At 35.2% G+C, this 277,886-nt stretch overlaps 3 protein-coding genes and 1 long non-coding RNA gene across 7 annotated transcripts in view; 2 read left to right on the top strand and 2 right to left on the bottom strand.

Moving 5' to 3' along the window:
* Positions 1 to 93,126: 93,126 nt before the first annotated feature.
* On the bottom strand, positions 93,127 to 119,556 carry LOC125659598 (uncharacterized). The gene is made up of 13 exons (XM_048891327.2): positions 119,416 to 119,556; positions 114,124 to 114,151; positions 113,811 to 113,938; positions 106,397 to 106,456; positions 106,219 to 106,269; positions 105,935 to 106,065; positions 105,544 to 105,644; positions 105,352 to 105,431; positions 101,071 to 101,130; positions 98,382 to 98,460; positions 98,196 to 98,275; positions 97,899 to 97,982; positions 93,127 to 96,619 (listed from the first exon to the last, which is right to left on the bottom strand). Exons 1-13 carry the CDS (start codon positions 119,428 to 119,430, stop codon positions 96,395 to 96,397), a joined length of 1,122 nt encoding a protein of 373 aa, XP_048747284.2. The 5' UTR covers positions 119,431 to 119,556; the 3' UTR covers positions 93,127 to 96,394.
* A 211-nt stretch (positions 119,557 to 119,767) lies between these two features.
* Positions 119,768 to 201,746, bottom strand: LOC125676739 (uncharacterized). Its single transcript, XM_056159008.1, has 19 exons — positions 201,721 to 201,746; positions 198,648 to 198,742; positions 192,614 to 192,709; positions 192,306 to 192,503; positions 192,150 to 192,179; positions 183,495 to 183,659; positions 183,145 to 183,204; positions 181,245 to 181,430; positions 179,795 to 179,860; positions 179,417 to 179,626; positions 178,398 to 178,466; positions 177,003 to 177,179; positions 176,790 to 176,811; positions 176,561 to 176,682; positions 122,008 to 122,061; positions 120,654 to 120,827; positions 120,315 to 120,377; positions 119,944 to 120,081; positions 119,768 to 119,818 (listed from the first exon to the last, which is right to left on the bottom strand). The coding sequence occupies exons 2-19, from the start codon at positions 198,723 to 198,725 to the stop codon at positions 119,768 to 119,770; spliced, it is 1,959 nt and encodes a 652-aa protein (XP_056014983.1). The 5' UTR covers positions 198,726 to 198,742; positions 201,721 to 201,746.
* Positions 201,747 to 201,836: 90 nt separating this feature from the next.
* On the top strand, positions 201,837 to 209,641 carry LOC125675490 (ranBP-type and C3HC4-type zinc finger-containing protein 1-like). Its single transcript, XM_048913214.2, has 3 exons — positions 201,837 to 202,003; positions 207,946 to 208,204; positions 209,002 to 209,641. The coding sequence occupies exons 1-3, from the start codon at positions 201,956 to 201,958 to the stop codon at positions 209,625 to 209,627; spliced, it is 933 nt and encodes a 310-aa protein (XP_048769171.2). The 5' UTR covers positions 201,837 to 201,955; the 3' UTR covers positions 209,628 to 209,641.
* Positions 209,642 to 271,269: 61,628 nt separating this feature from the next.
* Positions 271,270 to 277,886, top strand: part of LOC125677473 (uncharacterized) — a 14,694-nt gene continuing 8,077 nt past the window's right edge. For 2 of the 4 annotated variants that reach the window (XR_008801707.1, XR_007371152.2), the window contains exon 1: positions 273,851 to 274,131. This is a non-coding gene — a long non-coding RNA (uncharacterized LOC125677473). Of the gene's footprint in view, positions 271,518 to 271,638; positions 271,716 to 273,850; positions 274,132 to 277,886 lie in introns of those variants that run through there. The other 2 variants (XR_008801708.1, XR_007371153.2) reach the window with 2 other exon arrangements.

Below are 277,886 nucleotides of genomic sequence, written 5' to 3'. Positions count from 1 at the left end.
GTCCTATCTAACCTCCCTCGGTCTTCAGGCTGATGCCTAGAAAAAAGATTATCATAATTGATATTTGCACCGTTAGGTCTATATTATACCATTGAGTAATTAGATTGCGTCATACAATGTGAATTTTAAAACTGTGTCTCAACACATATTCAGTTAAAATTTAAATACTGATGTTTCAAAATTATAAATTGCAATGAGATGACATGTATATATGTTTTCATAAACTGCCATAGACTTATCATATCTGTTTTATTTACAAAATGTGGGTCAAGAGAAGGGCATACGTGTAGTATACATATCTTACTTATACATACAATGCATACATTTGCCTATGAGAGGGCATATGCAGACTTGTGATTAATTTACATTATTTAAAAAGGTTTTGCCAACCTACATGTTTGTGTGAAACACAAAACTTCAGGTTTGATATATTTCTTAGGCCACTGAAATTTCAAAGTAATAATATATGTATACTATAGTCTAGGAAATTATAATTCAACACATGCCCCCCCCCCCTTCCACTTTTTATCCGGTTCCCTCATACCCCTAGATAGTAGGTCTATACAGATATTTGTTTTTCATTATTTTTATACATGTAGTTCAAGGTATGTTATTTTCGTAACAGTTATTTTCATAACGATATTATTATTTTCTTAATAAAAGAGTTGTGAGAGCCCATGTTTTACAAATGTGGTATACATTTACATGACATCCGTTCGTTTACAATCACTGGCACAGGTGGGAGTTATATTTTATGCACATATGGAATACATATATACATAAAAAATAATACATCTACTGTATGTCGTGTGTTTAAACTTACAGATGTTATTATAAATCGCGTTGTGAAATAGCAGAGGAAATGTGAGTTGAACTTTTGAATACAAATTTATGGCATTTTTTTCACTCACCAAACGAAACTATGATTTCGTTGTCCAACTTGAATGCATCCACCAACTTCCTCTTCTTGCAAGAAACTTTGTTAGGTCCCTCAATGACTGTATAAACAGTATTTAATCTCTCAGCATGCAGCACTCGGACATTACGATGCATCAATCAACAACTTTGTTTACGTAGCGCATCTATGTACATGGATTGGTGGTTGGTTTAACATTTCGATTAGCAAAAAGTTTCACACAGATGAAACATTTGATCTACCATTATTACAGACATTGACGTAGACTTATGTGGTATGTGCATATTTTCTGTAGGCGAGTCAGTCACAGCAACAAAACACTTTCGGAACCCCTTTTTGTTTTTCGACTATTCTATGACGGAGTAAGGAATTCCGGAAAATGAATTCACGTGAAAATACACAATTTTTACTGATCACGTGGTTGCTATCCGTCGCTACCTTAAACTCAAATAACACAGAGTTATTGAACACTTTGTTGTTACCATGGTAACAAGGACAAAGTCCTTGAAAAAAAGTCAAATATACCTTTTTAAAGTCCAAAATAAATACAATTAAGGTAAGAAGATGCATATTGTTTTAGTTTAAAATGAAAAAGGTTTATATAAAATTTTGTTGAAGTAAGAAATTTAAATATCTCAGCAAAAATGGTTTCCATGGCAACCAACATAACTTGCATTGTATACAGTCAAAAATTCAATAAAACAATATATTTATGAGCTAACTTTTTTTCAGAAACGCAACACAATCAGACAAGGTCCTTCATATAGAAAGAAATAACAAATGTTAGATTTTTATTCAAAAAAAAAATAAAATCAGTTAAACAAATTTTACATTTTCGAAAATCTATCTAATTACTAGGATAATGATCTAATTTAGGTCAAGAACATTTGCCTTCTGGGTGCATCAATTACTTTCTAAGGACATGCTAAATTCTATTGAAACTTGTAAATGACCTTGTCCTACAATCTCAAGGTCACATATATTAACCAATGACCTTCATTTTTAATCAGTTGACCTAAACTGCATTTAGATTCAACTTAAACATGTATATATCTTATCTACTAACCAACCTGTGTATTTTTATTTATTTTTTTGAAAAATCACATATTGCTGTGGTTTACATATATATTATATATATATATATATATATATATATATATATATATATATATATATATATAGAGAGAGAGAGAGAGAGAGAGAGAGAGAGAGATTAATTAAGTTTGTTTCATGGATGCTTGCAGTGCATTACTATCAATTATAACTTCCATATGATCAGGAAGATAAATTGAATAGAGCTCTATATGCAAAGTTGATATAGAATAAAGAAATATCAGGAAATAGATATAAATCTCAGAAAAGGTAAATGAATCACAAGATTATATTTTCAAAACTTTACAAATTTATTTTTCAAACTCATAGACATGAGTTTGAAAATAATAAACACAATGCTACTTTATGAATAATACTCTTAAAAAGTATTAACTATGGGAAAATGTACATAGCGAGGTCGTATAACATAATTAAAATCGCCAGGTTCGTTAAGTTTACTATGGGGGTGGGGGTGGTCTGACATTTGATACATACATGTAAGATGTTGGAATAAGTAGGCCTCAAGTATTTCTATATCGAAATCTCTATGAAGTGTATTGTTTTATTACATTTAAAATATGGATGTGGTCTAAAATATATGAATTACAGAATTTGTAATTGGAAAACGTGTGTGCTATACTCATGGCCAAATAATGGTATAGGAATGGGGTATTTGTTGGAGGATCTATCAACAAAATACCCCCTTCCCCTTCTCATCAGAACAACAATCCACATCGTTACCTATCCAATATTTTGAAATACGAATTGCATTAAAATAGAAATTACATTGACCATTTGATAGACGATAAATTATTTCAGTGAGAATGAAATACTTTGAATACACAAAACGTGCGTCACAATGCATGTTGAGTATGACGCAATATGAGGTGAAAGTGTGACGTCAGCATTGATACTGATTAAATGTAGAAAATGATTCAAATATTTCTGTTAGGCGGATCTTTGTTTTTTAAAGAGAAACAAGTGTTCTACAATAGATATGCTTCGAATCTTATTTACCGGTGTTTACTATTAATTTACTGTCTGTCATTGAGACAGTTTGTATGAATTTGGAATGATTACATGAATTCTAACTTCACTATTAACTAACATATAAAGTTTAATTTACAGAAAAATAGGCAAATCTCTACATCACCTTTCAAATTTCCTGTTAAATGAATTTCTAATGACCATCCAGATTTTTTTATGATGTCTGCTAAGTGATATTCATTCATTTCTTCCTTTAATTCTAGAGAGTTCGCATCAAGGGGGATAATAAGTGTGTAAAATAGTAGGCACTAGTGTAGAGTTTTGAGGGGTTTACAAAAAAAGGGTAAATTGTTTAACTGTTTTTATTTACTATATTGGTAGTATAAATAGCTGTCTTAAAAATGGCATGTAGAATTAATGTCAGCCCCGCTGCGTTTCAGAGAAAATGGTGTCTGAAGAGAAGTAATAAATGCTCTTTTTTACCTTAATTTATGACTTATTTTTAAGTATAAGCAAGAAAATACACATTTTTTTATTCACAAGTACAATAATCTAAGTGCTTTCTTGAATTTCCATTCACTGTACATTGTTGGGAAATTGTTTTATTAGAAATATTTGTGAACAGATTAAAAACTCAACATCTGATGATTTAACTGTAGGTACGGTCCGTTGTCATAGAAACACGATGCATGGTTCCAGTAATTTTCACTTTTTTAACAATTATTATCACCATACACAAAAGTGTGAGAGTTTCGTTCAGATTTGTGATTTTTGCACTTTCTACTTTTTTAAAGACAATTCTCAATGATTACTGACAGTTTCTCTTAGATATTATATCATAAAACAATGTCTGGTCATTTGTACATTCATTTTCCATTCCCAATTATTGCGAAAACGATGGAAATGAATGTCTCTGTCTCATTTGATAATTGTCACTCGTGCGAAGACGTCACTAGTTTTAAGTGAAGTAACACATATTTTGACTTATCCATGACACTCCTAGGTGGTAATATTGTGGGTTATCTATCGTGCCAAATATATCTGTTAGACAGGATCTCCATTGTTAAGGTCATACCCGTGATTCTCACCGTGATTCAAGCCGGGCGCTTGTCGAAGGAATTGTCACCACCTTTATCAAACGTTTGATGTGGCGCAAAGATGGAATCCGGAACTCATGGTTGCGAATTGAACTGTATAATCATCAAGTTTCCACTACCGGTCTGAGGAAAGCTGAACTGCATGGGATGTGGTTTAGAAATATAGAAAATCACAAAAACAACGTTTGAATGTATATGATATAATTCCATTTTTGTTATCAAATGATAATATGGAAGTGACAAATGTTTACAGTTACAAATAATTTATGCTACATGCAATCGATTATGCATACGTTTGTTATACATGGAGGATATTCAACTGCAGCAAGCAGATTACGAATGATATTGCTGATAGCATGGTCATGGGGTATTTAACCAGTATGATAAGTGACATATGCACGAAGGTGATATTCATATTATTTTGTGACCTTGAAATCGCCTCTAATCTGAATGATTTATGCGTTTGAAACTTTCCTTATGTATACAAATCTCATTCTACATCTAAACAGTGACAAAGCTCAGGTGCATCTGTTATAAAAGCAATATGCAATTTTCTGAAATATATTCTGGATATATTTATGCCTTTGAAAAGTGCAAGAAACAATTCATGTCTTGTATATTAATGCTATGATAAATACAGAGGGGTTAAACCCGTTTTGGGTCCAAACGATGTGATATCATAAATACAGAAAGGGGTCTAACTCTGACACAGATAAAAAACTAACCACTTCAAATGCCTAAAAATTCTTAAACTAGGTACGCTCTGCGTAATTTGTCGGTTTACTTGCATAGCTTCATGTTTTAACTACTTGCATACCAAATTTCAAGCCACAGATATATATTTGCGGAAATTCCGTTTGTTGATTATGCCCCGTAAATCAGTCTGAAGATCTGTTTACATCATTTTGTTGCGACCTTTTATCTATATTAGTATCTCCAACAAATGAAGATGTTGTCCCGAGAAATTGACAATTTCCATTATTTGTTGTAATACTTTATAAAATTTCTCTATTGACCTATTCGGTATAGGCCCGGAACTTTTGAGTCGTTGTTTTCAGTGCAAGGTGAAGATAACGAACAGTGACCAATCTCAAAACTCCCATAAGAGTATAACAGGTCTGGTTGTTTGTATATTGTTTAACGTTCCGTTCGATTTTTTTCACTCATATGGAGACGTCCTCATTGCGTGTGAAGGGCTGCAAAATTTAGGTCTATGCTCCGCGCTTATGGCCTGTGAACTTCAAGATATTTTTATCGTGCTACATTAGACTTAACACAGGGGCCCCAGTTTATACTGATGACCAATTCTAACCCGCATCCTCACCGATTTATTTAAAGTGAAATTTGAAGATAACTGTTCGTTATCTTCACCTTGCATAACGAACAGTGGTCAATTTCATAACTCCTATAAGCAATACAAAATAGAGAGTTGGGCAAACACGGACCCATAGACACACCAGAGGTGGAATCAGGTGCCTAAGCGGAGTGAGCATCCCCTGTCGACCGGTCATATCCACCGTGAGCCCTATATCCCGATCAGGTAAACGGAGTTATCCGTAGTCAAGATCAGTGTGCCAAGAACGGCCCAACAATCTGTATAAAACACGTCATACAGCATTTGACGCAATGATAGGTTGTATTCACGAACTAGATCGTTATAACGATAATAGAATTTACGAAATGCTGACTTCAATCGAGACTGTTGAAAAATCTGTGTCATCAACTTGTTTGTCAGTAGCTTGCCTCGATTTAAAATCTAACTATACGCAGAACAAGTTTTTGCGTATCGAATCAATTGAGAGATATAAACACCATATGCAGGTAATAATGGTATATTGCTACATAAATATTGAAAGTTGACGATGGAGAAGCTGAAATCATACCGTTTGTTATACAGTTGAGTTGGCCGTTTGCCGTTAATTTCTACTTTCAATAAAATATAGCAACATGAATCACAAGTAGACGACTCTGTGGTGTCTTTTATTTCGAATTCACAGGATATATCGAATCGACATATGAATGAAAGTTATTATTGCTGATAGACAAACCGTCGTCGATATATCTAAATGTCGAATTGAAGGACAGAGCGAGATTTTTTTTTCTCACGTAAAAATATTTGTTTTCTCACAAAGAAGTTTTAGAATAAACTCTGCTTCATATGAATACAGAAACAGGTCATCTAACAAAGGAACACAATTCGTGCCCATGGGTATTCTGACAGACTGTTGAAAGACCTGTTCACCAAAGACCACGAAGATACTTTCTATGATGAACTCTAGGATATTTTTTATTTCAACGTCAGAGTACTTGTGCGTGAAATCAGAGTGGTGTTTAACAAAGTAATTTTTTGGATGACTGATCACTAGATATGAATATTTCCGTTTTTCATTTTTGTTGAAGGAACAACTGTCTATGATGTCAAAAAGTCTAGTTGTCACAATTTGTGATAATGGCATGGAAATAATCCCGCGCTGCAAACCGTTCTTTGAAGAAAGATCAAGAGTATGTGCAAATAAGTTTATTATCGTGCTCACTAATATAGCAAGTAACATCACTCATACACACGCATGCACACAACAACACTCATACACACAAAAACAAAACAAAAATATAACAAAACAAAAAATATGAATTTACAGATGATTACACGTGTACCCGACTAAAGCTAAATGTTAAGTTATGTTGCCTTATGTAAGTAAACCAACAGACTTGTCTCTTGAATTCGAAATATGTTACACAGGATGGCGAAACAAAATACGTTGACTAAAGAGTTACCACACTTTACACAACAGTCGTTGGCTGTCTTCAGACACGTGGTGACACTTTGTCCATCACTCGCTCAACGTTTCTGTAGCCGTGAACGTATTTCCTGTTTTTGTATAGGTCGTTCTCCAACGCTGTTCATCAAATATCTTAGAACGCCATGATATACATGTTGCGAGCACCTGCTCGAGCCATAAAATAACACACACAGCTGGTCACCTATAATAACATAGTAACAGTCGGGGTTTTTACATATACATTATATACTGAAAACTTGCATCTATCTGGTATATTATGTAATACAAATAAACTGGTTACATAAATTTAAATAGAGTAACAAAATTTCCTAACGTAAACAAAAATAAACAGTTCACACTCACCGCTGTCGAAATGCTCAAAATTGTGTTCTCATTTTCCACACAGGAACATCATTCGAACACCCGTACTAAATGTACATACAATGCAGGCCCAATAAACCACACAGGTAAAACTCTCGACCACACAGGTCTATCATTTTCACACATTGGGCGGACAAACTTCCCACTTCCACGGCCTGGTCAGAACTAACACGTAAGCATTTACAAACCGCCGTGACCAGCTACCTGTAACGATTATATGGTGAGAACAAACTATGGAATGCCATAACAAGCATAATAAAACAAACTCAAATTGTGACACTAGTCTTTATTTTGTCGTGAGAAAATTTGGGTCTATCATCGACGTTGATGAGCTTTGAGCTGGAAGGGTTCTTTATCGTGTCACACCTCTTATGACACGTGGCCTCGGTTTTTGCGGTCTCATTCAAAGGGCTGCCCCAGTTATTCGCCTCTTATACATAGGGTATAATGAATACAATCTTTTAAACAATTTGACGGTGAAAAGGTTTTTATTTTCTATAGATAACCAATTAGTAATATTAGACGTGTTGTGAAGATCAAAAACTCCTATGTTGATATTTTCTCTATCATATGTCTGTAAACAATGGTTTCCTTAATATTCACAATTTTTCACTCATATGGAGACGTCACCAATATCAATGAAGGGCTTCAAATTTAGGCCTATGCTAGGCGTTTATGGCCTTTTAGCAGTGAGGGCTCTTTAGAGTGCCACACCTACTGTGACACGAGACATCCAATTTTAAGGTCATCTCCGAGGACCCGTGACATTCACACCTGATGCTGAGCGTTTGGCGCTGGAACTGGCGTTACCTGTTTTAACGACTTACATGTAGGTTTGTATGGGCCGGGATTAGAAACCCGACCCTCCGCATGCGGGGTGAACGCTCTACCATTAGACCACCATTTATTTACGCTAATAGTTATTATGATCAGTTATATGTATCTTTGTATACTGTTTATTGGAAATGTGTGATTTTCTTATGTTGACAGATACTTCTGCTTCATACTTAGATATTTTATTGAAAGTAGACACTAACGGCAAACTGACAACTCAATTGTATGACAAACGGGATGATTTCAGCTTTTCCATCGTCAACTTCCCATAGTTATGTAGGAATATTCCATTATCTCCTGCATATTGTGTTTAAGTCTCTCAACTGATTCGATACGCAAGAGCTTGTTCTGCGCATAGTCAGTTTCTGAATAGAGGAAAGGTACTGACAAACAAGTTAATGGTACATGGGTTTCAACAGTCTCGATTGAAGTCAGCATTTCGTAAATTCTATGGTTCTTATAACGATATAGATCGTCAATACAACCTATCATTGGGTCAAATTTTGTGTGACATGTTTCATACCGATTGCTAGGTCATTCTTGGCACACTGATTTTGACTACGGATAAGTCCGTTTACCTGATCAGGATATAGGGCTCAGGACGGATGTGACCGGTCGACAGGGGATGCTCACTCCTCCTAGGCACCTGATCCCACCCCCGGTGTGTCCAGTTGTCCGTGTTAGCCGAACTATTTATTTTGTATTACTTATAGGAGTTATGAGATTGATCACTGTTCGTTATCTTCAGCTTTCATACTCTTGTTTATGTATGTTTGACAGCTTTAAGAAGGTGGTTTAATGTACGTTTGCATTGCTTATGGATTGAAGTTACTATATTTTGTTGAAATCAATACATTTCTTCTACTTTGAATTTAACAATGATAAGTTGCATGAGAATGGTCCTACTTTACATGGTATCTCCTATGCTTGTTAATATTTGAAAATTCCAAATAACTATAAAATCAAATTTATTCCCAATTTGACATAGTAATCAGTAGAGAAATTCAAGATTAAACAGAGAGAAAAAATCCCGAAAATAACGCCTCAGAGCAGTGGGTTTTTTTTTTCATTCGATCGGATTTGATAGTCCAAATTGTGACATCACAACGCACAAACAGCTTTAACGTCATGTCTACTGCGAGACGTAACATAGTTTAGTTGTCTATAATGTCAATTTCTAGTAAAGCGACGGCTGCCGTAGGGTCGGAAAGTCTCGGTTACTTTTACTTTCAATTTACTACTTCCGGGCAGCAGTTGAAGCTTGCAGCTTTGTTTTTCTTCGGTTATGGTCAGATGGCAGGGTTGGAATCAATATACAACCTGTATAGATTCCTTACTGATGCAAAGGGAGGAAATATTTGATTTATAGATGCAGGTAAACAAATCATAATGCTTACAATTTAAGTCGAATTGCCGATTGAGAACGAAGAAACAGTGAGCTCTACCCACGAGCAGATGATGGCATGCTTTACTAAATATTTCCGTACAGTAGTCAGGTAATTTAGCAGAAGGGTTTAGTTTTCCATGAGTTAGAAATAACAATACATTACTTAATTATGTAGTATGTTACTTTTGATAAAGGAGATAACCTGAAGGTGGGGTCGGGATTAAACACTTATCTGAGTGAATGGTATACATGTATGTATTTGAGCCATGATTTGTTAATCTCCGTGATTAATAGTTGATCATTTACACTAGTATTTACACATTTTATGGGATTCTGACAACTAGAAAAAAGAAGAAGAAGAAAAGGCCACACATTCGCAAGGCAATACGTTTATCATTTTTATGCTTTAAGGATATTGCTTATCTTTTTGTGAATCTCACAGAAAATGTTGCCGATTTGGAATAAAAAAGACAAAGATCGGTAAAGAGTATTGGGATCACTGAAAAAAACCATGATTTTACAACATTTAAAAATAAGCAATATAATAAAATACCTAGACAAGGTTTTTGATAGACATGTACTTCGTTTCTGAATATGACATATTTTTGAAACCATGTGTTTGTACGACACTGCATGCCTCTGGTGGCAACAAAACATAATACCATTCACTCATGCACCCACATCTCAAATTGATTTCATTTAGATTGTGGTTTTTGAAAATGAAAATTTTGAAAGATGTTTATCCACTGTGATATTTACGTTTATTTATTTTAGTCCCCTAAAAGAGATGTGTGTGTATGTAAAACCATCTAAAGTGCACCGCAAAAGAGGACGACACCCCCTCTTGTCCTGCCACATCTCTTTTAGGAAACTAGAATAAATTGCATTTCCTAACCTTCCTTTGTCAATTTTCTTGATCCACCCCTGGAATACTTTTAATGATAGTAATTTGATGTCTATGCAATTTACAGATGCTATTACATGTATATACATCATTTCCTTCAGAGGTATTCAATTTTTTAAAGACTGTTACAGTACCCACAACGTTATTCTTGACATGATAACGTTTTTGACATGTGTCCAGGAGTCCGTGTTTGCCCAACTATCTATTTTGTATTGCTTATAGAAGTTATGAGATTGATCACTGTTTGTTATCTTCACCTTGCATGATAAACGATAGAACACGACACACGCACGATAGGATTGTTAGAATGAAACAATGAACCAATGTTCGTTTTGCGTCAAAAGAAAAAAATCTGAAATTTTTGATTTCTTTGATCACTTCCGGTGAGGTCCGGAAGTGACGGCTGACGGAGTTAACCATATTCGACAAACTTACTTGTCATGATCTATCATTCCTCAAAGTTTGGTGCCTTAATCTTTAACTGTTTATGAGATCTCCCGCGGACAAGATCTCTTTAAAAAAAAACACCGGAAATAGGACATATCTTACGAACGCAAATGAATTTTCAAAAAATGAATAAAAAAGTTTTGGGGTATTTTTATTCTCTATCATCCCTGAAAATTTCGAGAAAATCCATCCGGCCATATCTGAGAAATCGTGCCGACAAAAAAGGGGGGTAATAATAAAAATAATCATGTTTGAGACTACTTCCGTTTTTTTCGGCCGGCACTTCCGATTAACACAGTTTGCATGAACATGACCTACCTAACATTGATATTGGTCGAAATATCTCTAGAAATAAAAAAAAAACTTGAAAAATTCAATTTTTACATTACTTCCTGCCGCGACCGGAAGTGACAATGACGTACGATTTTCACATGATGCAAATGAGCTGAGGAGTGACTATTAGTCCTAAAAGTTTTAGACTTCACTTTCTTACTGTTGCTGACCAATTTCGTAAACAAAATCTCATTTTGAGGACAGGAAATCGCGCGACCGGAAGTAGATTTTACAAAGATATTTGACATTACTCTAGAAATTGTCAGTGTCAGTAACATATTTAAAAATTATTTCAAATACTTCATTCAAAAGCGAGATTTATGGGAAATAAAAACGTCCAATTTATTTCGATTTTCTTTTATAGCCGGAAGTTGGCGTTTTTTTTCCTGTGGGACTCATATATTTCGAAACTGCAAAAGAGATGCAATAATGTGATGCAAGTTTTTGTATAAAAAAGAAAAGTTGAAATTTTCAATTTGTTTGATCACTTCCAGTGACAACAGGAAGTGACGACAGACGTGCTTGACCCAAACTGGCTCGCCTACTCCTTCAGGTCTATCACTCCTATATGTTTGGTATCTTAATCTTTTACCGTTTCTGAGATCTCGCGCGGACAAAATAGTTTTTGAAAAAACGGATATCGGACACATCTGACGAACGGAAGTGAATTTAGAAAAAATGAAAAAAAAAGTCTGGAGGTATTGTTATTCTCTATCATCCCTGAAAATTTCAAGAAAATCCATCCAGCCATCTCTGAAAAATCGTCAGTGAAAAAAGAAAAAAGAATAATAACTAGAAACTCATTACTAGTAATGAGTAGGTCTTCCGTTATACTACTTCCTGTCGAGATTGGAAGTTCAAAAGCCATTCAGTACAATCGAATGTTCATTTTCTTCACACATTGTCCGTTGATATTAAGGCCATCAGTGTTGGAAATAAACTGCAGTTCAGATTGCTTTAGTCAAATTCGGTTCCAGTTTTGTGAAATGCATTGGAACATAATTGGACATAATTAATGACTGAAAAGAAAATATCCAGCCATCTCTGAGAAATCGTGTCGACAAAAAAAAAAGAAAAAAAAAAAAAAAGAGGAAACTCTATTTAAAAAGTGAAAAGTCTTATTTTTTAAATTACTTTCCTGTTGTCTTTATTCACTTCCGGTCATGACCGGAAGAGCTCCAATCGAATAAATATTTCATTCTACACCTTAATAATTCTCAACTAATCATACTTTCAACTTTCGTCAAAAATACCCATGTTTTAGACAACTTCAGATTTTCGGTCGGCACTTCCGGTGGACATATTTTACATGAACAGCCCCAATATCTGTCAAAAAAAAAAAAAAAAAAAAAACTTCAAAAAATTATATTTTTTATATCGCTTTCTGTCACGACCGGAAGTGACGGCTACGTACGATTCTCACATGATGCAAACACACTGATGACTGACTATCAGTCTTCAAAACTTGAGGCTTCAGTCGTTCACATTTGCAGAGTATCAGCTTGAACAAATTCTTATTTTGAAGACTGCAAATCTCGCGATCGGAAGCAGATTTCACCAAAATATTTTACGTTACTCTAGACATTTGCAATGTCAATAACATACAAGAAAATCATTTGTAATACTCCATATACAAGGAGATTTAAGGCAAAGTCAAAAACTAAATTTTTCCAGTTCTTCTCTTAAAACCGGAAGTTGTCGTTTTTGATTCCGGTAGGATCAACATATTTCAAAAGAACAAGAAGGAAACAATAAACTAATGTTCGTTCTGCGTCAAAAGAATTTTTTTTTCGATTTCTTTGATCACTTCCGGTGAGGTCCGGAAGTGACGGCTGACGATGTTACCATATTCAACAAACCTACTTGTAATGATCTATCATTCCTGAAAGTTTGGTGCCTTAATCTTTAACCGTTTCCGAGATTTTCCGCGGACAAGATCTCTTCTAAAAAAAAACGAAAATTGTACATATCTGACGACCGGAAGTGAATATTCAAAAAATGAAAAAAAAATGTCTGGGGGTATTTTTATTCTCTATCATCCCTGACAATTTCAAGAAAATCCATCCAGCCATCTCTGAGAAATCGTCAGTGAAAAAAAAAGAATAATAACTAGTGATCCTAATTGTTCGCGAACAATTAGAGGGTTTTCCACCTTCTAGCGGTTTTTCAGTAGTGTTCAAATGCTAAGAGCACCCCCCCTACCCCCACCCCACCTCCCACAAAAAATACCATGAATAAAAAAAAAATTCATTTGGCTAGTAAAGAAATTCAAATTTGCCGCCTAAATTTGAGTGTTGAAGTGTGTTTAATGATTGGTTTCGCATTAAGTACCCGTCAAATTTTGGTGGAAAAGGGTGTGTGTGTGTTGGATAGCCAGCACATATGCACATATCAGGTAAAAGTGTAATAGGACTTGTGCAGGTGTTTGGGGTGACTTTAGACCTGTTAGATAGGATATTTGGAGGTGACAAGAAACCGGATGTCACATTTTCAGAGATTGCTCATGCATGCTGGGAGTCTTAGCTTCATGTCGATGTTGAGAAAATGGTAGGAGTCTGTGCACTGGATTTTACTGTGTGTGTTGTGGATTGTGGAATTTAATAAATGCTCATCCTATGTGTTCTAATTCACGGAGACAATGTCTTTCAGTCTTTTCACCCAAGGAGGCATGCATATACGGATTTAGGCTTTGACAACAAACAACCAAAATGGCGGCCGGTGAATTAGAAAGTGTCTGAGTGTAGGATCTGAACGGAGAATATGAGTACTGCATCCCATCTGATCCTGCAGGTAAGTGTTTATTTGTTTACAATGACAGTCGGGATGGAATGTCAATGAGTTCAACTGTCGAGTAAAGTTGCATCATCATTATCATATAAAAAACAACAACAACTGATTCTTAGTCTTTTTTGTTGTTGATGCACTGGCAGACATTGATATCTTCTTTCCTTAAATGGAAATGCAATTCATGTTTCATTTACAAGAAAGTTAAGAAATGGAAGAAATTTCTGTAGGTCAGATGTGTAGGTGTAGATCAGATTAGCTAGAATCCTGTTGTTGGGCATGAGACCGGTCAAAATAGTGTATATAAACAGCTGATCACAGACAGATAACTTGAAGGGTGAGGTATTTCTTCCTTGGTGACGACAGGCGTGATGAGTGGGTTTGCCTTACTCGTGGAGACTCGCCCCTCGATGAATGACCTTGACCTTTGACCTTTGACCCACTTTCAAGGTCAAACCTAAAAAACCATTGGAGAGAAAGTGTGACCTTGACCTTTGACCTTGACCTCATTTTGAAGGTCAGATAGGTCACTGGGCTTCGTTTAAGTGGTCCCGCGTCCCTATCTACATCCGTGAAGAAATTGTGGGCTCGAATGACAACTTCGGAGACTTCCGGGGGCGAGAACCGTGCTTCAGGGTTCTCGGTTTCCCTCGGTCAACTTCTCTCTGTGAGAGTGTTTTATGGTGAAATCGGCGGCGAAGGTCTCGCCTCTCCACGCCTTGCAGTCTAGCAGGAGTAGCGATAGCGGGGTTTTCGACCTTAAGTCGTCGACATTCGCAGAGCGGTCAAAGTTCAGAGTTGTAATTCGTGATTCCGAGACCAGTTCAGAATTCCATGCTGACTATGTGATATTTCGATGCTATCTGAAGCGTGAAAGAGCGTATAAAAAGTGTCATTTTCTGGTCATTCTGGATGACCTTGACATTGACCTACTTTTTCAAGGTCAAGGTCACCCAACCCGTCCCAGTGGGTTCCGTCTCTCTACGACGAATAGTTTAGGAGTCGTCAATTTCTGACGTAGAAATCGTAAAACACGAGGGGTAATAACTTCCTTAAAGGGTCTTCAAATCAGTTTGTTTAATGCCCATATGAATTCCAGTAAGTCACCTCTATGTTTTAGAAAAGGTTTTATGCTCCTATCTCTTACGATTGAAGAAGAGTAGAGATAACGAAGGATTTTGCGTGAAGTCCAATAGATCCGTCAAAGCTCAAAGGTCAGTTACGCAGGGTCACATGTGATCATGTTTCGAGATGTTGAATAGGATGGGTTATAAAACTTTTCGATAAGTCGAAAAACGTCAAATTACTTTTTGGCGGAAAGAAATGAAGGAAGAAAATAATAATAACCAGAACAATATCAATAGGACTTTCCACAGGAAGATGGAAAGCCCTTATAATGATAATAATAATAATAATAATAATAATAACTAGATGCGATCTCGTTGCGAGCAACGAGTGGGTCTTCCGTCCAATTTTAGATGTCATGAAATAAGAATTTGACTGAGATTTTCATTCATAAATAATGATACAAATATATTATCAAGACGTACAATTTAGCTTCGGTAATGTTTTACAAATATTGATCATTTAAGTGTTATAAATTAAAGACTCTCTGCCCCTCTCGGCCACTAATTAAAGGGTCAGCCTTTTTTTCGACAAAAAAGTTAATAATGTTATTTACTGAGATACAAATTCGAGACTGATCAGGCGTGTCATGTCGCCCGGAGGCCTATTTTTTTTTTATATCATTCTAGATATATCTCGCAAAACTGAACAAATTTTGTTCTACATGTCCTATTAAAATTTTCTTGAGAATAAAGTTATTGATTGCGACATTTATCAGACTGTTAAGGCGAGTCATAAGGCCCGTGAACCTTTTTCTTGATATCGTTTGAAAAATCTTCCAAAACTGAACAACTTTTGTTCTACATGTCTTATCAAAAGTTTTTCGAGAAAAAAGTTATTGATTGTGACACTAGTCAAACTATTCAGGCGAGCCATGGGGCCCGTTCGCCTTTTTCATGATGTTGTTTGAAACATCTTGCAAAACTGAACAACTTTTGCTCTAGATGTCTCATTAAACGTTTCTTGACTAAAATGTTATAGATTGCAACAATAACCCAACTGTTCAGGTGAGCCATGAGACCCACAGGCCTTATTTTTAACATCGTTAGTTAACGCTTGCGAATCTGAACAACTTTTGTTCTACATGTCTTATTAAAAGTTTCTCAAGAAAAAAGTTATTAATGTTATTAACTGTGATACAAATTCGACTGTTCAGGCGAGCCATGACGCCCGTAGGCCTATTTTTTGATATCATTAGATATATCTTGCAAAACTGAACAACTTTTATACCACGTGTTTTATCAAAGTTTGGTGAGGAAAAAGTTAATCATTGTAACAGAAATTCAATTGTTCAGGCGAGCCATGAGGCCCATTGTCGCATTTCTTGATGCGGCACGAAAGATCTCAATAAACTGTACAACTTTTGTTAAATATGTCTGAACAAAATATTTACGAGTATAAAGTTATGCGACATTTATCACTGTTAAGGCGAGTCATAAGGCCCGTGGGCCTTTTTCTTGATATCGTTTGAAAGATCTTGCAAAACTGAACAACTTTCGTTCTACATGTCTTATCAAAAGATTCTCGAGAAAAAAGTTAGTAATTGTGACACTGATGAAACTATTCAGGCGAGCAATGAGATGTCTTATTAAAAGTTTCTTGACAAAAATGTTATAGATTGCAACAATAATCCAACTGTTCAGGTGAGCCATGAGACCCGCAGGCCTATTTCTTAACATCGTTAGTTAACGCTTGCGAAACTGAACAACTTTTGTTCTACATGTCTTGTCAAAAGTTTCTCGAGAAAAAAGTTATCAATGTTATTAATTGCGATACAAATTCGACTGTTCAGGCAAGCCATGACGCCCGTTCGCCTTTTTCATGATATTGTTCGAAAGATTTTGCAAAACTGAACAAATTTTATTCTACATGTCTTACCAAAAGTTTCGTGAGAAAAAAGATAATCATTGTAACAGAAATTCAATGGTTCAGGCGAGCCATGAGGCCCATGGGCCTATTTCTTGATATGACACGAAAGATCTCAATAAACTGTACAACTTTTGTTATATATATCTAAACAAAATATTTACGAGTAAAAAGTTATGTTTTAAAACGTGAAAAAAAATTGGACACTTTTTAAAACTCCATTTTCGACCCCTACCGAGCTTCCATACTAGGCACTTCCGGAAATTTTGAAAACCTAGGTGCACAACTACAACATGTCGTCTAACATCACTGAAAATTTCAGCACTCTAGCTTTTATCGTTTTTGAGTTTTTGTCTGGACAAAATGGTCATCTGAAAATCGATAAAAGGGGGATAACTTCCAACCGGAAGTGATTTTTCAAAAATTGAAACGACGGTACAAACTTCAAATGGCAACGCATCAATCCTGAAAATTTGAAGCAAATCGATCCAGCCATTTCCGAGAAATCTTCTGCAGAAAAATCGGTAAGGAGAAAAAAAAATAATAATAATAACTAGACACTCATTACTAGTAATGAGTAGGTCTTCCGTTAGGCCACTTCCGGTAAAGAGCTTTCTATTCCTACGAAAACCATTTAAATATATCCGAAAATGTGCCTTAACAATGAATGAGAAATGTATTATCGAATTTTTTACTCCTTTCTCGTAACTTCCGGTGACGACCGGAAGTACTATTCAGATGCTTTTTCCTATAAATGACAGCGACTCTTTACTGTCTATATTCCCTGAACATTTCACGTCTCTATCTGAAGGAGTTCTCAAAAAAAAAGAAGTAAACCTAAGAAAGAAAACGTAGTAGGTTACTACCGACCGGAAGTCAATTTTGAAAATCAAAATTATCAAAACTTTGGAAGTTTATACTTTTATTAAGACATGTGAAAATCATATGAAAGACTTCAAATATATGCGAGATTTATAGAGACAAAGAGACGAAAATTAAAAAGGTATTTTATCAAGAAACCGGAAGTAGTCGTTTTGACTACCGACAGAGTCAATATTCTTTTGACACTTTGAAAGAGACTTAATAAACTAGTATAGGTTTCAATTTAAAGGAAAAAGTTTGAAATTTGCGATTCTTTTCATCACTTCCGGTGACGACAGGAAGTGACGGTCGACATGTTCAACCCACTACTGCACGCCTACAAACGGAGATTGATCATCCCTGAATGTTTGATGAACCTATATTTTACTTTTTCCAAGAAAAATGCTGGACAAAATTCCTTTTGAGAAACAGAAAATCGGCCCTATTTTCCGACCGGAAGTGAATTTTGTAAAAACAAAAAAAAATTATAGCAAGGTCATCTCATAAGACATTATACCTGAAAATTTCAGCCATCTCTGAGAAATCACTCGAAGAAATCGGTAAATCGACAATTATTCAAATACTTCCGGTATAGACCGGAAGTGACGGACAAAAAAAATTGAATGTATGTGTACAATGGACTAATATAAGTTCATCAACTCTACAAGTTTCAAGCGTCTATCTATATTCATTATTGAGAAACTGAAAAAACAAGATTTGAATATGTCCACCCTATATCTCACGACCGGAAGTGAATTTTTTCAAAAATATTTAAATTTACTCTAGACATTTATAGTGTCTATAACATATGTAAAATTCAAATCATTAACTTGTTTTATGACCGAGATTTATGGCACTGAAAAATGAGAGAATGAATAGTCTTTCTTTGATATAACCGGAAGTTGGAGTTTCAACTTCCGGTGGGGTCAACATTTTTTTGAGAATTAGAACCAGACCTAGTAAACCGATATAGGTTTCAGTTTGAAAGAAAAAAGTTTGAAATATATGATTCATTTAATCACTTCCGGTGACAACTGGAAGTGACGGCCGACATTCTTAACCCTCTACTACACGCCTACAAAGTAAGATCTATTAACTCTGAAAATTTGGTGAATCTATCTTTTACCGTTTCTGAGAAAAACGCTGGACAAGAAAAACAGCTAATAAGCCGTATTTGCCGACCGGAAGTAAATTTTACAAAAATATTTGACGTTACTCTAGACATTTATAGTGACTATTATATATTTAAAACTCAAGTCATTAACTAGTTTCACGACCGAGATTTATGGCACTGAAAAATGAGAGAATGAATAGGCTTTCTTTGATAAAACCGGAAGTTGAAGATTCAACTTCTGGTGGGGTCAACATTTTTTGAGAATTAGAACGAGATATAGTAAACCGAAATAGGTTTCAATTTTGAAGAAAAAAGTTTGAAATTCATGTTTCCTTTAATCACTTCCGGTGACGACCGGAAGTGACGGCGACAAAAAATATTACGTGCATGCACCATAAAGAATATAGATCTATCATCCCTGAAAGTTTCATTCGATTATCTTTAGTGGTTTTCAAGTTTACCCCCGGACAAAGTTTCTTTCAAAAACCGGAAAATCGGACGTATCTGACGAACGGAAGTGAATTTTGAAAAAATGAAAAAAATGCCTCGAGGTACCATCGTTCCCTATAACTTGTGAAAGTTTCAGGAAAATCCATCCAACGGTCTCGGAGACAAAAGGGAAAAAATAATAATAATAATAACTAGACACGATCTCGTTGCGAGCAACGAGTAGGTCTTCCGTCCGATTTGTTGATGGACTCGGAGTTAAAAAAAAAAAAAAAAAAGACAAATGAGTCCCAATTTAGTTTCCGACTTTAAGACACTTTAGATATAATCAATTTTTCATATCATAAGCTTCTGAAGCAAAGTTGCGATGAAATTCGTTTGAAATTCGACTCTCCAGGCGAGCCATAAGGCCCGCGGGCCTATTTCTTGATATTATGTGTTAGCCCTCTATAGACTCAACAACTTTAGTTCTATATGTCTTTACAAAATATTTACCTGTAAAAAGTTATTGAGATCGACCGATATCGAAAAAAAATCGACTCTACAGGCGAGCCATTAGGACCATAGGCCTATTTCTTGATTTCAATCGATAGATCTCGATAAACTGAACAACTTTTGTTCAATATGTCCTTACAAAATATTTACCAGTTACAAGTTTTTGAAATCGACTGATATCGACAAAAATCGACTCTACAGGCGAGCCATGAGGCCCACAGACCCATTTTTTGATATTGATCGATAGGTTATGACACATTGAACAACTTTTGTTCAATAATGCTTTTCAAAAAATATGTCGTTTTAAAGATATGAGGCGTCAAATATTTACGATTTTGGCCCTTAAAATCTCTAATTACGTAACATATGACCTACTTTTTGATTGGATAAGATCAAGCTCGTTGAGATGAACATTTCCGCTTCTACAACTTATTATAAAATATTAATAGTTTCTGAGATATTCTCAAAAACATTTGGACCCTTCTGAACCCCTAATTTAAAGGGTCAGCCCCTTTTGCTTGATATCGTAAGAAAGGTCATGACATTTCAAACATTTTTTGTTCAACAAGTATTTAGAAATTCTTTACCGTTCTCGAGTTATTTCTAGAAGTAATTTTTAGGGGCCAAACTGTAGCTCCCTAACGGGGCCATATAGGGTAAAAACGAAATATGCATATTGTTCAGATCATCATTCTGAACAACTTTTGTTCTTTATTGCTTTTCAAAATATTTGTCGTTTTCGAGATACAAGGGGTAAAAAATTTATGGTTTTGGCCCTTAAAATCCCTTATTACGTAACATATGGCCTAAATTTTTATATGAATAGATTTGGATTGTTGAGATGAACATTTTTTGTTCTTTGACTTATACCAAAATATTAACGATTTTTGAGATATTTGATCTAGACTTTGAGCCCTTCTAGATCCCTAATTTAAGGGGCTAGCCCCTAAATCTTGATATTTTCGAAAAGATCTCGTAAATGTGCACAACTTTTGTTCTACATGTCTTAACAAAATATTTGCAAGAAAAAAGATATTGGAGATCAAAGGTCAAAAATCGCCGAAATCGGCGAAAAATTTTGGCATCCATTTTTTCAGGTCCAGGCAAGCTTTTAGGCAAATCACCTCCGGTAAAATCGAATCCCCCACAAATCTTCTAAAATGTTTACTCTATCTTGTGTAGAAATTTCAAGACTCTAGCTTCAAAACTAACGGAGGAGATGTGTGGACAACAAGGCCCTTCAAAAAGTCACTAAAAGAGAGATAACTCCTGACCGGAAGTGACGTCAAGCACGAAATTTTGCAAGCAAAGTGTCATTACCAACAGACATCTTTCCTGAAAATTTCGTGAAAATCGATCGAGAAATGGCTGAGAAAAACGCGTGTACTACCAAGGAAAATAATAATAATAATAATGAAGAAGGAGAACGCGAACAATAATAGTAAGGTCTTCTGCAGGAGACGGAAGACCTTAATAATGAAGAAGAAGAACGCGAACAATAATAGTAAGGTCTTCCACAGGAGACGGAAGACCTTAACTAGAAACTCATTACTAGTAATGAGTAGGTCTTCCGTTAGATCACTTCCGGTAAAGAGCTTTCTGTTCCTACGAAAGTCATTTAAATATATAAGAAAATGTGCCTTAACAATGAATGAGAAATGTATTATCGAAGTTTTTACTCATTTCTCGTAACTTCCGGTGATGACCGGAAGTACTTTTATGATGCATTTTCCTATAAATGACAGCGACTTTTTACTGTCTATATTCCCTGAAAATTTCACATCTCTATCTGAAAGAGTTCTCAACAAAAAGAAGTAGACTAAAGAAAGAAAAAGTAGTAGGTTACTACCGACCGGAAGTCAATTTTGAAAAACAAAATGATCCAAACTCTAGAAGTTGATACTTTTATTATGACATGTGAAAATCATTTGAAAGACTTCAAATATAAGCGAGCTTTATGGTGACAAAGAGATGAAAAGTAAAAATGTATTTTATCAAGAAACCGGAAGTAGTTGTTTTGACTACCAACGGAGTCAATATTCTTTTGACACTTTCAAAGAGACTTATTAAACTAGTATAGGTTTCAATTTACAAGAAAAAATTTGAAATTTGCGATTCTTTCAATCACTTCCGGTGACGACAGGAAGTGACGGTCGACATGTTCAACCCTCTACTGCACGACTGCAAACGGAGATTTATAATTCCTGAATAATTTATGAACCTATATTTTACCTTTTCCAAGAAAAATGCTGGACAAAATTCCTTTTGAGAAACAGAAAATCGCCCATATTTTCCGACCGGAAGTGAATTTTGTAAAAACAAAAATAGTTATAGGAAGGTCCTTTCATAAAACATTATTCCTGAAAATTTCAAGAAAATCTATCCACCATCTCTGAGAAATCACTGGAAGAAATAGGAAAATCGACATTTTTCAAATACTTCCGGTATAGACCGGAAGTGACGGAGGAAAACATTGAATGTATGTGTACAATGGACTAATGTTAGTTGATCAATTCTACAAGTTTCAAGCGTCTATCTATATTCATTATTGAGAAACTGAAAAAAACAAGGCTTGAATATGTCCACCCCATATCTCACGACCGAAAGTGAATTTTACAAAAATATTTAAATTTACACTAGACATTTATAATGTCTATAACATATGTAAAATTCAAATCATTAACTTGTTTTATGACTGAGATTTATGGTACTGAAAAATGAGAGAATGAATAGTTTTTCTTTCATATAACCGGAAGTTGGAAATTCAACTTCCGGTGGGGTCAATAGTTTTTGAGAATTAGAACGAGACCTAATAAACCGATATAGGTTTCAATTTGAAAGAAAAAAGTTTGAAATTTATGATTTATTAATCACTTCCGGTGACGATCGGAAGTGACGGTCGACATTCTTACCCCCCTACTGCACCCCTACAAAGTGAGATCTATTAACTCTGAAATTTTGGTGACTCTATCTTTTTCCGTTTCTGAGAAAAACGATTGACAACGAAAACAGCTCATAAGCCGTATTTGCCGACCGGAAGTGAATTTTACAAAAATATTTGACGTTACTCTAGACATTTATAGTGACTATAATATATGTAAAACTCAACTCATTAACTAGTTTCATGACCGAGATTTATGGCACTGAAAAATGAGAGAATGAGTGGGCTTTCTTTCATATAACCGGAAGTTGAAGATTCTACTTCCGGTGGGGTCAACATTTTTTGAGAATTAGAACGAGATATAATAAACCAAAGTAGGTTTCAATTTCAAAGAAAAAAAGTTTGAAATTGATGATTTATTTAATCACTTCCGGTGACGACCGGAAGTGACGGCGACAAAAAATAATACGTGCATGCACCATAGAGAAAATAGATCTATCATCCCTGAAAGTTTCATTCGATTATCTTAAGTGGTTTTCAAGTTTACCCCCGGACAAACTTTCTTTCAAAAACCGGAAAATCGGACGTATCTGACGAACGGAAGTGAATTTTGAAAAAATGAAAAAAATGCCTAGAGGTACCATCGTTGTCTATAACCTGTGAAAGTTTCAGGAAAATCCATCCAGCGGTCTCGGAGACGAAAGGGAAAAATAATAATAATAATAATAATAATAAACAGTAGAATCACTAGAAGGTCTTCCGTTGGAAACGGAAGACCTTAATAATAATAATAATAATAAACAGTAGAATCACTAGAAGGTCTTCCGTTGGAAACCGAAGACCTTAATAAACAGTAGAATCACTAGAAGGTCTTCCGTTGGAAAACGGAAGACCTTAATAATAATAATAATAATAACTAGATTCGATCTCGTTGCGAGCAACGAGTGGGTCTTCCGTCCAAATTTAAATGTGATTAGATAAGAATTTTACTGACATTTTCGTTCATAAATAATGATACAAATATTTTGTCTAGACGTACAATTTAGCCTATTTTTTGATATCATTCTAGATATATCTCGCAAAACTGAACAAATTTTGTTCTACATGTCCTGTGGAAATTTTCTTAAGAAAAAAGTTATTGATTGCGACACTAATCAAACTCTTCAGGCGAGCCATGAGGCCCGTTCACCTTTTTCATGATGTTGTTTGAAACATCTTGCAAAACTGAACAACTTTTGCTCTAGATGTCTCATTAAAAGTTTCTTGACTAAAATGTTATAGATTACAACAATAACCCAACTGTTCAGGTGAGCCATGAGACCCGCAGGCCTAATTCTTAACATCGTTAGTTAACGCTTGCGAATCTGAACAACTTTTGTTCTACATGTCTTATCAAAAGTTTCTCGAGAAAAAAGTTATCAATGTTATTAATTGTGATACAAATTCGACTGTTCAGGCGAGCCATGACGCCCGCAGGCCTATTTTTTGATATCATTAGATAGATCTTGCAAAACTGAACAACTTTTATTCTACATGTTTTATCAAAGTTTGGTGAGGAAAAAGTTAATCATTGTAACAGAAATTCAATGGTTCAGGCGAGCCATGAGGCCTATGGGCCCATTTCTTGATATGATACGAAAGATATCAATAAACTGTACAACTTTTGTTATGTATGTCTAAGCAAAATATTTACGAGTAAAAAGTTATGATTTAAAACGTGGAGAAAAATGAGACACTTTTTAAAACTCCATTTTCGACCCCTACCGAGCTTCCATACTAGGCACTTCCGGAAATTTTGAAAACCCAGGTGCACAACTACAACATGTCGTCTAACATCACTGAAAATTTCAGCACTCTAGCTTTTATCGTTTTTGAGTTTTTGTCTGGACAAAATGGTCATCTGAAAATCGATAAAAGGGAGATAACTTCCAACCAGAAGTGATTTTTCGACAATTGAAACGGCGGTACAAACTTCAAATGGCAACGCATCAATCCTGAAAATTTGAAGCAAATTGATCCAGCCATCTCCGAGAAATCTTCTGCACAAAAATCGGTAAGGAGAAAAAAAAAGAATAATAACTAGATTCGATCTCGTTGCGAGCAACGAGTGGGTCTTCCGTCCAAATTTAGATGTGATTAGATAAGAATTTGACTGACATTTTCGTTCATAAATAATGATACAAATATATTGTCTAGACGTACAATTTAGCTTTGGTAATGTTTTACAAATATTGATCATTTAAATGTTATGAATTAAAGACTCTCTCTACCTCTCGGCAACTAATTAAAGGGGTCAGCTTTTTTTCGAGAAAAAAGTTAATAATGTTATTTACTGCGATACAGATTCGACTGATCAGGCGAGTCATGCCGCCCGGAGGCCTATTTTTTATATCATTCTAGATATATCTCGCAAAACTGAACAAATTTTGTTCTACATGTCCTATGGAAATTTTCTTAAGAAAAAAGTTATTGATAGCGACATTTATCAGACTGTTAAGGCGAGTCATAAGGCCCGTGGGCCTTTTTCTTGATATCGTTTAAAAGATCTTGCAAACCTGAACAACTTTTGGTCTACATGTTTTATCAAAAGTTTCTCCAGAAAAAAGCTATTGATTGTGACACTAATCAAACTCTTCAGGCGAGCCATGAGGCCCGTTCACCTTTTTCATGATGTTGTTTGAAACATCTTGCAAAACTGAACAACTTTTGCTCTAGATGTCTTATCAAAAGTTTCTTGACTAAAATGTTATAGATTACAACAATAACCCAACTGTTCAGGTGAGCCATGAGACCCGCAGGCCTTATTCTTAACATCATTAGTAACACTTGCGAATCTGAACAACTTTTGTTCTACATGTCTTATCAAAAGTTTCTCGAGAAAAAAGTTATTAATGTTATTAATTGTGATACAAATTCGACTGTTCAGGCGAGCCATGACGCCCGCAGGCCTATTTTTTGATATCATTGGATAGATCTTGCAAAACTGAACAACTTTTATTCTACATGTCTTATCAAAAGTTTCGTGAGGAAAAAGTTAATCATTGTAACAGAAATCCAATGGTTCAGGCGAGCCATGAGGCCCATAGGCCCATTTCTTGATACGGCACGAAAGATCTCAATAAACTGTACAACTTTTGTTATATATGTCTAAAAAAAATATTTACGAGTATAACGTTATGCGACATTTATCACTGTTAAGGCGAGTCATAAGGCCCGTGGGCCTTTTTCTTGATATCGTTTGAAAGATCTTGCAAAACTGAACAACTTTTGTTCTACATGTCTTATCAAAAGATTCTCGCGAAAAAAGTTAGTAATTGTGACACTGATCAAACTGTTCAGGCGAGCCATGAGGCCCGTTGGCCTTTTTCATGATGTTGTTCGAAAGATCTTGCAAAACTGAACAACTTTTGTTCAAGATGTCTTATTAAAAGTTTCTTGACAAAAATGTTATAGATTGCAACAATAACCCAACTGTACAGGTGAGCCATGAGACCTGCAGGCCTATTTATTAACATCGTTAGTTAACCCTTGCGAAACTGAACAACTTTTGTTCTACATGTCTTGTCAAAAGTTTCTCGAGAAAAAAGTTATTAATGTTATTAATTGTGATACAAATTCGACTGTTCAGGCGAGCCATGACGCCCGGAGGCCTATTTTTTGACATCATTAGATAGATCTTGGAAAACTGAACAACTTTTATTCTCTATGTTTTATCAAAAGTTTCGTGAGAAAAAAGTTAATCATTGTAACAGAAATTCAATGGTTCAGGCGAGCCATGAGGCCCATGGGCCCATTTCTTGATATGAAACGAAAGATTTCAATAAACTGTACAACTTTTGTTATATATATCTAAACAAAATATTTACGAGTAAAAAGTTATGATTTAAAACGTGGAAAAAAATTGGACACTTTTTAAAACTCCATTTTCGACCCCTACCGAGCTTCCATACTAGGCACTTCCGGAAATTTTGAAAACCCAGGTGCACAACTACAACATGTCGTCTAACATCACTGAAAATTTCAGCACTCTAGCTTTTATCGTTTTTGTCTGGACAAAATGGTCATCTGAAAATCGAAGTGATTTTTCAAAAATTGAAACGGCGGTACAAACTTCAAATGGCAACGCATCAATCCTGAAATGTGATGAGATAAGAATTTGACTGAGATTTTCGTTCATAAATAATGATACAAATATATTGTCTAAACGTAGAATTTAGCTTCAGTAATGTTTTACAAATATTAATCATTTAAGTGTTATAAATTAAAGACTCTCTGCCCCTCTCGGGCACTAATTAGAGAGGTCAGCCTTTTTTCGAGAAAAAAGTTAATAATGTTATTTACTGCGATACAAATTCGACTGATCAGGCAAGTCATGTTGCCCGGAGGCCTACATTTGATATCATTCTAGATATAGCTAGCAAAACTGAACAAATTTGATTCTACATGTCTTATCAAAATTTTCTTGAGAAAAAAGTTATTGATTGCGACATTTATCAGACTGTTAAGGCGATTCATAAGGCCCATGGGCCTTTTTCTTGATATCGTTTGAAAGATCTTGCTAAAATGAACAACTTTTGTTCTAGATGTCTTATTAAAAGTTTCTTGACAAAAATGTTATAGATTGCAACAATAACCTAACTGTTCAGGTGAGCCATGAGACCCGCAGGCCTATTTCTTAACATCTTTAGTTAACGCTTGTGAAAGTTAAAACTTTCGTTCTACATGTATTGTCAACAGTTTCTCGGGAAAAAAGTTATTAATGTTATTAATTGGGATACAAATTCGATTGTTCAGGCGAGCCATGACGCCCGGAGGCCTATTTTTTGATATCATTAGATAGATCTTACAAAACTGAACATCTTTTATTCTACATTTTTTTCATCAAAAGTTTCGTGAGAAAAATGTTAATCATTGTAACAGAAATTCAATGGTTTAGGCGAGCCATGAGGTCATGGGCCCATTTCTTGATATGACACGAAAGATCTCAATAAACTGTACAATTTTTGTTATATATGTCTAAACAAAATATTTACCAGTACAAAGTTCTGATTTAAAATGATGAAAAAAATTGGACACTTTTTTAAACTCCATTTTCGACCCCTACCGAGCTTCCATACTAGGCACTTCCGGAAATTTTGAAAACGCATGTGCACAACTACAACATGTCATCTAACATCACTGAAACATTCAGCACTCTAGTTTATGTTGTTTTTGAGTTTTCGTCCAGACAAAATGGTCATCTGAAAATCGATAAAAGGCTGATAACTTTACCTAGATCTGAACAACTTTTGTTCTACATGTCTTATCAAAAGTTTTGCGAGAAAAAAGTTATTGATTGTGACACTAATCAAACTGTTCAGGCAAGCCATGAGGCCCGTTCGCCTTTTTCATGATGTTGTTTGAAACATCTTGCAAAACTGAACAACTTCTGTTCTAGATGTCTTATTAAAAGTTTCTTGACCAAAATGTTATAGATTGCAACAATAACCAACTGTTCAGGTGAGACATGAGACCTGCAGGCCTATTTCTTAACATCGTTAGTTAACGCTTGCGAAACTGAACAACTTTTGTTCTACATGTCTTATCAAAAGTTTCTTGACAAAAAAGTAATTGATTGTGACAATAATCAAACTCTTCAGGCGAGCCATGAGGCCCGTTCGCCTTTTACTTGATGTTGTTTGAAAGATCTTGCAAAACTGAACAACTTTTGTTCTAGATGTCTTATTAAAAGTTTCTCGAAAAAAACGTAATTGATTGTGACAATAATCAAACTCTCCAGGCGAGCCATGAGGCCCGTTCACCTTTTTCGTGATGTTGTTCGAAAGATCTTGCAGAACTGAACAACTTTTGTTCTAGATGTCTTATTAAAAGTTTCTTGACAAAAATGTTATAGATTTCAACAATAACCCAACTGTTTAGGTTAGCCATGAGACCTGCAGGCCTATTTTTTAATATCGATAGTTAACACTTGCTAAACTGAACAACTTTTGTTCTAAATGTCTTGTCAAAAGTTTCTCGAGAAAAAAGTTATTAATGTTATTAATTGTGATATAAATTCGACTATTCAGGTGAGCCATGACGCCCGGAGGCCTATTTTTGATATCATTAGATAGACCTTGCAAAACTAAACAACTTTTATTCTACATGTCTTATCAAAAGTTGCGTGAGAAAAAAGTTAATCATTGTAACAGAAATTCAATGGTTCAGGCGAGCCATGGGGCCCGTGTGCCCATTTCTTGATATGGCACGAAAGATCTCAATAAACTGTACAACTTTTGTTATATATGTCTAAACAAAATATTTAGGAGTAAAAAGTTATGATTTAAAACGTGGAAAAAAATTGGGCACTTTTATAAACTCCATTTTCGACCCCTACCGAGGTTCCATACTAGGCACTTCCGGAAATTTTGAAAACCCAGGTGCACAACTACAACATGTCGTCTAACATCACTGAAAATATCAGCACTCTAGCTTATGTCGTTTTTGAGTTTTTGTCTGGACAAAATGGTCATCTGAAAATCGATATAAGGGGAAAAAATTCCAACCGGAAGTGATTTTTCAAAAATTGAAACGGCAGTACAAACTTCAAATGGCAACGCATCAACCCTAAAAATTTGAAGTAAAATCGATCCAGCCATCTCCGAGAAATCTTCTGCACAAAATCGGTAAGGAGAAAAAAAAAGAATAATAATAAGAAGAAAAGTGAAAAATCAACAATAGAATAATAGAAGGGTCTTCCGCTGAAGACGGAAGACCCTAATAACGAGCTATAACTGTGTTGGGATGCCAACACAAATGTTTCCGAACTCCTTCCCATGTCAGAAATGGTTCTTGATGCCAGATATGCACTCAGGATCCTCAAAGAACTCTAGAAACTAAATTTGGTTGAAATCCGACGGACTTGATTATTGACGGCCATTTTCTTCAATGGCGGCCATTTTGAAAAATTTGAAAAATGATTGGAAGGAAATACTGATGCTAGAAATGAATTGTGGACCCTCCATTTACCGAAGAACCCAAATGTTGTAGAGATTTTAACACTTTCAAATATTTCGGTATATGGCGGCCATTTTGAAAATGGCGGCTGAAAATTTTTTTTTGATGGTGGAAATGGACTTGGGGTCACTAAATTACCCTAGAAATAGAATTTGGTTGAAATCCGACATACTCGAGTTTTTGACGTTTTTTGGCGGCGAATTTGAAACGGCGGCCATTTTGAAAATTCCGAAAGTTGATTGCACCCCTCCTAACGACCCTTTATCAGCTCACAAAGTTTGAAGTGGATCAGTCGAAACATGTTCATAAAATCGGTCGGACAAATTTCTCACTAAAGAAGAGGAAAAATAAGATGAAAAGAATCACGAGCTATAACTGTGTTGGGATGCCAACACAAATGTCTCAAAACACCTCCCCATGTCAGAAATGCTTTTTGATGCCAGATATGCACTCAGGATTCTCAAAAAACCCTAAAAACTGAATTTGGTTGAAATCCGACGGACTTGAAATTTGGCCGCCATTTTCTTCAATGGTGGCCATTTTGAAAAATTTGAAAAAATTGATTGGAAGGAAATACTGATGCTAGAAATGAATTGTGCACCCTCCATTTACCCCAGAACCCAAATATTGTAGAGATTTTAACACTGTGAAATATTTTGGTATATGGCGGCCATTTTGAAAATGGCGGCTCAAAAAAAAAATTGATGGTGGAAATGGACTCGGGGTAACCATATTACCCTAGAAATCGAATTTGGTTGAAATCTGAGAACCTTGAGTTTTTGACGTTTTTTGGTCGCCATCTTGAATCGGTGGCCATTTTGAAAATTTGAAAAGTTGAATGCACCCCTCCTAGAGACCCCCTATCAGCTCACAAAGTTTGAAGTGGATCTGTCGAAGCACTTTCACAAAATCGGTCGGACAAATTTCTAACTAAAGAAGAGGGAAAATAAGAAAAGAATAAGAATAATGAGTTATAACTGTGTTGGGATGCCAACACAAATGTCTCCGAACACCTCCCCATGTCAGAAATGGTTTTTGATGCCAGATATGCACTAGAAGCTAAGTTTGGTTGAAATCCGACGGATTTGATTTTTGGCCGCCATTTTCTTCAATGGCTGCCATTTTGAAACATTTGAAAATAGATTGGAAGGAAATACTGATGCTAGAAATGAACTGTGGATCCTGCAATTACCCCAGAAATCAAATGTTGTAGAGATTTTAACATTTTCAAATATTTCGTATATGGCGGCCATTTTGAAAATGGCGGCTCAAAATTTTTTTTTTTATGGTGGGAATGAACTCGGGGTCACCAAATTACCCTAGAAATAAAATTTGGTTGAAATCCGACAACCTAGAGTTTTTGACGTTTTTGGCCGCCATTTTGAAACGGCGGCCATTTTGAAATTTTAGAAAGTTGATTGCACCCCTCCTCATGACCCCCTATCAGCTCACAAAGTTTGAAGTGGATCTGTTGAAACACTTTCATAAAATCGAGCGAACAAATTTCTCACTAAAGAAGAGGAATAAAAAGAAGAAGAAGAAGAAGAAGAAGAAAATAAGAATAATAAGAAACGGAGCAAAAACAATATGTCTTAGACACTTTGTGTTCCGAGACATAATAAGAATAATAAGAAATGGAGCAAAAACAATATGTCTCCGACACTTTGTGTTCGGAGACATAATAAGAATAATAAGAAACGGAGCAAAAACAATATGTCTCCGACTCTTTGTGTTCAGAGACATAATAATAAGAACGAGCTATAACTGTGTTGGGATGCCAACACAAATGTCTCAAAACACCTCCCCATGTCAGAAATGCTTTTTGATGCCAGATATGCACTCAGGATTCTCAAAAAACCCTAAAAACTGAATTTGGTTGAAATCCGACGGACTTGATTTTTGGCCGCCATTTTCTTCAATGGCGGCCATTTTGAAACATTTGAAAATTGATTGGAAGGAAATACTGATGCTGGAAATGAATTGTGGACCCTCCATTTACCCCAGAACCCAAATATTGTAGAGATTTCAACACTTTGATATATTTCGGTATATGGCGGCCATTTTGAAAATGGCGGCTCAAAAAAATATTTTGATGGTGGAAATGGACTTGGGGTCACTAAATTACCCTAGAAATAGAATTTGGTTGAAATCCGACAACTTGAGTTTTTGACGTTTTTTGGCCGCCATCTTGAAACGGCGGCCATTTTGAAAATTTGAAAAGTTGAATGCACCCCTCCTAGTGACCCCCTATCAGTTCACAAAGTTTGAAGTGGATCTGTCGAAGCACTTTCACAAAATCGGTCGGACAAATTTCTCACTAAAGAAGAGGAATAATAAGAATAAGAAGAAAATAACTAGATGCGATCTCGTTGCGAGCAACGAATGGGTCTTCCGTCCAATTTTAGATGTGATGAGATAAGAATTTGACTGAGATTTTCGTTCATAAATAATGATACAAATATATTGTCTAAACGTACAATTTAGCTTCAGTAATGTTTTATCAATATTAATCATTTAAGTGTTATAAATTAAAGACTCTCTGCCCCTCTCGGCCACTAATTAAAGAGGTCAGCCTTTTTTCGAGAAAAAAGTTAATAATGTTATTTACTGCGATACAAATTCGACTGATCAGGCGAGTCATGTCGCGCGGACGCCTATTTTATATATATATATATATATATATATATATATATATATATATATATATATATATATATATATATATATATATATATAATTCTAGATATATCTCGCAAAACTGAACAAATTTTGCTCTACATGTCCTATCAAAATTTTCTTGAGAAAAAAGTTATTGATTGCAACATTTATCAGATTGTTAAGGCGAGTCATAAGGCCCGTGGGCCTTTTTCTTGATGTCTCATTAAAAGTTTCTTGACTAAAATGTTATAGATTGCAACAATAACCCAACTGTTCAGGTGAGCCATGAGACCAGCAGGCCTATTTCTTAACATCGTTAGTTAACGCTTGCGAAACTGAATAACTTTTGTTCTACATGTCTTATCAAAAGTTTGTCGAGAAAAAAGTTATTAATGTTATTAATTGTGATACAAATTCCACTGTTCAGGCGAGCCATGATGCACGGAGACCTTTTTTATATCATTAGATAGAACTTGCAAAACTGAACAACTTTTATTCTACATGTTTTATCAAAGTTTCATGAGGAAAAAGTTAATCATTGTAACAGAAATCCAATGGTTCAGGCGACCATTCGCCCATTTCTGGATACGGCATAAAAGACCTCAATAAACTGTACAACTTTTGTTATATATGTCTAAACAAAATATTTACCAGTATAAAGTTATACGACATTTATCAGACTGTTAAGGCGAGTCATAAGGCCCGTGGGCCTTTTTCTTGATGTTGTTGGAAAGATCTTGCAAAACTGAACAACTTTTGTTCTACATGTCTTATCAAAAGATTCTCGAGAAAAAAGTTAGTAATTGTGACACTAACAAACTGTTCAGGCGAGCCATGAGGTCCGTTGGCCTTTTTCATGATGTTGTTGGAAAGATCTTGCAAAACTGAACAACTTTTGTTCTAGATGTCTTATTAAAAGTTTCTTGACAAAAATGTTATAGATTGCAACAATAACCCAACAGTTCAGGTGAGTCATGAGACCCGCAGGCCTATTTCTTAACATCGTTAGTTAACGCTTGCGAAACTGAACAACTTTTGTTCTACATGTCTTATCAAAAGTTTCTCCAGAAAAAGTTATTGATTGTGACACTAATCAAACTCTTCAGGCGAGCTATGAGGCCCGCTGGCCTTTTTCATAATGTTGTTCGAAAGGTCTTGCAAATCTGAACAACTTTTGTTCTAAATGTCTTATTAAAAGTTTCTTGACAAAAATATTATGGATTGCAACAATAACCCAACTGTTCAGGTGAGCCATGAGACCTGCAGGCCTATTTCTTAACATCGTTAGTTAACGCTTGCGAAAATGAACAACTTTTGTTCTACATGTCTTGTCAAAAGTTTCTCGAGGAAAAAGTTATTAATGTAATTAATTGCGATACAAATTCGACTGTTCAGGCGAGCCATGACGCCCGGAGGCCTATTTTTAGATATCATTAGATAGAACTTGCAAAACTGAACAACTTTTATTCTACATGTCTTATCAAAAGTTGCGTGAGAAAAAAGTTAATCATTGTAACAGAAATTCAATGGTTCAGGCGAGCCATGAGGCCCATGGGCCCATTTCTTGATATGGCACGAAAGATTTCAATAAACTGTACAAGTTTTGTTATATATGTCTAAACAAAATATTTACGAATAAAAAGTTATGATTCAAAACGTGGAAAAAAATTGGACACTTTTTAAAACTCCATTTTCAACCCCTACCGAGCTTCCATACTAGGCACTTCCGGAAATTTTGAAAACCCAGGTGCACAACTACAACATGTCGTCTAACATCACTGAAAATTTCAGCACTTTAGCTTTTATCGTTTTTGAGTTTTTGTCTGGACAAAATGGTCATCTGAAAATCGATAAAAGGGGAATAACTTCCAACCGGAAGTGATTTTTCAAAAATTGAAACGGCGGTACAAACTTCAAATGGCAACGCATCAATCCTGAAAATTTGAAGCAAATCGATCCAGCCATCTCCGAGAAATCTTCTGCACAAAAATCGGTAAGGAGAAAAAAAAAAGAATAATAATAATAATAAGAAGAAGAAAAGTGAAAAATCAACAATAGAATAATAGAAGGGTCTTCCGCTGAAGACGGAAGACCCTAATAACGAGCTATAACTGTGTTGGGATACCAACACAAATGTCTCCGAACACCTCCCCATGTCAGAAATGCTTTTTGATGCCAGATGTGCACTCAGGATCCTCAAAAAAACCCTAGAAACTAAGTTTGGTTGAAATCCGACGGACTTGATTTTTGGACGCCATTTTCTTCAATGGCAGCCATTTTGAAACATTTGAAAATTGATTGGAAGGAAATACTGATGCTAGAAATGAACTGTGGACCCTCCATTTACCCCAGAACCCAAATATTGTAGAGATTTTAACACTTTGAAATATTTCGGTATATGGCGGCCATTTTGAAAATGGTGGCTCAAAAAACAATTTTTGATGGTAGAAATGGACTCGGGGTGACCATATTACCCTAGAAAACGAATTTGGTTGAAATCCGACAACCTTGAGTTTTTGACGTTTTTTGGCCGCCATCTTGAAACGGCGGCCATTTTGAAAATTTGAAAATTTGAATGCACCCCTCCTAGTGACCCCCTATCAGCACACAGAGTTTGAAGTGGATCTGTCGAACCACTTTCATACAATCGAGCGGACAAATTTCTCGGAAAGAAGAGGAATAATAATAATAAGAAGAAAATAAGAATAATAAGAAACGGAGCAAAAACAATATGTCTCCGACACTTTGTGTTCGGAGACATAATAAGAAACGGAGCAAAAACAATATGTCTCCGACACTTTGTGTTCGGAGACATAATAATAATAAGAAGAAGAAACGGAGCAAAAACAATGTCTCCGACACTTTGTGCTTGGAGACATAATAATAATAATAAGAACTAGAAACTCATTACTAGTTTGTTCACTTCCGGTAAAGAGGTTTCTGATCCTACAAAAACCATTCAAATATATCAGAGAATATACTTTAACAATAAATGAGAAGTGTATTATCGAATTTTTTACTCATTTCTTGTAACTTCCGGTGACGACCGGAAGTACTATTCAGATGTGTTTTCTTATGAATGACAGTGACTCTATGCTGTCTATATTCTCTGAAAATTTCACGTCTCTATCCGAAGAGTTCTTAACAAAAAGAAGTAAACTAAAGAAAGAAAAAGTAGTAGGTAACTACCGACCGGAAGTCAATTTTGAAAAACGAAATTGTCAAAACTCTAGAAGTTGATACTATTCTTAAGACATGTGAAAATCATATGAAAGACTTCAAATATAAGCAAGATTTGTGGGAACAAAGAGACAAAAAGTAAAAAAGGATTTTATCAAGAAACCGGAAGTAATCGTTTTGACTACCGACGGGGTCAATATTCTTTTGACATTTTGAAAGAGACTTAATAAAGTAGTATAAGTTTCAATTTAAAAGAAAAAGTTTGAAATTTACGATTATTTCCATCACTACCGGTGACGACAGGAAGTGACGGTCGACATGTTCAACACCCTATTGCATGCTTACAAACAGAGATTGATCATCCCTGAATATTTGATGAACCTATCTTTTACCCTTTCCAAGAAAAATGCTGGACAAAATCTCGTTTGAGAAACAGAAAATCGGCCATATTTTCCGACTGGAAGTGAATTTTGGAAAAACAAAAATAACCACAGGAATGTCATTTCATCAGACATTATTCCTGAAAATTTCAAGAAAATCTATCCAGCCATCTCTGAGAAATCACTCGAAGAAATCGGAAAATCGTAATTTTTTTCAAATACTTCCGGTATAGAGCGGAAGTGACGGACGAAAAAATTGAAAGTATGTGTACAATGGCCTAATGCTAGTTGATCAACCCTACAAGTTTCAAGCGTCTATATATTTTGGTTATTGAGAAACTGAAAAAGCAAAGTTTGAATTTGTCCACCCCCTATCTCACGACAGGAAGTGAATTTTCGAAAAAATTTTGAGGTTACTCCAGACATTTATATTGTCTACAATATATGTTAAATACAAGTCAAACACTTGTTTTGTAAACGAGATTTAAGGCATTGAAAAAGGAGAATTTGAAATGTTTTTCCGTAATTACCGGAAGTCGACGTTTCCACTTCCGATGGGGTCAACGGTTTTCAATACTCCAAAAGATACCTGATAAAGTGGTTTAGGTTTCGATTCAACAACTACAACTTTAATTTTTCGATTCTTCTTATCACTTCCGGTGACGACCGGAAGTGACGGCCGACATTTTCAACCCCCAACTGCACGCCTACAAAGTGAGATCTATCAACTCTGAAAATTTGGTGACTCTATCTTTTACCGTTTCTGAGAAAAACGATGGACAAAATCTGTTCTAAAAAAACGGAAATTGGACATATCTAGCGACCGGAAGTGAATTTTGAAAAAATGAAAAACGCCTGGGGGTATTTTCATTCTCTATCATCCCTGGAAATTTAAAAAAAATCCATCCAGCCATCTCTGAGAAATCGTGCCGACAAAAAAAGGGGGAAAAAAAAAAATAATAACGAGCTGTAACTGTATTGGGATGCCAACACAAATGTCTCCGAACACCTCCCCACGCCAGAAATGGTTTTTGATGCCAGAAATGGACTCAGAATCCTCCATCAAACCTAGAGAGTAAATTAGGTTCAAATTCGACGGACTGGAATTTTCGCCGCCATTTTCTTCAATGGCAGCCATTTTGAAACATTTGAAAATTGATTGGAAGGAAATACTGATGCTAGAAATGAACTGTTGACGCTCAATTGACCCCAGAACCCTAATGTTGTAGAGATTGTAACACTTTTAAAAATTTCGGTATATGGCGGCCATTTTGAAAATGGCGGCTCAAAAAAAATTTGATGGTGGAAATGGACTCGGGGTCACAATACTACTCTAGAAATAAAATTTGGTTGAAATCCGACAATTTTGAGTTTTTGACTTTTTTGGCCGCCACCTTGAAACGGCGGCCATTTTGAAAATTTGAAAAGTTGATTGCACCCTCCTCATGACCCCCTATCAGTTCACAAAGTTTGAAGTGGATCTGTCGAAGCACTTTCATACAATCGAGCGGACAAATTTCTCAGGAAAGAAGAGGAATAAGAAGAAGAAGAAAATAAGAATAATAAGAAACGGAGCAAAAACAATATGTCTCCGACACTTTGTGTTCGGAGACATAATAAGAATAATAAGAAATGGAGCAAAAACAATATGTCTCCGACACTTTGTGTTCGGAGACATAATAAGAATAATAAGAAACGGAGCAAAAACAATATGTCTCTGACTCTTTGTGTTCGGAGACATAATAGTAAGAACGAGCTATAACTGTGTTGGGATGCCAACACAAATGTCTCAAAACACCTCCCCATGTCAGAAATGCTTTTTGATGCCAGATATGCACTCAGGATTCTCAAAAAACCCTAAAAACTGAATTTGGTTGAAATCCGACGGACTTGATTTTTGGCCGCCATTTTCTTCAATGGCGGCCATTTTGAAACATTTGAAAATTGATTGGAAGGAAATACTGATGCTGGAAATGAATTGTGGACCCTCCATTTACCCCAGAACCCAAATATTGTAGAGATTTCAACACTTTGATATATTTTGGTATATGGCGGCCATTTTGAAAATGGCGGCTCAAAAAAATATTTTGATGGTGGAAATGGACTTGGGGTCACTAAATTACCCTAGAAATAGAATTTGGTTGAAATCCGACAACCTTGAGTTTTTGACGTTTTTTGGCCGCCATCTTGAAACGGCGGCCATTTTGAAAATTTGAAAAGTTGAATGCACCCCTCCTAGTGACCCCCTATCAGCTCACAAAGTTTGAAGTGGATCTGTCGAAGCACTTTCACAAAATCGGTCGGACAAATTTCTCACTAAAGAAGAGGAATAATAAGAATAAGAAGAAAATAATAACGAGCTATAACTGTGTTGGGATGCCAACACAAATGTCTCCGAACACCTCCCCATGTCAGAAATGCTTTTTGATGCCAGATGTGCACTCAGGATCCTCAAAAAAACCCCTAGAAACTAAGTTTGGTTGAAATCCGACGGATTTGATTTTTGGACGCCATTTTCTTCAATGGCAGCCATTTTGAAACATTTGAAAATTGATTGGAAGGAAATACTGATGCTAGAAATGAACTGTGGACCCTCCAATTACCCCAGAAACCAAATGTTGTAGAGATTTTAACATATTCAAATATTTTGGTATATGGCGGCCATTTTTAAAATGGCGGCTCAAAATTTTTTTTAAGGGTGAGAATGAACTCGGGGTCACCAAATTACCCTAGAAATAAAATTTGGTTGAAATCCGACAACCTTGAGTTTTTGACGTTTTTGGCCGCCATTTTGAAACGGCGGCCATTTTGAAAATTCCGAAAGTTGATTGCACCCCTCCTCATGACCCCCTATCAGCTCACAAAGTTTGAAGTGGATTTGTCGAAACACTTTCATAAAATCGAGCGGACAAATTTCTCAGGAAAGAAGAGGAATAAAAAGAAGAAGAAGAAGAAGAAGAAGAAAATAAGAATAACGAGCTATAACTGTGTTGGAATGCCAACACAAATGTCTCCGAACACCTCCCCATGTCAGAAATGCTTTTTGATGTCAGATATGGACTCAGGATTCTCAATAAACCCTAAAAACTGAATTTGTTGAAATCCGACGGACTTGATTTTTGGCCGCCATTTTCTTCAATGGCAGCCATTTTGAAACATTTTAAAAATTGATTGGAAGGAAATACTGATGCTAGGAATGAATTGTGGACCCTCCATTTACCCCAGAACCCAAATATTGTAGAGATTTTAACACTTTGAAATATTTCGGTATATGGCGGCCATTTTGAAAATGGCGGCTCAAAAAACAATTTTTGATGGTAGAAATGGACTCGGGGTGACCATATTACCCTAGAAAACGAATTTGGTTGAAATCCGACAACCTTGAGTTTTTGACGTTTTTTGGCCGCCATCTTGAAACGGCGGCCTTTTTGAAAATTTGAAAAGTTGAATGCACCCCTCCTAGTGACCCCCTATCAGCACACAGAGTTTGAAGTGGATCTGTCGAACCACTTTCATACAATCGAGCGGACAAATTTCTCGGAAAGAAGAGGAATAATAATAATAAGAAGAAGAAAATAAGAATAATAAGAAACGGAGCAAAAACAATATGTCTCCGACACTTTGTGTTCGGAGACATAATAAGAAACGGAGCAAAAACAATATGTCTCCGACACTTTGTGTTCGGAGACATAATAATAATAATAATAAGAAGAAGAAACGGAGCAAAAACAATGTCTCCGACACTTTGTGCTTGGAGACATAATAATAATAATAAGAACTAGAAACTCATTACTAGTTTGTTCACTTCCGGTAAAGAGGTTTCTGATCCTACGAAAACCATTCAAATATATCAGAGAATATACTTTAACAATAAATGAGAAGTGTATTATCGAATTTTTTACTCATTTCTTGTAACTTCCGGTGACGACCGGAAGTACTATTCAGATGTGTTTTCTTATGAATGGCAGTGACTCTATACTGTCTATATTCTCTGAAAATTTCACGTCTCTATCCGAAGAGTTCTTAACAAAAAGAAGTAGACTAAAGAAAGAAAAAGTAGTAGGTAACTACCGACCGGAAGTCAATTTTGAAAAACGAAATTGTCAAAACTCTAGAAGTTGATACTATTCTTAAGACATGTGAAAATCATATGAAAGACTTCAAATGTAAGCAAGATTTGTGGGAACAAAGAGACAAAAAGTAAAAAAGGATTTTATCAAGAAACCGGAAGTAATCGTTTTGACTACCGACGGGGTCAATATTCTTTTGACATTTTGAAAGAGACTTAATAAAGTAGTATAAGTTTCAATTTAAAAGAAAAAGTTTGAAATTTACGATTATTTCCATCACTACCGGTGACGACAGGAAGTGACGGTCGACATGCTCAACACCCTATTGCATGCTTACAAACAGAGATTGATCATCCCTGAATATTTGATGAACCTATCTTTTATCCTTTCCAAGAAAAATGCTGGACAAAATCTCGTTTGAGAAACAGAAAATCGGCCATATTTTCCGACTGGAAGTGAATTTTGGAAAAACAAAAATAACCACAGGAATGTCATTTCATCAGACATTATTCCTGAAAATTTCAAGAAAATCTATCCAGCCATCTCTGAGAAATCACTCGAAGAAATCGGAAAATCGTAATTTTTTTCAAATACTTCCGGTATAGAGCGGAAGTGACGGACGAAAAAATTGAAAGTATGTGTACAATGGCCTAATGCTAGTTGATCAACCCTACAAGTTTCAAGCGTCTATATATTTTGGTTATTGAGAAACTGAAAAAGCAAAGTTTGAATTTGTCCACCCCCTATCTCACGACAGGAAGTGAATTTTCGAAAAAATTTTGACGTTACTCCAGACATTTATATTGTCTACAATATATGTTAAATACAAGTCAAACACTTGTTTTGTAAACGAGATTTAAAGCTGACATGAATTAATAAATATAGTATAATTCTATATGTCCGCCATATTTCTCTGCTAATCCGCCATATTAGTTGGAATTTCTATTGTTATATGTATCGGGGTTCGCATGGTATATAAGGGGACGAGCTTTGCTACGCTTCACTTCACATCAGTGTCTTCGATTCACCTGTGCGGGTAGCTTCGACAAGTAACACGTACATCTCCGATACTAATTTATAGGACATCAAGAAGAAATGAAATCACGTTTTGGAACACCACGCAGTGCTCAAAATTATAATAAACATATCGTACAGTAGTAAATCGTTCTAAATATATATATTTGGATAATTATATATAGAATGCCTTTTCTTTACGTGAACGTGCGTACATTTGCAGTAAATATGTCAAAACTATACAAAAATGCGGAGAAATATTTCATCTTTTATCTATTGATGAAATGGAATAAGCAAAGAGTATACAATCTATACCATTCACAATTACTTCAATTAAAAGGCAAAGACATAAATACTACTGTACTTATAAAAATGGCATGTATGCTCGCCATGAAAACGCATCGAATGCGGACGACTATTTACCTGGGCCTACTCGTAATATCTGTAAAGGACCACAGATGTACGTGTACACTTGTCGAAAATACTCTAAGTAGTAGTAAAACTCCCTTTATTTGCATGATCCATGAAACAAAACGATAAACTCCATTTGCATTCCAACAGTAAACAACATTGTCCATTGTACAGACTGCGACACACTTAGCCCGTGCCGATCAGTAATCTTCAATCAGGGGAAGTATCAGAGTATAATATTTACCCTGTATTGTACATGAATCCTTATACCATATGATTTACTGGTCAGAGTATTGCAGATTTATAAATCAGGAAATCATTTAGGTACATTTTGCATATACAACACTGTACGAGTGTATGGGATATGAGAGAGAGAGAGAGAGGGGGGGGGTAACGAGAGAGAGGGGTAACGAGAGAGAGAGAGGTAACGAGAGAGAGAGGTAACGAGAGAGAGAGAGAGAGAGAGAGAGAGAGAGAGAGAGAGAGAGAGAGAGAGAGAGAGAGAGAGAGGTAACGAGAGAGAGAGAGGTAACGTGAGAGAGAGAGGTAACGAGAGAGAGAGAGAGAGAGAGAGAGAGAGAGGGGTAACGAGAGAGAGAGAGAGAGGTAACGAGAGAGATAACGACAAGAGAGAGAAAGAGAGAACCGATGATCTTGTAATAATCATGCTCTTATTAAGACAAATGATATCGTTAATTCAATAAAAAGAGAACAGTACTAGTAACTCAATATTGCTCTCATTAATTGATAATACAGATTTATTTGATTCATTTAAAGCACGCATTAATTAAAAATTAAACATATTTTTAAATAATGTTATTTTCAATTACTTCATTTTATGCTAATTTGGCGCTCAATAGATCTTATATATCTATGTCATTTTGCGTTCTTACATTCTGCGTCGAACTCGACGCAAATTGTACTAATGCAAAATGTAATAATCGAGTTTATCATATTATGCGTCGTTATCAATCATCAAGGGGAGAGGACAAGAGTGTCTGTCACCCACCTTTAATAACAATATCCATTTTTTGTTAGTTTGTAATGTAAATAAAAGATACATTGAGTGACAACCCCTCCCCCACTTACCCCAGCTTGAAAGTTCTGATATAATAGTAGAAGACACACACCACCACCAATTAAGAAAATGAAGATATGAGGCACTCATAGTATAGGACTCTAACCACCCCATCCGACCCCCAACGATTGAATAAAATGAAGTGTAGGGGGAAATTATTGGGGTAGTCAAAGTAAAAGACTCTTTAACCCTTCACCCTACATTAGGACTTTAAACATCGGACAAAACATCTTGGTTTGTTTGGGTGTTTTGTTTTATTTTATTGCTGTTTTCGTTCATCTTTTTTAATTATTATTTTGAATGGCAAGAAATTTTGAAGAATCCAATTTTCCATTTTTTCCCCTGTTGTACCCCCCCCCCCCCCCATGAAAAATGACGATACATGTCTGGTTATTACATGTACATTTTGTTTTGCAACACATGCATGTATACTAATTGTATGGTGCATGTAGAATTGCACCCTTTACCAAGTTTTCCTTCATTTACACAGTGTAAGGAATGGTAAACCAAAATCACAAAACAAAATGCATAAAGACCAAGATATTTTCAAGCGTAGGAACTTCATTCATGAATACATAAATACATGAATACATAAATACGTGTTTGCCCAACTATCTATTTTGTATTGCTTGTAGGAGTTATGAGATTGATTACTGTTCGTTATCTTCACCTTGCATTCAGAAAAATCGCATGCATGCATTGCAGGACTATAGCATTTGTGTGTTTTAACGTTTCTGTAACATGCCATAATGATTACTTTGAGGCTTGAGTGTAATTTATTCATAAATATTTTCATTTCGTAGATCTGGCGCAATGGCCATACCGCTGTACGTAGAAATTTCAAATTCAAATGTATTCGATAAGATTTTAGTATGCATAAATCAGTAAAATTCGTGTTGAGCTTTTATTTGATATGATACAATGTCAATATACTGTAATGCATTAGTAGGATATGCAGAAGGCAAGAGTATAAACATTTTCTTTTTTCGTTATCAGTAGCAATATCTATATGATCACGAAAAAACATGATATAATTTATATCCGGATTCATATACCGATTTAGATATCAATAGAAACAAAGCTGCATAGTTTGGGAGAGGGGTTTCTAATGAGTCTGATGAAATTAAAAGAAGGAACCCTACATTTGCATTCAAACTAGATATACTTCAACATGAATTTATTTCTGCTCTGACTGAAATTCGGGAACGAATCTTGCATACAAAATAATTAATAGGGGAACACATAAATTCGAGCTCCTTTGGAATTTAATGAAATGTAGATATGCACCTTTCTTTCAACACGAATTGATATGTTGTTTCAGGCACGAAAACAGGGGGTTGGGGTGGGCAGGAAGGCTGGTCTGCTTTCCCCACTTTTTTTGACAATTTTCTTTTTTCCCGTTATTCTAACATACAAAGTCAGTATTTTCTACATGCACAGTTCAAACTAATATTTTTTTTTTATTATCTTTAATGAATTCAATTATAGGCATCAACTCCTGTAAGTTTCCAATATATTGTCAATCACAAATTTTTAAATAGCTGGACATTTTTAATGCTTGAAAGCTTACATTTATATAAGTGATCAATTTTCTTTCCTTCTGTGAAATGGTATATTATAAATCGAAGTAGGACGGTCGCTCTCTCTCTCTCTCTCTCTCTCTCTCTCTCTCTCTCTCTCTCTCTCTCTCTCTCTCTCTCTCTCTCTCTCTCTCTCTCTCTCTCTCTCTCAATGAATATGGACACACAGAGACCGTAAATAATTATGTGGTTCCAAAAGAGACAACAAAACTATATTTTCGTTTATAAATTTCCTTTCATATGTGTCTTTGTGTAATGAACTGTTTATTGTGGATTGCAAATGTAATACACGCATTTGCACACAGATGTATATTTTCGATCATTATTCCCTTATTTGTATATCCAAGTTTGTATATGATCATCGAGAAATTTTGAATTGTGCACGCAATATATCCAACCAGATATTAGATTCCCTATTTCTATAAACTGCAAAACCTCGACCAGACAAGCATTCAATACAGGAAAAATTTTCGACTCTGACATCTCCCCTGATTGAGGACACACTGTTTGGCACGGGTGAAGTGTGTCGCAGTCTGTATAATGGAATGAGAACGTGTTGTAAAGTTCTAACGAGATACAAATGGAGTTTATCATTTTGTTTCGTGGATTTATCAGAATAAAGAGAATCTAATATTTTCGGTAAGTGCACATCTCCGATACCTGTTGAATAGACGCCCGTATTTGATACTTTTTTTGGCGATTATACCTTGTGCATTGCATATTATGCATATGGCATGCACCTTTATTTTGCAAGAATTGATATCAATAATATATTTTATGCTCTTTGCCTATTCCATTCTATCAGTATGTAATTGGCAAATGATTTATCCGCATTTATTTTATTAGAAAATGCAAATACTTGCATGCACTTACAAGTATGCAAGAAAAGCTTTTTTTTGTTGTTTTTTTTGGGCATTTTTGTGTAACTTATCTAAACTTCCAGAATGTTGCATTAGTATACAATCAATATTTTGTAATTTTGAGCAAAGCATAATGTTTTAAAATGTTATTTTATTTGTTTCTCATTCCCTATATATTACTATCGGAGATGTGCACTGGTTGAGTCCACCTAGAAAAATCACTCAGGTGTGACAATCACATTTGGGGTATATACGGGTAGAGTAAATTAGGCTACCTGAAAGAAATATGGCGGATAAGATGAGAAAGGTGTACGTATTTATTAATTCATGTCAGCTTTAAGGCATTGAAAAAGGAGAATTTGAAATGTTTTTCCGTAATTACCGGAAGTCGACGTTTCCACTTCCGGTGGGGTCAACGGTTTTCAATACTCCAAAAGATACCTGATAAAGTGGTTTAGGTTTCGATTCAACAACTACAACTTTAATTTTTCGATTCTTCTTATCACTTCCGGTGACGACCGGAAGTGACGGCCGACATTTTCAACCCCCAACTGCACGCCTACAAAGTGAGATCTATCAACTCTGAAAATTTGGTGACTCTATCTTTTACCGTTTCTGAGAAAAACGATGGACAAAATCTGTTCTAAAAAAACGGAAATTGGACATATCTAGCGACCGGAAGTGAATTTTGAAAAAATGAAAAACGCCTGGGGGTATTTTCATTCTCTATCATCCCTGGAAATTTCAAGAAAATCCATCCAGCCATCTCTGATAAATCGTGCCGACAAAAAAAGGGGGGAAAAATAATAACGAGCTATAACTGTATTGGGATGCCAACACAAATGTCTCCGAACACCTCCCCACGCCAGAAATGGTTTTTGATGCCAGAAATGGACTCAGAATCCTCCATCAAACCTAGAGAGTAAATTAGGTTCAAATTCGACGGACTGGAATTTTCGCCGCCATTTTCTTCAATGGCAGCCATTTTGAAACATTTGAAAATTGATTGGAAGGAAATACTGATGCTAGAAATGAACTGTTGACGCTCAATTGACCCCAGAACCCTAATGTTGTAGAGATTGTAACACTTTTAAAAATTTCGGTATATGGCGGCCATTTTGAAAATGGCGGCTCAAAAAAAATTTGATGGTGGAAATGGACTCGGGGTCACAATACTACTCTAGAAATAAAATTTGGTTGAAATCCGACAATTTTGAGTTTTTGACTTTTTTGGCCGCCACCTTGAAACGGCGGCCATTTTGAAAATTTGAAAAGTTGATTGCACCCTCCTCATGACCCCCTATCAGTTCACAAAGTTTGAAGTGGATCTGTCGAAGCACTTTCATACAATCGAGCGGACAAATTTCTCAGGAAAGAAGAGGAATAAGAAGAAGAAGAAAATAAGAATAATAAGAAACGGAGCAAAAACAATATGTCTCCGACACTTTGTGTTCGGAGACATAATAATATACAGTAGAATCACTATAAGGTCTTCCGTCTGGAACGGAAGACCTTAATAACTAGTAATCCTAATTGTTCGAGAACAATTAGAGGTCTTCCCACCTTTTCTGGATTTGTTTCTTGACCTTCAATCTTGATCCATTCTTCAGTAGGTCAAATGAGTCCAAAAAACTTTCAAGTCAATGTAAACTTGGAAAACTTTCAGGGGCCATAACTATTTAAAGGGGTTGGTGAATCTTTTCGCACTGAATAGATTGAAGAGTCTACTAAATCAGTACAAAATATTAATGATTAAGGTTTGGTATCTCCAGGGTTAACGGTTTCGAAGGACTAGTGATAACAAGCTTTATTTGTAAGATGGGCAATGATTTTTAAAAGAGCGCGGCTTAAGGGCCAAGAAAGATGTTTTAATTGGTTTTAAAAGAACATACTAATGATGCAATGAAAAATGATGTATGTTGAAAGACAAAAGGGGTATAAAAAGAGCTAAATTCTCAATATTTGAAGTAACTTTGACCTTTGACCTTTACCTAATATTCAGGATCAAAGGTCAATGATCAAATTGGAGTTGGTCCCATGTTTCTATGATTATCCGTTTAAAAGTTAACGATTAGCGCAAACACATAAAAGGGCAATAACTCATATAAGGGGTCAGCGGATCCTTTCACACTGAATATGTTGAAGTTGTGCTTTGAGAAACCGAAGACATTGGTGAAGGTTTGGTGTCTCTATGGTCTATGGTTTCAAAGGGGTAACGATAACAAGGTTAATACTGTAAAGGGCAATAACTTTTAAAGGAGTCAATTTTAGGGTACAGGAATTAAATCTTTAAAATAGATTTAAAAGGACATACTAAAGATGCAATGATATGTAGTATATGTTGAAAGACAAAAGTGATATAAAAAGAGCTAAATTTCTCATATTTTGAATGACCTTGACCTTTGACCTTGATATAAATTAAAAGGTCAAAGGATGAAGATTCAAATGCAGTTAGTCCCATGTCTCTAGGATAAATGGTTTTAATTTTTTTCAATTATTTGTAAAAATCAAAAACTTTCAGGGGCAATAACTCATAAAAGGGGTCGAAGAATCATTTCGCAATGAATAGATTGAAGAGTCTCCTTGACTAGTCGAAGACATTGGTGAAGGTTTGGTATCTTTACGGTGTACGGTTTCGGAGGAGTAGCGATAACAAGCTTTTATTGCAAAAGGGGCAATAACTCCTTGAGGGGTCAAAGTTCATATACGCAGGGTGAACTGCCGAAATCTTTTAAGGAGTATATTCTTATGGACTATAAATCTTTTCGATAAATCTTGAAACTCAAAATCACGCGGAGGAAAAATAATAATAATAATAACTAGTAATCCTAATTGTTTGCGAACAATTAGAGGTCTTTCCACCTTTTCAGACATTCAAACAATGTCTCTAAATACAAAAAAAATGTGTACTTTATATGCTTTAGATGGTATAAAAATTGCTTATTTTCAAAGTTTCTAGATGACCTTGACCTTGACCTAATTTTCAAGGTCAAAGGTCAGGGATTTCACTTCAGTTGGTCCTGTCTTCCTACAACAAATACTTTAGGAGTTGTAAATTTCTACGCTAAATTAAAAAAATTTAAGGGCATTAATTCCCGTTAGGGATCAACGAATCATCAAAAACAGGAAGTCATCTTTTACAATTGATCAGGCAATAAGTTTAGTCAACATTTCGTGTTCATCCCATTTACGGTTTCCATACTGTAGTGATAACAATGGTTTTTACGCAAGTCGCTGTAAATCGAAGAAAGGTCAAAGTTCAGAGTCGTAATGCAATGCATTGACTTAAGTTGGTTCTTGACTTATTGTGCATATTATACCTAATCTGTACTTTATATGGTTTAGACGGTGTGAAAATTGCTTATTTTCAAAGTTTCTAGATGACCTTGACCTTTGACCTAATTTTCAAGGTCAAAGGTCAGGGATGTCACTTCAGTTGGTCCTGTCTTCTTACGACAAATACTTTAGGAGTTGTAAATTTCTACGCGAAATCGAAAACTTTCAAGAGCATTAATTCCCGTTACGGATCGAGAAACCATCAAAAACGGAAGTCATCTTTTACAATTGGTCAGGCAATAAGTTTAGTGAACATTTCGTGTTCGTACCATTTACGGTTTCCATACCGTAGTGATAACAATGGTTTTTACGCAAGTCGCTGTAAATCGAACAAAGGTCAAAGTTCAGAATGGTAATGATATGCGTTGACTTAAGTTGGTTCTTGACTACTTGTGCATAGTATACCTTATCTGTACTTTATATGCTTTAGACGGTATGAAAATTGCTTATTTTCAAAGTTTCTAGATGACCTTGACCTTTGACCTTGACCTAATTTTCAAGGTCAAAGGTCAGGGATGTCACTTCAGTTGGTCCTGTCTTCCTACGACAAATACTTTAGGAGTTGTAAATTTCTACGCGAAATCGAAAACTTTCAAGGGCATTAATTCCCGTTACGGATCGAGAAACCATCAAAAACAGGAAGTCATCTTTTACAATTGATCAGGCAATAAGTTTAGTGAAGATTTCGTGTTCGTCCCATTTACGCTTTCCATACTGTAGTGATAACAATGGTTTTTACGCAAGTCGCTGTAAATTGAAGAAAGGTCAAAGTTGAGAGTCGTAATGCAATGCGTTGGAAGAAGTTGGTTTGTGACTACTTGTGCATACAACACTTTATCTGTATTTTCTATGCTTTAGACTGTATGAAAAGTGCTTATTTTTAAAGTTTCCAGATGACCTTGATTTTCAAGGTCAAAGGTCAAGTATTCCTTTCCAGTTGGTTCCGTCTTTCTACGACTTATATTTTAGGAGTTTTGAATTTTTCCGTAAAAATCGTAAACTTTCGGGGCCATTAACTCCCTTTAGGGATCACCGAAAACTAAAAAGTAAACACTACAACGCTTCAGCTTGATGGACTAAAGAATTTAGTGAAAGTTTCATGCTCTTATCATTTGCGGTTATCGAGGTGATCCGATAACAAGGGTTTTTTGTGTAAAGTCCCATAAGTTCGTTAGGGGTCAAAGATCAAATACGCAGGGTGAGATCTGAGCATGTTTCGAGATGTCAAATATGATGGTCTACATTGTTTTTCGATAAGTCTTAAAACGTCAAGAGCTTCTCGCGGCGGAAAGAAAAGAAGACAAATAATAATAATAATAATAATAAAAAACAGAACAATAACAAAAGGTCTTTCCACAGAAAGGTGGAAAGACCTAATAACTAGTAATCCTAATTGTTCGCGAACAATTAGAGGTCTTTCCACCTTTTCTGGATTTGTTTCTTGACCTTCAATCTTGATCCATCCTTCAGTAGGTCAAATGAGGCCAAAAAACTTTCAAGTCAATGTAAACTTGGAAAACTTTCAGAGGCCATAACTATTTAAAGGGGTTGGTGAATCTTTTCGCACTGAATAGATTGAAGAGTCTACCAAATCAGTACAAAACATTAATGATTAAGGTTTGGTTTCTCCAGGGTTAACGGTTTCGAAGGACTAGTGATAACAAGCTTTATTTGTAAGATGGGCAATAATTTTCAAAGGAGCCCGGCTTAAGGGCCAAGAAAGATGTTTTAATTGGTTTTAAAAGAACATACTAATGATGCAATGAAAAATGATGTATGTTGAAAGACAAAAGAGATATAAAAAGAGCTAAATTCTCAATATTTGAAGTAACTTTGACCTTTGACCTTTACCTAATATTCAGGGTCAAAGGTCAATGATCACATTGCAGTTGGTCCCATGTTTCTATGATTATCCGTTTAAAAGTTAACGATTAGTACAAACACATAAAAGGGCAATAACTCATATAAGGGGTCAGCGGATCCTTTCACACTGAATATGTTGAAGTTGTGCTTTGAGAAACCGAAGACATTGGTGAAGGTTTGGTGTCTCTATGGTCTATGGTTTCAAAGGGGTAGCGATAACAAGGTTAATAATGTAAGGGGCAATAACTTTTAAAGGGGTCAGTCTTAGGGTACAGGTATCAAATCTTTAAAATGGATTTAAAAGGACATACTGAAGATTCAATTATATGTAGTATATGTTGAAAGACAAAAGAGATCTAAAAAGAGCTGAATTTCTCATATTTTGAATGACCTTGACCTTTGACCATGATATAAATCAAAAGGTCAAAGAATGGAGATTCTAATGCAGTTGGTCCCATGTCTCTAGGTTTTAATTTTTTTTAATTATTTGTAAAAATCAAAAACTTTCAGGGGCAATAACTCATAAAAGGGGTCGAAGAATATTTTCGCAATGAATAAATTGAAGAGTCTCCTTGAATAGTTGAAGACATTGGTGAAGGTTTGGTGTCTCTACGGTCTATGGTTTCAGAGGAGTAGCGATAACAAGGTTAATACTGTAAGGGGCAATAACTTTTAAAGGGGTCAATCTTAGGGTACAGGAATTAAATCTTTAAAATAGATTTAAAACGACATACTAAAGATGCAATGATATGTAGTATATGTTGAAAGACAAAAGAGATGTAAAAAGAGCTAAATTTCTCATATTTTGAATGACCTTGACGTTTGACCTTGACATAAATTAAAAGGTCAAAGGATGAAGATTCTAATGCAGTTGGTCCTATGTCTCTAGGATAAATGGTTTTAATTTTTTTTAATTATTTGTAAAAATTAAAAACTTTCAGGGGCAATAACTCATAAAAGGGGTCGAAGAATATTTTCTCAATGAATAGATTGAAGAGTCTCCTTGAATAGTTGAAGACATTGGTGAAGGTTTCGTGTCTCTACGGTCTATGGTTTCAGAGGAGTAGCGATAACAAGGTTAATACTGAAAAGGGCAATAACTTTTAAAAGGGTCAATCTTAAGGTACAGGAAATAAATCTTTAAAATAGATTTAAAACGACATACTAAAGATGCAATGATATGTAGTATATGTTGAAAGACAAAATATATATAGAAAGAGCTAAATTTCTCATATTTTGAATGACCTTGACCTTTGACCTTGATATAAATCAAAAGGTCAAAGGATGAAGATTCTAATGCAGTTAGTCCCATGTCTCTAGAATAAATGGTTTTAAATTTTTTCAATTATTTGTAAAAATCAAAAACTTTTAGGGGCAATAACTCATAAAAGGGGTCGAAGAATCATTTCGCAATGAATAGATTGAACAATCTCCTTGACTAGTCGAAGACATTGGTGAAGGTTTGGTATCTTTACGATGTACGGTTTCGGAGGAGTAGCGATAACAAGCTTTTATTGCAAAAGGGGCAATAACTCCTTGAGGGGTCAAAGTTCATATACGCAGGGTGAACTGCCAAAATCTTTTAAGGAGTACATTCTTATGGACCATAAATCTTTTCGATAAATCTTGAAACTCAAAATCACGGGGAGGAAAAATAATAATAATAATAATAATAATAATAATAATAAACAGAAGAATATCAATAGGTCTTTCCACAGAAAGATGGAAAGACCTAACTAGTAATCCTAATTGTTCGAGAACAATTAGAGGTCTTTCCACCTTTTCTGGATTTGTTTCTTGACCTTCAATCTTGATCCATTCTTCAGTAGGTCAAATGAAGCCAAAAACTTTCAAGTCAATGTAAACTTGGAAAACTTTCAGGGGCCATAACTATTTAAAGGGGTTGGTGAATCTTTTTGCAGTGAATAGATTGAAGAGTCTACTAAATCAGTACAAAACATTAATGATTAAGGTTTGGTATCTCCAGGATTAACGGTTTCGAAGGACTAGTGATAACAAGCTTTATTTGTAAGATGGGCAATAATTTTTTAAAGGAGCCCGGCTTAAGGGCCAAGAAAGATGTTTTAATTGGTTTTAAAAGAACATACTAATGATGCAATGAAAAATGATGTATGTTGAAAGACAAAAGAGATATAAAAAGAGCTAAATTCTCAATATTTGAAGTAACTTTGACCATTGACCTTTACCTAATATTCAGGGTCAAAGGTCAATGATCACATTGCAGTTGGTCCCATGTTTCTATGATTATCCGTTTAAAAGTTAACGATTAGCACAAACACATAAAAGGGCAATAACTCATATAAGGGGTCAGCGGATCCTTTCACACTGAATATGTTGAAGTTGTGCTTTGAGAAACCGAAGACATTGGTAAAGGTTTGGTGTCTCTATGGTCTATGGTTTCAAAGGGGTAGCGATAACAAGGTTAATAATGTAAGGGGCAATAACTTTTAAAGGGGTCAGTCTTAGGGTACAGGTATCAAATCTTTAAAATGGATTTAAAAGGACATACTAAAGATTCAATTATATGTAGTATATGTTGAAAGACAAAAGAGATCTACAAAGAGCTAAATTTCTCATATTTTGAATGACCTTGACCTTTGACCTTGACATAAATTAAAAGGTCAAAGAATGGAGATTCTAATGCAGTTGGTCCCATGTCTCTAGGATAAATGGTTTTAATTTTTTTTAATTATTTGTAAAAATCAAAAACTTTCAGGGGCAATAACTCATAAAAGGGGTCGAAGAATATTTTCGCAATGAAAAGATTGAAGAGTCTCCTTGAATAGTTGAAGACATTGGTGAAGGTTTGGTGTCTCTACGGTCTATGATTTCAGAGGAGTAGCGATAACAAGGTTAATACTGTAAAGGGCAATAACTTTTAAAGGGGTCAATCTTAGGGTACACGAATTAAATCTTTAAAATAGATTTGAAAGGACATACTAAAGATGCAATGATATGTAGTATATGTTGAAAGACAAAAGAGATATAAAAAGAGCTAAATTTCTCATATTTTGAATGACCTTGACCTTTGACCTTAACATAAATTAAAAGGTCAACGGATGAAGATTCTAATGCAGTTAGTCCCATGTCTCTAGGATAAATGGTTTTAATTTTTTTCAATTATTTGTAAAAATCAAAAACTTTCAGGGGCAATAACTCATAAAAGGGGTCGAAGAATCTTTTTGCAATGAATAGATTGAAGAGTCTCCTTGACTAGTCGAAGAAATTGGTGAAGGTTTGGTATCTTTACGGTGTACGGTTTCGGAGGAGTAGCGATAACAAGGTTAATACTGTAAAGGGCAATAACTTTTAAAGGGGTCAGTCTTAAGGTACAGGAGTTAAATCTTTAAAATAGATTTAAAAGGACATACTAAAGATGCAATGATATGTAGTATATGTTGAAAGACAAAATATATATAAAAAGAGCTAAATTTCTCATATTTTGAATGACCTTGACCTTTGACCTTGATATAAATCAAAAGGTCAAAGGATGAAGATTCTAATACAGTTAGTCCCATGTCTCTAGGATAAATGGTTTTAAAAATTTTCAATTATTTGTAAAAATCAAAAACTTTCAGGGGCAATAACTCATAAAAGGGGTCTAAGAATCATTTCGCATTGAAGAGATTGAAGAGTCTCCTTGACTAGTCGAAGACATTGGTGAAGGTTTGGTATCTTTACGGTGTACGATTTCGGAGGAGTAGCGATAACAAGCTTTTATTGCAAAAGGGGCAATAACTCCTTGAGGGGTCAAAGTTCATATACGCAGAGTGAACTGCCAAAATCTTTTAAGGAGTACATTCTTATGGACTATAAATCTTTTCGATTAATCTTGAAACTCAAAATCACAGGGAGGAATAATAATAATAATAATAATAACTAGTAATCCTAATTGTTCGAGAACAATTAGAGGTCTTTCCACCTTTTCTGGATTTGTTTCTTGACCTTCAATCTTGATCCATTCTTCAGTAGGTCAAATGAGGCCAAAAAACTTTCAAGTCAATGTAAATTTGGAAAACTTTCAGGGGCCGTAACTATTTAAAGGGGTTGGTGAATCTTTTCACACTGAATAGATTGAAGAGTCTACTAATTCAGTACAAAACATTAATGATTAAGGTTTGGTATCTCCAGGGTTAACAGTTTCGAAGGACTAGTGATAACAAGCTTTATTTGTAAGATGGGCAATAATTTTTAAAGGAGCCCGGCTTAAGGGCCAAGAAAGATGTTTTAATTGGTTTTAAAAGAACATACTAATGATGCAATGAAAAATGATGTATGTTGAAAGACAAGAGACATAAAAAGAGCTAAATTCTCAATATTTGAAGTAACTTTGACCTTTACCTAATATTCAGGGTCAAAGGTCAATGATCACATTGCAGTTGGTCCCATGTTTCTATGATTATCCGTTTAAAAGTTAACGATTAGCACAAACACATAAAAGGGCAATAACTCATATAAGGGGTGAGCGGATCCTTTCACACTGAATATGTTGAAGTTGTGCTTTGAGAAACCGAAGACATTGGTAAAGATTTGGTGTCTCTATGGTCTATGGTTTCAAAGGGGTAGCGATAACAAGGTTAATAATGTAAGGGGCAATAACTTTTAAAGGGTTCAGTCTTAGGGTACAGGTATCAAATCTTTAATATGAAGTTAAAAGGACATACTAAAGATTCAATTATATGTAGTATATGTTGAAAGACAAAAGAGATCTACAAAGAGCTAAATTTCTCATATTTTGAATGACCTTGACCTTTGACCTTGACATAAATTAAAAGGTCAAAGAATGAAGATTCTAATGCAGTTAGTCCCATGTCTCTAGGATAAACGGTTTTAATTTTTTTTAATTATTTGTAAAAATCAAACACTTTCAGGGGCAATAACTCATAAAAGGGGTCGAAGAATATTTTCGCAATGAATAGATTGAAGAGTCTCCTTGAATAGTTGAAGACATTGGTGAAGGTTTGGTGTCTCTACGGTCTATGGTTTCAGAGGAGTAGCGATAACAAGGTTAATACTGTAAAGGGCAATAACTTTTAAAGGGGTCAATCTTAGGGTACAGGAATTAAATATTTAAAATAGATTTAAAAGGACATACTAAAGATGCAATGATATGTAGTATATGTTGAAAGACAAAAGAGATATAAAAAGAGCTAAATTTCTCATATTTTGAATGACCTTGACCTTTGACCTTGACATAAATTAAAAGGTCAAAGGATGAAGATTCGAATGCAGTTAGTCCCATGTCTCTAGGATAAATGGTTTTAATTTTTTTCAATTATTTGTAAAAATCAAAAACTTTCAGGGGCAATAACTCATAAAAGGGGTCGAAGAATCTTTTCGCAATGAATAGATTGAAGAGTCTCCTTGACTAGTCGAAGACATTGGTGAAGGTTTGATATCTTTACGGTGTACGGTTTCAGAGGAGTAGCGATAACAAGGTTAATACTGTAAAGGGCAATAACTTTTAAAGGGGTCAGTCTTAAGGTACAGGAATTAAATCTTTAAAATAGATTTAAAAGGACATACTAAAGATGCAATGATATGTAGTATATGTTGAAAGACAAAAGAGATATAAAAAGAGCTAAATTTTTCATATTTTGAATGACCTTGACCTTTGACCTTGATATAAATCAAAAAGTCAAAGGATGAAGATTCTAATACAGTTAGTCCCATGTCTCTAGGATAAATGGTTTTAAAAATTTTCAATTATTTGTAAAAATCAAAAACTTTCAGGGGCAATAACTCATAAAAGGGGTCGAAGAATCATTTCGCAATGAATAGATTGAAGAGTCTCCTTGACTAGTCGAAGACATTGGTGAAGGTTTGGTATCTTTACGGTGTACGATTTCGGAGGAGTAGCGATAACAAGCTTTTATTGCAAAAGGGGCAATAACTCCTTGAGGGGTCAAAGTTCATATACGCAGGGTGAACTGCCAAAATCTTTTAAGGAGTACATTCTTATGGACTATAAATCTTTTCGATAAATCTTGAAACTCAAAATCACGGGGAGGAAAAATAATAATAATAATAATAATAATAAACAGAAGAATATCAATAGGTCTTTCCACAGAAAGGTGGAAAGACCTAACTAGTGATCCTAATTGTTCGCGAACAATTAGAGGGCTTTCCACCTGCAATGATTTAAAAAAAGACATTTAAGAATATTTAAGATGATGTACGAAACTCAAAATGACCAAGAAAATTTAATTAATAATTTTGACGATGACCTTGACCTTTGACCTTAACCTCATTTTGAAGGTCAAAGGTCATCGGTCTTAATGCAAGTGGTCCCATGTCTCTATCTATATTAATATAAAAGTTATAGGCTTAGATAATGATATTGGAGACTTTCAGGGGCAATAACTATGCTTAAGGGTTTTTGTATCCCTTTGATTATTTTTTCTTTGCAAGAGGGTTTTACTGTGAATTCATTAGCGAAGGTTTCGTGTCTCTATGATTTTCCGTTAAGTAGGAGTAGCGATAACAAGGTTTTCGACGCGAGTCTCCGAAATTCACAGAAGGGTCAGAGTTCAAAGTTGTAATGCATACTATCAAAACCAATCAAGAAGTCAATACTTACCCATATAATATTTCAACGCTATCTTAAGCAGGAAAGAGAGTATAAAAAGTGCTATTTTTTCCTCTTTTCTGATGACCTTGACCTTTGACCTTGACCTAATTTTCAAGGTCAAAGGTCACCGATCCTATTCCAGTTGGTCCCATGTCTCTACGACAAACCGTGATTCAAGCTCGACATGTTTTACGAATATATCGCAAAACATAAAGAGGCATTAACTCCCTTTAGGGGACACCGAATCCCTTCTTTTTAAATTCTTCGCTTCTACTTATTACCCTCTATGTTTTAGAAAAGGTTTCATCCTCCTATCATTTACGGTTACAAAGTAGAAGTGCTAACAATGATTTCTGCGAAAGGTCAAATAACTCCGTAAGGGGTCAAAGTTCAATTACGCAGGGTGAACTGTATTCGTTTCTCAAGAAGTACTATATGATGGACTATAAAGTTTTTCGATAAGTCTTAAGACGAAGATTTTTTTTGACGGCAGGAAAATAATAATAATAATAATAATAATAATAAACAGAACAATAGGACTTTCCACTGAAAGGTGGAAAGCCCTAATAATAATAATAAACAGAAGAATATCAATAGGTCTTTCCACAGAAAGGTGGAAAGACCTAATAATAAACAAAAGAATATCAATAGGTCTTTCCACAGAAAGGTGGAAAGACCTAATAAGAGATGGAGCAAAAACAATATGTCTCCGACACTTTGTATTCGGAGACATAATAACTAGACACTCATTACTGGTAATGAGTAGGTTTTCCGTTTTAACACTTCCGGTACATAGCTTTCTGTTCTTACGAGAATCATTCAAATATATCAGAGAATGTGCCTTTTCAAGACATGAGAGGTGTGTTAATGAGGTTTTCACCCATTTCTCATAACTTCCGGTAACGACCGGAAGTAATATTCAGATGTGTTTTCCCATAAATCACAGCGACTCTCTATTGTCTATATTCCCTGAAAGTTTCACGTCTCTATTTGAAAGAAAAAGAAGCAGACTAAAGAAATAAAAAGTAGTGGCTTACTACCGACCGGAAGTGAATTTTGAAAAACAAAATTGTTATAACCCAAGATGTTGATACTGTTCTTAAGATATTTGAAAATCATATCAAACACTTGAAATATAAACGAGATTTATCGGGAACACAAAGACGAAAGGTATCAGAGTGTTTTTTCGAGAAACCGGAAGTAGCCGTTTTGACTGCCGACGGGGTCAACATTCTTTGAATACTTTAAAAGAGACTTAATAAACTAGTGTAGGTTTCAATTCAAAAGAAAAAGTTTGAAATTAGTGATTCTTTCAATCACTTCCGGTTACGACCGGAAGTGACAACGAAAAACAAATTAATGTGCATACACTATACAATCGAGAGATCTATAATATCTAAAAGTTTCATTTATTCCTTTTTAGTCGTTTTTGAGATTACTCCCGGTAAGAGGATTTTTTGAAAAATGGAAATCGGACATATCTTACGAACGGAAGTAGATTTTCTAAAAATGAAAGATCGTGTCTAAGGGTAATACAATTCTCTATCATCTCCACAATTGGCAAGAAAATCCATTTAGACATCTTTCAGAAATCGTGTTGAAAAAAACTTGAATATAGTAAATTGTTCAACCACTTCCTGTTGAAACCGTAAATGACGTACACTCATATACAAAGTATGTTTAAGATGGACTATCGCCAATTTATAACCCCTGTAAGTTTCAAGTGTATATCTATCCTCGTTCCGGAGATATCAGGGAAATAAAGTCTGAATTTGTCCACACCATATCTAACGACCCGAAGTGAATTTTACAAAAATATTGGATGTTACTCTAGACATTTATAGTGTCTATAACATATGTAAAACAAAACTCATTAACTTGTTTCATAACCAAGATTAATGGCACTGAAAAATGAGAGAATGATTGGTCTTTCTTTGATATAACCGGAAGATGGAGATTCAACTTCCGGTGGGGGTCAACATTTTTTGAGAATTAGAACGAGACATAGTAAACCGATATAGGTTTGAATTTGAAAGAAAAAAGTTTGAAATTCATGATTCATTTAATCACTTCCGGTGATGACCGGAAGTGACGGCGACAAAAAATAATGCGTGCATGCACTATAGAAAAAGAGAGCTATCATCCCTGAAAGTTTCATTTGATTATCTTTAGTCGTTTTCAAGTTTACCCCCGGACAAAGTTGCTTTCAAAAACTGGAAAATCAGACGTATCTCATGAACGGAGGTGAATTTTGGAAAAATGAAAAAAATACCTCGAGGTACCATCGTTCTCTATAATCTGTGAAAGTTTCATGAAATTCCATCCAACGGTCTCGGAGACGAAAGGGAAAAAAATAAATAATAATAATAACTAGACACTCATTACTAGTAACGAGTAGGTCTTCCGTTAGACCACTTCCGGTAAAGAGCTTTCTATTCCTACGAAAACCATTTAAATGTGTCAGAAAATGTGCCTTAACAATTAATGAGAAATGTATTATCGAATTTTTTGCTCCTTTCTCGTAACTTCCAGTGACGACCGGAAGTACTATTCAGGTGCGTTTTCTTATAAATGACAGCGACTCTTTACTGTCTATATTCCCTGAAAATTTCACGTCTCTATCTGAAAGAGTTTCAACAAAAAGAAGTAGACTAAAGAAAGAAAAAGTAGTAGGTTACTACCGACCGGAAGTCAATTTTAAAAAACAAAATTATCAAAACTTTAGAAGTTGATACTTTTATTAAGACATGTAAAAATCATATGAAAGACTTCAAATATAAGCGAGATTTATGGGGACAAAGAGATGAAAAGTAAAAAGGTATTTTATCAAGAAACCGGAAGTAGTCGTTTTGACTAACTACAGAGTCAATATCTTTTGACACTTTGAAAAAGAGTTAATAAACTAGTATAGGTTTCAATTTAAAGGAAAAAGTCTGAAATTTGCGATTCTTTCCATCACTTCCGGTGACGACAGGAAGTGACGGTCGACATGTTCAACCCACTACTGCACGCTTAGAAACGGAGATTGATCATCCCTGAATATTTGATGAACCTATATTTTACCTTTTTCAAGAAAAATGCTGGACAAAATTCCTTTTGAGAAACAGAAAATCGGCCATATTTTCCGACCGGAAGTGAATTTTGTAAAAACAAAAATAATTATAGCAAGGTCATTTTCATAAGACATTATTCCTGAAAATTTCAAGAAAATCTATCCAGCCATCTCTGAGAAATCACTCGAAGAAATCGGAAAATCGACATTTTTTCAAATACTTCCGGTATAAAAAAAATTGAATGTATGTGTACAATGGACTAATGTTAGTTAATCAACTCTACAAGTTTCAAGCGTATATCTATATTCATTATTGAGAAACTGAAAAAACAAGGTTTGAACATGTCCACCCCATATCTCACGACAGGAGGTGAATTTTACAAAAATATTTAAATAGACTCTAGACATTTATAGTGTCTATAACATATGTAAAATTCAAATCATTAACTTGTTTTATGACCGAGATTTATGGCACTGAAAAATGAGAGAATGAATAGTCTTTCTTTGATATAACCGAAAGCTGGAGATTCAACTTCCGGTGGGGTCACATTTTTTGAGAATTAGAACGAGACCTAGTAAACCGATATAGGTTTCAATTTGAAAGAAAAAAGTTTGAAATTTACGATTCATATAATCACTTCCGGTGACGACCGGAAGTGACGGCGACAAAAAATATTACGTGCAGGAATCATAGAGAAAATAGATCTATTATCCCTGAAAGTTTCATTCGATTTTCTTTAGTCGTTTTCAAGCTTACCCCCGGACAAAGTTGCTTTCAAAAACCGGAAAATCGAACGAATTTCGCGAACGGAAGTGAATTTCGAAAAAATGAAAAAAATCCCTTGAGGTACCATCGTTCTCTTCAATCTGTGAAAGTTTCAAGGAAATCCATCCAACGGTCTCGGAGACGAAAGGGAAAAAAAAATAACTAGATGCGATCTCGTTGCGAGCAATGAGTGGGTCTTCCGTCCAATTTTAAATGTGATGAGATAAGAATTTGACAGAGATTTTCGTTCATAAATAATGATACAAATATATTGTCTAGACGTACAATTTAGCTTCGGTAATGTTTTACAAATATTGATCATTTAAGTGGTATAAATTAAAGAATCTCTGCCGCTCTCGGCCACTAATTAAAAGGGTCAGCCTTTTTTTTATACAAAAAGTTAATAATGTTATTTACTGCGATACAAATTCGACTGATCAGGCGAGTCATGTCGCCCGGAGTCCCTTTTTTAAATATCATTCTAGATATACCTCGCAAAAACTGAATTTTGTTCTACATGTCCTATTAAAATTTTCTTGAGAAAACATTTATCAGACTGTTAAGGCGAGTCGTAAGGCCCGTGAGCCCTTTTCTAGATATCGTTTGAAAGATCTTGCAAAACTTAACAACGTTTGTTCTACATGTCTTATCAAAAGTTTTTCGAGAAGAAAGTTATTGATTGTGACACTAATCAAACTGTTTAGGCAAGCCATGAGGCCCGTTCGCCTTTCTCATGATGTTGTTCAAAAGATCTTGCAAAACTGAACAACTTCTGTTCTAGATGTCTTATTAAAAGTTTCTTGACAAAAATGTTATAGCTTGCAAAAATAACCCAACTGTTCAGGTGAGCCATGGGACCTGCAGGCCTATTTATTAACATTGTTAGTTAACGCTTGCAAAACTGAACAACATTTGTTCTACATGTCTTATCAAACGTTTCTCGAGAAGAAAGTTATTGATTGTGACACTAATCAAAATGTTCAGGGAAGCCATGAGGCCCGTTCGCCTTTTTCATGATGTTGTTCAAAAGATCTTGCAAAACTGAACAACTTCTGTTCTAGATGTCTTATTAAAAGTTTCTTGACAAAAATGTTATAAATTGCAACAATAACCCAACTGTTCAGGTTAGCCATGAGACCTGCAGGCCTATTTATTAACATCGTTAGTTAACACTTGCGAAACTGAACAACATTTGTTCTACATGTCTTGTCAAAAGTTTCTCGAGAAAAAAGTTATTAATGTTATTAATTGGGACAGAAATTCGACTGTTCAGGCGAGCCATGACGTCCTGAGGCCTAGTTTTTGATATCATTAGATAGATCTTGCAAAACTGAACAACTTTTATTCAACATGTCTTATCAAAAGTTTCGTGAGAAAAAAGTTAATCATTGTAACAGAAATTCAATGGTTCAAGCAAGGCAGGAGGCCTATGGGCCCATTTCTTGATATGACACGAAAGATCTCAATAAACTGTACAACTTTTGTTATATATGTCTAAGCAAAATATTTACGAGTAAAAAGTTCTGATTTAAAACGTGGAAAAAAAATTGGGCACTTTTTTAAACTCCATTTTCGACCCCTACCGAGCTTCCATACCAGGCACTTCCGGAAATTTTGAAAACCCATGTGCACAACTACAATATGTCGTCTAACATCACTGAAAATTTCAGCACTCTAGCTTTCATCGTTTTTGAGATGTTGGCCGGACAAAATGGTCATCTGAAAATCGATAAAAGTGGTATAACTTCCAACTGGAAGTGAATTTTCAAAAATCCAAAAAAAGATATAAACTTCAAATAGCAATGCATCAACCCTAAAAATTTGAAGTAAATCGATCTGAGAAATCCTCTGCACAAAATCGGTAAGGAAAAAAAAAAAAAAGAATAAAAATAATAATAAGAAAAGTGAAAAATCAACAATAGAATAATAGAAAGGTCTTCCGCTGAAGACGGAAGACCCTAACTAGTAGTCCTAATTGTTCGCGAACAATTAGAGGGCTTTCCACCAACAATGATTTAAAAAAAGATATTTAAGAATATTTAAGATGATGTACAAAACTCAAAATCACCAAGAAAATTTAATTAATAATTTTCACGATGACCTTGACCTTTGATCTTGACCTCATTTTGAAGGTCAAAGGTCATCGGTCTTAATGCAAGTGATCCCATGTCTCTATCTATATTAATGTAAAAGCTATAAGCTTAAAAAATGTTAATCAAGACATTCAGGGGCAATAATTTGTTTAGGGGTTTTCGGTTACTTTCGGTTAGCTTATCAATGCTAAAAATACTGTGAAAAACCTTGAAAATGGAAAAAAATAATTTTGATGATGACCTTGACCTTTGACCTTGACCTCATCTTGAAGGTCAATGGTCATCGGTCTTAATGCAAGTGGTCACATGTCTATATCTACATTAATTTAAAAGTTATAGGCTTAGATAATGATATTGGAGACTTTCAGGGGCAATAACTATGCTTAAGAGGCTGTCTACGATAGAACCATGCAAAACCAAAAAATTATTATGGAAGGTGTTGTCAAATTTTCAGACCTTTTTATGATATTTCAAAAGTATTTTACTAGTTACATCATATTTTGTGGCAAAATCAATGAGTACCTCCCGAACTAACACCTAATGGGCCGTTCTATTTTTGTCACAATATACACATCAATTTCATGCAAAAATGGTGTATTTTCAGCTAGTCATTAAAATATCAAAAGCAGAATAATCACATATAATTTCAGTTCCGCATAGTCTATTCGAACGGTATCTTTGAATTGGTGAACACAACTTTAAAATTCATTCTCCAGATTTAAGTCGTATAGTGTTTGAACTAGTAAGTTTATGTAACTTTCAAATTAAATGCTATTTTTAGTGAGTCATAAAACCCCAAGAAACCCTTAGAATAAATAGTTTCCTGGTTTAGAACACAGATTTATGCAGAAATTATCACTACTAAACGGGAATTTGGTTGCAAATAAATAGAAAGTCATTTATTTGGGGTATAAAATTCGGAAATTTTATCAAAAAATTATCTCCCTTTGTGGAACTCTCATGGGAAGAAGGTAGGGAAGAATGATTCATAAGGCAGATGACAACACCATGGAATGGGTGGAAAGTGATGGGAAATAAATTTATAGCCTTGGTGAAAATTACAAGGAAAGAGGGAGTCTATTTACATCAGGGTTGCAAGAAGTATACTTCAGCACACTTGAGATTTTTAAATGTCCATCAGAAATTGTGTGAATTCCAGAATCATTGTTCACTGCACTGCACAGCTGTATGGAGCGCCAAATTAACATAAACTCAAATAATTGAAGATATCTTCAATTATTTGAAGATATCATCAATTCATTTGATGCGCGCAACAATTTAATTAAAGATCTCTTCAAATAATTAATGATATCTTCAATTCTGAATTATTGCGCGCATTAAATGAATTGATGATAGCATTAATTCTTCTGCTGAATTGATGCGCGCTTTAATTGAATTAATGATCTCTTCAAATGAATTAATGATATCAACAATTGAATTGATGCGCGCTACAATTCAAATGAAGAGAGCAATAATTGATATAATGCGCGCATTAAATCAATTGATGACAGCAATAATTGAATTGATGCGCGCATTAATTCATTTGATGAGAGCAATAATGGATTTAATGCGCGCATTAATTCAATTATTGCCCTCTTCAATTGAATTAATGATATCTTTAATTCATTTGAAGAGAGCAATGATTCTTTTAGAGAGAGCAACTAAATAATTAAATATAAATTCAATTCAACATATTCACAATTGAATTAATGATCTCTTTAATTGAATTGTTGCTCTCTTTAAAAGAATTGATGCACGCATTAATTCCTTATACAAAAGCATTGTAAATAATTAAAGATATCTTCAATTGAATTAAAGAGATCATCAAATTATTTATACCGAGCTCTAAATCAATTATTGCGAGCAATATTTCTACCAAATTAATGCTCTCATCAATTGAATTGAAGAGAGAAATATTTGAATTAATGCGCGCACCAAATCTATTATTGCTCTCATTAATTCAATTGATGCTTTCATCAATTGAATTGAAGAGAGCAATAATTGAATTAATGCGCGCATTAAATCAATTATTGCTCTCATTAATTCAATTGATGCGCGCATTAATTCAATTGATGAGAGCAATAATTGATTTAATGCGCGCATTAATTCAATTAAAGAGAGCAATAATTGAATTGATGATATCTTCAAATAATTGAAGATATCTTCAATTATTTGAGTTTATGTTAATTTGGCGCTCCATACAGTTGATGTGCATTAAATATGATCTAGACTTAACAGACATCATCATGCCTATGCCAGTCATGGACATTGACTTTGAATAAAGAACAACATGTTGTCACCCATTACATGATAAATCTAACTCATATGTGAAAGGGGGGGGGGTGACTCCAAAGCCGATATATCTGCCACATTGCTCAAGCTGCCATTGATTCTGGTAAGTTATTTTTTTTTTATCTTCCTGCACTAACAGATATTGAATTATGCATAAATACTCATGGATGAATTTTTTTAAAATTTTACTTCTATTTGAAATTTTCAAGATATCAATTTCCTCAATGCACAATTTTCTAGATTGAAATACTGTTACATCATATTTAGGGAATATAATGAAATTTTGATATATGTGTTTTGTGTTTGCAGACAAGACAATAGATTGAGAAATACAAAAGTTGTGTCCAGATTAAGACAGATGTAAAGAAAGAGTTGAAAGGTATGACGCAAACAAATGTATGAATAAAATCCAATAGGAATATAAGTGACCCCTTCTAGGTTAACAACTAACATATATAAATTGATAGAGTTATGGATGGAAACTGAATTCTGAATTAAGTCAAACAAATAAAGTAGAATTTCAAGTCCAGAATTTTTCTGGAGAATGTAAGAGCAAATTATATTGTAGTTTTTAAACATTTTTTTTGGAACTTTTAAAGAAAATGATAATAGAAATGATTGAAGGGAGGAGGTGTGCATTAATATTAATGTAACTGTAGTTTCACTACTAGCTTGTTTTTTGGTGTTGTTTTTTTTGTTTTTTTGTTGGTTTTTTTTTTTTTTTTTTTTTTATAAACAGAAAATATATTAAGCAGTGCATATTGGAATCAAGATAATTTTAAAAATCAATTTTGGAATGAAATCAAATGACATATATTTATGTATGAGTCTGTGGAGATATTTGTGAGATCTGTGATTAATGAATTGAAAATCAGAAAGAAGTAAGATTTTATTAATGATTCTGTTATTTACAGTGTATCATGTTTATTGCACACTTAAATTAAAATTAACTGTAAACACTCATTACAGGTCATCTAACAGTAGACAGAAAGTGACTTAGAACTAAAGAGTGCTTACATAAACAATAGTGCAAATTTCAGGTTGCTTGAATATAATAAGCGATCTCCCTCCTTATTTTTGAAAAAGTTGAATAGATTTAAAAACTTGGAAGGGCTTGAAAAGAGTACTCTAGTTGAAATATCATTTCCTACTTTCATGCTTAAAAACATAATTTTGGCAATTGCACTGATCCCCCCCCCCTGTATTTATTTTTTTATTTGAAATAAATATGTATGAATTGTCAAAACTAGGGTAATCCCTACCAATTTTGATAGGTATATACATGTATATCAATAATATATAAATGGTACATGTACATGCAAAGAAGTAAAAGTAAAAGAAAAAGAAAATTGTGTTTCCATCCAAAATCTATCATTAAAAAAGTCAATTTAAAAAAATGAAATAAAATACCTAACTACCTACATGTACCTACCCTATTTTTCAAGGGAGTGTAACCAGAACCACACATTATTTTATCTGGCCTCAGCCTGTATGTGCATTTGTGCATTAACAGTTTTTATTACTTTTGGCAATGTGTCTGCAGCTATTGATTTGAAAATTTATACATATATTTATATCAATGGGTTACAGGTCAAGTTACTTTTTTGATAAAGGTTTTGACCTTGTGACCTTAAATTTGGAATTTGACCCAAATTTTAAAACTGGGTGAATGATAGGCTGTCATATTTCATATTAACAATCCTTGTAACAAGACCTTTCTTTTCGTATCAAACTGTTTTACTTTGTTTATTGTTCTTTGTGGCCATTAGTGTTTCACATCTTGTGTTACTTTCAGTTTTTTGCTTCAGGCAAGCCATGTTTAAGCAACTTAACTCCTTGGTTAGACAACCCACCACTTGTTTAGACAACTTGACCCATGAAATATTGTTTTTATGTAAACACTAGAAAAAGAAACATCATCTATAAATCAATTAATTATCAAGTTTTTAATTTTATTAGATCACAAAGAGTATATCAGTGCATACTCATTTGAGATAGAAAATTCTCACAATGAAATGAAAATCTTTATCTCGATCTCCTAAATTCAAATTTAATGATTAAAAGAGGTGCATATGCATATTATTGTGCAATAAAAACAGTGAACAAATTGCAAGGAGGATTTTAATACCAAAGGATGAGCTGCTGAAATTGTAATTTATGGTTAAACGTGGCCATAAAACTTCTAAATATTATAAAAACTTTTCTGGTTATTTAACGTTCAAAACACGTGTGATGCTAATATGTCTGGGTTTTCTATATGACCGAGGGGTGGGGGTGGGGGGGGGTGTCCTGACAAAGAGGCAAACTTATGCAATAATAAGAATTGTTTTGTTATTTTGCAGATGTTTTCTGAAGTGAGACAGCCATACCCCTGCTTTCCAAGGAACCAAAAAAATTACTTTCCTTGTATTGACATGGTGAAAAATGGGGAGGGTCCAGAAAATGACGAAGACCCCCAGAATGTCATCAGTGATATTGTTGCAATTGAATGTAGCCAATTATTATCCAATATAAATTACCTATGACTGAACTCATAAGTGGTTAAGGAAAACTGTTTTAATTTTTATTCTTGCAAAAAAGAATTACAATGATTAAATCTGTATGTTTATAATGAATGTGTCTTTCGTGAATTTTTGGCATTACCTGACTTACAGTGGAATATCACCCCCAACCCCCACCCCCATCCCCATCCTTTATAGCTTTACTTACAATGAAGCTACATATGCAGAGTGAATTTAAAACATGAGAAATATATCATATGTTGTAATTGCCTGCTGAATTTGATAGACAGCAAAAACGCTTTGAATACACAATTCTTGTATATGACTACAATAAATGTACCATTTATTGGTGAAAGGTAATGGTGAACGATTTTTTAAAAATAACCCCTCTCCCTCCAATATTGGGTCAAAGTACAACAAACAATAATTTTTACCCTTCATTAATGCTCATGCATGACATGTGCAATGATAATATTACGTTATCTGAAGATTTTAACTCTACACAATGGACATTATTACCCCAACCCCTTTTTTTCTTGCATAAACACCCCCCCCCCAATATACCACCATATTTCATTTGCAACCAAATTCCCTTTAACATGTATTAGAAATTGATAGGTTCTACACATGTATCAAATATGATGTCTATTGAAGCGTTTCTTGGGCAACTATACCCGTTTCAGTACAAATAGGTGAAATTAAATAAAATTTCAGCATTTCCCTCATTTTAAAACTTTGATATTTTATTGCACTGTGTATTAAATTTTGATTGTTTATGTGTTATTAATTCATATTTGTCTCTGCAATATCATAAAATAGGTATCATTAAATTGCAAAACATGGTTTTACATTAAACCAAAAAGAAGAGTACATTGTCTGATTTTATAAAACAGATCTAAATATAGAAATGGGAAAAGCCAAGTGTCTCTCGTTTCCATGGTTACCGATCAAGTGGAATGAAAATAATTATTTTTACGTTCAAGTTATGTTATCTAAAGCATATATACCAAGTTTCATGAAATTCCGACACATGTCCATCAATATCCATTTGCATGGCTCTATCGTAGACAGCCTCTTAAGGGTTTTCGTATCCCTTTGATTATTTTTTCTTTGCAAGACGGTTTTACTGTGAATTCATTAGCGAAGGTTTCGTGTCTCTATGACTTTCCATTGAGTAGGAGTAGCAATAACAAGGTTTTCGACGCGAGTCTCCGAAATTCACAGGAGGGTCAAAGTTCAAAGTTGAAATGCATACTATCAAAACCAATCAAGAAGTCAATACTTACCCATATAATATTTCAACGTTATCTTAAGCAGGAAAGAGAGTATAAAAAGTGCTATTTTTTCCTCTTTTCTGATGACCTTGACCTTTGTCCTAATTTTCAAGGTCAAAGGTCACCGATTGTATTCCAGTTGGTCCCATGTCTCTACGACAAACCGTTCTCAAACTCGACATGTTTTACGAATAAATCGCAAAACATAAAGAAGCATTAACTCCCTTTAGGGGACACCGAATCCCTTCATTTTAAATCCCTCGCTTTTACTAATTACCCTCTATGTTTTTAGAAAAGGTTTCATCCTGCTATCGTTTACGGTTACAAAGTAGAAGCGCTAACAATGATTTCTGCAAAAGGTCCAATAACTCCGTAAGGGGTCAAAGTTCAATTACGAAGGGTGAACTGTATTCGTTTCTCAAAAAGTACTATATGATGGACTATAAAGTTTTTCAATAAGTCTGAAGACGAAATTTTTTTTTGACGGCAGGAAAATAATAATAACTAGTGATCCTAATTGTTCGTGAACAATTAGAGGGCTTTCCACCTTCTAGCGGTTTTTCAGTAGTGTTCAAATGCTAAATGCACCCCCTACCCCCCACCCACCCCCCTACCCCCAAATGAATAAAAAAATTCATTTGGCTAGAAAAGAAATTCAAATTTGCCGCCTTGAGTGTTGTAGTGTTGCAGATTAAGGCCTTAGTTTCGCACGATAGTACCGGTCAAATATTTGAAAAAAAGGGGTGTGAGTTTTGCATAGCTGGCACATATCAGGTAAAAGTGTAATAGGACTTGTGCAGGTGTTTGGGGGTGACTTTGGACCTGTTAGATAGGATATTTGGAGGTGCAAAGAAACCGGATGTGATATTTTCCTAGATTGTAGTAACTGCTCGTGCATGCTGGGAGTCTACAAGCCTCATGTTGATGTTGTGAAGATGCACTGGATTTTACCGAGTGTGTTGTGGATTGTGGAATTTAATATACAGTTTGTAATTGCTCATCCTATGTGTTCTAATTCACGGAGACAATGTATTTCAGTCTTTTCACCCAAGGAGGCATGCATATACGGATTTAGGCTTTGACAACAAACAACCAAAATGGCGGCCGGTGAATTAGAAAGTGTCTGAGTGTAGGATCTGAACGGAGAATATGAGTACTGAATCCCATCTGATCCTGCAGGTAAGTGTTTATTTGTTTACAATGAACGTCAGGATGGAATGTCAATGAGTTCAACTGTCAAGTAAAGTTACATCATCATTATCAAAAAACAACAACAAAAAAACCTTAGTCTTTATGTTGATGCAGGCAGAGAATTGAATCTGGCCTATGTATTTTCATGAATGTAAATGGAATTCATGTTTGATTTACAAGACAGTCAAGAAATGGAAGAAATTGGTGTAGGTCAGATGTGTAGGTGTAGGTCAGATTAGTTAGAATTCTGTACTTGTTGCATGGCATGAGACCGGTCAAAATAGTGTACATATACACAGCTGATCACAGATAGATCACTTGAAGGGTGGGCGATTTCTTCCGTGGGGGTGACAGGCGTGATGGGTGGGTTTGCCTTATTCGTGGAGACTGGCCCCTGGATGCGTGATCTTGACCTTTGACCTTGACCCACTTTCAAGGTCAAACCTCAAAAACCCATAAGGGAGAAAGTGTGACCTTGACCTTTGACCTTGACCTCATTTTGAAGGTCAGAGAGGTCACGGGGCTTCGTTTAAGTGGTCCCGCGTCCCTATCTACATCCGTGAAGAAGTTGTGGGCTCGAACGACGACGTCGGATACTTTCGGGGGCGAGAACCGTGCTTCGGGGTTCTCGGTTTTCCCTCGGTCAACTTCTCTGTGCTAGAGTGTTTCATCTGGAATTCGTCGGCGAAGGTCTCGCCTCTCCACGACTTGCGGTCTAGTGGGAGTAGCGATAACGGGGTTTTCGACCTTAAGTCGCCGCCATTCGCAGAGTGGTCAAAGTTCAGAGTTGACATTCGTGATGCCGAGACCGGTCCAGTATTCCTTGTTGACCCATGTGATATTTTGATGCTATCTGAAGCGTGAAAGAGCGTATAAAAGTGCCATTTTCTGGCCATTCTGGGTGACCTTCACCTTTGACCTTGACCTACTTTTTCAAGGTCAAGGTCACCCAACCCGTTCCAGTGGGTTCCGTCTCTCTACGACGAAGACTTTAGGAGTCGTCAATTTTTAAGGGACGAATCGTAAAACATGAGGGGGCATTAACTCCCTTTAGGGGGACACCGAATCCCTTCATTTGAAAGTCTTCGCTTCTACTAATTGACCTCTATGCTTCAGCAAAGGTTTCATCCTCTTATCCTTGAGGGTTAAAAAGGAGTAGCGATAACAATGATTTCTGCTAAAAGGTCCAATAACTCTGTAAGGGGTCAAAGTTCCATGACGTAGGGTGAAATGTATTCATTTCTCAAGAAGTGCTATAGAATGGACTCTAAAGTTTTTCGATAAGTCTTCAGACGAAAATTTTTTTTGACGGCAGGAAAATAATAATAATAATAATAACTAGTAATCCTAATTGTTCGCGAACAATTAGAGGTCTTTCCACCTTTTCAGACATTCAAACAATCTCTCTGAATACAAAAAAAAATGTAATTTATATGCTTTAGACGGTATAAAAATTGCTTATTTTCAAAGTTTCTAGATGACCTTGACCTTTGACCTTGTCCTAATTTTCAAGGTCAAAGGTCAGGGATGTCACTTCAGTTGGTCCTGTCTTCCTACAACAAATACTTTAGGAGTTGTAAATTTCTACGCTAAATTTAAATTTTTTAAGGGCATTAATTCCCGTTAGGGATCAACGAATCATCAAAAACAGGAAGTCATCTTTTACAATTGATCAGGCAATAAGTTTAGTGAACATTTCGTGTTCGTCCCATTTACGGTTTCCATACTGTAGTGATAACAATGGTTTTTACGCAAGTCGCTGTAAATCGAAGAAAGGTTAAAGTTCAGAGTCGTAATGCAATGCATTGACTTAAGTTGGTTCTTGACATATTGTGCATATTATACCTAATCTGTAATTTTTATGCTTTAGACGGTGTGAAAATTGCTTATTTTCAAAGTTTCTAGATGACCTTGACCTTTGACCTTGACCTAATTTTCAAGGTCAAAGGTAAGGGATGTCACTTCAGTTGATCCTGTCTTCCTACGACAAATACTTTAGGAGTTGTAAATTTCTACGCGAAATCGAAAACTTTGAAGGGCATTAATTCCCGTTACGGATCGAGAAACCATCAAAAACGGAAGTCATCTTTTACAATTGATCAGGCAATAAATTTAGTGAACATTTCGTGTTCGTACCATTTACGGTTTCCATACTGTAGTGATAACAATGGTTTTTACGCAAGTCGCTGTAAATCGAAGAAAGGTCAAAGTTCAGAATGGTAATGATATGCGTTGACTTAAGTTGGTTCTTGACTACTTGTGCATAGTATACCTTATCTGTACTTTATATGCTTTACACGGTGTGAAAATTGCTTATTTTCAAAGTTTCTAGATGACCTTGACCTTTGACCTTGACCTAACTTTCAAGGTCAGGGATGTCCCTTCAGTTGGTCCTGTCTTCCTACGACAAATACTTTAGGAATTGTAAATTTCTACGCCAAATCGAAAACTTTCAAGGGCATTAATTCCCGTTACGGATCGAGAAACCATCAAAAAACAGGAAGTCATCTTTTACAATTTTGATCAGGCAATAAGTTTAGTGAACATTTCGTGTTCGTACAATTTACGATTTCCATACTGTAGTGATAACAATGGTTTTTACGCAAGTCGCTGTAAATTGAAGAAATGTCAAAGTTCAGAGTCGTAATGCAATGCGTTGGAATAAGTTGGTTTGTGACTACTTGTGCATACAACACTTTATCTGTACTTTCAATGCTTTAGACTGTATGAAAAGAGCTTATTTTTAAAGTTTCCAGATGACCTTGACCTTTGACCTTGACCTGATTTTCAAGGTCAAAGGTCAAGTATTCCATTCCAGTTGTTCCGTCTTTCTACGACTTATATTTTAGGAGTTTTGAATTTTTCCGTAAAATTCGTAAACTTTTAGGGCCATTTACTCCCTTTAGGGATCACCGAAAACTTAAAAGTAAACACTACAACGCTTCAGCTTGATCGACTAAAGAATTTAATGAAAGTTTCATGCTCTTATCATTTACGGTTTTCGAGGTGAACCGATAACAAGGGTTTTTGCGTAAAGTCCCATAAGTTTGTTAAGGGTCAAAGATCAAGTACGCAGGGTGAAATCTAAGCATGCTTTAAGATTTCGAATATGATGGTCTACATTCTTTCTCGATAACTCTTAAGGTGTAGAAAGATATTTTGGCGGAAAGAAAATAATAATAAACAGAACAATATCAAAAGGTCTTTCCACAGAAAGGTGGAAAGACCTAATAATAGAAAACAGAACAATATTAAAAGGTATTTCCACAGAAAGGTGGAAAGACCTAATAATAATAATAAACAGAACAATATCAAAAGGTCTTTCCACAGAAAGGTAGAAAGACCTAATAATGATAATAAAAAACAGAACAATATCAAAAGGTCCTTCCACAGAAAGGTGGAAAGACCTAATAAACAGCACAATAACAATAGGACTTTCCACAAAAAGGTGGAAAGCCCTAATAACTAGTGATCCTAATTGTTCACGAACAATTAGAGGGCTTTCCACCTTCTAGCGGTTTCTCAGTAGTTTTCAGTAGTGTTCAAATGCTAAGGGCCCCCACCACATCCCCTCCCCCCGGGAAAAAAAAATATTTGATTTGGCTAGAAAAGAAATTCAAATTTGCAGCCTAAATTGGAGTGTTGAAGTGTGTTCAATGCTTGGTTTCGCATTAAGTACCCGTCAAGTTTTAGGGAAAGAAGGGGTGTGGGAGTTGTGTAGCCAGCACATATGTACATACCATGTAAAAGTGTAATAGGACTTGTGCAGGTGTTTGGGGTGACTTTAGACCTGTTAGATAGGATATTTGGAGGTGCAAAGAAACCGGATGTGACATTTTCCTAGATTGTAGTAACTGCTGGTGCATGCTGGGAGTCTACAAGCCTCATGTTGATGTTGTGGAGATGCACTGGATTTTACCGTGTGTGTTGTGGATTGTGGAATTTAATATACAGTTTGTAATTGCTCATCCTATGTGTTCTAATTCACGGAGACAATGTCTTTCAGTCACTTCACCCAAGGAGGCATGCATACGGATTTAGGCTGCGTGACAAATTACCCCAAACAAAATGGCGGCCGGGGTTTCAAGGAAAAGTTTCTGAGTGTAGGATCTGAACGGAGAATAGGAATATTGCATCCCATCTGACCCTGCAGGTAAGTGTTTATTTGTTTACGTCAGGATGGAATGTCAATGAGTTCAACTGTCAAGTAAAGTTGCATCATCATTATAAAAAAAACCCTAGTCTTTATGTTGATGCAGGCAGACAATTGAATCTGGCCTATGTCTTTTCATGAATGTAAATGGAATTCATGTTTGATTTACAAGACAGTCAAGAAATGGAAGAAATTGGTGTAGGTCAGATGTGTAGGTGTAGGTCAGATTATCTAGAATCTTGTAATTGTTGCATGGCATGAGACCGGTCAAAATAGTGTATTTAAACAGCTGCTCACACACAGATCACTTGAAGGGTGGGGGATTTCTTCCTTGAGGACGACAGGCGTGATGTATGGGTTTGCCTTACTCGTGGAGACTGGACCCATAAGGGAGAAAGTGTAACCTTGACCTTTGACATTGACCTCATTTTGAAGGTCAGATAGGTCACGGGGTTTCGTTTTAGTGGTCCCGCGTCCCTATCTACATGTATGAAGAAATTGTGGGCTCGAACAACGACGTCGAAGACTTTCGGGGGCGAGAACCGTGCTTCAGCGTTCTCGGTTTCCCTTGGTCAACTTCTCTGTGCGAGAGTGTTTTATCTTGAATTCGTCGGTAAAGGTCTCGCCTCTCCACGACTTGCGGTCTAGCATGAGTAGCGATAACGGGGTTTTCGACCTTCAGTCGCCAACATTCGCAGAGCGGTCAAAGTTCAGAGTTGTAATTCATGATTCCGAGACCAGTTCAGAATTGCATGCTGACACATGTGATATTTCGATGCTATCTGAAGCGGGAAAGAGCGAATAAAAAGTGCCATTTTCTGGCCATTCTGGATGACCTTGACCTTTGACCTTGACCTACTTTTTCAAGGTCAAGGTCACCCAACCCGTTCCAGTGGGTTCCGTATCTCTAAGACGAATACTTTAGGAGTCGTCAATTTGTTGGGTACAAACCGCAAAACATGGGGGGGCATTAACTCCCTTTAGGGGACACCGAATCCCTTCATTTGAAAGTCTTCGCTTCTACTAATTGACCTCTATGCTTCAGCAAAGGTTTCATCCTCTTATCCTTTATGGTTAAAAAGGAGTAGCGATAACAATGATTTCTGCTAAAAAGTCCGAAAACTCTGTAAGAGGTCAAAGTTCCATGATGAAGGGTGAAATATATTTTTTTCTCAAGAAGTGCTATAGGAGGGACTCTAAAGTTTTTCGATAAGTCTTAAGACGAAATTTTTTTTTGACGGCAGGAAAATACTACTACTACTACTACTAATAATAATAATAAACAGAACAATAACAATAGGACTTTCCACAGAAAGATGGAAAGCCCTAATAATAATAATAATAATAATAATAACAATAATGATAATAATAAACATAACAATACCAATAGGACTTTCCATAGAAAGGTGGAAAGCCCTAATGATAATAATAGAGGAAAAGAAACATAAGAATCACTATAAGGTCTTCCGTTGAGACGGAAGACCTTAATAAGAAACGGAGCAAAAACAATATGTTTCCCACACTTTGTGTTCGGAGACATAATAATAATAATAACTAGACACTCATTACTAGCAATGAGTAGGTCTTCCGTTTGAACACTTCCGGTACACAGTTTTCTGTTCTTACGAGAATCATTCAAATATATCAGATAATGTGCCTTTTGAAGACATGAGAGGTGTGTTAATGAAGTTTTCACCCATTTCTCGTAACTTCCGGTGACGGCCGGAAGTAATATTCAGATGTGTTTTCCCATAGACCACAGCGACTCTCTGTTGTCTATATTCCCTGAAAGTTTCACGTCTCTATTTGAAAGAGTTCTCAAGAAAAAGAAGCAGACTAGAGAAAGAAAAAGTAGTGGCTTACTACCGACCGGAAGTGAATTTTGAAAAATAAAATTGTCTTAACTCTAGATATTGATACTCTTCTTAAGATATTTGAAAATGATACCAAACACTTGAAATATAAACGAGATTGATGGGGGGCACAGAGACGAAAGGTATAAGAGTATTTTATCGAGAAACCGGAAGTAGCCGTTTTGACTACTGACGGAGTCAACATTCTTTGAATACTTTGAAGGACTTTATAAACTAGTGTAGGTTTCAATTTAAAAGGAAAAGTTTGAAATTTGTGATTCTTTCAATCACTTCCGGTTACGACCGGAAGTGATAAGGAAAAACAAATCAATGTACATGCACTATACAATCGAGAGATATATAATACCTGAAAGTTTCATTTGTTCATCTTTAGTCGTTTTTGAGATTACCATCGGAGAAGATGATTTTTTTGAAAATGGAAATCGGACATATCTTACGAACGGAAGTAGATTTTCTAAAAATGAAAGATCGTGTCTAAGGGTACTACAATTCTCTACCATCTTAATAATTGGCAAGAAAATCCTTTCAGTCATCTCTAAGAAATCGTGTTGAAAAAGTTTGAATATAGTAAAATTTTCAACCACTTCCTGTTGAAACCGGAAGTGACGTACACTCATATACAAAATATGTTTCAGATGGACTATCGCTAATCTATAACCCCTGCAAGTTTCAAGTGTATATCTATACTCGTTCCGGAGATATCAGGGAAATAAAGTCTGAATTTGTCCACACCATATCTAACGACCGGAAGTAAATTTTAAAAAAATATTGGACGTTACTCTAGACATTTATAGTGACTATAATATATGTAAAACTCAACTTATTGACTTGTTTCATGACCGAGATTTATGGCACTAAAAAATGAGAGAATGAATAGTCTTTCTTTGATATAACCGGAAGTTGGAGATTCAACTTCCGGTGGGGTCAACATTTTTTTAGAATTAGAACGAGACCTAGTAAACCGATATAGGTTTCAATTTGAAAGAAAAAAGTTTGAAATTGATGATTCATTTAATCACTTCCGGTGACGACCGGAAGTGACGGCGACAAAAAATACTACGTGCATGCACAATAGACAAAATAGATCCATCATCCCTGAAAGTTTCATTCGATTATCTTTAGTCGTTTTCAATTTTACCCACGGACAAAGTTGCTTTCAAAAACCGGAAAATCGGACGAATCTCACGAACGGAAGTGAATTTTGAAAAAATGAAAAAAAAAAAAAGACCTCGAGGTACCATCGTTCTCTTCAATCTGTGAAAGTTTCAGGAAAATCCATCCAACTGTCTCGGAGACGAAATGAAAAAAAAAAAAATAATAGTAATAACTAGACACGATCTCGTTGCGAGCAACGAGTAGGTCTTCCGTCCGATTTGTTGATGCACTCGGAGTTAACAAAAAAAAAAGACAAATGAGTCCCAATTTAGTTTCCGACTTTAAGACACTTTAGATATAATCAATTTTTCATATCATAAGCTTCTGAAGCAAAGTTGCGGTGAAATTCCTTTGAAATTCGACTCTCCAGGCGAGCCATAAGGCCCGCGGGCCTATTTCTTGATGTCATTTGTTAGCCCTCTATAGACTCAACAACTTTAGTTCTATATGTCTTTACAAAATATTTACCTGTAAAAAGTTATTGAGATCGACCGATATCGACAAAAAATCGACTCTACAGGCGAGCCATTAGCACCATAGGCCTATTTCTTGATATCAATCGATAGATCTCGATAAACTGAACAACTTTTGTTCAATATGTCCTTACAAAATATTTACCAGTTACAAGTTTTTGAAATCGACTGATATCGACAAAAATCGACTCTACAGGCGAGCCATGTGGCCCACAGACCCATTTTTTGATATTGATCGATAGGTTATGACACATTGAACAACTTTTGTTCAATAATGCTTTTCAAAAAATATGTCGTTTTAAAGATATGAGGCGTCAAATATTTACGATTTTGGCCCTTAAAATCTCTAATTACGTAACATATGACCTACTTTTTGATTTGATAAGATCAAGCTCGTTGAGATGAACATTTCCGCTTCTACAACTTATTATAAAATATTAATAGTTTCTGAGATATTCTCAAAAACATTTGGACCCTTCTGAACCCCTAATTTAAAGGGCCAGCTCCTTTTGCTTGATATCGTAAGAAAGGCCTTGTCATTTTAAACATTTTTTGCTCAACAAGTATTTAGAAATTCTTTACCGTTCTCGAGTTATCTCTACAAGAAATATTTCGGGGCCAAACTGTAGCTCCCTAACGGGGCCACATAGGGAAAAAACGAAATGTACATATTGTTTAGATTATCATTCTGAACAACTTTTGTTCAATAATGCTTTTCAAAATATTTGTCGTTTTCAAGATATGAGGCGTCGATTATTTATGATTTTGGCCCTTAAAATCCCTTATTACGTAACATATGACCTACTTTTTGATTTGATAAGAACAAGCTCGTTTAGATGAACATTTCCGCTTCAATGACTTATTACAAAATATTAATAGTTTCTGAGACATTCTCATAAACCTTTGGACCCTTCTGGGCCCCTAATTTAAAGGGTCAGCCCCTTTTGCTTGATGTCGTAAGAAAGGTCATGACATTTCAAACATTTTTTGTTCAACAAGTATTTAGAAATTCTTTACCGTTCTCGAGTTATTTCTAGAAGTAATTTTTAGGGGCCAAACTGTAGCTCTCTAACGGGGCCACATATGGTAAAAACGAAATATGCATATTGTTCTGATCATCATTCTGAACAACTTTTGTTCTTTATTGCTTTTCAAAATATTTGTCGTTTTCGAGATACAAGGGGTAAAAAAATTATGGTTTTGGCCCTTAAAATCCCTTATTACGTAACATATGACCTAAATTTTTATATGAATAGATTTGGATTGTTGAGATGAACATTTTTTGTTCTTTGACTTATACCAAAATATTAACGATTTTTGAGATATTTGATGTAGACTTTGAGCCCTTCTAGATCCCTAATTTAAGGGGCTAGCCCCTAAATCATGATATTTTCGAAAAGATCTCGTAAATGTGCACAACTTTTGTTCTACATATCTTAACAAAATATTTGCAAGAAAAAAGATATTGGAGATCAAAGGTCAAAAATCGCCGAAATCGGCGAAAAATATTGGCATCCATTTTTTCAGGTCCAGGCGAGCTTTTAGGCAAATCGCCTCCGGTAAAATCGAATCCCCCACAAATCTTCTAAAATGTTTACTCTATCTTGTGTAGAAATTTCAAGACTCTAGCTTCAAAACCAACGGAGGAGATGTGTGGACAACAAGACCCTTCAAAAAGTCACTAAAAGAGAGATAACTCCTGACCGGAAGTGACATCAAGCACGAAATTTTGCAAGCAAAGTCTCGTCACCAAAAGACATCTTTCCTGAAAATTTCGTGAAAATCGATCGAGAAATGGCTGAGAAAAACGCGTGTACTACCAAGGAAAATAATAATAATAATAATGAAGAAGAACGCGAACAATAACAGTAAGGTCTTCCGCAGGAGACGGAAGACCTTAATAAACAATAGATTCACTAGAAGGTCTTCCGTTGGTAACGGAAGACCTTAATAATAATAATAAGAATAAGAAACGGAGGAAAAACAATGTCTCCGACACTTTGTGTTTGGAGGCATAATAATAACTAGACACTCATTACTAGTAATCAGTAGGTCTTCCGTTTGACCACTTCCGGTAAAGAACGTTCTGTTCCTACGAAAACCATTCAAATATATCAGAGAATGTGCCTTAAAAATAAATGAGAAGTGTATTATCGATTTTTTTTTACTAATTTCTCGTAACTTCCGGTGACGACCGGAAGTACTATTCAGATGTGTTTTCCTACAAATGACAGCGACTCTTATCTGTCTATATTCCCTGTAAATTTCAGGTCTGTTTCTGAAAGAGTTCTCAACAAAAAGAAGTAGACTAAAGAAAGAAAAAGTAGTAGGTTACTACCGACCAGAAGTCAATTTTGAAAAACAAAATTGTCAAAACTCTAGAAGTTGATACTGTTATTAAGACATGTGAAAATCATATCAAACACTTCAAATATAAGCGAGATTTATGGGGACAAAGAGACAAAAAGTAAAAAAGTATTTTATCAAGAAACCGGAAGTAGTAGTTTTGACTACCGACGGGGTCAATATTCTTTTGACACTTTGAAAGAGACTTAATAAACTTGTATAGGTTTCAATTTAAAAGAAAAAGTTTGAAATTTGCGATTCATTCAATCACTTCCGGTGACGACAAAAAGTGATGGTCGACATGCTCAACCCCCTATTGCACGCCTACAAACGGAGATTTATCATCCCTGAATATTTGATAAACCTATCTTTTACCCTTTTCAAGAAAAATGCTGGACAAAATCTCTTATGAGAAACAGAAAATCGGCCCTATTTTCCGAGCGGAAGGTAATTTTCGAAAAAGAAAAATAACCATAGCAAATTCATTTCATAAGACAATATTCCTGAAACTTTCAAGAAAATCTACACAGCCATCTCTGAGAAGTGACTCGAAGAAATCGTAAAATCTTCATTTTTTTCAAATACTTCCGATATAGACAGGAAGTGACGGACGAAAAAATTGAAAGTATGTGTACAATGGACTAATGCTAGTTGATCAACCCTACAAGTTTCAAGCCTCTACCTATATTCATTATTGAGAAAATGAAAAAAACAAGGTTTGAATTTTTCCACCCCCCATGTGAAAATCATATCAAACACTTCAAATATAAGCGAGATTTATGGGGACAAAAAGACAAAAAGTACAAAAGTATTTTATCAAGAAACCGGAAGTAGTCGTTTTGACTACCGACGGGGTCAATATTCTTTTGACACTTTGAAAGAGACTTAATAAACTTGTATAGGTTTCAATTTAAAAAAAAAAAGTTTGAAATTTGCGATTCTTTCAATCCCTTCCGGTGACAACAGAAAGTGATGGTTGACATGCTCAACCCCCTATTGCACGCCTACAAACGGAGATTTATCATCCCTGAATAATTGATGAACCTATCTTTTACCCTTTCCAAGAAAAATGCTGGACAAAATCTTTTATGAGAAACATAAAATCGGCCCTATTTTCCGAGCGGAAGGTAATTTTCGAAAAAGAAAAATAACCATAGCAAATTCATTTCACAAGACAATATTCCTGAAACTTTCAAGAAAATCTACACAGCCATCTCTGAGAAATCACTCGAAGAAATCGGAAAATCTTCATTTTTTTCAAATACTTCCGATATAGACAGGAAGTGACGGACGAAAAAATTGAAAGTATGTGTACAATGGACTAATGCTAGTTGATCAACCCTACAAGTTTCAAGCCTCTACCTATATTCATTATTGAGAAAATGAAAAAACAAGGTTTGAATTTTTCCACCCCCTATCTCACGACCGGAAGTGAATTTTCGAAAAATATTTGACGTTACTTTAGACATTTATAGTGTCTACAGCATATGTTAAATACAAGTCAAATACTTGTTTAGTAAACGAGATTTAAGGCATTGAAAAGGGAGAATTTGAAACGTTTTTCCTTAATTACCGGAAGTTGACGTTTCGACTTCCGGTGGAGTCAACGGTTTTCAATACTCCAAAAGACACCCGATAAAGTGGTATAGGTTTCGATTCAACAGCTACAAATTTAATTTTTCGATTCACTTTATCACTTCCGGTGACGACCAGAAGTGACGGCCGACATTCTTAACCCCCTACTGCACGCCTACAAAGTGAAATCTATTAACTCTGAAAAGTTGGTGACTCTATCTTTTACCGTTTCTGACAAAACGCTGGACAAGATCTCTTCTAAAAAAACGGAAAATGGAGATATCTAACGACCGGAAGTAAATTTTGAAGAAAAAAAATGAAATAACGGCCTCGGGGTATTTTCATTCTCTATCATCCCTGAAAATGTCAAGAAAATCCATCCAGCCATCTCTGAGAAATCGTGCCGACAAAAAAAGGGGAAAAAAAATAATAATAACTAGAAACGATGTCGTTGCGAGCAACGAATAGGTCTTCCGTCCAATTCCTGACGAGATAGGATCTTGATTGGGAGAATTCAATTACTGAAGAACGACTATACATGAAAGAAATAAACACGTTCATGGAAGACATGATCTATCAATTATAAACAATTCAGTTATGAGCATTCGAATTTCAGAAAATGAAAAATTACATATTTGAAAGCACTTCCGGTGGATGACGGAAGTGACGGCAACAATATTGAAACACGTATTTCACATGTACATGTCACCATCTAACTTTCCTCAGAGTTTCAAGACTCAATCTTTGATTATTTATGAGAAAACGCCAGGAGAAAAAACCCCGGAAATCGTAGATATTTAACGAACGGAAGTGAATTTTGAAAAAAAAAAATATTCACGATACTCTGAAGAATGATAATATCAATTATATATGTGAAAACCATATCAAACACTTGATTTATAAGCGAGAGATATGATAGTAAAAAAAGAACAATATTTCGAAAGTCTTTCTCTAAAAACCGGAAGTTTTTGTTTAAACTTCCAGTGAATGTAACATTTTCTGAAACTCCAAAAGACACTTAATTATTCCATGCACATTTTGTTTCAAAAGCGTAAATTTGACATTTGACGTTTCCTTCGTTCATTTTGGGTGGCGGCCGGAAGTGACGGATGACAATGATAAATATTACTACAAAGCTACAAGTCACCACCAATCATCCCTGAAAGTTTCAAGACTCAATCATTAAACGTTTATGAGAAAACGGCCGGACAAAATGTCATTTGAAAAATGGAAATTCGGCCCAATCTCGCGACCGAAAGTGAATTTTGAAATAGTATTAAGGATGTCCTAGAGATGAATAATGTCAATACTATCTGTAAATATCGTATGAAAAACTTGATCAATAAGCTAGATATACGAGGATAAAAAAAGACCAATTTTTCGAAGTTTTTCTCTAATAACCGGAAGTTGCTGGTTAAACTTCCTGTAGGTCTAACATTTTATGAAACGCCGAAAGAGACCCAATTCATCTATGGAAGTTTTGTTTCAAAAGCAGAACTTTGAAATTTTTCGTTTCTTTTTTTTCACTTACAGTGACGGCCGGAAGTGACGGATGACAATGATAAACCTTATTACAGAGCTACAAGTCACCATCTATTATCCCTGAAAATTTGAAGACTCAATCTTTAACTGTTTATGACAAAACGTCTGGACAAAATGTCATTTTTAAAACGGTAAATCAGCCGTAACTAGCGACCGCAATTTTTTTTTTCAAAATCTTCAGATTGCATCGCATCAACCCTCAAAATATGAAGCAAATCGGTCAAGCCATCTTCGAGAAATCCTCTGCACAAAATCGGTAAGAAAAAAAATGATAATAAGAAAAGTGAAAAATCAACAATAGGATAATAGAAGGTTCTTCCGCTGAAGACGGAAGACCCTAATAACTAGATGCGATCTTCTTGCGAGCAACGAGTGGGTCTTCCATCCAATTTTAGATGTGATGAGATAAGAATTTGACTGAGATTTTCGTTCATAAATAATGATACAAATATATTGTCTAGACGTATAATTTAGCTTCGGTAGTGTTTTACAAATGCAAGGTGAAGATAACGAACAGTGATCAATCTCATAACTCCTACAAGCAATACAAATTAGATAGTTGGGCAAACACGGACCCCTGGACACACCAGAGGTGGGATCAGGTGCCTAGGAGGAGTAAGCATCCCCTGTTGACCGGTCACACCCGCCGTGAGCCCCATATCCTGATCAGGTAAACAAAGTTATCAGCAGTCAAAATCAGTGTGCCAAGAACGGCTTAACAATCGGTATGAAACACGTCAGACAGCATTTGACCCAATGCGAGGTTGTATTGACGAACTAGATCGTTATAACGACCATAGAATTTGCGAAATTCTGACTTCAATCGAGACTGTTGAAATCCCTGTACCATCAACTTGTTTGTCAGTAGCTTACCTCGATTTAAAAACTGACTATACCCAGAACAAGCTCTTGCATATCGAATCAGTTGAGATATATAAACACCATATGCAGGTGATAATGGAATATTGCTACATAAATGTGGGAAGTTGACGATGGAGAAGCTGAAATCATCCCGTTTGTCATACAGTTGAGTTGTTAGTTTGCCGTTAAAGGACACATCTCGTGTTTTTAAAGTATACAGAAGTATATGCATTTTGTCTTCCTTATGCTTATAGAAATTAATTGTAATAGTTCGTTCGCTGAAGAATTGCGATAATTAGCCACAATACGGACTTAAATCTAAACCCCGATTTCAAAAAGCCTAGTTAATTAGATAGGTAGTCACGTGGTACAGTGACGTCATATGCGACCTTCGTCGATCAACTTGTTGTAAAAGTAGTGTTATATATTTTTAAAAGCTCGGGTTTTAGGGGCCTATAATTATTTACCATGGATAACATTTATTTCGATGTTGACAAATTTCCCGAGTCTTATATCTTTTAGCCACCAGTGCATACAAATAGCGACCCAGATGTAGCGAGAAAAGCGAGTATGAAATCTGCATAAATTTGCGAGTAAATAATGTTTACATGGGATCACTGTCTAAACACAATTTGGTAATGCCATTTCTGTAAACAACTGTAATTAGCGTTGTTGCTTTTCTAAAATAAACAGTGCAGTTATTATTAAATTTATTTTTGGAGAAGTTAGATAGGCCTAAATTATGATACGAAATATGTATCATTGACAACTAGGCCTACTGTCACGGGTGCATATCGAAAAATAAATAAATAATAATGATCAAACTTATTGTGAAAATCACAAAACTTTTAAATTATTTTATTAAAGCAATTTTATTAGGACTAATCATTATTTTTTGTTATCAACACGTTGTGACTTAGGAAGTGGGAGCGTGGCGTGCTGTTGTTGTAAACACGTACGCGTTAAAAAATGAAACCATTATAATTCAATTCAAAGTCGGGAATTATTATATTTTATTATTTATAATTGAAAGTTCAATTACCTTTAATCTTTAAATTTCTTTTTTAAAACTACCAGTTGGTAGACACTGCTAGCAAAGTTCTGCCATTATGTTGTTACAATGTGAAGGTCAGTTGGAGCGAGTGTGTATTGAATTCGAGAGCAGAACGGAAAGCATATGCCGTAGGCCTATATGTAACAGTGCGTAGCTTTGATAGAACCATTTTCTCGCATTTTATGTACGTCTTTGTCCAAGTGCTTGTTTGAAAAAGTACAGGGACAAATTCTACTGGGGGGTTTTATGGCAAAGTCGTTGTGCCGACAAAAAATATTCACGTCTTGTCCCTCATACCTTCCTTCGAAAATTGAAAAAAACACAGTCCAAATCCTCTCTACTGACAGCAAGTACACCCTTAAACGGCATAAAACACCCTAATGCAGTGTTATTTACAAGCTGTTAATGCATGTGATAATTGTTTGTTTGTCAATTAAATCTAATCTGTTGATGAAATGGCTATCAACTGTTTTCAAATCTTCTCGCTCGAGGTCGAATATGACGTCACAGATAATGGCGCGTAAACTATCGAAGAAAATATGCATATCGCAAGATTTGAATTTCATCGCTTTCAAACTCGAAAACTACGCAAACTGTTTCATTTAAAACACATGTAAAGTAGTTTTAGGCATGAAATAAATTAATTTTGCTGAAAAAATTAAAAAGTTTAAAAACATGCGATGTGTCCTTTAATGTCTACTTTCAATAAAATATCCAAGTATGAAGCAGAAGTGGACGACTCTGTGGTGTCCTTTATTTCGAGCTCACAGGGATATATCAAATCGACATATGAATGAAAGCTATCATTATTAATAGACAAAACGTCATCGATATATCTAAAAGTCGAACTGAAGGTCACAGCGAGAGATTTTTTCTTCTCACGTAGAAGTTTTTGAATAAATTCTGCTTCATATGAATATAAAAACAGGTCAACTAACAAAGGAGCACAATTTGTGACCATGGGAATTCCAACAGACTGTTGGAAGACCTGATCACCAAAGACCACGAAGATATTGTCAATGAGGAACTCTAGCATATTTTTTATTTCAACTTCAGAGTATTTGTGCGTGGAATCAGAGTGGTGTTTAACAAAGTAAGTTTTTGAATGACTGATCACTAGATATGAATATTTCCGTTTTCCGTTTTTGTTGAAGAAGCAACTGTCTATGATGTCAAAAAGTCTAGTCTTTAATTTATCGTGAGGAATGGTCGTGTATAGTGTTGAAAAGTCATAGATTTTAATGCTATTGATTTGGGAAAAATTCTGTGATTTCAAGTTTACTAAAAGTTCTTTAGAATTTTTTAGAATCCACATTTGATTAACACCACTTCTGGCATATGTAGTCGCACAGTAAGTTTGAAGTTTCTCCTTCACAGCTGTTAACATTTTCGTGAGGAGCAAAGATAGGGGCTTGGTAGAGCACTTACTGGATCCAGCAATGTATCTTTGTTTGTAAGGGTTTTTATGTAGTTTAGGAATCCAGTATAGGTATGGTAACTCATAGTCATTCGACCCATTGACTGGAATATTAAATGTGTCTAAAACTGAAGCATGGTTTTCAAGAATTTCGTCTTTTGAAAGGGCAGTTGGAGTATACGTATGATTACCAAAAGTGGAATTATGCCAAGTTCGTTTAAAATACAGTTGTAATAATGAGCCTTACAAACAAAGACAATGTTGTTACTAGCTTTGTCAGCTGGAACCAAAACATATTCCTCATGTAACCTATCTAATTCTTTTATCACTTCTGGTTTACTAAACACAGAAGGATAGATGGTACGTACTTTTGTTTTCATGTGTCTAATGCGGGATTTTAATATCCCTCTAATGCTTTTAAACCCACTCTGACAATGTATCAAGTTCTTCTTTTTCATATTTAGCCCATCGTCTGGCATAATCTTCGACAGAACTCATAATAGAGATGAAGTTCTGTCGCCAATTAAAAGACCGAAGTTCTCTGTATTTAGGACCTTTAAGAATAAGTGATTTGAGGTCCTCATTTTCAACTATATCAACATCACCAGTAATGACATGTCCAGCTGGACTGTAGTTAAAAGAAGATGAAGAACAAGAACATGTTGGTGGATTACGTATAAGATGGTCAATATCTAAGCACTGCAAAGTTTGTTTATAATTAAAAAGTTTGGATGCAATAGCAGAAGTGTAGCTGTAGTAAATACAGGGTGTAGACTTGAACTTGAAATAAGTTGGAATACACGACTGAACCCTTTTATGACGAAGCATGTTGCTTATGTTGACGGCATCTATTCCTTTGTTTGTAAATTTGAGCTTAAGGAACTGACGGCATGATTCGGAAGGAATATCGTCCATGGTCCGTGCTGGTTTATAGAGCCTGTGGTAGGCAACATCCATAATCATAGAGTTAAGTCTATATTCAGGTGTTGAAAAATCCAAGTATACACTAGCCATAGCTTCTTCAAATAACGTATGTAAAACCCACAATGGAATAGAGTAAAGTTTTGTACGAATATGATGTGGACCCAATTGTCTGTTGACGTGAGGCAAAAGTGAATCAAACGTGATATCATTTATACTTGGTTTTTTATATGAACGATGTCCGTGACTGCGTTTTCGTCTTTGGGTATTGGGAAAGAGTCCCATCACATTAACGTTATTTCCTTGTGGACTAATCAAATTTCCCACATCATATATATTATCATTGCATCCATATGAAAATGCAGTGCCTAGGGTCCTGATCCAGTGATCTTCTCGTTGTCTACGAAAAGGGGTGCTTAATGTAGGATTGTTTATGTGATGGTAAATTTTTTCTAAAATCCTTACCCTCATGGACAAGATGGAGTGGTCCGGTGCATTAAAATGCTTGTAAAGAAGTTGGTTACCACCATTATTAATTTGAAATCCGTGCCCCTATATTCTTTTATTAAGCGAACCCTTGGTTTCTCCCACATAAATATTGATCATTTAAGTGTTATAGATTAAAGACTTTCTGCCCCTCTCGGCCACTTATTAAAGGGGTCAGCCTTTTTTCGAGAAAAAAGTTAATAATGTTATTTACTGCAATACAAATTCGACTGATCAGGCGAGTCATGTCGGCCGGAGGTCTAAATTTGATATCATTCTAGATATATCTCGCAAAACTGAACAAATTTTGTTCTACATGTCTTATGGAAATTTTTTTGAGAAAAAAGTTATTGATTGCGACATTTATCAGACTGTTAAGGCGATCGAGTCATAAGGTCCGTGGACCTTTTTCTTGATATGGTTGAAAGATCTTGCAAAACTGAACAACTTTTGTTCTACATATCTTATCAAAGGTTTTTCGAGAAAAAAGTTATTTATTGTGAAACTAATCAATTTGTTCAGGCGAGTCATGATGTCCGTTCGCCTTTTTCATGATGTTGTTCAAAAGATCCTGCAAAACTGAACAACTTTTGTTGTAGATGTCTTATTAAAAGTTTCTTGACAAAAATGTAATACATTGCAACAATAACCGAACTGTTCAGGTGAGCCCCGAGACCCGCAGGCCTATTTCTTAACATCGTTAGTTAACGCTTGCGAAACTGAACAACTTTTATTGTACATGTCTTATCAAAAGTTTCTGGAGAAAAAAGTTATTGTGACACTAATCAAACTGTTCAGGCAAGCCACGAGGCCCGTTCGCCTTTTTCATGATGTTGTTCAAAAGATCTTGCAAAACTGAACAAATTTTGCTCTAGATGTCTTATTAAAAGTTTTTAGACGAAAATGTTATAAATTGCAAAAATAATCCAACTGTTCATTTTAACCATGAGACCTGTAGGCTTATTTCTTAATATCGTTAAATAAAGCTTGCGAAACTGAACAACTTTTGTTCGACATGTCTTGTCAAAATTTTCTCGAGAAAAAAGTTATTAATGTTATTAATTGCGATACAAATTGGACTGTTCAGGCGAGCCATGATGCCTGGGGGCCTATTTTTATATCATTAGATAGATCTTGCAAAACTAAACAACTTTTATTCTACATGTCTTATCAAAAGTTTCGTGAGGAAAAAGTTAATCATTGTAACAGAAATTCAATGGTTCAGGCGAGCCATGAGGTCCATGGGCCCATTTCTGGATATGGCACGAAAAATATCAATAAACTGTACACCTTTTATTGTATATGTCTAAACAAAATATTTACGAGTAAAAAGTTCTGATTTAAAACGTGGAAAAAAATTTGGGCACTTTTTAAAACTCCATTTTCGACCCCTACCGAGCTTCCATACTAGGCATTTCCGGAAATTTTGAAAACCCAGGTGCACAACTACAACATGTCGACTAACATCACTAAAACATTCCTCGCTCTAGCTTTTATCGTTTTCGAGATTTTGGCCGGACAAAATGGTCATCTGAAAATCGATAAAAGGGGAATAACTTTCGACTGGAAGTGAATTTTCAAAAATAAGAAAAATATGTATCAGGTTTAGATCATGATACATCATCCCTGAAATTTTCAAAGAAATCCATCCAGCCATCTCTGAGAAATCGTCTGCACAAAATGTGTAAAGAGAAAAATAATAATAACTAGATGCGATCTCGTTGCGAGCAACGAGTGGGTCTTCCATCCTATTTTAGATGTGATGGGATAAGAATTTGACTGAGATTTTCGTTCATAAATAATGATACAAATATATTGTCTAGACGTACAATTTAGCTTCGGTGGAGGTTGACAAATATTGATTATTTAAGTGTTATAAATTAATGATTCTCTTCCCCTCTCGGCTACTAATTAAAGTGGTCAGCCTTTTATCGAGAACAAAGTTAATAATATTATTTACTGCGATACAAATTCGACTGCTCAGGCGAGTCATGTCGCCCGGAGGTCTAAATTTGATATCATTCTAGATATATCTCGCAAAACTGAACAAATTTTGTTCTACATGTCCTATAGATATTTTCTTGATAAAAAGTTATTGATTGTGACATTTTTCAGACTGTTAAGGCGAGTCATAAGGCCCGTGGACCTTTTTCTTGATATCGTTTGAAATATCTTGCAAAACTGAACAACTTTTGTTCTACATGTCTTATCAAAAGATTCTGGAGAAAAAGTTAGTAATTGTGACAATAATCAAACTCTTCAGGCGAGCCCTGAGGCCCGTTCGCCTTTTTCATGATGTTGTTCGAAAGATCTTGCAAAACTGAACAACTTTTGTTCTAGATGTCTTATTAAAAGTTTCTTGACAAAAATGTTATTGCTTGCAACAATAACCCAACTGTTCAGGTGAGCCATGAGACCCACAGGCCTATTTCTTAACATCGTTAGTTAACGCTTGCGAAACTTAACAACTTTGGTTCTACATCGTCAAAAATTTCTCGAGAAAAAAGTTATTAATGTTATTAATTGTGATACAAATTCGACTGTTCAGGCGAGCCATGACGCCCGAAGGCCTATTTTTTGATATCGTTAGATAGATCTTGCAAAACCGAACAACTTTTATTCTACATGTTTTATCAAAACTTTCGTGAGAAAAAAGTTAATCATTGTAACAGAAATTCAATGGTTCAGGCGAGCCACGAGGCCCATGGGCCCATTTCTTGATATGGCACGAAAAATATCAATAAACTGTTAAACTTTTGTTATATATGTTTAAGCAAAATATTTACGTGTAAAAAGTTCTGATTTAAAACGTGGAAAAAATTTGGGCACTTTTTAAAACTCCATTTTCGACCCCTACCGAGCTTCCATACTAGACACTTCCGGAAATTTTGAAAACCCAGGTGCACAACTACAACATGTCGTCTAACATCACTGAAGACGGAAGATCCTAATAATAATTAGAACAAATGAAAAATCAACAATAGAATAATAGAAGGGTCTTCCGCTGAAGATGGAAGACCCTAATAATAAGAAAAGTGAAAAATCAACAATAGAATATATATAATAGAAGGGTCTTCCGCTGAAGACGGAAGACCCTAATAAACAGTACAATCACTATAAGGTGTTCCGTCTGAAACGGAAGACCTTAATAAACAGTACAATCACTATAAGGTCTTCCGTCTGAAACGGAAAACCTTAATAAGAAACAGAGTAAAAACAATAAGTTCCCAAACTTTGTTTGGGAAACATAATTACGATACTTTTCGAAAGCTTTATTCGCTTTGTTAAAGAAGCTATTTTTTAGGAATTGAGAAAAGACGGTATATTTGAAGGAGGACATAAAGCTGTCGATTTTAAGACAGAAGAAGAGCTATTTGTCTGTCCAGAGAGGGTGAAAATTTATCACAATTTCATTCTAAGTAATATGAAAAGTAGGCAGTGGTTTGCCGAGCAAACCGGGGACAGTAAATCTGAAAGCTCCTTCATGTACAGTTCATAAACATTTGCTTGTCTAGAAACAATTATTTGTAATTAACACTAAAAGAGAAATAGGAAGTTCCGATTTGAAAGGAAAAATCAGTAAATTACGTTGTTTATTACATATACACATGCATTTTAATAAAGGCTCGTTTTCTTCCGATTTTTCCCCACCTGTGTTCTATTTATATACGCACCATTAAACTTGTGCGCGTCTGTGTATCACCCGTGTTTTGACTGCAAACATTCTCAGGGACATTGTATCTGACAGATTTAGAAGATTAAGGTTTAAAAGGGTGCAAGGATATTGCATCTCCCAAAAGTCTGCCCAACTGGGCACGACTCGGCCGTCATCGTTGTTGTGTTTTTTTTTTACTTGTACTTGTACATGTACCTATAATCGTACGGGTAGATACTGGAAATTAATACCGGGTTTGATGATTATTTGTATGTTTTTAAGCGTTTCAAAATTGTGAATTTAAAAAAGCCGTGCTTTATTTATTTTTTTCATAATTTATTTATTTTTGTTATTAAGATATCAATTTAAATACATATGTTCCAATTACTTATGAATATCAATCCTCACTCATCGTGTAGAAATATCTAACGTATGAAGATTTGGTGTAATGCAGTGGATGTTTTTTGAAAGCGGTCATGATGAAAATAATTGTAATTGTTGAATGACCGGTTAACTTAGAGCCAATGATTCTAAAATTATAGTTGTCACCTAATGTTTAATATATAAATTATACAGGGAATTAACTAAATGTAATATAATGTGGTGATAACATCTTCAGTTGCTCTCTTATTCTAATGTCTATTATCTTGAATGTGAAATAAAACCAAGTAATATTTTGTGTATAGCGAGGAAGAGGTGCATTTTGCACCAAGCTTTAAGTTCACCGCTCATTCAACAATTACAATCATTTTCATAATGACCACTTTAAAAAAGATCCACTCCGCTACAACATATCTTCATACGTTAGATATTTCTACACTATGAGTGATGTTTAATATTCATATGTAATTGGGACATATTTATTTGAATTGATATCTGAATAACAAAAAATACTTGAAATATAAAAAAAAAAGCCCAGAAAAAAAACCCACAGCCCTTTTTTAATTTGCAATTTTGAAACGGTTACAGATGTTTGTGTTTAGTATGTGAACAAAAAATCAAATAATCATCAAAACCGGCATACATTTTCAGTATCTACACGTCCTACTATTAGTATATGCATTTGATCCTATGATAGGTTGTATTGGCAAACTAGAAGTTGCGAAATGCTGAATCTAAACGAGACTTTTGAAACTCCTGTGCCATCAACTTGTTGGTCAGTAGATTGCCTCGATTTAAAAACTGACCATATGCAGAACAAGCTCTTGCGTATTGAATCAGTTGAGATATATAAACTCCACATGCATATGATAATGGAATATAGCTACACAAAAACTTTATAATGATGTCTGCATTTGCCTTGACAAAGAAATCCCACTTTTATTTGGATACCCACTTCCGCCCCTACCCGGGGTTGAACTCACGACCTGCGGAACCAAATCTCCTAGCAGCATGCAACCAGCGCGCTAGACCGCTCGACCATCTAGGCAAGTCTAGGCATCTAGGCAAAGTCGAGCGGTCTAGCGCGCTGGTTGCATGCTGCTAGGAGATTTGGTTCCGCAGGTCGTGAGTTCAACCCCGGGTAGGGGCGGAAGTGGGTATCCAATTAAAAGTGAAATTTTCTGTGCTTTATATATATACATGTATATATATATATATATATATATATATATATATATATATATATATATATATATATATATCGCCTTCCGTTATGGAAAAAAAATATTTTACTTCATTTACATAACTATACCTCTTTGAAAGAAATTTAACATACATATACATACATACCTACACAAAAGTAGGAATTACAACAACAACAGTAATAATAATAATAATAATAATAATGATAATAATATAGTATTAATAATAATAATTAAATAATCTATGCAATGAAATATGTATACAATAAGTACTATTCACATTCACTGGCTATATTCTGCTTAATAACCTACATTTTTCACAATGCTTAGCGATTTAGTTCCCTCTGATTATAGGGGTACGCGGCGCATTGCGGTTCACAACTGATGGTGCCCTATATCCAGGGGTCCTTATTTGGCCAACTTCATTTTGTATTCCTTATAGGAGTTGTGAAATTGGTCACTATTCATTATCTTCGCCTTTCATAAGGAATAAGTAGAAAATTTACTAATTTTGATTGTAATTGCCAGCAAAGGAATGACTTAAATATGGCATAACTGAACAATCACATTTTAGTCACTGATTACATTTATATGTGTTCCTTGTGTGATTTTCTCGTACGCAATATATGGTCATAATGTAACTAAGTATGTGAATATTAAGTAGTCCCCGACTTCTGTAGATCAGAATCAGAATGCTTTAGTATACCATCAAATCTTCATTATTAATTTTCAATTATATCTTTCACAACCAAAGTACAAAACACAATCAGATATGCATGGTATGTTCAACTAACGCATATTTATTATTTCATTATTCACATTGGACAAAATTACTTGTTGCTAAATGTACATCAGGTGCCAATGAACAGAGCATGTAAATTATCATGAATTGGTATGTCTAGTGGTATACACTGCCCACCATGAATAAGAACACACTCACCAAAATACATGTAAGTTACTCGCCCATAAAAAAAATCTGAGTTACATCATAGATACAGATCTTTCGATGCAAAATACACAACTCTTATATATAAATAGATGTTGTTAGACTTTTAACTTTTTATATCCTAAATTTTGTTAAAATACTTGATTTTCTGAATTTCTGAATTCTCTAAAAATATATTTTATGCAAATCTTAACTTGAAACCGTTTCCAATTAATTAATGATACATATTATTATGTATTTGATGGGTACCTTTATAAAATCCTTTGATTTTTCACCTTAAATACATTAATATCACAATTTAACAGACTCTTTTCGAAAATATTGAATGTCCATTAATTATTTCACATATGTTGAGGCTGTTCCCTTAACTGAATATTTACTGTTATAAATTGAAGTTATACATAGCGAATTCAGTTCTTTTTCATTATATTGAATATTTTATGCCGAAATATGGAAATATATTATAAGTATACTTGTTTATGGTGAATAGTGTATTGATGTTGACATATTTTCCCCGTGTGATTGAAAATTATATGTTATCTATATACCAAATTACGGTACAGCTCATCTTGCAAGCACTGCAACTGCTCAAATTGCACAAAATGATATCAGGCTCGTAACAACAATGTGTCTGTCCCTCTTTATTATTACATAAAAATTTGGTTACTTTTACGTGCAGAGGTCGATTTATAGATAGGCTGGTACCACCTCTTTTAGAAACAACATTGTCGTGAATGGTATTTGAGATGTCAAAATTTAATCGATGATCAATCCTTGCCGCCTTCCCCAACAATTAAGGATTTAGAGGTTTGGGTTTTTAAATACGTTACTTATCAAGTGTGCTCAAGCAATATTTTAAAGTCAACTTCTTCTCTCCCCTCTTTTTTAAACGATACTACATGCCTCGTTGTATCACATGCTTTCAATATGCTTTTGATTCTTGGTGTCTGTTGTTTTTAAAACAGATTACTTCTGAAATTCGTGGTTTCAATCACATTATAACTTGGACAGAAATAAGCGTCAAACACGGATATAACACCCTCTCCTTCCCCAACTCTACAATTTGACAAAGTGCACATTTTAAAAAGTTTTCTCCATGAAATCGAAGAAATTAGACCTTGTATATTTTCCATAGATATAATGCAACCTTTTATAACTCAGCATGATAAACGTACGCTTTACTATACATTGTGTTTATGTGAAGAGGTAAGAGCGCCACCAACATCCGGTATAAGGGAGGGGGTAACTGCTAAAATGTAGGTCATTTCGAGTGAAATTCATTGCTGGTCATTCGAAATCAGAATAACCCAATCTAGTTAGATCCCTTCTTCAATGTCGTCTGTTTGTGTGTGGATATACACATTTAAAGAGCTTTGCTACCTACGTCATGGCGTTAATGAAATTGTTGGGTAATATTTTGTTGCATAATACACAACGCATACCTATACCATGTGATGGTTTATCACATGTTTACTCCAATGGATGAAAGGCGAAGATAATGAACAGTGATCAATCTCATAACTCCTATAAGCAATACAAAATAAAAAGTTGAACAAACATGGACCCCTAGTTATACCAAAGGTGGGATTAAGTACAAATGTACCTACTAGGACCATTAGATACATTTTAAATTATTACACAATGTTTTCCTACGCTGTTTTGTAACGTCATCAACAAACGTCAATGTTACGTAGTTTGTTTACAAAATGTCATGAAGCAAAATTCTCAACAATACAGCAACGTAACTTTTTAACCGGAGGGGGGTTAACGTGTGATAAAAAAGAATCTCACATCCAACAGCCCAGGGACAAAAAAAAACCCCGCACAACTCGTTGAATATAAATCATATCAAACCACAAACTATGGGATATCCTAAATATATTCTCTAAGATGAGAATTTGTCCTCCCTGCACTAATTCGCCTTTCCATCGTTCAAACATGGACATCATTACACTTAAAAAATCTTACAGGTCAATATTATCAATAGTTTACATACCTGGAAAAAAAAAGTTTCTGGTTTGTAAAACGTAGATCCCTCATAAACATTGTTGAAGAAAATTGCATAACGCGGGTCAGTGACCTTCAATTGTTTTATTATTTGAGAATATTTACATTGCAATGTAGATTGTCATTGTGCAAATGAATTGTGCTTATGATTTTAGGAGCGCGTTACACGCAAGTTAATGTTTTAATGTGTTTATATTCATAGGGTTCTGATTACGGGGAAAACAAAAAATGTTACGACATTTGTCTATCACTGAGCATAACTGTTATATTACGGAATCAGCTCTGTATTAATTCAATTTTACAATACAAGCAAATAATATATTAAAATTTCGTAAACGAACAATTATTCAAAATCTGTACAACACATACAACTATTTCATTGCGTTAGGTTTTTCATGTCCTTATTGTTAACTTAGACGTTGCTTGTTTTACGCTTTGAAGAATTTTTCAACTTTGTGGTAAAACAGAATGTAAGCTTCAGAGCATAGAACCTCTTTCACATCCACCCTGTGTACATAACTGTCATCACATAGCTCCCACTCCTCACTGTCTAGTCTTTTGACATAGGCGTAGTAATGTCCCTCTGTTAATCCACCAGTGTGTGCGATAACGCCGTATAACGTGTATTTCGAGAACTCTCCTTTATCTATTTTCTATAAAGATATGAACAAATACGCAAATGGATCAAAGTGATAAACTAAGATTTCAGATATACTGTAGACTACGTGTAGAATGTGTTCAGCAGAGGAGGGTCGCAATCCGTGGGAGCTACTGTTCGTAAGTAGTCAAAGTTGCTAAGAAGGATAATTATTTAGAGTATTTCAAAATGACCCATGTAGTTATCCGCTTTGTAATGCGGTTTTTGAAGAGCAGGATATAGCTAATAATTAATGATGATTGTTGAAGAGGTAGTGGTTGTAATGAAAAATGTTTCGTTCAACTTGAGTGCCTAATTTTCAAAATTGGTGAATTAAAATGTTCCTTTCTGTCAAATTTTAAAAATAGTTTTTTCAATGATGGATTCATTGTGTTAGATTGTGAAAATGTGTGGACTTTCTTGTTGGAAGCAACCTTGACTGTTTTATAGCCGTTATATGTAAATTGAATCATTGATACACATATAATGTATACACGTGACCAAACATATATAGAGATTGACGATGTTTTCTGTCGATCAGACTTTGATATAACGATCCTGTATTAAGTTGTGTATGAAGTATAAATCAAAATTATCATTTTCTATCATTCGAACCGCCGCTGTGGTCTATAGGTTAGAGCGTTTGCCCCGCATTTGGAAGGCCGGGGTTCGAATCCCGGCTGCGATAAACCTAAGTCGTTAAAACAGGTAGTAACAGTTCCATCGCCATACACTCGGCTTCAGGTGTGAATGTCACGAGTCCTCGGATATGACCTTAAAAACGGATGACACGTGTCACAGTAGGTGTGGCACGCTAAAGAACCCTCACTGCTCAATGGCCGTAAGCGCTGAGCGAAAGCCTAAATTTGAAGTCCTTCGTCGGTCTTGGTGACGTCTCTATGTGAGTGAAAAATTCTTGCGAGAGAGAGAGAGAGAGACAGACGTTAAACAAAGTACAATCAATAAGACAACTTTGTGTAAACAAATTACACAAAGAAATCCAATTCAATCCATAGTTTTTAAAGAATATTCATGCACGACTAACTTGCAGTTCTTGCGTATATGATATCTTTCAACACTGAATACAAGCGGATTTACTTGTAATACGACACTGGAAAAAATAATGACTTGTAAAGAGGAAAACAGCTGGAATTGAAAAGTAGTGGGTGATGGGTACACACGGTATCCACGAACAGTGAACCACCCCGAACAGTAGTGAATTTACTTTTATTTCATCAAACTGTGAAAAAATCGTGCATCTTTGAATACATATCCTGAATTATTGAATAACTTACCGTTAGATGAATATTGTTTGAAAGTCCATTAAAATCTTCCCCAAATTTTGGAACTTTGTGTGCTCTTTGGAAAAAATTTTCTCTCTACAATATCCAGTAAAAATAATAGATGTACAATGTAATCTTATCATTTACTAGACATTACAACTCTAAGTTTTGTCCATATTCTATCTTCAGTTGCCTGTATAGCTGATGATATGTTTAATTCAATAGATGTTTTATTGATATTTTTGTAAACCCATATAGACAGGTAAATTACTACATATCAGCATAAAGATTGCTGAGTGTTAATTTTACCCCTGATACCATTCCAAACTGCAAAACCAAAATCTCCGGATACTTCTTTATCTTTATTTCTTTCTCCACAATGCCATGATCTATGGTTTAGATAATGAAAGGATATACAATAACAATCAAGATAAAGTAAAAACGAAACGCATTGTGTATTAAAATGAATGGCAATACATGAAATGTTAAACGTACTACAAAATGAACATAGGAAGACGTCTTTCAGCGTCTCAGCTGACAAGAACTGGAACAAACAATCGCCAATCTTCGGAATCTAAACAAAAATATTTTGATACACTTTAGAACATTGTTTTCTCGAACAAGAAACTTATTGCTGTAACAAGCATATTTTCGGTTTAAGTAACATATCATCGTGCGTGGAATAAAACCCCAACGAAATGTTGAGAAGACTGCATCAACAGTAAGTCGCTTTGTACTACCCCCAAACGATGCCCGGGTGATCATTTTTACATTTTACTCATCATTGCTTTCTTAACGTACATTTCAAGACAAACCTTCTAAAATTTATAAAGCTAATTACACTTAGTCTCACCCACACCCTAGGATGACAACTGATCAAGTTTGTTTTACCCTACTCATCAACTTTATTGAACTTTTTTCAACATGTTGCTCTATCGTTCTAGAATGTCGTTGCGATTGGTTGTTTGATTTTATTTTGCTTAACGTCCCTCTCGAGAATTTTTCACTCATATGGAGACGTCACCAAGACCGGTGAAGGGCTTCAAAGGGCTTACGGCCATTGAGCAGTGAGAATTTGTTAGCGTGCCACAATTACTGTGACACGGGGCATCCGTTTTGAATGTCATCTCTGAGGACCGGTGACATTCACATCTGATACCGAGCGTTTGGCGATGAAACTGTCACCATCGGTTTTAACGACTTAGGTCTGTCGCGGTAGGGGTTCGAAACCCAACCTTAGCATGGAATGTCGTTATGTCAGAATACTATCCTTCTTAAAGTTTAAAAGATGACAACCTCCAACCTCATCCCACAGAGTGACACTTTTTGTACTAAACCCACTATATGTTATATAAACAAAACACTAAGGGGCTCTAGTACCATTGAAATAATCAAGACTCTATTTTTCATACTTCTTAGAACTCAAACGGACGGAATGTTCAATTTGAATAAGAAAATCAGATATATTTCTAAACCAAAGGTAACGTTTCAAAATGAGAAACAATATTGAACTTAATTGATGACCTAAATGGATGTAAGTTAAACTGTTTCTGAGAAATGATATGCTCAGAATTGAGAAAATGAATTACCAGTACTGACAAATGAATAAATAATTATTAGAATGATGCGTTTCAGAAGGAAGACATTAATGCATTTGATGAAAGGCTAAGATAACGAACAGATCAATTTCATATCTCAAACGAGGAATACAAAATAAAGCGTTGGACAAACACGGATCCCTGGGCACACAAGAGATGATACCAGGTGTCTAGGAGGAGTAAGCATCCCCTGTCGATCGATCACACCCACTGTGAGTCCTATGTCTTGATCAGGTAAACGGATTAATCCGTAGTTAAAATAAGTGTGCCAAGAACAGCCTAACAATCGGTATGAAACACGTCAAACAGCAATTGGCACAATGATAGGTTATATGGGCAAACTAAATCATTATAACGACCATATACTTTGCGAAATGCTGACATTGAACTAGACTGCTGAAACCCCTGTAACTTCGACTTGTTTGTCAGTAGCCTTCCTCGATTCAAAAACTGGTCGTGCACAGAAGTAAACATTGCATATCGAATCAGTTGAAATATATAAACACCATATGCGGGTGATGATGGAATATTGCTACATAAATATGGGTAGTTCACGATGGAGATGTTATAAAGTAGAGTCGTTAGTTCGCCGTTAATATCTATTTTCAATAAATACCCAAGTACGAAGTAGACATGGAGGACTCCGGGATGTTTGTCAATTTCAAGTTCGCGGGGATATATCGAATCGACATATGAATGATCAATCTCTTAAAGCTGACATGGATTAATAAATACGTACACCTTTCTCATCTTATCCGCCATATTTCTTTCAGGTAGCCTAATTTACTCTACCCATATATACCCCAAATGTGATTGTCACACCTGAGTGATTTTTCTAGGTGGACTCGACCAGTGCACATCTCCGATAGTAATATATAGGGAATGAGAAATAAATAAAATAACATTTTAAAACATTATGCTTTGCTCAAAATTACAAAATATTGATTGTATACTAATGCAACATTCTGGAAGTTTAGAGAAGTTAGACAAAAATGCAAAAAAAAAAGAAGCTTTTCTTGCATACTTGCAAGTGCATGCAAGTATTTGCATTTTCTAATAAAATAAATGCGGATAAATCATTTGCCAATTACATAATGATAGAATGGAATAGGCAAAGAGCATAAAATATATCATTTATATCAATTCTTGCAAAATAAAGGTGCATGCCATATGCATAATATGCAATGCACAAGGTATAATCGCCAAAAAAGTATTAAAATACGGGCGTCTATTCAACAGGTATCGGAGATGTGCACTTACTGAAAATATTAGATTCTCTTTATTCTGATAAATCCACGAAAAAAAAAAGATAAACTCCATTTGCATCTCGTTAGAACTTTACAACACGTTCTCATTCCATTATACAGACTGCAACACACTTCACCCGTGCCAAACAGGGTGTCTTCAATCAGGGGAGATGTCAGAGTCGAAAATTTTTCCTGTATTGAATGCTTGTCTGGTCGAGGTTTTGCAGTTTATAGAAATCGGGAATCTAATATCTGGTTGGATATATTGCTTGCACAATTCAAAATTGAAATACGATCATTATACATTGAAAACCTTAAGAGAATGAAGTAGAGACTTACCTGGCTCTCGACGGTTGGTAGTGGTAATGAAAAAAAGTCGCTTGTTGCATGATACTCTGTCTTAAAAGTAAAAGAAAAATAGATGATATGGTATTTCAGTTCTGACTTGATACTACGTGGTATTGAACATTGGATTTACTTCACGCACATGAAAGGTGAAGATAACGACAGTGACCAATCTCATAACTCTTATCTTAAAATGGTTGGATGGAGTGAAAAGAAGACATATGCCGTTCTTCTGGTAAACGAGGTAACTGAATCAATGTTAGATCATATCAGTTTTAATTGTAAAACTGTGCCTCACATGTTTATATCTGATATTCATTCCATCATTATTACTAATTTCCATTTATAAACGAAGCTGTTGTTTACCATTTATTGTTCTGTCAAAGATTTATTATGAAAAAAATCATAAAAAATACACAATGGTTTGTCTATTTGATTGTTGAATTACGTCCCTTTCACTCAAAATTTGACTGATGTATGATTCCCAGAGCCTTAGCAGTAGATGTTTGTTTGCACATTATAAAAACAAACGATTTCCACTTCTAACATCGCAAATTTGACGAAGGAATGTCACTACCTATGTGTTACACTTGACTTAGTGCCGGGTGCAAGATATTGAACATGAACCGCCCATTGAGAAGTGACCATCCCAACGACTGGGCTACACTAATCAGTTTATTTTGAAAGTGTATTTAATAATCGACTAGGACTGATGAACTTGTTATGATGATCTGAATCGTATTTCCCGTTTCGTATCAGATATACTGCACGGGTTAGACAGAACATTCATTTTGTATTTGCTCTGTACATTTGGTATCTCTATGAACACTTCGGAAAATGCACTTAGCGAGTTTTAAATAGGGTTATACCACTTTCATGTTTTGCTTTATTATAACATGTATCATTCCACATTGTACATGTAACGTATTTACATATTCCCCTTACAGCAATTATATTTTGAACCCCTTGCTTTTTTATATTTTGTATGCAAAGTGAAGATAACGAATAGTGATCAATCTCATAACTCCTACAAACAATACAAAATAGATAGTTGGGCAAACACGGACCCCTGGATACAGTACCAACCAGACCCAACCTGACAGAAAGCTGTCCCAGGGACTGCTTTGGGACTGCTGACCAGTCCCAGAGCAGTCCCACACCAGTCCCAGTAAACAAACCGAAAAGCAATCCCAGCGGTCCCAGCAGTCCCAGTAGGCAGTGTTAAAATAACTAGTTGGAGGAGTTAAGCCGACAGTGAGATTATCAATAAACATTGTCGATAATCGCTGGAGAGCGTCAATACGGTATTCGAAATAGAAGATAAATGACTTACAATGTAATTAGAGAGAAAAACAATACATTATACATGAAAACAGCACATATTCAAATTACCTGTGACACTTTTTCATGAATTTATAACAAAATGATAGTTTATGAATACGAGTGAAAAAAGATACATGTAGAGTTTATAAGTCTGATAACCACAATTTCACAACGTAAAATAAATTGTTGTTGTTATTCATTATTTATTTTTTAAATATTTAATACATGTGAAGTGTCTCTTGGGTTCTGAAAATTATGTAGCATAATTATAATTATTTCTTGACGGGGTTATTGAAATAAATGTGTTTAAAGTCGCCTAAATGATTTATTCATTTATCGCCTATAGTAAACCAGCAAAAACTGCTTTCCACTTACGTGTACACGTATTTTTGATTTGTAAATGTATTGATTGGTTAGATATGGGCTATTTATTGTAAAATTTAGACAAATTTGAATAATTATGAAGATTCCAATCAAAATGTATATGCACATGTTGTTTTAACCTGAAATCGAAGGTTCAGTGTTTGTAGAGTGCATCTTCCCGAATAGACATTCCTTGTCTGAATACAAGATCATTATTTTCTCTGTTTATGGATTCGCGTATTTGGGAATTATTCAGTTCATTATCTTTCATCAAAATTATCAGCCGCCGAATGTAGGGAGATATTCTTGTTATTATACCCCCCGCAACAAGTTGTGTGTGTGTGGGGGGGGGGGGGGTATACTGGAATCGGGTTGTCCGTCTGTCTGTCCGTCCGTCCGTCTGTAGACGCAATGGTTTCCGGGCTCTAAAGCATTATCCTTTCCACCTACAGTCACCATATCATACATATGGACTACCCATGGGATGAAGATGTTCCCTATCGGTTTTGGGGTGAAAAGGTCAAAGGTCAAGCGCACTGGACATCGAAGTAGCAATATGGTTTCTGGGCTCTAAAACGTTATCCTTTCCACCTACAGTCACCATATCATACATATGGACTACCCATGGGATGAAGATGTTCTCTATCGATTTTGGGGTCAAAAGGTCAAAGGGCACACGCACTGGACATCGAGGTAGCAATATGGTTTCCATTTAAATACTTTAATGGTTTTTTTCATCGCATGGAGATGCTGTGTTCCTATATACCTTTTGAATCATAATACTGAAGTTTTACCTATTACCAACATCCTTTGGGAGATTGGGGTAAGCGGGGGGTATTCTTGGTGAGCATTGCTCACAGTACCTCTTGTTTTATTTCCATCCATTATTTTTTCAAGTTGTCTAGTGAAAGTGCGTCAGTAAGCGGTGAAAAAAAAAACTACTGAAGTGATTTGCGTATTTTCTGAATACACAATGGCGAGGTTTTGTTGTCAATCAAAACATCACGTGATTCATTCACGCTTGGCTGCTTTAGTCCCGGGGACTGCTGGGACTGCTTTCTAGAGCAGTCCCAGAGCACTCGCAGAGCACTCCTAGGGCAGTCCCACTTTTTCAAAGAGCAGTCCCCGGGACTGCTTGGGTGTCATGTTGGGTCTGATTGGTACTGTATACCAGAGGTGGGATCAGGTGTCAAAGAGGAGTAAGCATCCCCTGTTGACCGGTCATACCCGCCGTGAGCCCCATTTCTTGATCAGGTAAACGGAGTTATCCGCAGTCAAAATCAGTGTGCCAGGAACAGCTTAACAATCGGTAAGAAACAAACCAGACAGTATTTGACCCAAGACTAGGTTGTATTGACGAACTAGATCATTATAACGACCATATAATTTGCGAAATGCTTACTTCAATCGATACTGTTGAAACCCCTCTACCATCAACTTGTTTATCAGTAGCTTATCTCGATTTAAAAACTGACTATACGCAGAACAAGCTCTTGCATATGGTGTTTATATATTTCAACTGATTCGATATGCAGGTGATAATGGAATATTGCTACATAGATATGGGAAGTTGACGATAGAGAAGCTGAAATCATCCCTTTTTCATACAGTTGAGTTGTCAGTTTGCCGTTAATGTCTATTTTCAATAAAATATCTAAGCATGAAGCTGAAACGGACGACCCCGCGGTGCCCCCACCCCGAACCCACAGGGACACGTCGAATCGACACACGAACGAAAGTTACTACCGTCAGCAGACAAAATGTCATCGACACATATAAACGCCGAGCCGAAGGCCACAGCGAGAGACCCTTTCATCTCACGTAGAAGTCTCCGAACAAACTCCGCCTCACATGAACACAGAAACAGGTCAGCCAACAAAGGAGCACAACCCGCGCCCATGGGAACCCAAACAGACCGCCGGAAGGACCACGAAGACACTGTCAACGAGGAACCCCAACACACTTTCTATCCCAACCCCAGAGATGACTGACCACCGGATATGAACACTCCCGTTTTCCTTCTCCGCCGAAGCATCTGTCCATGATGCCAAAAAGTCTAGTCCTCAATTCATCGCGAGGAATGGTCGCGTATAGTGTTGAAAAGTCATAGGTTTCAACGCTATTGGTTTGGGAAAATTCCTGCGACCTCCAAGTCCACCAAAAACCCCTTAACTCCCCAGAACACAAACCCGATTAACACCACCACCGGCACGTGCAGCCACACGGCAAGTGATGAGCCTCTCTCCCACAACCACCAATGCCTTCGTGAGGAGCAAAGACAGGGACCCGGCAGAGCACCCACTGGATTCTGCGTGGAAACCCTTACGGTATATTGCTTATAGGAGGTATAAGATTGATCACTGTTCGTTACCCTCACCTTTCATGCAACCTTGATACAGCTACTAATATTTTCCGATCTGGATAAATGCTTACCAAACATAAAAGAACAGACGATCTGATATTGTGACTATTAAATACATGTATACACTTAACTTATATCGACAGCTGCACGTTGAAGGAAGATACAAAATATACAAATAATAGAAAAGTTAATCATGGATTTATTAACAAAATAACTACGTGTGGTACCTGTTTGCACTTGCAACATGTATATTTATCATGCAATTGTCCTCTGAATATTTCACTTGGGTCATTCAACTTCACAGAATCTAAAACAAACAAACATATATAGTGATACTGATCTGTTCTGCTTTATATATAAATGAAATGGATGATTGTAATAAAACAAAAATAGAACATTGAAACATCTGATGTATTTACATTGTTTTCTCCTTTTCTGTAAAACGTCTGTAATTCCACACATCAGGCTGGTAAAAAATGATAGACTATCATTTTGTCTATATTCTACGAAGGAAGTATCACTGAAAAATGTAATTGTAAAGTTTAACGTTTTTATACTAATGAAAAAGTCTGCTAGGATCCACGTCTATAAGTGTTCGCAAACGGGATCACGTGATTTATAAGAGAGAAAAGAAAAAAAAGTATGCCTGTAAATAAGAAATCGCTTATTTCTAACACCTAGGTAAAACTGAATATAGTGCTTTAAATTGATAATGAAATATATAATTTTACGATATGGTATGGGGACGAACATACCTATTGCCAAACAAGTTGATAAAACATTAGTAGTAGTTTGTACACAATTACTCACACTGCAGCAAATGCAGTCTGTAATCGACATAACCAATAATCTATATCAGGTCTCAATGTGCTCTTGCTAAGAATTCTCCAAAGGATTTCACAAAGAGTGAACGTCCACTCTTCTTTCTCAGTCATATCATACTGTATAGATGAAACCAATTACATATCATGATTTAAACGAAATAATTAGTGGTAATTGAATATATCAATTCATCGATGATAAATATTAGTAGTATATTCCAGAAAACGAACAATGGGTTTGTGGCTGTTGCATCCTACAAACAGAGCACTTACTTCAATAGTTCCTTTTAGTGTACCAAAGAAATTGGGAGACTCTGCAAGAACCTGCATCAAAGAATTCACACCCCAAAATGCAAGCATATCTCATTTTTGTATCATATTCTTGGACCATTTTGTGAAGAGAGAGGAAATTTGTGATCGATACAGAAAGAAAGAGAGTAATGTAGATTACTTGATACACGCTGTTTCTATAGCATGTTAGTCCCAAATTTGGCAATCCCGTTTCTCTCGCCTGTAAACAAATGAATACTTAAGAGTTATTTTCTGTCTGCATCCTGATACTGTGGAAATTGATCACCACATATTTTTACAAATTACACACACAATACACATATTTCAGTCTTTTTTCCATAACACCTCTAAAAGTACAGTGTGATCATGTTTTCGTGACAAAAGAGCATATACATTGTATGCGCTTGTAAATACCTGACCCTCAGTAAATATAGGCATTTCATATTATACATTCAAGTATGTATATTTATGCTTTATTTGAGTTCCCGTTACTATTTAACAAAGGTATGCTGTATGTAACTTTTCTTGATAAAATTCCACTACCAACATGACCTTTTCATACTTTGGAACCACTAATTCTGTTGTAAAAATAAATGAGTATTTTGTGAATTTTACTGGGCATTGACTTTTACAACTATGCATGTTTTATCTATTTCATTTGCCATAAACATTTGGTGTTCATGGAAATGACATATTTTGCTAGTTTAGAGGAAAATATACTAGTGTAGCTATGGGAAGAATGCGATGTTAACCGAAAGACACAAGAGTTCAATATTCTCAATCTTTTAACTTATAATTTCTTAATTGAGAAAAGAATGATATCATCGGGGACTGTATAAAAATCATGAGAAAAATACTATAACATTAAGATTTCTTAAGCATAGCAACTTGAATTAACAAAATGCCAAGAGAATCATTTGCCACATCGTTCACCTGCCTCACCATGGAGCAGCTGTTGCTCAGCTGTTGTGATTTTTAAAACAAATCATCAATCGTAATTCTCATGAAATTCTTAGACCCCATAACATTGCCCCGAACCTGACCCAAAGGATCACAGCATAGGTTTCTTTTAACGCCTAGCTGGCTAAACATAACCTGGTATACTATAGCTTGTTCCAGTGGTGGCTCTACAGTAGAGTAAAAAGGGAAACATCCCTAATAAGCAGAGAAATAATCAGAACTAAGTCAGTCCAGGGTAGTATATTATACACCTATTTACTGGCTATGAGGACAATAGCCAGTTTATTGTCCCCCAAGACAGCAACTATTTCCCGAGGCGCAGCTGTCAAGGGGAACAATAAACTTGCTATTGTCCGAATAGTCAGTAAATAGATGTTTTATTATACCAAGTAAACTTTAGTTGTGTCAGATATATCAACGTGAAGTAAACTAATATTCGACATTAGATGGAATCGACCGAGGTGATCCGAGTGGTACACTAATAGAGTTATCAGACTTTGACGTCAAAGAAAAGAAAACGCAGGGAAATATAGCATCCGGTAAATAGTTTCGAGACTATTTCCCTAGGGCAGATAGTTCAGTAACTATTTCACGGCTAGCGTTATCCAGAAGAAATAGCAAATCTATTCACCTAACATTTATATATTAAAATCATTCTGATGTATAATAACCTTAAATAAATTACAAAACTCAAAACTGAAATTGAAGAAATGCATAAGAATATGCTTTTCCATGCAACATACATTATAATATTTATTTTTCTTAAATTTTATTCCAATTCGAACTTTGCATGATGCCAAGTTGTAGTCATGAGAAAACGCATTATGATAACCAGGAACCATTAAGCACTATACACTTGTTTTGACTACGTTGCTTTTCAGAATCAGCCAATGGAACACATTTCAGTTGGGATATGTTAGATTTAGGGAAAATCTATTACAGAAATGTACAAGTCTGGAGTCGGTGGTGATAGCTGAAAATGATGTCATATAGCACAAAGATACCCCAACAACAATATGACTATTAGGATCTTGCTGTTCTATATATAGCAAAGGCTACAAAGGCATATCATGGCATGATATGAAAGACCTTACCATAAGAATATCCAGAATATGAACGGTAGTTCAGGATATTGAATAGTCAGATTTTTATGAAAAGTAATTAAAAATGTCTTGTCATCAATAACATATATAAGAATATGAAAGTTCTACCTAAAGTATATGGAGATATTATGTCAGGCTTTTCAACTAGTAGGTCAGGCCACAAGATAAAAAACGACTGTATCACAAGGTCTTATCATAAAGAATTTATATACAAAATCTGAAAGCTCTAATCTAAATAGTTCCGAAGATATTTAACAGGTTTAGTTTTCTTAAAAGTGGGTTATCTTTAAAGGTCAAAAAGTATGAAATGAGAACTCAATATATACAAAATATAAAGGATTTACCTTAGCTAATCCAGGCGATATTTAATAGCTCAGAGATTCAAAAACTACACGTAGGTCCAATACCAAGGTCATTGTTAAAAGGTGAAACTTCACAAAACCATGAGGTACTGCCATAAAGAATACTCGTATATTCAAAATATGAAAGCCCTACCTCAAATAGTTCCGGAATTATTTGATAGGTTATGTCTCATTCAAAATAGGTTAAACTGCGAGTTCAAGGTCACAAGGTCAAAGGTCAATTGATGAAATGAAAGGTCTTATAAGAAATATATAAAGAAGATATGAAAGTTCTCCCTTACATAGTTCAGCGTATATTTTATATGTGAAATTTTTATTACAAAGACTGTAAAAGTTCAAGGTTAAGTCACAAAATTACACGTCAAAACATCATATCAAAGTCCTTGGCGCAGAGAATGTACATACAAAATATAAAAGTTCTAGCTTAAATAGTTCAATAGATACTTTCAAAGATTGTCCCGATATATCAGCATACAAAACGTTGATTCCCTATTGTGGTTCCATCCTACTCCCGGAGTACATGGATTACACAAATTTGGATCTACTCGATGTCAGAAAGCTTTCACATCAACTTCAGCTGTTCTAGACCAGTGCTTATTGAGAAGAATATTTGAAAAGTTTTCCCTATATATTCGCATGTGTAGATTTGATATCCTTTTGTGGTTCCACTCTACTCCCAAGGGCATACATGATTCTGATAAACTTGAATCAGGAAACTTTCATGTGGATTTTAACTTTTCTGAATTAGTATTTCTTGGTAAAAATATATTTAAAGATTTCGCGATATATTCATATGTAAAAATAGAGTTCCCTATTGTGGCCCCATCTTACCCCCGGAACCCATGATTTTTGCAAATCTTGTTCTTGGGAAGAATTTTAAATGGCCCACCCTATTTTTGCCTTTTCGTGATTGTTTCCTCATTGAAAAGGATATGGTCCTTCATGTGCACAAACCTAAAACCTCTTCACCCATGGGTGATTTGTACCATTTTTGATTGAAATTGATTAAGTGGTTCTTGACAAAAGATGAAAATGTGAAAAGTTTATGGACAGACGGACAGAAATTCAGATAGATAGGCAGGCAGACAGGCAAAAGATGATCAGAAAAGCTCACTTCAGATTTAAGCTTAGGTGAGCTAAACTGAGTATACGAATCTAGTTACAGTTTTCAGAAAGTTGATAGATAATAAGCATAAACATGAACGGCATATAATGTTGGACAAAGGATAAATACATGTACTAGCGACATTTCTATCCTGGATTTCATTATTAAAGTTCTCAATTATGCTTCCATGGGAAACAAAACAATATAACAATAGAAAGTTCTGAATATCATGTACTATGACGCTCTTTGTAGGAAATACGAAACAATATCGAAATAAAAGTATAACTGAAATGAAAACATCAAAACAATATTATATAAGTTTACATTACGACCCCTGGGTCGAGGCATCTGCTGGTGGACTGTTAGACTCCGAGGGTATCTACAGCCCAGTAGCTAAGCACTTCGTTCCTAGTTTGAAAAAACGGATGTATATTTAAGTGTTGGGATAAAATTTAGTAATCCATTTCAAAATTAAGGATTATCTCCCTCATGCATAGCTCTATCCAGTTTTTGGCACTTTAGTTTTCCTCTTAGCTCTTACAAGTTTATTGTTATTTCGAATTTCCAAACTTTCGGCTTGAGCATCACTGAAGAGACATTATTTGTCGAAATGCGCATCCGGTGCATCAAAATTGGTACCGTATAAGTTTTACATCTACAAAAAATATTCTAGGTATGATATATGCAAGGTGAAGATAACGAACAGTGATCAATCTCATAACTCCTACAAGCAATACAAAATAGATAGTTGGGCAGACACGGACATATACGAGGAACAAACTAACGTAATGTAATTAGGATTCCATGTATATACTTAAAAAAAATAAATACTGAATACTTATTAATTACTTGGTTTGTGCATCAATCGAGTTCTGGTGCTAAAACTGCGTATAAAAAACTTACTGTCTACATTAACTATGCAGTGATGCCCCATCGCCACATGTACAAAAGTTTCGTCCCTTACTAATTAAAGGAGTTCTCTAAAGGGAGATAACATAAAAGCATTTTCCCACATTTTTCAATTTGTGGCAACACAAATATTAAAACAGTTACATTATGCTTTTAAATAAATCATTTTCAGGAAAAACCGTTGGATAAATATCAACTTATGATTAAAAATAAATTACCGTAGCATCTATTTTTCAAATATCAATTCACCGATCGCAGGTAGCTCAGTTTACATTCTTTTATCACCTATATTCTTTTATTATTGTGTTGATGTCTCTCAACTCGCGATAGCTCAGTGGTAGAGCGATGACTTTGTAACCGAAAGGTTATGAGTTTGAGCCCTGTTCGTCCCAGGGCCACGTCCGTGCTTCCATAGTAAAATGCACTATAATAATGGGGTAAAATTGCATCTCAAAATCACAAATGCCATTGCAATACAGTATGTTAGATCCAATAACGAATCTAGTATAATTTTTTATGAATATCAAATATCTGAAAAAATATTCAGGAAAGTGTTAGTACAATGCCTAATTTCTGTACAAATTGGGATTATTTTTTATGCCATGGAAACGAAAGGTCAATTGAAAAATGCAACCTCATTTTTTTTAAAGACACGATACGTATTCTCTCTACACAGAGTATTATCAGTTTTTCCAGTTATCATCAATATCTCCTCCTCTTCATCCCGTGAGTAAGGGGGTAGAATAAGTCATGAGTACCCTCTTGCATGTTGCATGGGACGACTGAATGGAGCAGTCCTTCGAATAAGACCGCAAAACGCAGGGACCGCTTCACAGAAGATGTGCCTCAATGACGATTTCTCCCTGTTCAAAGGCCTTAGATGCCGAGAATAGACCTAATTTATTCAGGCTTTCATTGGCAATGGTGATGTCTCCATACAGTGTATGAGTGAAATTCTTTCGAGCGGAACGTAAAACAATATACAACTAACATCAACCTCTCATCATCAAGATGCAAGGTGAAAATAACGAACAGTGATCAACCTCATAACTCCTATAAGCAATACAAAATATATAGTTGGGCAAACACGGACCGCTGGACACCCCAGAGGTGGGATTAGGTGCCTAGGAGGAGGAAGCATCCCCTGTTGACCGGTCTCACCCGCCGTGAGCCCTATATCCTGATCAGGTAAACGGAGTTATCCGCAGTCAAAATCAGTTTGCCAAGAATGGCTTAACAATCGGTATGAAACACGTCAGACAGCATTTGACCCAATGCGAGGTTGTACTGACGAACTAAATCGTTATAACGACCATAGAATTTGTGAATTGCTGACTTCAATCGAGACTGTTGAAACCCTTGTACCATCAACTTGTTTGTCAGTAGCTTACCTCGATTTAAAAACTGACTATACGCAGAACAAGCTCTTGCATATCGAATCAGTTGAGATATATAAACACCATATGCAGGTGATAATGGAATATTGCTACATAAATATGGGAACTTGACGATGGAGAAGCTGAAATCATACAGTTGAGTTGTCAGTTTGCCGTTAATGTCTACTTTCAATAAAATATCTAAGTATGAAGCAGAAGTGGATGACTCTGTGGTGTCCTTTATTTCGAACTCACAGGGATATATCAAATCAACATATGAATGAAAGCTATTATTGTTAATAGACAAAACGTCATCGATATATCTAAATGTCGAATTGAAGGACAGAGCGAGATATTTTTCTTCTCGCGTAGAAGTTTTTGAATAAATTCTGCTTCATATGAATATAGAAACAGGTCAGCTAACAAAGAAGCACAGTTCGTGCCCATGGGAATTCTAACAGACTGTTGGAAGACCTGATCACCAAAGACCACGAAGATATTGTCAATGAGGAACTCTAGCATATTTTTTATTTCAACTTCAGAGTACTTGTGCGTGGAATCAGAGTGGTGTTTAACAAAATAAGTTTTTGAATGACTGATCACTAGATATGAATATTTCCGTTTTCCGTTTTTGTTGACGAACCAACTGTCTATGATGTCAAAAAGTCTAGTTTTTAATGTATCGTGAGGAATGGTCGTGTATAATATTGAAAAGTCATAGGTTTTAATGTTATTGATTTGGGGAAAATTCTGCGATTTCAAGTTTACTAAAAGTTCTTTTGAATTTTTTAGAATCCACATTTGATTAACACCACTTCTGGCATATGTAGTCGCACAGTAAGTTTGAAGTTTCTCCTTCACAGCTGTTGATATTTTCGTGAGGAGCAAAGATCTCAATTCCCAGTTTTTTCCCACATCAGCCAAAACTCAATTCCCAGTTTTCCTCTAATCATCCAAATCTCAATTCTTAGTCTTTACTTATCATTCCTAATTCAAGTCACTGTTTTCCCACTTACGGAGAATCACTTTCCAGACTTGAACTCTTTAAGTAACTATATATGCTCATGATTAAAATAGTTAAAGTGCTCAAAGTTCAATATTACCTAACTCAACATTGGAGTCTCCATACTGTCCTAACAAATTAATTAAAAAAAGACAATGCTGTTTCGAATAGTCATAAAATGGCAACATTTAATTTCATGATACAAGATAAAATGTATCAATAACAATACTGAAAAAATGGGCTTTGCGTCTATAAGTAACTTTTCAAATATTTTGATAATAAATCATACTTTTATGTTAATCACCTGATATGAAAAAAAAACCAAAAAAAAAACAAAACAAAAAACACTGAATACCAAGATTACATCAAGTATGAGAAAAAAAATCCGTGGACCACATTTTTGTGTTGCTGTCCGTGCTTATTTGTGATTGTGTACCAGTTCTGATATTTATGTGTAAGTACCTTTTCTGAGAGTTTCTGAATGTATTACGGAGTGACCGTTGAATCGAGCGAAGACCCTTTACATCTCGCGAAAACGACGTTAGGCATTTAATCCACCTATTCATTTAACGCGGGAAATATAACACAGTCGATGTAGAAAGGCACTGTAGCATCATATCAGCTGTGTGTTTTTGTTTTGTTTCAAACCAAGCAACAACAGAACGTACGGGTGTATGAGAAAGCTTGTCCGGAATTTTTAAAAAAAACTGTTGTAGTACTTTCCAATCTATTATTTGAATAATCTGAATACCTTACCCCGTGTTCATCATGAGTTAGATGTTGGAATAAAAACATATTTGGTTCGATGTGATGCTGTCTTCCATCTGAACATCCCGCAGCTATAGCATCTCCACTTCCGGCTGATCTAAGACTCGATTTTGACACTAAAAGATACAATCACATCAACATACACTCCAATATGAGCTTATTTCAATGGTTCATCATTTCATTTCAACATTTCAACCATTTTACGTCGGCAAAATCTGATAAAATCAGATTATAAGATACCCATTATATAGCTACATTTAACGAACACTCTTGAATTCAAATATATATGAGTAAGATATACCCTTGGGATCTGCACTGTCCTCTTCCTCCTATCATAAATGATACAAAATATCAAATACAAATTCTTAATGCACATGATTCCGTCTTTTGCTTTAGATTAACTGCAGTTTGGAAAGAAGAATTTAAAGATGGAATAATTCGATGAAATATATAAAGTGCATGCACAGCAAAAAACAGTGCGACATCTGCCTTATATCGTAAAAGAGTTAGTTCTACGAATATGAACATCTTTAAATAATTTTTTTCTATGATGATACAATGCAATTATAAAACAGGAGACCCAAGGGCCACATCACTCACCTGAGTCACCTTGGCTCATAGTTAAAGATTTTCTCTATATATTTGTATGCAAAACTTTGACCCCCCCCCCCCCTTGTGACGACATGCTACCCTTGTGGGACATTATTTTAACAAACTGAAATCTGAAATATGTTGGAAAACTTTCATGTAAATATCAGCTTTGTTGGCTCAGTGGTTCTTGAGAAGAAGAGTTTTCAAGATTTTCCTTATATATTTGTATGTAAAACTTTGATCCTCTATTGTGGCCCCATCCAACCCCGGGGGGCATGATTTGAATAGACTGGAATCTGCACTATGTCAGAAAGTCTTCATGTAAATCTTAGTTTTTCTGGCTCAGTGGTTCTTAAGAAGAAGATTTTTAAAGAGTTGTCCTATATATTTGTATGTAGAACTTTGATTCTCTGTTGTGACCCCATCCAATCACCGGGGGGCCAAGATTTGAACAGACTTGAATCTGCACTATGTCAGGAAGCTTTCATGTAAATATCAGCTTTTCTGGCCAAGTGCTTCATGAGAACATTGAAAACAAAATTTCTATATATTTGTATGTAAAACGTTGATCCCCTACTGTGGTCCCATCCAACCCCCGGGAGCGATGAGTTGACCAGACTTGAATCTGCATTCTTTCAGGAAGCTTACATGTAAATCTCAGCGTTTCTGGCTCAGTGATCTGAATATAACCTAAACATAAATATAGCTTTCATGGATGTGTCCCAAAGATGCATATGTAATAATTGATACGTGTACTTTAAGATATTGTATAAACAGTACATTTGTATTGTTGAAAAACATATTAAACATATAGTCAACATTTCGCAAATTCTATGGTCGTTATGACGATCTAGTTCGTCAATACCACCTATCATTAGGTCAAATGCTTTCTGACGTGTTTCATACCGACTGTTAAGCCGTTCTTGGCACACTGATTTTGACTGCGGATAACTCCGTTTACCTAATCAGGATATAGGACTCACGGTGGGTGTGACCGGTCAACAGAGAATGCTTACTCCTCCTAGGCACCTGATCCCACCTCTGGTGTGTCCATGGGTCCGTGTTTGCCCAACTATCTATTTTGTATTGCTTGTAGGAGTTATGAGATTGATCACTGTTCGTTATCTTCACTTTGCATTTAATACATTGTACCTGTATTTCTTTTTCTGTTTTCTGTCTATGATGTCAAAATATCACGAATATTCTTCAGTAATGCACACTACTGTGGGATAAATGCAAATATCCCTATAAATCGTTGTTTAATAAATGATACCAACTTAAATTATACCCAAATCGAAAGTCTGTAAAGAAAACGCGAGCTCAAAGATACGCGAACTGTGCGATGTCGCATTCAGTCTATTCTAAAACAGTCCAGAAACACAGGCGATGCGTTAGAAGTAAACATGACAGTTATAGATCAGGCTGCATCCGATATTCTCAGTGACAGACAAAGAAAATTACAGACAAGCAGGCACAACCATAAACATGTTGACACATTACAGTCCCTAGTGTCAGACGAGAGGGGAGAATGGAAGAATGTTAGCGATGCAGTACCCGATCTGTATCTTGATTGATCTGCGATCTTCCCGATGCCGCCTAGTAAGGGTTACAGACATTTTTTCTCAACACACAATTATCATTGAATGCAGAGTTACAAGGGTTACGAGAGTTACAGACCATTGTTTCAACACCCATTTATCCTTAAATACAGTGTTAGAGGGATTAAGGGGGTTACAAACCATTTTTCAACACCCGCCTATCTTTAAATACAGGGGTTACGAGGGTTACAGACCTTTGTTTCAACACCCACTTATCTTTATATGCAGTGTTACAAGGGTCACGAGGGTTACATACCATTGTTTTGACATCCACTTATCTTTACATACAGGGGTACAGGGGTTACGAAGGTTACAGACCATTGTTTCATCACCCACTTCTCTTTAAATGCAGGGTTACAAGGGTACGAGAGTTACATACCTTTCTCTCAACACTCAATTGTCTTGTCGTTAAATGCATGGTTACAGGGGTTAGGAGAGTTACAGACCATTGTTTTAACATGAGAGAAAGGACTGTAACCCTCGTAACCCCTGTAACCCTGCATTTAACCTTGTAACCCTATTTTCTAGTGTAACCCTTGTAACCCCTGTAACCCTGTATTTAACCTTGTAATACTGTTTTCTAGTGTAACCTGGTTACAAAATTGCCACCCAGGGAAACTGATCGGATTTCTTGCCATATATGCGGTCATGGGCGAATCCCACTCCTAACATTCAATGTATCATTATTGAAGCATCATTTTGATCAAAAAGTGTAATCTATATCATTGTTTTTAAAATTCGACAACATATTCAGGGAATTTGATTCACTAAAATGAATTCAAAGGTAAAAGGGGGTTTCTCCCATCTAGCGAATTATGGTGGGCCGTTCTTGTACAACTTAGTTAAAACAAAAGATAAGTTTATTGTCTATATTTTATGCATGCATAAATATGTTTCTATTAGGCTACTAGATCGATAAATTGTTTCTGATGAGTTCTAGAAAATGAAATTATTTTATCAAAATATTATTTTGATTATTCCTTCAAAGTATAATTGCCAAAAAGTTTTAATAATGTTAAAATTTGTTTATAGGGTATTGAATATGCACATTTAAAAAATCCTGATTATAATTTCAACACATATTTAATAAACAGTCATTTATGCACAATCAAATTCATATATAACATTTTGCATAAGAAATTCTTTTAGCGTAACAATTTGTTGAGCAAGGCATTAAAACATAATCCCTGGCTAGACAAAAATTGGAGTTAGTTGAAGTTGGTGTATCAGCAGTCTGGTGGTAAACCTAATAGTATCTTCTGCTCTATTGTCAGGACTTTACAGTATTGATAGAAATTGAGTTCCAATGTTTGCTTTTTAGCTACATCCATTTGGTAACCACAGTGAGAGGGATGAATCGTGCTATCATCATGTGAGGAACCATACCAGGAAGTGCATGTTTCTTCCTCATGGCCACATGAAAGTTGACTGTTAAAACTGGTTTTTGGATAAGAACTACCTTAAGTACTTTGTATTCTATTCAAACCAAATTTGGACATATGGCTATGTACAAAGAAGGGAAAATGCCTATCAAGTTAGGGGTCAGAAGGTCAAAGACCAAGATCACAGTGCATGGAAATTAGAAAATGCTGATGCGGAGGCATATCTTTTACACATTCTTTAATTATACATGTAAATGAATTAGTATTGCATATATGCATATATTATTTATGTTTGCTGATTATCTATCATCTAATGAAATAAATATAGAGAATTTGTAAATATGAGTTGAAGAATACACATTTTATAACAAATCATATATTATTATTGTTTAGAATGTATGCTAGTGTAAGAAGGGGGTGGGGACATAAAGGTTCAAATCTTTGTTCCAATGTACACTACCCCACACATTGTTTTTTTCATTTAAGTTAAGCAAAAATATGATTTAAATATACATCAGTATTTTCGGGAAAAAAAAACGATATAGATATTCTCCCTAAGTTGAATTGTTTTGATGAAATATGTCTTCAAATTTGTGTGATATTTTATCCAAATATATTAATTAATCTTTGATTTTTTGTAGAATTGGGGATAACTTTTATGTAAAAGTTATTGAAATAATCAAGTATGCTTGATTTTCATATATTAATGAAAGTTAAGATTATTCTCGCCTTCATATTTGTTTTATAGTGTGTTTCTTTTGAAAATGGGTGATTTTCATGAAAAAAAATTGTTTCAGCAAAGGGCCAACTTTGAGGGGGTATACTTTTTTAAAGTCTGCAGTTACATACTCTTTTTATGTTTTAAATGTATTTCTGATATAGATGTATCAGTTAAAATGGTTGATCCAAAAAAATTGATACTTTTGAAAAAATTCAAACCAGGAGAGAACATCCTTAAATAAAATATCGTATTCCAACTTGCTATCAGTTCAACAGTCTACGTTGACATTACATAGGTGGGAAAGTGGAATAAGAAGATGACAAAGTTTCCTGTTTACAAGTGGCTATAATTGAAAATATTTCTACGGTGAGTTTACCTTGACAAATATCATCGAAAATACAATCTATATCAGTCTAATTACACGGAGACAATTCGATATACAACATGAGATTAATCACTGTTCGTTATCTTCACCTTGCATACATAACATATTGCAATAAACAGTTTTGTTTGCACTACTTGAAATATAAAATAGTTTACCTTAAGTCAAACCCGATAGTAAACGCAAATCACCTTTGAAATGTATTCTATGTCCTCGCCTGATCATACACTAATGTAAGAAAAGTCTGTAACATGTGATGATGTAATGCATTTTCTGCTGTTGAATTTTGCATCGTAATATATTTCTAGGAATTGGTACATTCATTCCAATGTTAGGTGTGGACTTTTACGTTGGGTCCCTACCACCGGTGGGCATGATTGAAAAAAAAAAACCAACTTCCATATTATATTAGGATGCTTTAATATAAATTCATCTTTTATGGCACAGAGAAGTTCTTGAGAAGAATATTGCAAAATGACCGTATCCTATTCTTTTTTTATAACATCCTATTGGGAGGATCCCGATATGAGATATCTTCATTTAAAGAAACGTGAATCCCCTTCGCCTAGGAATGCTTTGCGGTATATTTGGTTGAAATTGGTCAAATGGTTGTGAAGAAGTTGAAAAGTATAACGTTTATGCACGACGGAAAACGAAAAACAGGCTGCAATAGATCACCCGAGTCACTAAAAAAAAAACGTGTGTCACTCAGATGCACAGCTATAAACTTTTCTTGCGATTATTATTCAGATGAGTTGAAGGAATCAACAACGAAGACGAAAGGTGAGCGAGGAATTATTTCATTCTTCATTATCCTTCTAGCAGAAGTACTGTATCAATTCATTCATCGTATTAAAATGATAGTAAATAATGAAACATAATATGCGATAATACACACGATTTGCTTAGATATGGATACCTTTTCATTTTTCATATGCTTTAACAAATATTCGGATGATGCTCTGTCTATGAAGCTTTTACATCCTTGAACTGGACATGGAAAGACTCGTTGTATACAATCTCTACAGGAAGTGTGGCCACATTTTTTCAGATCATAAACATCTGACTGTAGAATGAAAAACAAAGTATCAAACTATTTTTCATATACAATTTAGTCTCAAGTACATATCATACATATTAATGGTCTATATTTGTGAGTCAAAATTCATGTTTTTACTACTTTTGTTTAGTTTAATAAGTTGTTTACTTAGAAAGCACCTGCGGGGATAATTGAACTATTTTATATGACTTTGTACTTTGGAGACACTGATTTATGATCTTGCCTTTATTTTGCAGCAGGTTTCACATTGTTGTTTAAGATTCTGTAATTCAAGTGAAAATAATATCACATGTAGGAATAAATGTGTAAAGATGACAAATTAAGTGATTGGGTAAATATGGCGTTCATTTCATTTCTCATTATCAATACCGGATTTAATTTTCTCACCGAGGTTTCCTTTCCTTGGGAAGTATCAACGCTATCGCATTGCAGCAGCGGACATTTCAACATGGTTGTATATTGCAAACTAGTGTGTAGGCACAATTCACAAAAACCGTGTCCACATTCTACTTCTTCAAAGATAGCCTTTTAGTTGAAATAAAACCAAAACGTAGCATTTAGACAATACTCTCATTTCATAATATTTCGATTCATTATGATCACATTCAAAGTCCAAATATAATTTTTACACGTATATGCAATATGTATGTTTTGGTCCCATGAGAATAATTATGTACATTAATGCGATCTCAATATTGAAAGAACATTATTTTCAACACTGGAGATATATAACATACTCTCCCATGTTGCCTACATACCTGATCCCTTTTGCATTTGATACATTTTGTGGATCCACCTACAGGTTTCAGGTATGAGGGAATCTGATTTACAAATTGAGAATGGTCTTATCAGTGCATGATTTATGTCTGTCCAACTCTGTGTACTTCGAAGGTTAAAACGTGATGAAATTAGTTGGGATTTTCCTCATCAATATGAATTTAAAAAAAATTGCAAGCAAATCTTGTCATAACATATCAAATAACATACATTTTGATTTTGTTCTATGATACAATTTTTTGAAATTATGCATGAAGGAATCATAGCATGGATTCTAGTAGAAAATAAGATACTTAAAACGGTAGCATGTCACTACTTACCAATAATCCTTCCGTTTCACATTTTAGAATGAATCGTTTTGCATTTCCAATATATCCACATGGTCCACAATACGTACATTGTAGTTTTTTCTCCTTTGATTTTTGCCTTGATGTCAAGTATTTGAGGCATTTCAAACACAAACCATGGGAACATGAAGAAAATTCTATGACTGCCTGTAAATTATGTAACTATTCAACACTAGATGAAGCATTTTAAGAATTGAAAAAAAAATCCTTACAAAAATACAAAGTGTTTTGAATATAAACAATATGATATGATATAGAATAAGGTATTCGTTGTATGTTTGATTTGTAAAATTCCGTGAATTGCTCAGATTGCACAGTTTCTTGGAATTGTAACTTCGTGAGTATATATTATATGAGCTTAAATCTAGACTAGGTCATGGTGTTTTCACATTTGTTTGACATAGAGTACCTTTCGAGTTCTTAAGAAAATTGTCGTACACATTGTTAGGTAAAAATGTATGATCTGACCTTGGAAGGTAACACATATGAATGTACACTGAACAAGAACACATTCATTGCAATTAAAAATAATGCCCTTCCGTTCTTGATAATGTTAGGTTTTCAAGAATACAGCTATCCTGAATAGTGCTTTGGTTAAAGAAACATGCATACATTTATCAGACATATTGTACCTGTGAGGTTCTTCAGAATTTCAAAAACGTTTTATTGATATCCTATGTACATAGTATGCATACCTATTTTCTACAGACTATGTATTATAACACACTTGCAGATCAATATGAAACATCGCAATCTTAAATTCAATGACATTTTCTGTATATTCATGTACACTATTATTCTGTAAAATGTTAAAATCGCTCGCGTGTATATATCTGAAAATACATTACCTTGCAAACGTTCATATTATTTCGATATTATACCCTTTTACAGCTGAAGAAGATTTCTCAAACATATTTTTGAATCATTCTTCTCGCTAAAGTCAAAGTGAATGATGTTAGCCCATCTTGACATCCAGCTAGCTTCGTATAAAAATGTGAATCCCCATAGCATCAAGAGGCGTTCGTACAAATTCTGAGTCTCTAGTTTTGAATTGAAATATCAAATAACCAATACTAAAGAAATCTGTTAATTATGTTTGATTGGAAGAAGACGAAGGACATTTCCTCCGTGTTATTGAAATCACCTTTGTCTAAAGAGTTTTCCTGGGGAATCTTTTTAAAAATTGATCACATGATTCTTGAGAACAAGTAAAAAAATGTTGACAGACAGATGGAGAGGCCACTTACAGACATTGAACTTTTCTGCTGAATCAAAGATTACAACAGTTCCAAATACATATTGTTAAACAGAGACAAATGTAACGTACCATACAAGAACAGTGACTGCACGATATCCGCTTTCCATATGATGGGCACAGAAACTACAAATTTTAAGCACACAAAGTAAGCAAATAATCTATTCTAGTTAATATTAAATGCAAACTAGTACTTATTGTAACGGGCACCGTTACAGATGTTCCCCAAACATTCCCCCATTTAGAAAAAGGTGTCATTTGTTTCAGTACAAGTGGTTTTGATCATATGAATCTGCGAATTGTATGAATATATAACTATTTTATAACGTTCAGTCCATTTCATGCTAAAAGAAATCAGTTATAGATATCTGAAAATTCTGTGCACATGCACGCATGTGTGTGCACGTGCATGTACGTACTGGTGAGTAATTTGACCATGTTGATACATTACAAATCTAAATATATGACTAAATATATGAACAACAGTTCAATGAAAAACGAGAAATGAACACCAAATAAAAACTACAAAGACCGAAATCAATGCACGTGCACACACGTGCACGTGGGTACAACACAGCATTTTTGTTGATGCTATTCAATAGGCACTTAAACGATATACTTACTACATGAATTTAATCACGTATAAGAAAGCTATGGGGATTTCAAAATCGTCCAATCAGAATTAAGCACACGTGCATGTGCATGCATGGAAGTGATTTTGACACCATCAAGAAATGGAAGGATCCAAAACATATCTCCAACCTAAATTTCAAACCTATTCATTGCAATCTAAAACTGTTATAGACCAAAACTTGAATTTAGACGTCAAAAATTACAATGCACGTGTATTCACGCGCACGCGCTTTTGATAATGGAATATTTGCTAACACCATTTAATAGGCATTTATATCATACATCTACAGGGTAAATTTGAATTCATTTGAGTTTTTAATTCAATAGTTATGGCCATTTTAGTACCCCAAAATGAAAGAAAAGCTATGCACGTGCATACACGCGCACATGAGTATGACTGAGCATCAATGTTGATGTCATTCAATAGACATTTGATAGATATACTCACAGCATAAATTTCATATTGTTTCCATCATTTATAAGAAAGTTATGGCGACTTGAAAATTGTCCAATCAGAATTTAGCACAGGTGCATGTACGTTGTCGAAAGTAATTTTGATAGTAAATATTTATTAAAAACTCAAGATACATATACAACCCAAGTTTCAAAAGATTTTGACAAACAACAAAAAAGGTATGGTCATTGAAAGAATTGACCCTTTAAAAGACCATGCACGTGCATGTGCATGTGCATTTGCAATTTTTATTAATTGATCTGTAGACATTTGAAATGTCTACCTATCCTGTAAATATCGTTAGATTTCCTTTAATAATGTGAAAGGTATAGACGTTTTTGTATTATCCAATCAAATTAAAGCACACGTGCATGCGCGTAAAAATATGTAATTTTGACTATGCCAAAGAGTTGAAGGTCTCAAGTTATACTTATGATATACATATCAAACGATTTCATTGAAAAATAAAAAAGTTAGACTGACTCCAAAATTTGTAAATAAAACATATAATGCACGTCCTTGCACATGCATGCATTTTCAGAGAAAATGACATTCGTTCCGCACATCTACATATGTTATACTATCATCCTAAAGAGGTTTCATCTTGGTCCCTTGAGTGATTTCAGAGAACACTCGTGGACAAAAAAGTCACATGAAGAAAGAAGGAATAATGATAATAACTAGAAATGATCTCGTTGCGAGCAACGAATAGGTCTTCCGTCCACTTTCTGACGAGATAGGATGTAAGTCTAACATGTTCTGAAACTCCGAGAGAGACTTAATTATTCCATGCACGTTTTCATTCAAAAGCAGAAATTTGTTCACTTCCGGTGACGGTCGGAAATGACGGATGACAATGACAAACCTTATTATCGAGCTATAAGTCACCATCATTCATGCCTGAAGGTATGAAGACTCGATCTTTAACCGTTTATGAGAAAACGCCCGGACAAAATGTCATTTGAAAAACGGAAATTCGGCCCTTACCCGCGACCGGAAGTGAATTTTGAAATATTACTCAAGGATACAGTAGATATGGACAATGTCAATAATATCGGTAAATATCGTATTAAAAAGTTGATCTATAAGCGAGAGATATGAGGACAAAGAAAGACCAATTTTTCGAAGTTTTTCTCTAAAAGCCGGAAGTTGCTGGCTATACCTCCGGTAAGTTTAACATTTTATAAAACGACGAAAGAGACCTAATTAATCTATGTAAGTTTTGTTTCAAAAGCATCATTTTGAAATTTGATGTTTCTTTTGTTCACTTCCGGTGACGGCCAGAACTGACGGACGGCAATGATAAACCTTATTACATATCTACAAGTCACCATCTATCATCCCTTAAAGTTTGAAGACTCAATCTTTAACCGTTTATGAGAAAATGCCCGGACAAAATGTCATTTGAAAAACGGATATTCGGCTGTAACTTGTGACCAGAAGTGATATTTGAAATAGAATGAAAGTTTTCTCTGGAGATGGATAATGTCAATAATATCAATAAATATCGTATTAAAAGGTTCATAAATAAGCGATATATACGAGGACAATGAAAGACCAATTTTCAAAAATTTTCTCTAAAATCCGGAAGTTAATGGTTAAACTTCCGGTAAGTCTAACATTTTCTAAAACACCGAAAGAGACCTAATTAATATATGCAAGTTTTGTTTCAAAAGCATCATTTTAAAAGTTGACGTTTCTTTTGTTCACTTCCGGTGACGGCCGGAAGTGACGGACGGTAATGGTAACACTTTATTGCATAGCTACATGTCACCATCTATCATCCCTGAAAGTTTGAAGACTCAATCTTTAACTGTTTATGAGAAAACGCCCTGACAAAATGTCATTTGAAAAATGGAAATTCGGCCGTAACTTGTGACCGGAAGCGAATTTTGAAATAGTACTAAAGGGTTCTCTTCAGATGGATAATCTCAATAACATCTGTACATATCGTATTAAAAGGTTTATAAATAAGCTAGACATACGAGGACAAAGAAAGACCAATTTTTCGAAGTTTTTCTCTAAAACCGGAAGTTAATGGTTAAACTTCCGGTAAGTCTAACATGTTTTGAAACTCCGCAAGAACTTAATTAATCTATGCAAGTTTTGTTTCAAAAACATCATTTTGAAATTTGACGTTTCTTTTCTTCAGTTCCGGTGACGGCCGGAAGTGGCGGATGGCAATGACAACACCTTATTGCATATTTACATGTCACCATCTATCATCCCTGAAAGTTTGAAGACTCAATTTTTAACAGTTTATGAGAAAACGCCCGGACAAAATGTCATTTGAAAAACGGAAATTCGGCCGTAACTTGAGACCGGAAGTGATTTTCGCAAAAATGAAAAACACATTTCTAGACAATCCTAATTTACATTTTCCTGAAAGTTTCATGAAAATCTATTAAGCCGTTTCTGAGAAATCGCTTCCACAAAATCGGTAAGAAAAAGAACAATAATAACGAGCTATAACTGTGTTGGGATGGCAACACAAATGTCTCCGAACACCTCCCCATGTCAGAAATGGTTTTTGATGCCAGATCAGGAATCTCAAAAAACCCTAGAAACTAAATTTGGTTGAAATCCGACGGACTTGATTTTTTGGCCGCCATTTTCTTCAATGGCGGCCATTTTGAAAATCTGAAAATAGATTGGAAGGAAAAACTGATGCTAGAAATGAACTGTGGACCCTCAATTTACCCCAGAAACCAAATGTTGTAGAGATTTTAACACTTTCAATTATTTCGGTATATGGCGGCCATTTTGAAAATGGCGGTTCAAAAGTTTTTTTTGATGGTGGAAATGGACTTGGTTGAAATCCGACAACCTTGAGTTTTTGACGTATTTTGGCCGTCATCTTGAAACGGCGGCCATTTTGAAAATTTGAAAAGTTGAATGCACCTCTCCTAGTGACCTTTTATCAGCTCACAAAGTTTGAAGTGGATCTGTCGAAACACATTCACAAAATCGGTCGGACACATTTCTCACTAAAGAAGAGGAATAATAAGAAGAAAAGAATAAGAATAAGAATAATAAGAAACGGAGCAAAAACAATATGTCTCCGACACTTTGTGTTCGGAGACATCATAATAATAGAGGAAAAGAAACATAAGAATCACTATAAAGTCTTCCGTTGAGACGGAAGACCTCAACTAATACTTATTGTAACGGGCACCGTTACAGATGTTCCCCAAACACCCCCCCCCCCCCCCCCCCAATTAAAAAGTGGTGTCATTTGTTTCCGTACCAGTGGTTTTGACTATATGAATCTGTGAAGATCGAGTCTGAATATGTAACTAATTTATAAAGTTCAATTTATTTCATGCTAAAACAAATCAGTTATAGACATCTGAAAATTCTACGCACGTGCAAGCCCGCACACGCACGTGCTGGTGAATAATTTGGCCTTGTCGATACATTACAAGTCTTACTATATGACTGCAAGAGAAGTTTCACAACAGTTCTATGAAAAACGAGATATTAAGAGCAACTCAAAACTATGAGGACCAAAAGCAATGCACGTGGATACACGTGCACGTGAGTACGACACAGCACTTTTGTTGATGCTATTCAATAGACATTTGAACGATGTACATAATGTATGAATTTCATATCGATTGCTTCAGTTATAAGAAAGTTATGTTGATTTCAAAATCGATCAATCAGAATTTATCGCACGTGCATGTGCGTACGGGGAAGTGATTTTGATACCATCAATAAATGCAGAGGCCAACAAAATATCTGCAACCTAAATTTCAAAACAATTCATTGCAATCTAAAAATGTTATAGACCAATACTTGAATTTAAACATAAAAAATCACAATGCACGCGCATTTACGCGCACGCAATTTTGATAATGGAATTTTTGTTAACAGCATTCAATAGGCATTCATATCATAAATCTACAGGATAAATTTGAATTCATTTGAGTTTTTAATTCAATAGTTATGGCCATTTTAGTACCCGAAAAATGAAAAAAAGCTATCCACGTGCATACACGCGCACTTGAGTGAGACTCAACATCAATTTTGATGTCATTCAATAGACATTTGATAGATATACTTACACTATAAATATGATATTGTTTGCATGATTTATAAGAAAGTTATGGCAATTTGAAAATCGTCCAATCAGAATTTGGCACACGTGCATGCACGTGCTGAATAGCAATTATGACTGTACATTTTCGTTCAGAATCCCAAGATACATACACAAACTAAGTTTCAAATGATTTTGACAAAAAGCAAAAAGTTATGGTCATTGAAAGATATGAACCTTCAAAAGACAATGTACATGCGTGAGCATGCGCGTTTTCAATTTTTTTCACGATGATCTGTAGGTATTTGGCATGTCTACCTATCTTATAAATATCATTGATTTTCTTTTATTAACGTTAAAGTTATAGGCGTTTTTGTATTATCCAATCAAATTGAAGCACACGTGCATGCACGTGCAAAATTGAAATTTTGAGCATGCCAAACAGTTAAGTGTCTCAAGTTTCACCTACGATATAAGTATCAACCGATTTCATTGAAAAATAAAACAAGTTAGACGAATTCCAAACTTTGTAAACAAAAAATCCAATGCATGTGCATGCACATGCATGCATTTTCAGACAAAATGACATTCGTTCCACACATCTACATATGCTATATTATGATCCTAAACAAGTTTGATCCTTTAAGCCGTTTCCGAGAACACTCGTGGACAAAAGAGTCACAAGAAGAAGGAAAAATAATAATAATAACTAGTTATAATTGTAACGGGGACCGTTACATATGTTCCCCAAACCTCCTCCAATTAAAAACTGATGTCATTGTAAACCTATAACAAAAATGTATTTTATCTTAGCCTTTAATTACACGTAGTACGTTTAATATGGTCATTTCAGTACCAACAAATGAAACAAAGCAATGCACGTGCATACACGCACACGCGTGTCTGATTCTGCACTATTGTTGATGTCATTCAACAGGCATTTGTATCATATACCCATAGTATGAATTTTATAACGTTTCCACCAAATATAAGGAAGTTATAGCGATTTTAAAATAGTCCAATCAGAATTCAGCACACGTGCATACGCGTGCTGAGCAGTCATTCTAACCACAGCAATTTGTAAGGAGTACCAAGGCACATCTAAAACCCTAATATCAATAGAATTTGATGAAAAACAAAAACGTTATCGTCATTTAAAAATCGAACATTTGAAAAACGTTGCACGCGCATGCGCGTGTGCGTTGGCATTTTTTGTTACACCAATATATAGATACACATATTGTCTACGTATGCTGTGTATATCATCTCATTCGCTTCATAAATAAGATAGTTACAAACGTTTTAGTACTATCCAATCAAAATGAAGCGCACTTGCATGCGCGTGCAAATTGGTAATTTTGACCATGCAAATCAGTTAAGGGTCTCAATATCTACCTATGATATGAATATCAAGCCATTTCAATAAACAACAAAAAAGTTAGACTAATTCCAAAGTTAGTGTACAAATTTTGTAATGCATGTGCACGCGCATGCGTGCGCGTGCAGACAAAATTACTATCATTTTTCATATCTACAAATGATATACTACCATCCTATTTAGATTTCATATCAATCCCCTTAATATTCTGATTTTCCAATTTTTGTACCAAAATGGCAGTGCACGTGCGCGCGCGTACATGCATGTGCAGACAAAATGACTATCACCATGCACATCTACAAACGCTATACTATCATCCTGGAAAGTTTCATATCGATCCCTTTTGTAGTTTCTGAGAACACTACCGGACAAAATAGTACCGGAGAAAAAGAATAATAACTAGACACTCATTACTAGTAATGAGTAGGTCTTCCGTTAGACCACTTCCGGTAAAGAAAACCATTTAAATATATCAGAAAATGTGCCTTAACAATGAATGAGAAATGTATTATCGAATTTTTTACTCCTTTTTCGTAACTTCCGGTGACGACCGGAAGTACTATTCAGATGTGTTTTCCTATAAATGACAGCGACTCTTTACTATCTATATTCCCTGAAAATTTCACGTCTCTATCTGAAAGAGTTCACAAAAAAAGAAGTAAACCTAAGAAAGAAAAAGTAGTAGGTTACTACCGACCGGAAGTCAATTTTGAAAAACAAAATTATCAAAACTTTAGAAGTTGATACTTTTATTAAGACATGTGAAAATCATATGAAAGACTTCAAATATCAGCGAGATTTATGGGGACAAAGAGACGAAAATTAAAAAGGTATTTTATCAAGAAACCGGAAGTAGTCGTTTTAACTACCGACAGAGTCAATATTCTTTTGACACTTTGAAAGAGAGTTAATAAACTAGTATAGGTTTCAATTTAAAGGAAAAAGTTTGAAATTTGCGATTCTTTCCATCACTTCCGGTGACGACAGGAAATGACGGTCGACATGTTCAACCCCCTACTGCACGCTTACAAACGGAGATTGATCATCCCTGAATATTTGTTGAACCTATATTTTACCTTTTCCAAGAAAAATGCTGGACAAAATTCCTTTTGAGAAACAGAAAATCGGCCCTATTTTCGGACCGGAAGTGAATTTTGTCAAAACAAAAATAATTATAGCAAAGTCATTTCATAAGACATTATTCCTGAAAATTTCAGTCATCTCTGAGAAATCACTCGAAGAAATCGGAAAATCGACATTTTTTCAAATACTTCCGGTATAGACCGGAAGTGACGGACAAAAAAATTGAATGTATGTGTACTATAGACTAATGTCAGTTGATCAACTCTACAAGTTTCAAGCGTCTATCTATATTCATTATTGAGAAACTGAAAAAACAAGGTTTGAATATGTCCACCCTATATCTCACGACCGGAAGTGAATTTTTTCAAAAATATTTAAATTTACTATAGACATTTATAGTGTCTACAACATATGTGAAACTCAAATCATTAACTTGTTTTATGACCGAGATTTATGGCACTGAAAAATGAGAGAATGAATAGACTTTCTTTGATATAAGCGGAAGTTGGAGTTTCAACTTCCGGTGGGGTCAACATTTTTTTGAGAATTAGAACCAGACCTAGTAAACCGATATAGGTTTCAGTTTGAAAGAAAAAAGTTTGAAATATATGATTCATTTGATCACTTCCAGTGACGACCGGAAGTGACGGCCGACATTCTTAACCCCCTACTGCACGCCTACAATGTGAAACCTATTAACTCTGAAAATTTGGTGACTCTATCTTTTACCGTTTCTGAGAAAAACGCTGGACAACGAAAACAGCTAATACGCCGTATTTGCCGACCGGAAGTAAATTTTACAAAAATGTTAGACGCTACTCTAGACATTTATAGTGACTATTATATATGTAAAACTCAACTCATTAACTAGTTTCATGACCGAGATTTATGGCACTGAAAAATGAGAGAATGAATAGGCTTTCTTTGAAATAACCGGAAGTTGAAGATTCAACTTCCGGTGGGGTCAATATTTTTTGAGAATTAAAACGAGATATAGTAAACCGAAATAGGTTTCAATTTGAAAGAAAAAAGTTTGAAATTCATGTTTCTTTAATCACTTCCGGTGACGACCGGAAGTGACGGCCGACTTTCTTAACCCCCTATCTGAAAATTTGGTGACTCTATCTTTTACCGTTTCTGAGAAAAACGCTGGACAAAATATCTTGTAAAAAGACAAAAATGGACATATCTTGCGACCGGAAGTGAATTTTGAAAAAATGAAAAAAATGCCTCGAGGTACCATCGTTCTCTATAAGCTGTGAAAGTTTCAGGAAAATCCACCCAACGGTCTCGGAGACGAAAGGGAAAAAAAAAATAATAATAATAACTAGAAACTCATTACTAGTAATGAGTAGGTCTTCCGTTTGTTCACTTCCGGTAAAGAGTTTTCTGATCCTACAAAAACCATTTAAATGTATCAGAAAATGTGCCTTACCAATGAATGAGAAATGCATTATCGAATTTTTTACTCATTTCTCGTAACTTCCGGTGACGACCGGAAGTACTATTCAGATGCGTTTTCCTATAAATGACATCGATTCTTTACTGTCTATATTCCCTGAAAATTTCACGTCTCTATCTGAAAGAGTTCTCAACAAAAACAAGTAGACTAAAGAAAGAAAAAGTAGCAAGTTACTACCGACCGGAAGTCAATTTTGAAAAACAATATTAACAAAACTTTAGAAGTTGATACTTTTATTAAGACATGTGAAAATCATATGAAAGACTTCAAATATAAGCGAGATTTATGGGGACAAAGAGACGAAAAGTATAAAGATATTTGATCAAGTTGGAGATTCAACTTCCGGTGGGGTCAACATTTTGTGAGAATTAGAACAAGACCTAGTAAAACGATATAGGTTTCAATTTGAAAGAAAAAAGTTTGAAATTGATGATTTATTTAATCACTTCCGGTGTCGACCGGAAGTGACGGCGACAAAAAATATTACGTGCATGCACCATAAAGAATATAGATCTATCATCCCTGAAAGTTTCATTCGATTATCTTTAGTGGTTTTCAAGTTTACCCCCGGACAAAGTTTCTTTCAAAAACCGGAAAATCGGACGTATCTGACGAACGGAAGTGAATTTTGAAAAAATGAAAAAAATACCTCGAGGTACCATCGTTCCCTATAACTTGTGAAAGTTTCAGGAAATTCCATCCAACGGTCTCGGAGACGAAAGGGAAAAATAATAATAATAATAACTAGAAACTCATTACTAGTAATGAGTAGGTCTTCCGTTAGACCACTTCCGGTAAAGAGCTTTCTGTTCCTACGAAAACCATTTAAATATATCAGAAAATAAGCCTTAACAATGAATGAGAAATGTATTATCGAACCTTTTACTCATTTCTCGTAACTTCCGGTGATGACTGGAAGTACTTTTATTATGCGTTTTCCCATCAATGACAGCGGCTCTTTACTATCTATATTCCCTGAAAATTTCACGTTTCTATCTGAAAGAGTTCTCAACAAAAAGAAGTAGACTAAAGAAAGAAAAAGTAGTAGGTTACTACCTACCGGAAGTCAATTTTGAAAAACAAAATTATCAAAACTTTAGAAGTTGATACTTTTATTATGACATGTGAAAATCATATGAAAGACTTCAAAAATAAGCGAGATTTATGGGGACAAAGAGATAAAAAGTAAAAAGGTATTTGATCAAGAAACCGGAAGTAGTTGTTTTGACTACCAACGGAGTCAATATTCTTTTGACACTTTCAAAGAGACTTAATAAACTAGTATAGGTTTCAATTTACAAGAAAAAATTTGAAATTTGCGATTCTTTCAATCACTTCCGGTGACGACAGGAAATGACGGTCGACATGTTCAACCCTCTACTGCACGACTGCAAACGGAGATTTTTAATTTCTGAATAATTGATGAAGGTATATTTTACCTTTTCGAAGAAAATTGCTGGACAAAATTCCTTTTGAGAAACAGAAAATCGGCCATATTTTCCGACCGGAAGTGAATTTTGTAAAAAGAAAAATAGTTATAGCAAGGTCCTTTCATAAGACATTATTCCTGAAAATTTCAAGAAAATCTATCCACCATCTCTCAGAAATCACTGGAAGAAATCGGATAATCGACATTTTTCAAATACTTCCGGTATAGACCGGAAGTGACGTACAAAACATTGAATGTATGTGTACAATGGACTAATGTTAGTTGATCAACTCTACAAGTTTCAAACGTGTATCTATATTCATTATTGAGAAACTGAAAAAACAAGGTTTGAATATGTCCACCCCATATCTCACGACCGGAAGTGAATTTTACAAAAATATTTAAATTTACTGTACACATTTATAGTGTCTATAACATATGTAAAATTCAAATCATTAACTTGTTTTATGACCGAGATTTATGGCACTGAAAAATGAGAGAATGAACAGGCTTTCTTTGATATAACCGGAAGTTGGAGTTTCAACTTCCGGTGGGGTCAATAGTTTTTGAGAATTAGAACGAGACCTAATAAACCGATATAGGTTTCATTTTCAAAGAAAAAAGTTTTAAATTTATGATTTATTAATCACTTCCGGTGACGATCGGAAGTTACGGCCGACATTCTTACTCCCCTACTACACGCTTACAAAGTGAGATCTATTAAATCTGAAAATTTGGTGACTCTATCTTTTACCGTTTCTGAGAAAAATGCTTGACAACGAAAACAGCTCATAAGCCGTATTTTCCGACCGGAAGTATATTTTACAAAAATATTTGAACTTACTCTAGACATTTATAGTGACTATAATATATGTAAAACTCAACTCATTAACTAGTTTCATGACTGAGATTTATGGCACTGAGAAATGACAGAATGAATAGTCTTTCTTTGATATAACCGGAAGTTGGAGATTCAACTTCCGGTGGGGTCAACATTTTTTGAGATTTAGAACGAGATATAGTAAACCAAAGTAGGTTTCAATTTAAAAGAAAAAAGTTTGAAATTGATGATTTATTTAATCACTTCCGATAACGACCGGAAGTGACGGCGACAAAAAATATTACGTGCATGCACCATAGAGAATATAGATCTATCATCCCTGAAAGTTTCATTCGATTATCTTTAGTGGTTTTCAAGTTTACCCCCGGACAAAGTTTCTTTCAAAAACCGGAAAATCGGACGTATCTGACGAACGGAAGTGAATTTTGAAAAAATGAAAAAAATACCTCGAGGTACCATCGTTCCCTATAACTTGTGAAAGTTTCAGGAAAATCCATCCAACGGTCTCGGAGACGAAAGGGAAGAAAAAATAATAATAACTACAAACTCATTACTAGTAATGAGTAGGTCTTCCGTTAGACCACTTCCGGTAAAGAGCTTTTTGTTCCTACGAAAACCATTTAAATATATCAGAAAATAAGCCTTAACAATGAATGAGAAAACGGAAGACCTTAACTAGACACGATCTCGTTGCGAGCAACGAGTAGGTCTTCCGTCCGATTTGCTGATGCACTCGGAGTTCAAAAAAAAAAAAGAAAAGACAAATGAGTCCCAATTTAGTTTCCGACTTTAAGACACTTTAGATATAATCAATTTTTCATATCATAAGCTTCTGAAGCAAAGTTGCGGTGAAATTCGTTTGAAATTCGACAAGTTTTTGAAATCGACTGATATCGACAAAAATCGACTCTACAGGCGAGCCATGAGGCCCACAGACCCATTTTTTTATATTGATCGATAGGTTATGACACATTGAACAACTTTTGTTCAATAATGCTTTTCAAAAAATATGTCGTTTTAAAGATATGAGGCGTCAAATATTTACGATTTTGGCCCTTAAAATCTCTAATTACGTAACATATGACCTACTTTTTGATTTGATAAGATCAAGCTCGTTGAGATGAACATTTCCGCTTCTACAACTTATTATAAAATATTAATAGTTTCTGAGATATTCTCAAAAACATTTGGACCCTTCTGAACCCCTAATTTAAAGGGCCAGCCCGTTTTGCTTCATATCGTGAGAAAGGCCTAGTCATTTTAAACATTTTTTGCTCAACAAGTATTTAGAAATTCTTTACCGTTCTCGAGTTACCTCTGCAAGAAATATTTAGGGGCCAAACTGTAGCTCCCTAACGGGGCCACATAGGGAAAAAACGAAATGTACATATTGTTTAGATTATCATTCTGAACAACTTTTGTTCAATAATGCTTTTCAAAATATTTGTCGTTTTCAAGATATGAGGCGTCAATTATTTATGATTTTGGCCCTTAAAATCCCTTATTACGTAACATATGACCTACTTTTTGATTTGATAACAAGCTCGTTTAGATGAACATTTCCGCTTCAATCACTTATTACAAAATATTAATAGTTTCTGAGATATTCTCATAAACCTTTGGACCCTTCTGGGCCCCTAATTTAAAAGGTCATCCCCTTTTGCTTGATATCGTAAGAAAGGTCATGACATTTCAAACATTTTTTGTTCAACAAGTATTTAGAAATTCTTTACAGTTCTCGAGTTATTTCTAGAAGTAATTTTTAGGGGCCAAACTGTAGCTCCCTAACGGGGCCACATAGGGTAAAAACGAAATATGCATATTGTTCAGATCATCATTCTGAACAACTTTTGTTCTTTATTGCTTTTCAAAATATTTGTCGTTTTCGAGATACAAGGGGTAAAAAATTTATGGTTTTGGCCCTTAAAATCCCTTATTACGTAACATATGACCTAAATTTTTATATGAATAGATTTGGATTGTTGAGATGAACATTTTTTGTTCTTTGACTTATACCAAAATATTAACGATTTTTGAGATATTTGATCTAGACTTTGAGCCCTTCTAGATCCCTAATTAAAGGGGCTAGCCCCTAAATCTTGATATTTTCGAAAAGATCTCGTACATGTGCACAACTTTTGTTCTACATGTTTTAACAAAATATTTGCAAGAAAAAAGATATTGGAGATCAAAGGTCAAAAATCGCCGAAATCGGCGAAAAATTTTGGCATGCATTTTTTCAGGTCCAGGCGAGCATTTAGGCAAATCGCCTCCGGTAAAATCGAATCCCCCACAAATCTTCTAAAATGTTTACTCTATCTTGTGTAGAAATTTCAAGACTCTAGCTTCAAAACTAACGGAGGAGATGTGTGGACAACAAGGTCCTTTAAAAAGTCACTAAAAGAGAGATAACTCCTGACCGGAAGTGACGTCAAGCACGAAATTTTGCAAGCAAAGTCTCGTCACCAAAAGACATCTTTCCTGAAAATTTTGTGAAAATCGATCGAGAAATGGCTGAGAAAACGCGTGTACTACCAAGGAAAATAATCATAATAATAATAAAAATAATAATAATAATAATGAAGAAGAAGAAGAACGCGAACAATAATAGTAAGGTCTTCCGCAGGAGATGGAAGACCTTAATAATAATGAAGAAGAAGAACGCGAACAATAATAGTAAGGTCTTCCGCAGGAGACGGAAGACCTTAATAATAATAAGAATAATAAGAAACGGAGCAAAAACAATATGTCTCTGACACTTTGTGTTCGGAGACATAATAATAACTAGACACTCATTACTAGTAATGAGTAGGTCTTCCGTTGGTTCACTTCCGGTAAAGAGTTTTCTGATCCTACGAAAACCATTCAAATATATCAGAGAATGTACTTGAACAATAAAAAAGAAATGTATTATCGAATTTTTTACTCATTTCTTGTAATTTTCGGTGACGACCGGAAGTACTATTCAGATGTGTTTTCCTATAGATGACAGCGACTCTTTACTGTCTATATTCCCTGAAAATTTCACGTCTCTATCTGAAAGAGTTTTCAACAAAAAGAAGTAGACTAAAGAAAGAAAAAGTAATAGGTAACTACCGACCGGAAGTGAATTTTGAAAAACGAAATTGTCAGAACTCTAGAAGTTGATACTATTCTTAAGACATGTGAAAATCATATCAAACACTTCAAATATAAGCGAGATTTGTGGGGACAAAGAGACGAAAAGTATTTTATCAAGAAACCGGAAGTAGTCGTTTTGACTACCGACGGGGTCAATATTCTTTTGACATTTTGAAAGAGACTTAATAAACTAGTATAAGTTTCAATTTAAAAGAAAAAAGTTTGAAATTTACGATTATTTCAATCACTTCTGGTGACAACAGGAAGTGACAGTCAACATGCTCAATACCCTTTTGCATGTTTACAAACAGAGATTGATCATCCCTGAATTTTTGATGAACCTATCTTTTACCCTTTCCAAGAAAAATGCTGGAGAAAATCTCGTTTGAGAAACAGAAAATCGGCCATATTTTCCTACCGGAAGTGAATTTTGGAAAAACAAAAAGAACCACAGCAAAGTCATTTCATAAAACATTATTCCTGAAAATTTCAAGAAAATCTATCCAGCCATCTCTGAGAAATCACTCGAAGAAATCGGAATATCGTCCTTTTTTTGAAATACTTCCGGTATAGAGCGGAAGTGATTGACGAAGAAATTGAAAGTATGTGTACAATGACCTAATGCTAGTTGATCAACCCTACAAATTTCAAGCGTCTATATATTTTCGTTATTGAGAAATTGAAAAAACAAAGTTTGAATTTGTCCACTCCCTATCTCACGACCGGAAGTGAATTTTCAAAAAATATTTGACGCTCCTCTAGACATTTATAGTGTCTACAATACATGTTAAATACAAGTCAAACACTTGTTTAGTAAACGAGATTTAAGGCATTGAAAAAGGAGGATTTGAAAAGTTTTTCCTTAATTACTGGAAGTCGACGTTTCCACTTCCGGTGGGGTCAGCGGTTTTCAATACTCCAAAAGATACCTGATAAAGTGGTATAGGTTTCGATTCAACAACTACAACTTTAATTTTTCGATTCTTCTTATCATTTCTGGTGACGACCGCAAGTGACGGCCGAAATTCTTAACCCCCAACTGCACGCCTACAAAGTGAGATCTATCAATTCTGAAAATTTGGTGACTCTATTTTTTACCGTTTCTGAGAAAAACGCTGGACAAAATCTCTTCTAAAAAAACGGAAATTGGACATCTCTAACGACGGGAAGTAAATTTTAAAAAAATGTAAAAAAAAAAAAAAAAAAAAAACCTGGGGGTATTTTCATTCTCTATCATCCCTGAAAATTTCAAGAAAATCCATCCAGCCATCTCTGAGAAATCGTGCCGACAAAAGAAGGGAAACAAAAATAATAACGAGCTATAACTGGTGACCATATTACTCGGGGTGACCATACTACCCTAGAAATCGAATTTGGTTGAAATCCGACAACCTTGAGTTTTCAACGTTTTTTGGCCGCCATCTTGAAATGGCGGCCATTTTGAAAATTTGAAAAGTTGAATGCACCTCTCCTAGTGACCCCCTATCACCTCACAAAGTTTGAAGTGGATCTGTCCAAGCACTTTCACAAAATCGGTCGGATAAATTTCTCACTAAATAAGAGGAAAAATAAGAAGAAAAGAATAAGAATAACGAGCTATAACTGTGTTGGGATGCCAACACAAATGTCTCCGAACACCTCCCCATGTCAAAAATGGTTCTTGATGCCAGATATGCACTCAGGATCCTCAAAGAACTCTAGAAACTGAATTTAGTTGAAATCCGACGGACTTGATTTTTGGCCGCCATTTTCTTCAATGGCGGCCATTTTGAAACATTTGAAAATTGATTGGAAAGAAAAACAGATGCTAGAAATGAATTGTGGACCCTCCATTTACCCCAGAACCCAAATGTTGTAGAGATTTTAACACTTTGAAATATTTCGGTATATGGCGGCCATTTTGAAAATGGCGACTCAAAAAAAAATTTGATGGTGGAAATGGACTCGGGGTCACTAAATTACACTACAAATAGAATTTGGTTGAAATCTGACAACCTTGAGTTTTTGACGTTTTTTGGCCGCCATCTTGAAACAGCGGCCATTTTGAAAATTTGAAAAGTTGATTACACCCCTCCTAATGACCTTCTATCAGCTCACAAAGTTTGAAATCAATCAGTCGAAGCATGTTCATAAAATCGAGCGGACAAATTTCTCACTAAAGAAGAGGAAAAATAAGAAGAAAATAATAATAAGAACTAGAAACTCATTACTAGTAATGAGTAGGTCTTCCGTTAGACCACTTCCAGTAAAGAGCTTTCTGTTCCTACGAAAACCATTTAAATATATCAGAAAATAAGCCTTAACAATGAATGAGAAATGTATTATCGAACCTTTTACTCATTTCTCGTAACTTCCGGTGATGACCGGAAGTACTTTTATTATGCGTTTTCCTATAAATGACAGCGACTCTTTACTGTCTATATTCCCTGAAAATTTCACGTCTCTATCTCAAAGAGTTCTCAACAAAAAGAAGTAGACTAAAGAAAGAAAAAGTAGTAGGTTACTACCGACCGGAAGTCAATTTTGAAAAACAAAATTATCAAAACTTTAGAAGTTGTTACTTTTATTATGACATGTGATAATCATATGAAAGACTTCAAATATAAGCGAGATTTATGGGGACAAAGAGATAAAAAGTAAAAAGGTATTTTATCAAGAAACCGGAAGTAGTTGTTTTGACTACCAACGGAGTCAATATTCTTTTGACACTTTCAAAGAGACTTAATAAACTAGTATAGGTTTCAATTTAAAAGAAAAAGTTTGAAATTTGCGATTCTTTCAATCACTTCCGGTGACGACAGGAAGTGACGGTCGACATGTTCAACCCTCTACTGCACGACTGGAAACGGAGATTTATAATTCCTGAATAATTGATAAAGGTATATTTTACCTTTTCCAAGATAATTGCTGGACAAAATTCCTTTTGAGAAACAGAAAATCGGCCATATTTTCCGACCGAAAGTGAATTTTGTAAAAAGAAAAATAGTTATAGCAAGGTCCTTTCATAAGACATTATTCCTGAAAATTTCAAGAAAATCTATCCACCATCTCTCAGAAATCACTGGAAGAAATCGGATAATCGACATTTTTCAAATACTTCCGGTATAGACCGGAAGTGACGGACAAAAAATTGAATGTATGTGTACAATGGACTAATGTTAGTTGATCAACTCTACAAGTTTCAAACGTGTATCTATATTCATTATTGAGAAACTGAAAAAACAAAGTTTGAATATATCCACCCCATATCTCACGACCGGAAGTGAATTTTACAAAAATATTTAAATTTACTGTACACATTTATAGTGTCTATAACATATGTAAAATTCAAATCATTAACTTGTTTTATGACCGAGATTTATGACACTGAAAAATGAGAGAAAGAACAGGCTTTCTTTGATATAACCGGAAGTTGGAGATTCAACTTCCGGTGGGGTCAATAGTTTTTGAGAATTAGAACGAGACCTAATAAACCGATATAGGTTTCAATTGCAAAGAAAAAAGTTTTAAATTTATGATTTATTAATCACTTCCGGTGACGACCGGAAGTGACGGCCGACATTCTTACCCCCCTACTACACGCCTACAAAGTGAGATCTATTAAATCTGAAAATTTGGTGACTCTATCTTTTACCGTTTCTGAGAAAAACGCTTGACAACGAAAACAGCTCATAAGCCGTATTTGCCGACCGGAAGTAAATTTTACAAAAATATTTGACGTTACTCTAGACATTTATAGTGACTATAATATATGTAAAACTCAACTCATTAACTAGTTTCATGACCGAGATTTATGGCACTGAAAAATGAGAGAATGAATAGTCTTTCTTTGATATAACCGGAAGTTGGAGATTCAACTTCCGGTGGGGTCAACATTTTTTGAGAATTAGAACGAGATATAGTAAACCAAAGTAGGTTTCAATTTGAAAGAAAAAAGTTTGAAATTGATGATTTATTTAATCACTTCCGGTGACCACCAGAAGTGACGGCGACAAAAAATATTACGTGCATGCACCATAGAGAATATAGATCTATCATCCCTGAAAGTTTCATTTGATTATCTTTAGTGGTTTTCAAGTTTACCCCCGGACAAAGTTTCTTTCAAAAACCGGAAAATCGGACGTATCTGACGAACGGAAGTGAATTTTGAAAAAATGAAAAAAATACCTCGAGGTACCATCGTTCCCTATAACTTGTGAAAGTTTCAGGAAAATCCATCCAACGGTCTCGGAGACGAAAGGGAAAAAATAAAATAATAATAATAATAATAACTAGAAACTCATTACTAGTAATGAGTAGGTCTTCCGTTAGATCACTTCCGGTAAAGAGCTTTCTGTTCCTACGAAAACCATTTAAATATATCAGAAAATGTGCCTTAACAATGAATGAGAAATGTATTATCGAATTTTTTACTCATTTCTCGTAAATTCCGGTGATGACCGGAAGTACTTTTATGATGCGTTTTCCTATAAATGACAGTGACTCTTTACTGTCTATATTCCCTGAAAATTTCATGTCTCTATCTCAAAGAGTTCTCAACAAAAAGAAGTAGACTAAAGAAAGAAAAAGTAGTAGGTTACTACCGACCGGAAGTCAATTTTGAAAAACAAAATTATCCAAACTCTAGAAGTTGATACTTTTATTATGACATGTGAAAATCATATGAAAGACTTCAAATATACGCGAGATTTATGGTGACAAAGAGATGAAAAGTAAAAATGTATTTTATCAAGAAACCGGAAGTAGTTGTTTTGACTACCAACGGAGTCAATATTCTTTTGACACTTTCAAAGAGACTTAATAAACTAGTATAGGTTTCAATTTACAAGAAAAAGTTTGAAATTTGCGATTCTTTCAATCACTTCCGGTGACGACAGGAAGTGACGGTCGACATGTTCAACCCTCTACTGCACGACTGCAAACGGAGATTTATAATTCCTGAATAATTGATGAACCTATATTTTACCTTTTCCAACAAAAATGCTGGACAAAATTCCTTTTGAGAAACAGAAAATCGCCCATATTTTCCGACCGGAAGTGAATTTTGTAAAAACAAAAATAGTTATAGGAAGGTCCTTTCATAAGACATTATTCCTGAAAATTTCAAGAAAATCTATCCACCATCTCTGAGAAATCACTGGAAGAAATCGGAAAATCGACATTTTTCAAATACTTCCGGTATAGACCGGAAGTGACGGAGGAAAAAATTGAATGTATGTGTACAATGGACTAATGTTAGTTGATCAACTCTACAAGTTTCAAGCGTCTATCTATATTCATTATTGAGAAACTGAAAAAAACAAGGTTTGAATATGTCCACCCCATATCTCACGACCGGAAGTGAATTTTACAAAAATATTTAAATTTACACTAGAAATTTATAATGTCTATAAGATATGTAAAATTCAAATCATTAACTTGTTTTATGACCGAGATTTATGGCACTGAAAAATGAGAGAATGAATAGTTTTTCTTTCATATAACCGGAAGTTGGAGATTCAACTTCCGGTGGGGTCAATAGTTTTTGAGAATTAGAACGAGACCTAATAAGCTGATATAGGTTTGAATTTGAAAGAAAAAAGTTTGAAATTTATGATTTATTAATCACTTCCGGTGACGACCGGAAGTGACGGCCGACATTCTTACCCCCCTATTGCACCCCATCAAAGTGAGATCTATTAACTCTGAAATTTTGGTGCCTCTATCTTTTACCGTTTCTGAGTAAAACGCTTGACAACGAAAACAGCTCATAAGCCGTATTTGCCGACTGGAAGTAAATTTTACAAAAATATTTGATGTTACTCTAGACATTTATAGTGACTATAATATATATAAAATTCAACTCATTAACTAGTTTCATGACCGAGATTTATGGCACTGAAAAATGACAGAATGAATAGTCTTTCTTTGATATGACCGGAAGTTGTAGATTCAACTTCCGGTGGGGTCAACATTTTTTGAGAATTAGAACGAGATATAGTAAACCAAAGTAGGTTTCAATTTAAAAGAAAAAAGTTTGAAATTGATGATTTATTTAATCACTTCCGTTGACGACCGGAAGTGACGGTGACAAAAAATATTACGTGCATGCACCATAGAGAATATAGATCTATCATCTCTGAAAGTTTCATTCGATTATCTTTAGTGGTTTTCAAGTTTACCCCCGGACAAAGTTTCTTTCAAAAACCGGAAAATCGGACGTATCTAACGAACGGAAGTGAATTTTGAAAAAATGAAAAAAATACCTCGAGGTACCATCGTTCCCTATGACCTGTGAGAGTTTCAGGAAAATCCATCCAACGGTCTCGGAGACGAAAGGGGAAAAAAAATAATAACTAGAAACTCGTTACTAGTAATGAGTAGGTCTTCCGTTGGTTCACTTCCGGTAAAGAGTTTTCTGATCCTACAAAAACCATTCAAATATATCAGAGAATGTACTTTAACAATAAATGAGAAGTGTATTATCGAATTTTTTACTCATTTCTTTTAACTTCCGGTGACGACCGGAAGTACTATTCAGATGTGTTTTCCTATAAATGACAGCGACTCTTTACTGTCTATATTCCCTGAAAATTTCACGTCTCTATCTGAAAGAGTTCTCAACAAAAAGAAGTAGACTAAAGAAAGAGAAAGTAGTAGGTTACTACCGACCGAAAGTCAATTTTGAAAAACAAAATCATCAAAACTCTAGAAGTTGATACTTTTTATTAAGACATGTGAAAATCATATGAAAGACTTCAAATATAAGCGAGATTTATGGGGAGAAAGAGACAAAAAGAAAAAAGGTATTTTATGAAGAAACCGGAAGTAGTTGTTTTGACTACCGACAGACTCAATATTCTTTTGACACTTTGAAAGAGAGTTATTAAACTAGTATAGGTTTCAATTTGAAAGAAAAAGTTTGAAATTTGCGATTCCTTCAATCACTTCCGGTAACGACAGGAAGTGACGGTTCGACCCCCTACTGCACGCTTATAAACGGAGATTGATTATCCCTGAATATTTGATCAACCTATATTTTACCTTTTCCAAGAAAAATGCTGGACAAAATTCCTTTTGAGAGACAGAATATCGGCCATATTTTTCGACCGGAAGTGAATTTTGTAAAAACAAAAATAATTATAGCAAGGTCATTTCATAAGACATTATTCCTGAAAATTTCAAGAAAATATATCCAGCTATCTCTGAGAAATCACTCGAAGAAATCGGAAAATCGACATTTTTTAAAACACTTCCGGTATAGACCGGAAGTGACGGACGAAAAAATTGAATGTATGTGTACAATGGACTAATGTTAGTTGATCAACTCGACAAGTTTCAAGCGTCTATCTATATTCATTATTGAGAAACTGAAAAAACAAGGCTTCAATATATCCACCCCATATCTCACGACCGGAGTGAATTTTACAAAAATATTTAGGTATACTCTAGACATGTATAGTGTCTATAACATATGTAAAATTCAAATCATTAACTTGTTTTATGACCGAGATTTATGGCACTGAAAAATGAGAGAATGAATAGTCTTTCTTTGATATAACCGGAAGTTGGAGATTCAACTTCCGGTGGGGTCAACATTTTTTGATAATTAGAACGACACCTAGTAAACCGATATAGGTTTCAATTTGAAAGAAATAAGTTTGAAATTGATGATTAATTTAATCACTTCCGGTGACGACCGGAAGTGACGGCCGACTTTCTTAACCCCCTACTGCACGCCTACAAAATAAGATCTATTAACTCTGAAAATTTGATGACTGTATCTTTAACCGTTTCTGAGAAAAACGCTGTACAACGAAAACAGCTAATAAGCCGTATTTGCCGACTGGAAGTAAATTTTACAAAAATATTTAAAGTTACTCTAGACATTTATAGTGACTATAATATATGTAAAACTCAACTCATTAACTGGTTTCATGACCAAGATTTATGGCACTGAAAAATGAGAGAATTAATAGTCTTTCTTTGATATAACCGGAAGTTGGAGATTGAACTTCCGGTGGGATCAACATTTTTTGAGAATTAGAACTAGACCTAGTAAAACGATATAGGTTTCAATTTGAAAGAAAAAAGTTTGAAATTGATGATTTATTTAATCACTTCCGGTGACGACCGGAAGTGACGGCTACAAAAAATATTACGTGCATGCACCATAGAGAAGATAGATCTGTCATCCCTGAAAGTTTCATTCGATTATCTTTTGTGGTTTTGAAGTTTACCCCCGGACAAAGTTTCTTTCAAAAACCGGAAAATCGGACGTATCTGACGAACGGAAGTGAATTTTGAAAAAATGAAAAAAATGCCTCGGGGTACCATCGTTGTCTATAACCTGTGAAAGTTTCAGGAAAATCCATCCAACGGTTTAGGAGACGAAAGGGAAAAAAAAATAATAATAATAATAACTAGACACAATCTCGTTGCGAGCAACGAGTAGGTCTTCCGTCCGATTTGTTGATGCACTCGGAGTTAAAAAAAAAAAGAAAGACAAATGAGTCCCAATTTAGTTTCCGACTTTAAGACACTTTAGATATAATCAATTTTTCATATCATAAGCTTCTGAAGCAAAGTTGCGGTGAAATTCGTTTGAAATTCGACTCTCCAGGCGAGCCATAAGGCCTGCGGGCCTATTTCTTGATGTCATTTGTTAGCCCTCTATAGACTCAACAACTTTAGTTCTATATGTCTTTACAAAATATTTACCTGTAAAAAGTTATTGAGATCGACCGATATCGACAAAAAATCGACTCTACAGGCGAGCCATTAGGACCATAGGCCTATTTCTTGATATCAATCGATAGATCTCGATAAACTGAACAACTTTTGTTCAATATGTCCTTACAAAATATTTACCAGTTACAAGTTTTTGAAATCGACTGATATCGACAAAAATCTACTCTACAGGCGAGCCATGAGGCCCACAGACCCATTTTTTGATATTGATCGATAGGTTATGACACATTGAACAACTTTTGTTCAATAATGCTTTTCAAAAAATATGTCGTTTTAAAGATATGAGGCGTCAAATATTTACGATTTTGGCCCTTAAAATCTCTAATTACGTAACATATGACCTACTTTTTGATTTGATAAGATCAAGCTCGTTGAGATGAACATTTCCGCTTCTACAACTTATTATAAAATATTAATAGTTTCTGAGATATTCTCAAAAACATTTGGACCCTTCTGAACCCCTAATTTAAAGGGCCAGCCCGTTTTGCTTGATATCGTAAGAAAGGCCTTGTCATTTTCAACATTTTTTGCTCAACAAGTATTTAGAAATTCTTTACCGTTCTCGAGTTATCTCTACAAGAAATATTTAGGGGCCAAACTGTAGCTCCCTAATGGGGCCACATAGGGAAAAAACGAAATGTACACATTGTTTAGATTATCATTCTGAACAACTTTTGTTCAATAATGCTTTTCAAAATATTTGTCGTTTTCAAGATATGAGGCGTCAATTATTTATGATTTTGGCCCTTAAAATCCCTTATTACGTAACATATGACCTACTTTTTGATTTGATAAGAACAAGCTCGTTTAGATGAACATTTCCGCTTCAATGACTTATTACAAAATATTAATAGTTTCTGAGATATTCTCATAAACCTTTGGACCCTTCTGGGCCCCTAATTTAAAGGGTCAGCCCCTTTTGCTTGATATCGTAAGAAAGGTCATGATATTTCAAACATTTTTTGTTCAACAAGTATTTAGAAATTCTTTACCGTTCTTGAGTTATTTCTAGAAGTAATTTTTAGGGGCCAAACTGTAGCTCCCTAACAGAGCCACATGGGGTAAAAACGAAATATGCATATTGTTCAGATCATCATTCTGAACAACTTTTGTTCTTTATTGCTTTTCAAAATATTTGTCGTTTTCGAGATACAAGGGGTAAAAAATTTATGGTTTTGGCCCTTAAAATCCCTTATTACGTAACATATGACCTAAATTTTTATATGAATAGATTTGGATTGTTAAGATGAACATTTTTTGTTCTTTGACTTATACCAAAATATTAACGATTTTTGAGATATTTGATGTAGACTTTGAGCCCTTCTAGATCCCTAATTTAAGGGGCTACCCCCTAAATCTTGATATTTTCGAAAAGATCTCGTAAATGTGCACAACTTTTGTTCTACATATCTTAACAAAATATTTGCAAGAAAAAAGATATTGGAGATCAAAGGTCAAAAATCGCCGAAATCGGCGAAAAAATTTTGTTTCCATTTTTTCAGGTCCAGGCGAGCGTTTAGGCAAATCACCTCCAGTAAAATCGAATCCCCCACAAATCTTCTAAAATGTTTACTCTATCTTGTGTAGAAATTTCAAGACTCTAGCTTCAAAACTAACGGAGGAGATGTGTGGACAACAAGGCCCTTCAAAAAGTCACTAAAAGAGAGATAACTCCTGACCGGAAGTGACGTCAAGCACGAAATTTTGCAAGCAAAGTCTCGTCACCAAAAGACATCTTTTCTGAAAATTTCGTGAAAATCGATCGAGAAATGGCTGAGAAAAACGCGTGTACTACCAAGGAAAATAATAATAATAATAATGAAGAAGAAGAACGCGAACAATAATAGTAAGGTCTTCCGCAGGAGACGGAAGACCTTAATAATAAAAACTAGACACTCATTACTAGTAATGAGTAGGTCTTCCGTTAGACCACTTCCGGTAACAAGTTTTCTATTCCTACGAAAACCATTTAAATGTATCAGAAAATGTGCCTTAACAATGAATGAGAAATGTATTATCGAATGTTTTACTGCTTTCACGTAACTTCCGTTGACGACCGGAAGTACTATTCAGATGCGTTTTCCTATAAATGACAGCGACTCTTTGTTGTCTATATTCCTTGAATATTTCACGTTTCTATCTCAAAGACTTCTCAACAGAAAGAAGAAGACTAAAGAAAGAAAAAGTAGTAGGTTACTACCGACTGGAAGTCAATTTTGAAAAACAAAATTATCAAAACTTTAGAAGTTGATACTTTTATTAAGACATGTGAAAATCATATGAAAGAATTCAAATATAAGCGAGATTTATGGGGACAAGGATACAAAAAGTATTAAACGTATTTTATCAAGAAACCGGAAGTAGTCGTTTTGACTACCGACAGACTCAATATTCTTTTGACACGTTGAAAGAGAGTTAATAAACTAGTATAGGTTTCAATTCAAAAGAAAAAGTTTGAAATTTGCGATTCTTTCCATTACTTCCGGTGACGACAGGAAGTGACGGATAAAAAATTGAATTTATGCGTACAATGGACTAATGTTAGTTGATCAACTCTACAAGTTTCAAGCGTCTATCTATATTCATTATTGAGAAACTGAAAAAACAAGGTTTGAACATGTCCACCCTATATCTCACGACCGGAAGTGAATTTTACAAAAATATTTAATTTTGCTCTAGACATTTATAGTGTCTATAAGATATGTAAAATTCAAGTCATTAACTTGTTTTAAGACCGAGATTTATGGCACTGAAAAATGAGAGATTGAATAGTCTTTCTTTGATATAACCGAAAGTTGGAGATTCAACTTCCGGTGGGGTCAACATTTTTTGACAATTAGAACGAGATCTAGTAAACCGATATAGGTTTCAATTTGAAAGAAAAAAGTTTGAAATTGATGATTTATTTAATCACTTCTGGTGACGACTGGAAGTGACGGCCGACATTCTTAGCCCCCTACTGCACTACTACAAAGGGAGATCTATTAACTCTGAAAAAAGTCACGTGACTCGGGCTAGGCTCAATGCGTTTATGTCTGCTCCGTGTCTTTGACAAATTTCAAGGAATTTAGGAAACTTTTCAAAAATTCCTTTGGACATATCAGTGTATATATGTTTACGTTTGATTGTGTGAATTTTTTGTGTGTTTTCATACACTTTTGGATTTTTCGCCTTTTTCTTTCTTTGTATTGTGAGCGAAATTCACGTCGGTAACTCATCCGATCGAATTTATAACCACTACTCCAAGACAATGGAATTGCTTAAACCAGTCTATCTAAAGGACGGAGAAATTCAGTTTGGATCTACACGCTTTTCAAACTTTGACCTGTCGATCTCCGTTGGAAACAAAATAAATGACTTAAAATGTGTTCAAAAAGACAGAGATTTTTGGAGAATATATGTCGACTCAATGGAAAGTAGATCAAAACTTCTTACAGAGGGAATAGACCTTAGAAGTAAAAATGTGAGAGTATACGACACGAATCCTTATTCAGCGGGGATATCCAATCCTACTGAAAATGTTCTGAAAATAACAATCAAAGGCGTGCCTCTATCGGTTGATGACAACGAAGTAATCAAAATGCTTCAAGAATTCAATCTTACTCTCACCAGTGATCTGAAGTACGAAAAAATTCGTCATCCGGTTACTAGAAAAATGACCGGCATCCTTAAAGGTAATAGATTCATTTATACCAAAGCGCTAGACGAAGGTATATTCCTTCCACGTACAGCTTTTTGTGCCGGTTTAAGATGTACTATTTACCACTACGGTCAACCGTCCACCAAACGCACTCCACGGTGTATGAATTGCTGGGAGGAAAACCACTACACTAAGGAATGCCCAAACAATAAGCGTTGCAAAATTTGCAAATCCGAAGGTCACGAACCTGGAAACCATGAATGTGAATACTATACTGAATCAGCACCCAACGTCATTCCTTTTGCTGGACAAGACAACTGTTTGTCTAACTTTTTCCCATGTGATTTGCAGTTATTTGGTGTAAACCATAAGTCTGCAGAACACGTCTTTCAATACGTGAAAGCGATGCGTAGCGGTGATCTACAGAGAGCTTCAGCAATACAAATAGCTAAATCTGCCCTAGATGCGAAAAAAATTGGGAAACACGTCTTGCCGTCACCCAGTTTTTCGTTAAACCAAATCTAGATTATGACAGAAATTATAGAGGCCAAAGCTGAACAAGTTCCGGTTTTCGCCGATTCTCTCAAAACCCAAAAAGGAATCATGTGTTTGTTGAGTCCACATATGATGACTTCTGGGCTTCTGGGCTGGACAAGGATGCTACCATTCACACGTGTGCTGAAGCTTGGCCAGGCACCAACAAACTTGGCTGCATTCTCTCAGAAATTGCCTCGCGTCTCCGCCAACCTCCAAATCGTCCTCAGTCTCTCCAAACTACCCCAATAGAGAAAACCAGATCTCAACAAATAAATCTCGAACAGAATACCCCTAAAGATAGAACCAGATCTAAACAAGCGACTCTCACACAGACACAGACTACCCCAAGAGAGAGAACCAGATCTCAACAAGCGACTCTCACACAGATGAAGAGTGTCGTCTCGGGAACCAAAACGGCATCTCCTAAAGGAAATGCATTTGACTCTAAAAATCGCGGCGGAAAGGGCTAATTTCACCTTACATTTGTGCTCGCATAATATCCAAACCCTTAACTCGGACTTCAAAAGGACAATGTCTTTGTTTCTGTTTAAGGTAAATAGAAATGTTTTTCTTTAGTATGAATTTTTTGTTTGAAGCATGGACAACCTTAAATTTGTGTCTGTTAATGCAAGAGGTTTAAATACCAAAGAAAAGCGTTTAAAATATTATAATTGGTTAAAACATTCAAAAATAGATATTGCCTTTTTACAGGAAACGCATTTCATTGAAGAAAACGAATCGTTGTATAATTTTTCATGGTATGGAAAAGCTATACACTGCTTTTCTGATTCAACATTTACCAGAGGTGTTTCAATACTGACTAATAATGGATTAGACATTAATATTCTTAATACTCACAGATCAAAAGACGGACGAAAATTATTAATCAACGTGAAATTACATGACATAGAATTGACTTTAGTTAATATATATGCACCAAATAATGAATCATGTAGAATCCAATTTTTCAAAAGATTAAGAACTTTCATTAATAATTACTCGAACATTTCATCCAATATTATTATATGTGGGGACTTCAACTGTAAAATAGATAATTGTTTAGATAAAAGCTCTAAAGTGTTAAATGACATAATAATTCAGTTAAATCTTGTCGATTTATGGACAAGTAAACATGATAAAACAGATGGTTTCACGTGGTGTGATGCTTCTGACATACCCAAAAGTAGAATCGATTTTGTATTCATTAGTAAAACTTTTCTAAATAAATGCAAATCTCCCATGCTACAGAAAATTCCAGGAACTCATTCTAATAGAACCAGAATGTCTGACCACAAAGCAATTAGATTTAATCTTAATATACACGATAACAAGAGAGGAACAGGTTACTGGAAATTAAATACTTCCTACTTAAAAAGTAGCGAATATAAAAACCAAATTGTAAATATTATACAAAATATAAAAAACTCACAAGGAACAAACACGCAAAAATGGGAAATTTTAAAACATAAAATTAAGTTACTTTCTATACATTTTTCAATCAAATCGCAGAAAAATCTTAAGAATACAATTTCAAACATTGAAAAAGAAATAAATGAAATAGAATCTCTCCCACATCTCCAAATTGATATGAATAAAAAGAGAGACTTGGAGTCGCAATTAAATGACTTGTATGATAAAAAAGCAAAAGGAGCTCAAATTAGGTCACGCGCTAAGTGGATCGACAAAGGAGAAAAAACACCAAGTATTTTTTAAGTCTAGAAAAAAGCATCAATCACAGAATGTTATTAATGAACTACAGAACGAACGAAAAGAAACTTTAACTACTGATGAAGATATTTTGAGTGAAATGTGTAATTTTTATGAAAATCTGTATGGTACTAAAAATATAAATTCTTCTGACATTCAGAATTATTTAAATAATAGCAATATTAAATGTTTATCTGAGAGTGCGAGAAATAATTGTGACCAATTTCCAACTATAGATGAATGTCGAGAAGCTGTTATGAGTATGAAACACAATAAATCGCCAGGTCTAGACGGTTTACCAACTGAATTTTATCAATGCTTTTGGGATCAGTTATCGGAACTTTTTTTTGGAATGCTTAAAGAAATTTTTTTATCAAATGAAATGTCTTTTTCCCAACGACTTGCTGTCATATCATTAATTCACAAAAAAGGAGAGAAATCCCTATTAAAAAATTACAGACCTATTAGCCTTACAAATACAGACTACAAGATAATTGCATTCATATTTGCTCGTCGTTTACAAAAAGTTGTCGATGATTACATAAGTAACGAACAGACAGCATATATAAAAGGAAGATTTATAGGAAGCAACGCACGATTAATATTAGATATTTTTGATTACTGGGAAAACAATAATCAAGAGGGCTTATTATTATTTCTCGACTTTGAGAAAGCATTCGATTCAGTTGAGTGGAATTTTCTGTTCAAAACTCTAGAAACATTTAATTTTGGAATTAATTTTATTAAATGGATTAAAATACTTTATAAAAATCCTATCTTCCGTTTAAAAAATAATGGCTGGATCTCTAGAACATGCCAGATGCACAGGGGAATTAGGCAAGCTGTCCAATTTCTGCGATTTTATACCTATTTGTTGCAGAAATTCTATCAGATAAAATCAAATCAAATAATTCGATTCACGGTTTTGAAAATAAAAACTTAGAAAATGAAATTAAAAATATTCAACATGCAGACGACATGACACTGGCTTTAAGTGATACCGATTCTCTAAAGCATGCAATAAACACCATTAAAAGTTTCTGTGAATTAGCAGGGTCAAAAATAAATTTCACAAAAACAGAATGTATTTTACTCGGAAACCTGAGAAACCAGCTTGAAACAGTAGAGGGAATAAAGGTAACTAAGAAAGCCGTAAAATGTTTAGGTATTCATATAGGTCAAGATAAGATTGAATGTTACAATAAAAACTGGATGAAAATATATCACGAAATTGAAATGTTATTTGAATCATGGAAGAGAAGAAAACTATCATTATTTGGAAAATCTACAATCATTAACTCATTGGCTTTATCAAAATTGACTTATGTTGCAAGCATTTTAGAATTACCCGATCCTAAGTTTATAAAAGATATCAATAGGTTGATATTTAATTTTTTATGGAATAAAAAAGATAGAATCAAAAGGAACACATTGATAGGGGATATTAAAGATGGAGGGATAGGTGTAGTCGATATAGAGTCTAAACTTAAAGCCCTAAAGGCCATGTGGATTCCACGCCTTTTTACAAGTAATCATATCATTAAAAAATATGCAGAAAGTTTCAGCAAAACTTTAAATCTTGACATTGATTATTTAGTTAAGACTTCTGAAACATCAACTAACAATTATGGCATTCTTAAAAATTTTCCAGTGTTTTATAAACAGGTGTTTTCTTGCTTCAACCTTTGTCAAGACAACACAAACCAAACTCTTAACTCCACTGAAAAATTCCTTCTTCAGCCAATATGGTCAAATGCAAATTTTCTCTTCAAAGGTAAATCAATATGTTTTGATGATTGGATAAAAAGTGGAATTTTATATGTTAAAGACATTTTTAATGAGGATGCGCTATTAAAATCAGGTAAACAAATTTATGATTGTCTTACTAAGAAAACGAACTGGCTATACGAGTATAAGATGATAAGACATATTTTCAAAAAAATTGAACTCGGATATGATTTTTCAAAAATTCCCTACATTAAAACCAAAAATATTGATAAAAATTTATGTTTACAACATAAAACTAAAATTTTCTATTCTACTTTGATAAAGCATAAATTCCAAAAACCCTCGCTTACAAGGTTAAGTAGAGAGTTCCAAATAACAGATAAAAAGGAATGGGAATCAATATTTTTATTGAAAGTTAAATACATTGAAGACAAATCTTTAGCAGAGTTTAATTATAAACTAATACACAACTTATTGAGTAATAATCTCCTTATTAGCAAATGGAACAACACTGTAACAAATAAGTGTAAACTGTGTAGAAATGAAATCGAAAACACAAAACACCTTATTTTTGATTGTATTAATGTACGACATATATGGAAGGTCGCAAGTACCTGTATTAATTTCACAATTACTTGGAAACATATTGCTGTTGGGTTTTATTTGGATAATGCTGAGTTGATAAAGATATATAACTATTTTCTTTCTTTTATTGCATTTAGAATTTATAAATGTAAGATGTATTGTAGAGTTGTGCAGGTTGATGAGACGAGTGATTTTGTTATTCGTTCCATCAAGGAATACTTGAGATCGCACTGTCAAGTTCTCAGGTTTTTATATAAAACAAAAGAACAGAAGTTTTTTTCAAAATTTTGTATCCAATCTATAGATATTCTTTATATCAAATTTTTTAACATAAAATTTAAACATTTTTAGTACTGCTATTATATCTATGCACGCACATGTATGTATACATGTGTATATATGTGTATTATATATACTTGTGTTATATCTGAAGCCACTATTCAGAGGGTCAGTCCTCTAATAGAGCTGCCCAATGAGTCGGATATGAACTGTCATGATATGTGTGGACTCATTGTGGCAGCGGGGCGTTTTTGAAAAACAACAACCAAAAACTTATCTTTATTATACACACACTGCCAAATATGTTTCTTACACAGTATTATTCCGTCACTTGAAATTATGTTGATGTAAATTAATAACTACAATTGTTTGACATATACTGTATCTATTTTGATTCCATGGTAAAATAATAACCATATCTTATACACATTGTATCTTATACATGTATTTCATTTGTTTTGTATATTTGTATATGTTTTTGTCTTGTTTCATAAATAAAAATCTTGAAACTTGAAAAAAAAAAAAAAAAAAAAAAAAAACTCTGAAAATTTGATGACTCTATCTTTTACCGTTTCTGAGAAAAACGCTGGACAACGAAAACAACTAATAAGCCGTATTTGCCGACCGGATGTGAATTTCACAAAAATATTTGATATTATTTTAGACATTTATAGTGACTATAATATATATAAAACTCAACTCATTAACTAGTTTCATGACTGAGATTTATGGCACTGAAAAATGAGAGAATGATTAGTCTTTCTTTGATATAACCGGAAGTTGGAGATTCAACTTCCGGTGGGGTCAACATTTTTTGAGAATTAGAAAGAGACCTGGTAAATCAATATAGGTTTCAATTTGAAAGAAAAAAGTTTAAAATTGATGATTCATTTAATCACTTCCGGTGACGACCGGAAGTGACGACGACAAATCCCTGAAAGTTTCATTTGATTATCTTTAGTAGTTTTCAAGTTTACCCCCGGACAAAGTTGCTTTCAAAAACCGGAAAATCAGACGTATCTCACGAACGGAAGTGAATTTTGAAAAAATGAAAAAAATGCCTCGAGGTACCATAGTTCTCTGTAATCTGTGAAAGTTTCAGGAAAATCCATCCAACGGTCTCGGAGACGAAAGGGAAAAAAATAATGATAAACAGTAGAGTCACTAGAAGGTCTTCCGTTGGTAACGGAAGACCTTAATAAACAGTAGAATCACTAAAGAAAATATGCAAAGAAAATAAGAATCATAAACAGTAGAATCACTAGAAGGTCTTCCGTCTGGAACGGAAGACCTTAATAATAATAAGAAACGGAGCAAAAACAATATGTCTCCGACACTTTGTGTTTGGAGACATAATAAGAATAATAAGAAACGGAGCAAAAACAATATGTCTCCGACACTTTGTGTTCGGAGACATAATAAGAAACAGAGTAAAACTAATATCTTCCCAAACTTTATTTGGGGAACATAATAACAACGAATATCAATTAAAGGACACATCCCATGTTTCTAAACGTTTTAATGTTTTCAGCAAAATTAATGCATTTCATGCCTAAAACTAGTTTACATGTGTTTTAAATGAAACAGCGTAGTTTTCGAGTTTGAAAGCGATGAAATTCAAATCTTGCGATATGCATATTTTCTTCCATATGTTACGCGCCATAATCTGTGACGTCATATGCCACCTCGAGCGAGAAATTTGGAAACAGTTGTTAGGCATTTTATAAACATATTAGATTTAATTTACAAAAACGCCGTTAGAATGGGTGTTTTCAATTTTCGAAGGAAGGTATGATGGAAAAGATGTGACTAGTTTTTGTCGGCAGAACGACTTTGCCATAAAAAAAAAAACGATTGGAATTTGTCCCTGTAAATTTTCAAAAAAGCACTTGGACAAAGACGTAAAATGATTCTATCAAAGGTAAGCACTGTTACATTTAGGCCTACGGCACATGCATTCCTTTCTGCTTTCAAATTGAATATACACTCGCACCAACTGACCTTCACCTTGTAACAATACGGATGTATATTTAATTGCTGTTATAAAATTTAGAAATTCATTTCAAAATTAAGGATTATCTCCCTCATGCATAGTTCTTATCCTTGGACGAACTTGGCTCCACTTTTTTTTTGCACGCTGTTTTTGGCTAGATTTAGCTCCAAAACTTCATAGTTATTTCGGATTTCAAAAATTTCGGTTGAGCATCACTGAAGAGACATTATTTGTCGAAATGCACATCTGGTGCATCAAAATTGGTACCATATAAGTTTTACATTATGACCCCTGGGTCGAGGCCTCTGCTGGTGGACTTTTAGTCCCCGAGGGTCTCTACAGCCCAGTATCTAACTACTTCGTTACTAGCTTGAAAATACGGATGTATATTTAATTGCTGTTATAAAATTTAGAAATTCATTTCAAAATTAAGGATTATCTCCCTCATGCATAGCTCTTATCCTTGGACGAATTTGGCTCCACTTTTTGGGCACTCTGTTTTTGGCTATATTTAGCCCCAAAACTTCATAGTTATTTCGGATTTCAAACATTTCGGTTGAGTATCACTGAAGAGACATTATTTGTCGAAATGCGCATCTGGTGCATCAAAATTGGTACCGTATAAGTTTTACATATAGTCCAAAGTCAAAACTTGGGCACGTAGTTTCTACCAACTGGTAGCTTAAAAAAGAAAAATAAAGATAATTGAACTTTCAATTATAGATAATAAAATATTATATTTCCTAACTTTGAATTGAAATATAATGCTTTCATTTTTAACGGAACGCGTACGTAACAACAACAGTAAGCCACGCTCCCACTTCCTAAGTAACAACGTGTACATTAAAAAATAATGATAAATAAAATTGCTTGAATACAATGATTTAAAGGGTATTGTGATTTTCACTATAAATTTGATCATTTTTATTAAAAACATATTTCGAAATGCACCCGTGACAGTAGGCCTTGTTGTCAATGATACATCGTATCATAATTGAGACCTATCTAACTTATCCAAAAAATAAATTCAATAATGATTGCACTGTTTATTTTAGAAAAGCAACAACGCTAATTACAGTTGTTTAAAGAAATATCACTATCAAAGAGTATTTAGACACCGATCCCATGTAAACATTATCTACTCGCAAATGTAGATTTCACACTCGCATTCTTCGCTACATTTGGGTCGCTATTTGTATGCACTGGCGACTAAAAGATCTTGAAACATCGAAATAAATGCTATCCATGGTAAATGAAATAGGCCCCTAAAACCCGAGTTTTTAAAAAAAACATCTAACACTCACAGGCACTTGTTTCATACATATGGACCCCCTACTTAATAATACCACAAGGTACCTAACTAGATTTAGGACACCTCTCGATTCAAGTCTCATTTTACGATAAGTTTGCCATTCATCTTCACCTTTGTGATATAAGTCGCTTTAATAGACATTATCCTTGCTGATGTATAGTTCCCAGTACCCTACACGAAGCCCCATGGCTATAAACTACTCATTTATTCATCGATTCCTATCATTTCACATTTTCAGACGATTCATCAACTACAACAACTTCTGGTCGTAAGAGCTAAAAGTTAAAATGTAATTTGATTGGTTACTAATTAAAGTCATAAACTTGAAGGTAAAGGTCATGGCACTGACAACAATGCAAAAGCTGATCTTGGAAAACGTAAAAAATGGCCATTCTTTACTGGTTTTGGGGCAAAGTGGCACAGGTAAAAGTTATTTAGTGAAGGAAATCGCTAGAGCATTGGCTCACGATAGAAAAACCGTGTCAATAACAGCAACGACCGGAATTGCCTCACTAAATGTTGGCGGCCAGACTGTACACTCTTGGTCCAGAATAGCTGATGGTAGGTTTACTAATGAAGATCTTGTTTTTCGGCTAAATACAGATGAAAATTTCAAAAAATACAAAAATAACATTTTTAAACCAGCTGTTTAATAATTGACGAAATTTCCATGCTTTCAATGAAACTATTTGATCAAATTGAATATATTTGTAGGAAAATTTTGAAAAAATGATATTGTATTTGGAGGAATGCAGGTTATTGTTGTGGGGGATTTTTTCAGCTTCCTCCAGTGCCAGACATTCTTAAAAATGACATTGGTGACTATTGTTTTAAATCAGAAGCCTTCACTAAAATGCTTTGTCATCAATTCATTCTGAGTGAAGTTCTGCGCCAACATCAGCCTGATTTCATTAAGGCAATAAATGACGTTTGTAGGGGGATTAACTAAAAGAAACACATGATTTGTTACACAGACTTAGCCGTCCCCTACCACCAGGTCCTGAGCCTATTCGTTTGTGTGCCAGAAATTTTGATTGTTTCATGTACAATGCCATGAAGTTGATCGATTTAGAGGGGGGCGAAATTGTTTACAATTCAGTTGATGAAGGTGATATGTTTAAACTTGAAAAACTTTCTGTTCCAAAGAAATTACATCTTAAAATTGGTTGCCCTGTTATGTTGCTGAAAAATCTTAGTGTTAAACTTGTTAATGGATTAAGGGGAACTGTTACGGGCCTGTCAAAAAGCAATGTAACTAAATTTTTCGGAGGGGGGGCTAATTCTGAAAATGTGATAACAAATTTTAAGCCAGAAACATTTTTGTTATACAGTTGTACTGATGACAAGGTTGTTGCGTCAATACAACAGTACCCCCTGTGTCTTGCTTACAGTATCACCATACACAAATCTCAGGGTTTGACCTGGCAAAGAGTGGAAGTAGATACCAGCAATATTTTTGCAGCAGGCCAACTTGGTGTTGCAATTGGTAGAGCTACTGGAAAAAAAGGGGTTGAGAGTTTTAGGTTTCAATGACTCATCTGTAATCAAACATGATCCTAATTTATACCAGTTCTATGAAAACACTGGTATCCCCAAATTTGATACGCAAGGAAATTTTGGATGTTGCAGGGCTATTTATTCATATTCAGATACCACAGGGGAGCACAATATTTCTGAGGGTGAAATTGGTCATGGTGAATTATCAGATTTCAGTGACAATGAGATGAGTGAAATTGACTTCTTATTGTCTCCTGATTCTGATGTTGTTGAACCAATACACCATGAACCATTTGAAGAGATCATAGACAATGCACAAATTTCTGCTCTTTTCAAATCTGAAAGTCAGCTGGCACCTTCAGATAAAATTTTGAGTAATATTTTTGAAAACATCTTACAAAAACAACCCAATGAGTTGAAGTATTTTGTCAATAAACTTTTCTCTGAAATTAAAGATTTATTTGTGCAAAACTGTGATGATGTGTCACAAAAACCCACTGAAGCAAAAACTTGGACAAAATATTATTCAGCTGTATATCATTTTTCTGTTTCGGAGACCTATGTTTCCCTTGTCAAAGCTCTTTTGCAACGTGAGCCTTCAAGTCAGCACTTTGAAATGTGTAGCAAAATCTTTGATAGAGTCACATCTGAAGTTCTAAAAAGGCAGACTGATCTTATTTCAACGAGTAATCCCTCTCCCTCCCCAATAAAAGAAATGTCCGATTCAGGAAGAGGCAAGCTTAGGTATATATTTGGGAGGTGCATCGCAAAAACTCGTTTCCATTACATGAAACAATCTATGAATAGTGTGTATAAATCAACACATAGAAATCAAAACTCAAAATTATTTTTGAAAGTTAAAATGCTTGACCTTCTTACTGAAACGTACGCATTTCTTGAAAATTCTTCAAAGTATAAAGAAACACTATTTCAAACACAGAGAAAACAAAACTTGACAAATGGATTGACAAACATAAAAGATCAATCATTTGAGTTTATCATGAAAGTAGAAAACAAAAGGTCTTCTTTACAAAATGAACAGACTTTTTCAGCACTGGGCGCAGATTTGCTGAATTATACTCGAAATGAAATTTTGAATAACTTAGGTATTTTTGAATTTTGGAAAAGGTTGTTTTCTGATTTTGAACCTAATGACCTTATCTTTAAGGTTGTCATTGAAGATGCTAATGAGTGTCTGCTTGAATTGTTCAATGACATTATTGAAAGATTCTGCAAAATTGCAGATAATGAGTTTAGGAAAAAATTGCTTCATGTCCTAAAAAAACAAAAAAACTGAACGATTAAGGAAGAGAGTTGATTTAAAGCAGAGTGCATCATGTACGCTTAAAATGAACAGTTTACTTGAAGACAAATCTGAATGCAAGCGCAGCTCTCATTGGAAACTTAAATCACTTATTTTGATAGTGGCAAGTCATGTTTGCAAAATTTTACCCAAAAAGACTTATTAAAATTATGCTCTGCATATGGTATTCAAGTTTCCTCCTCAGGAAAAAATGATAAAATCAAAGAAATGTTTTGTTCAATAGTGGCGTCTTCAGATGAGATTACACATCCACTGTACTTGAATGAATGTGGTACTATAGAAAGGCTCCCCCATCAAACAATGACCTCTGCCCCAGAACCTGCCATATCTACATTTTCTCAGAGTGAGCCTGGCTCATCATCAACACATTCAGAATCATCCCCTTGTACTAGTACATGTATTTCTGGAAACCCAAAGAAAAACATAAAATCAAGAAAAAGAAAGCCTACAAAATTTAGGTTTACAAAGAAAAAATGTAAACACGCAGATAAATATAAATTACAATGTCTTTTATGTGAAAAGAAATATGAAGATAGGGAGGACTGGGTAGCGTGTGATTTATGTGACACTTGGTACAATCGACAGTGTCTTAACTTTTCTGATGATCAATGGATAGGAATTGAACAGGAAGACTGGTATTGCCCTCTTTGTTTGAAATAACAAAGTCAAATTTCTCAATGAACTGACTTCACTTAACAATAATTAATTTACCAAAATAACATACTTCTTAGTCATCTTCAGAGAATTTTATTGAGAATTTACATTGCATTGCATATACATGTTTCATATTAATGTACTCATATTGAGTACATTGATGCTATGAAATGCTAGGAAAATGTCAATTATGTTCCTGTCTTTGGTCTCTTTGGAGGGAGTGAAAGAGCAAATGGTTTTGCAGAATGTTTACCAGCATTTGATTTTGTTGAGGTTGTTGTCTGACCAAGAATGATGCTATTTATTCCGGTCCTGTACCCATTGTAGTTGGGGTTAGTATTTGCACCATGATATAAAGCTGACAGAAAATGTTCTCAATTATGTCACTATTAATTCGACTCGGAGCAACGTCAATTTTCAACTCAAGGAGACTCTTTTTTACAAGTGACATGAACCCATGGTATGTGAAATCAATGTCTTCTCTTGTTTCCATGGTAATTAGGGACTTGTGTCTTTTATTTTTTTCATCATCTTGTAAGTGTTCACTTTCCCAATCCTTAAAGTAGTTGTAAACCTCAGTAAATGATTTAAGTCTTGTATCATTGATGTCTTTGATTTGTCTTGAATCATTGAATAAAGACACAATGGAGCTTGGATACTTCAGAAATTGAAGAACACTTGTCATCTCTGCTTGTCCAGCAGCATTCAGTGTCTGACTGTAGCAAGTCATTAAATTCAACATATGTAAATCAAGTGTCTCAAATGCTAACTTATTCCGCATTTTCTGGGCATTGTTGGGGAAAAAATGTTCATCACTCAGTTTAGGGTGAATTCTAAAAGCGTTTGTGCAGTCCCACTGGTATGCATCTACCCACATTTTCCAAATTATATAATGGCCATTTACTGTGAAAAGCCTTTGATGACTGGACAAAAAACCACTGCTTAAAACACTGTTCCTTATTTTTTTAATCAAATGAGATGGGTCCATCAGAAATATCATTGTTCTAATAGGGTTTTTGTAACATTTTGCTATCATTTTATGCTCAGCTGGATTGTTGTCAGGGAAGTGCATTTTGACAAATGCCCTGTTATTAGCAGAACCATCTAGGCTAGAGTAAATAGGCTGGAATCCCCATGAATGCAAAGCATCGACACAGGTCCAGAATGTAAGAAAAATATCAGCAGGCGGTGCCTGAGTGTTATGAAAATTGGCAAAAAGCCATCTGAAACATGTGAGACCAGTCAAAACAAACTGTAAAACATGATTGGCTAATTCACATTCAGCCTTTCTTGTATTTAACACTTGCATTTGTTTGACATGAGTTCCACTGTCTGAAAGACCTATAAACTTTGTTTCGTTTTTGTTGTTGACAATTTAGAGATCTTATTGTATTGCCATCTCATCTAATATCAAACCACCATAGTATCCTTTTACCGTTAAGTTTTGGGATTTGGCCTCATTATTCATCCATGACGTCATGTCAAAGGATATCCCAGGTTTTTGATGAACTGCATTTTTGTATCTTTGAAGTAAAGCAAATGTAACCAATTATTTTGTGTTAAATCTCTGTATGCTGCTGGATTTCTATTGTACAGACTTAAAGCTATGCAAATGACATCCTTGTCCCATCTCATTCCTGTTTTACTTGTATTGGAAGCAATGATTTGAGAATGTATCAATGTTATCTGATTTTGCTTCAAATTTGGAGGCAGTATTTTTAATTTTTCCAATACTTCCTCTGTTGAAAATTGGCAGACATTTTCTTTATCAGATATTTTAGACTTGCAGTGGTAGTTTTTGTTTCTAAATTTTGTTTTGGTATTTTTCACATACTGATGATCTTGACATTAATTGAATGAAATGATTACGTTCTTTGGATCTTAATATTGTTACAGTTTCACCATTTTGTTCACAGATCTCTTTGGCACATTTTGAAATATTTGTATATTTGTTTTCATTATTTGATATGTCATACCCTTGACATGGACGAATTACTTTCATACATCGGTATAATGCTGGAACAGAGCTTATATTGAAATCTACCTCTTGTGGAATATTGTAATGTAAAAGACAATCTAAATCTTTGTTATCTAGACATGTTGAGATTTTGTTGCTTCTCTATATTTTCAACTGTATAAAGGAATTCCTCCTTTAAGAAATGTCCGAATACAAGTGCATCTGCCTCTCTCTTCAAAACAAACCAATCATTTGGTATCATGTTTTCTACATTTTCAAATAATACTTCAGTTTTATCAATGTGAGAAGCAAGTACAACATTTATGTAGCTGTTAACTGGATTTCCATCTACTTCGCTTCTTGTTGTAGATCTCACAGCATTGGGGAAAAGTTTTAAAACCAAATACTGAGACTCTTGGGATCTTTTATTCCTTGAGTTTTTCCATTTTTAAATGCGTTACATATCTTTTCTAGACTTAGGTTTCCACCCGCGACTTCTTTGATATTTTCACTTAACCTGCAGTAAATAAAACTTATCAAGCCCTAATTCAAATTTGTATGTTATGCAAAATCATCAATGTTTTCCAAGACTTTTAATATCAGGCTCATTACACACTATACTTGTGCCTTCCTGTCAGTGTATATTCTCATTAATTATTTTTTTTTTGGAAAATGTATTTGTATAATTGTGCTCTTAAATAATACATGTACCATAATTATCTTAATTACTTCATTGCTACAAATTTCATTGTAATTTTTCTGCACAAAGAGAACATATTTTGTTTCAATTAAGTAAATGTTGTGTAATTTTGTGTGAAATTCACAGGAATCTTTATATACAATTATATATACATGATTATTTTCATATTTATAAATTTATTCAAAATTGTGTAACCTTATTGATGTATGGGAAGAACACTATATGAAAGAAAGATTATATATGTATGATAACAATAATAATATTACTGCATTATTATTGCTATTGATATATCTAGTTATTAAGGGGGGATATCAAAATTCTTATTTAGAGTCAACCACAATATTACAGAATTTCTTGAAGAAATATATTTGAATAAAAATTGGTTTTGTTTGTTTGTGTTATTGTTTGTTTATTCTATCTCTTTACATGTTGTTTACTTGACACTTTGGCACATTTTTTTTATGTCACCACTTGCTGGTAATTTAAGGCTCCAAATTGTTTAGAATGACAAGCTCTAAGTGTCAGAGAGTATATGCAGTATTAAGGTGTTTTTTTTCATAGCACACTTTGCGTATTTTAAATAGCCTATTATGAAAGCTGCACCATATACAAGAAAGTTGGTCACATTCTTACAACAGGTCTGGGACAATGGTAATGTGTAATGGTAAGGTAATGACACCCAGTTTCATTGTAAATGGAAGTTATCAATGATTGATTATGGTTTTACGCTGTTTTGACATTATGTAGACCATTTTACGGTGGGATTAAATGGGCCATTTTTGCATTGCAAGTAATGGTAGTGCATTACTTGTAGAAAATATACTGTAATGCACATTACATTCCATTACATTACTTCAAATATTTGATGATATTTCGGAGGTTTAGATTAATGCATTATATTAGTGATTGACTTTTAGACTTTATGACAAAAAGATCAACCTCATGTATATTAATGTATTTCAAGTTAACAGTATAAAATTTAATGAACAACATTTTCATTCTAATACCTAAGGAACACTTCAAATATTCATTTAGAATTTCCCTAAGGGTATTTTTAAGGTTTCAAAGTAAACTGTTGTGAATTGTTTTCAGAAATTGCTCTTTCTAATTGAGTGACATTTTCATTCTTGAATTAAACATTGAGCAGTCAACCAATTAGAATTGCCTACATATACTAAAGGAAATTTTAATGTGTTGTAATGTAATGTAATCATAAATAATGTGTAATATAATGCATTACACTTCAAAATAGGGGTAATAATAATATGGTAATGTCAACATTTTCTAAGTAATGATAATGTAATGCACTACACTGAGCTATATAATTGACCCCAGGCCTTTTTGACAACTTGCATGCATGCAAGTGTGCATATATTTCATTAACACAGGAGGGGGTCCATGTATGGAACAAGTGTCTGTGTTCATTAAGCTAAATTGTAACTATTATGTTCTGTATCCCCAAAAGGATTTATATTTGCAGTGAACAAATCACTAATGGCAAAGAAAGAAAATTAAAATTTTCACACAGCAGGAAAACTTTTTTATTAAATTAATTCTATAATTATTATATTGAAAATGAAATTATTGGGGGTGGGGGTGGGGGTGGGGGGTGGGGGTAATCAAGAAATTGGAGAATTAGACCTTTCATAAACAAAGGAAAGAAAGAGGTTGAAAAGAATATATTTTTTTTTTTTAGGTTCATACAACATTTATTCACATTATGACAGTCAGGGTTTTAACATCATGCCCTTACAAACCCACCTGACTAGGGAGTACAGGGTATTTTATCTACCATTTACTCACACATCCACTCTAATAGGCATTCATTCAAAGATAGGAAAAAAGGAAGAGAATTAGAAAGGAATGAAATTACTCTGGCTTATCATATGTACACTATACAAAATAATATTAATCTAATAGGTTGTCACAAACTAAAGGTTTTAAATGTATAACAAATGTACTGTTATGACATTGATAATAACTTCCGATGATATACATAGGCTAATTAATATATACAATTACATATTATATATTCTGGATGATCTAAAATCTATAAATCTTTTAATTTATGAAATGTATTCCATTTCTTCTCAAAAACATCTACATAATCATTTTTACATGCTAACTGCCTTTCTACTTTGTACACATTTGTCCAAGTGGTAATAAAGTTATTTAACAAAGGCGGATTGCCTCTACATTTGCAACCATACACAAAGTACTTTAAATAATAATTAATCAAATTGATCATTTCATTTTCTGAGCTACCCAGCAAAAAGGTTTTTTTATCAACAACAATATTTACTGAAAAAAAATCCCTAAACCATGACTGCACATTCTTGCAAAATAAAACAACATTTTCACACAGCAGGAAAACTGTTTTATTAAATTAATTCTATAATTATTATATTGAAAATGAAATTATTGGGGGTGGGGGTGGGGGTGGGGGGTGGGGGTAATCAAGAAATTGGAGAATTAGACCTTTCATAAACAAAGGAAAGAAAGAGGTGGAAAAGAATATTGAATTAATATTTAAATAAATATTTAAAGATTTTTGGATACAGAGTTTACCACCACCACCACCACCACCACTCTGAACATTCACATCTTATATAGTTAAAAAAATTACAATTCTAAAAATATTGATAAATGGCTTACCATAAGGCTAATGGATAACAATCCATTACTATGATATTTTTCCCTCGTTTACATTTCCCTCCAAAATTCTCTACATTTTACCTATTCATTCGGTTGTCTCTGGATTTATTATAGTTTGTAACACTAAAGTAACACTAAAGTTTAAACGAAAGTCTTTTTTTTTTCCAACAGACCTCAATTACTTTTGTGTTAGACTTACTTAGGCCTAAACATTATATTATTCCATAAAATAATTACTATTTATTTTTCACACGCAGTGTGTTTTATCTCTATAAAAAAAATTGTCCGTAGATCATACGACCGGAAGTTGTTGTAGTTGATGAATCGTCTGAAAATGTGAAACGATAGGAATCGATGAATAAATGAGTAGTTTATAGCCATGGGGCTTTGTGTAGGGTATTGGGAACTATACATCAGCAAGGACAATGTCTATTAAAGCGACTTATATCACAAAGGTGAAGATGAATGGCAAACTTATCGTAAAATGAGACTTGAATCGAGGGGTGTCCTCAATCTAGTTAGGTACCTTGTGGTATTATTAAGCAGGGGGTCCATATGTATGAAACAAGTGCCTGTGCTAACACTACTTTTACAGCAAGTTGATCGACGAAGGTCGCATATAACGTCACTGTACCACGTGACTACCTATCTAATTCACTAGGCTTTTTTCAAATCGGGACTTAGATTTACGTCCGTAATGTGACTAAGGATCGCAATACTACGGCGAACAAACTATTACGATTGATTTCTATAAGCATAAGGAAAACAAAATGCATATAATCCTGTATACTTTGAAAACACGAGATGTGTCCTTAAGAGACGAATACCGTTAAAACCTTTGTTAGCAACGAACTAGGTTCAATCTACATATTAACTTTCCCTGTACATTTGCAATTCAAACGAGTTTTTGTCTGTGTCTTACTTTCTTCAAAGAGCATGTCGTCAAGAGGGTTCAGTTATGGAAAAAAAAGCCGGCCATGGTTTTTTGACGATCAAGACGTTTATGGGGAAATGCTATATTCAACCACATCATGTTTTAGGAACGGCTGTACAAACCAATATGTGACTTTACATTTATTCGATAAAGATATCTAAAATTATATTACAGTTTACATTCTATATAACATAAAAAAATATGTCTTAAAATTGTACTTATTTGCAATTAAATGTTGACAAATTGGACGGGTATGTTAAAGCAGAGCTCAATTCATTCATCCTTTAAATTGCATGCTTTCCAAGAAGATAACGAATAAGTTTACTCATTTTAACGTAAAGAAACATATTTAATTTTTAGAATCAGAAACTTTTGCGTTTTACCAATGTGTTAAAGAGGCGACATGTATATAGTTCGAATCACCACGTAACTGTTGGACCAAAGTGAAAAGTTGCTGAAAAATCTTCTACAAAGACCTACAGATCATCTCTGGAATATGTTCTTCCCCCAAGATAATGTTATGACTGATGAAAGGTGAAGATAACAAACAGTGATCAATCTCATAACTCTTATAAGCAATACAAAATAGATAGTTGGGCAAACACGGAACCCTGGACACATAAGAGGTGAGATCAGGTGCCTAGGAGGAGTAAGAATCCCCTGTCGACCGGGCACACCCGCTGTGAACACTATATTTTAATCAGGTAATATTAGCTATCCGTACCCTTACCAAAATGTAACGTTTGCTGCAAATTTGCCGCAAGTTTGCGGCAAACAAACCAGTGTGCCAGAGCTGTTTACCAGAAGTGTGCAGTTAATGCCGCTAGCGGCATACAGTGTGACACTAGCAGCACACAGTGTGTCACAATGTGCCAGAAGCGCACCAAAACTTTTCGTAAATAACACAGTGTGTCAGAAGTGCACCACAACTTTTTCTTTGGTATTCAGAATCGTGTGCCAGAAGTTCACAACTTTTTTCTTCAAGTTTTAGAACTGAACCAACAAGGGCAACAAAGTTCACGACTTTTTCTTGAATATTTAGAATAAAAGAACCATTTCAATATATCTATCAGAACATTTTCTATAATATGTTTTTGAACAATTTTGGGAAATAAATTTAATCTGTTCTAGCTGATTAATTAATTCTTTATAATGTCTCAGTTGAACTTAATTATTAAAGATACCGGTAGATCTACAAAATTTTGAATTCTGGGAATGCTCACAAGAAGCATGAAGACATTTTTTTAGGTTATATATATATCATGAATTCATGATTATTTAGTATTTAGAACTTTTTAAGAACTCGGACTATATATATATATATATATATATATATATATATATATATATATATATATACAAGTATGCAACATTTCTTGCACCCCTTCCATCTTTCTATTTTAATGGGAATTAGCTGTTATTTTGTCACCAAAAATTGAATTCAATGAAAGTTGTCTTATAATAGATATTATATATCAAAGTAGTAATTACACTTGTATTTAATTATTTCAAACACCTTTTAACCTCTTGAAATTGAATATGTGATTTTGGTGATTGAATCTTATTGTCTTGCAAGACAGTATAAGTATTCTCTAGTTGCTGTTTTTGTTTTTGTTTTTATTTGAGAAATGATTTGATTGAGGTGCAGTGAATACTTCTTCTGTAAATATTTCTTTACACTGATAGCGGTTATCTAACGTAGTTTTATTAGCGTTAATTCTCTTGTGTTTGTACATAATAAAAAATAAATGTTCTTATTAGTCATCAATATGTATTTCAATATCATCGAGAGATTTTGAGGGGAAAAATGGTTGCCATCACTTTCACAGCTAATGCCCCTTTAAAGTAAGATGTAAGTGCACTTGTATCTGAATTGTAATCTAATTAAATAAAGGGAAGAAAAAAGTTCTATGTCTAATGAGAGAGAGAGAGAGAGAGAGAGAGAGAGAGAGAGATTTCTTTTCCTTATTTACATGTATATCTATTAATTAAAATTCAGATACTGTGTTTGTGAGTTAAAATTAATCAAATAAAAGTGGTAAAAATTCACCTTTATATCGTATAATTTACATATCAGGATTTTATCCAGGTACGGTATTCTGGTTTGTGGAATGCTAATTGATACTAAGTTAGAATAATCTAAGCTGTTTACCAAAGTAAGTCTTCATGGGGCTTTACGGCTCTATGCATCGCAAATCGAGATCGGGTTCAATGCGTCGGATGTGGGATTCACTCAATATGCTGAGCGCGAAAGTTGATATCAACAGACGCCATGATGTTATACTGGTAAACAACATCTTGAACATGAATAGAGAACAGGAGTTGGTGCAGATATTCTGAGGAGAATCTTCCAGTCATTGAGTAAGTGATTTACTGTGTATCTTATAGTTATAAACTCTCTAATATATTGTTCACAACGAAACTGACTATCGCTCATTGTATGTTGTTGTGTCAAATCTTGCAAGTCAGTGTTAACGTTCATTTACATGCTTCATTCAATTCTTTGAAATTATGTGGAATTTATTTTTAAAAAATATCCTTTGTGTGAGATTAGACTCTTAGTTGCATTATCGTAGCCGTCGTGGATTTTTTTTATACATTTGGACAGGATCATATAGGCACTTAACAAATGTAGAGAGGGGGGAAAACACAAACAAATTAGGCCTATTTCCGTATTACTTATGCTAATTTTTGTTTACTTTCTACTCGAGTTATATTTGCAAAACTAAATAATGTATTAAGTAAATGGTGTTTATTAATGAATGGTTGATTAAGTTTTTATTCAAATGCTTATGATTTGAACCCAGATGTCCAGTTAGAAAAGTTAAACTGCATTATGATCAGGAATGTAACCTCCGAAATCACAATTTTGTCACTGAACTGACAAATTGCCATCAATGCATATACGTTATTAAAATGGATTGAAGATCTTGTCTTGGCAATAGATAGGGCTGTCACGGTTTCGAAAATTTTCGGGTGGGGTTGGTTCTAAATTTTTTACTTCGGGTTCAGGTATTTGGGTTCTAGTCTATATAACTATTTTACAAATCTATTATACAGTTAAAATCGAAAACCTTTATTGTATTTTGTCACAATAATTACTCGGGGACGTGGACTGAGGATTAGACTCGACTAGAAACTTCTACTTGTTTCCATCCATGCTTTCAATGTTTTGTCATTGACGATGTTGATCCTGTAGCGTATTTTCAATGCGTCTGGCATATCTTAAATATACTGTCATTATTTACAGTTTTGTCCACAATGACATCATTTAACAATTGATCAAAATAATGCCACCTTTGAGGATTTTGACGTCATTTCGTTTAAAAGGATTTCTAATAATGATTCTATAATTAAAACTAAACCCGAACCGAAATACGGGAAAATGGAACCGAACCCGACCCGAACAACATGACCCGCGGTTTTCGGTTATTTCGGGTACCCGTTGCAGCCCTAGCAATAAAGTTAATTTGTACGTAAAGTCGGGTCAGCATGATATTAACAGTTGTACATCAAATATTGCATTTATTAGCCCAATGGGCTATAACGCAGCATTGATTATTGCTCGGCTTTGAAAATCGATGACATGCGACGGTAATTGCATGTACACACCCCTGAATGATTCCTCCTATGTTAGACGCCTTGCAAACTTGTATATAGGAGGGCGTATGGTATCTCGTAATTATTTACAATTTTATATCTTTTTCAGAATATATTTCATGATAGTCGTGCAGATACAGACGTTGTGAATGTGTGTTGATAGGCTGTCTTCAACTTGCCATATCTGAGAGTTCCAATATGCAGGCCTGAATTAATGTGTATAAATCACAAATGAAGTTACTTAGTGTTATTTGGTTAAAAAAAAAGAATTAGATTTCAATTTATACACACTTGCCAAGTGAGTCTGATGAAACTACTGCTACATGTATTCGTGAGTAAAGGCACTCTGTCTTAACCAAAAAACTATTTACAATTTATCACAACAAATGGATGGGACAGTAGAGTTGCTGCGGACAATATCTTATTGTGATGACCAAGCAGCGATTTTGTTCTACCCACTGGTAGCGGTACCCATTCAATTGGGAAAAATAGCGTCAAAATCGAACAAATTGGGAATTTTCTATCAATGTATCGGCAAATGATTTCAACTAAAAGAAAAAAAAAGAGAATAAAACAAGAAGTAGTCATCTCTTTACAAACTTTTTTACGCTAATATTTGCTGTTGTGAGACATAAGGAATCGTCATAAGCTCGTTTTAGAATCGTCGCAGCTCTACAAAAAACGCGCACTGCCATGATCTGTACTTTCGATTTAATACCGGAAGTGGATATTTTAGTTAATTTATACAACGTTTCAGACTAAGTAAATTACGATGTCAGCGGTCTCTATTTCGGAAAGTAAATTGGGGATATTTAGTCTCAAAATTGAAAAAAGCAATGGTGTTTAACATTGGGAATGGTACCGTTTATCGGTATCAGTTATATAAGGAAACAAATCGCTGCCAAATACTGAATAATTGGAAGATTAGAAGAAGGTCCAGATTTCAATCATCTTTTCGATCCTAAGGGGCAGACATCATGGAGATAGTCCTATTATTCTCCCGTCCATCTATGATGGAGAAACTTGTGTAAATGTTTAGTGTTCTCCCTAATAATTAAGTGCCCACAAGTCTGTATTAATTTATCAGAATATAAAGTCCTTCACAGTACTGATTTCAAAATTAATGTTGATTGTCTAATGATTTTTCTGAGGAAAAGTGCATAGTTTGCATGTGTGAATTTTGAATATATTTCATTCTTGTCTGCAACTGTTGTCGAAACCGGTTGTTATTGATGCACATTGTCATGTTATGTAAATGAAATACCTCCTTTTTAATTATAGCGCATATCCACGGTTGTCTTGGATATGCGCATTTATCTCCGTAACTGTATTCTTGTCAGTTTTTACTAAAAGGAAAAGGGGGGGGTGGGTTCTTATTTAATCCGGGAAATTTAATTCTGCAATAGTCTAATGTATATTGACACATACACGTCACGTCCTTTCTGGAACATTCTTCCAAACGGCGTGGTCATTAATTTGGTGCAGCATCAATTCTATCCATATCACTTTAAAACCGTTCCAAGTCCTATATTCGTCGCGGTACTTTTTTGGTATGCGTTTGGCGCACCCCAACTCAAATGGAGGAGTGCACCCGATATTCTGCAGCTTCATGCCATGAACTTGAAAATTTGCAGTATTCATTGATGATTGAATTGCTGATTGAATGATTGAATTGTTGTTGACATTGAATTGTCGGACTATTAATTGATTGATTTAATATCTTAATTCTTGTATTATTGATTGATTTAATATCTTAATTATTGTATTGTTGATTGATTTATTGTATTTGCATTTGGTGACGTTGTGCACTTGCGTTTACCCAGTGCACAATTCGCCCATATGGGACCGTCACATTTGATTGATTGATTGATTGTTGCCAAGAGCGCCAAAACAAATAAATACCGTTCATTATTATAGTGGTTGTACAGTGTTATTTTTGGACAGGAATCGGTGATATATGTACTTAAGATTATGTCAACTCCTTTGTCTTAATTGTATACACAATTCTAGCATTAGTATCATTTGTATAGCAATTGCTAGTTTAATAAGGATTTTAAAAAACTTTAATTTGACATGCTTGATCTAAAACGGCCAAAATTCACAAATCAATTTAAATCACAACCTGACCTTAAGCCATAAAAGGACCTCAATGGGTTGATATTTTTCTCTTGGATCTTGAAAAAAAAATATGCAGCAGTTTCCAAATAAAATGTACTACTTATACTCTAACAGCCCTTTCAAAAGATGAAATTCTTCAAAACTATGTTTTAGACACATTTAATATCCCAGTCAATGGGTCGAATGAATATGAGCTACCGTACCTATACTGGATTCCTAAACTACATAAAAACTCTCACAAACAAAGATACATTTTTGGATCCAGTAAGTGCTCTACCAAGCCCTACCAAGCCCCAATCTTTGCTCCTCACGAAAATATTAACAGCTGTGAAGGAGAAACTTCAAACTTACTGTGCGACTACATATGCCAGAAGTGGTGTTAATCAAATGTGGATTCTAAAAAATTCTAAAGAACTTTTAGTAAACTTGAAATCGCAGAATTTTTCCCAAATCAATAACATTAAAACCTATGACTTTTCAACACTATACACGACCATTCCTCACGATAAATTAAAGACTAGACATTTTGACATCATAGACAGTTGCTTCTTCAACAAAAACGGAAAACGGAAATATTCATATCTAGTGATCATTCATTCAAAAATTTACTTTGTTAAACACCACTCTGATTCCACGCACAAGTACTCTGAAGTTGAAATAAAAAATATGATAGAGTTCCTCATTGACAATATCTTCGTGGTCTTTGGTGATCAGGTCTTCCAACAGTGTGTTGGAACTCCCATGGGCACGAATTGTGCTCTTTTGTTAGCTGACCTGTTTCTATATTCATATGAAGCAGAATTTATTCAAAAACTTCTACGCGAGAAGAAAAAACCTCTCGCTGTGGCCTTCAGTTCGACATTTAAATATATTGATGACGTTTTGTCTATTAACAATAATAACTTTCATTCATATGTCGATTTGATATATCCCTGCGAGCTCGAAATAAAGGACACCACCGAGTCGTCCATTTCTGTTTCATACTTAGATATTTTATTGAAAGCAGACGTTAACGGCAAACTGACAACTCAACTGTATGACAAGCGGGATAATTTCAGCTTCTCCATCGGTAACTTCTCATATTTATGTAGCAATATTCCATTATCACCTGCAAATGGTGTTAATATATCTCAACTGATTCGATATGCAAGAGCTTGATCTGCGTTTAGTCAGTTTTTAAATCGAGGTAAGCTACTGACAAACAAGTTGATGGTACAGGGGTTTCAACAGTCTCGATTGAAGTCAGCATTTCGCAAATTCTATGGTCGTTCTAACGATCTAGTTCGTCAATACAACCTCCCATTGGGTCAAATGCTGTCTGACGTGTTTCATAGCGATTGTTAAGCCGTTCTTGACACATTGATTTTGACTGCGGATAACTCCGTTTACCTGATCAGAATATAGGGTCCACGGCGGGTGTGACCGGTCAATAGGGGGTGCTTACTCCTCATAGGCACCTGATCCTACCTCTGGTGTTTCCAGGGGTCCGTGTTAGCCTAACTATTTATTTTGTATTGCTTGTAGGAGTTATGAGATTGATCACTGTTCGTTATCTTCACCTTGCACTCTCATGACCATGGTGGGATTTCACCGAGAACTTTTTAACACTGCAAAATGCAATATTGGTGGATTAGAAGGTGTTGTAGTTTCTTTAAGTTTTCTCTCACATCTTGTTATTATATTTTATATTTTTGGTCGGGTTGCACAATGTGCAAACAGTTTATAAAATGGTGAATGACGGGTGGGCGAGTGACAGTAGCGTCCCTGTAGTAGTACCTACTTTGTGCAATCAACTCCTTTCACACCTCTCACTTGATGTTGCTCAAATTTTGTACAGTTGTTATGAAGACATTGGAGATGTGCATGTGTTTTTGAAAGTGGTCAGACATTTAAAAAAATTTACATGTAGTTAAACTTAGTCAATTTTAAGGATTTCCTGAATAGATGGTAACTATTTTGTGTAATCAAATCCTCATGCACCTTCCATTTGACATTCCTTAGACTCTGTACAGTTGTTAGGAACACATTGAAGATGTGCATGCGTCTTTTTGAAAATGATTAGACTTTAAAATAAAATACGTGTAGTTGAACTTGGTCATTTTTATGCATTTGTTGAATAGATGGTACCTATTTTGTGTGATCAACTTGTGCACATCTAAAGTGATATTCCACAAACTTTGTACAGTAGTTATGGACACATTGATTCGAAATGCAAGAGCTTGTTCTGCTTATAATCAGTTTTTAAATCGAGGTAAGCTATAGGATATAGGGCTTACGGTGGGTGTGACCGGTCAACAGGGGATGCTTACTCCTCCTAGGCACCTGATCCCACCTTTGGTGTGTCCAGGGGTCCGTGTTTGCACAGCTGTCTGTTTTGTATAGCTTGATGGAGTTATGAGATTGATCACCGTTCGTTATATTCACCTTGCATTGAAGATGTACATGTGTCTTTTTGAAAGTGATCAGACTTTTTTTCCAAAAAAAAAACCATTTAGTTGAACTTTGTCATTTTTTAAAGCATTCCCCGAATAGACGGTACCTATTTTTTGCAATCAACTCCCCTTAAAGCATTTTTTTTGACATCCTTCAGACATTGAACATCTGTTATGGAAGCATTGTAAATCTGGATGTTTCTTTTTGGAAGTGATCAGGCATTCTTTGAACAATTTACAAGTGCATGGTGAAGTTGAACTTAGTCATTTTTTAAGCATGGTTATTTATGTAACCAACTCAGCTTTTACTTAACATTTTCTAGACCCTGTACATTATATATGTTATAAATAAGATATACATGTAGCATTTTAAAAATGCTTTTTTTTTTGAAAAATGTTACCTTTAATTTGTCATTGTTCCAGTATGTTTATACTGTTGTTCCTATGATAGATAACATGTTTTACAACAACCCGGTCATTTCTGTTTTTGAATCTTTTTTATTTTTAAATTAGTATTTTATGTTAATTACTTGATATGTCATTGTTCTTGAAATTATATTAATTGAAATTGTTATTGTGTTTTTTGTAATGACAATTTATATAGGAGCCCTTAATTTCGAGCAGATAATGTCAGAAGTGAGCCGCAAGTTTGCTGCAAACTCTGTGCCAGAAGTCTGCAGAAAAAGTGTGCTGAAGGTTTGCCGCAAACAGTGTGCCAGAGGAACTATTTGCATACGAAAAGTATACTTGCGGCGAATATGCCGCACACTGTGTGCCAGAAGTGTGCAGCAAGTATGTGCCGCAAGTTTGCTGCAAACTGTCTGCCAGAGGAAAAATTTGCATACGAAAAGTATACTTGCGACAAATATGCCGCACATTGTGCAAGAAGTATTCAGCAATTGTGTGCCGCAACTGTGCCACAAACTATGTGCCAGAGGAAACATTTTCATACGAAAAGTATACTTGCGGGAAATGTGCTGCAACTAGTTGCGGCAAACTTGCCGCAATTGTGTTGAAAATTTGCAGCAACTGTGTGCCTAAGGGGTTATATTTTGGTAAGGGTAGTCAAAATCAGTGTGCCAAAAACGGCCTAACAATTGCTATGAAACACGTCAGAGAGCATTTGATCCAATGATAGGTTGTGTTGACGAACTACATCGTTATAACGACCATAAAATTTGCGAAATGCAGACTTCAATCGATATTGTTTAAACCCCTGTGTCATTAACTTGTTTGTCAGTAGATTGCCTCGATTTAAAAATTGACTATACGCAGAACAAGCTCTTGCATATCGAATCAGTTGAGAGATATAAACACCGTATGCAGGTGATAATGGAATATTGTTACATAAATATGGGAAGTGTGTATATTTTTGTAACATGCGATATGTACTTTATCCTTATTAATTATCAATGTTTGATAGAGACTTTCAAACTTTGATGTTTTCAGTACATTGCCATCATATTCTCTCAATCTATTTACATGAAAAATCGATCGACGTGTGGGGTGTCATCAGTTTAGTTTAAAACGTAGCACGATAGTTCCTGAATAAAGGGGCAAATTCATTCCCATATTATTATGACAGCGTTGCAGTTTCAATTATTGGAGACATCATATAGTCTGCAAATGTCAATGTATTATTACCGACGTTCCATTTCTGATATGACATGGACTTTTTGTGAATCAGAAATTTTGAATGCATCGCTAGCATGCATGTACAGCTATCTGGCTAGCGATGTTATAACAAACTGATTAGCCTAGAAATTACAGGCAAAATGCGTTAATATATGAATCCAATTCCTACGTTTGTGTTTCGATCCTTCGTAACAATCTTTGTGTTAGATCCCTTTACGTTCAAACAATGTTCGCTGGTGTCCGATGATCCTGTTGGTTGGTCTGTTCTGCTAGTGACCGCCTTTGCTAATTCTGCATATACATGAATGAATCATTTGAAAACGATCGTAACATTTAGTGAATATAATCATACAACTTTCTCTTGAAAAGAACTAAAGGAATAACATTGCATATCATACCTTCAAAGTAGTTAACATCGTTCTGAAATACAATAAATACAGGGAATATGTAACTTATCTTACACAGTGTAAATGTAAGACGCCACGGCAACACAGATATATATTTCTAGAATCCATGTCCTAATACATTCAACTATTAAACTTTTTTCCTCCTGACACCAGTTTCAAGTTCTTTTCTAATGCAAGTGCATTTCATTTAAACAGGAAGCTTACCGTAAACATTTCTTCAATGGCTACACCAGACAGTGTTTTTATACATCGAACAAGCACAGGTCTGCTATCCCAACATCTACAGGCAACTGATCCCCAACATTTGTTTGATTCAGAAAGCATCTTCATTGTGCAGTCTTTACACAGCTGATGGTTACAAGAGACTATCTCTGTCAACACCTGATAGATAGAAATTACGAGAACGGGATAATATAATGAGAATACCAAAACATGGACATTTACACCGCAGACTCCTGAACAAAGGTGTCAAATGTATACATGTATGAACGCAATTTGCTGAATGCATGAACGAAAGTAATCTTAATGTAGATATATCCCCATGTGATGTCAAAGGTTCTTTCAAAAATCTTTATAAATTAAATTTTGTGCATGATAGAAACATATAGGACTCAAGGCGGGTGTGACCAGTCGACAGGGAATGCTTACTCCTCCTATGCACCTGATCCCACCTCTGGTGTGTCCAGGGGTCCGTCTTTGCCACACTCTTTATTTTGTATTGCTTATAGGAGTTATGATATTGATCACTGTTGACCGGTCACACCCGCCGTGAGCCCTGTATCCTAATCAGGTAAATGGAGTTATCTGTAGTCAAAATCAGTTTACCATGAACAGTCTAATAATCGGTATGAAACACGTCAGACAGCATTTGACTTAATGATAGGTTGTATTGGCAAAGTAGATCGTTATAACGAAAATATTCAAATAATTATGCAAATGGAAACAAAACAGCACACCGATATAATGTACATATCTGTATTTCCGTTACTTATACGGGACTTCTAAACCCTGTTTGTAATACTACTTAGTATCAATTGTTCGAAGGTCGATTTCGAGTACATACAATTTCAGTCGGATTACAGGAGTACTGACTATTACCGACTGATTGGAATTCGCTCACTGACTACAGACGAGATACTCGCGTGATTAACATATTTCATATATATTTGCATTGATATGTTTCCTTTGCGATTAATGAGCGTAAAATGCTAAATTGATGAAGTGATTATTTACACAATCAGCGGCCTACCGTTACAGCATTTCTACCGGAACACGACCCCGATCCCAATGAATATTTGCATGTATTGCTCATGGGAGTTATGCTATTGATCACTGTTCGTTATCTTCACCTTTCATATAAAAACCTAACGATATTAAAATTTATTTCTTCAACACCTGTCCATCAAACATTACGTAATTCGAACTTGGGTTGTAGTTTTCCACTCTGAAACTACACTGGAAGTTCCAAATAAATCCACACAAGCATCCCAACTTTGTGCATACCAGAAAGTATATCCTGATAAATCCGATAGCTAATGATCGTGAAAATAAAGTATTGTAAACTATTCTGACTTAAAGCATTGATAAAGACAAACGTACCGTTTTAGATCCACATACAAAACACTTTTCTTTTCCATTCCTTTTGGGTGATTGAAAATACATTGTAACCTGTAAAGAGGAAAAATAAAATCCCGAGAAAAGAAGGTCTTAAATAAGTTGAAAGACTTGAATGTGTTTTGGAAAACCGTTTACAAATGTTACTTTCATTTACTTAAACTTTCTGCTTCCCTTTAATTATTAAAACACACCTGAATAACTGATTCATTGACAAATAATCAGAGGGGTTGTTGCTAGGATTTTTATCTACTAGCAAGTGAAACCCAATATTGTGAAATTGTTAAGCTGCAGTTTATCAAAACACTTCAATTGTATTTGTACAATAGTCGTTGCATTGTGATTTTATTTTTTATAATCGATTTCTATCATGAATTACGAGGTTACGAAAATACTCATGCCAATGTACTTATGAAATATGATCTTGAATTGATATTTAAGGGAACATGGACACAATTTGAACTAAAAAAAATCATTTTTTCTACTCATTTTTTGTTGTTTACAATGCTTAACTGAAGTATCGTCAACCTAAATTTGAATATCAGTTGTTGAGTTACAGGTGATATACAGCACTCACATTTCCTTGTTACGTAAAAAAGGCTGGTGTGGTGTTTTTTTTTTTACATATATATTGCTCAATAGAAAATATCATGTTTAGAACAATTTGAGAAGTGTCAAATACTAGAAACTGTTTAATTCTGTTCAGAATTAATTTGTAATTTGAAAAATCTGCTTTGAACGAAACTTTTACTAGTACAGTTAATCTATATAAACAAATATATGACACAAGCCTTGCTTGCATAACAAATAATTGTGAGCTATGTATCTTACTTGTACACTCAAATTTTTGCTGACCATTAAAATACCTTATTTAAACATTCTAAACATTAAAAATGAAGAAACAAAGCTTGACAATTTTCAGCTCAATTCATGTTCATGCACCTTTAACAGGAGACAACCAAAAGAAAAGAAAAATAATTCCATATAAGATGCAAATATCTTACAGCAATTTTCTCTCCTCGTATTGCCATGTCCATTGCTTTTAGACAAACGGTTGGAATTTCCTTATCACAGGACGCAATACAGCATGTCGTCATTTCCATTGAAAGACCAAGATATGTCGTTACTCGTCTACCTGAGTCATTTTGTAGCATGAATTTCTCATAGCAGGAAATGCATAGGGTGTGGTGGCATATTTGAAATTCCAAATTCATCTTTAAAAATGAAAAATATCCACCCTCATTTTCAAAACATCGTGCTTGGAAATGATAGCGAAGTGCACAATGAAATATGAAGTTAATAATTTGCAAGTTAAAAAACCGTGTGCGTATTCCAAATCTAAATGCAAAAGCATATTTGCTAATAATAATAATAATGCATACATTGTGTGAATGTTGTCTACATTTTTCGCAGATGTATCTTGTTACAGGTTCTATATAGAGTGTTGCCTGAAAGTAAATATATAGAATACCGCCGATAATACACATGTAGAGAGCTTTATACGAGCAGACTACATACCCTCCATAACTTTTCCAACGAGAAGAATATCAACGAAGATTACAAAAATCAATCAATGTGTTGTCTGTGTATACAGTGTTTCTACAAATGTCTTGTAAAATTAAGGTAGCTTTTGTAGTACTGATTTGTTAAGTGGCTGAACGATCAAGCAGTATACCCCATACTTTCATAAGAATTTTCCTTTCCACAAATGGACTATCGTCTAAAACCCAATGAGTTACATGAAAGTAAAAGAAAATAAAAATACATTCAATATGCATATCCTCAATACTTCCGCAAAACCAAATTAACAAGGTTAATAGTCTGACTAGAAAGTATATGTACATGTAATAAAAATCCATAAAACTTGACTAAGTTTAATTGCTGGTATATTAAATAAAAAATGAATCAAAATCAATGTATTATACATGCCTTCTACAGATTGAAAAAAGGCAAATGACTGATACTCCTACATTAAAAATGTCTTTTTAGAAACAATTTTGTTCTTAAAATGGAAAAAAACTCAAATCAAAGGAAACAAGAAGCGTTTTTTACACAAGGTTAATGCACAACAAGTTTTAGATAGACAATGAAACAGTCACATACTGCAGCAGAAAAACATACATAAACGATGTTGCACAAACGATGTCACTTGTTTGATTTGCTTATATCTTAATAAAATTTCGACATATTTCAAAATATCATCTGAAAGATTAAAAGTTAAAAATCAATCATGCACCGATACAATAGAGAAGAGACGGTGAATGGCATTCAGTTCGTCCATACAATTTCAACAAATGCACTGTTGTAAATTGAAATTGAAAATCTAAAATTTTCAGATCTTGAAATATTCATTTAATAACGTCATAATCAAGTGACTTAAAATGAAGTTCCTTCAATCTTATTGCTATTTTTTTTTTAAATTAATTGATATAAAATATGTCCACTGTAGACTTTTTAATATATTTCCCTTGCAGAAGAAATGGTTGCATCTTTTCTGAAACACCCTGTATGTATACCTCAATATAAAATGAATAAGAATTTAAATGAATTTTCCAACTATTGTAAACCAACTTTTGTTCACGGCGACTTTATTTCGTTATTTCCTTGTGATAAAAATACGATGGTGGCAAATAATTTCTCGAGCAAATCTAATCTAAAACCAAAACTAATCATAAATTACGAGTATCAAAGAACTTTCTCGCAGTGGAAATTATTTGCAACGATGAAGGTTCTCGCGAATCTGGCGAAATGTTTTTCTCACGGGAATAAAAGTTGGTTCATAGCATTTACCATAAAGTTTGCACTAATGCATCTAGAATTGAAATATATTACCAGCTGCAGAGTCGATGTAAGATTACTCAGCTCTTGCTTCAAACAATCTATCGGAACAGGCCTAGCACAACTTTGTATTGGACACGTCATCATGAATTCATTTTCCCCGAATTTATCACCAGACAGACTTTTGTCAATGCAATCCTCACATAAGTTGTGGTTGCATATCCTTAGCTTCAGGACTGCCTGAACCAAAGTAAAGAAATATCTAGTGAAACAACAAATTGCTTTATATTCTGCATTGTATACATTAGTTATTATTTCAATTTTAAGTACCTCAACATCATTGTGTTACAAATTTTCCAATTAGTGCCCCTCTATTCTTAGCCAACGAAAAAGCAGTAATACGTGAAGCTTTTGACATTAGTTTGAGAACAAGCATGATTTTATCACCGACCTCAACACCCCCCCCCCCCTTCCGCCCTTTTAGTGGTTTATTGGTATAATTTTTTAATGATTGATTGTTTGCTGTTTTCCGCCACAATTTTACAGTTAGCTAGATCGTTATTACGACCATAGAATTCGCGAAATGGTGACTTCGATCGAGACTGTTGAAACCCCTGTACCAGGAAAGGTGAAGATAACGAACAGTGATAAATCTCATAACTCCTATAAGCAATACAAAATAGATAGCTGGGCAAACACGGACCCCTGGACACACCAGGGTGGGGCCAGGTGGCTAGGAGGAGTAAACATACTCTGTCGACCATGTGAAGCCTAAGAATATGTTAGTATCGTATACACCATAACTACATGTTCGTGTTCATGACATTGGTTATCGTGTTCATTATTATAAAGTTGTTTGAAACTGCCATCATAGTCGTACTAGCCTCATGCATTGATAATCAAAAATGATATAAATATAATTTATGTTAAGATATCACTATCAATCGAGAACAACATTGCTACTTTATTAGTTTTGCAAAAATCAAAGCGGAACATCTGCTAATGTGTAATAGTTTAATTGTAATAAATAATCTCATTGTTTTCGGGAGATTTCAGCAATCAGACAACATTTTTACGGAAACAGTATTGATATTTTTTGGGTCAATTTCGGTGTATTCCTAGTGGGGAAATATAATCGAGAAACACGTTCTTGATATCTATTTTTCAATCCCATACTTTTTGTCTGCGACTAGTGTGTCCAATTCTAAATTTACGAAGAAAGATCATGCTATGCTGTAATTTCCTATACTATTCAATGTGACGGATTTTTGCTATTGGCAAAATGTTAAAACATCCAATATGATGTAGCTACCATGCATATGGACAATACGGGATTTTTGGATGAAAGATAATCACGCAATGACTTGTATTTTCCAAATGTTATATACTAGATTAGTTACCATTATGTTTTTCTACAGTTCTTACCAGGGGGCTCACATTGTGACAAGTTTATCCTGCAATCGTAATCCAATTAACAAATCAAGGAATTATAAATTAAGCTTTGATGTACATTCCACCTTGGCGACATTTATTTTCTATCATAAACATAAAGGGTTCACCATTTATTTGATAACAGTAACCAACATTCCATTTATTCATTGAGAAGTAAATGTAATAATGTTTTCAATTCACTGTTGTACAGATTTGTTGATTTGAATTGTCTGTTTCAAATAAGGATTTCACACAAAATACATATTCATTTAAAACAATCTTAATGCGACGAATCTTTCAAATATGCTCAATGAATTTACACAATATCATGAAATGCATATTCGTAAATTTCAGGATCTTTTTTCCTACCACTGTTTTGTTCGTGTTTCCTTAAAAATAATTGCAAATAATACATACATTAAATCAGTTGTCAATGATTTATTTCTAAATGTTTTAAAAACATTTAGCCTTCATTTATTTACTGAAAGAGGTAAGCAATTTGTATAAATTCAGTAGGTCTTACTAGATTTTGGCAGCTTCTATTGGAGCAGTTTCCATGGGGTAATGCGAAGAATTTTCCTCTCTGTTAAAGGCATAACATGATATATACATATAAGTGTACTATAAGTATATAGTCAAATTATCTCTAATACGAAAGTTGTAATTGTATTGTTTATTTGTTTTACTCTATAATCGGCTAGGGAGCCAAATATTTTAACCTTTCAACCAATCAAATTGACTTTGAGGTTTGCATACTTCAATCAAAGAAATATCATATCATGCAAACAGTGGCTGGGTTAAATCACATGTATAAAAGCAATTAAATTTTACATTTTAAACAGTTGATTTTGACTGGATTAAGAAATCACAAACCATTTGTAAGGTTGTCTGTTCGTACATTTCACGTATGTCCTTGAGGTCATATTTAGCATCACAATCCTTCATCAAACAAACGTATTCAGCAAGAGTTGGGTCATCTAACATTTTTCTCATGCAACTGAAGCAAATCTCATTATGGTAAGGAACCACGTCAAATGTCTGTAATTGATACATGCATATCAAACTGTTATATAATTAAACTCTAGTATTAATTCAACTAGTGATCAGGCCTATCAGTAAATGTTGGGGTTTGAAAAGTCAACTTCCAGCCACCAAGGGCAGATACTCCAATACAAAAGCAAGGGATAGGATTCCGTACAAATATACACATTTTACATAGCAACTACAAAGTGTCAGAAAATTACGTTAAGCGGTTTCAGAGGAGTTGCGCTAACAAGAACAGAACTGACGAGTTTTGGTATCCATGTACATGTAATAGAAAACAAAACATGCATACCATACTACGATGTAGTATGTAATATTTTCTCTTTGGGTATTTCTTTTGCCCACACAACACCCACATTTCTACGGTAAAACCATTGTTTAGTCTATACTTAGATTTGTCAATACCATAATTTAGACTCAACTATATGATTATGGATGTTGCCAATCGCAGGTTCTTTAAATCACATTGACTCATGGATGATACTCCTTCCGAACCATGCCGCCAGTTCCTTAAGCTTAAATGTACACAGAAAGGACATTTGATCAGGAAGGCGTCTACCAAACTTGTAAATTTCATGAACCCCGGGGTAGGGGTTCTGACCCCAGGGTGTTGCCAAACTTGTTATATGGTGTTTATGTGTTAAACGCTTAAATTACATCTTCTTTAATGCTATTGATACTAAATTGAAAGTAAATAGATATTTAGAAAGAACAGGTAGTCTTTTACTAAAATTGTAAATTTGATTATTCCAGGGGTAGGGGTTTTGGTATCAGGGTGGGGCGAAAAGGGTCCTTTATCAAATATTCTTCTACTGTTGTATCCAAACCTTTTAATTATAAACTTTGAAGTGCCTAGATATATAAACCATGACGATAACGAACAGTGATCAATGAAATGTGAAGATAACGAACAGTGATCAGTCTCATAACTCGTATCTCACAACTCCTATTAGTAATACGAAAGAGCTCCGTTTACCTGATCAGGATATAGGGCTCACGGCGGGCGTGACCGGTCGACAGGGGATGCTTACTCCACCTAGGCACGTGATCCCATCTCTAGTGTGTCCAGGGATCCGTGTTTGCCCAACTATCTATTTTGAATTGCTAATAGGAGTTATGAGATTGATCACTGTTCGTTATCTTCACCTTTCATTAAAAGTAATCAATGTACACTGTATTACTAACCAAGGTACATGTCGCTTAGTTACAATGCACAGAAGTAACATGACATGACTAATGCAAGGTGAAGATAACGAACAGTGATCAATCTCATAGCTAATATAAACAATACAAAATAGAAAGTTTGGCAAACACGGACCCCTGGATACACCAGAGGTTGGATCAGGTTCCTTGGAGGAGTAAGCATAGGCAACAGAGGATGCCTACTCCTCCTAGGCACCTGATCCGACCTCTGGATTGCTTACTCTTCCTAGGCACCGGATCCCACCTCTGGTGTATCCAGGGGTCCGTGTTTGCCAAACTTTCTATTTTGTATTGTTTATATTAGCTATGAGATTGATCACTGTTCGTTATCTTCACCTTGCATTAGTCATGTCATGTTACTTCTGTGCATTGTAACTAAGCGGCATGTACCTTGGTTAGTAATACAGTGTACGTTGATTACTTTTAATGAAAGGTGAAGATAACGAACAGTGATCAATCTCATAACTCCTATTAGCAATTCAAAATAGATAGTTGGGCAAACACGGATCCCTGGACACACTAGAGATGGGATCACGTGCCTAGGTGGAGTAAGCATCCCCTGTCGACCGGTCACGCCCGCCGTGAGCCCTATATCCTGATCAGGTAAACGGAGTTATCCGCAGTCAAAATCAGTGTTCCAAGACCGGCTTAACAATCGGTATGAAACACGTCAGACAGCATTTGACCCAATCCGACATACTTAAACTTAGTCTGCAAAAATTGACACTTGATTGGAGACAGTTTCTATGCCGATTTTTTTAATTCTCTGTAATCATTGAAGATTACCAAATCATATTTCCCATTAATCTACAACCAAATCCATGGCGGAGCACGAGACCTATTTGTGTTTCGGTGAATATATGTTATCTTTCAATAGCGATGCTACAATGGTTTAATAAATCATTTTGTCAGTATATACGAGTATACTACCTCAGCCGGTAGAGTATAGTGAAAATAAACCCAAACAGGAAGATAGGAAGATATTGGGTTTATATGGGTCGCTGTCTACAGACTGTTTTGTAATGCTATTCCTTTATACATCTGTAATAGGCGCTGTTTTCTAAAATAAACAGTGCAATCATTATTTATTTTTGAATTAGACAAATTATAATTCGTTACATTGTTGACAACTAGGCCCTAAGCTAAGCTACTGTCACGGGCGCATTTCGGAAGGGAAAAAAAAAAAGAAGAAAACCCCATAAATCAATAAAAATAATCAAATTTAAAGTAGAAATGGCATTATTTTATTTTGATAAAGCAATCTTATTATATTTGAATTGTGATCAGCACGTCGTTAGGAAGTGGGAGTACGGCGATATACTGACGCGCTCTTGACAGATTTAACGAGTTCAATGAGGAAATAATTTTATAATTCAATTTAAAGTTAGGAAAAACAATATTCTATTACTTATATCATTAAAAGTTCGATTATGTTGTATCATTAAATTTGTTTGTAAATCTCTCAGTTGGTAGTAAATGAGAGCACAAGTTACATTGTATACAAGGTGAAAGTCAGCTGATCCGAGTGTTTATTGAAGAAGTAGATACGCTTTTGGCCAAATTCTGCCAGGCTTTTATGGAGGAAAATTAGTTTCCTGTAATTTCTAAAAGAGTAACTCATAGAAACTCTCAAAAGCATATGGAAATCAACTTATCTATGCGCATGCGTAATACATAATCAAATAAAGTAAGGGCTTTGAGCCTATTTGTGGTGTTTTCATGGTTTTTGTATAGATAAACCATTGGAATTGAACACCTCTTCCCTCGTCGCCCGACTTACAATTCTTCTTAGTTTTATCCCGGGCGACGATGGAAAAGGGGTTAAAATATCAGTTGAAAGAATCTAACAAATTCGTCATCGTAACGCAATTTGCGTTGATCATAACAGTTGTAGAGGAAACGAGAATCATTTGGGTAGTAAATATATTTTCAAATAATATATGCTCATATGATTATTTATTTAAACAGTTTGACATGTATTAAAATCATCATAATAATAAAAAAACGGATAAATTGACGCCTATCTTACAGACCGGATGCCATTTTTGTTGTTATGACTATAGCGTAAAGAGAACGGTGTATAAATAGCATCAACCGACGATTCGTGAGAATTCATGTTACATACCAGGCAAACTACATTTAAATATTTTATATAACGATGGGTGATTCTTTTAATAAACAATATATTCCTTGAAGATTCAAGTATAATTTTTACCATTCAAACGGAAAACGGCATGTGATATATTTCATGTAACAGCATACGACAATACTCACCTAAGTACGTACGTACATCAGTCACGTATGTAGTGCGAGTGTAAAATTCTAAATTTTTAAAACACAATTTATTTGTCAGAAAGTATACGATGGTTATTCACGAATATAAAAATTGTCGCACACTATCTATAAATACATACAACGCGTACAGTATGTCATGAAAATCCGTGAGGTACAGAGTGGTGCAACATTCATCTGATGTTTGGGATTTGGGGCGGGGGGGGGGGGGGGGGTGGTGGTGTCGGTTCAGTGTTATACTATATCTGCAATGGTTACAAACCTATTTCGTTGTTTGGGGAACACAAATTCACTTTCATTTTTGGAAACACAATACAAAATATGTATCGATACATTTCCTGAAATGCACTTTTTACTTGCATTAGTCCCAGAAGAAATTAAAAATTACTCATTATAAAATTATTTTTAAATGGCATAATTAAGGTGCCTGAAAGATAATTTGCTATATGTGTTACTCGTATTACTATATGTATTTTAATTTACAATGATTAAATTAGATTATAGGTCTACACATAGATCGTTTTTCAAAAAAGGGGTGGGGGTGACTTCTCGAAAACTTATTGAGAAATACAAAAAATATGGCTTTTGGTATCATTGGAGTGGGTTGAATACATGTATCCAATGTATCACTTACAATTACATTCCATGTATCTTTACTACTATAAAATACAGTCCGGGGGAGCCTGAGGTTTATACAAAGCGAATACACAACATATAGATGAATACAAATATAATATCGAGACTCGCAGTATTAAGCATTCCGTCAAAATTTAGTTTTTCTCCATTCAAAATAAATATACGATGAGGTAAATTGATTGATTGAATATTGTTTTACGTCCCTCTCAAGAATAGTTCACTCATATGGAGACGTCACCACTGCCGCTGAAGGGCTGCAAATTTAGGCCTATGTTCGACGCTAACGGCCTTTGAACAGCGAGTGATATTTATCGTGCCAAATTTAGTCGCCTCTTACGACAAGCAAAGTATACTAAGGACCTATTCTACCTGGATCCCAATGAGACACGGTGTATATATGTATATACTTGCATAATGAGAAAATGCAGTTTATATTTGAATGGTTTTATTTTTTTCGGGGTGGGGGGGGGGTTCTTAAGTTGCATTTCTCTTGTATAAACTATCGAATGATTTTTGTATTTTACAACAACCTTTAACAGGGTTTCTTTGGGCAAAAGTGGATACAATGACTCTGAATTGCGTCGACTAAATTTTGGGGTGCACAAGCTTCGTATCGTTCAGTCGTACAGTCCCGAACACATTGACGTGTTTATGTTGTGTGTGTGGAGAAATCTGAGCCTGATAGTGGTGAGTGAGAGTGAGTGTGACTATGTGTATGAAAGACGGTCTGTTTTAGGCGTGGTACATACGAGAGAGAGAGAGAGAGAGAGAGAGAGAGAGAGAGAGAGAGAGAGAGAGAGAGAGAGAACGAGAACGAGAGAGAGAGAGAGAGAGAGTATTTTGACTTCAAAAGTTTTTCGTTTTGTTTGTTTATTGTACGTCCTTTCGAGAACTTTACACTCAAATTGAGAGGTCATCAGCTGTATGTGAATAATCACATAAACTTATGCTTAGCACTGAAGGTTATGGCATTGGACTGTTTAACGTGCCAACGCCTGTTGTGACACAGGACTTCCTTTTTTAAGGTCATGAAAAGCTGAAGATATCGAATAGTGATCATTTTGCATAATTTCTATAACGAACACAAAATGAAGAGTAGGGCAAACACGGACCCCTGGACACACTCGAGTCGGCATCAGGTGCCTATCTGAAACGCTCGTGATTCTCACGTTTGTTGAAGAGCACATGTAGGCCTATCTCTACGTCTCAGGTTCGACGTGGCCATGGCATGATCGGGGTTCGAACTCACGATACCTCTCGGTTACGGAGCGAATGCTCTACCACTGGACTCCGTAACCGTTTCATAATTATTTCCACTTTGAAGTTGTGTTTCTAGTTTCCCAGAAACACCGCGGTTTTTTCCCAAAGTATACCTATGAAATGACATTTTCCTCCAAATACCACGCATATAATATTGAGAATATACATTTATGTTGTTTTATCATCAAGGTTCAAGGAATATTGCGTATACCAATTGAAAACAAATACCGATGAATTCCATTGTGTTCAGATTCGTGAAGAATGACATTGGACATGATTGGTGATAACGCAAACTTTGCATAAAATTCAGTGATTTGAATTTGAGCCACCTTTAATGTCGTCTTTTTTCCCCGAATGCACGCAAGACTCTAACAAATGTAAACATAGTTTTTCTTAAAATCCGCCACAATAAAGGAAGTTGGAGACAGAAATAAATAATCGCTGTTACCGGAATATAAATGTTTCTTTAGTTTGATGTTCGGACTATTATATTTCCGCACCAGAAAAGCTTTCTGCGAATACCTGCAGTTTTTGCCCCTGTGCAGCATATCTGATGTGGTTTCAATTCCATTTAATACCCAGTGAAATCAGTACAAAAAACCTACAATGTCGCATTGATTAAAAATTAATACTTCTATGTGTGATACAATTTTTATTTTCCTACTCAAAACATCGCTTGGGGGAGAACTCTCGTATATTACGTCATAATTAACGTCAAAGTTGGTGACGTCGTCAGTTTGATATAATGTTTTCTGTTGAATACATCACAGCTGCTTTGGTAGAAAAAGAATAACAATGGTCATTTTCATAAATGGCACATTTTCAAATACCAGATTTACTATTTTGGTGAATTTTCTTGACAGGGCATATTTTGATTAAAACCGTACATTGTTCTTTGAAGACCAAAACAGAATGTATGTTGTAGGCCTACCAATGCTTATAGTTTCGATATATCCATTTTCTCGCAGTTTATCAGGGTATCTGTCCACGCGGTTTTTGAAAAAGTAACTGGGTATTTGTTTTTAATGTAAAGTTCTTGCTCCAACAAAAAATTATCCCGACGTCTTTCTTCTCGTACCTTCCTTCAAAAACTTGAAAAATACTCAGTGTAAATCCTTTCTACCGACAATTAGTACACCCGAGCACGGCACAAAACATCTTAATTCGATATTATTTACAAGCCGTTAACGTGATAATTGTTTGTTTGTTTTTTGTTTTTTAAATCTAATCTGTTTATGAAATGGCTAATAGATGTTTTCAAACCCCGAGGGCGTATATGACGTCACACATAATGGCGCGTAAAATAGCGAAAGTAAATATGCATATCGCAAGATTTGAATTTCATCTTTTTCAAATTCGAAAAGAATTGATTTTGCTGAAAAAATGAAAAAGTTTAGAAACATGCGTTGTGTCCTTTCATATATTAGATATGAAATGCGATCAGTGAATTATATATATTTCTTAAAATCTAAAATGATCTTTATAATTTACATCATTATAGGAAATTTTGATCTCCATTTAAGCTGTACTGCTGCACCAAACTTGCATAATTTATCTGTAATTCCAAAGTTTAGCCAACAAATGGCCTTGTCCTTAATCATAAATAGATGCAATCAGAGCAAAACATTAATATTCTTTAAATTTAATGATGTTTTGAGTAATACACGGATAAATATTATAATGTTATTTTTTCATAATGTTGTACGTACATTCGTGCCTAGCCAATTTTGTATACATGCACATGATTAAAATACGTGCATTTTTTAAAAACAGAACATTCAAATAAGCAGCATATACGATGACGTTTTGATAAACGATTGATTCATTAGGACATGGATTTCAAGGTTTTATTCTATTTCCGCAATTATTTACTTCTACCATAAGGAGTGGGGGATAAATCAAATTTCGCATGTTAAAATTATGGAAAAACTACATTGTCAAAATAAAGTGGGGACAAGTTCTCCTGTTGCTACGTTCCTGTAATAATTCTTTTTGGAATTTATAGTGTTGATATACTGAGATATGTTTTCTATGTAATGGTCCTATTGAAAGACACATAATAGCCGTTGGTTAATTTTATCATCATCAAATTGTGGAACAGGTGTTCAAGTAGAGCACAATTTTCAACTTGTTGTCAGTAGCCTGCCTCCATTCATCTGTCATGAACCGAACTACATTATATTGGCCTAGTCTGCAAGCACTTAAGGGGCCTACTTAATTCTCATATTTAGATTTGTTGTGATTTGACATCTATGCAAGAGAGATAATTAGCACGTTGAGTGTGCATGGGTTATAAAGCTGAATAGATGAGTAATATAGTATTTTCTGATTGTTAATATCAGTCAATTGCAAATTGTTTATTTAGCTAAAAATAATCAAAGAAAAGATACATTATAATTGATGTATCTATTATTGCCATTTTGAACTTAACAAATGCAATACCTATTCTGTAATATATTCTATGTCTGGTGCAGTTGTAGTTTGTTGGTTTATTTCCAATCAAGAACTATCAAACCATATTGAGAAGTTATTTTTAAGTGAAGTGTCCCAATTTTAGACTCGTGGTGGTGAGAGTTCTTATCATGTCAACACCTGCTGCGATACGGAACTTTTTTTTATTTTTTAGGTCATGCACTAAAGACCTACCGCTAAATGCTGAGCTCTTGGTGTAGGAACCATCGCTATCATTTTTACGGTGTAGATATGACGTTACCAATGCATAAGGGGGCTTGAACACACGACCACCCAGTCACGAAGCGATCATTTTAAACATTGAGTCGTATCGACTGTTTCTTTATATGTAATATCCACTCTCCAATTTATATTTTGACCCAACATTGAACCTACTGGATAACATTTCACTCACGTTTCCTGTATGTAAAAAGCTACAAAAGTAAATCCAAGTATGGTGCTCAATAAATCAAAGTATACGATGTTGTTATTTAATGGAACATATTGTTTTACCATACATAGCAATATTGCAACAATGTACAGCAGTAAGAACAAAATAGGGAATCGACATCTAATGCAGGGCACTACAATTATTTTTTGCTAGGTTATAGACAGAGTGTAGTATATAAAAAATAGACATACCATTATTTGGAAACACACGATACATATTTTCTGCAAATTGAAATAAGATCAAGTGGTTTAGGACATTAAAAGTATACAAAGAATTCCAAATTTTCAAAATTTATTAAAAACCTCATTCTTGAATTGAACTGCTATACGTTTTAATATATTATGTACCTTTTCCCGAAGAGAGTTGTACACATCAAATTTGGTTATCCAATTAGTGTCTTCTTTATACGCAAATCCTTTATGTACACATTGTGGACAAGCAAAAACTTGTTCAGGTTTGTGCTTCACAAAATTCACAATAGCTTCTCTCTTTTGGAGGCAATGGCCACAGAATGTATGATAACACTGTGGTATTTCGAATATTGACTGAAACAATTAAACATCACTGATCTGTAATGATTATATTTGAAGAGAGAGGGAATTTAAAATAAATATTACAGTGTATTATTGTATGTATTTGAATTGTTTAGCGTCACCTCTTCTTTGCATGCATTAACTCCACATCGTTGACCAAAGCTTGATATTCTAATCGTTCCTCTTTCCCCGTGTACTGGTGGTCCATATTGTCCATTCTAAATTGCAAAAGATGTCCATGATCCATACTGTTTATTTTATTCACTATTCATTTACAAAGACATAGGTCTTAAATGTGCCCACGACAACGCCCTTGTATTCTACAATGAGTTCTTCATTACTTTTCAAGTGAACACGCTGCTGGCAAGTTTTAAGAAAAATGCCCAAACGCTTGCCTTTAGCTAAAGAATACAGTATGGGAATGTTGTTTTTTATTTTACCGTAACTAAGCTTCATTCGCCACAATCGGAGGGGCAATCTGGCCAAATTCTAATCAATAAAAACAGTTTCTCCCTCTTGAAAATATTCAATGTGTTGTTATTGGGAATAAATTTATACACGCTTCATGCATTTTGACTTCATCGTCAATGTGATAGGCCATTGTCAGAGGAAAATGTAATATCTTCTACAGTAAAATTATTGTAAATTATATTGCTAAATTTAAAGCTATTTAAGACGACATTCACTTGCATTTTTCCATGAATATCTCATGTATAAGCTTTCTCTCTCTTTGTTTAGCTCATTTGATATGTACGTTCATACGAGCTTTTCCGATCACCGGTAGCCCGGCGGGCATCTGTTTGTTGAGTCATTTTTTTTTATTTACAGGACTAATTCAAACCAAGCTTACCAGCAAGCCTCTATGGGTTGAAGAGATTCAAAATTCTTTAAATGAATGGACACTCCCTTCTCAAAGGGGAAACAACTGAGAAAGGGGGAAAGTATGTTTAATTTTTTTCTTCTCAAGAACCACAAACCAGAAAACAGTACTTAAGTTCAAGATTCCTCAATATATTCAAAATTGTTCAAGACTAGGATTGAACCATAATACGAGTATATTTGTACATGCTACTATGGAGAAATATTTTCAAGACAGCCAAGGTCATGATTTATTATATTGATATGAAGTTCCCCATAAAGAGGAAATTTAATTTTCTTAAATCATATTTCTGAGGATCATTGTTTCTACTTTCGGCTTGAGCATCACTGGAGAGACATTATTTGTCGAAATGCGCATCTGGTGCATCAAATTGGTACCTTATAACTTTTACATTCTAATCATGACTGGGGCATGGGTATTTAGAATGGCGACTCAATGGAGAATCTAAGTTTTACATGCGAATACAGATAATCTTTCAAAAAGATTATGCAATGAATTCAATGTAGTATAACTTAGTATTTGCTAAAGGGTGATCTTAACTTAGGATTTAAACTTCTATTTGAGAATTCAATGATTGGTTGGTTGTATATTTTCTAACGTTCCACGCAATACTTTTTCACTCATACGGAGACGTCACAATTGCCAGTAAAAGGACTGTAAATTTTGTTGACCTATATTGGGGCTTATGGCCTATGCGCAGGAAGGAATCTTTATCGTGCCAAACCTGCTGCATCATGGGGTCTCGGGTTTTTCGGTCTCATTTGAGCGATCGTCCTATTTAGTCGCTTTTTTCGATAGGCAAGGTATACTGAGAACCTATTCTTGCCCTGATCCAGGGATATTCGAACAAGAGATCAATCAACAATATCGCTCATCTGAACATAGCCCAGCCATTGTGTAGTGTTTACGATGTTTAAGATATTGCTTTATCAATCCCCTTTTTATCCCTATGAAAACGTTGACCCCATAACGTGGTCTAAATCAATCCCAAAATATCATTCCTTAATTAAAAATGAATTAACATAGATCAATGTGATAACATGGGCTTTATGTTCTCGATGAGACAAAAGTCACAAAGCCATATGTTTTAGTAGGAAATGAAACGCATTGACATAAGAAATGTTTATACAAAACATGAGAACTCTTTCTTGTATAATCCAGGAGCTTATAAGTATTTCAGATTTAGATTAAACAAGGTCAAACTTCAAGGCCAAAGATCAAAGTATAAGAAGGCCTTGCAACAATGAATCTACAAAATATGAACGTTCTATATTGAATAGTGCAGGAGATATTGATTAGGTCCGTTTTAAAACCAAAGTCAAAGTCACAGGATTAAACGCCATTGTATTACACGGTCTTGTCATAAAGAATCAAAGAACAAAATATTAAAACCCTACCTTAAATAATTCCGAAGATATTGTACAGGTTACTTTTCCTTAGAAGTAGGCCAAATTCGAAGTTGACGATTTCAAAAGTAATAGTACGCAAGAAAAGGTTATTCTATCAGAAATTAATATACAAAATATGAATCATTTCCTTCGAATAATTCAGGCGATATAAAATGTGTCAGATAAGTTGGTTCAACTCCATCGTCATAAGGTCAAACCTGGCCATGACTTTAGGATATATATACAAAATATGAAAACCCTACATTAAATAATTCTGGATATATGAAATAGGTTAGGTCAGTCTTTTTTTTTTAAAAATAGGTCACACTCGAAAGCTAGAGATTAAACATCATTGTGTCCCAGGCTTTTGCCACAAAGAATATGCATACAATACATGGAAGCCCTACCTAAATTATTTCCGTATATAATTAATAGCCTATGTTTTCTGAAAAGAGGTCACATGGTATCAAATGAAATGAAAGGTATTGCGATAAGAAATATATGGACAAAATATGAAATATCTACCTCAAATAGTCCGGGACATATTGAATAATTGATCAAGTATACCATAGCATTTCACTTTTTAGTCAACAAAACATGTAGGCCCAGTCCGTTCTGGAAACTGTCATGACGTCATAGTAATCTAATTCGTAACTGTACAGGTAAGCGATCGGTTGTATAATTTTGAACCCTGGTAGAATAGAAATATTTTTTTTTCATTGGGTGTTGCAGAATAACCATTCATTGTGATAACCAAGTATTGAAAAAGTCCCCGAGGGTCTCTACAGCCCAGTAGCTAAGTACTTCGTTACTAGCTTGAAACTACAGATATATATTTAATTGCTGTTATAAAATTTAGAAATTCATTTCAAAATTAAGGATTATCTCCCTCACGCATAGCTCTTATCCTCAGACGAATTTGACTCCACTTCTTTGGCACACTGTTTATCCCTATACTAGTTCTAAAACTTCATTGTTATTTCGGATTTCAAACATTTCGGTTGAGCATCACTGAAGAGAAATACGCATCGGGTGCATCAAAATTAGTACCGTATAAGTTTTACATTAAACAAGTCGAAGTGCCAAAATTTAATCAAGCTATTGATTGCAAGATGCAGACAGGTTGTAGATTGTGTCATAAATAACTATCCGCTCATCTAAGAGCCTCGGGTTCCGGACAACATATTCATTCTCGGATCAAACATAATATATGTTGTCCTCGAACCCAGTCCATTGTTGTATAATGTTCGCTAGTGCCTTCATTTAGATGAAAATAACACAATTTCACCAACACGGAACCATAATCAATTGTCAAATTCAAAATTGACACATTTTAGGAGCCAGTTTTGATTTGTTAGATAATTCAGTCATGATAAAGCAATTGTTGACATTTTCGCGGTCAATACCCTGATTTGGTTACACTCGAAGTACAGTACCCGCAACGTTATTCTTGACATTCCTATCGTGCGTGTATCCTATCGTATCGTGCGTGTATCCTATCGTATCGTGTGTGTATCCTATCCTATCGTGTATCAGGTTTTCCGTTTTCTATCGTGTTTTGCGTTTATCAGGTCTATCGTGTATCGTGTTTTGCGTGTATCAGGTTTTCCGTTTATCGTGAAAATCGTTTATCGTGTAGCTTCGGAAACTATCGGGATCGTATATAAAATCTAATGAAAAAGTACGATACTTTCCGAAACCTTTATTCGTTTTGTTAAAGAAGCTATTTTTAGGAATCGAGGAAAGACGGTATATTTGAAGGAGAACATAAAGTTGTCGATTTTAAGGCAGAAGAAGAGCTATTTGTCTGTCCAGAGAGAGTGACAATTTATCACAATTTAATTCTAAGTAGTCTGGAAAGTAGGACAGTAAACCGAGGACAGTAAATCTGAAAGCTCCTTCATCTGAAGTTCATAAACATTTGTTTGTCTAGAAACAATTATTTGTAATTAACACTAACAGAAAAATAGGGAGTTCGATTTGAAAGGAAGAATCAGTAAATTACATTGTTTATCACATACATGTATATTTTAATAATGGTTCTTTTTCTTCCGATTTTTTTCCACGTGTATGCTACTTATATAGCAACTGCTGAACTTGTGCGCGTCCTTATATCTGATTTTGTGTATCACCCGTGTTTTGACAGCTAACATTCTCAGGGACATTGTATTTCACACATTTAGAAGATTAAGTTTTAAAAGGGTGCAAGGGTGTTGCATCCCCCAAAATTCTGCTCGACTGGGCACGATTCCGCTGTCATCGTTGTTTTTTTTTTATACTTTGTACATATACACATGTACCAATACTCGTACGTGTAGATACTGGAAATTTATGTTGGTTTTGATGATTATTTGAATTTTTTACACACTAAGCGTTTCAAAATTGCGAATTTAAAACAAGCCGGGTTTTGTTTATGTTTTTTAAACAGTTTATTTATGTCTTGTTAACAAAATATCAATTCAAATAAATATGTTCCAATTACTTATGACTATCAATTATCAATCATAGTGTAAAAATATCTAACAGGTGTAGTGCGGTTGATTTTTTTTAAAGCGGTCGTTATGAAAATAACTTGAGATGTTGAATGAGCCGTGAACTTAGAGCTTGATGCAAATAACCCCCTCCTCGCTACACACACAATATTTCATACTCAAGGTAATATACATTAGCATAAGAGAGCTACTGAATCATGATACCACTACATTATATTACATTTAGTTATCTATATATTAAACATTAGGTGACAATATAAGTTTTAGAATCATTGGCTGATAAAATTCATATAGATATCAAATAATGAATTCAATGCCATATATATATATATATATATATATATATATATATATATATATATATATATATATTAATTTTAGCTGTGATGGCATAAAAAACATAACCCCCCCCCAAAAAAAAAAAAAACCCGTACGACCGTGAATTAAAGAAATTATATGGTACAAAACTGATCAATGTTTTAAACAAATGTTACCGCGATGGGGAGAGGTAGCTGATAGTCATCCCGCGATGAGAACGCGGTTTTTCTGAGTTACCTATAGATTACCGCGTTAGATTTTTTCCCATCGCGAGAACGCGGGAAACAAGAAATCCGCGTTGTCCGTAATGTAGGTATATAATGAACATTGAAATCCTTCAATATTATTATCAACATAATGTAAACATAATGTAATTATGTTGTAGGTATCAAAATTTCGTTCCGTCTAAACCGTTTCTAAATTTACAACATTCCTATAAGGTTTTCCGTTTATCGTGAAGATCGTTTATCGTGTTTTGCGTTTATCAGGTCTATCGTGAAGATCGTTTATCAGGTTTTGCGTTTATCAGGTTTATCGTGTATCCTATCGTATCGTGCGTGTATCCTATCCTATCGTGCGTGAATCCTATCCTATCGTGCGTGTATCGTGTTCTATCGTTTATCATGTCAAGAATAACGTTGCTGGTACTGTACATGTATAATGTTCACCTCGTAATATGTTTTCAGTGAATATTATGTTTCTCATATTGCTATCAGCTCGTAATTGCTTCACAAATGTCAGCGATAGTATATCAAAAATCGGCATGTTGCAGAAAGTTAACAACTATGGTACAACATATGGAAAAAATCAAACATGGTTGTCTTGGAAAGATATATGTATTTACTTTTGTACGTATGCATTCGTTCGCAACGCTGCTTTGTAGAGGAATGCTGCAATATAGACTGTCAATTACTGAAACTGTTGATAGAAGAAGGTGACAATGCCTGCAGACAAGGTTGTTCATTTCAGTTTCGAATACAATATTTGGCTGAATCCAACATGACTTATTAATGGGAGACAAAAATACCGGACCATTACCCAGAATATTTCTAAGAAAGAAACACAAAGTTTGACTCACTGTATCCTTTATCTGTACACTGCCACATGTCAGTTCTGTCAAATCTTTATAACAGTCGAGACATTTTCCAAGCTCCATGCTAATGTTTCACCGCACTGCAAAAGACCTGAATAATAAATATCGCATGAAATGCATATAAAAAATGGATATCTATTTCGTATAATTCTAAAACAGAATAGTAATTCATTTGAATTATTTCTTTCCATTGACAGCTCGTGAAGGTTTCTTCCACATGGTGCTAAAATTAGGAATGTAAATCATATGCTGCTAAAAGTAAGGTGCACTTCACACAAGGTGTTTTATTTTTGGATTTGTAAAATGAAAATATGTACGCCAAATTATTAATATTCATACATGCATGTATATCTGAAAATATTTCAATCTAACATTATATGAATTGCTCTACCTACAGCTATCGCTGCAATTTTAAATAAGAAAACCAAACAACAAACTGGGTATTAACCGTTTTGTAATCGAACGTCAATTTATCCATGAGTATGATTTAAAATATGCATAACTGAAGTTGATGCTGCTTTACAATGTAATGCAATAGTAAGGATTTACTATTTGCAAGATACTCTGAAAACGACAGTCATTTACCAAGCATCTATAATTCATGGATTTAAGAAATGAAACTAATAAATATTCTTGATGCATGGATGGAAACTCGGGTATAGATTGCAAGTATCAGTCAGAGGAGATCAAACCCAAAGAGACGGAAATATTATCAGACCCTATGCCAGAACTGGACATAAATTCGTTTATTATTTTCATACTCCGTGGTGCCGGTATCATCCAATTCAAATTTTAAATCAAAACCTGGATTTTCCTTCTCCATGTTGATGATACCATCTATGATACTGTCTGTATATATATTAGATTTACTTTCTCTGAAAGTGTTCTGTGCTAAAAATATCCCTTCACCACTTTCCAATTTGTTCCTTTTATAAATGCTGTCCGATCTTTTTATGACTGCAGTCCGATGATATATTATTGGACTGGTGATTATTATTACCGGACAGCTGCAGGTAAACTTTTAGACTGCAAGAAGAAAGGCATGACCTCACAGCAATGTTTTATGCCTTGGTATAGCCCACATAGTTACTTAGATATTATGAAAACGTGTAGGCAATCCAAACCCTATATCATGCAGTATTTGACGCATGGTTTCACAATGATATTTACCGCCTTAGATTACTGCCAGTCAATATTTCATGAAGCTAAAGCTGCTGAGCCAACTTTGACATATATTAGGATTTTGAAGGGCATGGTGATAGGATCACATAGAGAGATATACGGGCAAAGTCACACGTACGCACGTTATTCGTGTTGATATAGTTTGGGTTAGTGTAAACAATATTTCATATATCTAATCTCCATAACATAATACACTATACAAACAAGCAATTTTAATGCACGAGATAAGGGCACAAGCCAACAGACTGATATGAATCCTGCTCTTTATATTAGTACATGGTATGTGTTCTGAACACTAATACCATTTATATATTAACTTATATGTATGCAGAAGCTAAAATAATATGAGTTGATAGAGATATGTAGAGAGGGTTTGTTCATTTGTTTGGGAAAAACATTTTTTTCTAACAGCAATATGACCAAGGATATTGCTTCAATCCTTTGATACTACGTGTACTAGTATGGGAAGATGTGCTTCATTTGTCAAAAGCGATAATAATTGTAGGTCAATTATTTACTTATTTTGAACGAATTTTGAAATTTCATGTGGCGTTTCAAACTACAAATATTCGTTTGTACCGATAATTGTGAGATAAATAACGGTATGTTGGTTGTACTCTTTATAAGAGTTTGGGGTGTAAAATGTAAACCGCCGTGTCAAAATCAATGCCAATAATATTCACTTGTGTAACCTGAATTGATATTTCATGCATATTATTCGGATACGAAAGTGTATGATACACTGAATATATACTCATGATGAATTGAAAAACCTAGTCGAGTATACACTGTATTGGTTTTGTGATATGTTTAAGCAATGGGTTATTATTTTTTGAAAGATGGAGTATCGTAACTGCAACGGTGTGTGTATACAAATTGATGAACGCTCATTAGTGTTTCATTTCCGAACCCTATAAATGTATAATGTGTGCATTTTTAAGCTATATCTTAAATCCCCGTGTAATTCCTTGGGTAATCCGCGATTAACACAACAACTATGGAAACCAAAATGTGAAGTCATAACGTAAAATGAAAGAATGCGCAATAATGAAAAAGTAATAGTCCAAATAGTGAATTGATTTTCATTTAGATATCATAAACATAAACTTTAATGTTAACATGGTGTAAGGTGCTCGTTGGCCATGTTACCACTTCGAGGAATTCAAAGTATAATTACTGAAAGAAAATTTGTTGAAAAATCCGGCACGCGGATTAATTTCTTGTGTTTGTTCAGCAATATTAACCAGATTAGTGGTCAGATCAACTTCTCTGACATCGAATGAGGTACACCTGTGTTGTGTTGTCTGAGAGAAAGTGTGTGTACAACAAAGCTTTGTTTTAATTATGCATACATGCGACCGAGCACATGAACAAGTAATGTATAACGGGTAATACTAAAAGTAGGAGTCTATACCATACCACCCCTAATAAGGTGGTGATGATAATTTGATTACTAGATAGTATGGTATAGACTTTTACTGGTCTTATTACAAAATCAACGGTTCATTTTGGACTGAGATACTAGATGCAGACGACATGCTCGACTATTTTCATACATCCAACATATTCACAGTAATTCTGTCTTTGCATTGGTACGCGAATAACCTTCAGAACTCTATGATGCATTTTACCACACGATTAAATAGTAAATATGCATATTGTATGTGTTATACTTGAATAATGTATGCTCGTACGTTTTATTCCTTCACAAAATAATAGAAATTGATATCTTAAGATGATGTGCTTATGCAATCCTTTTGTCGTAATTTCTCACAAATATCAGTCTAACAAGAAGGTTCATTATCTTTCTATGAAATATAAAGAACAAGAGTCAAAGGAATGTTGCGAAGTGCAAAACTATAAATGAATAGTTTACCTGTATAGTGGGTTTGTCTCAGAATGACAGCGACTGTTGTGTGACAATCATTTTATCTTTTCTGCAGTGGACTTTCCTATTGTATATGTTTCTAGATTAAGATTATCAGCATTTTTATCGCTGAATCAAAAACGAGGGGAGTAAATGTACGTATATTCATTGATAGTGAGATTTTCAAGTCATTCCTTTCCTAAACACTTTCAGATTAGAAGAGGATATATCCAATGAAAAAAGCATGATGTTCCAACAACTATCGAGCAAAAATGAACAAGTCCTTAATGAGGTGAGATGCCCATGAAATATTTGAAGATGATGAAATGATTTTAGTATCGCTTATATAACTTTTTATTGTTTTGCCTGCTATTAGATATAGTTACTATGCTAATCTCAGTTTAGTATTACCCACATCCTTTTTTATATATGTAATGTTTTTTGTTTAGTTTGGTTTATATATAAAGCGCTTTAGGGGAATATGTGTTGATTATAGTAATGCTACATAAATGTACAACAGTAAATCTAATATTTACATAAAGAGCCATCCCTTTTAAATAAATATTCTTATTTACAAAAAGTCCAATATATGAATTTTCGAATTGGATTACATGTATGTAGTATGACTTAATTGATTAAGTATTCCGTGGGGATCCAAGTTAGAATAGGTACTCAGTAACCCTTGGTTGTCGTAGGAGGCGACTGAATGGGGTATTCCTTCCGATGACACTGGAAAAACCAAGGTTCAGTGGAACAGTAGGTGTTGCACGATAAAGACCCTTCCCTGCTCAATGTCCATAAGCGCCGAGTGTCTTGCAGCCCTTCATCGGCAATATTGACGTCTCCATATGAGTGAAATATTTTCGAGAAGGACGTTGAACAATATACAATCGATCAATCAACCAATCATTGATTGGTTCTAGATTTAAACATCTAAAATTTCAAATAATATGTAGTACTTCAAAACATTAGTTTTCACGTTAAGGTAATTCCACCCTTCTAGAATTATTGGTTCAATCTTAGATTTGATTGTTGATTCTTAAAATGATATATCTTAGTAACAAATACAAATGATAAAATAAGTATGTTGCGGTATAAATAAATAATTTATCAATTGGCACCCATATACCTGTATCAACGTCAGAAAATTACAATTTTCCTTCAACAGCATTATCAAAATTTCACAAAAAACTGATTGAAACGACAGAATAGTTTTTATAACAATTTCACGAAACTTGCTTTAAAAAAGATACAAAATGTTTGTGAAAATTAAAGAAACCAATCGCATAAAGGACTTGATGAATAATTTAATGAAAACAGAGTTATTGCCCTTGGATTGAATATCTTAAATCATATAATTGGTTATTCATATGTGACTTAGACTTTTTAAATATTTGATGATTAACAATATTTTTTGCAATAACTATTGAAAAATGCTCCAACACAATTTATGTTCTAGCCATGCATAAATCTTATTAAATCATCGACTTTGCGAAATCTTATGACGTCCCAGGAGGGTGGAACTACGTTAAATCGTCTAATTTAAAATGTCACTCGCTTTTTCGTTGATTGAGAACAAAATTAGTGGTGCATGTGCATCATATCCACAAAAAATAACGCCGAACGTAATTTCTATTGGAAGGTTGGATTAGAGGTATCTGAATTTTAATCAGTAAATATATATAAATAGAAAATAGAAGGTAAAACCCAGTATCTACATATATAAATACACCAAGTGTGCAAAGATATTTTGTCCTTCCTCGAATCGAGACATTAAAACAAAAGTACGTAACATCTATCCTTCTGTGTTTAGTAAACCAGAAATGATAAAAGCATTAGATAGGTTACATTAGGAATATCTTTTGGTTCCAGCTGACAGAGATAGTAACAACATTGTCTTTGTTTGTAAGGCTCATTATTACAACTGTATTTTAAACGAACTTGGCATTAATTCCACTTTTGGTAATCGTACTTATACTCTAACTGTTCTTTCAAAATATGAAATTCTTCAAAACCATGCTTCAGTTTTAGACACATTTAATATCTCAGTCAATGGGTCGAATGAATATGACTTACCATACCTATACTAGATTCCTAAACTACATAAAAACCCCTACAAACAAAGATACATTGTTGGATTCAGTAAGTACTCTACCAAGCCCCTATCTTTGCTCAACACGAAAATATTAACAGATGTGAAGGAGAAACTTCAAACTTACTGTGCGACTACATATGCCAGAAGTGGCGTTAATCATATGTGGATTCTAAAAAATCTGAAGAACGTTTAGTACACTTAAAATCGCAAAAACAATTCCCAAATCAATAACATCAAAATCGATGACTTTTCAACAATATACACGACCATTTCTGACGATAAATTAAATACTATACTTTTCGAAACCATCTACAGTTGCTACTTCAACACAAATGGACAAAGGAAATATTCATATCTATTGATCAGTCATCCTAAAACTTAACTCTGATTCTACGCACAAGTACTCTTAAGTTGAAATAGAAAAAAATATGCTAGAGTTCTTCATTGACACCATCTTCGTTGTCTTTGGTGATAGGGTCTTCCAATAGTCTGTTGGAATTTACACGGGCACAAATTGTGCTCCTTTGTTCGATTACCTGTTTCTATATTCATAATATGCAGAATTTTTTCTATTATGACTTTCAGTTCGACACTTTGATGTATTGACGACGTGTTGTCTATTAACAACAACAACTTTCATTCATATGTCGATTCTATATATTCCTGTGAACTCGAAATAAAAGAGACTACAAAGTTGTCCACTTCTGCTTCATACTTAGATATTTTATTGAAAGTAGACATTAACAGCAAACTGATAATTCAAGTGTATGACAAATGGGATGATTTCATCTTCTCCATCGCTAACTTCTCATATTCATGTAGCAATATTCCATTATCACCTGCATATGTTGTTTATATCTCTCAACTGATTCGATACGCAAGAGCTTGTTCTGCGTATGATCAGTGATTAAACGGAGGCTTGCTACTAATAAACAAGTTGATGATGCAGGGGTTTCAACAATCTCGATTACAGTCAGCATTTTGGAAATTATATGGTCATTATAACGATTTAGTTCGTCAATACAACCTCGCATTGGGTCAAATGCTGCCTGACGTGTTTCATATCGATTATTGGGCTGATCTTAGCGCAATGTTTTTGACTATGGATAATGCAGTCTACGTAATCAAGATATAGGGCTCATTGCGGGTGTGACCGGTCGACAGTGGATGCTTACTCTTCCTAGGTACCTGATTACACCCCTCGTGTATCCAGGGGTCCGTGTTGCTCAAATATCTATTTTGTAGTACTTGTATGAGTAGTAGGTTTGAACAATGTTCGGTATCTTCATCGTTCATGCAATAGAAAACTGAGATTAGTAGCCGTAGACAATATGAATCTGAAAATACGAGAAAAAAGAGAAACATTAAAAACCAGACAAGACTGATATGTACACACATGTATATTATGATAGTGGGGTGGTTGGGCAAAAGGGGCTTTTCATCAACATGAAATTTAAAAAGGGCTAGTAATCATCTCTTGTGCAATATTTTTAAAATAGAAAAGTGTCCAAATATGTACAGTATGATGCAATAAGTATTCGCACAAAATGTTTATAGATTCGCCACGGAATTAGGTCGGAATAAAACTGTAGATATGCTGTTTCTATAATTAATAAAATAAAATAAACTTACCTAATACTTTGTCAAATGTATTTTCAATATTATAACACTTAATAATCTTCGTAGGATCAATCGATACAGGCTTCTAACATAGTGTAGTTGGTGCTGGCCAACTCATGCTGGTAATGTTGTTTCTGTGGAGAAATTCCTGAATGCTTTTAGCCCGATGTACCGGAGCGTTGTCCTGTTGAAATATGTAATTTTCAGTGGGACAATGACGGACTATAACTAGTCACAAGCTCTCATCAATGATCTCCTGATATTTCTCAGCGTTTATATTGCCATTCATAGACTTCATAATCTCCACACCTTCTTATGCCCCCCCCCCCCCCCCCCACAAATCATTATTTCATAACATGGCTTACCTTGTCGTGCTGTTACTAAATCAGGCCGCCTTTTTGTGCCACACATATACATGGAAATCATGTCTTATCATGGTTTTAGATACGTCCGAAAATTAACTCTGTTCCAATAATTCTCTTTTCCTTCTACGAAGACAATCTTTTCTTCCTGTTAGCTTCCTTCTCAACCACTTTCTTCTTAGAAACACGACTCGAGAAACCATGCTTATGGAAATGAAGCTGCACGGTACGTTTTGCAACAGGTTGATCTACATTATCATTAAATATGTTCGTAATATCAAGGAAACTTTGCCCTCTGTTCGTCTTGGCCAACTTTTCCAATCGACGTTGATGCCGATATGTCACTTTTGGAGGCCGTTTGGTGTTTTCCGCTGAACCTCTCTGTTAAATACGTTTTTTCACGCTTGAAATTGTCGTATGAGGAAGTCTTGACAGTTATGATTCTTTCCGAATAGAATTTTACTGGTCTAAAAGTTTTGTTTTTTTCACATCGCTTGATAACTCTTTCCCCTTTCTACCCATCTCGCTTTCACTTGTATACACGTATTTCCGGAAATATAGCAGGCCATAACAAAACCATGTGACACATGAATGTCACATGACTAAACAATGCTATAAATAACTAGGAGAATTCCAACACTATTTAACAGCTATTTCATACTCCGTTAAATATATTGGCTGGACGCGCAAATGTAAACTCACCGCCATGTCGTACGAATACGTATTGCACCATACTGTATTCACGGAATAATGTCAAATGTAATTTAATTTTATTGTTGGAATTATTATTCTTTACCTGAATGACAACTGTTTGCTCGTAACTATATTGTGTTAAGTAGGATGATATTGGTCGAGGTAACTGACAGATCAATATAAGATACGAATATTCCATATCCTTGTAGCTTACGGTAGGTTGCAATACCGGCATGTACCTAGGAGGAGTAAGCATCCCCTGTTGACATGTCACATTCGACGTGAGCCCAATATTTTGATCAGGTACACGGAGGCATACTTAGTCAAAATCAGTGCGCCTAAAACGGTCTAACAATCAGTATGCAACACGTCAGACAGCATTTGACCCAATGATAGGTTATATTGGCAAACTAGATCGTTATAACGACCATATAATTTGCGAAATGCTGACTTTAAACGAAACTGTTGGTATAAGGAATTATGATTAACAAAAAAATATATGAAGTCTCCTCTTTTTACGGCCGGTTTTAGACGAGATGTATTAAGTTAAAGTGATGCATGTACCTCTGTCCGTCCGTCCATCTGTCTGTTCTGTGTTTTCTGTTTCTAGCTCATTTTCCTGTTACATATCAAGGTGAAACTTGCCTTATTTCTGATTCTGTCTACATCATGCTGCAATTTTGATCAATTTCAACCTCTCTTGTAGGAGTTATACCGCTTTATTTAAAGGGTAATATTATATGGAAAGGTCATAATTCGTACGGCTAACTCCTCCAACATTTTTTAAATGATTACCCTCTTATTTCAGAGAGTGTTTGAGCATTAACAATTTGTACATATTTTTATTTTCCTCAGTTTTGAGACAATTTCAAGTCCTTGAACTCTCTCGGTTGTAACGAAATATAACATTTGCCTCTATAATTCTTACCACAGTTTTCAGGTGAGGATCTTTTCATTTTATAGTGTGTTTGTTTGATATTGAAGGTGTACATATGACAAGAGATTTGATTTTCTTCAATTGGTGAGAAAATTACCGGTTGATTTGGGGTAAATATTATCATGTGAGGACATTTTGGTCTCACAGCTTTAAAGGTAGTGCATTTGTAATGATTTTGAAGATGTACATGATGCAAGGAGTTTGATTTTCAACTATTTTTCTTTTTATTTAATGTTTAAATATTTCCAGGGCTGTTGATCTTAGTCAATTTTGAGAAATATTTTACTCACATAACTCTTAGCTTGTCTCTTTACCTTCTGTCATTTCAAAAAGCTAGGGTATTTTATCCATACAACGAAAATAAAGTATGTCACAGCCTAATGATGGCTGATACTATCTTAAGCATTTTTTTACATCATGGGTTAAGAAAATAACCGTACCTAAGTTTTCCACTCGTGTATTATATATTGTTCTGAAATGCCTGTTGTATACATGCATTCACATGCTCATGGTAGCCTTTATTTCAGAATCCATTGACAGTGGAAGAGCTTAAGAACAACATTGCAGCTCTACTAGGTATTCAATATTCTGATATTGATGTTGTTCACTTGGAAGATGGCATTATCTTCGAAAATGATAGAGAAATCCAAGGTCTGTCTACACCATTGCAAATTATGGTTGGAAATCCAGAGAGAACAATTCCGCCCCACATGGTTACAACAGAGCCAGATATGATTATGGAAGACGACGAACCCAGGCTTAAAATGTCGTGTGGACACGCAATAAGTGTGTAGTATATTTATATCTACCTCAGATCACAAGATCAATATACAAAATCACTAAATTCATGAAATTGATTATACAATTAATATTAGAATGAAATATGAATAATTACGTAATACTTCAGAAAACTCCATTTCCTTATCATTATCATGAAAAGTGAAGATAATGAACAGTAATGAATCGCATAACTCCCATAAGCAGTACAAAATAGATAGTTGGGCAGACACGGATCCCTGGACACACTAGAGATAGGACCGGGTGCCTTGGAGGAGTAAACATCCACTGTCGACCGGTCACACCCGCCGTGAGCCCTATATCTTGATCAAGTAAACGGAGTTATCCACAGTCAAAATCAGTGTGCCACGAACGGTCTAACCCTCGGCATGAAACACGTAAGACAGCATTTGACCCAATGCGAGGTTGTATTGGCAAACTATATCGTTATAAAGACCATAGATTTTGGAAATGCTGACTTTGAATGAAACTGTTGAAACCCCTGTACCATCAATATGCTTGCCAGTAGCTATCCTCAATTTAAAAACTGACTATACGCAGAACAAGCTCTTGCATATCAAATCAGTTGAGAGATATAAACATCGTTACATAAATATCGTAAGTTGATAACGGAGAAGCTGAAATCATTCCCTTTGTCCTAAAGTTGAGTTGTTAGTTTGTCGTTAATATCTACTTTCAATAAAATATCCAATTATGACGCAGAAGTGAACGACATGGTGGTGTATTTTATTTATCTATAAACAAAATTGGTACCGAATAAGTTTGACATATTTATATATTTGCAGCTCCATACAATCTTTTTGGGCACATGAAATATACGCTGATGTCTAAAGTAAAGCCAGCAATATATTGTCTTACATCGGGTTGCGATGCCCAGTGGAATATGCAAGAAATCGCTAGAAAAGCTGACATGACAGAAGATGAAATAATATTCTATGATCGCAAAATTTCTTTCAACTTGATAAATCAAGATAGTAATTCGATATCAGAATGCCCATCATGTGGCCAGTTCTGTCAACGACAGGATGATTTTTTGCGAATCCGCTGTACTGTTTGTTCTAAAAAGAATGGATCTGCCTTTGACTTCTGTTGGGATTGCAAGGCTCCCTGGATTGCAAACCATGAATGCAGCAATAAAGATTTAGAATCTATTCAAAGAGTTCTAAATGATGCTCCCCTGAAGAAAATCGATATGTCAAAAATCGAAGATGTGCCTTCTAAGCGAATGTGTCCGGAATGCAGATTTCTAATAGAACATATAAAGGCGTGTAAAACCATGCAGTGTACACATTGTAACACTATCTTTTGTTTCGTCTGTCTGGAGGTTGCTGTTAACCGTCGCCTTCCATGTGGGAATTACGATGCCAAGTGCACTGTAGCTCCAGTTCAGAATGTATTTGAGCCACAGTAAATATTTAAAACATCGTATGTGCAAATCATTGTTCACTCTATAACCATATATATATATATATATATATATATATATATATATATATATATACATATACATATATATATATATATATATATCATAAAGCCGATTGTATTTTACAGAAACATTATGGATATTGCTTAATTGCATATGTACACGGTGATTGTAAATATTGATATAATTGATATTCATTTATTACAGGCAATTTCATTGTTCATTTGACTTTATCAGTATCCTCTATATCATATAATCAAGCTTCCCCTTTAATATCACGATGAAACACGTCTCCATATGAGTGAAAAATTATCGAGAGAAACGTTAAGCAAGAAATAATCAATCAATCTTCGATGAAAGTTGAAGATCATATGTCCTAAGAATGGCGTCACAATACGTCCGGCTGTTCAGTTTCCATGTTGTTGCTATGACAATATTGACCTGTGTCATGTACAATTGATTTTTTATGCCCCCTGAGATCGAAGATTGGAAGGCATATTGGTTTTGTCCTGTGTCATTCTGTAATTCGGTCAGTCTGTAATTCTGTCATTCTGACTGAAACTTTAACCTTGCTAATAGTTTTAAAGAATAAGTGCTAGATCTTTGATATTTCACATGAGTATTCCTCGTGACAAGACCTTTCCGTGGGTAACAACATTTTTTACCCGGTGACCTTGGAGTTTGGCATACTTTTTGAAAACTTTAACCTTGCTAATACCTTTTGAATAATAAGTGCTAAAAATATGATGTTTCACATGAGTATTCCTTGTAACAAGACATTCCCTTGGGTATCAACATGTTTGACCCTGTGACTTTGACCTTGGAGTTTGACCTACTTTTAAAAAAATTGACATTCGTCATAACATCTAAATGATACTTTTATATTAGAGCTTTCATATTGCACGTGAACATTTCTTATGACAAGATCTTTCTACTAGTACCAAGATATTTGTCCTTGTGATATATTAGCCATCTTTAGAGTTGGCCAATAGCAGGGGCATTAGTGTTTCACAAACACATCTTGTTTTAAAGAATCATTCATCAAATGATATCAAATGCGGTTTACTGAATTAAATTATACAGAACGAAAGTGGATTTTATTCGCTTTATACATGTACTATGGGATACTTGCCCATATTTTTATATAGTGAGGTGTGTGGCCTGTTTGATACAAAACAGCCCCCAGTTCTGCCATCTGTACTCCATTGTTATCTAGTTTATGATATCATACACAGAATTGTGTGATTTGCTATTCTAGATTAGATATATGGTACTTGATTTCCAACAAGTGTGACATTAATATATATTGGATATTGTAATATATCTATTCTATCGCTATCTCACTTCTGTCACAAAAAATGTGGAAGATATAAAATCAAAGTAAAAAAAAAATGTGTGTGAATCAGTTGAGAGATATAAACACCATGTAGGGGTGTTATGGAATATTGCTACATAAATATGGGAAGCTGACGATGGAGAGCCTGAAATAATCCCATTTGTCATACAGTTAAGTTGTCAGTTTGCCGTTAACGTCTACTTTCAATAGAATATCTAAGTATGAAGCAGAAGTGGACGACTCTGTGGTGTCTTATTTCGAGCTCACAGGGATATATCGAATCGACAAATGAATGAAAGTTACCATTGTTAATAGTCAAAACGTCGTCAATAGATCTATATGTCGAATTGAAGGCCACAGCAAGACATTTCTTCCTTTAGCATATAAGTTATGGGATTTATAATATTGTTCGTTATCTTCACCATTAATTAATATGTTAGATACGTTAATTATCTAGCGTAGCTATCGTCTCGAAAAAGTGAAACAGCCAGTGTAGAGGCACATTTTGACTCTCATAGAAAAATGACCGGGGGTCATTTTTCTCAGTCCATTTTTCGACGTCGAAAAATGACCCCTTAGCCGTAGAAAAATTGGATAATTTTGTAGAAAGAAGATCCAGGGGTCATTATTTTGCGTGTCATACCTGACAAATAATGACCCCCGTAGAAAAATGACCCCCTCCCTTTCTTAGATTAATTTATTTTAAAGGAGTTGATACGGGTTTTCAGGTCATTATTTACCCAGAGTTGTCGTTCCTGCTGCTCTTCATATCAAATTCATTCCATGTGTAAATTGTTTTTCACGGTTAATAAAATAAAAGTAAGAACTAGTTCATTAAATTTGAGGAAAACCCACAGTAGGTTCCATGACCAATTACAACTGGAAAAAACCCGCATATTTCAGGGACGGATCCAGGAAATTTTCAAAAAGGGGTTCTACCATAAATTTTAGTTTTCAAAAGGGGAGTTCCATTCTCAAAATGTGTTATTTTTACCTCATTAAGCAACAGGTTGTAATGATATGCAGAGGTACAACCTATAAAACCTCCTCACCTCCCTCTGAATCTACCAATGTATTTATGCTATCTATTTACATGTATAGATCTTGTGTAATCAAACACACATATAAAAAAGAGCTGCGTCTAAATACAATACTTCTCGTGTCACAGAGAGGCGTGAAATCTTCTTAAAACTGATGAATTCACATACATTTTTTCCAACTGAAGTCAATAGTTTATTTCATTTACGCATCATTATCGTTTTTCAAGAATTTTGAAAAATAAGTGTTGATAGAGGTACATGTATTAGTGAGTATGCGAACGATAACTTTGGGTAGACTATAGCATTTCACTGGATAATTTATGTCTATCAGGGGTGTAGGACAAGAGGACGGGGCACGTGCACCCTCACTTTTGGAAGATGGGGGGGGGGGCACAATTGGGTTTGTGCCCCCTCACTTTTTTAACACAAAATTAACATAGATTGATTAGAATTCGTAAACGTCACCATTCAACTGTTAAAAAAATGATTGTCCTTGTGATTGGGCACGGTATAGAAAAACAAGAAATATATGTATCAATAAAATTAAAAATGCAAGACAAACTTATTACACAAAAGTAGCTGATACATGAAAATCAGGTAGAGTAAATTCTAAACAATGGTGGACAAAACTAAAAAGAATCATTAGTACTAAAAACTCGAGTACTTATCCTCCAATTAAAATTGATGAACACAGCCCGCCGATAAGTGACACTAAAGGAAAATCAGATTTATTTAATATTTATTTTTGTTCCCAAGCAGTAGTCAACGATGACAATATTGCGTTACCAACGATGACAATCCCAGTGACATAAACACTCTTTCAAGCATAGTAATTTCTACTCAAGACGTTAAAGATGTATCATAATGAATATTTCAGTGTAAATGAGATATTATATTTTCTGAATGGAAATAATATAGTTTGATTATCGTTGCATTTTGTTGATAAAGAAAAAGAATAAAGCGATAAGCTTATTGAGTAAACACGGCAAGCCGATAGTAAATACGGGAAAATCATAAATATCATAACAAAAGAGAAAGAATCCTGTGATAGATGTCTTGGAAACACTTGATACAAACAAGGCCACTGGGCCGGATTGCATCAATCCTATACTACTTTACTTAAACAAGCATCATCAACTATTGCTTTACCTTTAAGTAAGTTTTATAATTCATCGCTTTATAGGTCTAAAGTCCCAGACCAATGGAAAATAGTAAATGTTATCCCTGTATTTAAAAAAGGCAATATTACACTGTAGCATCGTCAGTAATTACAGGACAATATCTCTATCAAGCATTCTTGGTAAATGCATGAAAAAATGTGTCTTTAAATAGTCATACAATTTTATTCATACCAATGTTATTCTTACGTCACATCAATCTGGCTTTAGGCCTAACGACTCTACAGTCAATCAATTATTAAGTATTACTAGTGACTTCTATAAGGCACTCGATCAGGGAAAAGAAGTTAGAGTTATATTTTTCGATATGAATAAAGCCTTTGACAAAGTATGGCATAAGGGGTTATTATACAAGCTTGAAAAAAAAATTGGAATTCGTGGTGAATTACTCGCTTGGTTTAGAAGTTACTTATATTATAGGAAACAGTACGTCGTTGTTAATGGTAGTAAATCAGACATAGACTACATTAGGTCTGGGGTGACCCAAGGGAGTATACTTGGTCCTCTACTTTTTCTTATTTATATAAATGACTTGGTCATAGATATTGCATGTGTGGTCAAAACTGTTTGCTGATGATACATCACTTTATATTGTTGTCGCTAATGCAGACACTTCAGCATCTTTGCTTAATGAAGATCTCGCAAAAAATCAACAAATGGTCAAAACAATGGCTTGTATCTTTTAATCCCACTAAAACAGAATGTCTAACAATATCTAATAAGGTCAAGAAACCTTGCCATTCTTCATTGATATTTAAGGATATTCATCTAAAAGAAGTCGAATCTCATAAACATTTAGAGGTCATTTTCAGTAGTAATTTATCTTGGCAAGTCCATATAGACGAAATAGTGGAAAAAGCCTATTCACGCCTGAGTATAATGCGAAGGGTCAAGCTTATCGTAGATAGGAACACTCTGCAAAAAAATATATTTTTCATTTGTAGGACCCGTCCTAGAATATGCTGACATTATATGGGACAATATACCAGAATGTTTAGTTAATAAAATTGAAAACATACAGTTAGAAGCAGCCAGAATAGTTACGGAAGGTAACAGACAAGCATCCAGGCATCTTCTATATAAGGAAATGGGATGGGATCCATTTTCAAAGCGTAGAAAAAATCATCGACTTATTCAATTCCACAAGATATATCATAACATGACTCCCAATTATCTAAACAATATAATTCAGTCTCTGAGAAATCAAGGTCACCACTACAACACAAGAACAACTAATTCACTGCAAGAAATCAACTCTAGAACCAAGCTATACTTTAATTCATTTTTCCATCTACGATAAGGAAATGGAATGCACTTCCTCGAAATGTCCAATTAACTCCCTCTCTATCTAGCTTTAAGAAATATCTTGATATAAGTGTCATTAATATTCCAAATTATTTTTATTTAGGAACCAGAATCGGAAAAACTCTTCATGCAAAATTGAGATTAGAATGCAGTGCTCTTTATCTGCATATGTTTCAAAGAAAATTATGCAATTCACCCCTTTGCATTTGTGGAGAAGTAGAAAGTATTGATCATTTTCTTTTACGCTGTAATATGTACTCAAGAGTTAGGACTAATACAATTCTGACACCTGACACCGCCATATCCACTTAATGTAGAATTATTGTTATACGGTAATGAAAATTTATCTGAAAGTGAGAACAACAGCATTTTTTATTTAGCCCAGAATTTTTTTGTTGAAAGTAAAAGGTTCTGAGCGTATACCTCTGAAAGCTGTTCTACTATATCTACATGTAATACTCTCATATTGTATATAGAATATACTCATGTGCACCAAGGTTGTAATAAGTGGAAAACCTGTGCTTATTACTTATTGTTTCTATGTCACAACTCTACAATTTGTTATTTCAACTATGTCTATAGTTTATATTCATTTGATCTGTATCGACACTTATCATACATATAAACGTGTGTTATTTTTCTCCCAATACACAATTTCATTTTTCTCTCTTATTCCTATTTCTTTTTGCATGTATTGTAATAATTAGTATACGACTCATTTTACTTAGAATTTTCATTCACCTCTTACTTGTAAAATATTTAGTGCGAGATTAATATAAGCCTTTTGGTTTGTTTCTCAATCTATTCAATGTATAAGACATTGTTTGTAAACATTATCGAATTATTTACGAATAAATATTGTTTAAATAAAAAAACTAACATAAATTGATCAGATGAGAATATACCACGGTTAAAAAAATACTCAATTCTAATATGCAGGTTCTCAGCACTCAAAGCATTATTTCTTGCATGTGCATAACCCATTCTCTCCGTACTACATTTTTTGACCGATTTACGTTTTAAACCATCATAATATTGTTTGTTACAAGAAAAATAGTTATATCTCATTTATAGTAGAAGGGGATCTCCCCATTGCAATGTTCAAAAGTGCAGTATGTCGTACACAGTACAGGGGAGTAGGGGAAGGTACAGCTGGGGCACATGCCTCCACACTTTTCAAAGGGGGAAGAAGTATGGTTGTGCCCCTCCCCCTTAAGTAAGGCTTTTTTACAATCTGATTAGAATAAGATCCCCGATCCGCTCCTTTGTTTTCATATTGTCTTTACAACATAAAAACAAAGGAGCACATGGACGATCTCATTTTTATCAGATTGGGATTGTTAGTTAGTACCCACAAATAAAACAAGTTTGAGTCATTACTGTCGGAAGACCTTCCAGAGGCCATGGATATTGAATTCTTTAAATTCGGGAGACATGAAAATACATGAAACTTGGTTAATGAAGTCAGTAGGAAATGGCATACAAGCAAAGTATAGTGTAAAAAAAGTGACAAGGGAAGTGTTAAGTCCTCCGCCCCCTGCTCATAGACACATATAAGGTGGAGCGTGATAGAAGCCTTTGAGGAAGTTACAAAACTATATACTTAAATTATAAAACAAACATGTAGACGGATTTCTTCATGAAATTACTTTCAAAATGTGATTTAAAAATGTTCCCTTCAATATTTATCATAACCGACCCATACAATGGTTCACGAAGCAAATATGTCAAATCAATAAATGTTTTATCATTGAACATGACATTATGAAGTGCGATTGCTCTGCAGACAAATTCCCTATCATGCGTGTTAAGTGCATCGTAGAATATACCATCAGAGCAATTGCACTTCATTCTTCATTTCTTATATTATAGACATTTTGCTTTTCAATTCATATCATAGTACTATATCACAGCATATGATTCAATATCATAATATGATTAAATGGAATAGCATCATATGTATCAATATGATATCAGAATATATGTTTACAATGTGATATGATACGATATTGTACGATACAAAATCATATGATAACCTACTATTCTATATGACTTACTTGACTTAATTCCTTCTCTCCTCGTGGAGAACATGGCCATGAACAAGTCCTCTCCATTTACTCTTGTCCTGGGCTGATCTTGCTGCCTCTGCCCATGACCCAAAACCTAGGTCTTTCCTCTCTCTTTCTATTGTTCTTCTCCACGTTTCCTTCAGTCTTCATCTCTTCCTTCTTCCTCCTGGTGTCCAACTAAGGGCTACATATGGGTGTGTTCTTTTATCCATCCGTAGCACATGTCCAATCCACTGCCATCTGCGTGTTTTTATCACAGTGCTGATCTTTGTTACTCCTGCTATCTCTCTAACTGTTACATTTGGTATTTTCATTGGCGAGTAGATCTTCAAGATTTTCCCAAGACATTTGTGATGGAAGGTATCTACAAATTTTTCATCCCCTTTTGTCATTTTCCAGGTATCGCTGCCATACAGTAACACAGCTATTACATTTGAGCTGAAGAGCTTCATTTTTGTTTTTCTGTTGAGTTGGTTATTGCTCCAGATCTTGCGTAGCTTATAGAATGCTACTGTTGCATGACCAATTCTTCTTCTTATATCTTCATTAGTACCTCATGTCTTGCTTACTGTTGCTCCGAGGTAAATGAACTCATCCACATCGTTTATGTTGTTCCCATTGATGGTTATTGGTGTGATGTTTGCAGCATTTAGACGCATAACTTTGGTTTTCCCTGTATTGATTTTTAAACCTGTTCTAGCTGCGTATCTGTTTAGAGAGTTCAGTTTTTGTTGCATTTGATTTTTGCTGTTGGATAATAAAGCGATGTCGTCTGCAAAATCTATATCGTCTAATTTTGTTGTCATATTCCATCTTATGCCTGAGTTGTTATCTGCTGTTGTCTTTTTCATTATCCAGTCAACTACCAGGAGGAACAAGAAACCTGACATGTTGCATCCTTGTTTGACACCAGATTTAACATTAAACCATTCTGTTGTACCATTTACATCAACAACTGCGGATTCACTGTCTTCATACATTAATTTAACCATACTGATTATTTCGTCTGGTATTCCATAAGATTTCATGGTCTTCCAAAGGGTTTCCCTGTGTACACTGTCGAAGGCTTTTTCAAAATCGAGGAAGCATAGATAGAGGTTGGAGTTCCATTCTATAGCTTGTTCTAGAATATTACGTAGGACAAATATCTGTTCCGTAGTGCCTCTTCCTGCCCTGAATCCAGCTTGTTCCATTCTCAAATGTCTGTCTACACCAAATACAATTCTTTTTATTATTATTTTCCCAATTATTTGGCAGTTGTTGCTATTAGTGTTATTCCTCTCCAATGTCCACAGTTTGTCAGGTCACCTTTCTTTGCTAACTTTATTATAAGTCCCCTTCTCCAATCTTTGGGAGCTTTTCCAGTTGTCCAGACAATGTTGTATAGTTTGTGTAGTTCCTTGACAGTTGTTTCTATGTCTGATTTCAATATTTCTACAGTGATGTTATCTACACTTGGAGTTTTGCCTAATTTAATTTCTTTCAATGCTCTCCTTATCTCATCTTCTGTTGGTGGACCTGTTTCTATGTCTAATTCGATGGACTCCCCTGTTAGTATTTCAGCAGGATCAATAAGGTCTGGTCTATTTAACACTTCGTTGAAGTGTTCCATCCATCTTTTTCTTATATCTTCCTCTTTAGTCAAGATATTTCCTTCCTTGTATTTTACTGCCTCAACAGTTTTTGGACGTTCATTGCACAATAATTTTGGTTACATCATATACAGTTTTCATGTTTCCGATGTTTGCTGCCTCTTGTGCCTCATTCGCCATGTCATCTAGCCATTGTCGTTTATCTTTTCTAAAACTTCTTTTCACCTCTTTGTCTTTGTCCCCATACTTTTCTTTTACGCGGGTACGTTAAGGCAGGTTATGGAAATCTTTACTGGGATAAAATCCGCGAAACATTGTGACGTCATAATTGAAATAAGTATATCACTAAGTATATATTAAATTCCGATTTTATTTTTTTTATTTAAGTTTTATTTATGCATAAAATAAACCATGCAGCTACTAAGATCCAACGAAATTCGAAATGCTATACTGCTGTTGTGTAATTTCTGTCTGATCGATATGAAAGTAAACTGATGACGTCATGACTATACATGGAGTGACGTTGACACATGCAAGGAATTTGTTTATATGTGCCATGCAAATGTCGACAAAATGTGGAGTATTTGAAATATATGACATGGGATATATGGGATATATATGTGAAACGCTGAGAATTTATTGATATTACGAAGGTATGTTGATATCATTCATTGACAATTTTGTTTAACAGAGAAAACATTCCATTTAGCATGTCGATCCGATTTTCCTCTGTCACAGACTGAAATAAAATTGCAAAAGTAACACATTAGGCCATATACTTTTAGAGACTTTTTATACACCGTTTGAAAGGTAATAAACTAATGTACACGGCAATTACTGATAGAATCGTCTGTTAAAAAAACTTTTAAAGAAAACTGCATAGCATCAGCCATCCGTGCAAAATGTAAAACATGGGCTAGATGGTTTCGTGTTTAAATGTTCAATAATTATTTCTTATTGAAAGTAGTAGGATTCTATCAGTAATTCTGATATACTATGGGTGTTTTACCGTCATTATCGCCAGTTAGACCAATATTTAAATCTTGGGATAATGTGTTACTTTTACAGTTTCTATTAAGGTATGTTTGTCATGTTGTTATGATACAAAATGTTCTCATGTAAACAACCAAAATAGTTTTTAAGAGTTAGTAGATCCCTCTCTCTGTGTAAGACCGATTTTAAAAATTATGCAGTTTACGTGCATAAATGAAGCATGACCTGCCTTAACATACCCGCGTAGTCTAGCTCTTAATCTCTCTGATCTTGTACTTTCTACTTTGCCCTTTAGAACTCGCCTCTCTTCTACCTTTTTCCAACTGTCCTGGCTTATCCATTCCTGGTTTTTCCTTTTTCTATACCCAAGTACGTTTATGGCAGTTTCATTATATGCAGTTTTAATGTTGTTCCATCTTTCTTCTATATCATCAGGATTGGGACCTATGGTATTGTCTTCACTGAGTGCATTAAATCTATTCCTCAGTTCTATTTGGAATTGTTTCCAAACTTCTAGTACCTTAAGTTTGCATGTCTCGAATCTTGTTGAAGATGTTGGTTTCTTTCCTATTTTGTGCAGTTTAAGCATTACTTTTGTGATGACTAAATTGTGGTCAGATCCGACATCTGCACCTCGTTGTGCTCTGACATCCAATACAGATCTTTTAAAGCGCCCATTGACTGCTACATGGTCTATCTGGTTCTTGTGTTGACCATTTGGTGAAGTCCATGTCTGCTTGTGTATGTCTTTGTGTTTAAACATTGTTGAAGATATTGCCAAGTTGTTGATGGCACAAAATGATGCAAATCTTTCTCCATTATCGTTCATTTCCGAGTGTAAACCATACTTTCCAACAATTCCTCTCCTTCCTGTTTGTTACCTACTTTTGCATTAATATCGCCAGTTAGAATTATAATATCATTGCGTGGAATGTTGTCTATGACTCCCTGTAGTTGTTCGTAAAATTATCTTTTGATTCTTCTTCTGCATCATTGGTAGGTGCATACACTTGCATTAATGTTGTTTTTATATACTTTGACCAGAACCTGGCAGTTATGATGCGATCGTTAATGGGTGCCCATTCGTGTAAAGTCTTGGCTTTCTCTTTTAATATAGCAATAGCAACTCCATTACTGTGATGGTTATCTTTTCTTCCAGAATACAGTATCGTTTCACCTGTTTGGGTTCTGATTTTTCCAGAATATGTCCATCTGCATTCGCTTATTCCAAGTATATATAGGTGGTATCTCTTCATTTCTGCTATTACTTGTGCGGTTTTTCCAGTGGAGTACATAGTTCTTACGTTCCATGATCCCAACCTGACGATGTTTTTGGGGCTTGCTAACTTCCTTTCGGCTTTGGCTCGTAGACATCATGCTTGCATCTCTGTCCGCTATGAAATCATCCTTTAGAGTATGCTCGATAGCTATGCTTACCCCACGACTTCTTATTGACTTGTTCATAGTTTCCGTAATCACTTCTTTTTTATGAGGTCGGGTGATTAGCCCTACGCTCAACCTCATTGAGGTGGTTTTTCTGTTGGGGGTTTCCTTCCCTTAGATGACGGTCTTTTTAAGACTATTTGATACCATCCCCCAGGTTTTACATCGGAGTGTCCTTCTCCTAGGTAAGCTGCCACCCATGGTTGCCAACCTCACCTATCCGGGTTTTACATCGGAGGTTTCCTTCTCCTAGACAGATAATCATCCCTGATTTTTGACATCATGTCTTGCCGGCTATATTCCCATAGCTGGGGCAAGGTTGATGAGTGCTAGGGCGTCCACACGCCGGTGAACCTACACACTGCATCTATGGGGTCCTTGCTGCTCCCAGATCCCCATTAGTTCGGCCTGGTCCCGAGAGAGGCCAGTATCCATGTGCTGCCAACGTGGAGGCACTAATGGAGTCTTGGTAATGTAGAGGCTATGAACTGACAGGAGAGGCTGACGCACTCGGCTCTCTTTTCGCAAAAGGATGCTAGTCAGCGGCAAATACATGCACTAGACGCATATCACTACCCTGTGGTATATACCACCAACACACACTAGTCTGTATATTATATATTTATTACAAATAGCATTACATAATTTCATGCCATAATGGTGTCATAAGATGTGTCATATATCCACAATCACATCAGCTAAGCAAGTGTGAATGAGATAGGATCAGTATATCTTCCATATGTATAAACCGCTACGAATAGTGTCCGAGAAAATCCAAAACAGGCTACATGTAGCTCTATGTTATGCATGTATATTCATAACAAAATTAACAATTCAAGTCTGATGAGAAATGTTCTTGAAGAGCATTTGTCTGCATTCTTAAGCAAAGTCTGACATTTGATATCATACTCCATATTCTTTGTAAACTATTTATAGCTACATTGACTATATGCAATTCTGAATGGGTTAGCATAACACTCTAACCTTAATAACACATGGGGACAAGGATTTCACAATTATGGTAGTAGCTACTCTGTGTATACCAAATCAATTACGCATTTTGTTTGCATGTTTTGGTCCTTAGTGTAGAATAAATTAATGCGTGTTTACAAATGTAACTATAGAGCTCCCTTCCACGCCTTAACCCATATTCCCTTTATGGCAAGACGATTGCATGTATCTCGATATAACTATGCATGCATTTACTCGTAATAGCGAATATAAGTCGTTGTGACTAGACACTTATTTGGTACGAGTCACTATTTTGTTAAAACAAGTAAATTCTTATTTTGGAAACAAAACTACAATTCCCAATGTGTTTTAATCTGGTTATGTTTCATATGAATGATATATTTACTTATAATATGACAATGTTGGACTGCCTCCCTTAGGCATTACCAGAGAAATAATCTTTAATAAAATTTACAAGGGGGTCATTATTCTACGGGGTCATTTTTGTAAACGTGAAATGGACTGATTGTTTTAAAAAGACATTTTTTCTACGGGCAAAAGATGTCACTATTCGACGTCGAAAAATGACCCTCGGTCAAAAAGCGACCCCGGTCATTATTCTATGGGAGTCAAAATTTGCCTCTACACCGGCATCTCGGCGTTTCGTACAATCCCTGATCATCATTTGTATCAATCGCAAACTATTCTCAATAATCAAGGAAACAAAAATATATTAAAAGAAAAAATCCATTAGGTGACATTAACCGAGATCGTTTTTCTTTAACGCAAAATGAAAATCGTTTTATTGACCCCCTGTCATAACTGATCATGTCTTACTTAGTAAATATATCTAAGTGTTAAAACACCCGATAGAGTTCGCATTTTGTATTGCTTATATGAGTTATGAGATTAATCATTGTTCGTTATCTTTACCTTTCATTAGGAAGCGAACACACTAAGATATTTTAACACATATTTAACCATTTATCTAGAGGACACCATCTTTCCAATCCATGCACCAAAATGAACCCGGGATATGCCACATTCAACTGTAAACAAAACAAAACGATTCCATCACAAATACAGGTGTAAGAAACACAAGCACATCTAGCAATGAAAGCTCCACAACATAAAAAGTATCTGATTGATGATATACATAGTGGAAAATTCACCGTCAACATTGAGCAATTTGATTGGGCGTTCATTATACACCCTGAGCGAATTTGTCCAATCAACAAGATGTTTTCTACCCATTTCGGTATACAATTGTTGCGATAACAAAGTTAAGTTAGTGCTACCTTTAAACACAGGATATTTCCGTTACTATAGCAATTACTTTAATTAGCCGATATTTCCAAATGTGTTTTCGTGCGAACTAGCGAGTAGGAATGAATTGACTCACGTTTGATAAAGAGAGGAACAAAGCTTAATCAATCACGGGGTCCATTGGCATATGTAAACACCATACTCAATGTTCACTTCTCCTTTGAATTCATCTAACGCGATGCACATACATGTGTATATATGGAACGAATGTTTACGCAACGACATGTACATGTTGGTACGGAATAGCTAGAGGATTAGTGTGTTGCAAAAATTCTACAACATTGCAAATATTTAACTTTTTAGAGATGGGTTCATGCATGCAGAACCAAATCCTGATACCTTAATTACAACTGGAGAACCACCTCAATCGTCTCCGAGTTTATATATTTTTTGGGAAAGGCTATAAGCCCGTTAACCGATCCGACCAGAAATTCCGTGAACTCAAACACACACAACTCGCATGTACGTCATACGGTATACTTTCGTTTTCTTATATGACTAACTTTGATACTGCTGTACTCTATATTCACGGGCCTGATTCTAACACAAATTAAAATGTGATTCAGTTCACGGGCCTGATTGTAACACTAACTAAAATGTGATCTAGTTCACGGGCCTGACTCTAACACTAATTAGGATATGATCCAGTTCACGGGCCTGATTCTAACACTAATTAGGATATGATCCAGTTCACGGGCCTGATTCTAACACTAATTAGGATATGATCCAGTTCACGGGCCTGATTCTAACACTAATTAGCATGTGATTGAGCTCACGGGCTTGACTCTAACGTTAGCTAAAATGTGATCCAGTTCACGGGCCTGACTCTAACACTAATTAGGATATCATCCAGTTCACGGGCCTGATTCTAACACTAATTAGGATATCATCCATTTCACGGGCCTGATTATAACACTAATTAACATGCGATTGAGTTCACGGGCCTGATTCTAACACTAATTAGGATATGATCCAGTTCACGGGCCTGATTCTAACACTAATTAAGATGTGACTGAGTTCACAGGCCTGACTCTAACACTAAATAGGATATGATCCAGTTCACGGGCCCGACTCTAACATTAATTAATATGTGATCCAGTTCACGTGCCTGATTCTAACACTAATTAGGATGTGATTCAGTTCACGGGCCTGATTCTAACACTAAATAAATTGTGATCCAGTTCACGGGCCTGATTCTAACACTAATTAGGTTATCATCCATTTCACGGGCCTGATTATAACACTAATTAACATGCGATTGAGTTCACATGCCTGATTCTAACACTAATTAGGATGTGATTCAGTTCACGGGCCAAATTCTAACACTAATTATGATGTGATTCAGTTCACGGGCCTGATTCTAACACTAAATAAATTGTGATCCAGTTCACGGGCCTGATTCTAACACTAATTAGGTTATCATCCATTTCACGGGCCTGATTATAACACTAATTAACATGCGATTGAGTTCACTGGCCTGATTCTAACACTAATTAGGATGTGATTCAGTTCACGGGCCTGATTCTAACACTAATTAGGATATGATCCAGTTCACGGCCGGATTCTAACACTAATCAAAATGTGACCCAGTTCACGAGCCTGATTCTAACACTAATTAGGATGTGATTTATTTCACGGGTCTGACTCTAACACTAATTAGGATGTGATTCAGTTCACGGGCCTGATTCTAACACTAATTAGGATATGATCCATTTCACGGGCCTGATTTTAACACTATCTCAAATGTGATCCAGTTCACGGGCCTGACTCTAACACTAATTAGGATGTGATTGAGTTCATGGGCCCGACTCTAACACTAATTAGGATGTGATCCACTTCACGGCCGGATTCTAACACTAATCAAAATGTGACCCAGTTCACGGGCCTGATTCTAACACTAATTAGGATGTAATTTAGTTCACGGGCCTGACTCTAACACTAATTAGGATATGATCCATTTCACGGGCCTGATTCTAATACTATCTCAAATGTGATCCAGTTCACGGGCCTGACTCTAACACTAATTAGGATGTGATTGAGTTCACGGGCCTGAATCTAACATTAATTAGCAGGCATGTGATGTAGTTCACGGGCCTGATTTTAACACTAATTAGGATGTGGTTGAGTTTAAGGGCCTGAATCTAACATTAATTAGCAGGCATGTGATTCAGTTTACGGGCCTGATTCTAACACTACTTGGGATATGATCCAGTTCACGGACCTGACTCTAACAATAATTAGGATATGATCCAGTTCACGTGCATCTAACCCAATCCTTGTAAACCCTAACCCAGTCCATGTAGAGCATAGCCCAGTCCCTGTAGAGCATAGCCCAATCCCTGTAGAGTATAACCTAGTCCCTATAGAGTATAACCTAATCCCTGTTGAGTATAACCTAGTCCCTGTAGAGTATAACCTAGTCCCTGTAGAGTAAAACCTAATCCCTGTAGAGTATAACCTTGTCCCTGTAGAGCATAATTTATTCCCTGTAGAGTATAACATAGTCCCTGTAGAGCATAACCAAGTACCTGTTGAGTATAAATTAGTCCCTGTAGAGTATAACCTAGTCCCTGTAGAGCATAACCTAGTTCCTGTAGAGTATAACCTAGTCCCTGTAGAGTAAAACCGAATCCCTGTAGAGTATATCCTTGTCCCTGTAGAGCATAACTTATTCCCTGTAGAGTATAACATAGTCCCTGTAGAGCAGAACCAAGTACCTGTTGAGTATAAATTAGTCCCTGTAGAGTATAACCTAGTCCCTGTAGAGCATAACCTAGTTCCTGTTGAGTATAACCTAGTCCCTGTAGAGTATAACCTAGTCCCTGTAGATGTAGAGGATAGCTTTGTCCCTGTATAGCATAACCTAATCCCTGGAGAGCAAACCCTAGTCCCCGTTGAGCATAACCTAGTCCCGGTAGAGTATAACCTACTCCCTGTAAAGTATAACCTATTCCCTGTAGAGTATAACCTACTCTCTGTAAAGTATAACCTAATCACTGTAGATTATAACCTAGTCCCTAGAGAGTATAACCTAGTCCCTGTAGAGTATAACCTACTCCCTGTAGAGTATAACATAGTCCCTGTAGAGTATAACCTAGTCCCTGTAGAGCATAACCTAGTCTCTGTAGAGTATAACCTAGTCCCGGTAGAGTATAACCTAATCCCTGTAAAGTATAATCTAGTTCCTGTAGAGCATAACCCAGTCCCTGTAGAGTATAACCTAGTCCCTGAAGAGCATAACCTAGTACCTGTAAAGTATAACCTAGTCCCTGCACAGTAAAACCTAGTCCTTGTAGAGTATAGCCTAGTCCCTGTTGAGTGTAACTAAGTCTCTCTAGAGTATAACTTAGTCCCTGTAGAGCGAAACCTAGTCCCTGTAATATTTAACCTAGTCCCTGTAGAGCATAACCTATTCCATGTAGAGCATAACCTAGTCCCTGTAAAGTATAACCTAGTCCCTGTAAAGTATAACCTAGTCCCTGTAGAGTATAACCTAGTCACTGTAGTGTATAACTTAATCCCTGTAGAGTATAACCTAGTCCCTGTAGAGTATAACCTAGTCCCTGTAGAGTATAACCTAGTCCCTGTAGAGTTTAACCTATTCCGAATAGAGTATAACCTAGTTCCTGTAGAGTTTAACCTAATCATTGTAGAGTATAACCTAGTCCCTGTAGAGTATACCCTAATCCCTGTAGAGCATAACCTAGTCCCGGTAGAGTATAACCTAGTACCTGTAGAGTATAACCTAGTCCCTGTAGAGTATAACCTAGTCCCTGTAGAGCATAACCTAGTCCCTGTAGAGTATAACCTAGTCCCTGTAGAGTATAACCTAGTCCCTGTACAGTATAACCTAGTCCCTGTAGAGCATAACGTAGTCCCTGTAGAGCATAACCTAATCCCTGTAGAGTATAACCTAGTCCCTGTAGAACATAACCTAGTCCCTGTAGATGTAGAGCATAACCTAGTCCCTGTTAAGTATAACTTTGTCCTTGTAGAGTATATCTTAGTCCTTGTAGAGCGAAACTTAGTCCCTGTAATGTTTCACCTAGTCCCTGTAGAACATAACCTAGTCCCTGTAAAGCATAACCTAGTCCCTGTAGAGTATAACCTAGTCCCTGTAGAGTATAACTTAGTACCTGTAAAGTATAACCTAGTTCCTGTAGAACATAACTTATTCAACGTAAAGTATAACATAGAGTATAACCTATTATCTGTAGAGCATAACCTAGTCCCTGTAAAGTAAAAACTGGTCCCTGAAGAGAATAACCTACTCCATGTAGTGTATAACTTAATCCCTGTAGAATATAACCTAGTCCTGTAGAGTTTAACCTAATCTCGGTAGAGTATAACCTAGTCCCTGAAGAGCATAACCTAGTACCTGTAAAGTATAACCTAGTCCCTGCACAGTAAAACCTAGTCCCTGTAGAGAATAACCTAGTCCCTGTAGAGTATAACTTAGTACCTGTAAAGTATAACCTAGTTCCTGTAGAACATAACTTATTCAACGTAAAGTATAACATAGAGTAAAACCTATTATCTGTAGAGCATAACCTAGTCCCTGTAAAGTAAAAACTGGTCCCTGAAGAGAATAACCTACTCCATGTAGTGTATAACTTAATCCCTGTAGAATATAACCTAGTCCTGTAGAGTTTAACCTAATCTCGGTAGAGTATAACCTAGTCCCTGTAGAGTTTAACCTAATCCCTGTAGAGTATAACCTAGTCCCTGTAGAGTTTACCCTAATCCCTGTAGAGCATAACCTAATCCCTGTAGAGTATAACCTAGTCCCTGTAGAGTATAACCTAGTCCCTGTAAAGTATAACCTAGTCCTTGTAATGTATAACCTAGTCCCTGTAGAGTATAACTTAGTCTCTGTAGAGCATAACCTAGTCCCTGCAGAGTGTAATCTAGTCCGTGTAGAGAATAACCTAGTTCCTGTAGAGTATAACATAGTCCCTGTAGAGTATAACCTTGTCCCTGTAGAGTATAAACTAGTCCCTGTAGATGTAGAGGATAGCTTTGTCCCTGTAGAGTATAACATCATCCCTGTAGATCATAACCTAATCCCTGTAGAGCATAACCTAGTCCCTGTAAAGTATAACCTAGTCCATGTAGAGTATAACCTAGATCCTGTAGAGTATAACTTAGTCCCGGTAGAGTATAACCTAATCCCTGAAGAGAATAACCTAGTCCCTGTAGAGTAAAACCTAATCCCTGTAGAGTATAACCTACTCCCTGTAGAGTATAACCTAATCCCTGTAGAGTATAACCTAGTCCCTGTAGAGTATAGCCTAGTCACTCTATAGCATAACCTAATCCCTGTAGAGCATAACCTAGTCCCTGTAGAACATAACTTAGTCCCTGTAGAGAATAACGTAGTCCCTGTAGAGTATAACCTAGTCCCTGTAGAGTATAACGTAGTACCTGTAAAGCATAAGCTAGTCCCTGTAGAACATAACTTATTCAACGTAGAGTATAACATAGAGTATAACCTATTCTCTGTAGAGCATAACCTAGTCCCTGTAAAGTATAAACTAGTCCCTGTAGAGAATAACCTACTCCATGTAGTGTATAACTTAATCCCTGTAGAATATAACCTAGTCCTGTAGAGTAAACCGTAATCCCTGTAGAGTATAACCTAGTCCCTGTAGAGTATAACCTAGTCCCTGTAGAGGTTACTCTAATCCCTGTAGAGCATAACCTAATCCCTGTAGAGTATAACCTAGTCCCTGTAGAGCATAATCTAGTCCCTGTAAAGTATAACCTAGTCCCTGTAAAGTATAACCTAGTCCCTGTAGAGTATAACTTAGTCTCTGTAGAGCATAACCTAGTTCCTGCAGAATGTAATCTAGTCCGTGTAGAGAATAACCTAGTTCCTGTAGAGTATAACATAGTCCCGGTAGTGCATAACCTAGTCCCTGTAGAGCATAACCTAGTCCCTGTGGAGTAAAACCTAGTACCTGTAGAGCATAACCTATTCCCTGTAGATGTAGAGTATAACGTAATCCATGTATAGCAAACCTAGTCCCTGTAGAATTTAACCTAATCCCTGTAGAACACAACCTAGTCAATGTAGAGTATAACTTAGTCACTCTAGAGCATAGAATAGTCCCTGTAGAACACAACCTAGTCCCTGTAGAGTATAACCTAGTCCCTGTAGAGTATTAGTTATTCCCTGTAGAGTATAACCAAGTCCCTGTAGAGCATAACCTAGTCCCTGTAGAGTATAACTTTGTCTTTGTACAAAATAACCTAGTCTCTACAGAGTGTTATCTAGTCCGTATAGAGAATAACCTAGTCCCTGTAGAGTATAACATAGTCCCTGTAGAGTATAACCTAGTCCTTGTAGAGTATAAACTAGTCCCTGTAGATGTAGAGGATAGATTGTCCCTGTAGAGTATAACCTCATCCCTGTAAAGCATAACCTAGTCCCTGTAGTGTATAGCCTAGTTCCTGTAGAGTATAACTTAGTCCCCGTAGTGCATAACGTAATCCATGTAGAGCAAAACGTAGTCCCTCTAGAGTATAACCTAGTCCCTGTAGAGTTTAATCTAATCCCTTTAAAGTATAACCTAATCCCTGTAGAGTATAACCTAGTCCCTGTAGAGTATAACCTTTTCCCTGTAGAGTATAACCAAGTCCCTGTAGAGTATAACATAATCCCTGTAGGTCATAACCTTGTCAATGTAGAGTATCACTTAGTCCCTCTAGAGCATAGAATATTCCCTGCAGAACACAACATAGTCCCTCTAGAGTATTACTTAGTCCCTGTAGAGTATAACCAAGTCCCTGTAAAGTATAACTTAATCCCTGTAAAGCATAACCTAATCCCTGTAGAGTATAAGTTAATTCCCGTAAAGTATAACCTAGTAACTGTAGAGTATCACCTAATCCTTCTAGAGCATAACCTAGTCGCTGAAGAGTATAACCTAGTCCCTGTAGAGCATAACCTAATCCCTCTAAAGTATAACCTAGTCTCTGTATAGTATTACCCAGTCCCTGTAGAGTATAACATTGTCCCTGTAGAGTACAACCTAATCCCTGTCAAGTATAACCTAGTTCCTGTAGAGTATGACCTAGTCCCTGTATAGTATAACCTAGTCCCTGTATAGCATAACCTAGTCCCTGTAGAGCATAACCCAGACCCTGTAGAGTATAACCTTCTCCCTGTAGAGTATAACCTAGTCCCTGTAGAGTATACCCTAATCCCTGTAGAGCATAACCTAATCCCTGTAGAGTATAACCTAGTCCCTGTAGAGTATAACCTAGTCACTGTAGTGTATAACTTAATCCCTGTAGAGTATAACCTAGTCCCTGTAGAGTATAACCTAGTCCCTGTAGAGTATAACCTAGTCCCTGTAGAGTTTAACCTATTCCGAATAGAGTATAACCTAGTTCCTGTAGAGTTTAACCTAATCATTGTAGAGTATAACCTAGTCCCTGTAGAGTATACCCTAATCCCTGTAGAGCATAACCTAGTCCCGGTAGAGTATAACCTAGTACCTGTAGAGTATAACCTAGTCCCTGTAGAGTATAACCTAGTCCCTGTAGAGCATAACCTAGTCCCTGTAGAGTATAACCTAGTCCCTGTAGAGTATAACCTAGTCCCTGTACAGTATAACCTAGTCACTGTAGAGCATAACGTAGTCCCTGTAGAGCATAACCTAATCCCTGTAGAGTATAACCTAGTCCCTGTAGAACATAACCTAGTCCCTGTAGATGTAGAGCATAACCTAGTCCCTGTTAAGTATAACTTTGTCCCTGTAGAGTATATCTTAGTCCTTGTAGAGCGAAACTTAGTCCCTGTAATGTTTCACCTAGTCCCTGTAGAACATAACCTAGTCCCTGTAAAGCATAACCTAGTCCCTGTAGAGTATAACCTAGTCCCTGTAGAGTATAACTTAGTACCTGTAAAGTATAACCTAGTTCCTGTAGAACATAACTTATTCAACGTAAAGTATAACATAGAGTAAAACCTATTATCTGTAGAGCATAACCTAGTCCCTGTAAAGTAAAAACTGGTCCCTGAAGAGAATAACCTACTCCATGTAGTGTATAACTTAATCCCTGTAGAATATAACCTAGTCCTGTAGAGTTTAACCTAATCTCGGTAGAGTATAACCTAGTCCCTGTAGAGTTTAACCTAATCCCTGTAGAGTATAACCTAGTCCCTGTAGAGTTTACCCTAATCCCTGTAGAGCATAACCTAATCCCTGTAGAGTATAACCTAGTCCCTGTAGAGTATAACCTAGTCCCTGTAAAGTATAACCTAGTCCTTGTAATGTATAACCTAGTCCCTGTAGAGTATAACTTAGTCTCTGTAGAGCATAACCTAGTCCCTGCAGAGTGTAATCTAGTCCGTGTAGAGAATAACCTAGTTCCTGTAGAGTATAACATAGTCCCTGTAGAGTATAACCTTGTCCCTGTAGAGTATAAACTAGTCCCTGTAGATGTAGAGGATAGCTTTGTCCCTGTAGAGTATAACATCATCCCTGTAGATCATAACCTAATCCCTGTAGAGCATAACCTAGTCCCTGTAAAGTATAACCTAGTCCATGTAGAGTATAACCTAGATCCTGTAGAGTATAACTTAGTCCCGGTAGAGTATAACCTAATCCCTGAAGAGTATAACCTAGTCCCTGTAGAGTAAAACCTAATCCCTGTAGAGTATAACCTAGTCCCTGTAGAGTATAACCTAATCCCTGTAGAGTATAACCTAGTCCCTGTAGAGTATAGCCTAGTCACTCTATAGCATAACCTAATCCCTGTAGAGCATAACCTAGTCCCTGTAGAACATAACTTAGTCCCTGTAGAGAATAACGTAGTCCCTGTAGAGTATAACCTAGTCCCTGTAGAGTATAACGTAGTACCTGTAAAGCATAAGCTAGTCCCTGTAGAACATAACTTATTCAACGTAGAGTATAACATAGAGTATAACCTATTCTCTGTAGAGCATAACCTAGTCCCTGTAAAGTATAAACTAGTCCCTGTAGAGAATAACCTACTCCATGTAGTGTATAACTTAATCCCTGTAGAATATAACCTAGTCCTGTAGAGTAAACCGTAATCCCTGTAGAGTATAACCTAGTCCCTGTAGAGTATAACCTAGTCCCTGTAGAGCATAATCTAGTCCCTGTAAAGTATAACCTAGTCCCTGTAAAGTATAACCTAGTCCCTGTAGAGTATAACTTAGTCTCTGTAGAGCATAACCTAGTTCCTGCAGAATGTAATCTAGTCCGTGTAGAGAATAACCTAGTTCCTGTAGAGTATAACATAGTCCCGGTAGTGCATAACCTAGTCCCTGTAGAGCATAACCTAGTCCCTGTGGAGTAAAACCTAGTACCTGTAGAGCATAACCTATTCCCTGTAGATGTAGAGTATAACGTAATCCATGTATAGCAAACCTAGTCCCTGTAGAATTTAACCTAATCCCTGTAGAACACAACCTAGTCAATGTAGAGTATAACTTAGTCACTCTAGAGCATAGAATAGTCCCTGTAGAACACAACCTAGTCCCTGTAGAGTATAACCTAGTCCCTGTAGAGTATTAGTTATTCCCTGTAGAGTATAACCAAGTCCCTGTAGAGCATAACCTAGTCCCTGTAGAGTATAACTTTGTCTTTGTACAAAATAACCTAGTCTCTACAGAGTGTTATCTAGTCCGTATAGAGAATAACCTAGTCCCTGTAGAGTATAACATAGTCCCTGTAGAGTATAACCTAGTCCTTGTAGAGTATAAACTAGTCCCTGTAGATGTAGAGGATAGTTTGTCCCTGTAGAGTATAACCTCATCCCTGTAAAGCATAACCTAGTCCCTGTAGTGTATAGCCTAGTTCCTGTAGAGTATAACTTAGTCCCCGTAGTGCATAACGTAATCCATGTAGAGCAAAACGTAGTCCCTCTAGAGTATAACCTAGTCCCTGTAGAGTTTAATCTAATCCCTTTAAAGTATAACCTAATCCCTGTAGAGTATAACCTAGTCCCTGTAGAGTATAACCTTTTCCCTGTAGAGTATAACCAAGTCCCTGTAGAGTATAACATAATCCCTGTAGGTCATAACCTTGTCAATGTAGAGTATCACTTAGTCCCTCTAGAGCATAGAATATTCCCTGCAGAACACAACATAGTCCCTCTAGAGTATTACTTAGTCCCTGTAGAGTATAACCAAGTCCCTGTAAAGTATAACTTAATCCCTGTAAAGCATAACCTAATCCCTGTAGAGTATAAGTTAATTCCCGTAAAGTATAACCTAGTAACTGTAGAGTATCACCTAATCCTTCTAGAGCATAACCTAGTCGCTGAAGAGTATAACCTAGTCCCTGTAGAGCATAACCTAATCCCTCTAAAGTATAACCTAGTCTCTGTATAGTATTACCCAGTCCCTGTAGAGTATAACATTGTCCCTGTAGAGTACAACCTAATCCCTGTCAAGTATAACCTAGTTCCTGTAGAGTATGACCTAGTCCCTGTATAGTATAACCTAGTCCCTGTATAGCATAACCTAGTCCCTGTAGAGCATAACCCAGACCCTGTAGAGTATAACCTTCTCCCTGTAGAGTATAACCTAGTCCCTGTAGAGTATACCCTAATCCCTGTAGAGCATAACCTAATCCCTGTAGAGTATAACCTAGTCCCTGTAGAGTATAACCTAGTCACTGTAGTGTATAACTTAATCCCTGTAGAGTATAACCTAGTCCCTGTAGAGTATAACCTAGTCCCTGTAGAGTATAACCTAGTCCCTGTAGAGTTTAACCTATTCCGAATAGAGTATAACCTAGTTCCTGTAGAGTTTAACCTAATCATTGTAGAGTATAACCTAGTCCCTGTAGAGTATACCCTAATCCCTGTAGAGCATAACCTAGTCCCGGTAGAGTATAACCTAGTACCTGTAGAGTATAACCTAGTCCCTGTAGAGTATAACCTAGTCCCTGTAGAGCATAACCTAGTCCCTGTAGAGTATAACCTAGTCCCTGTAGAGTATAACCTAGTCCCTGTACAGTATAACCTAGTCACTGTAGAGCATAACGTAGTCCCTGTAGAGCATAACCTAATCCCTGTAGAGTATAACCTAGTCCCTGTAGAACATAACCTAGTCCCTGTAGATGTAGAGCATAACCTAGTCCCTGTTAAGTATAACTTTGTCCCTGTAGAGTATATCTTAGTCCTTGTAGAGCGAAACTTAGTCCCTGTAATGTTTCACCTAGTCCCTGTAGAACATAACCTAGTCCCTGTAAAGCATAACCTAGTCCCTGTAGAGTATAACCTAGTCCCTGTAGAGTATAACTTAGTACCTGTAAAGTATAACCTAGTTCCTGTAGAACATAACTTATTCAACGTAAAGTATAACATAGAGTAAAACCTATTATCTGTAGAGCATAACCTAGTCCCTGTAAAGTAAAAACTGGTCCCTGAAGAGAATAACCTACTCCATGTAGTGTATAACTTAATCCCTGTAGAATATAACCTAGTCCTGTAGAGTTTAACCTAATCTCGGTAGAGTATAACCTAGTCCCTGTAGAGTTTAACCTAATCCCTGTAGAGTATAACCTAGTCCCTGTAGAGTTTACCCTAATCCCTGTAGAGCATAACCTAATCCCTGTAGAGTATAACCTAGTCCCTGTAGAGTATAACCTAGTCCCTGTAAAGTATAACCTAGTCCTTGTAATGTATAACCTAGTCCCTGTAGAGTATAACTTAGTCTCTGTAGAGCATAACCTAGTCCCTGCAGAGTGTAATCTAGTCCGTGTAGAGAATAACCTAGTTCCTGTAGAGTATAACATAGTCCCTGTAGAGTATAACCTTGTCCCTGTAGAGTATAAACTAGTCCCTGTAGATGTAGAGGATAGCTTTGTCCCTGTAGAGTATAACATCATCCCTGTAGATCATAACCTAATCCCTGTAGAGCATAACCTAGTCCCTGTAAAGTATAACCTAGTCCATGTAGAGTATAACCTAGATCCTGTAGAGTATAACTTAGTCCCGGTAGAGTATAACCTAATCCCTGAAGAGTATAACCTAGTCCCTGTAGAGTAAAACCTAATCCCTGTAGAGTATAACCTAGTCCCTGTAGAGTATAACCTAATCCCTGTAGAGTATAACCTAGTCCCTGTAGAGTATAGCCTAGTCACTCTATAGCATAACCTAATCCCTGTAGAGCATAACCTAGTCCCTGTAGAACATAACTTAGTCCCTGTAGAGAATAACGTAGTCCCTGTAGAGTATAACCTAGTCCCTGTAGAGTATAACGTAGTACCTGTAAAGCATAAGCTAGTCCCTGTAGAACATAACTTATTCAACGTAGAGTATAACATAGAGTATAACCTATTCTCTGTAGAGCATAACCTAGTCCCTGTAAAGTATAAACTAGTCCCTGTAGAGAATAACCTACTCCATGTAGTGTATAACTTAATCCCTGTAGAATATAACCTAGTCCTGTAGAGTAAACCGTAATCCCTGTAGAGTATAACCTAGTCCCTGTAGAGTATAACCTAGTCCCTGTAGAGTTTACCCTAATCCCTGTAGAGCATAACCTAATCCCTGTAGAGTATAACCTAGTCCCTGTAGAGCATAATCTAGTCCCTGTAAAGTATAACCTAGTCCCTGTAAAGTATAACCTAGTCCCTGTAGAGTATAACTTAGTCTCTGTAGAGCATAACCTAGTTCCTGCAGAATGTAATCTAGTCCGTGTAGAGAATAACCTAGTTCCTGTAGAGTATAACATAGTCCCGGTAGTGCATAACCTAGTCCCTGTAGAGCATAACCTAGTCCCTGTGGAGTAAAACCTAGTACCTGTAGAGCATAACCTATTCCCTGTAGATGTAGAGTATAACGTAATCCATGTATAGCAAACCTAGTCCCTGTAGAATTTAACCTAATCCCTGTAGAACACAACCTAGTCAATGTAGAGTATAACTTAGTCACTCTAGAGCATAGAATAGTCCCTGTAGAACACAACCTAGTCCCTGTAGAGTATAACCTAGTCCCTGTAGAGTATTAGTTATTCCCTGTAGAGTATAACCAAGTCCCTGTAGAGCATAACCTAGTCCCTGTAGAGTATAACTTTGTCTTTGTACAAAATAACCTAGTCTCTACAGAGTGTTATCTAGTCCGTATAGAGAATAACCTAGTCCCTGTAGAGTATAACATAGTCCCTGTAGAGTATAACCTAGTCCTTGTAGAGTATAAACTAGTCCCTGTAGATGTAGAGGATAGTTTGTCCCTGTAGAGTATAACCTCATCCCTGTAAAGCATAACCTAGTCCCTGTAGTGTATAGCCTAGTTCCTGTAGAGTATAACTTAGTCCCCGTAGTGCATAACGTAATCCATGTAGAGCAAAACGTAGTCCCTCTAGAGTATAACCTAGTCCCTGTAGAGTTTAATCTAATCCCTTTAAAGTATAACCTAATCCCTGTAGAGTATAACCTAGTCCCTGTAGAGTATAACCTTTTCCCTGTAGAGTATAACCAAGTCCCTGTAGAGTATAACATAATCCCTGTAGGTCATAACCTTGTCAATGTAGAGTATCACTTAGTCCCTCTAGAGCATAGAATATTCCCTGCAGAACACAACATAGTCCCTCTAGAGTATTACTTAGTCCCTGTAGAGTATAACCAAGTCCCTGTAAAGTATAACTTAATCCCTGTAAAGCATAACCTAATCCCTGTAGAGTATAAGTTAATTCCCGTAAAGTATAACCTAGTAACTGTAGAGTATCACCTAATCCTTCTAGAGCATAACCTAGTCGCTGAAGAGTATAACCTAGTCCCTGTAGAGCATAACCTAATCCCTCTAAAGTATAACCTAGTCTCTGTATAGTATTACCCAGTCCCTGTAGAGTATAACATTGTCCCTGTAGAGTACAACCTAATCCCTGTCAAGTATAACCTAGTTCCTGTAGAGTATGACCTAGTCCCTGTATAGTATAACCTAGTCCCTGTATAGCATAACCTAGTCCCTGTAGAGCATAACCCAGACCCTGTAGAGTATAACCTTCTCCCTGTAGAGTATAACCTAGTCCCTGTAGAGTATACCCTAATCCCTGTAGAGCATAACCTAATCCCTGTAGAGTATAACCTAGTCCCTGTAAAGTATAACCTCTTCCCTGTAAAGTATAACCTACTCCCTGTAAAGTATAACTTAGTCCCTGTGGAGTATAATTTAGTCTTTGTAGAGCATAACATAGTCCCTGGAGAGTGTAATCTAGTCCGTGTAGAGGATAACCTAGTCCCTGTAGAGTATAACATAGTCCCTGTAAATTATAACCTTGTCCCTGTAGAGTTTAAACTTGTCCCTGTAGATGTAGAGGATACCTTTGTCCCTGTAGAGTATAACCTCATCCCTGTAGAGCATAACCTCATCCCTGTAGAGCATAACCTAGTCCCTGTAGAGTATAACCTAGTTCCTGTAGAGTATAACTTAGTCCCGGTAGTGCATACTGTAATCCATGTAGAGCAAAACTTAGTCCCTCTCGAATATAACCTAGTCCCTGCAGAGTTTAAACCAATCCCTTTAAAGTATAACCTAATCCCTGTAGAATATAACCTAGTCCCTGTAGAGTATAACCTATTCCCTGTAGAGTATAACCTAGTCCCTGTAGAGTATAACCTAAAACCTGTAGGGCGTAACCTAATCAATGTAGAGTATAACTTAGTCCCTCTAGAGCATAACATAGTCCCTGTAGAACACAACCTAGTCCCTGTAGAGTATAGCCTAGTCCCTGTAGAGTATTACTTAGTCCTTGTAGAGCATGACCTAGTCCCTGTAGAGTATAACCTAGTCCCTCTTGAGTATTACTTAGTTCCTGTAGAGTATAACCAAGCCCCTGTAAAGTAGAACATAATCCCTGTAAAGAATAACCTAGACCCTGTAGAGTATCACCTAATCCCTCTAGAACATAATGTAATCACTGTAGAGCATAACCTAGTCCCTGTAGAGTATAACGAAGTCCCTGTAAAGTATAACATAATCCCTGTGAAGTATAACCTAGTCCCTGTAGAGTATAACTAAATCCCTGTAAAACATAACCTAATCCCTGTAGAGTATAACTTAATTCTCGTAAAGTATAACATAGTAACTGTAGAGTATCACCAAATCCCTCTAGAGCATAACGTTGTTCCTGTAGAGCATAACCTAGTCCCTTTAGAGTATAGCCTAGTCCCTGTAGAGCATAACCTAGTCCCTCTAAAGTATAACCTACTCTCTGTATAGTATAACCCAGTCCCTGTAGAGTATAACATTGTCCCTGTAGAGTACAACCTAATCACTGTCAAGTATAACCTAGTCCCTGTAGATTATGACCTAGTCCCTGTATAGTATAACCTAGTCCCTGTATATCATAACCTAGTCCCTGTAGAGCATAATCCACACCCTGTAGAGTATAACCTAGTCCCTGTAGAGCATAACATAATCCCTGTAGAGCATAACTTAGTCCCTGTAGAGTATAACCTAATCCCTGTAGAGTATAACCTAATCCCTGTAGGGCATAACCTAGTCAATGTAGAGTATAACTTCATCCCTCTAGAGCATAGAATAGTCCCTGTAGAACACAACCTAGCCCCTGTAGAGTATAACCTAGTCCCTGTAGAGTATTACTTAGTCCCTGTATAGTATAACCAAGCCCCTGTAAAGTATAACATAATATCTGTAAAGAATAACCTAGACCCTGTATAGTATAACTTAGTCCCTGTAGAGTATAACCTATTCTCTTTAGAGTATAACCTAGTCCTCGTAAAGTATAACCTAGTCCCTGTAGAGCATAACCTAATCTCTGTAGAGTATAACGAAGTCCCTGTAAAGTATAACATAATCCCTGTGAAGTATAACCTAGTCCCTGTATAGTATAACCTAGTCCCTGTATAGCATAACCTAGTCCCTGTAGAGCATAACCCAGACCCTGTAGAGTATAACTTTCTCCCTGTAGAGTATAACCTAGTCCCTGTAGAGTATACCCTAATCCCTGTAGAGCATAACCTAATCCCTGTAGAGTGTAACGTAGTCCCTGTAAAGTATAACCTAGTCCCTGTAAAGTATAACCTACTCCCTGTAGAGCATAACCTAGTCCCTGCAGAGTGTAATCTAGTCCATGTAGAGGATAACCTAGTCCCTGTAGAGTATAACATAGTCCCTGTAAATTATAACCTTGTCCCTGTAGAGTTTAAACTTGTCCCTGTAGATGTAGAGGATAGCTTTGTCCCTATAGAGTATAACCTCATCCCTGTAGAGCATAACCTAATCCCTGTAGAGCATAACCTAGTCCCTGTAGAGTATAACCTAGTTCCTGTAGAGTATAACTTAGTCCCGGTAGTGCATACTGTAATCCATGTAGAGCAAAACTTAGTCCCTCTCGAATATAACCTAGTCCCTGCAGAGTTTAAACCAATCCCTTTAAAGTATAACCTAATCCCTGTAGAATATAACCTAGTCCCTGTAGAATATAACCTATTCCCTGTAGAGTATAACCTAGTCCCTGTGGAGTATAACATAATCCCTGTAGGGCGTAACCTAATCAATGTAGAGTATAACTTAGTCCCTCTAGAGCATAACATAGTCCCTGTAGAACACAACCTAGTTCCTGTAGAGTATAACCTAGTCCCTGTAGAGTATTACTTAGTACTTGTAGAGAATAACCTAGTCCCTGTAGAGTATAACCTAGTCCCTCTTGAGTATTACTTAGTCCCTGTAGAGTATAACCAAGCCCCTGTAAAGTATAACATAATCCCTGTAAAGAATAACCTAGACCCTGTAGAGTATCACCTAATCAGTCTAGAACATAATGTAATCACTGTAGAGCATAACCTAGTCCCTGTAGAGTATAACTAAGTCCCTGTAAAGTATAACATAATCCCTGTGAAGTATAACCTAGTCCCTGTAGAGTATAACTAAATCCCAGTAAAGCATAACCTAATCCCTGTAGAGTATAACTTAATTCTCGTAAAGTATAACCTTATAACTGTAGAGTATCACCAAATCCCTCTAGAGCATAACGTAGTTCCTGTAGAGCATAACCTAGTCCCTTTAGAGTATAACCTAGTCCCTGTAGAGCATAACCTAGTCCCTCTAAAGTATAACCTAGTCTCTGTATAGTATAACCCAGTCCCTGTAGAGTATAACATTGTCCCTGTAGAGTACAACCTAATCACTGTCAAGTATAACCTAGTCCCTGTAGATTATGACCTAGTCCCTGTATAGTATAACCTAGTATCTGTATAGCATAACCTAGTCCCTGTAGAGCATAATCCAGACCCTGTAGAGTATAACCTAGTCCCTGTATAGTATAACTTAGTCCCTGTAGAGCATAACCTATTCCCTGTAGAGCATAACCTAGTCCCTGTGGAGTATAACCTAATCCCTGTAGAGCATAACCCAGACCCTGTAGAGTATAACCGAGTCCCTGTAGAGCATAACCTAGTCCCTGTAGAGCATAACCTAGTCCATGTAGAGCATAACCTAGTCCATGTAGAGTATAAGCCAGTCCCTATAGAGTATAACCTTGTCACTATAGAGTATAACCTAGTCCCTGTAGAGCATAACCTAGTTCCTGTATAGTATAACCTTGTCCCCTTAGAGTATGACCTAATCCCTGTAGAGCATAACAGTCGCTGTAGAGTATAACCTAGACCCTGTAAATTATAACCTAGACCTTGTAGACCATAACCTAATCCCTCTAGAGTATAACCTAGTCCCTGTAGAGTTTAATCTAATCCCTTTAAAGTATAACCTAATACCTGTAGAGTATAACCTAGTACCTGTAGACTATAACCTTTTCCCTGTAGAGTATAACCAAGTCCCTGTAGGTCATAACCTAGTCAATGTATAGTATAACTTAGTCCCTCTAGAGCATAGAATATTCCCTGCAGAACACAACATAGTCCCTCTAGAGTATAACCTAGTCCCTGTACAGTATTACTTAGTCCCTGTATAGTATAACCAAGCCCCTGTAGAGCCTAACCTATTCTCTTTAGAGTATAACCTAGTCCTCGTAAAGTATAACTTAGTTTCTGTAGAGTATAATGAAGTCCCTGTAAAGTATAACATAATCCCTGTGAAGAATAACCTAGTCCCTGTAGAGTATAACTTAGTCCCTGTAGAGCCTAACCTATTCTCTTTAGAGTATAACCTAGTCCTCGTAAAGTATAACTTAGTCCCTGTAGAGCATAACTTAGTTTCTGTAGAGTATAACGAAGTCCCTGTAAAGTATAACATAATCCCTGTAAAGCATAACATAGTCCCTGTAGAGCATAATCTAGTCCCTGTAGAGTATAACCTAGTCCCTCTAGAGCTAAACCTAGTCCCTTTAAAGTATAATCTAGTCCCTGTAGAGTATAACCCAGTCCCTGTATAGTATAACTTAGTCCCTGTAGAGCATAACCTATTCCCTGTAGAGCATAACCTAGTCCCTGTGAAGTATAACCTAATCCCTGTAAAGCATAACCCAGACCCTGTAGAGTATAACCGAGTCCCTGTAGAGCATAACCTAGTTCATGTAGAGCATAACCTAGTCCATGTAGAGTATAAACCAGTCCCTATAGAGTATAACCTTGTCACTGTAGAGTATAACCTAGTCCCTGTAGAGCATAACCTAGTTCCTGTATAGTATAACCTTGTCCCCTTAGAGTATGACCTAATCCCTGTAGAGCATAACAGTCGCTGTAGAGTATAACCTAGACCCTGTAAATTATAACCTAGACCCTGTAGACCATAACCTAATCCCTCTAGAGTATAACCTAGTCCCTGTAGAGTTTAATCTAATCCCTTTAAAGTATAACCTAATCCCTGTAGAGTATAACCTAGTCCCTGTAGAGTATAACCTTTTCCCTGTAGAGTATAAACAAGTCCCTGCAGAGTATAACCTAATCCCTGTAGGTCATAACCTAGTCAATGTATAGTATAACTTAGTCCCTCTAGAGCATAGAATATTCCCTGCAGAACACAACATAGTCCCTCTCGAGTATAACCTAGTCCCTGTAGAGTATTACTTAGTCCCTGTAGAGTATAACCAAGTCCCTGTAAAGTATAACTTAATCCCTGTAAAGCATAACCTAATCCCTGTAGAGTATAAGTTAATTCCCGTAAAATTTAACCTAGTAACTGTAGAGTATCACCTAATCCCTCTAGAGCATAACCTAGTCGCTGCAGAGTATAACCTAGTCCCTGTAGAGTATAACATTGTCCCTGTAGAGTACAACCTAATCCCTGTCGAGTATAACCTAGTTCCTGTAGAGTATGACCTACTCCCTGTATAGTATAACCTAGTCCCTGTATAGCATAACCTAGTCCCTGTAGAGCATAACCCAGACCCTGTAGAGTATAACCTTCTCCCTGTAGAGTATAACCTAGTCCCTGTAGAGTATACCCTAATCCCTGTAGAGCATAACCTAATCCCTGTAGAGTATAACCTAGTCCCTGTAAAGTATAACCTACTCCCTGTAGAGTATAACTTAGTCCCTGTAGAGTATAACTTAGTTTTTGTAGAGCATAACCTAGTCCCTGCAGAGTGTAATCTAGTCCGTGTAGAGGATAACTTAGTCCCTGTAGAGTATAACATAGTCCCTGTAAATTATAACCTTGTCCCTGTAGAGTTTAAACTTGTCCCTGTAGATGTAGAGGATAGGTTTGTCCCTGTAGAGTATAACCTCATCCCTGTAGAGCATAACCTAATCCCTGTAGAGCATAACCTAGTCCCTGTAGAGTATAACCTAGTTCCTGTAGAGTATAACTTAGTCCCGGTAGTGCATACTGTAATCCATGTAGAGCAAAACTTAGTCCCTCTCGAATATAACCTAGTCTCTGCAGAGTTTAAACCAATCCCTTTAAAGTATAACCTAATCCCTGTAGAATATAACCTAGTCCCTGTAGAGTATAACCTATTCCCTGTAGAGTATAACCTAATCCCTGTAGGGCGTAACCTAATCAATGTAGAGTATAACTTAGTCCCTCTACAGCATAACATAGTCCCTGTAGAACACAACCTAGTCCCTGTAGAGTATAACTTTGTCCCTGTAGAGTATTACTTAGTCCTTGCAGAGCATAACCTAGTCCCTGTAGAGTATAACCTAGTCCCTCTTGAGTATTACTTAGTCCCTGTAGAGTATAACCAAGCTCCTGTAAAGTATAACATAATCCCTGTAAAGAATAACCTAGACCCTGTAGAGTATCACCTAATCCCTCTAGAACATAATGTAATCACTGTAGAGCATAACCTAGTCCCTGTAGAGTATAACGAAGTCCCTGTAAAGTATAACATAATCCCTGTGAAGTATAACCTAGTCCCTGTAGAGTATAACTAAATCCCTGTAAAGCATAACCTAATCCCTGTAGAGTATAACTTAATTCTCGTAAAGTATAACCTGGTAACTGTAGAGTATCACCAAATCCCTCTAGAGCATAACGTAGTTCCTGTAGAGCATAACCTAGTCCCTTTAGAGTATAACCTAGTCCCTGTAGAACATAACCTAGTCCCTCTAAAGTATAACCTAGTCTCTGTATAGTATAACCCAGTCCCTGTAGAGTATAACATTGTCCCTGTAGAGTACAACCTAATCACTGTCAAGTATAACCTAGTCCCTGTAGATTATGACCTAGTCCCTGTATAGTATAACCTAGTATCTGTATAGCATAACCTAGTCCCTGTAGAGCATAATCCAGACCCTGTAGAGTATAACCTAGTCCCTGTAGAGCATAACATAGTCCCTGTAGAGCATAACTTAGTCCCTGTAGAGTATAACCTAATCCCTGTAGAGTATAACCTAATCCCTGTAGGGCATAACCTAGTCAATGTAGAGTATAACTTAATCCCTCTAGAGCATAGAATAGTCCCTGTAGAACACAACCTAGCCCCTGTAGAGTATAACCTAGTCCCTGTAGAGTATTACTTAGTCCCTGTATAGTATAACCAAGCCCCTGTAAAGTATAACATAATCTCTGTAAAGAATAACCTAGACCTTGTATAGTATAACTTAGTCCCTGTAGAGCCTAACCTATTCTCTTTAGAGTATAACCTAGTCCTCGTAAAGTATAACCTAGTCCCTGTAGAGCATAACCTAGTCTCTGTAGAGTATAACGAAGTCCCTGTAAAGTATAACACAATCCCTGTGAAGTATAACCTAATCCCTGTAGAGTATAACCTAGTCCCTGTAAAGCATAACATAATCCCTGTAGAGTATAACTTAATTCTCGTAAAGTATAACCTAGTAACTGTAGAGTATCACCTAATCCCTCTAAAGCATAACATAGTCCCTGTAGAGCATAATCTAGTCCCTGTAGAGTATAACCTAGTCCCTCTAGAGCAAAACCTAGTCCCTTTAAAGTATAATCTAGTCCCTGTAGAGTATAACCCAGTCCCTGTATAGTATAACTTAGTCCCTGTAGAGTATAACCGAGTCTCTGTAGAGCATAACCTAGTCCCTATAGAGCATAACCTAGTCCATGTAGAGCATAACCTAGTCCATGTAGAGTATAAGCCAGTCCCTATAGAGTATAACCTTGTCACTGTAGAGTATAACCTAGTCCCTGTAAAGCATAACCTAGTTCCTGTATAGTATAACTTTGTCCCCTTAGACTATGACCTAATCCCTGTAGAGCATAACAGTCGCTGTAGAGTATAACCTAGACCCTGTAAATTATAACCTAGACCCTGTAGACCATAACCTAATCCCTGTAGAGTATAACTCAGTCCCTGTAGAGAATAACCTAGTCCCTGGAGAGTATAACCTAGTGCCTCTAGAGTATAACCTAGTCTCTGTAGAGTATAACTTAGTCCCTTTTGATTTTAACCTTATCCCTGTAAAGTATAACCTAGACCCTGTAGAGTATAACCTAGTCCCTGTAGAGTATAACCCAGTCCCTGTAGAGCACAACCTAGTCCCAGTAGAGTATAACCTAGTCCCTGTAGAGTATAACCTAGTCCCTGTAGAGCATAACCCAGTCCCTGTAGAGCATAACCTAAACTATATAGAGTATAACCTAGTCCCTGTAGAGTATAACCTGGTCCCTATTGAGTATAACCTAGTCCCTGTAGAGTATTACTTAGTCCCTGTAGAGCAAAACATAGTCCCTGTAAAGCATAACTTAGTTGCTGTAGAGCATTACGTAGTCCCTGTAGAGTATAACCTAGTCCTTGTAAAGTATAACCTAGTCCCTGTAGAATAAAACCTAGTCCCTGAAGAGTATAATCTAGTCCCTGTAGAGTATAAGATAGTCCCTGTAGAGCATAACATAATCCCTGTAGAGTATAACCTAATCCCTGTAGAGCATAACCTAGTCGCTGTAGAGTATAACATAATCCCTGTAGAATATAACCTACTCCCTGTAGAACATAACCTTGTCCCTGTAGATGTAGAGCATAATCTAGTCCCTGTTGAGTATAACTTACTCCATGTAGAGCGAAGCCTAGTCCCTGTAAAGTTTAACCTACTCCGTGTACAGCATAACGTAGTCCCTGAAGAGTATAACCTAGACCCTGTAGAGTATAACCTAGACCTTCTATAGTATAACCTAGTCCCTGTAGAGTATAACCTAGTCCCTATAGAGTATAACCTTCTCCCTGTAGATGTAGAGCATTGCCTAGTTCCTGTAGAACATAACTTACTCCCTGTAGAGTATAACCTAGTCCCTGTAGAGTATAACTTAGTACCTCTAAAGCTTAAGCTAGTCCCTGGAGAGCACAACTTAGTCACTGTAGAGTATAACATAGAGTATAACCTAGTCCCTGTAGACCATAACTTAATCATTGTAGAGTATAACATAGAGTGTAACATAGTCCCTGTAGAGCATAACTTAATCCCTGTAAAGTATAAACTAGTCCCTGTAGAGTTTAACCTAATCCCTATAGAGTATAACCTAGTACCTGTAGAGTATAACCTAATCCCTGTAGAGTATAACCTAGCCCCTCTGGAGTATACCCTAATCGCTGAAGAGCATAACCTAATCCCTGTAGAGTATAATCTAGTCCCTGTTGAGCATAACCTAGTCCCTGTAGAGGATAACTTAATCCCTGTAGATTATAACCTAGTCCCTGTAGAGTATAACCTAGTCCCTGTAGAGGATAACGTAGTCCCTGTAGAGTATAACCTAGTCCCTGTAGATGTAGAGGATAGCTTTGTCCCTGTAGAGTATAACCTCATCCCTGTAGAGTATAACCTAGTCCCTGTAGAGTATAGCATACTCCCTGTAGAGTAGAACTTAGTACCTCTAGAGGATAACCTAGTCCCTGTAGAGCATAACTTAGTCACTGTAGAGTATAACATAGAGTATAACATAGTCCCTGTACAGCATAACCTAGTTCCTGTGAAGTATAACCTAGTCCCTGTAAAGTATAACCTAGTACCTGTAGAGTATAACCTAGTCCCTGTAGTGTTTAACTTAATCCCTGTAGAGTATAACCTAGTCCCTGTAGAGTTTAACCTTATTCCTTGTAGAGTATAACCTAGTCCCTGTAGAGTTTAACCTAATCCCTGTAGAGTATAACCTAGTTCCTGTGGAGTATACCCTAATCCCTGTAGAGCATAACATAATCTCTGTTGAGCACAACCTAGTTCCTGTAGAGTATTACTTAGTTCCTGTAGAGTATAATCTAGTTCCTGTAGAGTGAACCTAGTCCGTGTAGACCATAACCTAGTCCCTGTATAGTATAACCTAGTCCCTGTAGAGTATTACCTAATCGTTGTAGAGTATAACCTAGTACCTGTAGATGTACAGGATAGCTTTGTCCCTGTAGAGCCTAGCCTAATCCCTAAAGAGCATAACATAGTCCCTGTTGAGTATAACGTAGTCCCTGTAGAGTATAGCCTATTTCATGTACAGTATAACCTAGTCAATGTAGACTATAACGTAGTCCCGGTACAGTATAACTTAGTCCCTGTAAAGTATAGCCTAGTTCATGTAGAGTATTACCTAGTCCATGTAGAGTATAACTTAGTCCCTATAGAGTATACCCTAGTTCATGTAGAGTATAACCTAGTCCCTGTAAAGTATAACATAATCCCTGTAAAGTATAACCTACTCCCTGTTGAGTATAACTTAGTCCCTGTAGAGCATAACCTTTTCCCTGTAGAGCATAACCTAGTTCCTGTATATTATAACCTAGTCCTTGTAGAGTATTACCTAGTCCCTGTAGAGTTTAACTTACTCCCTGTAGAGTATAACCCAGTCGCTGTAGAGCATATCCTAGTTCCTGTAGAGTATAAGTCATTCCCTGTAGATCATAACATAGTCCCTGTAGAGCATAACCTAGTCCATCTAAAGTATAAGCTAGTCCCTGTAGAGTATAACATAGTTCCAGTAGAGTATAACCTACACCCTATTGAGCATAACCTAGTTCCTGTGGAGTATAACATAGTCCCGGTAGTGCATAACGTAATCCATGTAGAGCAAAACCTAGTCCCTCTAGAGTGTAACCTAATCCCTGTAAAGTATAACCAAGTCCCTGTGGAGTATAGCCTGGTCCCTGTAGAGTATAACCTAATCCCTGTAGAGTATAACCTAGTTCCTGTAGAACATAACAGAGTCCCTGTAGATGTAGAGCATAACTTAGTCCCTGTTGAGTATAACTTAGTCCCTGTAGAGTATAACTTAGTCCCTGTAGAGCGAAACCTAGTCCCTGTAAAGGTTTACCTAATCCCTGTAGAGCATAACCTAGTCCTTGTAGAGTATAACCTAGTCCAAGTAGAGTATAACCTAGTCCCTGTAGAGTATAACCTAGTCCCTGTAGAGTATAACCTAAACCCTGTAGAGTATAACCTAGTCCCTGTAGAGTATAACCTAGTCCCTGTAGAGTATAACCTAATCCCTGTATAGTATAACCTAAACCCTGTAGAGTATAACCTAATCCTTGTAGAGCATAACCCAGTCGATGTAGAGTATAACTTAGTCCCTGTAGAGCATAGCCTAGTCCCTGTAGAGTACAACCTAGTCCCTTTAGAGTATAACCTAGTCCCTGTAGAGTATAACCAAGTCCCTTTAAAGTATAACATAATCCCTGTGAAGTATAACCTAGTCCCTGTAGAGTATAACTTGCTCACCGTAGAGCATAACCTATTCCTTGTAGAGTATAACCTAGTCCCTGTAGAGCATAACCTAGTTCCTGTAGAGTATCACCTAATCCCTCTAGAGCATAACCTAGTTCCTGTTGAGGATAACCTAGTCCCTGTAGAGTATAACCTAGTCTCTGTAGAGCATAACCTAGTCCCTCTAGAGTATAACCTAGTCCCTGTAGAGTATAACCCAGTCCCTGTAGAGTATAACCTTGTCGCTGTAGAGTATAACCTAATCACTGTAAAGTATAACTTAGTCCCTGTCGAGTATAACCCAGTTTCTGTATAGTATAACCTTGTTCCTGTAGAGTATAACCTAGACCCTGCCGAGTATAATCTTGTCGCTGTAGAGTATAACCTAATCCCTGTAAATTGTAACCTAGTCCCTGTAGAGTATAACCTTGTTCCTGTAGAACATAACCTAGTCCCTGTAAGGTTTAACTTAGTCCCTGCAGAGTATCACCTAATTCCTGTAAAGCATAACATAGTCCCTGTAGAGTATAACCTACACCCTGTAAAGTATAACCTTGTCCCTGTAGACTATAATGTAGTCCCTGTATAGCATAACTTAGTCCCTGTAGAGCATAACCTAGTCCCTGTAGAGTATAACCTATTTCCTGTAAATTATAACCTAGTCCCTGTAGACTATTACCTAGTCCCTGTAGAGTATAACCTAATCCCTTTAAAGTGAAACCTACTCCCTGTAGAGTATAAGCCAGTCCCTGTAGAGTATAACCTAGTCCCTGTACAGTATAACCTTTTCCCTGTAGAGTATAACCTAATCCCTGTAGAGCATAACCTAGTCCCTGTAGAGTATAACCTAGTCCCTGTAGAGCATAACCTATTCCATGTAGAGCATAACCTAGTCCCTGTAAAGTATAACCTAGTCCCTGTAAAGTATAACCTAGTCCCTGTAGAGTATAACCTAGTCACTGTAGTGTATAACTTAATCCCTGTAGAGTATAACCTAGTCCCTGTAGAGTATAACCTTTTCCCTGTAGAGTATAACCTAATCCCTGTAGAGCATAACCTAGTCCCTGTAGAGTATAACCTAGTCACTGTAGAGTATAACCTAGTCCCTGTAGAGTATAACTTAATCCCTGTAGAGTAAACCGTAATCCCTGTAGAGTATAACCTAGTCCCTGTAGAGCATAACCTAGTCCCTGTAAAGTATAACCTAGTCCCTATAGAGCAAAACCTATTCCATGTAGAGTCTTACACTGTATTAGCCTGTATAATGCATCTTTGTCTCTGTACAACAGTATCGTATTTCACTGATAATAAATTTTCCATACATGTTTATTATTAGTTTAATCACCAGGCACAATTTAATAGTCTCGTGGGGATTCGGGTTAGAATATATCCTCAGTACCCTCTTGCTTATCGTAAGAGGCGACTAAATGGTGCGGTCTTTCAGATGAGATGTCACAGCAGGTGTGGTACAATAAAGATCCATTTTTGCTCAATGGTCATAAACGCCGAGCATAGGCCTAAATTTTGCAGCCCTTCACCGGCAGTGGTGACGTCTAAATATGAGTGAAATATTCTCGAGAGGGACGTTAAACAATATTCAATTAATCAATCACAATTGAATAAAGACCCAGTCTCTCTGTGTTATAGACTTTAGCAGTCATCTTGAGCTAAATCAACATTTTTGTGCCAGACCCATTTTTGTGTGCATCATAACTCAGTATCTCTATAAATAGTTGAATCTGCAACTACTACATGTAAGAGCTTGACAGTATTTGACAGACAGTTTTCCCCACAATTTCCTCTGGTACTTAATCGTGATTTTAAGAAGAAAAATTTGAACAGATAAGAGTTTTATTATCAAGACTTTAGACATACATTGATTACATTATCACATTGCTGTAACCTTTGACATTGAACTATTTTCCAGATACATGTACTTATGAAAGAGCTGGCTCGCATTTTATCTCATGCTCCAAGATTGCTTAGCAATAGTAACACGTAATGGCTATGTTAGACAGATTGATAATGATGGGTATTCAGATCCAACATCTTTAATATAAATCATATTTACAGAATCTGTTAACAATTGATGATACATTACTTGGTAATTAAGGGGTCTTTCATGAAAAGAAATAAAACATCTTTAAGTTTTCATAAAACATATGAAACAACAGTTTTATCTTTCTTTCAGTGATTAATTGGTAAACGCATTAAAAGTTTCAATGTTCCATCGGAAATACAACATAATTATTTGTTCTTTATGTTAAACAAGAAGCCTATGGGCCACATCGCTCACCTGAGTCTCCTTGGCTTATATTTAAAGATTTTTCCTATATATTTGTATGTTAAACTTTGATCCTCTATTGTGGCCCCATCCAACCCCTGGAGGCCATGATTTGAATAAACTAGAATCTTTACTATGTCAGGAAGTTGTCATGTACATTTCAGCTCTTCTGGCCCAGTGGCTCTTGATAAGATTTTTAAATAACCCGATCCTATTTTTGCATTTTTTGATCATCTCCCCTTTGAAGATGACATGGCCCTTCATTTGAACAAATTCAAAAGCCCTTTACCCAAGGATACTTTAGGCTAAGTTTGGTTATTATTGGCACAGTGGTTCTGGAGAAGAAGTCGAAAATATAAAAAGAAAACGTTAATCACGGACAGACAGACAGACAATGAACAACAGGCGATCAGAAAAGCTCACTTGAGCTTTCAGTGTTTATGTATGGAATAATTTTCTTCATATGTGTCTTTCTTCATCCAATGCTATTTCTCCCCACTTTTAAATTAACGTTCAGATTTAAAATACATCAGAGTTTCTTGTAAATATGCATATCGACATGTGATATATGTCCTTATCAACTACAGAGTTTCATAATACTGCCTGGCATGCGAGTTAAAACAGTATACCCTTTACAAGTCGTTGTCTGCAGTATATAATAACCTCTCTAAGATAAGAATGAGTTGAATTAAACAATGCTATAATTCTAATATACAAATGATCTATGTGTGCATACTCTCCAAAGAAATCAATTTAAACAATGTTAATGTTGCTGAAGAAAATTTACCACAAAGCAAAATAAATGCAAAAATTTGGCATCGGATCGCCTTTGACCTTGTTAACAATGTACAATTACAAACAAAAGAACTAATAATAATTTATTCATATCAAGCTTTGTTTTGTGAGTGCACACTCAGTGGAGGTACATCTTCTGTTGGCCTTCTCATACGGCATTCCTGTTTTGGAACAAACGAGGAAAACAACAGCCTCTTTTAACATCACTAGGGACAGGTAGTGAGCTGCCATTCTGGAGAGCAAACAAAATTCTATGAAAATTTACAAACTTTAAATATTGTGCAATCATAATAAACTATACTGTCTTAAAAAATTTAAAGGTTGAAAAAGCATAACATATATAAATACACTATATTAAATTAGTTTTTATTGTTTCAAGGATGATATGTTTAAGTTCTTCTGGATATAAATTACTGGTAAGTAGCCTTACAGTGAATAGTTTAGAAAAATGTTGCCGTGGTCTTCATTTTGCAAGCCTTGCAGTGTTCTGGATTTGGTAAAGATTGATCTGAAATAGATATTGAAAATATATGACATTCAAAACATATGATGAAATCATGAACTCTTTGGGAATAATTTATCATTCAATTGCAACTACATGTAGGACCATCTATGAAATAGACATGAATGCCCTTTCTTGCAGAGTGGTGAGAAATCAACAACAGAACAATGGATGGAAAGAAGGACATAATTTAAATAATTATAACAAACATACAACCTAGCCATATACATGCTTGGATATGAAAAGTATCAATATTAAAATGGAGTATCTTTACCCATGAAGAGCCTTGCTGCACATCATTCTGTCCCTGAGTATTTTTAGAATGTGTTCCAGTTCCTTAAAAGTAAGATAAAAGAGTCGGATTAGAAAGCTTTAATTATGCTATGTGGTGCACTACTTGTGTAAAAATTGAGCAAAGATGTTCATTCAACTTCATAAAGATGTGCATTTTGGATCCATACCCCAAATATATATTGACAAATTCCTATCATAATGTGAGCTGCTGATTCTTACCAATGTATCAATATACTTTTCCCCAAAGCAGTAAAGTTTGATATATTTATTGAACATCTTCAACGGATTTTTTATAAACTAGTGGTGTCTTTCATGGTCTTCTTCCTCACTAAAAAAAGGACATGTTTTTGAAGTGGACATTGTTTTCAGAAGTAAGGATGTAAATGTAAATCATGTTTCACCACAACCCCTGGCCAATAGATTTGAATAATTAGGAGGTTTAACTGAACATTGTCTACCACAGCCACATATAAACAAGAGGTCCAAGGGCCACATCGCTCACCTGAGTCACCTTGGCTCATATTTAAAGATTTTCCCTATATATTTGTATGCAAAACTGTGATCCCCCTTGTGACCCCGTCCTACCCCTGGGGGCCATGATTTTCACAAACGGAAATCTGAAATATGTCAGGAAACTTTCATGTAAATCTCAGCTTTTCTGCCTCAGTGGTTCTTGAGAAGAAGATTTCTAAAGATTCTTCCAACATATTTGTATGTAAAACTTTGACCCCCCCCCCCTCCTTGTGGCCTCATCCAACCCCCGGGGGCCATGATTTAAATAAACTTGAATATGTACTATGTCAGGAAGCTTTCATGTAGATTTTTAAATGACTTCATCCTATTTTTGCATTTTTGTGATTACCTCCCCTTTGAAAAAGACATGACACTTTATTTGAACAAACTTGAAAACCCTGCACTCAAGGATGCTTGGTGGCAAGTTTGGTTGAAATTGGCCCAGCGGTTCTTGAGAAGTCGAAAATATAAAAAGTTTACGACGACGACAGACAACGGGCACATTTTGATGAGGAAAGCTCACTTGAGCCTTTGACTCAGGTGAGCTACAAATATAAATTCTCACCATGTATGAATATCACAGTTTAAAATTCCTGTCAGTTTATGGAGTAAACTGTCAATCTGCAAGATATTTAAGAGCCATTCTCTGTAACCACTTAAAAAAAATTCGGCACGCATAGTCACCGATTTTTATGAAACTCACATGAATGAAACATCTATATAACATATTCAACAAAATATATTCAAACATTAGATAGTGATCATGGTTGCTATGGAAACAGGTACAATTTTATCAAGTTTGGCTATTTTCTAGAATTTGGTGGTTTTGGCACAAAAGTTGAATATAAAACATTATAAACAGTCTTAAAATTCTAATTTTCATATAGAATTATAAAGCAGATCTCATAGTTTTCATTTAAGAAAAAAAAATGAACAATGGACAATCCTTACTGATTTTTGTAATTGAACAAATCTGTAAAATTGTGTTTAAATTCAGTGGTTTTTATGTCTTAATAACTTCGCATCCACCTAAAATAAGTGGCACAGGGTTTTAAAACAACTAATCTATGTTCTTCATAAATCTAAACTAAAACTTTTGGGAATCTGCCTATTTCATACAATTTGAAGTGAATCATTTATGGGGGGAAATGCATTCTGTAACCAAGAGTTATTCCCCTTTGAAACTCTTCAACGTGATAAGGCAGTGAAATTACATACACAAATAATATGGCGGGATAATGTCTTAGTGCATGCTGACAGAAGTTTATACGAAGACATGTGGCATTCAAAATATTCTCTCCACTCACCCACACGAAAGAAGAAGGTGTGAGAGACATATCTCTGAGTACCAGCGTTCTAGTAATACAGGTAATTACTGTATTCTATTTACTTTGAAATCCATTCACAAGCCTAGAATTAATAAACTTGATCACAATCATTTGATGTCAAATGTTTTCATAGACATTGTGTACAATTATGAATTTCTCCAGATCTGCCATAGCATGACACATATGATGTGCGTGCGTGTTAAATATTCACCCTTCAACTCGTCACTGCTTCAGTTGTATTGATATGACGTCAAAATGTAGACTGTGGCGTCACACATTACAGTACTTAGATCTACTTAACGTAGTTCCACACTCCTGTGACGTCATAGGATTTTGCAAAGTCAATGATTTAATGATAGGAACATAAATTTTGTTGGAATCTTTTTCAATAGTTATTGTAAAAAATCTTGTTAGCCATAAAATATTTCAAAATTCTTAGTTATATTTGAATAGTCAATTATATGTTTCAAAATATTAAATCCAAGGACAATAACTCTGTTTTCATTCAATTATTTATCAAGTCCATAATGCGATACATTTCCTTTATTTTTGACAAACATTTTACCAAGGTGATAAGGAATCATTATCTGTGTCTTTTCATGAAATTACATAAAGTTTTAATCCCGAGTGATTTTAAATAGCTCAGCTGTATGGTGCCATACTTCAGTTTTTGATGGGGGTATACATAATCTGGAAGCTATAGATTTGAAATTATTAAGGAAAGGTATGGATTTTTTCCCATGAATAACTATAACAGATGCAACTCTACTAATATAAACAGAAAAAATGATATGTAAACCATGCTATAAGGAAAATGCGTCCACATTTGTTTGTTTTTTAAGATTTTGGGGAATAACGCTAATTCAATAATTTTCCACATATTATTCTAAATCTTGATGAACATATTGAAAATGACATGTGTTTTAGTTATTGACATGTTTCCCGATAAATAAATGCAATTCAAAAAATATTTTGTTGTTTTTATATTAAAATAACAACAAATGTTTCCAATGAATTTAAAAAAAAATCTACATCGGGGTGTATGACTTTAGTGGGGGTATGTAATGAAAATTAATCTGGAAACCCTTAACTGTTTTGCCTTTTTTCATTACTCTGAAAGTTAATTTATTGATTCCAAACAAAAAAATGCTACCTAAACCCCAAAAATCCAGGACTAAGGACCCACCTTAAGAGGCCGTCCACGGAGATATCAGACAGAAGCTATAATACGGCTGGCACATGCAATTCTCCAAAATTTTATTCATACCCAATAAAAGTTAAGGGCATACGCCAATTTTATCGTATGTAAAGTGAATTTCACAAAAAACATTGTTAGATGCCAAAACTTGGCCTATTTCATAAATTCGAGGACACTATATAATCTATAGAAAATGATCACTTTGTAAAGTTAAATAATACCCAATACAATAAAATTTGTCCAGAAAGTATAAACAATATTTGAAGGAAATTCCTTAATAATTAAGATGAAATAATAGAATTGCTGGGAAACAATGCTGTTGTTGAGCATTTATTGACAGAAGTAGCCAAAAAGCCAGTAATTTGAGTTACCTCCCTTGGCGTAAAAATGTAAAATGATCCAAAACTTGCATAAATTATAATTTTCGAAGAAAACAGTATTTATTTAGAACATTTTTTACTTATCTTGATTTTTTTTATCAAGTGTAAAAGTGGAATTATTTTTGTAAACGGATATGGCTGACAAGTGATAGAAACGTGAAGTTTTTCTAGGAGTGGTCCTTATTTTAGGGACTTTTCAACCCTTGATACTTGTTCAAAAGACATCAGTGGATATTCAAGATATTTTAAAGTTGGAACTGCGTGTAATATTCAACCGAGATTGACCCCCTGCTGTACAGATCGGGGTACTTCGAATTCGACGTAAAAGTTTTAACTGTTTAAATAGTCTAGTCAATCTAGCTCAAAAATGAGCAAAACCTCAAACTAATTGCAACAGAAATGAAATTTTGATTATTCGTGCAAGAAAACACATGCAAACAACATATTAAAAATCGGCTTTTGTATTTCCATGGGAAAATTGGAATTTTGGGGTAAAAGGATGTGTTTTTTTTCATGAAAATCGCTAAAAACTGGAAATTGAAGAAAATGTCCATTTTATGTAACATACAGTAAAAATAAGTTTCATATCTCAAATTTCAACCTGGAAATGTTCGATTAATTTTTTTTTACAGCAGAATATATTCTTTCCTTGACTGTAATTTTTGGGTAAAATCTTGCTTTTTTGAATATAATTGTTAAAGATTGAAATTTTAAGAAGAAAACCCACATTTTGTCATACATTTGAGTCTACCAATAAAATATTGAAGTTAGGATTTATTTTAAAAACTGCTCAACAAGTAAGATATATAGATTATTGGCAATATATATATAAAAAATACCATTTTAGGTAGGAAAACCTACCTTTTTCTAAAACAAAAATAGTGAAAAACTGGAAATGATAGGAAATGACCGTTTTATAGAAGAGATGACATTGATCTTATAAATTTAAGAATAAAACGTCCAAATGCACAACTAAACTTTTCTGCACCAAAATTTATTTTCCCTTGCCGAATTTTGGGCAGAAATCTTCATTTCCCAACAAAAATCGTTAAAAACTGGATTTTGGAAGAAAATACTTTTTCCTGTCCATTAGGCATACATGAGTTACCACATGAAGATTTATATATTAAAATAAACTGTTAACACAAAACAAGTGCCCCTTCAAAAATGGTCTGTAAAAGATGACCTACATTTTTGCAGTTACTCCCCTTACATCGGAAGTTGGAGGCGCGGTTACCATTCCGGTCCTATGTTTCACATAAATACATGTAATATTTTAAAACAAACAGTGTATAGTAAAGCTTACGTTACCAAATTCTTTATTAAGCTGAGTTTTAACAGTTTGTACTACATAAATGACGAAACAAGGTTCAGTTTCTTCGATTTTATAAAGAAATCTTTAATACGTGCACTTCGTCAAGGTTTAGAGTTTGGGAAAGAGGGGGGTGGGGGTTATAGCCGTATTTGATGCTTAGTTCTATCCAAATTATTGTGCAATTAATACCGATAATTTCAGGAGTAATCTGTTTTAAAAACAATGGACACATAGAATTAAAAGCAAAATGAATCAGGCACGCAGCATCGTGTATATAAGTGATCATTTGAGTAATTGAAGTACAGTTCAGTCCATGTTTTTTACAAGTACAACGGCTAGTGTCACAATTTGCCTTGCATTTACAGCGAAAAACGTTCAAAAGTTTATCTGGCGCGACTTGTAATTTAGTTTAAACGGATACAAGAATTGCTGAAAGCAGTGATAAGCCCCAATTCGAAGGATCCAAATTAATCATTTCTTTAGTCCACTCTATGACTTAAAAAATTCTTGCAGTGCTCCTTTTCTGCAGCTGTAGTTAGTAGTTAGTGGCAATGACTGAACTTATAAAAATGATATTGTGTTAGACAATTCTTCACATAGCAAATCTCCTATAATTCCATCGTACAAAGTCGATATGACATCGACACCAGAATATATATTTTTCTCTATGAAATCCTCATATAGGAAGGTGAAGATAACGAACAGTGATCCATCTCGTAACTCCTATAAGCAATACAAAATAGAGAGGTGGGCAAACACGGACCCCTGGATATACCAGAAGTGGGATCAGATGTCTATGGGCTATAAGGAGTAAGCACCCCCTGTTGACCGGTTACACCCGCCGTGAGCTCTATATCTTATTAATGCAAACGGAGTTACCCTTATTCAATATCATTGTGCCAAAAACGGCCTAACAATCTATATGAAACAAGTCAGACAGATTTGACCCAATGATAGGTTGTATTGGCAAAGTAGATTGTTATAACGACCATATAATTCGCGAAATGCTGACTTTAAACGCAACAGTTGAAACCCCTTCACCATCAACTTGTTTGTCAGTAGCCTGCCTCCATTTAAAAACTAATCATATACAGAATTTTTTCGCGATTTGTCTACAGTTTGACTATACAGGACCTGTTCCAATGCCGAACATTCTTGACGTTGTGTCGCATCCTGTGAATGCATGTAGAAAGGGAAAGGATTGACAAACTTCGTTTCCTAAAAAGACGTCTGGTTTTAACGATATTCTTAACTTATATTAGGGGCAAGATCAAAAATTCAATGTCTCACAAAAAACTAAGTTCACATAGTTTTCACCAAGAACCCCCCCCCCCCCCCCTTTTTTTAAAAAAACTTAATATGACAAATGTTGAAACTAATCGAATAACAAGAAAAGAAACGTACGATTATAAATAACACTCTGTATACCTTTTCTACTGTTTATTCACAAATGAAAGTGTATATTAAATCTATTAAATGTTCATTAATATGTTTTAAATAGCATGTGGTATTCAACAGTCGCTTGTCTTTTTCCTTTTTCCACTAAAGTGTAATCGATGTCGGATGACAGAAACTTGCGGGAGTTTTTATTCCCCTCCCCCTAACTAATTGAATTTAAATTTTCATCCGACATTGATTTCGTCCCTTAGGGCAGCTATGTTTATTTCAGAGTTCGTTGCTATTTCTGTGCTTTATATACAGACATTTCAAACACAATATGCATTTTGTATGATCCTCTAAAATTTACGATAAATAATTGTATCGTGTGCCAGCGTGGCGAGAATTCCATCGTTATCGAAAACAAGTGTTGTCTTGAATAGATGGCCGGGCGGTCTAGCGCGCTGTTCGCATGCTGCTAGGAGATATGGTTCCGCAGGTCGTGAGCCCAAGACTAATTAAAAAGAGTAACTACTCGATTTTACATCAAATCATGATACTATGCGCAAGTGTTTACTTACATTGATTTTTATTGTTTATATTATCAATGTTTTATTACCATTATTATTACCCATGAATGACTCCCCAAACCTGAATTTGAAAAAGAAAAGCAAAAATACTTTACTTACAGGGCCGTAAATTAACCTTCAATTTGGAGGAGGCAGGAAATTAGGCTGAGCACATTTTGTGCACACTGAACACGTTTCGTGCAAAATCCTTGATTATAGGGCCTTCTAAGATGTTACTTGACTAACTCATTCTAAAAGAAAGATTTGGAATGCTTTTTAAGGGAGGTATCATGTTCTTAGTTATTGGAAACAACATAAATTCTAATGAACTTTAAATTTTAATTTTTTGGGCTCAAAAGTTGGAGGAGGCAGCTACCTCCTCCGCCTCCATGTAATTTACGGCCCTGACTTACTTAGTTTTATAAAAGTTTTTAATACAAAACGCTTGCTCAAATGATGAAGATACAAAATAACTGAAACTTTTAACCCGAATGGCTTTCCATACTTTCGTTTTTAACAACCGTAATTCTCCCTTGTAAATTGACACTAATTCTTTAAGATTTCATTTATAATTGATTATTCATAACTTCTAAAGTAAATATTGTGTTTTATAATTAAAATTAATTCAGTAGAGGGTCAAACAAAATATTTTGAAGCTTTATTCGCGAAAGTTCCCCGGGAATGGAAGTCGGCAAAGAATATGAGATGCTGAGCAATATTGTATGTATATAGAAGGTCTTAAAATCACCTTTTTAATACAACTGTTAAGCTGTTTAATCGCGTTTTTTATTACATGCACTTTAGATCGTTGTGTATAACTTTATTCCGATGACTGTCACAGTTAAGTTACTCCCCTTTACGTGTACGGCGTGCCGTAAACACCACAAAATATCGATGGTTTACTAAAATATTTAAGTCTAAATTTTAAATATTTCCCATAGTCCGATTTTGTCCGATTTTTTATAAGTTGTTAATCACGCTTTTGTTTATTAAATTCCGTCGAGTTTGTTTCTGTTGCAATTACTTTGAGGTGATTTGCTAGATTGACTAGACTAAAACTATCGTACACGGTGCAGATGCTTACTAGTATGCCGAGGTCATTGCGATTCTTTGGGCATTTACTGGAGGCAACCTCCACCAAATGTTGTTATCTACTCCACAAAGGAAAGTGTTAAGCAGACAGAGCAGTAAACTTCAATGTTTGAAGGGAAATATTTTTTTTTCTATTTCAAGTTGTTGTTAGTGGTTGTTCCCGTTGGAAGTGGTAAGTATAAATGTCGAATTTTCTCTGTTATTTTTCTTTGATTGCTAGACAATTTTGATGCAAGTTCTCATGATGTGTCAATGCAAACAATTGATTTGATGAAATTATTCTTTTTTAAAATAATACTGATTAAAATGATAAATCCCCACAGTAAAAAAAACATTAAACCAATCGGGGGGGGGGGGGGTTAATATAGGGATTTTTAAAATCTGTACAACACAATGTTCATCCACAAATCATTGAATTAAGAAAATAATAGAATCACACAAACACAAGATGAAAGTGGTGAAAAGTTCAATAAGTGTTTATAAAAATGTTTATTGTCCTGCAAGCTTTGTACATATCAGCATGTATGCATAAAAAATAATATATATTAAAATTATATCAGATTATTTTTGACTGATTTTTTTTACTAGCTACTTTTCACATGTGTTTGGTTTTTGGATTCCTAGATTTAATAACTATTAAAGGATGAATGAATCATTGTGAGAGGGTAGTATATGTACATGTATGTATGTGACAAAAACCGAATAATAAATATATAAACAAAAAATAATGATATATATTTATTCATGTAATTATGCAACTCTAAGAACCATTATGTGTGTGGGGGTGGGGGTATGTTAAAGGTTGATGTATATATCATTAATGTACCTTTTTCCTTTCTCTAAATTTAAGCTGAATGGATTATAAAATTCAGATGGTTTAACATGACACAGAATCTGATGATTGATTTGCATGCACACATATACTAAAGTGTATTAGTGTGACATACATATATATACCAATTATCAAAGCTTGATTATGAATACAACGCCAATTTCATTACAGATTTGGAAAATAATCATAGTCAAATCACCCCTACTGCAAGCCAGTTATCAGACTGTATCAGTGAGTTTATTTATTTATTTCAATCAAAAGATTTTAAATTCAGAACATGGTATATCTGGCCTTGTCATATTGTCATAATTTATAAATTATGTAAGTTTAGAACTATTACAGATAGGAGTTTAATTCCACATTTGACATGTATATTTCTTGAGACAAATCCTGACCAAAGGCATCCAAAGTTATGATGTCACAATTCTTTTGTTTTAACTCACTTGACAGACATACATGTTGAATATAAAAACTTTAACTTTGACAATAACATAAGAATGGTTAGAGATGGGGGTTGGATATTTCAGAAATGTGTGTTCCTTGTGTCATACATGTATGATAGTAACATTTTTACCTTACGACCTTGACCCTTCATATTGAAGTTTTATGTGATGTCACCATGTTACACACAACACATATATGCATTTTTAATTCATGACTGCTATCAAAGATTTTAACCCACTTGACAAGTTTTAAACTCTCTTCAGACAAATCTTATTTAGATAATTTCAAATACGTCAGAGGTGATGTTTTGAAATCAGAATGTGGTTTAATTTGTGAATCAATGAATATATTGTTTTATTAATATTTTTTTTAGCTCACCTGAGCTGAAGGCTCAAGAGAGCTTTTCTCATAAAAAGTTTGTCTGGATTCTGTTGTCATCATTGTGGTAATAATTTTTCCCATTTTCATCTTCACCAGAACCAATGGCCCAATTTAAATCAAACTTTGCACAAACCTAAAGTTCCATTGGGTGAATGAGATTCATTTTTGTTTAAATGAAAGGTCATGCCCCCTTTGAAGGGAGATAATCAAGAAAAGGCAAAAATAGGATGGGGTCGTTAAATGTAATGAAAATATGCAAGCATACCCAGGTTGTGTAGATTGGAGTTCGTTCAATCCATGACCTGGGTGTAGGATGAGGCTAAAATAGGGGGTCAAAGTTTTATAAGGGATAATATAAGGAAACATCTTTAACAATCCTCTTCTCAAGAAGAGTATGTCAATGATTAGTCATATTCATATGCAAGGATCTTCAGGTAGTGTAAATTTTATTTTGTTCAATTCAGGGGCTAAAGAATTAGGGTATGGAGGGAGATCAAAGTATGATATGGGAATATACAGGAAATTAAAACAAATTCTTTTCAAGGTTAGCAGGGCCACACTAAATACTTTCAAAATGCAAATGTTCCTAATTTGTGTTGATTCATTTCTATGCGCCCATGACTAAAGTCGGGGAGATGTCTGTCTGGAACTTGCTCATGTTAGTAATAGGGCTCTCATATTTCATATTTTTATTCCTTATAATAAGACATTTCTTTTGGTATCAATTTTTTTTTACCTTTATGTTTGACCTACTTTTAACAAAATATAACCTACAATCAGCAATTCTCCTGAACTATATAGAAGGAAGTTTAGCCCTTAATGTTTAGTATTTAGATATCTTATGGCAAGAACTTTCATTTGATACCATGCTGTTTGATATTGTGACCTTGGTTTTGAAGTTTAACCCAGATTTTATTATATTGATATTTTACATAATGATATACAAAATGTGTATATTCTTTATTACCAGACTTTTAATTTAGTACCTGACCTTAGTCTTTAAAATAGCATGATTTTCAAAAACTTTAAATTGGTATATAGTTTCTCAGCCACTTTGGATTGGGCTTTGATAAATATTTCGCACATTATAGATTACTAATGAAAAGAGCTTTACTTTTGAACTTCTGACTTTGACCATGTTGACCTACGTTTGAAAAACATTCATTATTACCAGATCTGTTATATCTTGAGGGATAAGGTATTGGGTTACTTTGCTTCACATGAAATGCCTAATGACAAGAATTTATTTTATATCATGATCTTTGACCTGGTCACTATATCAAACATATGATCTTGACTTTCTTAGTGCATTGCTTACAGTGCTATTTAGAGATGTTCATCATTTTATTTCCATTAATTTACACAACTGTTGTTATTTAAATCTCAGCTGAGTCCAAGGTAGGAATAGGCTTTGGAGAGAACAAAGAATTACTACAGACAAAAGACATGTGAAGTTATAAGGGGAATTGCAGAACTCATAGCTCCACTTCAATCTAGATATGTTGACAGTTATTTCACAGAAACACTTTGCAGCTGACAAAGATAATCAAATGATGACCACTACTTTAACTCTATGGTTGCAGCATATTTCAATTTTTGAAGTGACAAATTTTATTCCTGTTTGTGAAGTAATATTAAAAAGAAACACTGCTATGGCATTAGACATAAATTAGAAGAGAGTGGTGGGGTGGCAAAATAAGATTCCATACTGTGAAATGTATCAATTGTTAATATACATGTATCAATATAAATTCAGTGCCAATTTTCATAATTTCTAGGGGAAAAGTTTGTTTGTAACAAATGTCAGAAATATGCACTAGCTCTTTCTTTGCAAACCATGATACTAAGTACCAGGCATTAAGACATGATTTGTTTATTGTCATTTGTTAAACAGAGACAGATCCAGTGATTTGAAAGGGGGAGGGGTCCAGAAAAATGATCTAAAATCTCCATTAGGTCATATCCGATGAATTGATAAAGCAGATATGTTTATTATTCATTGCTAGTTAACCTTTTATGCATCAGTTGAAGATACTTTATGAACATTGTCCATCACTGGGTAAAATTCAACAAACATTTTGTGTATCTGGAAGTGGTCAATATATATTTCAACATCAGAGTAAACATGTATTAAAGCAAGTCTGCCAATCTGATGTAGGCAGAAAATGGAATCTGGCATGTTATTTCATGAATGCAAAAGGAAATGCTTTACAAGAAAGTCAAAAAATTTCTGGTTAATTTTAAATAACTATCTAGATGTCCCAGAGAAAGGGAGAGGGTGTGTTCTAACCCCCCACCCCCTTGGGATCTGCCAATGTCAAGTTTGTAATATGAGTGAATGAATTAAGATTCCTCGTGATAAGCAATTAATTCAAATTTGATTTACTGATAATTTTAACTTCATATATGTATGTTAATTAATTGATTATTATCTCAAATCCTGTGTCAGAAATGACCTCTAAAAATCAACATTGTAAAATTTTATATAATGATTTACATAGGCATTTTTTTTTTGCCTTTATTATATAGAATGTATACAAAGACATGAAATTTATTTCTGAATGTTCATAGGTTCTAGTAATTTTTCATGAATTTTAATCATTTAATCATTGATTGGTTATATCTACTTCATATTTATTTCTATTTATGTAGCTCAACAATTTTCATTTAAGTAGTTGACCTTTTTGCACTTATTGAAAATTTATAGATTTCAGTTCAACTTTTCACCATCAAACCTTGCTTTTCCCACTGAATTTATTTTTGTAACTTGAAATCCACCTCTTGAAGTTTCTGGTTATACATAATATATTTCTTTTGAGATATTGTATTGGGTTTTATGAGATCTTAAATTTTGATCATTATTTTGTAAAATATATTGGTGTGAAATATGTGAAATTTTAACAATTAATAAATTCATTCATTGGATGAATATACACATAAAAACCCTCTTAGTTATTGCATATGGTGTATATCTAACATATAAAATATTGCTTTTCTCTACTTCTTAGTTATATGACATTTTAGAGCTGTTCAAACATAGTACTTTTTTCCAATATTTCTTGACCTTTTTGCACCGAAAATTATCCCAAAGTTATTTTTCCATGTCGAACCCAAACTAAACATGATAGAAACTTTGTATTTGACAAATTTCATATTGGGGTCAGTAGAAACCTATGCACAAAGTGTCATGAAAATCTGAGAGATAGCATGTACGTGCCGACCTCTACCTGATACCATAATGGACACCCTCTTAAGGCCTAATGCAGCACACTTTATTATGTAGGGGATCGTATGACTAGGATGAAATTGAGATAATAAATGCAAAATCACTATCATTATTTGTTTTATAACAGAATGAAGTAATATAATCATTAAAAAAATCATAGATATTTATTCATTTGAAAAATGCACGACCTTTCGTTATTATACATATAATTACATAAAAGAAAAGAGACGCCCTGTTGTGATTAAGCCATTGAATACTTTTTTTTTTTGCATTGATACATGCCAAAACATTGAATAAGCTCTCCTTCATGAAATAAAGTAATAGGTCATGACATTGAATTTTATCTCTAATCTTTTCTACTTGTATTAGTTCGGGGTGGGTGGGGGTATACATGTACATATACTCAGCTGAGAAGTGAATTGAGGTGGGGAACTATTCAGTTTTATTAGACATCCATGTATTAATTATTCTTTACTTTTAATGATACTTTAAAAAATTATCAATTCTATGAATAAATTCAATTAATTAAACAGAATTGAAATATTGTAGAAATACCAATACTGATACACCTTAGCCTATACGTGTTATGCATGGGAATTTACTCTATTTTTTTCTTTTTTGTTCAACTTGATTTTGCTTTCATTTTACACATGCCACTAACAAAACAAAAGTATTATTAAGGACATACAAGCAAGATTTCCAATATTTTCTCTGGATATTTTTACCATCTTCTCGATATAAAGAGCTATTGTATGATTTCGGAAATAAATTCAAATTTTATATTGTAGTAATATAACTATACTTATATACCGGCCTGGGTAGCTTAGCGATTAAATAAACTATCTTGTAGTGCAGGGGTCCTGGATTTGATCCATTCTTTGCTAAAATATATTTGTACTGTCCTTATATATACAACCTTCTGTAATACATGACCTTTGATTGCAACAATATACTGAGTACCGATATGCTATCTCTAAAACAGACATGGTAATACGACGTACCCAAAGATTTTTTTTGTAGAAACGAGACAGAGTGCACATTCATGAAGATTGATTATATTATTGAGAAACGTCGCATAAGTCCTCAAGTGATAAAACACCGCAAAGCAATTCTCACCGGTTTGAATATTATAAGAAAAGGGTTTAAATAAGATTTCACTCAAACATAAAATTTAAGGAATACATATTGCAGCTACATGTAGTAGTAGATGCAGATGACGTGGGGAGAACAAGTAATACATCTTAGATGGGGCGTAATATTTTGATATGCTTGCATATATTCATCTTGGTATTTTTCTTAAAATGAATATTATTTATTAATTTGGTAGGAAGTGTCATATTGTCATTTTGGTGGGGGCCAAGTCAGAAGCATCAGTGTATGGTCGATGCGTATGTTGCCTCAACGGATATGAAAGGGTGTGGTTCATTTAACCGGAAAGGATTTCTATCAGGACAGCAGATCACATTATATTTTAGTTGCCTCTATGCTATTGAGAAGACGATTAGCTATGATGACTATATATGTGTAAAATTGGACAATGAAGAGAATTGTGTGTGCTTATCTTGTCTATTTTGTAATATATGATTCTAAAATAAAGGTATACCATTTATAATAGGACACAATCATGAAATATTTATCATCGGAACCCACTGCTCAAAGACCGTAATTTAAGCGCCGAGCATAGGTCTAAATGACTTCAATATGACCATCATTGGTATGTTACAGTTACAAGCAAGGTCTTCTTATGATGTTGAAATATAATTCACATACCCATATTTAAAAAGATACGTTAAACGAGTGACACCGATGAACGTCCAGACTCTAGAAAATAGAGGCCCTCAATTGTTTTGAATCAAATGTCAAGGTCACGAGTCAAGGTCAAAATACTTCCTCATAAGTAACTATGTAAATTGTCAAGTCATGTATTAAGAAATGTTAGTTTAATAGATTTCATACATGGTACTGGCATAATATTTCTTGCTCATACATAGTAAACAGAGCTAATATTGAACTGCAGAAGGGGGGGGGGGGGGGGGAGGAGGTACGTCCTCATGAATCAATGATAAATTACAATCTTTATGAATCCTATTTAGTTTATTGAACAATTTTTAAGATCAATGATTCAATTTCAATGTCACACTTAATTCGATTGGCAAGCTGAAAAATTGTACATGATAGTTTGAAATAACAGAAATATTCAAATATGCATTTTCTAAATATGGTAGTTATTTTGATGTAGTCTAAAGATATACAATGCAATTTGTGATACAATACACAAATAGAAACCATGCACATTTGAAAAAAAAAACCACAACAACCCCAAAACTATGCATTGATTTAATTATCTATTTCATATTAAGAGTTTTTAATAATTGAAGAACATACATGATGTATAACAAAATGAGATTTACTTGAGAAGAATGTGAACATCAAGTTTGCTGTTTTGTGATATTTTGTTACCATCTCTACTGTCATATCATGACGAAATGCATCACTTTGTTTCCATGGAAACACAGCTTAGATGGTAGATTCCCAAACATGTCTCATTGTTATATGATAGTACTATATCTAATGTGTGTTGTACAAGCATTTATAGATTTCAAGCTGAATGCGGGAATTTTTATCCATCATTCAAATTTGCCTCTAAATTAGCTTTTTCAGAATGTATCAAACAACCCTCTTTTCCAGACAGAATGAAAATGTAACAGAATTATTCAAACCTTCAACTAAATATGAAAATAAATAATAAAATGCTATATATTATCATTTTATGATTATCAAATAAGAACTCCAACAGCTTAATCCAGCATAGTTGAATAAAAATGTAATTTTTCATGTGAAAATTGACTCGTTTGTGACCGGAATGGCATGCACGTGTTACCATGGCAACAAAGTTGCATAGCAACCAAATTATGATGGTTTTACATTACTTATGCCAGATTAAGTCGATATGCAAAATTTGAAAAAAATCGGTGACACTGCGTGCCGAACCCCTTATATAAATGTTTAAGTAGTTACAGAGAATGGCTCTTAATCATCAAATACTTATATACTACTCTCTAAACTGAGCATGCTGAAACCTGTAATTCATATAATACAACACTAGAGATGTTTCTAAAACACATATGTCCCCCAAGTTGCAATATTGAAAGGGTTATACCCGTGCCTCATTTAATTGATAGTAGTATCACCAATTCAAAATATTGAGCAGACAATATATTCCTATGTCAAGAGTGGACTGACCATGAGATCTAAGAATCAATAGGGGTCATCTACTCCTTATATATGCTGTACCAGTGTACCAAGTTTGGTGTCAATCAGCCAATTGATTCTCCACTAACAAGGGACCCATGGGTCGCATCCCTCACCTAAGCAGCAGTTCTTAGCAATAAATAAGCTTGCAAAAAACTATCTGTATTCCAACAATCTGGTTCAGAAAAAAAAAATCAAAGGTAACCTCCCAGATAGCACAACTATGTCGGTCTTACGTTGGCTTTATGTTAGATGTTGGGTCTAGTAGGGATATCAATGCGTAAAGTTCGTCTTCATTTTCTCATATGTTATGGTGGTTGGGGGGAGGCCCCTAATATCTTGCACCCAAATCACAGAATAAATATATATCAGCACAATTTCGGAAGAGGGGGACTTCCCCCTTACCCCTACTCACCCCACGCCTGTTAGGTCAATGTCAATGTGACAAGATTCTGGCAGGAAAAAAAGTAGTCAATTAATCATGTGTGGGAGAGGTTCAAATATACCTGCACCCTACCCCCATCCCTTTTATTTACGTGCTTTAAAAAAACTCGTGATTGATTTAGGTCATCAAAAAACAGGTGGACAAACCAGTACACAAGGTACAAACTTTGATCCGGAAAGTGCGCTTGAGACTTGGAATCAGGTGAGCTAAAATGTGCAAAGCGTATGATTACATCTTAATTTAGAGGCACATTTACGGTACTAAAGCCTATCAATCATGATATCATAATTTACATGTAACAATGTGCATGTAAATCTAAGAAATTTCTCACATCATTAATTATTATAATTATATGTTGTAGTGGCATCAAATTTAAAATATGCTACTTTCTTTTAGCATCACCGTACAAAAAGGAACTCCTTTTCCTTGCCTGAAACATGAAGATGAAGAATGTGATCACAAACGAACAAATCATCTACACATTTAATAAATATAGTTTATAATATCTCTAATTAAGAAGTACCTTTGTGGGACTCTTTCTCAGCCTGTACTTGTGAACAATAGGGTATCTGTAATGGTAGTTAGTGCTCATAAACTATTCTTCTAATAATGTAGGTACCCTATTACAGGGACGCCTGCACACAATTCACCATTCTATAAGCCATTTGCACATTGTGCAACCCAGCCAAAAGTAGACAAAAAATGCCTTAAAACTTGAGTATAATGTGAAGAAAAATTGTCAGATCAATATGAAAACACTATTCATATGGTGAATAAAGAGTGTATACATTTTCTGGAAATTCCAATCGCAGGTTTCCTGGAATGTGAATGGACCAAATCATATCTACAGACAGATGGACAGGAAGACATGGTGATTCTAATATCTAATATAACTTTTGGATGCTTTTAAAGTGCAATAAAACAATGTATTTGATTTAATGAGACAGAGTTTACTTTGTTTAACTTGCTTAATAGTGCTTATCAAATGTTTGAATACAATATAAGTATAACAGCTGTGATTTTAATCAGATTCTGTCTTTAAGACATTGATATATTGAGAAAGAGTATCTGGTGGAATTCAGAATTTTAAAAGATATTCAATGTATAACGAAAGGACAACGAACAGTTTTGAATGATTTAAATCAAAATAGATGTATGTAACTTTTTACTATAAAGATTTGTATGAAAATGTGATTTGTGGAAATAAATGATAATGCTACATATATATAATCCTAATTAGAGGCCCGTGATCTCAATCACATCCTAATTAGTGTTAGAGTCAGGCACGTGAATTCGATTACATCCTAATTAGTGTTAGAGTCAGGCCCGTGAATTCGATCACATCCTAATTAGTGTTAGAGTCAGGCCCGTGAACTGGATCATATCCTAATTAGTGTTAGAGTCAGGCCCGTGAACTGGATCATATCCTAATTAGTGTTAGAGTCAGGCACGTGAACTCGATCACATCCTAATTAGTGTTAGAGTCAGGCCCGTGAACTTGATCACATCCTAATTAGTGTTAGAGTCAGGCCCGTGAACTGGATCATATCCTAATTAGTGTTAGAGTCAGGCACGTGAACTCGATCACATCCTAATTAGTGTTAGAGTCAGGCCCGTGAACTCGATCACATCCTAATTAGTGTTAGAGTCAGGCACGTGAACTCAATCACATCCTAAGTAGAGGCCCGTGAACTCAACCACATCCTAATTAGTGTTAGAGTAAGGCCCGTGAACTGGATCATATCCTAATTAGTGTTAGAGCCAGGCCCGTGAACTCGATCACATCCTAATTAGTGTTAGAGTCAGGCACGTGAACTTAAGCACATCCTAATTAGAGGCCGGTGAACTCAATCAAATCTTAATTAGAAGCCTGTGAACTCAATCACATCCTGGTTAGTGTTAAACTCAGGCTTGTGAACTGGACCATATCCTAATTAGAGGTTCGTGAACTCAATCACATCCTAATTAGTGTTAGAGTCAGGCCCGTGAACACGATCACATTTTTATTAGTGTTAGAATCAAGCCCATGAACTCAATCACATCCTATTTAGTGTTAACGTCAGGCCCATGAACTGGATCATATCATAATTAGAAGCCATGGACTCAATCACATCCTAATTATTGTTAAAGTTAGGTTTGTGAACTGGATCATAACCTAATTAGAGGCCCGTGAACTCAATCACATCCTAATTAGTGTTACAGTCAAGCCCGTGAACTGCACCATATCCTAATTAGTGTTAGAATCAAATCCATGAACTGTATCATATCCTAATTAATGTTAGTCAGGCCCGTGAACTCGATCACATCTTAATTATTAGTGCTAGAGTCAGGCCCGTGAACTGGATCATATCCTAATTAGTGGTAGAGTCAGGCCCGTGAACTCAATCACATCCTATTTAGTGTTAGAGACAGGCTCGTGAACTCAATTATATCCTAACTAGAAGCCTGTGAACTCAATCACATCCTAATTAGTGTTGATTCTGAACCTCCACTTACAAAAGATTTCCAATATGCATGTCGGGTACGAGTTAATACTAGGGCTGTAGTAAAAACGAAAGTAAATTGTATGACGTATGCAATTTGTGTGTGTTTGAGTTCACGAGCTTATAGACCCTGCCAGGGATCAATAAATGCAATTCAAAGTATGCTTAGAAAAATGTTTTTGAAAATAGCTATTTATGAAATATACATGGGAGTATGAACTGTTACACTTTACGCAGTGGTGGATCCAGAGGCGGGGGTGGAGTGTTCGATCCTATGATTCGTTAGAAAACTTTGCAAAACATAGCGAAAATAACGCATTTTAAGGGTGGTATCCCCCTTTGAAAACCAAAATTAATGGTAGACCCCCCTCCCTTCAAAACATTCCTGGATCCGCCCCTGTTAGACCTGCATACTTCATCAAGTAATTAAATTGGTACCATTGCTACAGAATTAAAAAATATCATTAATTAATGTAAAAGCATCCACTAATGCTTTTTCTTTTTTTATCATTAGTGGATTTTATTTCATTAGTGGCTACTACAAACCGACACATTTTGTGCCCTCGTGGATTTACTCATTACATATATCTATTAATTTATCTATCTATCTTTCTTTCTATTTACAATTGGTGTTGTTTCTACCTTGAGCACATAAAACATAGATATTGTTCCCACTCGTCGATCACAATTAAACGTTATCCATTCGCTCAAAGTTTAGAAAAAATATTTCGACAGCCATCATTATTCAGAGACTGAAATTTAATACGATACAATATTCAAGGCATATGATTTCTAGGTTTCTCATGGCTTGCGAGGATGCAACATAATTAATTGTGTAAGACTATTAACTAATGCATCGCGAAATGTTGTGAAAGTTACAAGGATTATTCTAACAAGACTGACAAAAATAGCATTGGAATTTCCTATTAAAGTGAGTTAGTGTTTGTGGGGATTTTCATTTCAATCTCCTTTCGATTTAATAGAGAAAGTAACCGTTGATGCAATGTATAATGTATTTATAATATGTGATCATGATTTGTTTTATATAAAAGGAAGCAGGATACTTTACAACTGACCTGTAGGTGAAACGCCTAGAAACTCACTATTAGACGTGCACGCATATATGCAAGTAAGTGTTTGTAATACCATCCTCTGCTTGTATTCATATTGATTAAATGTACATGCAGGTCTAGATCACATACACAACTACCCCCACCCCCCGCCATTATGTACTTCAAAATTAAAATTCTGATAGAATAAGTTTATTTACTTTCAGTTTTACGTACACGTTCTTTTCTTGCCTTTGCTATGAAGATCGATCCTTTCATTTGGTGTTCTGAATAACAATGAACGGTAGCACTTTGTGAACGGTTAACGATTTGTGAACGAAAAACTGTTAATGGAGAACCCATGATGAACTGATGAACGCACGGTGAGCGAACGTACATATATGGTAGAGTAGGCCGTTTCAGGAACTGTACAATCGATTGAATATTAATAAAAGTATTATATAAGAAACCATCAGTTCTGAACGAGGGTCAGAGTCATTCCGAAATTATGACAATTTCATATTGGTTGTGCCGTTGGCGAACTTGTACTATATATAGCTTTATCTATTCGATCTGGTGCAGTGTATCAATATTCAGATCAGACACTTAAGATGATGAGTTATATTGGTTTTAGCTCTCTCTCTCTCTCTCTCTCTCTCTCTCTCTCTCTCTGTAGTGTAAAAACAGGAGAGACTGCACCTGATAGTTTTTACTTTGCAAAGCGTATTACTTGTAGGAAAAACCAATAAATCAATTAAATTAAGAGTGTGATGAATCATTAAACCTCATCTAGGGTACAAGTATGCATAATTGACTTTAGGAAGTTCGAGAAATTGCACTGATAAACCTACATTCCCATTTTATTTTAAAACTTTGCTGAATAATCTAAGTGAGTGAGTTACGCGGATAATTGATACTTCTTTTCTGCAATATCACAGCCGTAATTTACCATACCACATCCATCGTGTGTTCATTTTACAATTTTAAACATACTGTATGTAATTCAACTATTACTCGCTTTAATTCGCTCATTCATATCATTATTTTCTCCCATTATTCACAAGGATTCAATGAATGCTATCTTCAATAAATTTACCCACGTCAAACGGAAGACGTTAACCAAAGTCGTGATTGCTCCTTCGCCAAACTCTTTTCATTTAAAAGTCACAATTACGGGTCTTTTGGATATGACCTTAAAAACGGAGGTCCTGTCTCGTAGTAAACGTTGCGACGTTAAAAAACCCTCACTGCTACGGCCCTGAGCGCTTATGATAGGCCTCAAGTTGTATCACTTCAACAGCTGGTGACGACTCAACATGAGTAAAAAGATATCAACAGTACGTAAAAGAAACAATCAATCAACAGAATTAGTCATTAATACAATCATAGCGGGCGATAATTCAATTAAAAATATAATCAAGTAACTATTTGGAGTTATCAATCAATGATTTATCAATTCAATACAATTATTTCGCTTATCAATTAAATTATTGATGAAAAGTGATGATAACGAACAGGAATTAATCTCATAAGTCTCATAAAGAATACAACATTAAGAGTCTGAATAAACACGGACACCTTGGTATACCAGAGCCTGAGATGTTAAATCAGATGACTAGAAAGTTCACATCCGTCATGAGCCCCTTATCTTGATAAGGTAAACGGAGTAATCCGTAGTCAAAATTAGTATATAAAGAACGGCTTAACAATTGGTATTAAATACCTTAGAAAGCATTTGACCTAACGACAGCTTGCAATTGCTAATAACATCATTATAATGACCATATGATTTGTGACATTTTATCACTTCATTTGCGGAGAGCAAAAATGAATTACTGAATTATGATTAATGATATCACTAATTATATTGAAGGAATGGTTTATTGAATTATTATGAAATTGTCCAATTTTCGGGATGACCGATTTCTGGATAGGACATACTTTTTATATAATACTTTTATTTAGTCAATTACAAATTGTATACTTTGTAACATATGTTGAACCCAGTATCGAGATCTGCACATGTTTATTTATAAGTATATTTGCTGATAAATTTAATCAGTGTGTTAAAGATTATCATTCTGTACAATGTGATGTTGTTCCAATTTGATCTAGTCAATGCCCTATCTATACATCAGTGATACATGGGGATTATTGCATGATAACATTTAAGGATATTCCTGTATATATTATATCCTTATGTGTGATCTTGACTACAGTGCAGTGTTTTCTCATCTCAGAGTATTGAACAGACTACAGTGCAGTGTTTTCTCATCTCAGAGTATTGAACAGCTTTGTTTAATGGTGCAGATCGTGATTGGCGCGCATAAAGTAGGATTTAGTCGCTTTGTGTCCGAAAGCGTATTGACTTACCCTCAAAGCAGACTAGCGTTAGCGTAGTTCCCTGGTAGCCCGCCGTGCTAACCCAGTATCCAGAACGGCATGTGATTTGTATTGCTATTTGTGTAGAACATCTTAGTTGGTACCCTCTCAAAGGTAGATTAGTACAATAGTCTAGAATTTGTAATAGTTATTTAGGTCTGGTATATTACTTTTTGCGCAACACTACTAAATTCGAATGTCGGACAATTAGGGGTCAGAAAAGCTAATATTTAGTTCTTGGATAATTTTTACATTATCGAATTCAAATTAAAATTAATTTTGCGTCAAGAATTTTCAAGTAAGTATATCGTTATTTATTACTTACAATGTTCTTTTTTAAAATCGCGAAAAAAGTGCCCCATCCCAATCTTTTCTTTTTAGATCACCTGAGCTGAAAGTTCAAGTGAGCTTTTCAGATGGCCTGTTCTCCGCCGTCTATCCGTCTGTCTGTAAACTGTTTACATTTTCGACTTCTTATCTGGAATCCCTGGGACCATTTCAGCCAAACTTAGCAATAATAAGGGCTTTCAAGTTTATTCAAATGAAGGGCTATTTTTCCCTCAAAGGGGTGATAATCACATAAAATGCGAAAAAAATAGGGTTGGGCATTTAAAGGGAAAGGTAACCCCAAAAATGTTACATGATAAATTATAGGATTTGTTATATGATAAATATTTATCATACTATTCTGTTGATATACGGTCTAGATAAGCTTGAATACTAATATGAAAACAATAAAAATTGAAATTCCCGCTATCTATAGAAGCTACCATGATGCGGAACTCTTCTGTATTGAAGACCACAAAAAACCCAATAATTTTGACATCACACCGTCCATTCTGGTTTTGATGAGATTCTAAGATCATCAAAAATGTGCATGTGGTATATTTTACGAATACATTGTAAATAGGTGGATGCCTTCTTGTCAAGCAGTCAATTACACTATTGCAAAGGGGAGATGTGATTTGAAAGGAAAATACTATGTAAACTGTGGATCCACCATTTGCGTAATGATAAGCTGGGGTTTGAGACATTTACGTGTATGAAGAAACGAGTATCATCTACCTGCTTTGCGACTCGACTGAACGTCTTCTTTTCTTAAATTCTTCTTCCGAAAGAACGGGCTCAAATGTACACGTCTCCAAACTAAACTGTTCATGACTTGTTATGTTTACAGTGTTACCGATGAAATAAACCGAAACCGACGGCGTGACGTCATCATTTAAATTTCAATGGTCCATCTCTTAGCAACGGGTAATTTGAAATATAAGAGATATTAATATTGATTCAATTGTTAAGCAAGAATTTTTGTTGTTAAAGACTGCCATTTACGATATCAGTAAATAATTACTTTATTCCTAAAGGCAACAATGTGGTTAGGGTTGCCTTTGCCTTTAAAATCTTTTCAAGAACCACTGAGCCAGGAAAGTACACATAGTGCAGATTCAATTTTGTTAAAAGCATGACTCCCGGGGAGTAGGATGAGACCACAATAGGAGATCAAAGTTGCACATACAATTGTATATAGGAAATCATCAAAAATCTTCTTTTGAAAATCATTGGGCCAGCTAAATCTACATTTACATGAACGGTTTCTGATGTCGTGCAGATTGACGAATTTAAAATGTCAAAATAAGGGATGAAAGTTTTACATACACATACATAGAGAAAATCTTTAAGGATCTTTTTTCAAGAACCATTGAGCCAGACTATTTTACATTTAGATGAAAGCTCCCTGATATAGTGGAGATTCAAGTTTGTTAAAATCATGACGCCCGAGATAACACGGGGCCACAATAGTGGATCAAAGTCTTACATACAAAAATATATGTGACGTTTTTAAAATCTTTTTCTCAAGAACCACTGAACCAGAACAGTTGCTTTTAGATGAAATCTTCCTGTCATAGTGCATATTGAAGTTTGTAAAAAATCTTGGCCCTCAGGGGGTAGATTTGGACCGCAATAAAGATCAAAGTTTTACATGCGAATGTAAATCTTATACGGTACTAATTTTGACGCACCAGATGCGCATTTCGACAAAAATGTATCTTCAGTGATGCTCAAGTCGTAAGTTTCAAAATTGAAATAGCAATAAATTTGTACGAGCTAAAAGGAAAACGAGTGCCAAAAAGTGGAGGCAAATTCATCCAAGGATAAGAGATATGCATGAGGGAGATACTCCTAATTTTTAAAAGAATATGTAAATTTTATCCGAGCAGTTAAATATGCATCCGTATTTTCAAGCGAGTAACGAAGTACTTACCTACTGGTTGGTAGAGACACTCGGGGACTAACAACAGTCCACCAACAGAGTCGTCGGCCAAAGGGTCGTAATGCAAAACTTACACGGTACCAATTTTAATGCACCAGATGCGTATTTTGACAAAAAAATGTCTCTTCAGTGATGCTCAAGCCGAAATATTTAGGGGACATCTTTAAATATTTTTGTGTTTTCTTTTAAATTTTGAAAAACTACACCGGATATTGCCTCGAAAAGGTTTGTATTTTCTCATGCAGGAGATTTATGTGATAATGTGGGCCCAATTAGTGTGTTCAGTACCGATCCATTGATGATGGCTTCGAATATTCAGTTCAATCAATTATTTTCACAAGTCAACATGACATATTTGTCGAAATGAGCATCTGGTGCATCAAAATTGGTACCGTATAACTTTTACATTATGACCCCTGGGTCGAGGCCTCTGCTGGTGGACTGTTTGTCCCCGAGGGTCTCTACAGCCCAGTTGCTAAGTGCTTCGTTACTAGCTTGAAAATACGGATGTATATTTAATTGCTGTTAAAAAATTTAGAAATTCATTTCAAAATTAAGGATTATCTCCCTCATGCATAGCTCTTATCCTTGGACGAATTTGGCTCCACTTTTTTGGCACGCTGTTTTTGGCTATATTTAGCTCTAAAACTTCATATTTATCTCGGATTTCAAACATTTCCGTTGAGCATCACTGAGGAGACATTATTTGTCGAAATGCGCATCTGGTGCATCAAAATTGATACCGTATAAGTTTTACATATATTTACATTCATAATGACAATAAATTGCTATGCACATGTGTTTATTTTATTGAAACTTCGAACAAACACACCATTGGTGTGGCACAGTTATACAATAATTATATAATAATCAAGTAACAATATATTAGTGAGTATAACCATGTGAAAAGAATCTTGTGACCAAATATAGAAGATGAATAAACGTATACATATCTTATAAGTTTCGTCGACTCATGCGTGTTGAGATAGATATACAACAGTTAATCTTACGTCCGCTGTTAACATAATTATGGAATTGGCAAAATAACCTGGAGGATCGAAGTTGCTAAAAGAAAATAGATTGTGAAATTTTAAAACGTTTGTAATTCAATGTTTACGGTAGGTACATTTTGGAGTTTTAAAAAAAATATTCACAAGGCAAAATATAATGAAATCTATAGCCTATTGATAAATCCAAACATAACATTGTTATTTCTGATCAGGGGTAAATAACCCGTGAGTAACTATTTATTCCTAATCTCTAGTTATCGTTTGCACAACGTAGCGTAGCGTAATACGGCCTCTAGTTAGAGATTGATTTATTACGTGAATATCGAAATGATGATATGAAAAATTGGGCAATTGCAATAGTAAAAATTGAAAGTAAACATATACTTTTGTAAAGACCAGAATAAAAAAAATGTTCACTGTGTTTCCCATATGTTATTTCTAAGAAGATAATCAAAGAGTGGAACGCTTACTCCCCTGTAAAATCCCTCATGACACGATTTTAATTTGAATATGATTATGGTATTGGGAAACAAATGCACCTTCAGAATTGCACCTCTTGAGTTACAATATTATGACTAGTGTGTCAA

The sequence above is a fragment of the Ostrea edulis genome, chromosome 3 (assembly GCF_947568905.1).
Source record: "Ostrea edulis chromosome 3, xbOstEdul1.1, whole genome shotgun sequence".
NCBI classification, from domain to species: Eukaryota; Metazoa; Mollusca; class Bivalvia; order Ostreida; family Ostreidae; genus Ostrea; species Ostrea edulis.
The sequence above is the reverse complement of the archived record's forward strand: the minus strand, read 5'-3'. Positions and strand labels throughout refer to the sequence as shown.

Coding starts and splice junctions, on each gene's coding strand:
- LOC125659598 (XM_048891327.2), bottom strand. Junction 113,939..114,123: donor GGACAGTGCAGATCCCAAGG/GTATATCTTACT, acceptor TGTATCTTTTAG/TGTCAAAATCGAGTCTTAGA. Junction 105,645..105,934: donor CAGACTGCATTTGCTGCAGT/GTGAGTAATTGT, acceptor TACATTTTTCAG/TGATACTTCCTTCGTAGAAT.
- LOC125676739 (XM_056159008.1), bottom strand. CDS start 198,725: ATGGAGCTTGGAAAATGTCTCGACTGTTATAAAGATTTGACAGAACTG. Junction 177,180..178,397: donor TTGTATGTGGATCTAAAACG/GTACGTTTGTCT, acceptor TCTATCTATCAG/GTGTTGACAGAGATAGTCTC. Junction 176,683..176,789: donor CGATGTTAACTACTTTGAAG/GTATGATATGCA, acceptor ATGTATATGCAG/AATTAGCAAAGGCGGTCACT.
- LOC125675490 (XM_048913214.2), top strand. CDS start 201,956: ATGATGTTCCAACAACTATCGAGCAAAAATGAACAAGTCCTTAATGAG. Junction 202,004..207,945: donor ATGAACAAGTCCTTAATGAG/GTGAGATGCCCA, acceptor CCTTTATTTCAG/AATCCATTGACAGTGGAAGA. Junction 208,205..209,001: donor GTCGTGTGGACACGCAATAA/GTGTGTAGTATA, acceptor ATATATTTGCAG/CTCCATACAATCTTTTTGGG.